Genomic DNA, 276778 nt, shown 5'->3' on the forward strand with positions numbered 1-276778 from the left:
GTCTTCTGCTGTTGTAGCCCATGCGCCTCAAGGTTGTGCGTGTTGTGGCTTCACAAATGCTTTGCTGCATACCTCGGTTGTAACGAGTGGTTATTTGAGTCAAAGTTGCTCTTCTATCAGCTTGAATCAGTCGGCCCATTCTCCTCTGACCTCTAGCATCAACAAGGCATTTTTGCCCACAGGACTGCCGCATACTGGATGTTTTTCCCTTTTCACACCATTCTTTGTAAACCCTAGAAATGGTTGTGCGTGAAAATCCCAGTAACTGAGCAGATTGTGAAATACTCAGACCGGTCCGTCTGGCACCAACAACCATGCCACGCTCAAAATTGCTTAAATCACCTTTCTTTCCCATTCTGACATTCAGTTTGGAGTTCAGGAGATTGTCTTGACCAGGACTACACCCCTAAATGCATTGAAGCAACTGCCATGTGATTGGTTGATTAGATAATTGCATTAATGAGAAATTTAACAGGTGTTCCTAATAATCCTTTAGGTGAGTGTAAAAGCTAGGGTATGGTATTATAAATGCTAATCACAATCTGGTTGATCACCATGTCAGCCAAACAGCTCCTTCGTGTATAATTGCATTTATTGCAGATAAGTATTTTCCACATTTGAAAGGTCTGAAGATTGTAAAACTGCCAGTTAGCCTGCAGGCTAATCACTGCAATCAATAATGGCATCCATGATAATGACTCTGCACCAATGACAGTGAATAAACAGATGACAGATGAATAAACAGCATGTCGACCATTTCACTGACAGATATTTGGGACATAGTCGTAAATAAATACACCATTATATGGTATTAAAAGTGTTGAGCTTTATGTCTTCTATGAATAACCAACTGGTGCTTATCTGTACTAGGCTGATTAGAGAGTGGAGAAATTCAGTAAAACATTGAGACATGCAAATCAAAGCAGTCATAGCTACTGAATATTTTGTGTTTAAGTAAATATTAAGTAAAATTCATTTAGATACCCGTGTCTGTTTCTCTGCACAGTCAACCAACATGGTCTGAGGTTTCTAACAATCTGAGACTGAATGTTGGGAAAATGCAGCGCTGTGGTTTACCAGCTAATGCAGCATGAAGCTCTTATTTGTAAACACTGCAAGTGTATTTGATGCCCGTAGGGAGCTAGTGTGGTTAGCATTTACGTAAGCGTATTGATTGTAACATTATCACATTTAGTCCATTAGCCACCGCTGGTGCGGCTGGACTTGCCTGGTCTCACAGGGCATTAACCAGTGTGCACGAGTGCTCAGAAAGATTGGGCTGTTGAGGCAAAGTCATCAGCCCATGAGCATGTATACAGCATGCACATGCATACAGGGCCATAGCTAATAAAATGAATGGTGGGGACAATTCTATAGAGACCCACAACAATTCCAGTAGGATTAATACAGGATCCAGTATAATTAAGTGTATGTATTTTATGTCACAATAAAAAAAAGATATAAAAAATAACCACAAATACCATGATGTAAGATATGCAAGTGGGCTTTTCATTTTCGTCCAGAGCTCATATACTTCACAAGCAATTTTGCATTAAAAATCTTCTCTCTGGTCTCTGAATCAGTAATTAAAACTTCAATTTATTTAACACCAATAGGGAGAAGATGAGTCCGTAATAACTGAAGTGTCTGTCAGAATATTCACTGGAGTTTCTCAGAACTTAACACAAGTAAAGGGTGTGAATGTGTGTATGTTTAAGCCGGGCTGTATTCCCTCGCCTTCATCTCGACAGCAGAGTATGTGTAAGTGGTGCTTGAGTATGTGGTACGTCTGCTGTGACTCAGGCGATGGGAGCAACAGAAGGCAGAGGCTGACGCTTTGGGAGGATAATGAAGTTTTAAACTCACACTCAAGCAAGCAGAAACTAATGAGCAGTACAAACACACAGCCCTCCTCAGCATCAAACTTTACATAAATCTCGCCTGAACATCTGTAAATAAATGAGAAGATCCTCTGATGCTCTGGTTAAACTCGTTTTGTGCACAAAACACCTTAATAAAACCCTGCAATTCATAATTTTAATAGCATAATTCATGTTATGTTGAATAAAAACAGCTATTTTCTATCACCTCAGTATTATTATTATCCATTTTCTAAAGAAAATGTTAGAGTGTTCTGCTAGGGTAGGCTTTGCTATACGTAATGTAAATGTTATTACAGCATAAAATAAATGTTTTCTATTTTAATATATAGTTAATATTTTACTTATTCCTGTAAAAGCAAAGTTGCATTACCAGCAGCCATTGTCTTCAGTGTCATGTGATCCTTCAGAAATCATTCTATTATGCTGATTTAATGCTTGAGAAAAATTTCTAATCTTTATCAGTTGAAAATGGTTTCGCTGCTATATATTTTTGTGGAAACTGTGATTTTCTTTTTCAGAATTATTTAACTAAGAGGATGTTCAAAGGGACGGTGTTTATTTGCATATAAAATGTTATAATTTTAAGTCTTTATTGTCACTTGATGGTTTTTTTTTTAAAACAACTGTTCCTGTAGCTCAATTGGTAGAGCATAGCGCTATGAAGCGCAAGGTTGTGGGTTCGATTCCCCGGGAACACATGATAGGTAAAAATTGATAGCCTGAATGCACTTTAAGTCACTTTGGATAAAAGCGTCTGAAAAATGCATTAATTTAATTTAACTTGAGTAATGGTAGAGTAGCATACATTTTGTTATAATTAAAATACAAGTAATAAGTAATAACAGTATAAATATATTTAAATCACATGTAGTCACATGAGATTAAAACTGCAGAAATAAAAACTTCACACTGAGAAGGTCACTTCACCTCCAATGATCTGACACTTTCACTCCTTCAATAAATGAATTATGATTCAATATGAATTTCTAAATTGTGAACGATCCATCCACACTAAATATTCCACAATGTTGCATCTGCACTGTTTCACTGGCAGTGTAAACCTAGCATAAACAAAAATAACTCATTTGTACATTTAATTATTATATGGATAGCCTGAATAAATGAAGCCCTTTGAAATGACAAAGCTGTATTAATGGTGACTCGCACACTGACTATAATGGAAAGTCCTGGAGGAAATGCAGGAGCAGGAAGTTGCATCAATCAGTGCTGGCGAGATACAGATAAGACAAGGTATGAGTTTATCCAGCAACTGAGTAAATGAACTTAGTAACTACAGATGGGCTGACAGTGATAATGATCGAAATGGCCAGGCAGTAGAAAAACAGAGGAAATGTAATTCAAATAAGTCCCATTTTGTCCCCTAGGAAAACAATAGGAAGGGATGAGACTGCCAAAAGCAAGCAATCACAAAGAGAGAGAGTCAACGACAGAGAGAACGAGAGAGTTACCTACAGAATAACATCCCAGCCAGGACAGGGAGAGATGGGCAACATCTCGATCAATAAACTTTAATTGCATTCGGTGGACGAAATGATGCATGTCACTATGCTCATCACTAATGCCTTCCATCCTTTTCTTATCTTATCTCCATCACATGACCCCTGACCAACAATCAGGGCCCACAGCAGCTGGGTGTTACTGGATAAAACAAGATAGGCAAGTGTTTTTCAGACTGTAAACAAGAACACGGTCACAGTTTTTCTTTTAGTTTTTTTTTTGTTCGTTTGTTTGTTTAATTAAATGTGAAATGTATCCTCTCAAGAAATATATTCTTATAAACAAATATACATAAACTGAACAAAATTATAAACGCAACACTTTTGTTTTTGCCGCCATTTTTCATGAGCTGAATTCAAAGATCTAATATTTTTTCTATGTACACAAAAGGCTTATTTCTCTCAAATATTGTTCACAAATCTGTCTAATTCTGTGTTAGTGAGCACTTCTCCTTTGCTGAGATAATGCATCCACCTCACAGGTGTGGCATATCAAGATGCTGATTAGACGGCAAGATTATTGCACAGGTGTGCCTTAGGCTGGCCACAATAAAAAACTGAAACACCTATCCCACAAAATATAATGAAAACTGTGAAATAATGATAACCAAACTAAAGTGGAGAACCACTGATTAAGAGAGGTGAGACAAGAGCTAAATAAGGTTACAAGTAGAAAATAAGTCAGGAATTATAGTAAATGTTCAAGACTCAAGGAAGACAGCCTCCATGCCTTGTTGTGTCTTTTTGTTTTCATAGTAAACAGAGAGAAAGTAAAAGCAATGAACGATCTTCTCTTCCCCTCAGACCCTCACTATTAATACATGTGCATCTCTAATAGAGATAAATGTAGACCAGTAAAAGAGCAGGGGGTAAAACTGAGGGAGAGAGAGAGAGAGAGGAAAAAGAGATATGAAGGGTGCTGGGTGGAAATGGAGAAGGATGAAAGATGGATGGAGTGAATTAGTTGTTGAGGGAGTGAAAGAGAGAAACATTGCTGTGGAGGTGGAAAAACACAAGTATCTCCATCAAACATGATGAAAGAAAAATGACAAAACAGCATGTGAAATAGATGTGCTCTATAGCTTATGGGTTAACAATAGACTAAATATTATAAATGACAATATTACATTTTTACTTAAATGTACCATTTATTTGAGATACATAAAATGAATTACATTTAATTGGTTCCCTAGGTAAACATTTGTTTCATTATCAGTGTCCCTCCTGTTTTAATAAACAGACATACAGTACATCTCAGAAATCATATGCCTATTTGCTCACATCACTCCAACCAAGTAACTTTAAGGAATCTCACTATGGACCTGGAAACAGTTCAAATAGGTCTAGCATATGGACTAAGAAAGTAACAGTCCTTAATTTTAGAAGAGTCAGTAATTGGAGTTAGAGAAGTAGAGGCAAACTTTTTCAAACACAAATAGAGCACAGGAAAATGAACTACACTAATACTGGCCAAGTAATTTGATCTCTGTTAGCTGAGTTTAAGTTACACAGTGGCCTAATTACTCAGAATGCCCAGGGCTCAATTGTGGCCAAATCCCCTTTACCTGGAACAGGTAACAAAGCTGGCACTCTGTGGCCAGACACAGCAGAAAAAAAAACAGATAGTGCTAATGGCCTGTTGTCAGCATAAAGAGCCAAGGCAGGCCTAGACAGTGCACCTATATTGCAAGATTGGAAATTCGCTGCAGAGTTGTAAGGTGTGTAGTGCAAGAAATCTATTTAGGACGAACTTGGCAAGAAACTTCTGCACTGTTACAAAAAAAAACATACCTAATGCAAAAAGAATAGCCTTTTATTTGTGAGTAGCATGGCACGCAAACAAATGTTTCAGGTACAAATAACCTTACCCAATGTATGAAACAAACATTTAAATGCAAGAGACATCTCTTGTAATAAATTTGCTGAATTGATGCATTTCCATCAGCTGCCACATAATTTTTTTTAGCCAATCACGAGTGTTAGACTGACAAATATAAATGCATAAAGTCACAAACTGTAATTTTATCCCAGCTGTTGAATACTAACAGTTTTGAAACACAAGTTTTGAAGCTGTTTAGATGGGTTCTGCAACACCTACATATATGTGTTACTACTGTTACCGAATGTTAAAGGCAGTTGCAAACAAATGAAGAAGTTTACCTGATTGGCATTGAATGTGGATGTTTCTTCACCAGTGTTACTGGTTTGATCCCCAAGGAATGCATGAACTGATTAAATGTACACCTTGAATGCAATGCAAGTCACTTTGGATAAAACTGTCTGCCAACATGTAAATGCATATGGACAAATGAAAACCTTCAAAGATTGTGTATGTGATGCTGAATTAAATAACTGATAAACCAATTTTGCACACAATCAATACTGTGAATTCTTCAGCCTTTTGTTAAGCTATTAAAATCATATTAATACTCCATCTCCAAGAACTGAGAATCTGAAGACCTTTATTTTTAATACTCTGATTTCAGTAAGCATTTATTCATTTAGCAGACACTTTTCTCCAAAGTGACTTGCAAGTGAGAAATAATACAACACAAACTATTCATCAAAAGGAAATGATAACATTAGCAGTACTGCAATACAAAATTGGCCAGAAGGATCGAAGATGAAGTGCAGAGATCCAACTACAAAGATGTTGAGAAATGCTTCAGTTTCAGAAAAATAAATGCCTATGGATGGCTGTGAACTGAGTGCTTGTGGGAAAAGTCGTTTTGGTTAGATTTGCCATTTTGGTTAGACAACCCAATGCTGCATTTTCCAAAAGCATTGTTGTAAGCCTAAGCAAATCAGAAAAAAAGAAAAAAACACGGCACAGATGATCTCTATAATCTAACAGTGCTTTTGGGAATTGCACCCCATAACATTCATCATTACTATTTTCATAATGAAAAAAAAATTAAATAGAGGTTAATATCTTTGTCAGGTTCATATTTTTGTCATCATCAGAATTAGAACTGATTTTGCCCCTTGGCCTTCAATTTCTGTTTAATGACTCCACTACATCAGGGGGGGGGGGGGGGTGTTTCACTGTCATTCATATTAATTCCATTAGGATCACTCTAGTAACACATGATGCAGAGAATACTGAAACAAGTTACACTAGCACGTCCCTCCCCTAAGTGGCCATGGAGGATCAAATCTCACATCTGTCCCCTGCTCAACCTTGAGGAGGATGGGTCAAGTGGGCGGTTGCAGTGAAGAAATGTCCGGCAATAGCAATGTTACCATGTAATAGCTAAATGATTGACAGACAGGCGACAGACAGGATGTGAGTGTCCCATTCCAGGAAATCCCCTCGTGCCTGATGTGTAATCCTCTTTATGAAACAGGACAGACTGCTGAAGTATCAGTGAGACTATGTGTGTGTGTGTCCAGAATGTCGGAAAATATGAGGCTGCAACTTCATCATCTTTCTCAGAAGTGTCTGAAGCTCTTCAGCATCAGCTTAACATCATTCATCCATCCATCCATCCATCAACCACAGCCAAAGTGCCCTTCAGCTGCTGCTGTGCGCCTTAAATTATTAAACACTAGATAGCACATGTAATAAGAATAACAGACAAATTAATTTGCACCAAATTGATTTTTATCTCAGTATAACAATGTATAATCATAAGTCAAACTCACAATCAACCTCAAACATGCACATCTTAATGTGATCACAGGTCAGCTAACAGGAGTGCATGAGTCAGCTATGGTGAGATAAGGTAGAGCTTTTGCCATTTTGGGAGTATGAAATGTCAGTCAAATGGACAGACCTGTAGTTCGCTGGCTGGCACAGAGCAAGAGACACGTTTTTAAAGCACTGCGCATTATAACCAATCACACACGATTGAGCTTATGAATGCAAGGACCAATCAGAGGCGTTCAGATGAGTCATCGCTGAAACAAGTTGTTTCGTCACCATGCGCGCTGGTTGACTGAGTTCTCCAGCTGATTCTCTCATTAGAAACAACAAAGTGAAGATGCACGAATGTAAGATAATAATTTCACAGTGTAAACAGCTTTAGAGATTATTATGGGAGTGCTTGAACTCGATAGACTGAAGTGACAATGTTCTTTGATAATGTAAACGTTATTTGCTCAATGAAAGTGATATGTTTTTATTAAATTCACATTAAATACAAAGTCAGTCGTATTTAAAATATTTTATGGTATGACACCCATATGTAGTACTCGAGTAAAAAGACGGATTTTTATGCAAAGTTAACAGATTACACTATTAGGCTGCTCGCCCATTTTTAGATCAACTAATAATCTATTAATGTGCAAAATGCATTTAATTGCACATATTTGAGAATTGAGATATTTCATTATACAACCCGAATTCCGGAAAAGTTGGGACATTTTTTAAATTTTAATAAAATGAAAACTAAAAGACTTTCAAGTCACATGAGCCAATATTTTATTCACAATAGAACATAGATAACATAGCAAATGTTTAAACTGAGAAAGTTTACAATTTTATGCACAAAATGAGCTCATTTCAATTTTGATTTCTGCTACAGGTCTCAAAATAGTTGGGACGGGGCATGTTTACCATGGTGTAGCATCTCCTTTTCTTTTCAAAACAGTTTGAAGACGTCTGGGCATTGAGGCTATGAGTTGCTGGAGTTTTGCTGTTGGAATTTGGTCCCATTCTTGCCTTATATAGATTTCCAGCTGCTGAAGAGTTCGTGGTCGTCTTTGACGTATTTTTCGTTTAATGATGCGCCAAATGTTCTCTATCGGTGAAAGATCTGGACTGCAGGCAGGCCAGGTTAGCACCCGGACTCTTCTACGACGAAGCCATGCTGTTGTTATAGCTGCAGTATGTGGTTTTGCATTGTCCTGCTGAAATAAACAAGGCCTTCCCTGAAATAGACGTTGTTTGGAGGGAAGCATATGTTGCTCTAAAACCTTTATACCTTTCAGCATTCACAGAGCCTTCCAAAACATGCAAGCTGCCCATACCGTATGCACTTATGCACCCCCATACCATCAGAGATGCTGGCTTTTGAACTGAACGCTGATAACATGCTGGAAGGACTCCCTCCTCTTTAGCCCGGAGGACACGGCGTCTGTGATTTCCAACAAGAATGTCAAATTTGGACTCGTCTGACCATAAAACACTATTCCACTTTGAAATAGTCCATTTTAAATGAGCCTTGGCCCACAGGACATGACGGCGCTTCTGGACCATGTTCACATATGGCTTCCTTTTTGCATGATAGAGCTTTAGTTGGCATCTGCTGATGCCACGGCGGATTGTGTTTACCGACAGTGGTTTCTGAAAGTATTCCTGGGCCCATTTAGTAATGTCATTGACACAATCATGCCGATGAGTGATGCAGTGTCGTCTGAGAGCCCGAAGACCACGGGCATCCAATAAAGGTCTCCGTCCTTGTCCCTTACGCACAGAGATTTCTCCAGTTTCTCTGAATCTTTTGATGATGTTATGCACTGTAGATGATGAGATTTGCAAAGCCTTTGCAATTTGATGTTGAGGAACATTGTTTTTAAAGTTTTCCACAGTTTTTTTACGCAGTCTTTCACAGATTGGAGAGCCTCTGCCCATCTTTACTTCTGAGAGACTCTGCTTCTCTAAGACAAAGCTTTTATAGCTAATCATGTTACAGACCTGATATCAATTAACTTAATTAATCACTAGATGTTCTCCCAGCTGAATCTTTTCAAAACTGCTTGCTTTTTTAGCCATTTGTTGCCCCTGTGCCAACTGTTTTGAGACCTGTAGCAGGCATTAAATTTTAAATGAGCTAATTAAGTGGATAAAAGTGTAAAATTTCTCAGTTTAAACATTTGCTACGTTATCTATGTTCTATTGTGAATAAAATATTGGCTCATGTGATTTGAAATTCCTTTAGTTTTCATTTTATTAAAATTTAAAAAACGTCCCAACTTTTCCGGAATTCGGGTTGTATATTTTGGGAATATGTTGAATAAAAAAATAAATAAAAATCTGCTGAAAAACAAACAAACAACAAACAAAAAATAGACACCTTTAGAACATTTTTAATGGTTTTACTGGTTATAATGGGACTTGTACTGGTTTTACTGGAAACTGTAATGGACCCGATTGTCTCTAATGGTAATTGGTAATTGCCTTCTATTGGTAGCTTGTTAAAACCAATAAATTCTAATATAATATGTCCAAAAACACACGGCAGAAAACCATTTTTAATGGTTTTAATGGCTAAAAGTTGATGGTTTGTAAAGTTATTTGCTGTGGAAACCATTAAAATGTCCTGTGATTGCTTTAATCAGCTTGTGTGTCACATGACAAGCATCTGATTGGGGTTGTAGAAATTGCAGTCTTTTTTATTCTGCTTTTAATACAACTTATCATGGTTTTCATTTATTCCAAACCCTAAAACTTAATTTTTAAGCTTAAAAGAAACGAAAATAACAGACCTTCATTGTGTAATCTTTTGGAATCTCCAGAATAATGTGTTGTGAGAATTAGGCTTGGGCGGTAATACGGTAATAAGGTATACAGCAGAATCTAAAATTAGCAACGGTATCAGTTTCAATACCGTCATACCGTCAATATATATTAAAAAAAAAAAAAACCAATGCCCTTATATAGGAGACAAGGATTAAATATTAAAAATAAATTCGCGTCTCTGCGCGAAAACTGTTCTGGATGTTCATGTTAATTTAATTCTGTTTGACTATTGCTATTTGTTGCTAATAAAAGTTGTTTATAATTGTGTGTAATTTTGTGTTATGTAATTTTGTTATTGTTTCAGTATTAGTGTTTGGTGTTCAGTTTCTAAATGGTTTAGGCACAAGCCAACAGTTTGGTGATGCTGTCTGAGCCTTACGTCATCATTTTTTTATTATTCACGGTAATATCGTATACCGAGGTTAAATAGGGAGGTTTGACAGTATCAGAATTTGGATACCGCCCAAGCCTAGTGAGAATGAGCAGAGATGGCAGTTACAGGGACTTCTAGAATGGGTACAGAATGAAGGCTTGCAGTTCAAGCAAACACTTTGTAGTCAAACAGCATCCTCTGTTGGACTGACATTGTATTTCACATAGAGAAGGCACTGAAAGTTCCAAGTCTTTTTCTTCAGGATTAATCTGGCTTTTAATACTAAATCTTATTTAGTATGCCTTCAAATTCTGCGGAACAAACGCACTTTGTTTTTAAGTGTGATACCTGCAAACTTAGGCTCTTAGCATGTTTTAGTCCAGCACACAGATAGTTTGCCCAGCAGAGCAAGTCTATAGTCACAATACACAAAACCTATTTCTTAGTACAAAATTATTTACAATATAATGTAGAAATACATTTAAGCGGACAAAAATTGTTCTTTAGTTAGAGTACAGATAATATCTTTGAGATCTGAGATAAGCAACATTTATATATATTAAATATAAACAGTACAAATCCTCATAGATGTAATGTTTTATTTCATGCTACGACCAGCATCATGACACATGATTACACAGAGGGCAATTTCCCCCCACCCCAGCACATTTATTATAAAAAGAAAAAGCATTCTGAGGCATGTTTGAGAAATTATATGAAATCTATAAATATTTGGTACCATTTAAATATGCATCGTTTAATTTTCATTCAGGGAATTTGAGTTGATGGCCAGATTAATTCAAGAGGTAAAATAAGTTATTTACATTCGTATTTTCTTTTTTGCTTGAGGGCAAAAATACCTTTTGTACACAACAGCATGACACAAGGGACTATGCTCTCAGAAAATGACTGGGACCACATCCTTAAAGTTGGGAAGGAAAATTATGCGCTTTGGCTTCCTTCAGATATTTCACCTGAAATGTGTCCGGAAAATGTTTTCATGCCCTGAGGCAGGAACATACATTTTTCCCCCCATTGAATTCATTGTATAAAACCCTCTCAGTAATGATCACAGAAATAATAGGCCTTAATATCTCATTCATAGAGATGATTCTGAAATATTGCATAGTACCACTGTTCATTTGATATCAGGCATTGTGCTAAACAACGGTCAATATATGCAGGAAAACATTTAAAATAGCATTACAAATAGTGATTCAAGCATTTTACAATATTTAAATCCACTAAGGAGGCCTTTTAAGGTATATAGTGTCAAACCCTGACAACATACAATAGAGATACATCCATTTTCCTTCACGACATTTAAACTAAGCAACCAGTCTTTTAAACTCTCTTTGGTGTCTTTTCCTTGGCATACAGCAGACATTGTGTATAATAGTCTTCCTGTACCATGTGCAACACTACACAAACTCTTTTCAGTAGCACGTCTCCCGTCTCTCATACTGGAATAAGAAATCCAGCAGAAAAAAGCCTATTCCTCACCATTTTGCTGTCATTCAAAGATATCGCCGTTACTGATTGCTCTGTATTTGCTCAGCAGCCATGTCAGCAGTACACACGAATGGTCTGCCAACTCCCACTGGGCGCTAATGCGATTTATGCTGAATACACATGTAACATTATTTTTTAATCCTTGAGCACAGTCAAAGAGGTAGAGATGGATCAAGAACAGCCAGAGATGGACGCCGATGAAGAGGGAAGGATTTAGCAAGGAGACAGAAATGAGTGAGGGAGTGCAGATGTCTATAGTCCCGGGAGTCCCATTGGTTCGGCCTAATCTATCCAGTGGACGTCGTGTTTGACTTTCTTCATCCATCTCTGCCTCCCACAGCTACCAAAATCTGCAAGAGCGAGATAGGACCCTTCCACAAACGCAAAAAAACAAAAAACAAAACAAAAACACAGATACAGTCTCTATACACGTTTCTCTAAACCTCTGTTGCCTGCACTGGATCGGTCTTTCTAATTCTCCAGTACACAGGGCTGGCAAACCTTTATCACCACAAAATCCCACTTTCCGAAGCATCTTCCATATTTAGTTTTATCCAGACATATGCAACAATGATTGACAAAGAAAAGCCCTTAGAATAACACAAACACATAATGCTTATTTAGGCGCAGATTAGAATCCAATCAGGAACAAATAAGACACAAAATCTGCATCAATCAGTTTTGACTAATCAACTAATCTAAAACAGTCTCTGAACCTTGATAGACCATCAGCCACATCTAACTTGAGTATCTAAAAAAAAAGGTGAACAAAAAATAGCTTCGAACAGCATCTGTTGTAAAAAGATTGTTTCTACAGGCTATACAACAGCTTCTTATACATAAAGGACAAGGCCTAGATTTTTGAGTTATTCCTCATCTTTTTCTTGCTTTCTGCTTTTATTGTATTTGACGGTAGAACAGCTCAAGACTCACCAGTTAAAAGAAAAAAGTACCTGAGAAAGGGACAAAGCAGGGTAACTGACAGACTAAAGAAAGAGAAGATTATGTGATCAATAGTCCCAAACTTCTCCACACATATACAAAAAATAATAATTACATTCGATTTCATCATATTGTACCTTGGCCTAGTTAGTTTTCCAGTGCTACTACTGCCCTCGGGATTTACTGTGGAACACAGCAGAAAATACTAGTTTCCTTTCTCAGTAGTATTGAGTAGCAAGTACAAAAAAAAAAAAAAACTTCGAAATCTAGGATTTTTTTTAGGATGCGACTGAATTTCGATTATATATAAGTCACATAACTAGAATCTATTTTTCCCCTATTATTTTTGTTCTCTCCCTGACATTGTGACACCTGTGAAATTCATACAATACCTCATTGGAGTGTCAAGCAATTTTGATTGTAGTCAGCCTAGTTGAGCCAAACAGAACACTCTGTGAAGACTCTGTTTTACAATTTGGTAATACAGTAGCACAGTGACATGAATATGTCTTCTAGAAGTTCTGTCGTATAGGGTCTCTGTACCCTGGGCAGTGTGTAAACCAGCTCGGTCGACTCAGTAGAACTTGTCGTCAATGCGGAAATGTGGGCGTGTAACATCATCTGGGTTGAGGAAGACTGAAATAGACTTGCCAGGGTTTTCTGTGACCAGCTGTTGTAGTCGCTGTGCTAGCCGGTCATCCTGTGGTGATCCCGCACCATATCCATGGGTAGGTGATGATAACCCATGGCCATTGCTCGCAGCTACTGCGGCCTCACGCTTGAGTTGGCATGCCTGTTGTGCCTGCTCCAAAGCGGCTCTTAAGTGCTCTGCAGGATCGGATCGTAAATGTGCAAGTTTTCGTGCCACTAACAGGGCGGCACTGTCCGTAAGGTGCTCAAGCATGTTGCACTGAGGGAGGAAATAATTAGGACAGTTTTTGCCCAGAACGCAGTGAGCCAAGTCATCAAGTAGGCCAAGGAAAAGCCGAGCAGGAGTCTCATGATCTGGACAGCTAAGGTAGGTTGTAGGTAAGCGATCACAAGCCCAAAACATCAAGGTACGTAGGTGGTAGAGGCTAAGGCCGGTGCGAGGGCGAGCTAATAGTCTTGACAGTACAGCTTTAGCTGCTTGGAAGGCTTGTGCCATTGGGTAGGGCACGCATTTCTTTAGCTGAACCTCACTGCGGGAGAAGGCGAGTCTCCATTCGCGGTCAGGTCTGGTTGAGGGGCTGACAGCTGGAGAACAGCCAGGAAGCAAGTAGAACCCGCTGATGGCCTCCTCCTCCGTTATTTTGCCATCCCAGAAATGGTTGGTCGTGAGCCAGCCCTGTGCGACGGCCGGCCAGCCACGAAACGAAACCACTGGAAGCAAGTCGTAAAGGATACGGCTAGTTCCTGCAGTAAGAATCAGTGTTGTTAGTGGACCATTCCGCTCCACACGATCAGGAACAGGAATCCCTCTTTGAGGATTTCTCCGCAACTCTTCAACCGCTGTCCCAACCACACTCCAGAACCAATCGGCAACCAGCAACGGAGAGAAGTAACATCCATCTAATGATTGAGGAGGCTGCAGGGATGGGATTGAGCCTTGTACTGCTTCAGTTTCTTCCCCCTCATCTTCCACATATTTATTCTCTCTAGTTTTCTCATCTTGACAGCAGATACTCCAACGCTTCAGCATCGCAGGGTCGCAGAGGCGCAGGCTCAGCCAAGAATGGCATGGTGGGGAATGCCGCATGTCCAGCGTCACAGGCTGATTTCGGTCATGCAGTTTAAGAGCAGGCACCAGTAGAGTGAAGTCCAAATCAAAGTCAACACCTTTGGCGTAGTCACCTAGGTCCTCTGGGTTAAGGTCAAGCACACCTTCCCTGGCTCCACCTGATAGCAGCAGATATTCATTGGCAACTGGCAATCGCTTGTCTACTTTCTGCACCAAGCCTGTGAAGATGAAGAATATTAATGACAAAAAATATGTAATATCACCAGTCTTCAAAAAGACTGGAAGGGTGGGTAGACATTGAATGGGAAGGACTGAGTGTACATTATCACTTTTCCAAACAATTTAAAGGGATACTTAATCCAAAGATATTGTCATCAATTACTCACCCTCATGTTGTTCCAAACCTGTATGAGTTTCTCACTTCTGTTGAACACAAAGGAAGATATTTTGAAGAATGCTGGTTATCAAACAGTTGACAGCAGCCATTGACTTCCATGAATGTCAAAGACTGCAGTCAACTGTTTGGTAACCAAAACATCTACTTTCGGATTTAACAGAAGAATGTCATAAAGGTTTGGAACAATTTAAGGGTGGGTAATTTTTGAGTATACAATCCTGTGGCGAGTGGGGCGGGGCCGAGGGACGTGGGAACCAGGAGTGAGGCCGGCAATGATTGGGCAAATCAGTGACACCTGTGACCCACCGCCGGTCTCGAGTCCCACGTAGGAGATGGAAGGATATAAAACTGGAGCGACGACAGTGAAGGACGAGAGAGGACCAGGCCTGGGCTTTTAGTTGTGTGTTGATTTTTATTTTGTGCGCATCAGTCGTCCGTGAGGGGCTGGTGCGCTGTTTTGGGTTTATTTTGTATTATTAAAATGTTTTGGATTGTCATTAAAAAAAAAAAAAAAAAAAAAAAAAAAAAAAATCACTAAACTAAAAGCCCAGGCCTTGTCCTCTCTCGTCCTTCACTGTCGTCGCTCCAGTTTTATATCCTTCCAACTCCTACGTGGGACTCGAGACCGGCGGTGGGTCACAGGTGTCACTGATTTGCCCAATCATTGCCGGCCTCACTCCTGGTTCCCACGTCCCTCGGCCCCGCCCCACTCGCCACAAATCCCTTTAAGCTCAAAATGATGGGAAATTCAGAAAAATAAAACAGTCCATTTGTTAGTGGCTTATTTTTGTGACCAACTGCCAAAAAAAAATCTGAAAATATTTTTATTTACATTACTGCTCCCAATGAAAGTGCTCTAAAAATAATCTTCACCCTACTAATGAAGAAAAGCATCACCTGGCTGAACTTCCTGTTTTGTGTCTTGCTAAACTGCCGGACTCAATTTAAAGAACGTTCCTGGTGTTTAGATAAATTTCATTCTTTTAAATCTATAAGAATATGAGCCTTTAGAGCAAACATGGGATATAATTTTTGCAGAAGCTCACTCCAACAGTGTGTGTGTGTGACCCTGGACCACAAAACCAGTCTTAAAGGGTTAGTTCACTGAAAAATGAAAATTATGTCATTAATAACTCACCCTCATGTCGTTCCAAACCCGTAAGACCTCCGTTTATCTTCGGAACACAGTTTAAGATGTTTTAGATTTAGTCCGAGAGCTCTCAGTCCCTCCATTGAAAGTGTGTGTACGGTATACTGTCCATGTCCAGAAAGGTAAGAAAACATCATCAAAGTAGTCCATGTGACATCAGAGGGTCAGTTTGAATTTTTTGAAGCATCGAAAATACATTTTGGTCCAAAAATAGCCGAAACTAAGACTTTTTTCAGCATTGTCTTCTCTTCTGGGTCTGTTCTGAGCACGTTCACTGCAGTTTAGTGATATCCGGTTCGCAAACGAATCACTCGATGTAACCGGATCTTCTTGAACCAGTTCACCGAATTAAACTGAATCGTTTTAAACGGTTTGCGTCTCCAATATGCATTAATCCACAAATGACTTAAGCTGTTAACTTTTTTTTTAATGTGGCTGACACTCCCTCTGAGTTCAAACAAACCAATATCCCGGAGTAATTCATTTACTCAAACAGTACACTGACTGAACTGCTGTGAAGAGAGAACAGAAGTTGAACACCGAGCCGAGCCAGATAACGAATGAACGATTGACTCGTTCTCGAGTCAAGAACCGTTTCTGTCAGACGGGTCCAATTCGAGAACCAAGGAGCTGATGATACTGCGCATGTGTGATTCAGTGTGAAGTAGACTGACACACAGAGCATCTGAACCAAACTGATTCTTTTAAAGATTGATTCTGAACTGATTCTGTGCTAATGTTATGAGCGCCGGTAAACCGAAGGCTTGAATCAAGGGCAATCATCACCAATGACGTAATTACGTCAAGCGCAAAAGAACCGGTGATCCATTTTCTTCAACCAGTTTATTAAATCGAACTGTCTGGAAGAACCGGTTCGCGGAAAAGAACCGAACTTCCCATCACTAATGGTGATCTGAAAACCGATGAAAACCGAACTCGCTCACAACAGACACGTAAGAGAAAACAATGCTGAATAAAGTCGTAGTTTTTGCTATTTTTGGACCAACATGTATTTTTGATGCTTCAAAAAATTCTAACTGACCCTCTGATGTCACATGGACTACTTTGATGACGTTTTTCTTACCTTTCTGGACATGGACAGTATACAGTACACACAGCTTCAATGGAGGGACTGAGAGCTCTCGGACTAAATCTAAAATATCTAAAACTGTGTTCCAAAGATAAACGGAGGTCTTACGGGTTTGGAACGACATGAGGGTGAGTTATTAATGACAATTTTCATTTTTGGGTGAACTAACCCTTTAAGTGTCATTTTTTATTTATTTATTTATACATCACCTGAAAGCTGAATAAATAAGTTTCAATTGATGTTTGGTTTATTGGGACATTTATAAAATATATTTATATATTTACAACAACTATTTGAAAATCTGGAATCTGAGGATGTAAAAAAATCGAAATACTGAGAAAATCGATGCTTTTTGGCTATCTGTAAAAATATACCCCAGACTCGAGACTGGTTTTGTGGTCCAGAGTCACATAAATATACATATATATATACATATACATATATATATACATATATATATATATATATATATATATATATATATATATATACATATATATATATATGTGTGTTTGTGTGTGTGTGTGTGTGTGTGTGTGCATGCAGTGAGTGTTAAATAATTGGTTTCTGAAGTGACGTATAAAAGCAGTTTTAAAAAAAAAGGGAGGGAAACCGAGGAAGAAAACTCCCTAAAACTCGTCTCAGTGTAAGACAGATAATTCCAGTTCATTCAAAGTGAAAGATATAAATTAATAGCCTCTCTCAATTCTGTTTTGCAATTCAAGCCGTAACTCTTTCTTCTTTTTTTTAAAGATGTGAACCAGCTCTTTAAATTTATTTAAAATCTCCAGTGGAAACTTTTTAATAAAAATGAACGTCTTGACTTTTAATATTTTATGAAGGCAGAAACTGGTCAATACACATTTCTTTAGGATTATTTACCACACACTCATTTTATTTCATTTCAGTCCACTGTAATTAAAAGGATGCTTTTACAGTTACTGAATACTTTAAGCATAGCTGCCATATGGATGTGTTACTTAATAGTGCTTTAATGACCCATAATCTGAATATAATGATTCACTAGGGAAATAAGTAAAAGAAATGTTGCCTTGCTGGGGTGTTAAAATCACATCTTCTAACATAAGCAGCAACAGCTTTACTAATTACCAGTTTGTTTATGCAAATGAATTCATTATTATCATTAGTCCCTACGGCAAAAGCCATTAGCACAAGGTGCATTCCACTCATCACTCCCTCATATGGGCACCATTATTGACCACTTAAAAAAAAAAAGACCTACAATAAGAAACATCTCTCTCCATGAGAAATGCCAAAGGGAAGCTGGTTAGCATACACTCTTACTGGTCATATATCAGAGGCCAGCGTGCACTGCTGTCAAAGCCTGATTTACACATGATAGGCCCACAAGAGTTTGAACTCATTCACCTCTACAGGACATTTTGTGATGGTTCCAAGTTAATAGCTACAACATTATGATTTAAATGACACTGGATGCGGTTATAATGTACACACACACTTCATTTTTTGATTAATGTGTATACTGTATGATCGATGAATCCAAGCTATAGTTGCATATTCTTAGACTAAAATATTAACATGACATTTTAAAAAGACTAATTATTGTTCTCGTTTGTCTGAAATCTAAAGCATAAAGGCCATGTAAACAAGTCTATTTGATGCTGACAGCAGCACAGAAATCTTTTTTTTTTTTCAAAGGTTTGGGATCAGTAAGATTTCTTATGTTTTTAAAAGATGTTTCATATGCTCGCCGAGGCTGTATCTTTTTTATCAAAAATACTGAAAAAAAATATTAAAGTTATTTAAAATAGCAGTTTTCTATTTTAACACTTTACACACATTTTCAGCATCATTACTCCAGTCTTCAGTGTCACGTGATGCTTTTCATTTTTGGGTGAACTATCCCTTTAATCCAAACCTTCTCTCCAAGAAGATATTTTGAGGAACACTGGGTTCCAAAAAATATTACACCCCATTTGCCTTCATTGTAATCTATGGCCTATGGAAAAAAATGTGACATGTTTGTAAATGAACAGCTATCCCTTTAAGACTGATTATTTTTTAATTCCTTCATTTAACAACATATTCCCAGATAAATAGCACATTAATAAGATTTCAATGTTGTCTGAAACCTAGCAGAAACATGTCTACACACAAAGAACAATACATGTCTTTACAATTTGAAAATTGTTGATGGTGTTTGTGTGGGACTCAGTGACCTTCACTCCAGGACAACGAAGTTGAGAGCTTTTTGTTTTTCTACAATAACAATGATCCCTTTTGCCCTTTACATTTTTAACACAGTTCCGATTTAATTAGTTCCTCTGGGAGAAATACATTGTAGTGAGTTTAGAGGCTGGTATGCAGATGGTATGTTAATGTCTGCAGGTCATGGAGGTGTGAAAACCGAAATCATGATGATTGCTAAAGGTAGCAAACATCAATGCCAATTTAAATCAAGGCATTGCTTTACATGAAGCTATTCAGGTCTTCTAAAATTAATTAACATCTAAATCCTGATGGACAGGTAAGGGTCATCAAAAGTAGATCATGAATATATCCTGAATATTCCAATGAATGCTAAGGAGCACCATGCCCAGCATAAAAATATTAGCTGTCTACCCATCCCTCTCAGGAGGTGTGTGATGGATGTTGCTTTGAAAATGTCTGCATATTTTTGGAGAGCGAGAGATGGAAACAACGATCAAGAAAAATAAGTAGGAATTTGGCTGAACATCAAGGGTTAAAGCCGAGAGAAAAAAAGAATTGAAAGCAACAGGAGGCAGACAAAAAGAAACATATATGTTACACTGGAAGGCAGAAAAAAAATCATCCAACCATGTCAGTAAACAAAGGTCCAAAAGTAAACCAAAGAAGATGCACAGGTAACAATGCAACATGCGAAGCAAAACAAGAAAAGAGCTAGAGGCTCAAACTTTTCCTACGGATGAGAGCGGAAGGTGCGGGAGGAAAAAAACAGAATGAGAAGAGAGAAACTGTCACCTAAACCAGCATTTGACAGGATTACGTGAAGCAGCTCCAGTGATGTTTTAGAGAACAATGCAGTTCTACAAATCTCTCTCTCCCTCACTTGCGTCACACAATAAAGGCAAAAAAAGGAAGACATTTAATGTGTTTACACTGTGGCAGGGCAGAGCAAGTGATTAGACAAGGGAGTTGAAAGAGATCTGGGATTGATGTACAGAGGAAAATAAAAAGCGGGAACTAGAGACATCTGCTGGACAAACTTCACTTTGGTCAAGTTTTGAATTAGAGGCCTGGATAAATACAGCTCATCAGTTTAATGAAAATGGAATTTCTTAGACCTAAGTGACATATTCAGTCTTTCACATCTGTTTTTTAAAATGTACACTTGCTATGAGCATCCTAACATCCTGTATGTAAAAAGTAATATTATACAATTTATAAAACATTATTAATATTATACAGATAACTAAAACTTAGCTGGATGACGACATCACAATGATGAACTGACTTTAACTGAAAATTGAGTGTTTCTTCCATTATCAACACTAATTTCCTGTTTTAAGGCTCGTTCACACAGTGGACTACAATACAGTTGGAATTACTTTCAGAACGATTAAGGGTGCTTTCACACTTTATTTGCTTGTCTGATCCGAACCAGAGTTTCGATTTCTCCCCCTCCCCCCGCTGGACTGTGTTTATATTATTTAATTGGGGTCCGAACAGTGGTTCCTTTGCGTCATCGTTGGTTTTGCTTAGTAAAAACGGTGCAGCAGAAGGCAGCAAACGCATAACATTGCTCTCTGCACTTTTGTACATTCACGTTTTTGAACCGCTAGATTTGTTTAGAAAGCTTCGGTACATAACAGCACTTACGTCTGTCTTACAAATGTACTGCAATTTCAGACTACTTTGATGATGTCTTTATTACCTTTCTGGACATGGAGTATACAGTACACACAGTTTCAATGGAGGGACTGAGAGCTCTCGGACTAAATCTAAAATATCTTCAACTGTGTTCAGAAGATGAACAGAGGTCTCACGGGTTTGGAACGACATGAGGGTGAGTTATTAATGAGAATTTTCATTTTTGGATGAACTAACCCTTTAAATTGCTGCATTTCCACCGCAGGAACTTTACCCAGGAACTAGGGACTTTGGGCTGGTACTTGGTGCGTTTTCACCGAAGGAACCAGGAACTAAATAAAGTTCCGGGTAAACAAATGCCCCTTATAAAGTCCCTGCTGGCGAGGTGGTACTTTTTCAAAGTTCCGGAACTTTCGGGGGCGGGGCTTGGGCGCTAAACATCCTGATTGGTTGAGTTCACGCAGCATTGGTTGAGTTCAACCACCATTTATTTGGATCATTTTTAAAATATTACTGTTATTGTGTCATGAAATGTAATTTTAAAAGTATTTCAGGCAAGAATGTAGTTGTTTAAAACTCAAATCTGTGGTTTATTTATAAAGACAGCACCTATTTAAAAATGTGTTTAACCAATTTCGGAGACAGTGATTCTCGCTGATCGCGTGGAGCTCAGTCCTCATGTATCCGCCGAGAGCAGTCTCGCCTCGGCTAGACCTTCTGATGTGTGCCGCTGGCTCTGATGTCTCTTTAGTGGTTAAACATTAAATATAATTCGTTTTGGGTAAATCTAACAGGATATCTTCGGTCTGTATTCGATTTATCTATATGTTAAAATGAAAATAAAACAGGCAAATTTATATAATATTTTGTTTCATTGTAATGTCTGTATATATACACATATCCCTGAACTAAGTACATGTCTGCAGCTGTTATTATGTTTAAATGAAAACGAAAGGAGGCAGTGGTATTTGATATCCTATTTCGTTTTATTGTAAATATACAGAGAGGAAAATTGAAGCAGCCATGGTCAGCTGACTGATGTTATCAAGTACGCTGCTGTTTGCAGAATTACCGGATTTGCGTCGTCACGGACCTCACACTCCCGAGTCGAATGCGCAAAGTCTACTACCGAGGATGCACGTCCAAAATCAGCATACTATTTTCCTAATCTTCCCGTTACTTTAAACCGATGTGGAAACACAGAAAGCAACAGGTCTGGGAGGAAAAAGTTCCTGGTACAAATGTTCCGGGTAATTTCGGTGGAAAGATGGGAAATGTTAGCCTGGTTAAAACCAGACCCTTTTCAGTTGAAACTGAGTTAGGGTCTGGCAAAGCCTATTAGACGTCTCGTTTCTAAAGGGGCGTCACCGACGGACCTCGTTCAAATGCCTCTGGGCGCAATTGGATAGACCTAAAACCAATCAGAGCGATGAAGGAGATGACGTATGCAGAGTATCGTGTATGCGATAACATCTTTTTTAGATATGAAGGCTTCAAGTGTTGTTCTTTGCTCGGGTTTTAACGCAAAGTTAAAGTTTAAATCACTTAAAACAGACGCGATAGCAGTTTCGAATGAATGTTCCTCTGCAGCATCCATCTTTGTAATGTACAAAATCTGCTTTCCCGTCGCTGCGCTGTCGTCATCGTGTAAACCCCGCCTCAACGTTTCTGATTGGTGCCGCGATTACGGCGGCACAGAAACGAGCTAGATAGTCCTCTTTGCCAGACTATTCTGTAGAGAGAATTGAAATTCGCCGGAAGTAGTCTGAGTTTTCCCAGGCTAGGGAAATGTATAACATGGCAGATTCATTTTACTGGCTTCAATTAAACAGCTACAACAGTAATTTGGAGGACAGAATGAACAAACAAACAAAAGTCCTAACCACTGTGGGTTTCACATTGTGTGTATATGTATGTGTTCACTATGATATCCTCACCCAGCATATTGAAGATGAAGTCTTTGGCTGTGTGCACCTCGAGTGCGGTCTGGTCTCCGAACTCGCCCTGTTCCAGCTGCACCAGCTCCTGCACCTGATCCCCCAGCTGCTCCAGAGCCGTGCCCGAGCGGAAGTCCACCTCGGACACCCGCTTCGCCGCCGCCGGAGCACGCGGGGCCACGGCACTCATGAGCGTCTCCATTGAGCATTACCTGAGACAAACCACATCAATATTACCAAACGGACACAAAATCATCTCTCTTATAATGATCGACGACTAGTCATAAATGTATGCATTGTAATTCTAAAATCTTAGAATTAAGGCTTTTTACTTTGCTAACTATGCGAGGGCCAGATGTGGAATTTTTTTTTTTTTTGCAATAGGATCTGCTTTTCATTTTTGAAGAACTATTTATTACTGATATGACAAATTCCTCTACATTAAATGATAAACGCACTAATCTGCTGATGCAGAAACAAAACGGCATTACTCAGTACCACTAATTACCCAGATTAAAGTTGAATTCCCCCTAAATAACTAAACGCAGGTTAGTTATTCATAGCTGAAGCTGAATGTGGGTCAGTAGGCAGATTAATCGGCTAATTAGCCAGCTAATTTCTCTCTAGCGAAACTGAACCACTTGACAGGTCATTGTTATAAACATAGCGACACCTCTGAAATATGTCTTCGAATCAGGAATTCCCCATGTCATATGCTGTGTGAGAGGGATTAGATTGTTTTCTTGTGATAAACGAGCATGAGCAGCACAAATGATCCGACTAGAAGGTGTGGAGCGAGCTAACGTGCTAACCAGCTAAACACCTCTAGATTCCGCGACGACTGTCGTTGTTTGTGGTTTACACACACCCTTGTTTACCGCTGGCTTTATGCGCTCTGCCTTAGACCCCGGGTTGTTTGTTGTGATCTCTTTTCTGAAACAGGATTTCAGCTCGCGTCATTTCCAACAGGTTCCCCCTCGCGCACCTTCACAGTGGCGAAACTATTCCCGGAAATCACGGACCTCCAGCGAGGATCTTGGGATTAGTAGTACTTTTCTTAAAGGGATGCAAATGTATCCAGACTGAGTGAACTGTTTACTGATTTATGTTATGTTTAAATTCTGCGTTTTTTATTATAAAGCTATTACAATTTTTAATTATTATTTTATAAAGCTATTAAAAATATTATATTATAGCTTAATTTTGAAGCAAGGATATAAAGGATCATTGGCAAAAAGTGGAAACTCTCCTATATATATATATATATATATATATATATATATATATATATATATATATATATATATATATATATATATGTGTTATTTCAGTTCCCACGAAAAAAAATCATGACTGTTTTTAGCATTAACAATAACAGTAACAATAAAAATGTTCAGCATTAGAATGAACCAAGATTAAAACTTCACCATGGTCATCCCAGAAATAAATAACATTTTAAAATACACTGAAATAGAAAACAGCAATTGTAAAAAAAAAAAAAATATTTCACAATATTACCGTTTGTTACAGTTTGTATCAATGCAACTGAGCTAATCTTACAAAAATCCTTTCAAAAACATTAACAGAACTCAAACTGAACCCTGAACAGTGGTGTATTTGTATCTGACTAGAAAGATACATAAAAATTTTAATTACTTTAAAATAAAAATAAAAAATTGAAACCATATTAACTGCAATTATTTGATTAAAGGGTATAAAACTAAGTATAACTTATGCACTAATGTAGCCTATGTGATTGCACTGAGGTGGCTGAATGTTTGAAGGTTTTCCCCAGATCTGGAGTTTTAGGTGGACTGAACGGCTTTGTTTTTGTGATCTAGTCTGCAACCTGAAAAAGTTGGAGAACCGCAACTCTGCCCTTTAGTGAGGAAACAAGCCTAAAAAAGACAGACACTGAGGACTCCATTCAAATGCTCGAGGATCCTCGGCTCTAATACTTTTTTCCAGGAGGTGAAGAGTGATCAAAAGATTTTCAAAACCCTCGCCCGCTCTCCCCGTCCCATTCCGACCCCCTCTGCTGTGGTGTCACCTTGAAATACCTCCCCTTTGAAGCAGCATCTGATAGGCTGACAGCGCAGATAATTGATGCCAAGGAAGAAACGGAGGAGGCCAAAGACAGCGAGGTGCTTTTAATTCTTCACTTCTGCAACATCATTCTCTCTGCGCCATCCCCAACAGCCCTACACCTTCTAATTAACGTCAGAACCCTGTAATCTAATGCGCATATAATGATATCTTCATTTATAATACAAAACTCTTCTGTATTCAGATCTTTAATCAAGCTTTTGTACTAACACAATCCACTCACCTCTTATGGTCATATTTATGGCACTCAGATTTTAATATTGAAGAGCTTTTGAAGCAGCACACCAGAAAGAATGACAATCTTTTTGGTGCAGGGGTTAAAGGGAGACTGAAATGTTGAAAATGTATTAGCAATCTCTGTTATGGGATGTGCTGTTATGATTGACGCCTCAAAAAAAGTGAGCGGGAAAGGTAATCATTTCAGAATGTGTGGGCATTTCACTCAAAGTGAAAAAAATTCGAACCTCCCACACCTTCAGACAACTGGGGTCTCTCTACATCAGACTGGGAAATGAATTGGCACTGCCCACACAAGCGAGGGTAAATGCGAAATGCCAGTTGGTGTTCAAAGGGAGGAAGTTAAGCCACATGAATACCGACAAAGAGAGGCTTCAACTCCCATGAGTCGCAATTAACACAGAACCTACTCCACTGCCACTGACCGCTTCTTACCCAATTGAAGCAAAACCGAGTTAAAAGTTGCTTGCCCACAGACTGCCCCTTAGATGCTGGTTCCAACACAGAAAGATCATTCAAGCACGATGAGAATTTAACGACCGAATGACCACAGGGCCACTGCAATGTATTGGTTGCTTTAAACATTGATTTTTACTGACTGCATCTATCCAGACAGAGCCAGGAATGGGACACTTAACACAGCCTCATGAAGCAGAGCGCATACGCCTTTATGGATTTTAACGAGGAGACCCTGATCTGACTTCGGTAATGAGCGACTGGTGAAATTCCCAGCACTATTGAAATGTCAGGAAGAGGAAACGAGGAACAAAACTTTTCAAAACAGGCTTCAGCTCTGAGATGCCAAAATCAGATCTAATTATATACACAACTGAAAATGCCTTTATATTGTTCGGTGCTTCAAGTATAAGCATGCATTTCCATTTTTTTTTCAAGCACTAAGAAATTTCTTATTCTTCAAATCTGAGGAGAAGTGGTTTGGTTGCCTTTCCCTGATTTGCACAGCTCTGCTAATAGCTCAAGTTAATGAGGGTTTTACGAGTGGTGTGATCACTTTATTGGGACGTGCAGCATCAATAGAAGCTTTTCGCCTCAGTAGAGTTGGCTTATGAGGCTGCCCTTGCAAATTGACCTGAGGATTTATTAAGCAATTTTCAAAGGTCCCCAACCCTGCTATGTGCCGTCAGTCACAGGCCCTAGAATTAAAACCTCATTGGTTTTCACTTTTCAGTGGAATAAAGATAAGTTTAGACACTAGAAGTGCTAAAAGCGAGGTCACCGATAATTAACTGCTTTGTACTGTCATTCTTACAGGATCAAAGCCCTAAGGCTATTGAGATCTTGACCAGGGAGACATTCAGAGAAAAGTTCCTCCAATATCAGAAGGTCAAACTGGCAATCAGCTTTGCAGACAGCTTTATTTTTTCAAACAAAGGAAAAGTATATGTACATAAACTTTCAAGACACGAACAAACCCAGAGTGTGACTCATTCACTGAGTAATGATCCACAAAGGAAAGTTTTTTTTTTCGCCATGCTGACAACATAAAGATGCCTGTGACAGTGTGAAAAAAAAACGATTTATGTTTGATCCCAAGGCCTTATCATCACTTTCCAGACTTGACTGAAAAGGGGTTAAATAAGATGTGAAATTCTCCACCCCTTTCTTCTTCAGTCACCCTATAGCTCCTCTTTTCATGTTGAAATTACAAAACAGAACATAATCGTTGAGAATGTTTAAACAACAGGGTCAAGGTCTGCCAAATGGAGTCAGAGTTCAAAGAGCCATCGCAGCCCAGCCAACGATAAGCAATGACCCTCCAATTGGTGCCAACTTGCTGAAGCTGGGGTCATTGGTTAAGGCCTGGTGGTAGAGGGGACCACAGAAGCAGCCCATACCAGCGAGGAGGACTACCCCTGCCTTGAGGAAAAAAAAGAAGCAGTGTGTGTTAATTTATGTGATTGCTACTGGTTAGTTCCATATCAAACTCATTTGGGTCTCAATATAAAGGGAGGTCATCTGTAGTAAAGTCCAGCATAATGAGTATCATTCTTCTACTACTCTGTTCTTTTGCTTTCAGCCTGGCAATGATCGAAAGGTGTTTATTATGTGAATTTAAACATTAAATTAATATAGTTTAACCATTAAAGATTGATAATACATGCAGACAATGGTAACAAATCAAATAGGGTGCCAGGTGTCTGGTTTGATATCGGTGATGTTCAATCAGCAGAAACTCATAAGTCAAGTCACTGACTTTCAGCCCATAAGTCAAAGAGTGGCAGGTTAACATGGGCTGCAGTATAGCAGATGACTTACTGTTTATAAAAAGAGCTGAAAGTCTCAAAAACAGTATAGCAGGCAAAAGAGTAGGTGAAAAAATACTGATGACTAATTAGTTCTTGTGAGACTCTATAGTGCACATCCCGATGGACATTTAACTATCCCATGAGAATTTATGAACAGCAGTAAAGTGACTTATTCTGATAACATTTGCACTACACATATGCATACAATATATGCATACAATATATATATATATATATATATATATATATATATATGTGTGTGTAATTAATTGCCTAGTATGACTGCTAGTTTATACATTTTGGAATAATATCAAGATAAACACTTACCATCAACAACAAAATATCTCAAACAACCATATATTTGAAAGGCAGACATAAGGGATGGAATGTAAATGATGATAAAAGGTGTTTACCAGAGCAGGTTTCCTACAGCGCGCAACTCCTAACAATGCCAGACTGTGGTAGATGTGATACTTGTTTGCTGTATCATACAACTGAAGAGACAAAAAGAACAGAAAAAAATAGAACATGGGCTTTATTGATTTTATTGATTTAAACACGATTGTATTGCTTCCGCTAAAGAAAATAGTTCCGTCTCTACGATTAGAATCCTGCCGCGTCCATAGCAACGCTCTGTTTTTCATGGCAACGGTGTTATTATCAAGAAATAACAGACTTCATTCTACAGTGGAACTCAACCAAGCCATGTAATAATTTGATTTAATTCCCAGTACAATTTACCATATCTACACACAACACAACTTAAGCACTACAAATTTTATCAAGATTGAAAAAGCAAAAATACGTGTAGCACATGAACACTATTGACTATCACACCATGATCTGACTGCTCTCAATTCACAACAACATGCATCCATCCAATCTACATCAGGCATTTTGACTAAAACTTGATCCATTCCTCATCATCATCATCATCATCATCATCATCATCACAACTATTCCAGAATTCAGCAATAGATTCAAGCAATAATTAAACAAGATACTGACTACTCAACAATCATATCCCCCAATACTTGCTGTATGAACGCAAACCGTAACTAGCTAATTAAGTTGGTGGCTAAGGAAGTCTAACGTAACATTAATTGCAAGAGAAGAATTAAAACAGCCGATCCCTTGTGTGCAAATGCACAAGACCTAGCCATAATACCAGCAAATCTTAATAAACATAAGTTATCGCGTCTTACCTTTGTGTCAATGGTCTGCAGACCCTTGCTGTGTGTACAACAACATCCATTTGTTCTACAAGTTATCACTTTGATATGTTATAGTCCATGGCACTAGGATGCAACCTTGTGATATTGTATGAAGGCTAAATGACTTGCTCGTCTATGATACATTCGCCAGAAATTCTGGCCAATCCCAGCAAAGACTAGGTAGCCTCGTTCCCGCTCGTTCACTGTCCATTCCAAACTGTCAACTCATTTGAAAAACATTCTTTAAAAAAAAGAAGCGCGATAGTCATATAGACGGTTTCATCGGGCGCACGCGCCTGGACCTAAGTTAACTTCCGGTCTGTGTTGTGTATATCGGTCTGGCTGCAGTGCCTTCTACAAACGCGGTTAAAGTCAGTGTTCGAATTGAGTCAAAGCTCTTGGGGGGTCCCCATTTATTTCATATAATAATATAATTTACTTTACTTTACTTGTGAATTTAATTTACTTTGTGTGTTTCATAACATGTTTTTGCAGCTGAGCATTTACTATGTAAAATTAAATAAAAATCTATGAAATAACAAGATGGCTCTTCTCTTCTTTCCCTTGTCCATATCTGAGAAAATAATGTAAGATGTAAGTTGTAATATTATATTTGTTGTCGTTACTGTGAATATATTTAAGAAAGCACTCCATGTTATTCATGCTACTTATTAAGGTTATTAATGGTGATATACTTTGAACAGTGCACATGTAGGCATTTTATTTCATTAAAAAAACTAATTTATCTTGAATGTAGTTACATAACCCTTTCATATTTTCAAGCAGAAGTTGTCATAGTTGGGTAAACTTCTATAGTGGTGAATGAGAGTATATGTTTAAATATATGTTTTGTCACAATAGTGTTTCTACAAGAGGGAAAAATAGAAATAATTTGATACGATTACGATGCTGATGACCATTAATCAATTTTGATCTCTTGATTCACTATCAATTCACATGAATAGGCCTACTGTACTTACTTTTCTTGGGTTAAACTCAGTATTTTCTTGCATTAATTAATATTCACTTGTGTGTGCTTATACGAGTATCTTTTTAAAATGTATAATCTAGTGTTTGATCATGTCTAAATATTTATTTAAATGCAAAACCTAAAAATAAGTAAGCAGTTATGACCTGCAATACTCTTTTGAGCAACTAGAGTATGTATATTTATTAGAGTGGGTAAACAATGGCATTGCAAATGGAAATTATTATTTTTCTGGCCACAAAATGACTTTAATTTGCCTCTTTGCATTGAATTTAAAATCCTTTTCTCCACTTAACCTTAAATACTACACTAATTGTATTAGGCTATACATAATAATGGAAAATAGGATACAATTCATAACAAAAACGGTTGATCTGCATGTTTGTCTTCGGCGTAATAATCAATGCATGTGTGTCTCACGCACAATTCGTGAGAGTTAGCAACCCTGCTTTATCATCGTTGACACAAAAAAAGCCTTCACCTGATGAACATTTTCATCAGTAATAATGTCCTTAATTAAATTAACACTGTTTTTGAGCAGTTAAGGTTACTAGATTTAAAATGATTTGTTTAATTCAGAATGGGTGCAATGCTAGCTCCAAACAAGATTCTATTTTTCTCAGAATTACGTTAGATGGCTAATTACAACTAACAAGCCGATAGTGAGCTAGCATCATAAGATAAAAAAAAACAACTATTGACAGACCAAGATTATAAGTGACTCTCTGATTCTAAGATAAACACTTATTCAGTAGCAATAAATTAGGTGTACCAAACAATCATAAAACAAAGAAATATTATCTTACCGTTATCGTGAGGTAAAATAATGACGAAGGATCACTCTGTCAGCCAATCACACAGCGACGTCGCGCCCGCAGTCTGTAAATTCCTTCAGAAAACAGCGTGTGGCGCACTTGAGCGTATTTTCAGATGCACATCTAATTTGAAGTAGCTTTTTATGGGAGCGGCACTTTTTACAGTCTATGGAGCGGCAGCGCAATACTTTGGTAAAAAATAGATAGATAGGGCTATGTCAAATATTGTTTCTATTTTAGTTTTAATGAAAAACCAGGGGACCCCCCAAGGTCATTTTTTTGGGCCTTATGGGGGGTCCCTTGATGCTTATGGGGGGTCCCGGACCCCCCCAGCCCCCCCTCAATTCGAACACTGGTTAAAGTCAAGGCGATGAGTAGACTGAGGGCTCAGGTGGTTGTGCTGCGGGATGTGTTTCCCATACATTTATTTATTTTTGGAAACTCACCACAATTTTAAAACTGATCGATTTTCAAAAAGGCTTCGCTGAATAAACATGAGTAACGTTATGTACTGCACGTTTAATAATAATAATCCCTTACATTTATATGTTTAAATATCAAAACGAGGCACAGGTGTTTTTTATATCGCTGTATTTCTGAAGGAAGACTTGCATGTTATATGCCTGATAAAGCAGCGTGTGTGAGCGTACTTTGTTTACAGCTGTTACTGGGGAAACCTCCATTTCTCGCGCTTTATGTCTATGCTTTAAAACATCTCCTATTGGCAAAGAATGGATTTGCATTCTCATTAAGTCCGCCTGATCCATGCAGCAAACATATTTTGTTTGTTATCAAAAAATATCTACTCTAGAGGGACTTGGCTGATGTTATTGATTCTATTTGGAAGTCTACCGGAAGTTAAGTTAGGTCCGCAAAAGCGCGCATGCGCTGTAACGTTTGTTTATGTTGTTGCCGTTGAAACCGGCATATAGAGAAAATAATAACAGTGACACGATGACTCCCCCTCCCCCAACCTAGAACGTATCCCAATGTTACAGTTGTTGCAGTTTTAATGAACAGAAAAGCGTGTAGCCAGCGCAGCAGCAGAACTCGAGGTTTAAAAAAAAAAAAAAAGTGGTGGGTACAAAATGACTCATGACGAAATCTGGGGGGGACACGTCCCCCACGTCCCCCCCGTCCCCCCCCGAAATCGACGCCTATGCTTATGTAGTGAAAATATTAGATTTATTACTCCCAACCCCATACTATGGAAGTCTACTTCCACCAAACAAGAAACAAATAACTTTGCTAAATCATAAATAAATGTTGAATAAAGTTGACTTTATGAGATAAAAAGTCATAATTATGATATAAAAATCAAAATACATAAACATAAAAATTATGATATTACGTCATAACTGAAATAAAAGGGCACAACTGTGACAGTAAAATGTTTCTCGCAGTTATAACAAACGTTCTATTAGAGTTTTGACTTTTCATGTCATAATTATTATTTCTAATTATTAAGATTTTTTTATTTATTTTAAAGAGTGACAGCTACAGAATCATAGCCAAATATACTTGCCTCTCTCTGGTAATCACTCGCTTCACTGTGTCTGAATCCTGCCCAGGAGAAAAAGACACGAAAGTGTTGCATTAAAGCTTTATAAGACTTTCAGAAAACGCTCAATGGCGCGCGCTCGGTCACGTTCGACATGAGACCCATCAGCCAAATAAAACACAATCGATCAGAAAGGAGACCTACCGTGAGCTCCATATGCACCTGCTGCGACAGCAAGAGCCCCAGAGATCCCTGCCACCCTCTGAACAAGCGAAGCAGCGTTCATAACTCCTGAAGACACCAGGGAACAACTGTAAGCGAAAGCAGGAAACTGATGTCATTACGGATCTAAAAGGGAGAAAAACGCTATCTACTCGTAATTACGAGCGTTGAGCCAAGATGGTGTCTAAAGGCACAGTTTCACATCACGTGAGTGTTCCCATAAAGCTTTTCAGTGGAGTGACAATGAACTAGTTAAGGTCAAACAAATTACACAATATGGTAAGTGCAGCCATTCAGAGTTATTTGTTTAAAAATAGTACACTTTGCTCAAAGATGCCTTTTCATTCAAGGTCACAGAAACAATTAGGCCTTAATAACTAATATATATATATATATATATATATATATATATATATATATATATATATATATATATATATATATATATATATATATATATATATATATATATATATATATATATATATATATATTTATTTTTTCACTTTAAAAAAAAGTAATTAAATCTCATTCACGTGGTTCATAGGTTCGTGCACATCTCTATATTGTAGAAAAAAAGTATTTTCTTATGAATATTTTCTGTCTTTTTATAGTATGTACGGTTTTAATTTCTCTGTTCAATTGTTGGGGGAATAAAGCCATTTTGGAGCTTGTTTACGATTTCTCTCAATGTACTAAAGCAAGCAGGAGGGCTTTTTATTTCCAGTGAGGGGCGCTGTTTTACTTTGACTGCTGCTAAAACTTTTGTGGCTGTACACTATAAGCCCTTAATATCTAGAAAATTATTATTTTTTTAAATCCTGCCCTTGAGTAAAAACAAGGTTTTGGTCCATATTTGTTATGCACACAAAATAATGAACCTGTTAAAATAACAACCCACAAAACAAAACAAAAGTTTTAGGCCCTACATTTGTTTGAACAGTGATGATGTAACTTAGGATGTAAACTTTCGAACTGCAGTCAGTTAAAACATTTCCATGCCTTCTGTACTTTCCATACTCTGTTGACACAAGTGTACGGGAGTTTTGAGTACGGGTTAGATTTGGGTTTGATGTATAGTAGGCCTACAATACTGTATATGGCTTTTTTTTAACTTTCCATTGACCTTTGTGTTTACAGAGACACAAACCATTTTTATTTTTTACAGTATGTTTTGTAAGTCGTTTTCCATGAGATGGCGGTTGGCTGGTCCCTGTGATGTAGGTGAGTTCATATTTTACTGTCATCAGATTTGTTCCCCAAAATGTAGACAAAGCCTGACCCACTTGTAGATGAACCTCTTTGGCATTACCAGTGTATAAGATGGTATTTGTGTGCTTGTGTCTGTGTTATCTGTGTGCTAGTTTGCATACTTTTGTTTAGCAAATTCTGTACTGTGAAGTACAGTTCTCTTAGTAGGCTGTATAATGTTCTTTGTGCGTGTGGGAGCGATCCAGCAGTCAGGCGGATGCAGAGAGTTGAAGAGTATGTGTTTCTGAGTACATTAGGAGACTACACCTGACAGTCTGTTCCAGCAAAATGGCTTTGTTTTCTCACTAGTGCTATTTAGCCACTAACAGTAGACAAAATGACAAGAAGAACAGCACAGCCATGAAACATAATAGCAAACATTATAGCATTAAAACCACATGCACTTGGTGCACTGTGGCTGTCTCTGTCAAGGCTTTCTAAACCAAACACTAGTTTTCATTGAAGCAATTCCTCCTGCAGCCTGCCCACGTTTTTGCCAGGTTTCATCAGAATCCTCATCTGACAAGGTTATTTCTGTTTTCTAAAAACTCAGAGCTTATTTGGATGCTCACAAAAAAGACCAATGCAATAACACAATTATATTTTCAGAATGATTGATCAAACCACACGATGATTCCAAATCTGCTTTTTATAAACTTGTCATCAAGTTCTGTAAATCATCTCTCTTCTAATCTAAAGGCAAGATGCTTTAATAACACTTGTTAAAGAGATAGTTTACACAAAATTTTTACATTTGTGACCCTGGACCACAAAAGCAGTCATAAGTAGCACAGGTATATTTGTAGCAATAGCTGGGTCAAAATGATTGATTTTTATTTTATGCCAATAATCAGTAAGATATTAAGTAAAGATTATGTTCCATGAAGAGAAATTTCCTACTGTAAATATATCAAAACTTTATTTTTTATTAGTAATATGCATTGCTAAGAATTTAATTTGGACAACTTCAAAGGGGATTTTCTCAATATTTAGATTTTTTTTGCACCCTCAGATTCCAGATTTTGAATAGTTGTATCTCAGTCAAATATCGTCCTGTCCTAAAAAACACACACATCAATGGAAAGTCTATTTATTCAGCTTTCAGATGGTGTATAAATCTCAATTTCAGGAAATTGACCCTTATGACTTGTTTTGTGGTCCAGGGTTACGTTTATCATCATATACTCAACCTTATGGATCACAAAAGAAGATATTTTTTTAAATTTCTCAGTGTTTTTGTCCCCACCATGCAGTGAAAGTCAAATATTTTAAAGCATTCTATTCTTCATTCTATTCTATTCTATTCTATTCTATTCTATTCTATTCTATTCTATTCTATTCTTGGATTCCATAATCGCATTCATGTATTCCATTTTAACAAGTGTTTATTGTATTGTGCAACATGTGCAATGTATATTCATCCTTTGAAAGACATTCTCAGCAATGTGAATTCCACGATGCATGCATAAATCTTCATCCTTCAACACAGACAGTTTTCTCAAATACAGAGCTTCAATAATAGATCAGAAATGAGGTTCTCTTGCTCACTCTCTTTGTGTGCGAGTGCGGCAGGTGTGTGGATGCAGCACCTTGTATGCCGTTAAATTATAAAGAGCCCTCGCAGAGTTCAGGAGACAGCCCTGACCTCCGGTAACAGCAGGTTGGAGAGAGAGCACCACATGAGTCCTGCAGCAGGAACAACATGGTGCCAATAGCTGATTCCAAAACTGTGGATTGTTTTCACACATGGTGTGTGATTGGCGTAGCTTTGGTCTGAGATCAGCTTTCTTGGTTTACTGTTATGTGTAAATTGAGGGATTGTGGATGCACTGTAAGTTCCTCTAACTCTTACTTTTGCCAAGTCAGGGAGTGTTAGAGCAGGAGAAGATACCGGTTATCAGCAGGGATCAAGCTGTTGATAGATACTTGGCTGTCTTTCTGACTATGGGCTTTGAGCTTAATACCACACAAACGTCTGTCTCTTGAAACTTTAGTGGTAGGAAACAAAAGCTGATGAATCCATAGTAGCCTCTTGGCTGTATACAGTGGTTTGATGTCGTCTTGCGCACCGCTAACATTTGCACTACTAACTTCAACTTAAAGGGTCATACCAAAATGACTGTTTTGGACATAATTTATCCTTGTGTTTTTTCAAAACTGTTATTTACTTATTTATTTCTTTGGTACACAAAAGAAGATTTTATTTTGTTCATACAACGAAAATAGCCTTTAACAGGTCTTAAGTTTCTGTTTATAGAAAATCATTGGGGTTCAAAATGTTTTAGAAGTTTTTGAGCCAATCCCTCCCAGTTTTTAAATGTCGTGTGATTTATTTATTTATTTTTTAATGTTGAGCTGAACTGTTTTTATGAGGTGCAACTGTTTTGAACGGTATCAGCATAAATCCATATAATTTTGTGAAGGTTTTGTAATTATAAGGGACAAGACAAACCATAAAAAACTATATTTGTACATTTCTCTCTGTGTTTGTCCGTTGTGTGTCAGTCAGTCAAAGCTAAAGATGTGCTGTCCATGGGGCATCTGATTGTGGCGTGTGTATATTGCCACAAAATGAAAAAATGGCTGGTTTGCAAGTTTGTATAACACATTTATACAAAGAATTCAGGATCAGTATTCATGCTGACATTGTCAGAAATCCAACTTTGCAAAAACAATGTACTAGTTTTTTAAATCTATTGTCTACCAGCAGGGAATAATTGGGCTATGTGCACCAGCCAAACCTTGACCCCTTGATTACTACAGAAAATCATTTTGACTCGTCCTTCATCTCGGAGAAACAAAGGAAAATCATGTTTACAGTAATGTAATTATGAAAGCCTTATAAACCTCATTTCTTATTACGGATGAGAGCAACCTTAACCTTTGCTCAGAGGCTTTGTTCAAAGATAGGTTATGAAGATTTAGACGGTTTATGGAAATTTGTTTTTAAAATGTAAATCTTTTGAGCCTTCCTCTTCCCCTTCCCTTCAAATTTGGCCTTCACAAGCATTTAAATTATCCTGGAGATTAAGGCACGCACACTGAGTCCATTGGAGATTCCGGTAAAGTACTCTGATCTAAGTACTGAAATGCACCGTTTGCACAAAGTGCCTTTATGCTAGCAGTAGTCAAAGTATGAAATAGGAAGATATTAGAGAAAAGGATAGGGACAGTGATCAGCACAGTAATTAGTAAAGCTCATTAGGCTCATATCCATCCTGCTTCAAAGCCAACTCATGCAAATTGACAGGATTTAACCACCAGCTCCATTGTGAAAAGTTCAGCGGTGAGCAGACCTGTAGTGCTTACCTGCTTAGAATGCCACAGGAATGTTTGTAATTAAAGATTTTACTAATTATTAATCCAAAATGTTCTCTTCTTTTTCAAACTAGTTGATTGAGTTCATTTTTTTAAACAATGTTTCGAAAGAATTTTCTTATACTTACTAAGCCTGGATTTGTTATCAGAATGAACATATTGCATTATTGTTGCAATGATGATAAAGCTGGATTTTCAGTAACCTTCGGTGACACATGATACTTCAGAAATCAATCTAATATGCTAATTTTGTGTTTAAGTAACACACAGTATTATCAGTTTAAAACAGTTTTGCTGCTTAATTTTTTCATGGAAACCATGCTACTATTTCCAGATTATTTGATGAATAGAAAGAAACACCATTTATTTGAAATGGAAATCTTTTGTAACATTATACATATCTTTATATATAGACACTGCAAAGAGGTCCAAATGCACCTTTTCATTGTAGTGACAATTTCATATTGGTATGCAACCCATCTTGTGGATCCAAGGATATCTGGATGATTTCCAGGTGACGCTCTCCTCATGCTGAATGACATATCTCAGGGCTGGGCTTAGAAAAATGGACTTATTCATTGTATTTCTAAGAAGCTGTTTGCATGCAGGAGGCCATCATTTACATCATCTGACCAGCCTCAGCCTGTGCTGCACACAGAAATAATGACGTCCCTGTTGAGTTCTCACCATCTCTAAGATAAATTCCAGCAGAATCTGAATTGATTTTTCAGAGATGATTGATGGGCTATGAGGATCTTAAGAGTACTTCTTGAAGTTCAGACGCAGCCTCTTAAGTAAGACGTTATCATCGTTTGGAAAAATTTATAAATTATCTCAGTCCCTTTCATCCAAGTAGTGACTTTCATTAACAAGGTTAATTAACTGAGGAAAAAGAGGCTGTATTGTTTCCTGGGGCAGTGGCAGATTTTGTTGTCCATGAAACTTTCACATTCACACATGTACACATTCATACATGCATACAGTATATATACAAGCAGATAACCCCCTAAACACCAACCCTATACTGATTCAAAACACACAAACACCCAGAGAGGCATTCACGGATTTGGAGACAGAATTTAGCAGCACTGCTGGGCAACAATCAACACCTTGTTTATGCTGATAAAAAGACGAAAAAAAGGGAGAAGAACAAGTTCCACTGATTTTCACTGAGCCCCCTTCAGGGCAGTTTCCCACTGCTGTTCGTCCCAGCCTTGTTAAGCTGGCTCCATGAGTGCACCATGCATCTGGATAGATTCACATCCTCATAAAATGATATTTGAGAGTATATTGTGCACCTTCTGCATCACTGATGCTAGTTTTGTTACACTGGATCCTGCTGCTAGACTCATTCTGCTCAGTAGAGTCGCACTCTTCACCTACAGCATTGCACCCTGAAGGTGTACAGTACTGTACACTGTATTGCATATCACATATTGTATTTTTGTGTATTCTGTGTTTACACTGTATATTTTGTGCATTGTTAAACCATCCATTTGGTAAGGCAGGTTTACTGTGCCCTTTGGAGCAAACCCTATAGAATTGCTACTTTAATAAAAAAAATGAAAAATGATTCTTGATCAATTAATCTGAACTGAGCCTGGTTTCTCCCAAGGTTTTTTTCTCCATTCTGTCACCGATGGAGTTTCGGTTCCTTGCCGCTGTCGCCTCTGGCTTGCTTAGTTGGGGACACTTCATCTACAGCGATATCGTTGACTTGATTGCAAATAAATGCACAGACACTATTTAACTGAACAGAGATGACATAACTGAATCCAATGATGAACTGCCTTTAACTATCATTTTGCATTATTGACACTGTTTTCCTAATGAATGTTGTTCAGTTGCTTTGACGCAATGTATTTTGTTTAAAGCGCTATATAAATAAAGGTGACTTGATTTGACTTGAATCAGAATCACAATTCTAGTTTATTAATCTCATTAGACAAATGATGTTACAATTATGTCATCTGATCTATTTTTGATGAATAAATGCTGCCATGCTCAATAGAAAATGAACATCTCTTATAAAGAAATTCCATTGCCCTTATGTAAGCACTAATAACATTAATTGCACCAGACAAATATAGCACTGACATTTATTAATGAGAGTCTCTGTTAATTAATCTCTAATGAGCCTAATTTACATAGAAAGGATATGAGCTGAAAAGAATGACAATGACTCAATTTAAATATGCTTGCTGCAGTGCTATACCCACGCAGATAGCACCTATCATTTAGACTGAGTGCTTAGTGAAAAACCCTTTTACTTTAACATGATTTTGTATGTTTGAGAAGGCCAGTGTACACTTCTGGAGTTTGGGTAGTGGAACTACTGTTTGGAACAGTTTTATTTACTGCTAATAGTGACTCAATACACATTTCAACTTTAAATCTAAGTTAAAAGGTTGTATTTTTAAATAACATTTCATACTGCAATGTGTGACAACATTATCCTATCATGCAACATGCAGGTTATCCTACTTGGCATTCAGAGCAGACTACATTAGGAGATAACCGTAATATCTGCAGCTAGATAAATAGCCTATCTGAAACTGCTGGGCAAAGTCAGAGACACTGGGGCTCTGTCTAAAGAAATATTGACATCTTAGAGGACACATCGATAAGTGTGATGGTAAAGAGTTCTCCAAGTGCTTAAGGCAGATTATTGTTTATTGTGCCCAATGATATCTCAGTTTGAACTAATCTTACCTCATCTGTCTTTAGTTTGTCCTGTATATTTTTATCTCCGTTTCCTTTAGATCCTCAGGATTTCCTTTCATCCCTGTATGCACTGATCTCTTTGCTCTTTTGGTCTATTTAAACAAACGCAGAGTTGAAATCATCACTGAGTTTGTCATGATTTATTTTAGGCCATTGCTTCATTATTTAGCCTACTCTGAATTCTCACTTGCCTCTTTACTATTCTGCGAATGCATCTGACTTACAAATGCACTGGATGAAATAACTAACTATATAAACAAATAAATAAATGATTATGGTTAATTACAGGAATCAGCACCATGTAAAGAGCTGGATGAGCTGACTTAATAACCTGTAAAATTGTGCTCTATTTAAAGTGGAGCTGTGTGAACAAGCGCACACACCGGAAGACAGAAATGCTAAAACAATGTACAGCATCCGTTTACTCTGTCATAATTTGGAACGAAAGCAGGAGACAAGACCAGTCATAATGATTAGCATCAGTCAGTATGTTAGGACATCACAGTGGCCTACATTCAAACTGCTGGTGTGTTCGAACTCTTGCTTCCTCTTTCTTCAGAGGATGGTATAGAGAGAATTCCCTTCATGGAAATATCAAACAACCATATTTCCTCCTGGCTTGATTTTTTTTCTTTAACAAGATATGTATGATAAATAATTAATTTACCCAGGGATTCTTCCCCAGAAGGGGAAAGTACACATGAGGGTGTGAACATGCACTAACATAGGTGCACATTCACACACACAGACGCACAACATTTACACACAGATGCACACACACATACACACACACACACACACACACACACACACACACTGTCGTTCATGCAGAATGTGAAGTGTATTAAGGGAATGCACACTCATACACTGCACATCCTAACACATTGTAAAAAATCAGATTCCATCTTTATTAGTATCTTTTTTATGTGTTTTTTAATTGTAAGTTTATATTACAGTTGTGACTATATACCTCACAAGTGTTACTTAATTTCTCATAATTACAACTTTATATCCCACTGTACACACACATTTGTACATTAAAATTGAAACTATATATATTATATTTGGAACTTAATATCTTGCAGTTGCAACTTTGTATCTCACATTTATTTCACGTCTAACATTAAGAATTGTATTTAATTTTATTTTATTTTACTACTACAACAATCGTGACTTTATTTTCTCATCATTTTGACTTTGTGGCCCACATTGCAGTTGTAAATCTCATGGTGTGTTCAGACCTTTGTATTGGAACCTGCCACGTTTTCGGAATGGAATTTTTATAAATGTTGCCTGCTGAAAGCGAACCAAACCAAGGGGGAAAAATGCAACACTGTAACAATGATATTCATATCTGAACAATCCATAAATGTGACTTACTTACATTTTTAATCTCTCAATTACCTGCTGTATATATTTACTTTGAGGTGGAAACAGCCTCCATAATTAAGACACTTCTTTTAAGAGTCTCATTTTCTTATAGCCATTTGTTCAGAACCCACACAAGAACTCATTTAGAAACCAAAGCATTGCTCGTACTGTATGTAGAATGCATCACTACTGCTGTACACCCTGCTGTCTCGCATAAATGCATATTTGGTATGAAAAATAACCATGAAAAGTATTTCCTTCTATTTGTTTTTCCTCTCTTCCTTTGCTTTCTTTCTCCCTATTTATCTCATCTCTCTTCAGTGCCTTTTTCCCTGTATCCCCTTCTCTCACTCCCCTTCCATCCCTTACTTTTTCCCTGTGAGTGTATATTGAGGGCAGGTGGATGTATCTGGTATCCATTTCTCCTCAACTAACTCTGTCTATTTTTCTCATGCCAGATCTCATATGGGTTTCAATTATGAAGAGGTGCCAGGAAAGTGCGAGACATGCGCACACATGCGCTGTAGAAGCATGTCCCACCTCGTCCTGTTAGAGCTGCTATATTAATCTGTTTCTTGTCATGCAAGCTGAGAAAGAGGAACAAAGAGAGAATGGCAGGAGAGAGAGGGGAACACTGGGATGCCAGTTTTCTTGCCTGTGGGGACGGCCCTGTGACCCTGCCAGGTGGTACTGACTCATGGACACCTGATGGATGCTTGTTTGAAGCTAGTGGAACTGGCCTCAGACTGGCAGAACTCAGACAAATGTAACTAAAATTTAAGAAGGACAGAGAGGAGACATGTGCTCACCAGGCTAGAGATTGTTACAGGCTACAATGTGTTCCTGGACGTTTTGCTTGTCCAGAAATTTCAGCAAAGAAACTAACCCAGTGTTACCCATTAATAAGCTCTTAAAACCACAAGGAAATTGTAGGTCATAATCCAATCCCTAAAATCTGATCGGCTGATGCAAATGTTGTTCCAGGTCCTACAGGGATACTGATTCAGGAACATGTCCTACTTGGCAGAAGCACATTAAGATCAGACACCCTTAAGACCTCAAAATGAAGTGTCTCCACTATGGTTTTGTCAATCCAACTGGCCTCGAGTGTAATGAGCGTTATGTTTTTCCAGAAAGAAAAAAGCATGAGTGCTGATTCATCTCGGCTCTTGTAGAGAAACCCATCAATCTGCCTTGGAGGCTTCTGAAAACTTTATTTAAAGTTTTTTATCTCTGCTTAGAAGCATACCATTTACATTCGACCAGTGTGCAGCCCAGTGTCATGAATAAAGGCCCGTTGGTACCAAGGGCAATAACTATAATGATATATATATATATATATACACTATGTATATATAAACACTAAATATACAATTTGAGTAATTCTTCTAATGTTATGAGAATAGTGGAGTCCACATCACAGCTATAATGACATTGTTGGAATCACTTCCAGAACATATTTTTTTTTCCAGCTGTTTAATGCTACAAAAAAATCAGCCAATCAGAACCCATTCTGATATAAGAGCTCAAGCATTTATAGTGGTAGCTATGCCATAACTGCACACATGCTTATTATAAACAGAACATTAACATGGCTTGATGTGGACGCTGAAATAACTGTGACCCAGTTCAGGGGCTGCATCCTTTGACGGACACAGAGTTCTTACACCATGCATTCAAAGTGCATGCAATTCAAAGCAAGAGTCATTGGTCTAACCTATTGAGGATTGCTTGTCACATGGCTATTGTGACAGCTGCAGTTCATGAGTGCAAGTAACGATTTTACTGAACTATTTTGATAGTGCTATTCTGCTGACAAAACAGACAAACAATAGATAATGTTAGTATTCAAACATACTGGGACAAACACACTGTGGAAGTTAATGGCTACAATGAACTGTTTGGTTGCCAACATTCTTCAAAATATGTTACTTCGCATTCAACAGAAGATAGAAACTCATACACTCTTAACAATGCAATAGAATACATTTTTTGTCTAAATGGTTCTGTAAAGAACCTTTGACAGAATGGTTCTTTGTGAAACAAAAATGGTTCTTCTATGGAATCGCTTTAAAGAACATTTTAAGCACATTTATTTTTAAGGGTGTACTGGTTTGGAACAACTTGAGGGTGAGTAAATGATGACAGAATTTTCATTTTTGGGTGAACTATCCCTATCAAGCTAAGTCAGCTTCTGCAGCACTTTATTCAATGCAGATTGTGTCAAAGCAGATATAAACAGGAAAACATCAGAATCAGTTATGCAAACTCAACTATGGAGACTTATTTCTGCTGTAAAGCACCTCTGAAAGACAATAGTGTCATTATTTATCTCAAGTCAGTCCAGATTTGGTTCAGGGTAGATCCATAACCATTTGAAGTTCATCAATTTGAAATGAGTTCAATTCAGCTAAGCGGATCTACAAAAGGAAGCAATGCAGATATTCAGTTCAAGTTAGATCAGTGATGATTCAGTTCAGTTTATTCCCAGTGTTGATGTTGAAAAATCTGATTCCGCTTTCTTTCTGCCAATGGAAGCCCTTTGTGTCCGAGTAACAACATACCAATAACGCTCAAGCTGAGCATGCTTGCTAAGGTTTAACACTCAAGCATTGCGACAATGAGGTTTTCACAGGCAAGCACCATTTAAAATCTAGCTCTGGTAATACAAAAACACATGTAATGTAATTAGGACACCTGTCAGATTGTCTGTCTAAAACAAATTTGCCATCAGCAATTTAATGAAAGCCTCGTGAAGTTAATGTTTAAAGATAGATTACATTTTCCACCGCCACCATTCTGTGATGCGTCACCACCAACAGGGTGTAAAGAGGAATTTATTCCCACGTGTTGATGGGAAAGTGTGATACTCACACATTCGAACACATGAAGGACAGGGTGTGTGATCTTTATATGCCTGTTCGTGTTCTTTTGCCAGCGTGTGTGTGTGCGTGTGATACAGAAGCACCTCCTTGCATACGCTTTGACTCAGTCGCATTTGTGAGGCATTCGAAGCGTGACTGGCGAACATAGATATGGGGGTGAGAGTGTTGTTCCAGGGAGCCATTGCTTGTTGAAACTGAAAGAAAGAAAAACCATTCCCCCATGTGTAGGAGAAGCGACCACTTTCACAGGATCTGTCTCAAACCTTGAACTCATTCTGCATTTGATGCTTCTTGACCTCATCTCCAGGGGTCACTGAACTGTAGCTGACCCTGTACTCTGTCCCCCAGCAGAAAAATGTTGTCCGATCTGAATGTAAATGATATTTTATTCAAAAATGTAAAAATAAATCTGTATGGATGAATTAAATAAGTAATAAATAAATAAATATGTAAACATTTTCCATAAAGAAAAGTATGATTTTACATTATTTTCATTTTAATTAAGTGCATTTATCTGTACTTATATGTATATTTATACCAGAATTACCAGAAATATATTTTTTTTATTATATTATATTATTATTATTATACAAAGAATAAAAAATTATTATGCATTTCTCTGTACTGTAATGCATACAGATGCATTTATATTTATCAGAATGTTTTTACACAATTATTAAAAAATATATAATATTACCATTTCATAAACTACTATACCTTTTATATAATGATTATTATTATTAATAATTATAATAATTAGCATTGTTGTTGTTGTTACTGTTATTATTGTTGGTTGTTTTTGCATTACATTTTATTTGCATTGCAGGAAATTATTTGCATTGCAGGGAAATTATGCCAAAAAGGCAACAACAGCATAAGAATCTGAATGGCACAAATTATTTTGGTTTTGAGGTAAAATATGACATTCTTGACAGATTCACACATACAGGCAATGTTTTGTATTGTGAAGATTTCCTGTATATGGTAAACAGTGTATATACATTTAATCTTTTGGCAATCAGTAAGTTTGATAACTGCCTCTGCGGGTTGCAAATGATATTTGTCAAAACACAGATGGAAGATCATAATGACTTAAAGAGTCTATAAATTAATTTAGCTTATTACATTAACATTGTATAAGAGCAATGATGATTGTATACAAAAATTACAATGTGAGCATGAGGGTGGATGAATTATGTGCAATCTGTAAGAATGTGTGCATGGATGTTTGAAGCATCTTTGTGAAACAAAGCCCCCTCAGCCTCTGGGAGTTGACAGCAGAGGATCTTATAATACACTTCTTCTCACTGGTCACTTACTGAGAATGAGACAGATCAAACGTCCCTCAGTAGAAATGAGAGCAAGAGAGAGAGAGAGCATGGCAGAATATTTCTTTATAGTATGTGCAAATCCCTAGGGGTTCCCTCTCCTGTTATAGATGACCCCCAACGGGCAAACAGTATGTGTATGTGTGTGCGATGTTTGTGTGTTGCGAATATCAAAGAGGTGGTGTAGCTCTGCACATATTTTAGTCTTTCTGGGGTGGACCATTAGCTTTGATGGCTGATTCTTATCCACTGAGAATTGCCTGCGTCCTCTGCTCTGATCTCTCAGTCTTTGGTTCAGTGCAGTGGACATGTGAAATAAAGGTAATATGTCTCAGGGACATCAGGCAGCTTGGACAGTATCTTGCTTGTCACCATCTTGAGTAGTGTCGTCAATCATAGTCCACCTCCCCCTCCCTACCTAATTGCTTCTTTCTGTTCACCCCCTTACATCCATCTAACACTGTCCTCCCTTTGTGTCATCCCTTGTCTTTCATGTTTTTCTTTTTCTTCATCACTGATCATCTGCTGGCATGACTGTTAAAAGATACTTTGGCAAAATGCCATATCTGTCATTATAGAAATGGGACCAAAAAAAGGGAACGCAAGAGACGGATGTTTTTTTATTTATTTATTTTTAAGCTCTGTTGAAATGCCATTTCTCCACGTTGTTCATGAAACAAATCAAGCTTCTGAAAAAAAAAAACACAAAAAATAAATAGCCATTTTTTGGATGTAAGAGCGTTGGAAGTTAATGTTCATGTTTTGTTTTTTTGCACATTCTTCATTTCCTTTAACAAAAAAGAAAATGAGGCTGAAGATTACGGTAAATAAACAACATGAAAAATTACTTTATGCCACAAATTTTGTAAACACTTATTATACTTTTATACAGTCATTTCAGTAAAGCCATACTGTGAAAATGATTGTTTTAATTATAAAAAAGACTCTAAAATACTATGGTAAAAAACTGTTAATTGGTTAATAGTATGTTCCCTACTATATATGATGAAAAAGTATAATAATTGAACATTCCCAGAATTACCTCTTTACATTTGATAGTTTTTATCTTATGTTTATTTAGTGTTACTTTAGTTTATTGCTTGTGAGGAATTTTTCGACTCATTATGTGTCTTTCTTTTTACCACCTGTGTTATTATTTTGGATATCATTCATATGTTAAAGGTGGTTATGAGTGTTTTTTTTTTTTACTGTTTTATACTGTAAAATGTACAGGTTGTACATTTGTAGTGTCTTTTTACACAATTATTCTTTGTACCCCAGCTTCCAGTTTTGTTTTGTAAAAACAACAGAATTTTTCTTACAGCACATGCTGACTCTGGCTCCTACACTGTAGACAAATAATTGTCTGTGGAACATTTGGGGAAGCGCCTCTGTTGTTTTCTAGTGTGTATGGTCTTGTAAGGTGGGATACTGTGGCAAGGCAGGCCAGTAAGTGTCTCCCTCCTGCTGTGAGAGACAGGAGGAATGAATCCCTCTTCTGCCCAGAGCAGATGTTTCCGCTGCTTTAACAGATTTAGACACACCTGCTGCCTCCAGCTTCAGTTCAAATTAAGGTGAGACCGGTCTGCATTTTAGATCTCCTGAAGTTGCTCCATGTTGTCTGGAGACTAGTTAGAATGCGATCTATTTCTGCGTATCTAACTGGATGTGCTTCAGCTGGGTCTCACTGACGCTCATGGTGACGCTCATCACATCATTCTGTCGAGCAGAATTAGAAAATAGATATTCCCACAAGAGTGCTGAGATTTTGCTTATTCCTGTCTCTAAACTTCCTAGTTTCATGAGTGTAGAGATAATAATACTGCAGTTTGTGCAACTGGAGCAGAAGCAAAGATTATAGTTATTAAAACGTTATTTATAAAACTGCTTCTTTCTCGTTATAATACACTGATGGATGGTTGTGGAATAATTACATGTCATGTAGTTTACAATTAGAGTCTATTGAGTTCATTTTAACTCTGCATAAATGTAATGATTGTGTTTCCTCTCTGTTTTGTAAATGTAACCAAACATCTGACAGTCCTGTAGGCAGGTCCTTGTCAGGTGACATGTGTGTCCCCATGATACCTGATATAATCATCACTGAATTTACTGACATTATTTGACTGACGTGATTTTTATTTTTTAAAGAAAATGTGCATTGTTTCAATTGTTTATTCTTAATCACAATATCAACCAGTTTGCATGTCCGCATTCATCGCTATAACATTTTAATGGATTATAGAATTAGAAAAAAAGTACTGTACCCAAACTTTGCTTTTATTGAAATAGATTTCAGTTCATAGGCATGTGCGTACATTGTGAAAAGAAAAAAGACTATTCAAGTTGTAAATTAAATAAAGATTATTAGAGTACTTTTTACAAGAAAAAAGTCTTTCAACTTCAAATTTTCACCTTTAATTCAATGTGTTACTTTCTTTGTAATTAGTTGTGAAATGTAATGTCCAAGTGAAAATTGTTTCTAAGCCAATATTTTTTCACTGTATCTGCTGAGAAAATACATGGTTTTACAATATTACATCACTGAAAAAATATGACAATAGCCTATATATGTGCAGTGATATATTATTATTATACGAAAAAAAGGTCTAGAAACATTGCATTTATTTATTTATTTTTTTATAAAACGTATAGCCTAATCTTTTTATATTTATTAATATAAATTATGCTATTATAAAACAATATTTTATGGTTACATATGGTTATTTATTTTTAATTCCTGTTTTTTTTCCTGAGAATGGCGAATGCAATCTTTTGGGTACCAAAGATGAGCGTCTCCATCACCCTTCGCACAACATGAATATATAAGAAGATCCCCAATAATCTAGCGTGGTTGAGATTGTGTGATGGTGAACAAGAGGGGCTTCTGCCACTTTAATATGCCCTGACGTCATTCTGATGCAGAAGGATGACCTCGAACGCGAGGAAGGGGAGAGAAATCAAACGTATCGTATCGTATAAAATTCAGCCTTGGCTCTCTGGCAGCACTCTGGTTGTGATACGCCGGGGTCTGTCAGTGCCGTGTCCAGCAGAGCTGTATCACACAGGGATGCAGGGATGCTGAGAGGCCGGCGCGTGGAATGTGCGCGTCATCACAGCGACAGAGCAGCTTGGATATAGAACGTCACAGAGCGCGTGAACGCGCATGAGAGAAAGAGAGAGATGGGCAATCAAAACCTCACAGCATCTCTCCCATCGCTCCCGGAGTCACGGGGAAACGACAGCGGAGCCGGTGAGCACCACGACCGCCTTCAGAAGCTGGACTCTCCGATAGATTAAACACGAGACTTCACTGCTGAAGTCAGCGCGTTACGTCGGCGTTCGTTCCCGGAAAACCGAAATAAATCACATCAAATACGTGCAAACGGAAAGAGAGTGTTGAATAGACTCATAGAGGGGGAAAACATGTCATAGAAGTGAATTTGTTTCGTTTTTTCCCCCATATGCGCTCATAATGGGAGAAGCCGGCGGTCGTTTCCAAACAAGCTCTTCAGTGGACGAATCCAACTAGACTTCATTAAGAGAGCGCGCGTGAACAAACCTTCACTTCTGAAACCGTTTCCTCTGAATCTGTTTTATGTCTGGGTGTTGTCGGGAGAAACCGTGAAACATTTCCTGCTGTTCTTGGACGACGGAGAATCTTTTGGTTTATCCCGAGCTCAGGCTGATGGAATTGCGCTGAGCAACGCTTAAGAAAACGAGGAAATACCCACAGAGCTCCAATATCACATACCTCTGATTTCTCCCTGCGGCTCGTTCCCAGGTAAAGGCACTTCTGTGAAAAATATACTGATTCAACTCTTTCTCCTTTGACTGTTTGTTAGGCTGTTGTACAGTAAGCAAGGGTTTCTATTTGGAAAATGCATGAAATGCTGTTGGGATAAGGGGAAATAATAGGAACGCTTTTTAAACAGTGTGCTGCTGCAACCTGTTCAGGAGCCTTTTCCGAAATGCAGAGCGACAGGCGCTTCATCTTCGCGCGTTTCAATTGGGGCATTGGGCACGCGCGCGGATGGTGCTGTAGCGTGCATGAATGTGTGTGTCGAGATATTAAACCTGCATATTGACCCATATTGATACTAAGCATTAAAAATGTTTTAAATTTGTCTTTCATTTTTGGACAGGGCAGATTCATATCTTTGATGTACAAATTCCCTAAAAATTCCAAAGTACTGTTTTCACACATTTTATTTAACTGTTTTTTTTTTCATATCTTTACATTACTGTAAATTGATTTAATATACCCACATTTTTTTCATACAACTAATTTAGAAATTGAGAAAGTAAACTGATTGTAAATTAATGTCATGTGCAGAGAGTACCAGTTTAACACCAGTTGGAAACATGGACTTTTAAATTCTTTCCAGGAATTTATTGTGGTTAAATATACTCTTTTTGATTCTTTTACTGTATATGCCATCCCAAGCATTTTAATTCAGATTCAAATTCAAAAACAGCAAATAGAACAGGAATCAAATATAGAAATGCATAAGCTTATCAATCCAAAATCATGTTTTTCATATATTAGTCTTTTTGCAATGTAGGCTAGATATGGATATATGATTTCTGTTACATGTTTATTCATGTATGGTAGTGACTTCACCCCATGTAGACAATGTACGTTTTGTTAAATTGGTGTTACAACACTGCTCGGTCTACCCTCATCTTTTTTTCTTAGTACCGTATATTTGAAAATGCTTTGACGTCATAAAGCACAAAAATTTGATTATCAAAGAATCACTCCGGCCCACAGCATCCTTCTCTGTCCTCCTGCAACACACACACACTCACACACACAGTGGAACTTAAACCTATCACCGTATATCAAAGACAAGTAATCGCTGGTGCACTGATGTGCCAAACATCTGATGGGAGGAGAGGTCGAAGCAAGAGCAGCAGTTACCACACACACACACACACACACACATAGTCTGAAAGAATGGGCCACATTTATATGCTATCCTAGTATGGCCATTCCAAACCTAGTGGATTGCAGAATTGAGAAGACACAGAAGCGCTCTGTTCTGTGAGCAGGGAATGCTGAGCTCTCTCTCTCTCTGGCCCAAATAGGAGATATGGAGCTCACTGTGTCATTTGGGAGCAGGGTAATGGATGGAACCAAATGTGCGGCTGTCCTTGTGTTGGACTGCTTTGTTACTGTACATGTGAATTTTTCCTGTAACAATACATTTCATCTTTACTATAGTGAAACCCATTCATAAGGCAGTTGCAACATACTTTTGGCCATCTTCAAGAGCATATTTGTGTACAGTAGTGCAATATGTGGACATGTCATATCAGCTTTTCGCTGTGTGCGTGCATGTTAGCAGCAGCACCAGACAGCATGTCTTGTTTATTCATGCAGAAGCATCAGATCAATGAGCTCTAATTGATTTCAATGAACTGATTAAAGACAGAGAGGCAGGTGGCCACATCGTTGGAGGATATATGACCATGTGTGCATGTGCTTTATGTGTTTGATGCCATGCTGGAGTATAGATTCTGTGATCTCACAAGAAACTTATGGGTGTAGATGCACACAGAAGTGTATGTGTGTGTGTGTGTGTGTGTGTGTGTGTGTGTGTATGTTGGTCTCATACCCTGTAACAGATGGGCTGAACTGAGCTGGATGGGGAGTTGGACACCAGGCTCTTGAATCTCCATGTGTTCATCTAATAGTTACTGATTTCTCTGTAGTCTAATACTATGACTGTGTATGCAATATTTACCTCACTGTTCCTCCACTTTGCTCGAAATCTGTTCATTCAGAACAGCTCATCGGATTCATTTGTTCTCGGATTGTGCTGTGAGGTGTGTGTTATATGTGTGTGTGTGGTATTGTCATGGATGAAGTAAGCCAGGGGATAAAAGGTGGTGCTGTCAAAAGGTCAGATTTGATGGTTTCTCCTGGTTTTTGTTATTTCTGCCCGCTTTTGTTATATGTCTGGGTGCTTTCGTCTACAGAACCTGTCCGGGTGTTTGGTGGTCTTGGTTCAGAGCCTGAGTGATGTTCAGATGTAAGGGATAGATTGAGGGGGAAAATGTGAACAAGAAAAGCAGGATTCTCTCACAACTATACACACTTCCTGGATTCTCTCTGGTCATGCGTCCCAGAGCTTTAAGTCAATGCTGGCCATCATGTCACCACTCAGGAACAATTTTAATGAGATCTGTGTCCTCACTAGGGTGTGATGGTCCTTCTGTCTCCTCTGGTTTGTGTTTCCCTCTCCCCCCTTTCGATAGATTGTTCTGTTCTTTTTGTTCACAGCACCTCACTCATCTCTTTCTCATAGGCTCTCGTTTTAAGGTTAGAGGAAGGTAAAATGCTCAAAAGAACCACATTCACACACTCGGCTACCATGGTGTGTGAAGTATACTGGCTCATCGGTGTTATAAAACAGACCAGTGAAGAGGGCCAAGTGGATTAAAGACATGAATGAAACCATTGGACACACACATAGACTTACACACACTCGCATTCACATCTCTCAGTGTGTGAGGCACCTGTTGGGTTGTAAGACTTAAAGGTGATGTGTGAAGTGTAGCAGCTCTGTAGAAATTCGATGTTCCTGAACAGAATTCTGTTATATGTATTCCATATATATATATACGCTGCAAAGTTTTGGGCTGGTTCTTTTTGAAAGAAGACTCTTGCACTCACCAAGGCCGTATTTGTTTGATAAAAGTAAACAGTTAAAACAGTAATATTGTGAAATATTATTACTGTTTAAAATAACTCTTTTCTATTTTAATATATCTTAAAATGTAATTTATTCCTGTGATGCAAAGCTGAATTTTCAGCATCATTACTCCAGCCTTCAGTGTCACATGTAACATCCAGTCTATCACATGATCATTTAGAAATCATTCTAATATTCTGATTTATTATGTGTTGGAAACAGTTCTGCTGTCTAATATATTTGATCAATAAAAGGTTAAAAAGAACTGCATTTATTCAAAAAAATAAAAAATTCTAATAATATATATTCTAATAATATATTTTCTTTACTATCACTTTTTATCAATTTAACACATCCTTGCTGAATAAAAGTATTGATTTTATTTAAAAAGAAGAAAGAAAAAAAATTACTGACCCCAAGTTACTGACCAGTAGTGTATATTGTTATTACAAAATATTTATATTTTAAAAACATAGCTTCTTTTTTATTTCTTTTTATTTTTTTTTACTTTTTATTCATCAAAGTATCCTAAAAAAGTATCACATGTTCTGAAAAAATATTAAGCAGCAGAACTGTTTCCAACTTTGATAATGAATCATCATATTAGAATGATTTCTAAAGGATCATGTGATAATGATCCTAAAAATTCAGCTTTGCATCACAGAAATAAATGCTAATTTAAAGTATAATAAATTTAAAAACAATTATTTTAAATTGTAATAATATATCACAATATTAAATGTTTTTCTGTATTTTTGATCAAATAAATGCAGGCTCGATGAGCAGAAGAAACTTCTTTCAAAAACATTAAAAATAGTAATGTTTCCAAACCTTTGGTCTGTACTGTATATATATATATATATATATATATCTCAATAAGGTTTTTTATGAATTCAAAACTTTTGATACCATAGAAATTTCTTAATTCTTGTCACCTGTGTCAATGTCACAAAAAACCGAATACATAATTAAATATAGTTATTAAATATATTTTTTCCTCTTATTAAAGTTACAAAATTGATTTAGTCAAGAGGAGATTTTCTCTCTTCTGTTGTTTGATTGAATGACAGACAGTAGGAATATTAGACTGCTGTCACTTTAAGAGCTGCCCGGATCCAGTGTACTGTTACACGTGTGTTTCCTTTCTCAGCTGTTTGCTTTCACTTAAGACCTTAATTGCTCCGTTTATGAGGATACTTGCAAAGATGGGCAATTTGACACATACTGGTATGTACTAAACCGTTCACGGCCTATAAAGTGACAGAAATAACCTGTGCCCTATGAGCACCATCTTCACGTGCACGCATCTCTCAGATAGTGTCCGTATATAGCTAAATTAGTTCTCTTTTGCTGCTGATTGCATTTCACTGGCTTAAATCACTTGTTTTTAAACCACTATGATTACAAATACACACAAATGTCAAGTTTCTGTGACACGTGAGTGTGTAACCATGATAAAGGACAATAGTCCAAAATCTCTAAATGTTAATCAATAAATGTTAATCGTGTCTACCGGGATATCACCCACCCTTAACATATATATAATTGGTTCCCCAGACGGTTCTACCGCCCACATTGTCTCCCAGGAAATTGCTTACTTTTAGCTGTCTCTGAATTGGGATAAAAATATTTCAGCATCAAAAAAATACACACTTCACTTTTAACACGAAGTTTATTATGGCAGATTTGTCAGCTCCCAGAGTGTGTTTGACAGGACCAATAAACCCACAATACAAGCAGCCGGATCAGCTCGCAGGTTTCCAGGGCATGACGCTGTGAAATTCATTCAGTGTTAATAAGAGCAGTCTAAAAATATAAACACTCAGGTGGGGATGGTGTTAAGTGACTCTTTTTCCTGTTTGTGTTTAGAAATCTGTTTAAAATGCAGTGTTTAATTCATCATCTGCTGTTCATTTATTCTGTCTATCTATTAAATGGAAATCATTGCAGGTTTAACTCACAGGTGTCGCTGAAGCATACAGAGACATGTATTGATTGCATCGATCCGCATTGATATTCAGTTTAGTCACCGCCACGCATCACGTGACCAGCACAGCAAGGTCACTGCTCGTCTATAGCCTGATTTCCTCTTCCTGCTGTTGAGGGGATTTAAGTAAATCCGCATTGCACGATGACGCTCGGCTAGATTAGTATATTTATTATGTAAGACACGCGCATACACACACAGACACTTGCACTTATATCTGTAATCATATTCCATCAAATTTCGGGGATATAAATAGAAGCATTAGTTGCTAGTCTGTCCTCGAATGGAATTCAAGCAATGCATTCACCATCAAGAGCAGTGAGTTGAAATGCATTGAGTGGGCTATTACACCATCTCCTTCCTGTTCTGTTAACATATGCACACACACTAACATACACACACAGAATGGGACTATTAAGCCTAATGGCTTCTCTTATGGCAAGTGGGCTCTGGCTACTCTTGGTAACGCTGTGAACAAGCGTTTTCTTGATATTTCTCTCTCTTTGTTTCTCTGTCCGATCAGGGTGTTTGTTTAGATATGCGTGTGTGTATTTTGACTGTCTGCTGTGGATGCCTGCGTCTGTCTGTGCCCTTGTCTGAATGTTAATGTGTAATAGGCGTTAGACAGCACACAGTAAGTGCCACCATCATAACGGCCAGTGATATGACAACCGACCATCACAAGCAGGTTGCCAGGGACAATAACGTGGTTTATTTCTGAGTCAAACATTTAGTTTTTTAAAAAGAGGAAAAAAATTGATGCAGTCAAGGATCTGATTGGATTGTGAAAACAATCTGGAGGGCATACATTTTGGATTGAAAAATAAAGTGATTTTAAAGAAAATGTATCATAATAATTTATGTAAATTTTTCATAATATTTTTCTTGATAAATCCCAGTTCTTTTTTATTTCTACTCTGTTGCACTAATACCTCAGGTTCTTTTAGTAATATTGTAATTTGTTTCTGTGATTATATGGTCTTATTCTCAGTAGTGGTCAACCGATCTCAACCGATATTTGACACTTTTTAATTATCGGCTTCGGCCAATAATCCTGCTCGGATGATGTGTTAGAAGCTGGTCTTTTATTTTGACAGTGCTAAAAATGGCAGCACCTGAGTGCATGAGGCTCCTGTCTAATAAAGTTCTGTCCCAAAAAGATTTTTAATTCCTAATAAACATTTAAATAAATTATGAGAAATTAACACGACATTGTATTTATTAAAATAAAAAATACAAAAATACAAAAGGAGTGCCAGGTTACTGTTGTCTGCAGTGTTTAGTTTTATTTTATGAATATTTAATAATAATTTGTGGAAAATACTATAATAGGTTTACAGAACCAAAAAATTGCCAACTTAATAAATATATTTTACTTTTTGTCTATTTAATCGGTTTATTTTATTATTGAGTTCAAATTATTGTTTCGTTTATCAATTTTCAATTTAGTAAATATCATATAAAATAAATCTAAATTTCATTCCAGCAATACTCATACATATGTTATTATTATCTTTAAATTAAACCGATATATATTGGCTCTCAAAAATATCGGCATTAGCATCGGCTATCAAAACAATGAATATCGGTCAACCATTAATTTTCAGTAGTTTAGTTGTTCAAGAAGAAAGTTGTTTAAATATTGTATCGTGAGGTAGTTGACAATATACTTTCTCAGACTCCACTTGTTTCGGTTAGCTTCACCCACTCTTTTTACCCCCTCTCTTCCTCTGTGTCTAGAGGCATTTCCATGCTGAGGACATGACTGTGTGTCTCTGGCTGGCTGGTTATGTAGGTTAAGAAGGGCGACAGAGGCATTGAGGACTGAGCACTGCAGTGCTGCACTTTGGGAGGATGATGTGATGACTAGAGCCTCTCTGTCTTACTCTCTCTCTCTCTCTCTCTCTCTCTCTTTTCTTCCTTGGAGCCCTGCTGGTCCAAATACTCCTCTGCAGTGCAGGGTTGGCCACTTGACCTGTGTCAATATTAGAGCACAAAATAAATTGTGCATAATGTAAGGTTTTTGTGGTGCCATTTTTTTGCAATTGCAAAAACAAGGTTTCAAATGGTAATAGGTAGTATGTACAGTGCAGTAATAAATACACAAAGCTTTTCACAATTATGATTCGACAAAACAAGAATTTCATTGATTAACTGAATATTGTGAATCATTTGTAACTTTTTTAAAATTTAAATATTAATTATATATAATATTAAATAATATTAATACACAATAATAACAATGTGAATATATTTTACAAATACATACAATTTTCATTGATGTATATCCTGGACATAGGAATGAGAGCTAAGAATTGTGAAGGATTGCCAGTTTGTTTTGTCTTTTTTTTCATCCTTGTTACTGTCACAATCAATAGTGAGAAAAATCCAAACTGAGCAAAAAAGACAGAGGGAAGGATTCAGAGAGAAAATAGGAGGGAGGGAATTAAGTGAGCTCAAGTCTCCAATAAAAAAAAAAACATGACACGGTTTTCTTGGCCGATTCAGCTTGTTGAGTTGTTTGTTTCTTCCTTCTCTTTAAGCACTGGGCGTTGTGTTTGGTGCTCTGCCATTTTTCAGGTGAAACAGTGGCTTATTCAAGATTCATTAATCAGAAGGCTCTTTCTTTCCCTCAAGGCCAAATCAATTCAGTAAAAGAACAGAAAGTGGAAAACGATAGGCGGGAATGGTGAGTGCTTGTATAGATAAGTTGGCATCATGTTAAAGGTCCAAAGTCACTTCACTAGCTAGAGTTCAGTTGTACTATAGTGTGTTAATTGCAATATCAATAGTTACTGAATTCAGAAAATATAAAAACAGCCATTTGTCTCTTTCACTGTTTGTGCATTTGCTTGAACACACAAAGCTGTGTTGCGTAGGTGGATAATGCAAGTTTGCATGCAGTGATGTCTCTGAAAATCTGCTGGATTTTTTTCAACAATGTTATTGTCTGCCAGGTGAATATCATTGCTTACAAAATAAAAGCATGTTGTCATTAGCAAGCACTGCTCTTAAAAAGGGCAAAAAAGCCTTTCCTCCCCAAAAAAGCCATTTACCCGCACTAAGAATAATAGGCACCTGGCAGTTGGTGGTGCTTCAGATATTGCAGCTTGTTCTGCCAGCACCACCAATTTCAGAGCGACAGTCATTTGGGACAAAGTGTGCTGCATCAGAGACACAGACACGTTAACACCCTGCTGGACAGCAGAGGATGTTAATGTCACTCACTGACAGGCTCATGGGAATGACACATAATATGTTGCAGCTTTTTTTGTTCACAGCACATGGGATGGCATAACCCAATGAAGCGGGATGTCAATTATGCAAACCCACGGCTGGCTAAAACACCAGAGACGAGGGGAATATACGAGATGGGCAAGAGTTTTTGTAAGTGGGAAGGGAAATTATGTTTGAGGGTGGAAATAAGAAGATCAGAAGATTTTATTTATTTATTAACTAAACATGTTTTCAAGGACTAGGCTGATTCTTTGCAAATCATGCCTCTCATCTGTGATAAGAGTAATCGTAAGATCTTGATAGTCTCTCTCTTGCAGGAAAAAGTCAGCCCATTTTAATTGCCTCCTTAAATTATTTTAAGTCATAGTGGTGCCAAAGTTACAACCTGCGGTGATAAGTACATTGTAGAGTTTTGACCTCATTTAATGCAACTACTTATGAATAAACTAAATGTGTTACTCTTTTAATTGAGTAGAAGTGTCTGAGATGATTTTTCTTTCTCTCTCACACACACCTTTATGTTTATTTGAATTATTGAAACCTTGCCTTATAAATGCCTTGTTAGTTAATCACACAGAGTAGGTTCATGCATCAAGGAAGCACAGGGGCAGCAATCCCAGAGCTTTCAGACATAATGAATCATTTGTAAGTCTTTCTTGAAGCCCATCGGATGAAATGTCAGCAGTTTTAATATTAATTTCAATGCCAATACGGCCAATGTAAACAACGTTGTTATTACAGAAGACTACATTTCCCATGAGCACCCCTCACTCTTGTAGCTTTTCTTTGCACTTTCACCTCTCTTCACTCGTTTACGCCGCTCAGTCTCTCTGCTTAATTAACCATTGATCAGCATGCTCATAAATTAAGCCTCCAGAGAAAGGCTTTCTAAGCCTCCCACTTTATCCATTCTTCCCTGTAATTCAATAGACAGGGCTCGAACTGCTGCTTTTAACCACAGATGTGTCATTTTTAATGGACCGAGGGATATTTTTCACTTCCTTAACCTTTTCTTATTGTCTTTTTAAAGCCTTGTTTGTTATTTGTAGATGCGGTTTCCTTCGGGGCCATAAAAGGTTAATCAGCAATGTTTTCATTCATTTCTTCCACTGGGATGGGGGTTGGGCTTTGAGCTTCAGTCTAATTAGGGTAGACTGGTATCCCCCTCACCCAAACTAACTCGCTTCCCGCTTAACTATTAGCAAATTCTTCACACATACTCACACATACATGCTGTGTCAGAACTTAATGAGCCAAGCCAGTTGCTAAATGGATCAGGACCAGGAACATGTGTCTGTGGGGGCAATCAGCAGACATGATTTAGTGGGACGAGGCCTCCCTGAGCCGCCGAACTCCATGTTTAATGCGCAGATGTCCTCGGAGGGGACTACAGCCCTGCGAAGCACATTAACATGTCCATTTTACCATTTCTCTAATAAGCTAAATGCATCACAGTGTTGCTGTGATGTATGGAGGAGTTATTTTGTTCAGTTCAAGAAGGGAATCTTTTAATGGCGGTCCCTTGTCATTGTTCAATGAGGAAAATATAATGAGTCAGGCATCCAGATCATTTGTATCACCTTGCTGTAGTGCACATGCTGGGATTTTTATTTCCATTTGTTCCTCTCCTTTCTCCTGCAGAAGGATGTTATCTGGTGTACGTACAAATGAGGGTTGATCAATAGAAGCGTATTGAGTTGCCTCACTCATTGATAATTCCTCAGAGCAATTGTTTAGTCCTTGAGTGTGTAACGCCACGCTTCAGTTATAGAGTACTGATATTCCTTTAAACAATGAATAGACTTGTTTTTTGCGGCGTTTCTGACTATACTGTACATAACGGTTTTATTAATTTTTTAAAATAAAAAAATATAAAGTGTGCGGTTGGATGACGGTTCTGATTTAGCCTCAGGACCCAAATATTACATTGGTCATCAAACAGCAATCCAAAATTACACAGAACAAAATAGTTTGACATCCCAAAAACTACTGAAATCCATTAATTAGTTTCATAATGTCACTTGGATTTTTTTTTTTTTATCCAATAATTATTAATAACTCCCCAACAGAACACATTGTGGCTGTCACAAACACAAATCATGTAATACGTTTAAATATATTTATTGTTATCTTTAGTAGACCGGATCATTTAAAGATACACTGCCATGGGATCATTAAAATATACTTTAATTAAGAAATGTAAAAATAAGTGCATTAAATTCACCAAAAGTTACTGTAAATGCTTGTTACAAAAATACATTTCAAATAAATGGTTTTCTTTTGGACATTCTATTCATCGAAGTGTCCTGGAAAAAAAATATAGTTTACAATTTCTACAAAAATATAGCAGCACAACAGCTGATAGTACACTCTAAAATATGCTGGGTTAAATATGATTGGTTTGTTTTCAACCAATGGTTGGGTTAAATGTTTAACTGTTAAATGGTAGTGTATGTAAAGCAAATGTAAATGTTGTTTATTTTGTTACTGTTACTGTAGCTTAAAAAGCATGGCACTAGTAAAGGCAAGGTCACGAGTTTGATTCTCTGGGAAGGAACCTGTGAGATGTCTTGAATGCAATGAATGTCAATTTATTGTACATGGGTTTCCCAAATGCATATACTGTAAAAATGATTTTATATCTGTAAGTGTGGATGGTTATGCGATTAGCTACATTTAATTATTTGCATTCGTCATTGGTTTTTTATTCCTTCTGTGCTTGACCCCATCGGAACAGACCAGTTGAGAACCTCTGCTGTCGCATATGGAAATTATGTCTTCAGAGTGGTTGGGCTCTGGCAGGTACAATGAAAAGCAAATCAACACCATACACTATGTGTACATGCACATTTCCACCTATTTGATTGATGGCAGGGGCAAAGAAGCTAAATGAAACCTGTCAAATGAACTTAGCATCACAGTTTTAGTTGTTCAGTCTCTCACTTTCCTAGCGTCACAGAGTGGTAACCTCATGATGTTATTGTACACCGTGTAACCAGACGCAGCGAGATAAAGTGGCAGGCCATAAAAGCTATATTTTCCATGAAAATCATAGTTTTTGTCCAAACTAGCCATGGCTGCATCAAGCGACAGAACACTTTGTTTGTTATTTGGATTCTATTTTTATGAAGTGGCACTAGATAGCTCCGCCCACTGTGAAATCCCATTGGATGAAATCCCTCTCTACTGCATATTAAACACCAGTGATTATATTGCACCGTGCAGCACATTTGCTTCCAGTAAAGACAGACAAATGACTTGTTCCTGGAACTTGTCACTTCGCATCTGGTTAGGACATGGTGTAACAATCCACCTTAGATGCTGTGAATGAGGCTGTCAGGATGTTGAGGATTGCTTTAATAAAGCCTATTTCTGCTTCTCTGTCTGTCACTTCACCTGATTCTCATTTTCTCTATCTTCCTCATCCCCTCTCTCTTCATCTCTCTCCCTTTCATGTGCCCTTCAGAAGCTTGTGTTAACTGCCTGGAGAGTTACCCGTGTCTCTGGGGAGCACTGTTCACGCTTTCATTCTTGTTTACTGCCGAGGCTACGGCAGGGCCACTCTCCCTCCATTACTAGATTGCTGACTGCCATCGAAAAGGCCAAAAGGTTGAGATCTTTCGCACAGATCTGCAGAGATATTTCTGCAAGCATGTGCTACAGCTGGTGTGCACATGACCACCATTCTGAGTTGAATTGGGAATGCCTTTTAATTCCTGAATTTGTGCTGATGTGTAATTGCAATTCAAGTTTTAATGCAAGGAAGTAGATTTAAAATGAACTGGAATCATTTAAACTAGGTCTAGGAAAGCAAAGTTCTTCAAGGTTAAACCCTGAATGTTGGCTTGCCAAACAATGTTTGAAAAGTTGACATGCTTCACAAACAAAGAGAATGATGGACAAGCTGCAGCTCTTTATTAAAACAGACATATCAGCTCCTGAGAAGCATTCATGGTGTTACTGTAGTCCTGTTTGGCAGTGGGGGGCCTGTTTTTTTGAGGATCAGGTATAAGGTGACTATGAACATATGGCAGACAGGCTGTTAGTCAAAGGACAATGCTAAATTTGTAGACTGTCTGCACCAAGGAGGCTTAACGGGAACCAACCCAACACTGCCACCTACAACATAAAAGTACGACGGGATTGGAAATTTGAAGCTCTTCTCATCTCTTGAGAGCTTAACTTTACTAGACAGCCTCCGTTCTGCTGTGTCTACACATTCGGCCTTCTGTCTTTATTTCTTCACAAGCAACAGTGATTGTAATGATGTATGAATGGGATGTTGTATTGTACTGCAGGGCTTTGGACAGTGAAGTTTCATTTGCTCACATGAATCTATATTACAGACCGCCAACCTGGGACAGGATTATAGCACATTGCTGTCAAATGAAAAACACACTGGAATAAGATTCAGTGTGATTGTGCAAAATAATATTTTTTTTAAAGGTAAAGTGGATTGCTATAAAAGACTGCAATCCTGATGATAGTATTGAGGAGGAGAAAGTGCTATTTCACTGTTGTATCAAATCATCAAGCAAGGACAAATACCATTTTTGTAAAGCTTTGTAGAGTCAATATGCAATCAAAAGATACAGTATGTACTTTCTTATCACACATTTCTAGTCTTATTGTGAAAGATTCATAGTTGCATGTTACTACAAAGGGAGAAAAATATTTGTCTATGTAGTATTTCAATAAAATGTAATACTTTATTTTTCCACTGACATCACTTACATTAACCAACAGCCAAGTAGTTATTTGCTTTAGCAAACTTACAATCAGATATGGGTTCATTCTGGGATGAAATTTAAATGGATTCTTTGGGGATAAAATCAAGGTCAGTGCTACTTCTTCTTTTTCCTTTTAAACCCATTTTCACTCATAAATATGATACATTCCAGAAGTAAAATGGGTTGTGCTGTTTAATGTACAATTTTTGGAAGGTCTAGTGCATCTAGTGCAAGGTCTAGCAATTTAGTTTTTTATCTGTAAACACAATTATATTTCTATAATTAATTTCAAATTACAATTCCGTTAATACAATTAAATATAGATAGATAGATAGATAGATGGATAAATAGATAGATCTATATTCTCCCTTTCTATTTTTACCCCAGCTTGTTGTTCCCTCACTGCTCCATATTCACAATCACACAGCACTTCGGCCTCTTTCCACCAGCCAATATGGACACTCGGGGCTGTCTTTCAGCTCAGAGTGTGGCTGGCCAGAGGGATTGTGGGTAAAGGAGTGCTCCCGGGCGGGCGTCTCATCTGTCATCCAGTGCATGGCAGTGATGGAGCGAGTGTGTGTTGCCATATAATCGCACGGGGTGCATATCCCATTATACTCAACATCAGCACACCCTACACAGAATGAACAGCCCAGCACTTTGATGAAGAAAAACGACAGGCACCCCTGGAGTGAGAGCTTTAGAAAATGAATGAAAAGAGGTGGGGGGGATGGTGGAAAGGGGAAAAAGTGCTCAGCACCTAGGGTTTTTATTGTAAGTTGCTTTGGTACTCAAGCGCTTTCTAGGAATATAAATGTAAATGTTAACATAATCTGCAAGACAAAAGTACCTATACACACACAATGCATGCTAAATGTAGTTTGTGGCAGCAGATAAATGCCCACACACACACACAGACATACACACTTGGAAAACACTTTAAACATGCTTCACAAAACCCAGTCTGCGCACACACACACCCTCGAGGGCGTTTTAAATATCTATGCGGTTGACTGTGCCATAATTGTTCAGTGATACAGGTGTTATTCGCATTGCCATGCATGCTAGGGCATCTCATAGAAACTGAGCAGTTTGACAAGAGCATGATGATTCGCCTGCGGTTGATTGGCACTAATTATCCACGTCTCTTATTTATTAATTTATTTTAATTTTTTGTCAAGCTACTCTGGCAAAATGCACCTGCCAATCAAATCAAAATAACACCATTAAGGCATTTTCAGTTGAGGCATGTAGGTCAAGTAGACCATGTGCTATAAGAGCATTTACATTTAAAGTAACTCTCACAATCAGTCCCTGGATCCATCGAACACATGTAGTGTGGAAAAAAGGCAAATGGGGGACAGTGGCTTTTGGAAACTATTTTTGGTTACACATGCAGACAAAATATACATATTTAGTACCTTTTGAAAGGGTCCTGCCCCAATGACAGTACCTTTTTCTTTTCTCTGAGATTGTATGATGCCCCATATATTGAAGCCCATACATTCAGAGGACATGATCTTTTTGACTGGTAAATTAAAAGAACTGGTTCATAAGAATTATTCGTTTATGAATCAGACTGCACTTGCTGGATATATTTTTTTTTATGTTTTTTTTTACAGTCTGAGATTGCTTTCAACTTAGCAGTCAAATAAGATCATCAAATCAAAGATCTGTCGTATAAGTGGGCAGATTTGCTTGTGTGATCATCAGGGCAATCACATATGATTAAAGGAACTTGGCTTGCATAGCGAAAGTCGACTGCTACTGTTAGTGGTGGTACAGTTTGTGTAAATATGGAATGAAAGTTTGCCATCATAATGTCAGATTTCATCGCAGTTTGCTAATGACTTATATTTTGAATTCACACAGCAGAGTTGGTGCTTAAATGGATGTCTGCCCCCATGACACTGGGGTTAAAGCAGGGGTCTCAATCTATCAGCCCACTGGCCACATTTGCCCCACAAGATTTCAATTCATTAGTTTAATCTTAAACCTGATAGAATAGAAAAAGAATAGAGCAAGCTATTGTTAGAGACCTTTTTTGCTTTTGTTATTTGTCTAATAAATAAAAATAATAGGAACAGATATAATACAAAAAGAACAGAGAAGCTAGTTTCAGTTTTTTTTTTTTTACAACTTAAAATAAGTTTTATTTTTTTATTATTTATTAAAGTTTTACTTTAGAAAAGGACCCTCCCCCCCAAAAAAACACAATTTCTCACCCTCATGTCATTCCATTCATTCATTATACTGTATATATTACACTTTTTAATGAATGCTAGAGCATACTGTAACATTAACTATAGTGAACTGACAAACTGTAATAAATACTGTAGTATACTTTAGTTTTTACAGTAAACTGTAGTGTATTTTAGTATAATACAAAATATAAACTTAATACAGTATTGGGTAAAGTGATTTGTGTATATTACTACAGCAACTATAGAATTACCACAACAAATTAATTCAAGTACTTTACTATAGTATGGTTCAGAAATACTATAGTATTTCCTATAAATTAAAATAGTATTTTTTTCATGTGGGTTGTTTAGAAGTGGAAAAATACAAACGCGGGCATCTTGGTACTCTCGTGGATGAGTGTAGAGGACTAATGTGAAAGACCAGAAATTGTTGAATAAAAATGTAATTTATCTTTGTGCAAAAAAAGGATTCTTGTTGCTTTATAAAATTATGGTTAAACTAGTTATGTCACATGGACTATTTTAACAATGTCCTTACTGGGTTTCTGGGCATTGAACGTGCCAGTTGTGTTGCTGTCTGTGCAGGGTCAGAAAGCTCTCGGATTTACCAAAAATATCTTAATTTGCGTTACAAAGATTAATAAACGTCTTATGGGTTTCTAAAGACATGAGGGCGTGTAATTAATAAAATAATTTTCACTTTTGTATACAAAAACTGTTGTTGCTTAATGTAAACTGTGATAGATTTCATTAGGATCACTTGATGAATAGAAAGTAGATTTATCTTTGTAAAAATTAAAGTCTTTAACTTGTAATCAATTCAGCACATATTTGATAAATAAGAGTATTCATTACTTTGATAAATAAATAAATGAAATTTAACTGCCCCTAAACTTTTGAACAGTGTGTATATATATATCTCTAAACTTATTTTTTTTTAATATATATTAGAAAATTTAGCTTGCAACCATGCAACAGTGTTACTGTGTTCCAAATTGCTCTCCTATTCACACATTCAGCATTCCCTACATATCGAATGCCAATATACAGTGAATACAAAGCAAATTCAGACATCATTTTTGTCCACACTGGATTCAAGCAGTGCCAACAATCCCAAATGTTATTAGGTCTGTAAATAGTTAAAGGTGATAGATAGACCTCCACCTGGCAATTGGCTCCCAGGTAATGTGTGAGCGTGTGAGCTCCTAAGAGTTTCCCGGTATTTAATTTGATGTTTATCTTTGTCCTCACTCACTATATTGATATATCAGTCAAGCAGCAGTGTCTTCGAGTTTAGTATCCTGGCGTGCACAGAAGACATTTAGCATAGAGAAACTGTTGCCGCATAATAGAATTGACACAAAATAGCAATTCACTTCACTGATCAATTGTTGAATTACGCTAAAGTAAATGCCACCCCCTGAGGTTGTTTTAGTTTTTCCAAGAGCCATTCAGGATTGGAACATATCAGGCCTCCATGGAGAGGCCCACCAATAAATGAATCACGCACACTAAATTAGCATCAAAACTCTCCTACTCACTGCGATAAACTGTTTAAATTTCATCACTCTAAATACGCCAAAGGCTTCATGTTATTTGTGTCTAATTTTTTAAAAATTACATTGGTCAAATGTGATTTAAGGAAGCCGGTTTCCCAGGGTGCTAGAGCGGATTGCATATGAATTTAAATTGGGTTGGCGCATAGAGGATTGGTTTCAGCTATTAGAGAATGGAAGTAAATGTGGAGGTGGAATGGGAAAGGATTATGCCCTCTTACCATGACCTGTACGGAGAGAGAGAGAGAACGAGGGATTGAAACGGGGGTAAAGGAATGTGCAGAAAGCAAATATAACATGGTTGAAGTGAAGGGAGAAAGAGAGGAAGATATGAAGCTGAAGGTAAAAAGTGGGGTGTTGTACAGAATGAAAAAGATGGTTTGTTGTAAAGAGAAAAATGTTGAAAGAGAGAACAGTATAAAAGGATGATTTCAAGCAAGAACCTGCAAATGAAAGACAGAAAGAGAAAGAGATTATAAAACAACAAAAAGGATTATGGCGAAATGAAGAGTAGAAGGAGAGGAAATGGAGAGAGAGAGAGAAAAGACAGTGGACTGATCCAATCTGAGGTAATCGGGTCTGTGGCACGGGGTTATTCATGAGCGATCGAGGGAAATGAGACGAGAGAAGTTTGAATCGCCATTGATTATTACGTGAAGTGCCCCTCCCTTACAAATCCATTTTATATGGTTACCTCTGCTCATTCCTCTGGTTTATAGCCTCCTTAGATTTGACCTTGGCCACAAGAGAAAGCCTAAAGCCATGACAATAAATTTTATATAGAAAGTATATAGACTGTCCAGTACTGAGCCTTAAAAATGCCCATTTTGTCATCTGGAATGTTACTTTAAGGTTTGGAGGTCAGTCTTTGGTTAATGCAGGTTTTGTGTGGAGCAGTGCTTTGAAGTCCATTTTCATGCTGTAAGACTTTCATACAATAAGGTACAACAAAATCGCTCTGTATAAGGGAATCTGTTTTGCTGAATCCGAACGAGTAATAGTGCGTGCGATTATTCGCTGTGTTTGAGTACATTGTACAGAATCTGTTTTTAATATGTATCATTTCTCTCCGGCTCTCATAGCTGTCAGGCACCTCATAAGGCACAGCTCGTCTTGTAGCAATACGCCTAATTTTTATGGAATTATATGAATTTGAACAGTCCTGCATGACATGAATGGTAATAACATTTTGATGGGTAGGGCTTCATCATGATATGAACCTCCACGCCTGCTTATTTTGAAACTGGTGTCTGTAAGAGTGGGACTAAGGGCTCTTTCAGTCATACTTGCCAACCTTGAGACCTCAGAATTAGGGAGATATTAAAAAGGACCGGGGGGGGGGTTGTGTGTCGTCATATATATCACATACACAAACGATGTGTCGTCATATATAATATCACATACACAAACGCAAAGAAAAATGTAATTCATTTATTTGACAAATTCAATTCCATAAGGCCTCTCCTCAGGAGGTTAGACCCTAATTTGTTAGCTACTGTAAATGAAGAGATATGAAATAGCTCGATCTTATCAATAAACATTTATTAATTCATAGCCTAATGCAACAATTACATAAGTAAACTCTCAAAGCATTATAATTATGACATCAACAGTCTAAAGCTAAATAAATAGCTGTTCTTGCCTTTCATTTCAGACGTCTGCCTCTTAGGGCCGGTTCACATATCGCATCTTTTTCGTGCTCAAGGTCGTTATTTCAACCGTAGGTGCGCGACCGCGGTGAGTACGCTCATAATGGAAGCAATGTGGTGCGCTACTTTTTCCAGGCGGGTTTTTCCTTCTCATCTCCTGAAATATATCTAGTAGTAAAGCTAATGCGAGCCGAGGTGAGGCTAGAAATCAATTAATCCTTTGCTGATACTTCTTCGGCGTCATCATGGAGAGCGCAGTTTGGTTGCATAGCAACGACAGACGCCATGGGAGCACAAGCGTTTGGTCTAAAACGGCGCCCAGTGACGGATGGTGTAGCAATATTGTTGTCCGGGTGGAAATCGGGAGAAATTCGGGAGAAAGGTCGGTCCGGGAGATTTTCGGGAGGAGCTTTGAAATTCGGGAGTCTCCAGGAAAATTAGGGAGGGTTGGCATGTATGCTTTCGGTCTGTCTTTACCTGACTGAGGCATTGGCTTAGAATTGGGCAAATGAGATAGAAGCTAAGGCCAGAACTCTTAAATTCTGGAAATGTGATGAAATGTTATTATTATTTCAGTTATGCAGCTTTAATTTAATTTAATGACCATTTAAGACATTTTATGCTGACATCGGCTATGCAAGACTCTCTCAAAAGTATTAGACCCAAAAAACTATTAGGCCACTTCAGCCATTTTTTATTAGTGTTCTGTTCTCTTCTGTTTAAAAAAGAATAATAATATCCAAAGAAGAATTCAGAATATGGTTCCATTAGTTAATGTTAGCTAACTACTTTAGTTAACATGAATTAATCAAGAACAATCCTTCTACAGCATTTGTTAATCTTGGTTAATGTTAATTTCAAATTTACTAATGCATTATTCAAATCAAAAGTCGTGCTTGTTATCATTAGTTAATGCACTGTGAATTAGCATGAACTAACAATGAATAACTGTATTTTCATTAACTAACATTAGCTTTAAGATTAATAAGTACAGTAATAAATGTATAGTTCGTTGTTTATGTTAATTAACAGATTAACTAACATTAACTGATGGAACCGTGAATGTTTCCAAGAATTTCATTGCATTTGACAACAAAATATCTAACTAATTAGCATACACACAATAGATTAGATTTCTTAATTTCTTTTTAAAGAACAGCATTTATTCATATAAACAAAACAAAAACAGCAAAACAAAATAATGTTTCTTGAATTCCATTTAAAAATGTATATATATATATATAAATGACATTTCATACATTTTAACCGTATTTAAGTGTGTACACATTAAGAATTCGGGGCCATTGTTGTTAAATGACTGTTTGTTTCACAAAAATAGTATTGGTTTAGTGCCTGCAAATGTGACGGCCTAATCGTTGACAATCTATCATGATTGATCCTCCATTCAAAGCTAACCAATTAATCTCTTCCTCATGAATTCGTCAATTATAGAGAGCACTTGAGCAGTCGACCAAGTCTCAGAGTCATGATGCCTCTGGAGAAGACACGGACAGCTGCAATGCTGTCTTGAGCAATAGCTTCTAATTCATTTACAGAACATATCGGATTTGTGTTTGTTAATATTATTACACAAGAAATTATCATGACTTTTATGGTATTTGATTGAAATAACATTAAGTGTATTGCTCTTTTGTTCCTGAGACAGTTATTATGATTACTTTATTAGACATATAAACTTTTACTGGCTTTTTGTGCATTGGGGGTATTTCAAGTGATGCAAGTAAAGCCATTAAATTAATTAGCTGTAATGCTTTATGAGGTTTTGATGAGACAATGTCACATATGGCGCCAGAGGAGATAAAAAAGACCCCTCCCCATTTTCTCAGTTGCCCTGTTTTTCATGTTCTCGCTCCCTGCTGTGCACATTCTTTTGATCCATCCCTTTGTATTGTATTCAGAAGATTTTGCTATGTGGGAACAGCAGAGATTGCAGCATGGAGGTCACGACCTGCAGTTATCCACAGGTAGACCAGAAGCCATGGGAACCAGGTCGATACAATCACGACTCAATTAAATATGAAGCATAGCACTGTGTCGGCCTGAATACGCACGCTATGCATTTAGTTCCTCTAGTAATGCAAGATAGCGGACAAAATTAGCCTGGCCACTTTTCAGAAGTGATGTCAGCAGGTATTTGATGTTCATATCCATGAGTCAATCACAGAATGAGAGTGAAAGACGAAAAAATATTTTAGCAAACTAGACTAGAGAAAGATTATATTGCTCAGTGGTGTCTCTTTCATAGCTCTAGAGAGGTAACTCAGATGTGTTTAATATCAGCTTTGCCTCAGATTTTACTTATAATATTCAGATACCTTTTAAAGGTAATTATATTTAGTAAGACACTATTTAAAAATCACTATTTTGGGATCAGATATGAATACTTTTATTCAGCAAGGATACATTAGGTTTTTCAAATATGGCAGTAAAGATTTTTATATTGTAACAAATCAGTTCTGTTCTTTTGAGCATTTTTTTATTCATCAAAGAATCCTGAAAAAAGTGCATCATTTAAACAAAATAATAAACTCTTTACAACATTGACAATTCTTCTGTATCACAGGAACAAGTAAACATTTTTATTATTATTATTATTATTAGATAAATGCAGCAAATCTTACTGACCCTAAACTTTTGAACTGTAGTGTAAGATATGGACAGTACAGTACATAATATGGTCTTTGATAAGAAATAGTTAACCCTTTAGGCGCCAGAGGTTTTTTCCTAAAATGTTTGATTTTGACATCTTAATTTCAAAAGGCTTTATCTTAAAAGTGATAAAAGATAGAGACTTTCTGTCAGTTATAAAAATATTAAGTAATACTTTCACTTTCAGTATCATCGTCATCTTCTGACGGCAGATATTCCCCTTCAGAATCAGAAGTCCAAACACTTCATTGCGGGTTTATTGAAGCTTTATTGATGCCATTAGATAATAATAATAATAATCTAATGCCAATACTCGCTGACGTTGACAGTATTGCTCTGATAAAATGGCTCACTCTCACACTAGCTCCACTTTTGTTCGCAATGATTCAGTAATCAGTACGCTCTAGCTCGACAATTTTGTATAGAAGCATGACGTTTTTTTTAATCAGAGATGAAGTATTACATGTCTGCCATCTGGTGCAGGGGAGGTCGCATGAAATTGGACACCCTATTTGACAAAATCGGTCATTTTATTCAGTGCCGCATCTTGTAGAGTAAACTCGACCGTGGCGCCTAGAGGGTTAATTTCATACTGAGATCATTTACTTCCGATTGCATACAATTTGAGACAGAAAATTTTATTTTGAGACTGATGAGATTCTCTTTCATTAGCATAAACAATAATCAGCATTTTGTCTAATTGTTGTCGAAAAATAGTCACAATATGCATTACATCTCCATTTGGCCAATTTCTGGCTCATTGCTGTTTATTTGTGATTTGTAATCCCCCTGCCTTCCTTGTGAAAACCCCTTCCATGACACATGCAAGTTAATGCAACTTATTAAATAAAGCATAATATGATTAAATCTATTCCAATTTGCTGGTAACTACAGCCGCTTGACCCAGCAGTCATTTTCGTCCTCGGCATGGGGTGCTATTTATTTCCTTCCATGAACATCTCTCTCGCCCCTGTTTTAAACGCCGCGTGATCAGAGCTCTTCCACTCTGTCCTGAAGGGTTTCTCAATGGTCTCTTCAAAGCGCTCTCGCTTCCTCCGAGTGTGAGGTTTCAAATGGTCGGGGGGGTTAGGTTAAGATGACAGGTGGGGTGAAATGTTGAGAAGTGGGTATTTATCCTCTCTAGCGGTGATGATAATTATGACCAATTGACATCCTCCGTTCCTCTGGAAACCATCCTCTCCAAACCTTCACAGAGGTTAGTGCTTAAATCGTCTCATTGACAGGCTTCTTCCGAAAGAAGACAGGTTGAATTACATCAGCCGTTTACAGCCTTGTTATTTTAAAGTCTTCAGATGGGATGTAGTCTTTTTGCGCTTTATCCGAGATAACCATAACGTTTCTTGACAAAGAGAGAGAATTTCAAGGTTCTTGCTGAATCTCAAGAGCAGAAACAGTTATTGTTTAAATGTGTGTTTAGAGACAGTATATAAGGTAAAAAGAACACGAACACACACACACACACACACACACACACAATACAATTGCTGAAACAGAAATATTTAAATAAGAATGTTAATTGCAAATCAAGGTTCACTGCCTATAGTCCATATAATTTAAAGGCCAAGGTACTTGACCACAAGTAATTTTTTTTTCTGTGTTTTGTATCTCTCATTCATTACTTGGATTCCTCCCTCGCTGGACACCTCCATCATATATCTCTCTCCTTCCTTACGCACTGATGATTTAGCCAGTGATTTTTCCTCAGTAATGCAATAGAGAACGTGGACTGGTGATTATTCTGCCAGCCATATTGACTCAGCAGCTAGTGCTCAGAGGTGTGGTTTAAATCAAAATAGCCTGTTACTATGGAGGCATAACTCGAATCACTGCAGGTCTTTTTTCATCAAGTCCTCATTTCATGCCTTATTTTCCTCAGTCTTTTTTTGTCTTTTGCTGTAGGCAAAGACTTATTCTGTGCTTGGTATCCAAATCTCTACTTTTTTGAAAATCTGTTTCATATTCAATTAGGTTGGATTTTTTGATGTTTCATCCATTTCTCACTTCACCCCAATTTTGCTGTGCCATTTTAAGTTTCAGTATTTAATACCAATACCAGTGAAATTTCATGATGATACCAATACTGTATTTAAAAGCTAATATACTAAAGTGGTAAACTAATACAGTATATATGGGCAAGGCCAATATTTGGCAAGACAATTTTTCTATTTAGCTGATGTGTCAGAAGCAGGACTTTTATTTTGACAGTGCTGAAAAAACGTTGGTGTCTGAGTGCGCGAAGCTGCCACTCTTACGGTTTTAATTATGAAACTAATAAAAAGAACAATAATAATTATAATTACTATTATTGTTGTTAAATTAATGGTAAATATGCAAATAAAGAATTACAACTGTTATAAAAATTACTTATAAATAAATAAGAACCAAAGCAATGCCATGTAGCTATACTGCATATACAGTGAATGGGTTTTCTTTATGTCTTGTTAATATTGTTAGCAGCAGCATGTATTTTATACTGCATTAACAGTGCAAGGCCTAATGCACAAATCTGATGTTTTAATATATCTGTACATTCATTTTAGCATTTCACTACCCTTATATATACCCTAAAGAAAAAAACATATACTGGTATTGTTAATTTTTTGGTATCTCTACTTTATGCTAAAACCTTCTGTGTCCAATACACTTTCTATTTTTTCCTCCACCTCTTCAAACAGTTTCTGCAGATTTTTTTTCCCTTTACCTTCTCTTTACTGGGCAAAGGGGTCGGTGCCAAGAGAGCTGTGAGAAAAGGGATTAAAGAAAAAAGAGAGAAACTACATACAAGGTAGGAAAAAGTAAATCATAGAAAGCATGGTGTTAAAAACAGGTGCGGAGAGAGAAAGAGATAAATTTGATGCAGCTATAACAGATGCTAACACATAAGCCACTCTATATTCTTTACTGTTGGCTGTTTTTACTGTGTCATCTTAGAAACACTATCTAAGTGATGAAATGGATCTTTCTTCACTTGGGCTACAACCTGTTTTCTCCACAGATTAGCTCACACCCCCGTTTGTCCACAATCTGCTTGCGTCTACCAAAAGGATGCTATATGTTCGTATAAGATAAATGCTCATGTTGATTTATGGTAAACTGGTAGATGTAAGTCTGAGAAATAATGTGGTGGAAAGAGGAGCTTCTGGGACAAAAACCAACTGTGATGCTTCTCAAACAGTGGAATCTCAAACAAACAATAGTCACATGAATTTTGCCATTGCAATTGTTTTGTCTGAACAAGCTTAAGAGGATAATTGGATGGTAGATTTGAGTTATATTGATAAGATGTAAATCAAACTCAAGTCACAAATTCAATCCAAAGTCAATTTACCTCATATTTATTAGTTGTTCACTGACTGTGTTATGGTCATGATCTGTTTTGGTTTAGTTTTCTGTGATTCCCTTTCTCCTGCCTTGTTTGTTTCTATGGTTTTTGATTAGTTTGCTCATTAGTCATTATTAGTTAACTCCTTCCACCAGTCTTCTTTCTGTATAGTATGTTGCCGGTTATTAGTTCATGTTAGATGTTGCATGTGGAATACAATGTTAAAGATGTTCGTTGTGGATTTTCCCGGTCTTCTTCGTCTTCCAGACTGTTTACTTTTACTGTACTTACAAAGTTGCGATTGTTGATATTTTCTATTCATGACTTTTCAAAGACAATTCAGTAAATTACTATGCAGTGTTTCATATTTTCATAAGCCCTCCCAATCCAGTTTAACTAGACATTAAATGTGCTGAAATATTACTGTGGCTTAATTACTTAAATAAATTACTGCAATTCTTTAAGCACAAACAGGCCTCCTTTATTCGAAAGTTTAAAAAATCTCAATATTTTTATACCACAGTTGCTGCCCATGGACGAATGCAAGTAAATAAAAATGCATTTAAAAGTTATGTTTATGTACATTTTTTTCAAGTTTTTTTTTGCCATGCAAACTATATTTAGCAACAGTTAGTTTTTGTCGTTGTTGTTGGGTGCTTGTAACTTCATTTACATAATTTGTCTAGCATTTTGGCCATCAAAATGGCACGTACAATGTGTGCAATCTTCAGGATCAGTTACTTGTTAGTGAATTCTCTCCTAAGTGCTTAACTGATTGATTTACAGTCAAATATCCTGATCTTTGAAATGAGCAATGGGTCTGGTGATAGAGATTTGAATAAACAGGAAATTTGAATTTGGCTTGATTATTTTTGACACATAAAACCAATTATTTGGCATGAGCCCTTATACTTAAGTTTGACTTGCAGTTTGGAAAGCCATAACTTGGTTACGGCTCTGTGTTATTGTAAGTGTGCCCCTCGCAGCTCAGCTAAGCAGATGAGTCATAATTAGAATTAAGCCTAAATTGGCTTTCATTCCCCCTATACTCAGAGCCGCATGGTGCAAAACAAGCCCAAAATGTCACGACTCATGAATGTGAGAAAATTTACATAAATCTGCATAAATTTAAACATCATCACACTGTCACACATTCCCTTCCTGTGGCACTACAGTAAACATCACTGTGTGTTAATCTCAGTTCCACTGCGTGGGTTTTCCCAATGATGATGTGAGATCTTAAACTTACGTTTTAAATTTGTCTTTATGTTGTTGTATTTCCCTGGTAGTTCACTTATAATGTCAGTCATAGAATTGTGCAACAAATTCAGTCATACTAAGATGGAGCAACAATCCTAACTCACAGTCTGTGAGCTTGCAGTCGGTCCCAAAATACTGGCACCCACTTGTTCCGTTGCCAAGCTGGATTTATACTGTAATGGGTTCACAAAATAATCCATGTTGAAATGTGCTATTCAAATTGTTAATGTCAGGCTTGCTCATGTTGCTAATTTCTAACGTTAGATTTTTTCAAGGCCATGGGTTGTTGCAGGCTAGAAGCATCTAAAGGTTTTGCAAAATTTCAAACATTTGCACCCTTATTGATAGTTCTGTCATGACAAATCTCAGAGAGTTTAGCTTGGTAATATAAATTGGTAATTTTAATGTGTTTGGTCTTGGTGGAATAGATCTGCTATGCACTGCTGCAGCTGCTGCTGCTATGGGAGAGAAATGACAGGCACCTGCTACTGCCAATACATCCACAGACATGCTGCTGTCAGCATGTAGGGAATACTGCTGCTGCACATTTAACATACAGTATACATACTGTAACATACACAAAATAACCCTGTAGCAGGTCTATACAGGTGGAGCTGGGGAAGGTGGAGGGTTTCTGAAGTGTGCTGCAACTGCTACAACAAGCACTAGCCAAGTATTTGAATGTTGAGCAGCGAGCTCATTGGCTGCTGATGCAAAAAGAAACCAATCAGCAGAATGATGATGTAATTCAAACGCGAAAATCTAAAAAAGATTGCTCTTGCCAAATCTAGAGTTTCATGACAGAACGTTGTATTCAAATACCAGTTTTCTTATTTCTCCAAAACTTGTGCTATTCAAATTGTTAATGTCAGGCTTGTTCAGGTTGCTCATTTCTAAAATTAGGCCACAGGTTCTTGCAGGTTAGGAACAGCTGAAGGTTTGACCAGTTGTAAAAATTTTCACCATTATTCTTGTGTATATATATGCCATTTAATTTTTGACAAGAATGAAATTGAGGGATAGAAGTACAGTGCGTTTAATAGACTGTACTTTTTTTTTAACAGCATACCGCTTGTTCATCTGATGATACATCTTTTCAAGACACGTTTATAAACCATTATACCATTATATACTGGATGTCATTCCTCAAAGCCTTGTATTCATCTGTGTAAAATTCAGTATGGCACCTACTCTGAATAAGGTCTGCTAGTTTACCATTACTGGGTGTAGGGATGTCAACGATTAATCGATGATCGATTAATTGTCGATAAGAGATGTAATCGATTAAGGCTTTAAGCTTTTAATGTGATTTAAACTTTAAAAGTACATTAAAATAGAAACAACACAAAAGTTATTCAACATAAAAAGCAATAGAAATGTAATAACTCCGTCATTTCATCAGATAACTGCACTCTCAGGGCTGCGGGACACAGGACAGATCGACTATTCATTCCTACAACTTGTTAAAACGTTCCTACGATTTATTAATGTGTGGAAATTGTCCATGTTCCATTAATTTTGTTCCCTAAATAACTTGAATAAGGGAACAAATTAATAAATCGAACAAATTCTTAATTCATGAAATCTTTCATTTCCCTTCCCATGTTTACCACACACAGTAAGAGATGCGGTTAAAAGTGAAAGATAATAAAATAAACCTGCGGAAATAGAGAGTTAAGACTGTGAAGATTTAGGAAAAGAAACCGGTAAACCAGAACAAAGCCACATGAATGAAGGCTGTATCTCAAACGGCATCCAGAGGCAAAGCCACGATCTAACATTTTCCTAACCCTATAAGAGAACAAATCTTCTGTTTTTATTGTGAGTGTGCACAAATGAAAGTAAACACTTTTGCTAAAAAAAAAAAAAAATTCTGTCTCAGCTGTTTCGATCGCGCCGGAGCCTGGAGCACACGTATATTCTAGCAATTCAAACTTAAATCGCAGTCTGTTCATTATCAAAATAAAATACAGTCAACTAAACATTTAAAAGGTTACACTGGTCAGTTCAAATAGACCAGTATACTGGTCCTCTCTGATGTTATGCCAATGACGTTTTTGCTCATATAAAGAGGATCATCTTTTCCGAATGTGTGTTAAGTAGTTTACATTATAAATAATAGTTTAACATTCAAATACATTGCGAATATGGAAACATTTGGATTTGTGCCGAATGAGACAAGGGTAGTAATCTCCAAATAAATCTAGTCAAACTCGGGCTCGCTCGTCCTCGTCTGCACGCACACACTGTCACGATCTAATGCACTAGATGCTGGATTTTTAAAAACACATAGGCTAGGCCCACCGGAACGCAAAAAATCAACATTTTCTAGAACTGAATCCAGCAGGATCAAATTAATGTGAGCACCAGTGTTTTGCAGCAGCAGCTCCGATGAAAGCAGTTCACTTACTGCGCAGCGCAGTCACACGCGCCCCACAGTTACGTTTGGGATCAGTTTATTTTAAATGCCATAATGTCAGTTGAAAACACAACAACGAGCACCACAAAACCATTTATAGATGCGCGTTCAGCGGTCTCCGTGCCAGAAAACAGTCAACAAATTAAAATGATCTCAAACATACGACACACTCTCTTCATTTTATCAAATGATCATAATCACATCTATTCGTTTTATAATCTTGTTACTAGCATTTTATTCAGAGTAAAACCCCATTAATTCAATTGAGAAAGCGTTTTGTGTGTGTGTGTGTGTGTGTGTGTGTCAGTATGACAATATTTACACAACTATCAATACTTTGTTGAACAGTTACCAAGCAATGCTTAATTTTGTTTAGTAAAGGTTGCATTAGCAATTAAAGAAATAAACACTTAAGCAAAACATGGTCAGGTCACTAATTTAATATGTATATATATTTTTTATCAGTTTCACTAGTAGTCTACAGTATGAAGAATTTTTTGGTATAATATTTCACAGTTCGCTGTATTTTGCTATGCTCACTTACATAAATGAACTAGTGTCCTGGACCCACCAGTTAAACAATATAATAAATTACATCTGATTTTTAGTTTGACTGTGGATAAATTCTTGTTAAAACTACAAAGTAATTAAATCAAGAGCAGTGAGTGATTTACTCATACATTAAAGACACTGACAGCAGAGCTAGTAAATTAGGCGTGGTCACTTTAAGAGGCCGTGCAACCCTTATAATGATACACATCTGATTTCTTTCCAACTCTTTACTTTCACTTAAGACATATCCACAGACTTTTCGAACACACTTTCCAAGACAGGTATTTTGACATATTTATTATGTATTTGTCGACAGGGTGCGATTTGCCGGGGGGGATGCCTGGGATTTCCCCTTTCTGGTCAATGTATCCCTGCCTCTGCTTAATTATTTTTATCCTCGATGGGGATAAATTTATCCCCCCCTCAAAGTGAACAGTGCTGCTACACTAGTGGCGAGACGGATCACAAAACCTATCACGGATCCGTGGTTTGATTAAAGTCAATTTTATTTTAAAATGCGCTACTTTGGCTGGCTCTGATATAGCTGCCGTGCAGCCTCTCTGTATTCACCACTCTGCAGACTTGCTCAATGTCCCGCCCATGGCGCTATCTGATTGGTTACACCTCACGAGTAATAGCCTATCAACACTTGCGAAACGGTTAAAGCCGGTCCGGTCCGCTGGGCAGTGGAGTCGCTAACTTGGTGACTTTTTTTTTTTCCAAAAAGGTGACTAGCAAAAAATCTAGTAACTTTTTGGACAATCACTATTTGGTCTCTGAGACTCTAGTGAAGCCAATAAGGAAGTGACTAAAACTGCAATTCATCGACTGGCCGCTTAAGGCTGGCTGCAAAAGAGACTCCCCATGTTAAAATGCCCAACTTTACAGCAGAAAAAAACATGTCTTCAGCCTGGTGCAAAAAATTATTTTGGTCTAAATAGCTAATTTTGCCCTTCATGACAACTGTGAGGGGGGTGAATTTTTTTATAACTTATCCGTTTAAATTATATTAAGCCTTAAAGTTCTGCATAATTAAGGGCGTGGCCTTTGCTGTCACAGCCGTCACGCTAGGTGGGCGTGGCTTCAGCAACCAGCTCCCGCCCTTTTGAACATTTTTGATTGTCCGGGAGAGTCGCGCGGTGACGCGCTGCCAAGATGGCAACGGCTCGCTCTGCACACTTTAGGCTTCAAAAACTCTCTTCAGGAGTCTACGGGTGATGTCACGGACACTACGTCCATGTTTTTATACAGCCTATGGTGCTGCCGCACGAGCGCGAGGTCTCTCTTTCCCAGCGCGAGCCTCTCTCTCTGCATCTGCTGTGTTCAGCGAGTGCAGAGAGGAGCAGCACTTTAGTAAAAAAAAAAAAAAAGATATTCTGTTGCTTCTAACTCTATTTTACAAGCAAGTATAGCTGACATCAGTCACAGCACAACCACTGACTTTATCGTATGTGTATTTGATTTCATTAGTGCAGATTAATGTTTGAGAGCTGGTTATGTAGTCTTGGACCACGTTTCAGTCATTATAATTTTCATTCCGTTGTCTGACAACAGAAACATTAAAATATAGTAATAAAAACAGTTTTATTGAGAATTTAATTAAATGGCTGAATTAAATTGCAGTATGTGAGCTTAGGGAGGCAATACAATATGACGCACTTACGTCATAAATATGCTTATTAGTGCATGGCGTCATCTAGTTCATGTTTTCATGATTTATTTTTATGAATTAAAATGTTTCAAAACATCCCCCCCTATGGTTTTTTCACAAATCACACCCTGTTAGTCGGTACAAAAGCAAGAAGACATTGAGACACGTCTCTGCGTGCGCCCTGAACACCAGAACACCGCGGTGCTGAATTAAGCTCTTTCTCATCCATTTCTGTTTGTTTAAACTGCGATTTGTATTGGTTCGTTCAGGTGCAGGAGGACGCGAACGTCCTAAGGGAGAGCTCGGTTCAGTGTTGCTGTCCGTGAGACGCGGCTCTCTCGTGGGCACCGAACAGAGCGCGCGAGTAACCAGCTACTCAGTTCAGCTTTCCCACATGGGCTGAAGCCAAATTTGATGTGTTGAATGCTCAGAGCATGTTATAAAACGTATTTTTAAAATACACATTTCTGTTTTAATAAATGCTCATAGTAAATCATAGCATATTGCCTAAAACATAAGGTAGGTACAAAAATAATCAGTGATACATTTGTGACCTCATAAAAATAATGGTCACAATGTTATTTTAAAAGGTCGCATATGCGACCATTTTGGTCGCAGTGTAGTTTCCTGAATTTAAACGATAATCGATCATGGAAATAATCGATATTTCACATCCCTAACTGATTTAACAAATTTTCAATATAAGTGTAATTGTTGAGTTCTGAGTTTTACAGTATGTTTATCTTGCTCTTTTCATTCATTTGGAAATCATCTGTGGTCTCTGCATAGCACTATTTCTTTTGATTCAGCATGACATACATTATTTTAAATCACACTGGCCATCCGGTTAGTGCTACGTTACAGAGCTGGGTCTCACTTGCAGAGATTGTAGATGAATCTTTGGCTCCAGGATTGCATCTGAAGGATAACATAGAAACTCTTAATGTAGCCCTTCCATTCTGTTTCCATTTTCCTTTTACTGAGGACCTTCTCAACAACTATTACCTGTCTTTCCGCTCCACTCTTCCTTTAATCTCAGCCCTCTTCAGCTGTGCTCCTAAAAAGCTCAGATGAGTTCTAGAGAGGTGCCTTCCTCCCATTCAACTCTGCAAGGTGTGTGTATGTGTGTGTGTCTCTAATACCCGTGTGCACAGGGGTGTTTCATCGACCATGGCTGCGGCTCAGGAGAAGCGTCTGACGGAATAATGTAGGGAGAGACTTGAACGGAGGGGGGTGGGGGGCATTAAGGCCTAAAAATAGAACGGAGGGCCAGTCGCTCAGAAATGGTATCGTGTAAAGACGCATCTGTTGCTGCAGGTGAAAGAGTGATGGCAACAGAGAGAAAGATCAGGACAAATAGTGAGAGGAAGAGTGAGTGAGTGCTGTTAGGACAACTTTTTCCTCTCACTATTATATTTAGAATGAAAAAGGTGCAAAATAATTCAGGAATCAGTATTGTTTTAGTATTATTTATATAGTAGTAATATTTTTATTTAGCTTTTGTTTTATTTTTTCAGTTTTCATGATGTTTTGTTTTTTAGTTTTAGTTAAAATAATTAATTAATTAATTTAAATTTAGTAGTTTTAGTACTTCAGTGTATTTGCATTATATATATCAGTCTAATGCAGCATTTCAGTTACGTTTGTCATCTAAGACACACACACACACACACACACACATATATATTGGTTAAGCTATTGTTGCTGTAAGTTGGGATGCTCGTAGACTTATGCATGTTTAATTGCATTACAAAACCACATTGTTTACATTTCTGGAGAATCATCTTACATATAGCTTTTGTTTCTCTGTATATTAAGCTGGGATGGGAATAAAACATTTAACATCAAGAAAATTACACACTTCAGCTTTAGGTTATAATGCCTGTTTGTGAGGATATATTAGTTCAGTTTTGACTGTTTCTTATTGCTCTTTCAAGCAGGTTTCTTGTCATGAGCTTAATACATGAAGCTTTAAAAAAATATTTTATTATTCATGTTCTTCAAAATGGTTTAAAAAAAGGTAGTACAGGGACACTCAACCCCTCCCAATAATAATAATAATAATTATTATTATTATTTACTCAACCTCATGCTCATATTCTAAACATGTATTACTTTTTCCTCTGCAGAACATAATATAAGATATTTTGATAACACTGGCTACCAAAAACATTGGAATCCATTGACTTCCATTTGTATGGAGAAAAAAAAAGAAACACTTAAGACATTTCTTGAAATATCTTTATTTGCTTTTCAGCAGTTTTGGGACAACATGAGTGTGAGTAAAATATTTTTCATTTTTGGGTTGAGTATACCTGCGACATCCTCATAAAGAGATGTATTTTCAAGTGAAACAATATATTCTGAACAGCTGGGGGGTAAAAAAATAAGAGGACTTGGTGACGCCAACCAGAAAAAAAAGGCAGACTGAAATATTACATTTTCATTTAAAATTATGAAGACTTTTCCCCCCTTTGTACACTCATGAATCATACAAAACAAGATGTGTATGTAAGCAAAATAATTTCATGTTGACTTTACACTGTAAAGCCGAACAGTAAATTAATCAAATGAAATTAGTTAATTGCACTCAAATAATAATGAAAGTTCATTGGACTTAATTTAAATATTAAGTTCTGTAAACTCAAAATTTTGTTGCAGTAAGGTGAACTTAAAATGATTGCGTTTTCTAGTTCCCAGCATGCTTTGCATCAGAAAACAAGGAAAATAAATGTAGAAATTAAGTGTTATTTTGTGTGTTTTTAAACAAGATTAATATAGATGGACATAAGTTAGTACTTAAATGTTGTGTTATATAAGAATTGACAAAGGTTTCTGTTATGTTGGTTTTGTAGTGTTGTGGTGAAGAGTAGAGCCTGTGGTTAGGTTGACGATGGACAACAAAAGACTAAATTTAAGCGTATTTTCAACATTATATGAGTTGAAAAATAGAGAAAGTTTTGAGTGAATTACTTCCTATTTGTAAGTTGCGAAATTTTGATATTTATACGATAACATTGAGATAATTTAAGGCAACTGGAAATGTAATTTTTAATTTTATGTAAACATTTAAAAACATCACTTAAATGTTTTTGTGTAATCTGTTACAAAAATGTTTTTGAGTTCTGTGAACTTATTAGGGTTTACAGTGTAGGGATGGATCTCTGTGTATCTGATTATTTAACTCTGTCTAGCAAATGCAGATTGAATTGATTTAAATAGTCACTTACTTCTTTAGTTTTCTCTCCTGATTCTCAAATTTGAGGTCTGGGGTTGTGACAGATGTGTTCCCCTGTTTTAAAAATGGCTGCTACATCCCTATGTGTCTGTGAAGTGTGTGTGTTGTATTGATCGGTATGGAAGTAGTTTTGTTTTTTTGGCGAGGGGGGGGGGGGTGTACTCTGGAGATGAGCTGGCAGGTGCTACCTATGCACACAGACTTTCCCATAAATCCTTCTTTTGCTCTGTCACATGCACACTGCTGTCCGCATCCTGCTGGAAATGAAAAAGAGCTTTCTGGTGTGTTAGTGCTGCAGAGACAGTGACGGGTTTATTAAGAACACTTGAGTGATCAGAAGCAGCCTTTCACCCCCTCACACTCCCAGTACACTCCCTTACAATGAAGTATGCTTAAATGTGCTCCCTTGAGTATGCACTACACAACGACAGCTGCTTCAAAGGTTCAAGGGTGCTCACTGCGTCCCGGAGCTACTGTCAACCGGCTCAGCTATTCAAAGAGTAAAAAATTCACTTCTTTCTTTTTTCTGTGGCCTGATGTTTTTCTCTCCGCATCTTTTTGTTCCTACTTTTCCTTCGAGAAAATTATATAGTCTCAATTTCAGAGCACTATTGCATTTGTGACCTTTAAACAAAGAAACAAAACAAAGAACGAAAGAGAAAAAAGGGATGCAGTTATTATTTATTCGTTTATTCAACATGTATAGAGCTCATCACAGAGCAGTGCATCATATAAAAAGATGAAACAGAACGTGTGGGTGAGTATGTTTTGTGTGTGTGTGTGTGTGTGTGTGTGTTTGAGAAAGGCAGAAACTTTGTTTACAGAGTTTTTTTAGATAGATATGCATTCTTCACCCATAGACCCACATCTACAAAGAGAACATATATAAAGTATGGGTTTGAAAATCAATATACTGTTAAAAATAAAAGAAAGTCTGGGATTCAGTCATTTAAACCTGGAAATAAACAGTTTTAGGATTGTGAAGGACTGACAGTAACACTAAGGTTTTATTTGTTAAATACATTAGTTAACATGAACCAACAAGGAATAATGCTTCTACAAAATTTATTCATCTCAGCTAATATGAATCTCAACATTTACTAGTGCATTTTTAAGATCAAGAGTTTTATGCAAGCATTAATTAATGCACTGTGAACTAACATGAATATAGACATTTATTTATAAAATTAACAAAGGTTAATAAATTGTTTAAATATTAGTAATGTTTAAACTTATTTATAGTTCTTGTCAGTTAATGCATTAACTAATGTTAACAAGTGAGAATTTATTGTAAAGTGTAACTGAAGAATATTTTTTAAGAATACATTTTTTTTTTTTTTTTTTTATAAATTATCATGTTTCTCCATGGATTATAGTATCATTGTTTTGCCAGTAATTAATTTTGTATAATGAGAGAAATGTTAAGAGGAATTCCACTCCCCATGGTTTTACAGGAATATCCCCTTTGATGTTGCTTTCTTATGTTATGACTTTAATGTCAAAAAGCAAATTTTTTTATGGTGATTACGACTGCTGAAAATATTCTAAAAATATTTTTGCTTTAATGTGGTAATGCTGCCATGTTTTTCTTAAAGGGATGTCTTTGCAGACCCTGCATAGAGCCAACACTACTGAAATGTTCCCAGGTCCAGAAACGTAGCAAGGACATCAGTAATACAGTCCATGTGACGTCAGCGGTTCAACTGTAATTTTACGAAGCTACATGAATACTTTTTGTGTGCAAAAAAAAAAAAACTTTATTTAACACTTATTTTCTTCCTCATCCCGTCTGCTGTAGTGTGCCAGCACGAATTATGTGCCCAGCTACATCTGATTCAAATATTATGCTAATTAACAGTGAGCGGTGGTTTCAGACATTACAGTGCCGCACTCGCACTGACTCTTATTCTGTCTGAAAGAATGAAAAGACCGAGCTGAAGGTGGAGCGATTCGACCAATCAGATGAAAGCAGCGTTTCAGCTCCGCCCACAAGTGCGGATAAAATATTGAAACCATAAACCGAAATGATCAAAACGTACACGAGCCAACGGTCTTGTCCATGTTCTCTCACTTCAATCCTCTTCTGACCTTCTGCAAGCCCCGCCTTGTTCACGCAGTGATTGACGTGTCGGGAGGGGGCGGACACGTGATCGGCTCGGAATGCATTTTCAATGTGGACATTGAATTTTGCTACATTCATTGCGGGACACTGAATGAAAATGCAATCGTAATTGTCTTGACTGTGAGTGTTAATGCATTTAAGAAAAATAGCATTTAAATGATAATTTTGCCACAGTTTTTGCTTGAACATGTTATACATATCTAATCATTTCTGTAATACATTTTCATTTTAATTTTGCAACTTCTAAAGCATTAAAATTAGTTTTCATTTTACATATTATAACTGGTGTATGAAATGGCAAATGAAAATTATGTAATTTAATTTTCATTTTCATTTTGCACCAAACGTTGCACAAATGTATTGGAAAATGTAAATGTAAATACAGAAATGCATTGTCATTTTGCATATTACATCCCAAATTGAATATTGCTACCCATATGCTTCCATAAAAATATGCATTTTGTGGTTTAAGAACACTGCATAGTTGTGATAATGTAACAAGTGCAGTGCATGTTTCTCTCTGGTTCAAAGCGGGAAAGCACAGTTTTGAATTTGACAGTTATGTGATCTCACTGAACGTTCTAAATCCCATATGTGGGACTGTAGCGCTCAAAGGGTTAAATTTGTGATCCTCATTCTAAATGTATTTTAATAGGCTGAATCATGCAGAAGTCGTTATTTTTGTTTTCTTTGCACACAAAAAGTATTCTCGTAGCTTTGTAAAATTACGGTTGGTACACTGATGTCACATGGACTATTTTGCTACGTTTCTGGGCCTGCAACATTGCTGCAAGGTCTGGGAGTTCTCGGATTTCATCAGAAAGATCTTAATTTGTGTTCCAAAAGATGAACAAAGGTCTTACGGGGTTGAGACGACATCATAAATTTTTATTCTAAAGTTGCAATAAAATGGCATGACTTGTCATCATTTACTCACGTTGTCCCAAAACTGCTGGAAAGTGAACAAATATTTTTTTTTAGAAATGAATGTTTTAGAAATGAATGATTCATCTTGAACATTCAAGATCAAGAAAAGTACATGTGTGGCTCTTTTGTACAGATGGCCAGATGTCCCTGCTTCTACTGACGCACATGATGCTCTTTGAATCATTCTCATGCTAGAGGTTTTACACAAACTTGTGGAATCTATGCAGCTTCAGTGCTGCTGCTTGAAAGCAAGCTGTTATCATTTGTACAAAAAACAAAACTGTATTTAAGTTCAAAAATGCCAAATAGAAGCACTTCACTAGTGGTGTCAGACATGAACCCCATTGTATCCTCACACACACGTAGATGAGCCTGTTCCTCTGTCATCTTTTATTAAAGACCACTCTTCTATTTCAAGCACAGCTGTGCTCTGTCTATTTGTGTGTTAGCGTACTTTTTGAAAGCAGTGAACTCTGCATAGAAAGAATCACTTCCAAGCCTTCATTACATGCACACACACACACACACACACACACACGTACAGTACAGTAACACATCCCGGGGGTTTCCACACGTTTGCACTCATGTATGACATCACACAAATCTCTGTGATAAAAGAGTCGTCTATTTCACATGTGTAATCCACCACAATCCACTGCCAATAACTCCGTCACACACATCAGAGATCAGACCAGATGAAAGCCAGAAAGTAAAAGCTAAGATCGAGTCAGGGATGGAAAGAGCCGGATGCAGTGGTATGGAGTGGAATGGAGGAGAGTGCTTTAAGTGCACACACACACACACACACACATTTTTTATAATTCACTCACTCACTCCACTGGCCACCAAATGGGGACGTAAACCTGTTGTATGTTTGTGTGTGTCTGCACGTCTGATTTTTTCAAAGTGTATGCTTTTAAGGCTTGTGTGTATGTGTGAACTACGTACACACAAGCTTTTGAAGTGTATTATTTCCTCTAAATTCTCGGGTGGCTGCCGTGTGTGTGTGTGTGTGTGTGTTTTCTCCTACTTAGTGGCATTTTCTTCAATGGGTCTTTAATGGCTGTGTTACCATGGCCACCTCCTGTCTGCACGCTCAGAGCAATGGATCTTTTGTGCGACCGCTGAGAAAACAAGCCATCAGAAGACATTTGCACACATACACATGCACGCAGTCTAAAGACTAAGTCAGGGCTCTCCATTATCCAGTATTACAATGATTATGCATTTAACTATTATAATCGCATAACTCCAAAGCATCTGTACATCAACGACATCTCGGGGGATTGTAGTTACAATTCATCAAAGCGCGTGCGTCTAACATTTCCAGCAATTTCAATTTCCCGATCAAATATTAAATCAGTCGCCATCGTAAAGTACAGCCAGATGAGTTAGTAAATCACACCCGTACCCTGTGAAACTCAAATTGTGGACATGTTGCCATCTTGAGTGCTTTGTGCAGCCCTCGCGGCTTTCTTAAGTAGTTATTTTCCCTTTTTTCCTCACAAGTTTATGGAGATACTTTAAATTTATAGTGGCTCATTATTTCGGAGGAAGTTGCCTGCTATAAAAGTTCTTGTCTTTGTGTACTCCGGCATGAATCAGGAAGAAAGCCTGAGAGAGGGAGAGATATTTTAATACTGTGTAGACGGAGTGTTTGTAATGACATTCACAAGTTGTGTTCAGACAGGATCTTGAGGGAAAAGAAAATATTTAGAGAGTAGCGTCTTGTGCTTCTCTTGAAAGAGGCCATCTTCAGATACCGATTTAGAAAAACACGTACGCTTTTGCACCAATTCGCTAGCTGACGAACGAATGCCAAATACCATTAAAGCTGATACAAGGGATGGCATTTCATTACACGAGGGCTTACTTGTGCGTATACCTTTGATTTAGTTTAATATAATAACACACTAGATAAAACAGCCACAAGCACTGTGATCTATGGCCGCCTGCATCTGAACAGCAGCATACATTTGTCTCAATGATGCCTCCTCTTATTTAGAGTGGAGCTCCAGTGGGCATTTGACCAGGATGCCATCGCTACAAAGGCATGTGCCAGAAGTTGCCTTCTGCAAATGTAACGCTTACTTTTACTAGTTTTTTTTATAATCTTACAGATAGCTTTAGGTCGGGTGCCAGACTTTTGGTACTGTGAATAGAGTTCTCTGTTCTGTTTCACGGCTGCCGAAAGCCAAAATGTCAAACTCTGCAGTAGAAAAAGCATTTAATAGATTAGAATAGTCTTAGACTTTCTGCTTGTTGTCTGAAAATTGTGCGCGATAACTATAAGTGACGCTGAGTTTAGACGAGCAAGTTTTTGAAGATGTGTTACAAAAACTTGCTTGAAAAGGTTTCTAATCAGTCTGCTCTTCATCTAATTTAGGAACAGAGAGTTCTACCATTAAATGACCATTAAAATAAATCGATACTTTTATTTAGCAAGGACACATTAAATCGTTCATACATTTAAAATGTTACAAAACATTCAAATTACAAATAAATGCTGTTCTTTTGAAATTTCTTTTCATCAAAGAATCCTGACAAAATAAATGATCCCAGTTCGGCTGTCTTTCTTTGCGTGAACATTTGGGCGGTGTTATGTAAATCGTCCCACATCGTGACGTAGACATGTGGGGCGTGTTAGAGCGAGCCGTTTTAGGAGGGAGTGGTTGACTCTTAACTTTTATAAAGAATATCTCTTTGGATTTGAGACTTTAGTCTTTGCAACTTTACAGATCTTCTTTATGAACCAAGAACTTGTAACACTCCAAAGAGAAAGGAAAGATTTTAATCGCATCATATGACCCCTTTGAGAACCAAATCAACATATTAGACTGATTTCTGAAGGGTCACTTGAAACCGAAGAGTAGATTAATGGCTGCTTAAAAATCAGCTTTGCTATCAGAGAAATAAATGAATCATTCTATTTTATATATTTTAATATAAGATACTGTTATTTTACATGACAGGTTTCTTTCATAGTTATATATAAATATATAGTTATATATGAATTATATAAATAAATATATATTATATTTTTATTAAAAATTCAGAATCAGAATTTTTTATTTTTTAGAAATTCTAATGTCAGCAGATAAGGTAACTTATCATTATTCCCTAAAATGAATAAAATCTTGAAAAGTCATCATTTTCTTTTTTTTTCTTTTTCTTTTTTTTCCTTATAGTTATGCTCGGCACTAAATTTTTCATGAGCTTGAAATTGCTCCGTGTGAATGCAAACTCTATAAAAAGATTTAGAAAAATCCTTATCCAGTAACCACAAATGACTGGAAAATGTCATGGAAATGTCAGAAAAATACACTGGTCAAAAGGTCTAGGAGCCCTGTTTTTAGCCCAGATTTTTGGACGCTTATTGAAGGCTGAAAACTAATAAAAATGTTTAATAAGCAAACAAGATATGCAAATGTATAGAACTGTATTTTGCATGTGTCGTGCAAACTCTAGCGAGCCCTTGTATAAAAGTTTACTGTACTTTTGCTAATACCCTGCATGTTATCTCTCTCAGCCTCATCCAATCTCCCTTTCTTTTCCCCTCATCTCACACCTTGTCTCCTTGCTTGTTCTCTAACTGAATAAATTTGCAGTGCTCATATAACTCCGGGCCACTGTGTGTCCTGTCAGCTCTCAGCAGGGGAACATCTATAATATTACACCCCAGCGCTGCACTCCCCAGCTAAACCATGTCACATCGCCGCTCTATCTAATAAACAGATGTCTTTATTGATCTGAAGTGCCATATCCCTCTCTTTCCCCATGCAGTCCGTTGAAAAACTTTGTAAGGAGGTAGCGATAAGTGTCACGCAGGCTTGGGTTTTTATATCTCAGTTACCACTGGAGACTAGAGGGTGTCCCACCGTGGTATATTGAAAGGTTTTGCAGGGTCAGAGGAGATGACGAGCTTAGAACTTAATAACTCTGAGTGCAGTTATGACTGAGAGCCGGGTGTATTATTGATAGTCTTCACGTGACACACTTATAGAGGTAAATAGATGATTTAATAGATCTGTTGAATGTCTTTGAAGTGTCTTAGACTTGGAAAGCTGTGAGGTGTTCGTCCATGTCTGTCGTGACCATTAGGGAACCCTCAAGCACCCCTAACAAATTTAAGTCTGACCTTGGACAGCACATCTTATCATCAGTTTAATGAAGCTCCTGCAGTCCATGTGCACTCATGATTGAATGGGGAACATGATTCCTGCTCATTATGTTTAAATACTCTGACTCTTTAATGGCACGCATTTATTACTGATTTGGGAACTGTGTGAGGTCATTATTCACTACATTAGTGAAATCTTGTCTTTAACACGACAGAGACTGAGCAGGGGCTTGTTTTTCTACTGCACATGTTGTTGATGACGTGAAACCCACATTTATCTAAATAATGACTTATCATCGATCTCTATTGTTCTTGAATTATTCACAGAAGATGTCTGACCCAAAAATGCAGCTTCTGGCATTTTTAGACGTGAGATCTGTATTGAGATCTTTTCTGATATCCGGGAGCTTGCCAATTTCTGTCTTCATGTGATCTCACTGATTTCTATGATTTCTAACATTTTTCTTCCATATAGGAATGGCATAAGATAAGCCATCTGAAAGTTATAGTGATTTGATTTACAGTTTTAAAAATGTCAGACCTTAAACATGCTAGGGTAAATGGTGATTACACGTTTTGTCAGATGTTGCTAGAATCAGTGGATATTTATAGCAAGACGTATAGCAAGGTCAGAAACACACACTAAGAGACAAACAGTTAAATTCTAGAACAATTAGTGTTTGTCCTTATTACTGATCTCAGACAAAGGTGTCACACATACAAATACGGCACAATTTATAACAATTAGACTGCTCTTACTACTGATCCGTGACCAAGGTGACACACGAAATGCCATCAGTTGATTTCTCCGGTTCATTTCAGTATCATTAGAAAGGCAGAAGTTGTTACCAAGTGTGATTTGCCGTGATGATGTTTTGGTCAGCAGTAGAAAGAACATTACCAGGAGTGGAATGGGTTCATATGGATTTTCTCAAACTCTGTGCTTGCTTTGTATTCGCATCTTGTGTGTGTGTGTGTGTGTGTGTGTGTGTCACACTCACCATGTGTTAACACTCCTCAGGCATGTGTGGGTGCCTCACTGTGGAGTCATAATTTCAAACGAGCTCCTATTATATTTTGGAAAGTTGTTTTTTAAAGAAACATTTAAAATATTATTTGACAATAAATGTCATTAGATGTTAATAAATTGCATTGTGACACCTCAAGTGAACTTAATCTTTTAGGATATTTTGAGGGAATTATGTGAAAGCAGGGAACAAAATAGATATTTCCATAAAAGTTTTCTAAAAATAAATCTATAAATTATAAAAAAAAATTAAAAAGCACACGATTTTATTCAAATCCATTGTAATGGATTTTTAGAAAATGTATTTTAAGGAATATCAAACCCAATACATAAATATTCACTTTTTTTGAAATTGTATAAAAAATAAATCTACACCGCCGAATGTAATATATATATATGGTTTTTATTGCTATGTATTTTTTTTTTTTTTTTTTACATTTTAAATTCAAAGATGCTTTTATTAAACTACATTTTTGAATAGATTTATTTAAATGAATAGGAAACCCAGTTCATTCATTCATTCATTCATGGACAGTTTCATTAGAAATTGAATTAAATTTCAAATCAATACTATCGTATGTGAAAATACTTTTAATTATTTTAATTGCATTTTTTTAAATATTTAAATGTATTTTTAATTTTTAGGGTTATTTATATATTTTATAAGCTTTTAAAAATTCATGTTTTGCAGATTTCTTTAGGGCACTTCATCAATGGGAAACATTTTTCCGGAAATGCAGTGTCTGTGTTTTGTTTTTATTACATTTCCTTGCTTCCTTACTGCCAATGAACATGTTACATGTTACATACACAGACAAAGAAGTCAATTTATCAGATGTGTCACAAGCACTAATAAAAAGGCTGCTCTTTGTCATTTAACCACACGCTTATGTGTGTGTGTGTGTTGTTAGTACACTTCACATCCACACATTGCTTGGCTCAGAGATAGTGAGATGACACTGGCATGCCTCTCTCTGCATACATTTCCATAATCAAAGCTAATATGGCTTCACACAGTGTGTGTTTTAAGTTTATATGGATGTGTGTGTGTGTGTGTGTGTGTGTGTGTGTGTGTGTGTGTGTGTGTGTGTTTGTGTGTGTGTGTGTGTGTGTGTATATGGGTGCACAGGGGTGGGGTGTGAGAATGCGTGGGCACTGGAATATTAATTAGATGATAAATTGAAAGCGTATACAGGGTATACGTGTTGCAGTGGAGATGAAGGATATGAGATATGAGAACGCTTGTGTGTGTGTTTGTGTGTCGGCTCATCCTGTGCTGGTTAATAGACCATTTACTGTGAGTGTTTGATCCCAGCAGAAACTGAAGGGCCACAGCAGCAGCCAGGTCACAAGAATTATGAGACACCGTCACACCAGGTGACAGTAAATCCTCCTCACTCCACACTGCGTGAGTTTAGTATCGCAGCCCCTTTTAAGTGAAAATTACCTCACTGATATTAAAATCTAAGTGAGATGACACCCCACACAGGACAAACACTCAGAGAATCTTAATAGCTCTCGCACAGAAACTAGTTCCACACTAAAGAGCGATTCAGACAGGATTAATTTTCCAAACGACATTTGAGTTCCAGTTATTAACACGTGATGTACTGCTGTGGATGTGATTTTTACACTGCACTTAACCCTGGATTATAGTCATTCTAAACTTCATTTGAACCCCAGGTAAAGGTAGCAATGCTTTTCACTTAGGTTTATGAAACACTGCTTTTGCACGTGCTTTGGACAGTTATGAAAACACTGCATGTTGTAGAAATAGTCTGAGGGAGAAAAATGTCAAATGGTGATGGAAAACACATTAACTGGAGTGAAAAAAGTTTTCTTTTTACCTTTATAGTCCAAAAAAAAACACTTTACAATGGCATGCACTGTATCACATTATTTTTGCCAACTTAAAACTGTTTTATAGAGTATTTATCTAAAGCTTTATCAGAAAGACATCTTCATCAGCTGTACAATTGGAGTGTTGTTAAAGTGAAAGTGAAAGTGAAAGTGAAAGTGAAGTGACATTCAGCCAAGTATGGTGACCCATACTCAGAATTTGTGCTCTGCATTTAACCCATCCGAAATGCACACACACAGAGCAGTGAACACACACACACACTGTGAGCACACACCCGGAGCAGTGGGCAGCCATTTATGCTGCGGCGCCCGGGGAGCAGTTGGGGGTTCGATGCCTTGCTCAAGGGCACCTAAGTCGTGGCATTGACGGTGGAGAGAGAACTGTACATGCACTCCCCCCACCCACAATTCCTGCCGGCCCAGGACTCGAACTCACAACCTTTCGATTGGGAGTCTGACTCTCTAACCATTAGGCCACGACTTCCCCAAGTAATTAAATAACAGTACCGTCCATTAAATACACTGAACTTCTATCCTTCACTGCCTTATTTTCATTCCAGTCAAAAATGAACGAGTTCTGTATGAGGATGCATATTGTTAGAGCCATTGATTAAACAAGCTGTGTGCTGCATTTGTTTAATCAATGACGATTAGCCTACAGTACATCACAAATATGCAAATAAGAGTGTTGACCCAGGTTTTAGGAACATTAAGTGTGAAATATATATACCCAGGATTGATTGATAACCCCTGGTAAATTATGAGCAGTGTGATAAGTGAAAAAAACAAAAATCCATTTACCTGGGGTTTAGAACGACCCAAGGGTTAACTGTTTAACGTGTGCATAACAAGTCCTACTGTAGTTATTCCTAAAGTGGCATGTCTGTTGTGGGTTTTAAAAAAGGTCATGTTCTCATGAAACCACTTTAAAAAATAAATAAAATAAAATAAAAACATTCATGTGATTGAATCATAACATAAATGAGAGTAGTGTTTCATTAAAGTGATTAAAAGTTGGCCAAAAGGTCTATAGAAAAGGTTTATCAGGCAGCAAATTGGGACATTTTGCTTTAGTTATTTAATGAAGGTCAAAATAGAATCATTATGAGATTTTAATATACCTCAATCACAGACATTCGTTTATGTTTGCGGTAAGATTTCTCAGAGGAGGCTGAATAACCGTAGGTAATTTGCTCAGTAATTTTTCTGAGGTTGTGTAAATAAATCATAGACATGTTCAGTTCAAGTGGGATTAAAATCACAAAGTACATCTGTAAAACACAATTTAACCCGACTTATTCAGGAAAGACTAGTAGCATCTGATTAAGGTTTATAAAGTTCACACTTTTTAGTAAATCATGTAAACAGTAAATAAAAAGGAAATGTTTGTTGCTTTAAGGTTATTCTTTCATACGTTCATACAGATTTGTAATTTAAAGGTTTGGAGTACATCAGTGTTAAAATATGTTCTCACTACTGTAAGACAGGTGGTGTTTGGTACACCTTTAAAAAAAACATTATATTTGCAATAGTGGCACCAAAATTACACACCTTCAGTAGCAGTTTTTTTGATGTTTTTACTAAATTTCTTTTAAAATGCAAGTTTGAAATGCACAGTTACATGTAAAAACAAATGAAAAAAATATTGTTGATTAGCTGACAAATGTTCATATTGAAACATCAGACTATTGATTGCAGAATTTACAGTCTTGTGAAATCTGAATATAGTAAGTGGCACTGTTTAGATTATGTTTTTAGCTTCAAAAGTCTGCATTTGATCTCCAATTAATCTCATTACTGTCTGGGTGAAATATTTTCTTCGGTTTTAGCACAGTTTACATTTGGCAGAGTCTTTTGTCCAAAGTGACTTACATTGCATTCAAGGTGCGCGTTTGATCAGTTCTTGCCTTTTCTGAATCAAACCAGTGACCTTGACTTTGCTAATGTTGTGCTTTTCTGATTTTGCTAAAGGAAGACTTCAATCCTGAATCATTTTTTTTTAAAGTGAAGTGACGTGACATTCAGCCAAGTATGGTGACCCATACTCAGAATTTGTGCTCTGCATTTAACCCATCCGAAATGCACACACACAGAGCAGTGAACACACACACACACACTGTGAGCACACACCCGGAGCAGTGGGCAGCCATTTATGCTGCGGCGCCCGGGGAGCAGTTGGGGGTTCGATGCCTTGCTCAAGGGCACCTAAGTCGTGGTATTGAAGGTGGAGAGAGAACTGTACATGCACTCCCCCCACCCACAATTCCTGCCGGCCCGGGACTCGAACTCACAACCTTTCGATTGGGAGTCCGACTCTCTAACCATTAGGCCACGACTTCCCCAAAACACATTGAACACTACAAGATCTGAGCCTTGTCTTATGTGTTTTTTAGTGCTGCATCAATCTGTCTGGCAGTAGATGATAATATATCTAATGCTTGGCCCAACTAATTCATTATGTTCCTGTCTTACATGAATTATCACACAGTTACATGTGTTAAAGATTATTAAGCTGAAATTGTGTTTATTATATTACGAGACTCTGAGGAGTGACCTCTGTTAAAGTCATTAGATGACTAACAGTTCTCCTTGTAATGTGGTAGCCTGTGTTGTGTGCACGTGTGTTAATTACTTTGGGATTGTGTTGCTTCTCAGCTCTCGCTAGTGTCAGTCAATAGCACAAACTAAGACTCCCTGGTGGCCAAAAGGCTGGCAGAATATCTAAAAACATGTCAAAAAGATGAGCAACACCATGAGCCATCGCTTCCCCTCCTTTTCTCTCACATCCACATGCAGACACGCGCTGGCATGAATATAATTCAGTGTCAGATTGAGTGAAGAAATTGCATGATGCCTAGATGTGTGATGACGGCATCCCTAGTCCCACACACACACACACACACACACACACACACACACTCTGCTTGTTTACTTCCAGGCTTCTGGCAGGCATGTTCAGGGGCAAAGGTCATGGCCATGTGGACTGTTGCATTGGTGGTTAGCAACCATTGCTGTGGTGTTGAAACGGACTTAGACTGAAAAAAAGCGTAGACTGGCTGGCGTAATTAAAATAGGCTTTAACCCTCTTGATGATGACGCAGTCCAACCCTGACTGGCCCAAGGCAGCCTAGAGGCCCTCGTAATTCAGAACACAGCCTCTGCTATTTGCAAGCTGGAGCGAACTGGCTACGCTCTGTTTCTCTCTCTCTCTTTCTGTTTGGTTTATTCATGCAATCCTTTCGTTTTAATTAGGGCTGTCAATCGATTAATGCTTTCAATTTGGCATATCATGATATGCTGAATAATCAAATTAATTGTAATCACTTACATAAATATTTGATGAGAACAATTCAAACGAAGGTAGTTCTTAATAAGTCAATATATTTTTTTAACTTAAGCCTGTCCCATAGTCCAGAACAATCCATTTTGCAATAAAAAATGCTCCACTCCTGCTTGGCTACTGTTGTTAATTTAGATAAACTCTATAGAAAATCCCATAGGAACTAAATGGAAATTTCTGTAAACTTAACGAATAGCCAAATGTGCTGATAAAGTGGTAAAAATAGTTTGGAAACTCTTCTTTCGTGGGCTGGATTGAATTGTGCTGTTACAAAGCATTTTACCTGCTGGTTTTCTTTAAAAAAATTATTAAATTACACAGGGACATTATTAAACACTGCAAATGACTGGACATGTAAGTGATCCTTTGTCTAGGCTTACATTCGAAAAGAGGGGAAAATGGCAGATAGCAATATTTTATATGTTCTAAAAGTTTGGTTTCAGTGAGATTTTATTTTAAGAAATGAATACTTTTATTGAGCAAGGATGCATTATATTGATTGAAAGTATGAAAAGACATTTATAAGTTTCTATTCATCACATAATCCTGAAAACACAATATCATGGTTTCCAGAAGAATAATACGTAGCACGACTGTCTTCAACAGCGATATTAAGAAACGCTACTTGATCTCTAATAGCATATCGAAATGATTTCTGAAGGATCGTGTGACATTGAAAGCTAGATTAATAGCTGCTGAAATTTCACCACAGGAACATTTATTGCTAATATTTAAGGTTTATGTATGATTGATTACACTACTGTAAATTAACGAGTTTAACTGACAGTTGTAGTTTTACAGCTTCCCAAATACTTTTAATGCACAGCAGGACTTGAGCTCAAATCTGCGCACTGTCAGTTGAGAGCGATGGTTGTTTTGAGAGCGAGCACCCTGTGATCTTTCCGTTAGTAGATGTATGTAACTAGGACAAGTGCTGGTGGGGTGGCTGCTTGATTCTCTCTGGCTCTGTAGCAGAGGCTGTGATGGAGCGATAGAGGGAGAGACGTGACGAAGACATTGATGGACTAATGAAGAGCACTGTTCTTTTGTCAAGAGCAATGAGCGTTTAAAGCTCAGTCAGACACCTGCTCATGTCACCTGTGCACTGTGATTTCTCGCTGCACATGAAAATGTTTAGGTTTGTGCATCCAGGCGTGGTTCCATGGAAGAGTTCACATGCAAGATGTTGAGATTTGTGATGCCGGCTGTATTTATTCATGTGTGTGTGTCTTTTACAGGCACATATGTGAAAACATTATCTTGCGGTTGTGGTTAGGGTTTATTTCTACCTGCAAGGAGAACAGGGCTGAACAGAATAATAGGCTGATTTATTTAAAGTCCTTTTTTAGAGCAAGTCACTTCACTCAACAACCATCTTGGCAGCTTTTTTTTTATTTTATATGTCACGCAAGGATGGCTTCTTCCTAATTTAATGGGATAAGACCAAAACCACCAAAACTGTTTGTCAAATCATGAATGCAAATCCAGTGCAGCTAATGCAAAATGTGTTCTAGAGCAAACAGACCGATGCCTAAATTCTAAATTGGCTTTTTTAAATTTAAAGGCAGGACTTTGCATTCTGATCCCAAACTGAGTATTGTGATTCATTTTCTACTAGTGGCCTGTTTTCTCTTTCATAGACTGTCTCTCTAAACACACTGGACTTCATTGATTAATTATTTTTTTATTATTGTTCAAATTTCTGCTTTTATTGGGGGGGGGGGGGGGTCATCTAATTGATAAACATTTTACAATCAAAAATTTGACAAAGAGGGTGTTTCTGTAGCATTGGACACTTTTATGTTCCAGGGAACATTGTTTATATACACATTTAATCTTTTTTTCTTCTTCTCCTCCTCCTCCCCTCCTTGTCTTCTTCTTCTACTTCTTCTTTATTGAAACAGACTTGGTTACCTTTTTGTTGCGTATAGATTTTATTGTTCCAGTCCCAAACTTTCCATCTTCAAATTTGAAAGCTTAAAATATTCATTATTATTTTAAAACTGATCATCTAAAAAAAAAAAAAAAAAAAAAAAAAAAAAAAAATATATATATATATATATATATATATATATATATATATATATATATATATACATACATTTCCATTCATAATCTTTCATTTATATGTACAACATTTTTAAAAATAAGGAGAAGCTGTCTATTTTATTCCAGAAATGTTTTCATATAAGGAAATCCGCACACTATCTTAACTTGCAAAATACAATTTTAATCACACCAACGTTTTGGTCACACGACCTTCATCAGGAGTCTGATGAAGTTCCTGATGAAGGTCGTGTGACCGAAACGTTGGTGTGATTAAAATTGTATTTTGCAAGTTAAGATAGTGTGCGGATTTTCTTATATGTTGACACGACCCACCTGGTCTTAATTTTCTACGCACCTATCACTTACAGGTGTGCGATGGAGTTCGTTCACTAATTCCAGAAATGTTTAAAATGCATTTTTTTTTACTACATCCTTTCCACTGCAGATTCAGAACACTATTTCGTGTAGAATTGTTTTGAGAGAGTTTTCTATCTAAAAGTCAGAATGGTATGTTGTTTTGTTCTGTGCTTCATAAGTGATGCCTATGATTTGTGTGTATGCTGGGTATCAGTGTCTGTGAATATGAATAAGTACACATTCCCAGAGCAGTTTGCTTATCTAGCATATCTTGTGAAAGCTGTTTTCTGAGGAAAACCTTAACATGGAGACCAAGCGCTTCATGAATGCTGAGCTCAGCTTTCAAGGTATTTAGACTGAGATTAATCGGAGGCTTTTTGAATGGATGCTCTGGTTCCCCAAACACTGTTTCAGCCTCATACCTCTCCTGTGAAGTGCTCCGAGCAGAATACGGTGGCCATCATTTGGCGTCATAAATAGGATCTCTGACTTAATGTGCTGTTGGTGCCACTGCTGTGCTGTGCATTTGCCACGGGCACACACAAACACCGACATACACACATACACAACTCCAGCGTAACGTTCTCTACCCAATCCCATATCCTGCCTCAGCTTTAGGTTCATCCAGTAATCGTTATTGGCCATGGTATTTAATTTGTGTAGTGGCAGCTGTTATTGTGTGGAAATGGAGGCTGAATCACAGGGAGTGTATTGATGTGATAGAGGGATGAAGTGAAAAGGTGTGGAGAGCCAGCAGCATTAGAAAGGATAGATGGAGGAACCCGACAAATAAGCTCTGTTCCAAAACCTAGTGAGCTGCCTACTGAGGCAGCATTTTAAGGCCTCGTAGGCAAGCTTCCAACAAGAAGACAAGCTGAAACAAAATGATCCTGCCTTCTAAAACACCTCATTTTTTTGCCAAATTCTACGGCAACATTGCATTTATGCTTCACCGAGAATGCAACTGCAACAAGTTCTGTGAAAACAATTAATCTAACATAGCGTGCAATCTGAGACATATATTCATTACAAATAGATATGGTGAATAGGTGATATTCTAGTAGACATGATAACATTTAATCAGTTTAAATTATAAATGATCATCTCTGTTGCAGTTATGCTTATGTGACATTACATTGTTGCACTGGCATGAAAGAAAATCCTTTTAAACTTTCAAGTGATTTAAAATAACTTGTATCTTTAATAAGAATCATTGTATATGTCATTCACGTGAAGGCTGTGCAGTATTTTACATATCACAGTATCTGTAATATTTCTTACTTCTTTTAGATGGTTATACCTGATAAACTTTTTATTTCACTCTGTCTTTGTTCTTTTATATTTATTTGTTCTAATTTGGTTTCTTTTGTTCTTACTTTATTTAATGTATACTTGTGTTTAGTATGCTTGAGGACAGTATTGTGTTCAATCTACAATTGTAAAATGTCAGTGTCATCAAAAATTTTGGCACTGTAACAAACATATTTCCAGCTAAATTAACTTTCCCTAGTCCTCTGTGGGGTTGTTGTTGTTTTTTACCACAGGTTTTTTGACAGTTCCTGTCTATATGAGGTTCCATTCCAGTTAGAATGCATTAATAATTTAATATTAATGCAGTTCAATACAGCTCCATTTGTAGTTGGTGAGACGGCTAGATGTTGAAACAGAGCTATAGTGGAAAGGAGAGTATCTGCTGTGTCTCAAAGCATGAGCATGATGCTAGATGCTAGCAACCTCAAGGTAATGGGTTCAGTTTTCAGGGAATGCATGATCAGTTAAGATTTGCAATGCAAGACCCTTTGGATAAAAAACATCTATTGCCTAATGCACTGTGTGCATGTAAACGTAAGCACATACGTACACTTAGCAAAGATTTATGGTTGGGGGTGTGTTTTCATAGCTTTTACATTGCTTTTAAATCAGACCCATCGATGAAGAGGAGAGGAAAAGAAAGAGTAGATGAAGGGAGTGTGAAAGAAGGGGAGGGAGGGGTTTGCTCTTTCACTATTACAGCCCCACTCCTCCCCTTCTCTGCTCCTCTGATAATGCTGTTGCTGAGGTTGTAGAGCACATCAGTATTGCTTGTGTGCACTAGCCTTGCAGACTCAGACTTTCAATGATCGGTTCTCTTTACTGCGTGCTTATTCTGTCCATGAATGCACAACATGGGATCTGAAATCTCAAATCCACCCCCTGATCCCTAAACCCGCCCATCTCCACCCTTAAACCTACCAATCTCCACCCCCTAGATGTGGATCCAAACACACCCCCTGGATCTTGTGTTCTGCAGTGAGGGGTTACAAAGCCATTAAGGCTGTGTGTCCACCAAAGCGTTTTTTCCTGAGGCTAGCATATTTTTTTCTATTGGGAGCAATGGGTGTATTTAAAAACAGCAACAGCATGACGAGATGGTGAGCGTCTACTTCACACTGAGCGCTGCATGCTTGGCGTCTTTTTTTTAATGGTTGCTGAGAACTGAAAAATATTCAGCTCTGGGTAAAACGCAGCGCTCATCAATGTCCCTTTTTACCCAGCCGTCAACAATGGTCAACAATGGACAGATAGAAAAATCAGGACGAATATCACCAATCAAAGCTTGTTAGCACCTAGTAGTTAGGACATAATGTGAGACCAAGACTGTACAGAACTGACTGTACACTGTTTGATACATTAGAAACATCATTTGCATAAATTTCTATTGACTTTTCATACCATCTGACAGATAGAAAGGGAGAAAAAGAAATAAAAGGAAGAAAAGATTATATCAGCTACCAAATAATTGAAATTGAGAAAAGCACAGCAAAACAGCATTACCATATTTTTCGGCGCAGTTTTGCATACATGTTCACTTAAAAATGCACAGATACAGACACACTCACATGGTTATACACAAACTTGGTCATTCATCATTGATAAAGGACTCAGGCTGTGAGCTACCCTGGGGCCTAAACAGTGGCTTACTCAAACAGAGAAGTAAAGAGAGAAAAAATCTCTATCTCTCTCTCTCGCTCGTGCTTCTCTGTCTCTCTGACACACAAAAACCCATTTATCATTGATTTTATATAAGAGTGATTGGGGTGAGATTCTCTTTTGGCTGTTCTTGATGTCTTCTTTCTGTTGGTTTTCCTTCTTTTCTCTCTCTGTTTGTTGTTTGGAGTTACTCTGTACAGGAGAATACATTGTAATTGGCTAGAGGGTGTTGGCTCTGTAGGCAGCACATGTGTTGAATACGCAACGGTTACAGCCTCACTTGCTTTTGAAAATTAATGAAGGAGAAATGTGGCGGCCGCTCTGCCGTTTTTAGGAGCTGCTGTGCTGTTGTCCGTCGATGTAATACAGTAAAAAGACTAGAAATGTAATGCCAGTTTATTATAGACACACACACACACTTCAGCAGGCAGTGATTAAGCAGATATGAGTAGTGTGTGAGTAATGGTGCTGTCTAATTAGCACGGCGCTGACTGTCGCTGACCCTTCATGGAGCGAAGTGTCCCAGCCCATATTAAACCCATGTAAATATTTGCGTTTAACTCTTCCTCTTCTGTTGTTTCCAATTTTGTGCTCTGGTGGGCTGCGACCACTCATTCATTCCTGTGTGTTTGTCCCCTATGACTGGACAAAGGTTATCCTCCTCACCTCTCTCTATCTCTCTTTCTCTAAACAGGTTTTGGGGAATAAATAGAAAATAGTTTGGGAAAGAGACTTGGAATGGGCAGTGGGATTACGTGATAATTCTCTCCTAGAAAAAATGATCTTCTTGTCTTCTAGATTGTTTAAGATTAATGTACTTTATTGGTGTGACAAATGACTGTGTTAATTCGTTTGTGTTACATATAGACACAGGCTGCAATTTTGTGTTTGGGATGTAAGAAGCAAGGACAATATTATCTCATTTGTAATCGTATTCTTATGTATTGTATAAAATGTTGTTCATGTTTAAACACGTATGAACAGCTTTAGATATGCATAATTTTTTACTAACACTTTTAGTTCATAAAATATTGAAGTGATTGAAATTATAGGCAAAAAGTACTGTTTTGGGGGGGTAACTAAAATATATTTAATATTTTTTTAATATATATCTATTAATATATATATATATATATATATATATATAAATATATATATATGTATGTATATATGTTAATACAATTTAAAAATTACATTCTAATATATATTAAAATAGAAACCATTTATTTGGCAAAGCAGCGATTTTCAGAAGCTATTATATGCTTTTCATTTTTTTTTTTTTTTTTTTTAGTATAAAAGTTTTACTGTCACTTTTGTTAAATTAAATAAATCCTTGTTGGGTAACAGTATTTAGTTCTCTCCAAACTGATTTGAAATATATATTTAAAGTGTAATATAAAAGATTTGTAAAGATTTGTTACATTTTTAAAGCTGCACATGTGTAAATACGTTTAATATGTTTCAGTTGCCATCGAAGGTAGCACAGAACGATCAATTCAAAGAAGAAACGGTAGACTCTATACGAAAAAGCTGAAAAACTAAATATAATTAAAAAATTAGCTAAACCATTAGTGATAATTATAGGTCTTTCTTGATCTCTCTCCCTCATTTTTTCAATGCTTTCAAGCCCATCATCCTTCTGTGTGCCATCTTTTACTCAAAGATCAACGGACGGATAAAAGGGGGGCAGAGACATGAGATAAAGTGGGGGGAGAAGGTATACCGACAGGTTGTGGATGTCTTTTGACCTGACCGTCAGCAGTTCTGCTATCAGTTGGCTGACATACACATACACACGTCGTAACTGCTGTCATCTCCCAGGGTGCCGAGCAGCAGTTAAACCTCGAGGGTCTGAATGAGGGCGCTTCTCAGACCCGCCCCTGCTCACATCTGTCCTCCTTTATGACACTTGCTGCAGGTATCTGCTGTCTCAGACACAGACAGGCCTGGTGCCAGTGTCTCCAATACACCAATACATACCAAGATTTTCTCTCTCGTAGCCTGTTTTGTCAGTCTGTTTCTCTCTGTCTGTTTATTTCTTCCATTCATCATTGTCCATCACACCCGGAGGGCATACAGCACAGCCACAACAGGCCAATTTAAATCTTGTAACGATGCCAATCAAGCAATTAAGACCCAAACAACCTGTGTGCCCCCCCCCACCTACAGCCGCTCTGCTAATGCTAACTTCATGCTAGCTCCGGTCCTGCCGCTCTTCTTCCTCTGCTGCGGGAGCATCAGCTGCTGCTGGACCCTTCCAGTCCTCTGATTAAACACAGCACACACTGGCTCGCGATCAGGGAGGTGACAAGCTCATTAGTCTGACATAAGCCTTAATTACTGCTGCGGCTGATTCTAGATCAGCGTGGAACGGAAGGGCAGATGGAAATGTGGGAAAGGTATCGCATGGGAGCTGACTGACCTGTGTGATGAACTGTCAGAGGGTAAATGCAGCAGTTCAGCAGGGTTACGAGCCACACGACACTGGTGTGTGTTCTTTAGCATGTGTCATGAGCAGCGAGGGAAGATAGTCTGGAAAATGTAGCCTGCTAAACTGAGCTTGCTGCAAATTCATTCAAGTAAATACATTCAAGCTGCACTATTGTTAGCTAACAAAATGAAGCAAATGCCACCTTCATGTCACATGGTGGCTGCAAGTACTGTAGGAGGTGTCAATCCGAAAGGGCCAACTTTGCATAAAATATATTTTTTTAATTATATACAGTACAGACCAAAAGTTTGGAAACATTACTATTTTTAATGTTTTTGAAAGAAGTTTCTTCTGCTCATCAAGCCTGCATTTATTTGAACAAAAATACAGAAAAAAATGTAATATTGTGAAATATTACTACAACTTAAAATAATAGTTTTCTATTTGAATATACTTTAAAAAAATAATTTATTTCTGTGATGCAAAGCTGAATTTTCAGCATCATTACTCCAGCCTTCAGTGTCACGTGTAACATTCAGTCGATCACATGATCATTTAGAAATCATTCTAATATTCTGATTTATTATGAGTGTTGGAAACAGTTCTGCTGTCTAATATATTTGATCAATAAAAGGTTAAAAACAACTGCATTTATTAAAAAAAATAAAAAATTCTAATAATATATTTTCTTTACTATCACTTTTTATCAATTTAACACATCCTTGTTGAATAAAAGTATTGATTTTATAAAAAAAAAGAAAGGCAAAAAAATTACTGACCCCAAATTACTGACCAGTAGTGTATATTGTTATTACAAAATATTTATATTTTAAAAACATAGCTTCTTTTTTTTTATTTTTTTTTATTCATCAAAGTATCCTAAAAAAGTATCACATGTTCTGAAAAAATATTAAGCAGCAGAACTGTTTCCAACTTTGATAATGAATCATTATATTAGAATGATTTCTAAAGGATCATGTGATAATGATCCTAAAAATTCAGCTTTGCATCACAGAAATAAATGATAATTTAACGTATAATAGATTTAAAAACAATTATTTTAAATTGTAATAATATATCACAATATTAAATGTTTTTCTGTATTTTTGATCAAATAAATGCAGGCTTGATGAGCAGAAGAAACTTCTTTCAAAAACATTAAAAATAGTAATGTTTCCAAACTTTTGGTCTGTACTGTATATATATAAAAAAAATTTGTCATAGATTTATTTCTGCATTTTCTTTAATTGATTAATCAAATATTTACTATTTAACTGAACTTTAAAGGGATCGTTTAACTAATAATGTAAATTCTTTCATCATATTACCCACTGGCTTTCATTGAGCATTTCATTGTCCATTATACATATATATATATATATATATATATATATATATTATATATATATATAAATCCTCTTTTGTGGTCTGCAGAAGGGTTTGTCACCTCATAATGGTCTGGAACAACACAAGGAGTGAAACATTCCTTTAGCGGGCAGTTTTTCTCAGATCCTTTTTGTTTCAGAAAAGAAACGTTTTGTTTAAGCTTTATCAAAATTTCTGTTAATTGAAATGAGGCTGAAATTATATATGTGTGTGTGTGTGTGTGTGTGTGTGTGTGTGCGTGCGTGCGTGCGTGCGTGCGTGCGTGCGCGTGCGTGCGCGTGCGTGTGTGTGTGTGTGTGTGTGTATATAAACATTAGATGAAAAATGTAAACTTAAACATATTATGTAACTTAAGTAATAAAATGGCTAACTAAAACTGACAAAAACATAATCAAATTACTAAAACTTAAATTGAAAAGAAATATGTTTTCTTTTCAATTTATTTAAAAATAATTGTCTATATATATATATATATATATATATATATATATATATATATATATATATATTATAGACAATTATTTTATACCCTTACTGATACTTTACTCACTTTAGTATAGGGTCCAATTCTCACTAAAAACTACTTGCTTATTAGCATGCCTATTATTAACATATTGGCTGTTTATTAGTGCTTATAAAGTACATATAATGCATGACACCCATAATGCTTCCCAATACCCTAAACTTAACAACTACCTTATGAACTAATAATAAGCAGAAAATTAGGATTTCATTGAGGCAAAATTCATAGTTAATGGTTAGTTAATAGTGAGAATTGGACCTTAAAATAAAGTGTGACCGTTAATTTAAATGTTTAGTTTTTCATTTAATATAGTATTAGGAGTTTTATGAAATTATCAGTTGCAAAAAGATTATAAAAAAACCTAAATTTGTTTGGAGGAGCTGTGTTTCTTAAGTTGTTGTTTAGCAATATGGTATGTCTGCCCCTTATTATTTGGCAGAGCACATACAGTAGTTCATTCCTATTTTTAATATTAATTGCATCTATTTATTATATATTGATGTCTCGTCACATAGCTGTTTATTGCAAGAAGAAAAATTCTGCTTTAATAAATTGTTGTTATTAGTTGTAACTGGGAATGATGACTAATTAATTTTTCAGGAATTGAAATTAAAACAAATAGTAAAATGTAAGCAAGTTTCACTCATAAATACATACAGCTAATAGAAACAGCAAAAACACTTTCATAGAGTGTTAAACAGAAGTATATACATATTTATTTTGATACAAAAATGAAGACATAAAATTCAGTGCATGACAAGTGAGTCGATCCAAACAAACAAGGAGGCACCTTAATGAATCAGACATCCCAGCATTACGAGAGAGAGGGAATAGATTCTGAGAGAATGCATTTATTGCCTCTGTTTGCTCTGGTGTAAGACTCTGTGCCCAATACACTATGACATAAAAACAGGCATGTCGTGCAACACTGCTGGCAAAAATAGCTTGTTATTTGAAAAAGCTACACAATTTTGAAAACAGCCAAACTTCTGTCATGCTACTGAGAATGCAGTTTAGTTATTAGTGTCGCTACTTTTAGTTAGTTACGAAACACTGCTCAGAAGCTAGCCATGCTCTCGCTGTTCCTTTCCATCTCTAATCTCTGTCATGAATTTGCCCTAATCTTTCACATGCTCTCCAGTGTTAACTCATCCCGCCTTTTCTCCTCATCAATTCGGGTGTATCATTGTTTAAGAAGAGTGTTGGGTGTGACTTTATGTATGTGCATCTGTGTGTGTGTGTGAGGTGCAGTATGTTTGGTCTCTAAGGTTTAATTAAAGAGCAGTCAGAGAATCCTGTCAATGGTCCCAAGACTCCCCTCAGAACCCTAGAGTCATCCTCTTCTATTTTACACTCTACAGAACACACACACACACACACACACACACGTTTGTTTTTGTGAAAAGTGTGTTCATCCCATAGGCGTAATGGTTTTTATACTGTACAAACTGTATATTCTATGGCCCTACACCAACCCTACACCTAACCCTAACCCTCACAGGAAACTTTGTGTATTTTTACTTTCTCAAAAAAAAACTCGTTCTGTATGATTTATAAGCGTTTTGAAAAATGGGGACATGGGTTATGTCCTCATAAGTCACCCTCTCCTTGTAATACCTGTGTCATACCCATGTCATTATACAGAGTTGTGTCCTGATATGACACAAAACCAAGAGCATACACACACACACACACACACACACAGTCACCTGATAAAGTGACGAATTATAAGAGGAGTGATACTGAGAAACAAAGTTTTTAGTTTTCAGGTTTCCCTGTTTTTACTGACAGGTACATTCCTTTTAAACCTAAATTGAGGATATAAAGGATACACCAGACTTAATATAATAGTTTGTGTGTGTACAAGTATGTATAGGATTTAATTTTATAATCCCCCCCCCCCAATATATTTAGTCACATAGTCTCAATTATAGGGACATGTACTGCATATCAGGAAAGATTCACACTTTATGGCATTCAAAGGCTAAATGCATATACATATTCTTATATGCAACATTTTATCTTTTTATTGAACATAAATTACATAAGGGTGGAAAATGAATGCAAACTAAGCACAGTACTGAGTCTTAAATTATTATGAATGAAAGCAGGAGTAATTACTTCTGTCTGACCTCATTATATATAGACTGGTGGGGGATTTATATCAGAGTTGCTTTTGGATTTTTACAGCATTTATCTGTATTTAAAGCGCTAGTGCCTGTACAGGCCCCTGGGCAAAATACCTACTATGTCTTCATACCTCTGGTTTTCTCTCTCTCTCTATTCCTTTATCTTTCTCTCATTCTTTTTTATTCTCTCTCCATTCCATAGTTCTCAAATTCAAATAGCTTTATTGGCATAACAGTGCTGCACTAGAAACGCTAATAGCCACATTAAATGAGACTATTATAGGATGGTGATGAAGTAATATCACTGGAGGAGTCCATTCAGCATGATGATTGTTGCCACATTAACAATGATGGTGATGATGATGAGGAAGCAATGTTTTGCTTTTTAAATAGCTTGCCATTCACATTTACTGCACCAAGGAGGTCTATAATACCTGCAGACAGCTCTCGGTTAGCATTCCCAATTTTCCCAATGACTGTTGCTCGGTTTGAAATTTGCCATCATTGCCAGATTTTTTGGATGCAATCACCTCAGCTCTGGAGCCAAAGGAAATGACATCTGTGTTGAATCCATCTGTACAGCTGCAATATTTAGTCTTATGATTTCTCATTAAATTTTCAATTTGTTTCTACGCCTACCTTTTGTAATGTCTCTAATCTTCTCCTATTTGTGTCCTTCGGTGCTGTTATATATGACATTCCTGTCATCTCAGGAGTTGAGATTTAATGCCTCTTTCTCCATTAGTTTTAAAGTTCACTGCTTATGCTTGACCTTTCGTCCTCCATCTTGTCCGGACTTCAAATCTAAACCCACATTAAATCCATTCACATCACATAAATCTCTCTCTCTCTCTCCTCTGTTTTAGCTAACCATTAAAATGCTTAAGCGTCTAAGCTAGGCACTCTCGGCTAAATGCTAACACCATTTGAAATGAACATCAAAGTTTTAAAGCATCAATCAGCTCTCTCGGGCGATTAGAGGCTTTAAAAAACAAAAGATGTGTTCACGGCGAAATGCGTCGGTTCTTAATTAGACTTCACATCCGCACAGATGATTTCATTCAGGATGTGAGAGCTAAAATACCTATTTTTAGTTTGTTAGTCACAACTGACTGATAGAGGCTCTTTGTGTGGGTGTTTCGAGATGTTTTCCTTCACATCACTGTCTCCCTGTCTCTGTCTTATTGTGTTTATGATCCTCATAATGCCCTGAACGAGTCGTCTGAGCTGTCTTTTGCCTGCAGTATTGCATTTTTCCAGGGCTTAGACGTAGAAGCCTACGTGAGGCACTGTTATTGCTGAGTCACTGAATTTTTAAGCTTCATAAACATTGAAAACCATTAATGTTTGATGGGAAATGTTATAGAATTGTTTAACTTGTTTCAGTTTTCTGTCTCAAATGCAATCTTGCTGTGTCATTAAAGATCTGGGCTAGAAACTAAAAGGTTATAAGTTCAATCCTCCTGGAAATCCTTTAGTTATCACCAATGCCCACAAGATGCTTAATAGGATAGTTCACCTAAAAATAAGTTACTCATCCACAAGAGTAGATGCAAATCTGTATGACTGCACAACAAGTTGCAGCAGTTTTTAGTCTTCATGTGCGGTCACAAATGAAGCTCCATTGTCCATTGTTATTAGTGTACTAATGTATGGATCATTACTCACACAGAATTCACTTTCTAACCAAGCAGCTTCCTGTTGGTCAGCATGGTGAAAGCCATGTGGAGAACATTTTTTGCTCTCACGCGAAGATCCAGATCACACAAGTTCCTGTTGAAATGAATGCCAAGTTCTATCATGAAACTCTAGATGGCGAGGCTGATGGGTTGTTAATGAAAACTGAGGATATTAACAGAATTAGTCTAATTGCACAAGCTGATTTGTTCATGTAGCATATGCAGCCAATAAGCTTGCTGCTTTACATTTACAGTAAATGGCTGGTTAGCATCCACTAGAGCAGTTCGCAGCACACTTTAAGAGTTCCTCTGAAACCCTCCACCTTCCCCAGCTCCACCTGTGTAGATCTGCTACAGGTTATTCAATATGTTGCTTGTACAGCAGTAGAATATTCTAAATACTCGCTGCATTTTATTTGAGTATTTGGAGTAGCAAGTTTATTTTCTTGCTTGCAGCAGCAGCAGCAATAATCTACAACCACAGCAATAACCAACAGCAGCAGCAGCGTTGAAGATCTACTGTATTCTGCCAAGACCAAAAACATTGCATGGTAATGGATATGACAGTGTTAATCTACCAAGGGTAGAACCGGATTTCGAGAAATGTTGTTGAGCAATGGTAAATGTGACCACACCTTTGCAATGAAAATCAGTGTGGTCCAAAACAACCGTTGAATTTTGTTGTATAGACACAAAAATACTGAGACATTCTTCTGATTATCTTCTTTTGTGTCGCAGAGGAAGACAGGTTCGCAATGACTTCAGGGTTTGTAAATGATGACAGAATTTAATCCAGGTTGCAGCATTCAACATTGTACAAATCCATGTGGCTGATATGTGCATGCAAAGGGTAGCAACTTGCACATTAACCTTTAATCACTAACACTTACCCTTTTTGTTGTTCTTGGCAGGATCAGCAATCGTCTGTGTGACCTCTTTAACTGACCTCATGAGGACGGCTAAGGGAGATGGAACGTAACAGAATTTTCTTCTTTACTCTCTACTGCATTCCCACGATAACCCACCAGGGCTGAGCACAACCACAGCCCCTCGTCCACCCCGACCCTTCCACAGTCCCCCCATTCCTGTCCTCCCTCTTGCTCCCTGAAAGACCAAAACAAACCAGCGGGACCACTTTTTCTTGTTCTGTTATAATAGTTTAACTTTCCTTTGCCCTTCACCTGTGACAAAGCAAAGCGGAAGTCAATAAACCAGTGAAGTGGAGAAGGAAAAACAAGACAGTCATGTATCTGCCCCATGCCTTCAAACGCAATTTGGGCCATGCCCGCAATTCAGAGGCCACCCACTCAATTACTCTCCTCTGGTTGGCTCTGTGGATCACCTTGGCATCGTGTCAGCGCATTGATCCCGGCTCCAAATATCCCACCGTCACCACAAACTACGGAAAGTTGCGTGGGATTAAAAAAGAGCTTAACAATGAGATTCTGGGTCCCGTTGAACAGTACCTTGGCGTCCCCTATGCCACAGCACCAATCGGAGACCGTCGTTTTCAACCACCAGAAGCTCCTGGGTCTTGGCAGGAAGTGCGGAACGCTACACAGTTCGCCCCTGTTTGCCCGCAGAACGTGCATGGTGTTTTACCTGAGATCATGCTGCCTGTGTGGTTTACCGACAACTTGGATGTGGCCGCGACCTACATTCAGAATCAGAGCGAAGACTGTCTCTACCTCAATGTCTATGTGCCCACAGAGGATGGTGAGTGTCTGAGACAACACAGCAAAGCATTATGGTTATATCTAATAGAGGAGTAGAGTGCAACAGTGCCCATCCACATTTTCAGCTGCCTTGGTTCAGGAAGTATTTTCCCATAGGGATTTTAAAAAAGTCAAAGGAGTTATAAGCCATGAACAAAATCAACCAGCTATGAGGCAAATCACAACATTGCAAACTTATATTTGAAGCAAAAAATCAGACAAAAAGACAAAACTTTAATAAGGGAAGGACCTACAGTCCCAAAAGGCATTGCAAAAAAAAAAAAAAAGGATGAGAAAGTATAGAACTATTGATGTTGATTACGGATATAGAAACAATCTATTTTATGTTTATTGCAAAATATGCATTATATACAAATATTATGTACATATATATACAAATAGGGAGACTCCCCTTAATATGACATTCTTAGTGCTTCTTGGAAGCAGGCAGGTGCTAAGAAAATATTTTGGCACAATCTTCTTGTTTGGATACTCTGATTGGTGGAGTTTTTTTGCAGAATCATAGGTAATTTATACACTTAACAACCTCGTAGCTCACAGTAGGTCTGTCTTCAAAAGGTTATAAATTAAAGAACAATTCACCTATGGAGAAAATTAATGGGGTTTTTACTTACTGCTGCACTCTATTATTGAGTAATGGAACCTATAGTAATGCATGTAACATGTACTGCATAGTAGATGCTTCAATGTTTATGGATAATTTGCCCGAAATTAAAACATGTTGTCATTTACTTATTACTTTTTACTGATGTTCCAAATCTGTATGACTTGCATTCTTCTTTGGAACACAAGATAATATATTTCAAACAATATCTTGTTTTGTCCATATAATGAAAGCCAGTGGGGTCCAGAATTGTTTTGGACCTCATTGACTTTCTGTATGGACAGAATCAGTAGAAACATTTTGCCGTGCTGGGAAAAACGAGTCGGAATGAGCAAATTTCCAAAAATGAGTTCTTTTTATTTTCACATTCTCCATTAAAATACCTTCAAAATTATATATGACTTGTTGAAATCTGACAAAAAATGACTGAGCTACAGTTTGAAGGCAATAGAGTCAGCAGAGCTGATTTCGAGAAAAATCGAGTTAAAGTTTCATAAGCAAAATCACTTAGCAATGTTGCATATTTTCCTCCAATTCTTTTCTTATTAGTAATTAACCTAATATACTATTAATCACAATATAGCTATTTTATTTTAACTATAAAACATTTTGAAAAGATTCAAATAAACAGTTTAATCAAGAGCAAGTGATTCCTTCTTTTGTCTAAATCTATGACTAACATTGAGACAGATCTATATTAAGACCTACTGTAATGAATTTATCTAATATAATGTTACACAACAGATTTTTCCCCAACTATTAACTAAACGTTTATGTAAGACATAACAGATTATGTTTGTTTGATTCTGGACAAGACAGGCTATTTCACAATAATGTACTTTATTGGGAGATCATGTACTTTGGGAGAGAGAGGCGAATCTTACACACGCACTTTGCAAATGTAAGTCAGTGTGATCATTTTGTTTTTATCAACATGGGTTTAAAAATCATATTTTACTTGTTTGGACTCTTGGTCATCGAGAATTCAATATGAATATTCACAAAGCTGGAATGCTCTGCTTTGCAACAATAGACCTACTGTACAACTTACAGACTACTCCTCTCCGAAATTGTACAAATAAAGATTTTTGTTTTGTTGTTTAATTACTATTTGGAGCATTGGGATCACTATAAGAAGGCTTAGTAAACAATTTTTGTAAAATTCAACTCAAAACTAGACCGTGCGCATTCAGACTCAATTTTGCCAGCACGGGTCACTTATCTTTTTTGTGTGTGTTCTGTGGAAGAAAGAAAGCCATACAGATTTAGAGTGACATGAGGGTGAGTAAATCATGACAGAATTTTAATTTATGACTGGACTATCTCTTTAACACTACAAAGTACCTTACAGTGAAAATGAAATAATTTTCTGCCTTTGAACTTTGGTGCAGCTTTACCAGACCTTGACTAAGAACATGTCCTTGCCTTTTCCCAGTTATGATCAGTCCACTTCATTCTGGATCAGGACTTGTCAGGAATAGTTTACCCTATGATTCACTTAAAGAGTGAGGCCAGCTGGAAAGACTAAAGCGTTCTGGGAAATTACTTATGCTACAGTATAAGACATACGTTTACGATAAATTGGGGTAAATTGATGGAAAGTTAACAAACCAAAGAAGTGACTGACTTATCAGACTGAGGTAAAACCCCTCAACATTTGTCTTTTTCTTCTCCTCTTCCAGTTCTTTTTTGTCTTTTTTTTTACTTTTGAGAAAGAGCAAAGTGGACATATACTCTCAGAGGATGGAAAGAGCTGATTTGCGAGGAGGTGTTTTTCTCTCGCAATTAAGGTTCCAGCCGCCAAGTCGCCCAGAGAAACAAATTATGGACATCAGCAGTAATTTGCAATCTCAGAGCCCTTTTTGCTCCTTTCCTCTCAGTTTTTACCTCTTTTTGTCAGCCAGTGTAGGTGTTTTGTGTTTACAATGGTAATTGTCTTAAGCAATTCTTTCAATTATGAAAGAATGCTTTGTAATTTGCAACCCGTGTTAATGAGAAAAATGCAACAAACTCATTACCTCAGTATGTGCACTATGTACATGCCAATGCACTGTATATAATGCCTCAGTCATAGCACATCAGCAGCATATATCTCAGCACATTGCAGTCAGACTGAACATCTGCATAGGCCTGTGAGTGTTTGTTCACAGCAAAGATGCCAGTGTTGTTTTCTTGTTTTTTTTGACACCATCAGCAGTGTGTCTGTTTTCCTTCCTTCTCTTTCTGCTTCTCTCTCTCGTTCCGTCTTCCAACACTCATTCTCATCCCACATTATCTCTTTCTCTGCGCCATGTGTCTTTCACAAAGCCCTCTGCAAATCTGCTGATTCCTAGATTCCCAAATGTGCCAGCTCCCATTTTCCCAAATCCCCAAATTCCTTTAATCCACTCAGTCTCTCCCAAGCCGGCTCGAAATCCTGCACAAATAAGTTATCCAATGCATTGTGTTTCAACACCAAATGGTGGATTAATTCCTTCATTTTGAACATAATTAAGATGAACATGACTATATATATATGTTCAGATCTAATAAAGGAGCTCTTTTGTTTAGTTTTACATATGTAGAGCAAGTCTGCATCTTAGAACTGCAGTAAGGATATACAGATGTATTATTTTACAAAAGTGTATGCTGTCCTGCAGTTGATCCATGTGAGAGTTAAAAGAGGGGGTGGACAGGAGATCAAAGCTGCATCAGTTACTATATGTGGGGACCATCCCTGCCCCGAACTGCCCCAGGCAATTTATACAGCACTATATAGTCTCATTATTTGTCTCCCTTTGTTCTTGTTCCTCTGACTACATATAGTGACATCTGTTATAGCCTCTTTTAGAGTAAACTAAAGCAGAATTCTGAACTCTCAGATGCAGCTAGATTTAAATATTTTGTTTTTTAAAGGACTGAATTGATTTCCATAATTCCATAAAAATGTTTTGAAAGTAGTTTTGATCTGAAATACAGCCAAATAAATATTATAAATGATTTGTGTAAATCTTTTCTCATTCAATATATTTTTAAATAATAGGCTGTAATTTATACCTGTGATGGCAAAGCTGATTTTTCAGCATCTGCTCCTGTCTTCAGTCTCACGCGATCCTTCAGAAATCATTCTAATATGCTGATTTGGTGCTCAAGAAACATTTCTAATTAAACAGTTGTGCTGCTCACTGTTTGCGGGGGAACAGTGATGCATCTTTTAAGGATTCTTTGATAAAAAAAAACAATGCTCAACAGAACAGTGTAACAGTGTTTAATTGAAATAGAAATATTCTGTAACAGTGTAAAAGCATTTACAGTCTACTTTGTTGTCCTTGAATTAAAGTCTTAATTTAATGTCAAACATCAACTAACCCCAAACTTTATTTTTTTCCGTTATTTGTAGCAGTCATTAACAACATGGACATTTTTTTTTTGATAAACAAATGTGGAGCCTATTATTATTATTATTATTATTATTATTAAAAGCCTAGTTCTTGTTTTGGATGCCCAAATTTATTTTCTATCCCTTTTTCTCTCATTTGTTGTCTGGTGGTTATGGCAGGGCTGAGAATGCCTGGGGAAAAAATAACTGAACCTGTGGGAGTTGTTTGAAGGCTAGAGGCGGATGGTCAATCAGAGGCATGTGTGAACAGGACTGATGGGTTAGTTTTAGCATGACTGTGCACTCTGCAGCCCACCTGATACTGTCACCAGCCTGTCTACTCACTCTTCTCTGTCAGATTGATTTGACCGAGAGAGAACACAAAGCCTACAGGATTTTCTCATTTTTTAAAGCAAAAAAAAGATAAATTGATCAATAAATCAACAAGCAAGTAAAATCTGAATAGATTAGCTTTACACAAAGCAGATATACTGTAATATGATTCTGCCTCAAAGAGCTACAATAACATACCATACCATTGAAGGATCCCAAAGGCCAAGGAGGTAGAAATGAGAAATGGAAGAAAGAAATGAAGGAACACTTGAACAAAAGGCGAGATTCGAATGACATTCTTGTTTTCTATGGGAGGGAAATCAAAACTGCTTGGGAGAGCACCTGAGCGTTGGTGTGGAGGGCGTTTTTTAATTAGCTCCTGGAAGCTCTGGGGTATTCTGAATATGGACAGACCGTTTCGGGCCCCTTTGAAGTATTAGAAGCCGGGAAGCACAAAAACAGCTCTGCGACGCATGACAAAAAAAATTTATATATATATATATATATATATATATATATATATATATATATATATATATATATTCCAACAGAAGTTTACAGGCTACAGCTGGAGTGTTTGAGATTTTGACTTTTAACAGGGCCTGTTTAGTGTAACTCGGAGGTGGTCTGCTTTTGGCAATGGAATCATTGTCAAATTACAACCAAATGAATGTTTAAAGGGAAAAAAATAATTTAGCCTTCTCTCCCCTGAATACTGTAGCTTGTTCTTTTCCACAGTGTTTGCCTCTTTCACTAAATGAATACCAAAGGAAGGCTTCAAATTTGCAGCAAGGTCAAACCAATGGCTCAGTGTCTCAGCTTGGAGTTTTTAGTAGAAAGTAATGAGAGCAAATTGGTAACTTTCCAGCTGAGAACGTGTGCAGGCTTACTTGAAATTGTGTGTGAGTGTGTGTGTGTGTGTGTGTGTGTGTGTGTGTGTGTGTTTGTGTGTGTGTGTTTGTGTGTGTGTGTGGAAATCCCAGAGCAGAACTGTTATATTGTTAGACTGCTGGGCCATGAGATTTTGGGGAGGAAGTGTGTGTTAATGAATGTGTCTATAAGGCTGTCAGCTCAAGAGAATAACAAATACTCAATTAAAAGAATGAGATAACAGCTGACGGACACAAGAAAATGAATAAGACGGGACTTGAGTAATAAAGATGTATAGTGCAAGAATGAAGAACGAATATACTGCAAAGCGAGACCGAATAAGCGAAGTAAATGAGAGAGATGCCGAGAAATGGAGGGAAAATGGAGAGGGAAGGAGATGAGAGCGGATATGTATGGATAGATAATGCTGACACAGAATGAGGGTTTGGCAGGGGACGGGGTCAGCTTGGCAACCCCTCAGCTCTTTCTGCGTGTAGCTGTCAGGCAGCACGTCAGAGCAGTGCGAGCGTGTGTGTGCATTTTGTGCGTTACCAGTAGACTCTCAATGAAGGAATTAGCAAGAGCGCTGCCACACACTCTATTTATAGCCACAGAAGAGAGAACCACTTGAGAGAAAGTTATTAGGTGTGTGTGTGTGTGTGTGTGTGAATTCTTGACTTAGGCCGTCGTTGTGCAGATGGTGCATTGTGCTAGGTTGTGCCGTGCTTTCTTTCTTTCTCTCCTCTTCTCTTTGCCTCACACAGAAACTCTTCTCACATGCTAACAAGCTAATTGGTTTGACATCAGTTGTTGTTGGAGGTGTTTGTACAGTTACAGGCGATTGATGGAAACGAGCTTACTAAAGATCCCTATGATTTCTGGGACTGTTACAGAAAGTACCCTGAATGAATGGACTCCATTAATAAACACATATAGATTAGGTGTTTAAAGAAGCTGTTTTCAGGAGCGTCTAATTGCTACAGATTTAAAATAGAGGACTGTATTCACGCTAATGGCTAAATGCTTTTGGAAATTATTAGTAGTTGATCAATTTTTTTTTTTTTTTTTTTTTATAGCACATATACATATATCAAACTTTTTAATTTAAGAATGTCTACAAAAAACCCTAAGCGTAATAACGGCTACAATTAAATTTATATTTAATTTCCATTGAACAAAATAGGAAACAAATAAAATAAAATCTTTTATTTAAAAATCTATAAAATAAACTTATTTATACTTTAGATAGCAACTTTCTTGACTCTTTAATCCTATTATGATCATCATGCACAGAGTTCATGTGTTTTATACAGGAAACTATTTTTCACCTAACAACTGGATTTGCTGAAGTTTGCAAGGTTTTTGGAATTAAACATTTAATAGGTTTTCAAAGCCTTGTTTAAATGATGCAAATGTGTATTTTCTGAATTCTGACAGTATATTGAAATAGTATTATTGAATTCGCCTTTCTTTTATTAAACAGAAATTAGAGCTCCCCCACATCTGCAATTAGGCAATGGGCTTCTCAGTGATTCTGACACTTGTAGGCCAAAAGGAAAAACACATTGGCAAATGCCGATAATTACAAAATGACAGATATCTACTGATGTCTGGTATTGGCCTTTGTGATATATATTGGCTTGCCACCAGAAATGAAGTAGAGGTTTGGTGTGAAATTTGAAGGAGTAGTTCATTACAATTATTTTCTCATTATCATGTCATTTCAAACCCTTGAATGATGTTGTTATAATAAGTTATAAGTGATGAATAGCATGCTGTCAAGCTCAAAATTTAAGCCAAAAAGGCACCATAAAAATAGATTTTTATTTTTTTTTACATCAGTGACAGGTTTGATATCATCATCTTTTGTTATGAGACACTCGATGTTGATGCTATTGGCTTTCCATCTACGCTATAGCCACTGTATTTGATTTAAAAGCTTCACCAGGGGGAAATACTATTTCTAATAATTACGGGTACATCTCAATAAATTAGAATGTCATGGAAAAGTTCATTTATTTCAGTAATTCAATTCAAATTGTGAAACTTATGTATTAAATTCAGTGCACACAGACTGAAGTATAGTTTAAGTCTTTGGTTCTTTTCATCGTGATGATTTTGACTCACATTTAACAAAAACCCACCAATTCACTATCTCAACAAATTAAAATACTTCATAAGACCAATAAAAAAATGTTTTAGTGAACTGTTGGCCTTCTGGAAAGTATGTTCATTTACTGTACATGTACTCAATACTTGGTAGCAGCTCCTTTTGCTTTAATTACTGCCTCAGTTCGGCGTGGCATGGAGATGATCAGTTTCTGGCACTGCTGAGTGGGTCTGGAAGATTCTCTCTGGGGTTCAGGTCTGGTGAGTTTGCTGGCCAGTCAAGCACACCAACATCATGGTCACTTAAAGGTCCCATGACATGGATTATTTCCTTTTCTTTAAATGCTTTTTAATGTTTCCTTAGGTGTACTTATATTGTTAGTATGAATTTTACATTTAAAATTTAGAAATAAAAAGCATTTTTATATCCTGATATTTTCCCTCTGGCTTGAATGCTCTGTTTGAAGGGGCGTGTCTGCTGTGAGACTCCGAGTAAACGACAACTATTGTGATTGGCTGACATCTTTGCATTTGAAATGCGTATTGCATGTGGAACCCCTCTCAAATATATATATATATATATATATATATATATAATATATTTACTATTACAGCTGTCGAGATTAACGAATCGTGGATTTGTTGATTATATAATTATTTTTTCGATCTTTTCCCATCACATGAAAGGCTGCAGTGATGAGCATTGAATAGACAGAGTCTGTTTATCGCGTGAATGCAGTCATCTCGTCATTATTGCAACACGTTTTCTCTGACAAAATGCTTTCACCACAACTAACAGCAAACACATGAATACAGTAAGAGCTTTGTTGTGCAGCATAACAGCGTCATTCATTGTAACGGCAGTTTAGGCAAGAGTGCAGATATACTCGCGATGTGTGAGAGCTCCGAAAAAAAGGGAGCGTTCTTTGATCGCTCTCTGTAGTTAAATCACAATTTAAATAACAGATTTGTTTCATGCTACTAAGAGAAACAATGTGAAGTTGATCGTTTAGTCACTGGCTTGATTCACTGATGCATAAACAGTATTAAACGATTTAGAAAGAAAGTCTGTGTGAACTTGAATAATTAGCTACACATCAGAAATCACTGATCACAGATCAGGCATTAATGAACACTGTTACTCACTGTTTGTGCCGGTGCTGTCGAATCCATATCATAAAAGTCTGTTTGTAACGCCTGTCCTGACATTGCGACTGAATTATATGTAAATATTTGGGCTGAGCAGAGAAAGGGGAGGTAACAATTCTCCTTGAAACGTCACAAAGAGGAGATTCCAGATCAGCCCGTTTGAGCTTCCATTTTCTCAAAGGCAGAGAAAGATAGCAAAATCTCGATTTACACAGATTCAAATTTCTAGAAACTTGGGGACCATATACAGGCTAGGGGAACTCATATTAATGTTAAAAAACCTCAGAAAGTGAAATTTTCATGTCATAGGACCTTTAATCAACTTTTGGTGCTTTTGGCAGTGTGGGCAGGTGCCAAATCCTGCTGGAAAATGAAATCAGCCTCTTCAAAAATCTGGTCAGCAGAAGGAAGCGCTCCAAGATTTCTTGGTAAACGGCTGCAGTGACTTTGGTTTTCAAAAAACACAGTGGACCAACACCAGCAGGTGACATTGCACCCCAAATCATCACAGACTGTGGAAACTTAACACTGGACTTCAAGCAACTTGGGCTGTTATCTTCTCCATCCTTCCTCCAGACTCTAGGACCTTGGTTTCCAAATGAAATACAAAACTTGCTCTCATCTGAAAAGAGGACTTTGGACCACAGTCCAGTTCTTCTTCTCCTTAGCCCAGGTAAGACGCCTCTGACGTTGTCTGTGATTCAGGAGTGGCTTAACAAGAGGAATACAACAACTGTAGCCAAATTCCTTGACACGTCTGAATGCCTTGACCCCAACCTCAGTCCATTCCTTGTGAAGTTCACAAAAATTCTTGAATCCAGTTTGCTTGACAATCCTCATAAGGCTGTGGTTCTCTCGGTTGGTTGTGCATCTTTTTCTTCCACACCTTTTCCTTCCACTCAACTTTCTGTTAACATGCTTGGATACAGCACTCTGTGAACAGCCAGCTTCTTTGGCAATGAATGTTTGTGGCTTACCCTCCTTGTGAAGGGTGTCAATGATTGTCTTCTGGACATCTGTCAGATCAGCAGTCTTCCCCATGATTGTGTAGCCTAGTGAACCAAACTGAGAGACCATTTTGAAGGCTCAGGAAACCTTTGCAGGTGTTTTGAGTTCATTTGCTGATTGGCATGTCACCATATTCTAATTTGTTGTGAACTGGTGGGTTTTTGTAAAATGTGAAACAAAATCATCACAATTAAAAGAACCAAAGACTTAAACTATTTCAGTCTGTGTGCATTTAATTTATTTAATAAACGCTTTTCATACCAGTTGAATTATGACATTCTAATTTGTTGAGATGCACCTGTACATACAGTGTCTGTTCCTTACATAAAGCTATTATACGAGTTCAGTAGACTTGGAATAAAGTGCATGAGTTAGACTACTTTTATGGTGCATTTTGATACTTGACAGCCCAGGGTCACTTAAAACTAGTGTTACTTTAATATCATTGAGATTCAACTAAAGAAAATATTTTTACGGTTGACTACAGTAATGACAAGAATATTTCTTTTTCACCGAAAATAAGATCATACAGGTTTTGAACAGCATAAGGGTGAGTAAATAATAAATAATGACACATAAATTACCTTTTCTTTAAGTAGTTTCTTTGTCTTGGGTGGTAACAGGCTTCAAAATGCCACCCTGCATCTTTTCTCTCACTCATAGAGAAACATGGAATACGCATACATGCAGAGCCATTGCCCTCTCATTTCCTTTTTGTTACTCTGTCTCTCTTTCCCTCTCTTTCCTCCTGCTGCTTTCTTCTCTCTCTCTCTCTCCGTGTAGCTCAAAGGGCCATCTCTTCAGTGCCTGCTGCAGCTTAGGCGGCAAGTGGCTGTGAATGCAAATTAGATTCAAAAACAGACACACACACACACACACACACACACACACTCATACACGCTTGTACCTCTCCTGGTGCTTCGGAGAAGGATGAATGTGGAAGTAGAAACTGTGGGAGAGGCAAAGAAGGAAAGAGCAATTGGGGAGAAAGATGGAATAAGGTGAAAATAAAAAGGATAGGAAGTTTGAGAGTATGTCAAGAGTGAACCGGTCTGACCTTATATCAGTTTTTACTGTGTGAGGGGAAAAAAAGATCTGGTACACGTCCCATAGGCAGGTCCAGATCTATGCTGATTCTGTGAGAAAATCGGCAGATTTCTGTGGAATGAAGGTATTGAAACTGTAGGGATGGGACGGTATGAAAATTTAATATCACGATTATAGTGACTAAAATTATCACGATTATCAATATTATCACGGTTTTGTTGAAACGAGATGAAAGTGTTCAAAAATAGTTGATGCTCACACTGAAAACATTTCAGCAAGTTTTATATTTAATAATCAACAAACAACTAATAAAACAAGCAACTCTATGCACTTAATTTAAAGAAAGATTAAATTCTGTGGCATTTTCTTCCTTACAATGAAAAGTGTAGAAGCATAGAAAAGCATAGAAAAGTCACTGACTTTCGCCATTCCTTCTCAAAAAAAAACAAAAAAAACATTGTGCGCTGCGCTTGCATCAGACTGTTGCTGGCTGGACATGATTTAATAGTGAGTTATTAAAACCGGGATAATCAAACACGGTTTTAATGATAATTCATTTTTAAACGATATTACTAACCTTCAGCACATTTTATCACGGTTATCATTAAAACCGGTTATCGTCCCATCCCTATGAAACTGTTACCGGGGACATAGCTGGAGGAGAGCGGGAAGGGAAGGAAAGGGAAGATGTTGGCGTGGTGGAACATTGTCAGTGACATGTTCTATTTTGATCCATGTGATTAGCGGCTGCTTTTGTATGTTTTAACAGGATTACAGCAACGTCAGCGAGAAAAGGAGAAAAACAATAGTCATTTAAAATGAGCTAGAATACATTAAATCAGCAAAATTAGCCTGCATCTGTCATGTGTGCACTCATACACACAATCTCTCACATTCACACACAGACACACAAGTAAAAGTCATTAATAGGCCTCATAAGTCACTATGGAGTTTTTGACTGAACTGTCGCAAACCATTACTGCAGAGTTCTGATATGATTACTATATGATTACAACCGACAACATTTTCCTATACTTTTCTAATTATTATGAATGCCGATATTAGAATCTCATATTAATTATGAAAAGATATATTAATAATTGGTTCATTGAGATTTGTTCGTAAATTTAATTTTCTACTGGATTTTTAGTTGTTTTCTCTGCATATTTGTGACAAACAGTACAGACCAAAAACATAAAGATCTATCTACAACCCGAATTCCGGAAAAGTTGGGACGTTTTTTAAATTTTAATAAAATGAAAACTAAAAGACTTTCAAATCACATGAGCCAATATTTTATTCACAATAGAACATAGATAACATAGCAAATGTTTAAACTGAGAAAGTTTAAAATTTTATGCACAAAATGAGCTCATTTCAATTTTGATTTCTGCTAGAGGTCTCAAAATAGTTGGGACGGGGCATGTTTACCATGGTGTAGCATCTCCTTTTCTTTTCAAAACAGTTTGAAGACGTCTGGGCATTGAGGCTATGAGTTGCTGGAGTTTTGCTGTTGGAATTTGGTCCCATTCTTGCCTTATATAGATTTCCAGCTGCTGAAGAGTTCGTGGTCGTCTTTGACGTATTTTTCGTTTAATGATGCGCCAAATGTTCTCTATAGGTGAAAGATCTGGACTGCAGGCAGGCCAGGTTAGCACCCGGACTCTTCTACGACGAAGCCATGCTGTTGTTATAGCTGCAGTATGTGGTTTTGCATTGTCCTGCTGAAATAAACAAGGCCTTCCCTGAAATAGACGTTGTTTGGAGGGAAGCATATGTTGCTCTAAAACCTTTATACCTTTCAGCATTCACAGAGCCTTCCAAAAAATGCAAGCTGCCCATACCGTATGCACTTATGCACCCCCATACCATCAGAGATGCTGGCTTTTGAACTGAACGCTGATAACATGCTGGAAGGTCTCCCTCCTCTTTAGCCCGGAGGACACGGCGTCTGTGATTTCCAACAAGAATGTCAAATTTGGACTCGTCTGACCATAAAACACTATTCCACTTTGAAATAGTCCATTTTAAATGAGCCTTGGCCCACAGGACACGACGCTTCTGGACCATGTTCACATATGGCTTCCTTATTGCATGATAGAGCTTTAGTTGGCATCTGCTGATGGCACGGCGGATTGTGTTTACCGACAGTGGTTTCTGAAAGTATTCCTGGGCCCATTTAGTAATGTCATTGACACAATCATGCCGATGAGTGATGCAGTGTCGTCTGAGAGCCCGAAGACCACGGGCATCCAATAAAGGTCTCCGGCTTTGTCCCTTACGCACAGAGATTTCTCCAGTTTCTCTGAATCTTCTGATGATGTTATGCACTGTAGATGATGAGATTTGCAAAGCCTTTGCAATTTGACGTTGAGGAACATTGTTTTTAAAGTTTTCCACAATTTTTTTACGCAGTCTTTCACAGATTGGAGAGCCTCTGCCCATCTTTACTTCTGAGAGACTCTGCTCCTCTAAGACAAAGCTTTTATAGCTAATCATGTTACAGACCTGATATCAATTAACTTAATTAATCACTAGATGTTCTCCCAGCTGAATCTTTTCAAAACTGCTTGCTTTTTTAGCCATTTGTTGCCCCCGTGCCAACTTTTTTGAGACTTGTAGCAGGCATTAAATTTTAAATGAGCTAATTAAGTGGATAAAAGTGTAAAATTTCTAAGTTTAAACATTTGCTACGTTATCTATGTTCTATTGTGAATAAAATATTGGCTCATGTGATTTGAAATTCCTTTAGTTTTCATTTTATTAAAATTTAAAAAACGTCCCAACTTTTCCGGAATTCGGGTTGTATATGTACCTTATATTTTAATACTGTAATGCAAGCAGTGTGCAATACAGTATGTCACCACACTGAGGTAAAAGTTGGTGTGCGTTAGTCCTGACAGGTGTTTTCTTCAGATTTGACTTAAATCAGGGATGTCCAGTCTTGCTCCTGGAGGGACTTCAAAATTAAACACACCTGAAACAGTTAATCAAAGCTTTCAGGATTACAAGACACTTCCAGGCAGGAGTGTTGGAGCGCTTTAGAGCTAAATACTGCAGGAAGGTGGCCTTCAGGAACAGATTGTACACCCCTTTCTTAAATCATGCATTATATTGCAGTTCTTAATAAAGTTACTGGTCAACTGGCCTTCAATTTATTCACCCAATGCCAATTTTACCTTGCCTTTGGCACTCGGCGAGTGTTAATTTTTGACCCTGAATTCATGTTTTACTCTTGGTGGCTGTTAAGAAACTAAGATTTTTTTCTAATTACACTGAGATAAGTGTCACCTGTTTATACCAAGGCTGTGCTGATTTGATCAAATATACAGTAAAAACAGTACTAATGTAAGTGTTTTATACACTCACCTAAAGGATTATTAGGAACACCTGTTCAATTTCTCATTAATGCAATTATCTAATCAACCAATCACATGGCAGTTGCTTCAATGCATTTAGAGGTGTGGTCCTGGTCAAGACAGTCTCCTTGTAATGCAGTACAAACTTCATAATCATCGGGAAGAAGGAGGCGGGAACCGACAGACAATCAAAATGACTTTAATAATCAAAATAAACACAAAACAGCGCGTCAGCCCCTCACGGACGACTGCCGCGCACAAACAAAATCAAAACACAAAATAAATCCAGGCCTGGTCCTCTCTCGTCCTTCACTGTCATCGCTCCTGTTTTATATCCTTCCATCTCCTCCGTGGGACTCGAGACCGGTGGGTCGAGCAGGTGTCGCTCATTTCCAATCACTCCACTGGCCTCGCTCCGTTCCCACGGCTCCTGAACTCCAAACTGAATGTCAGAATGGGATAGAAAGGTGATTTAAGCAATTTTGAGCGCGGCATGGTTGTTGGTGCCAGACGGGCCGGTCTGAGTATTTCACAATCTGCTCAGTTACTGGGATTTTCACGCACAACCATTTCTAGGGTTTACAAAGAATGGTGTGAAAAGGGAAAAATATCCAGTATGTGGCAGTCCTGTGGGCGAAAATGCCTTGTTGATGCTAGAGGTCAGAGGAGAATGGGCCGACTGATTCAAGCTGATAGAAGAGCAACTTTGACTCAAATAACCACTCGTTACAACCGAGGTATGCAGCAAAGCATTTGTGAAGCCACAACACGCACAACCTTGAGGCGCATGGGCTACAACAGCAGAAGACCCCACCAGGTACCACTCATCTCCACTACAAATAGGAAAAAGAGGCTACAATTTGCACAAGCTAACCAAAATTGCACAGTTGAAGACTGGAAAAATGTTGCCTGGTCTGATGAGTCTCGATTTCTGTTGAGACATTCAGATGGTAGAGTCAGAATTTGGCGTAAACCGAATGAGAACATGGATCCATCATGCCTTGTTACCACTGTGCAGGCTGCTGGTGGTGGTGTAATGGTGTGGGGGATGTTTTCTTGGCACACTTTAGGCCCCTTAGTGCCAATTGGGCATCGTTTAAATGCCACAGCCTACCTGAGCATTGCTTCTGACCATGTCCATCCCTTTATGACCACCATGTACCCATCCTCTGATGGCTACTTCCAGCAGGATAATGCACCATGTCACAAAGCTCGAATCATTTCAAATTGGTTTCTTGAACATGACAAGGAGTTCACTGTATTAAAATGGCCCCACAGTCACCAGATCTCAACCCAATCGAGCATCTTTGGGATGTGGTGGAACGGGAGCTTCGTGCCCTGGATGTGCATCCCACAAATCTCCATCAACTGCAAGATGCTATCCGATCAATATGGGCCAACATTTCTAAAGAATGCTTTCAGCACCTTGTTGAATCAATGCCACGTAGACTAAAGGCCCGTTCACACCAAGCATGATAACTATAAAGATAACGATAAAGATATAGTTTTAAAAGTCGTTCTCAATATTAAAGAATAGCACAAAATCCACACTACAACTATAACGATAAAGGCATAGAGAAACAGAATTGTTGGAATTATTTTCAGAGCGAATTTTTTCCAGCTGATGAATGATACAAACATTAACATTCCAATCAGAATCTACCCTGCTTTAACGAGCTCGAGGATTTAAAGCGGCAGACGCACGTGCGCTCAGAACAAACAGACGATATCGTTCGCTGGTGTGGACGCTAATATCGTTATCTTTATAGTTATCTTTATAGTTATCGCGCTTGGTGTGAACGGGCCTTAAAGGCAGTTCTGAAGGCGAAAGGGGGGGTCAAACACAGTTTTAGTATGGTGTTCCTAATAATCCTTTAGGTGAGTGTATATAAAATGTCATTTAAATACAATGATGGCAAAGCTGAATGTTATTCCAGTCTTCAGTGTCACATGGTCCTTCAAAAAAAAAAAAATTCTGATATGCTCAAGTAACATTTCGTATAATTATCTATGTTAAAAACAGTTAATATTTTGTTGAATATTTTTTTCTGGAAATCACAATATAATTTTAAGGACTGTTTATTGAATAAGGTTTTTGCCTTCACCTAAGATGGTGGTGTTGGCGCAGTGGATAAGACGCATGCCTTTGGTGTGAGAGACCCGGGTTCGAATCCACTGTGAGACACCAATGTGTCCCTGAGCAAGACACTTAACCCCTAGTTGCTCCAGAGGTGTGCGACCTCTGACATATATAGCAATTGTAAGTCGCTTTGGATAAAAGCGTCAGCTAAATGTAAAGATCAATTTAATGCATCCTTGCTGAATGAACATTTATTTCTAAAAAAAAAATAAAAATAATATTACTCATAAGATTGAAGCAGCAGTGTAAATATCATACACTGGAAATACCCCATAAATTTTATGAGATTTATAAAGTTTTGCTTTTCAAATATACGTATAATCGATTTTGTTTTAAGGATGCTTTGATATACAGTATTTAGTCGAAAGATAATAATTGGGATTTTTTAAATCTCTCCAGTAGTCGACCGTTTAAGTGCATTTTTTTCTTAGAATATGATATTACAGCAGTCATTATAATGAGCTCTTGGCTCATGTCAGCTGTATGCAGGATTTGAAGTCTAATGTGTCAGTCTTATGACAGCTCTTTATGACTGAGCAGGCAGATAAATCGTGGGGCATTGTGTTTCTCTGGAGACCCAGCTTTAATTCCATGCGGCGAGGGTTACCGGGGAAACAGTTTTAACCTTCATGCTGTCTGCATCTCCACCACACCTAAATGTCATCCCATCTAGCTCTGCTGTTCAAATATTCCTCTTTTCCCACATTCACTCCATCCCACCTTATCTCTGTGTCTCTCTTTCTCTCTGTCTACACCAAACACTCCTTCTTCCACTTTTATTCAGCCTCCTATTTTTCTCTATTTAACATTTGTGCTCTCTTTCCCTCTCCAAATCTACCATATTACCTTTTTTTATTATGTTGTACCATGGCAATACTGTGGCTTTTTTGACACTACTGTGATGGTAATATAATAGGGTTATAGAAAATCAGTTGCAGCAGTGGTTCTCAACCCTTTTTCCAACACAGTTATTTTTTTCATATCTGTCTTATTTGACATTCACTCTAAAAAATAAAGGTGCTTTACGATGCCATAGAAAAAACCTTTCTGACTAAATGGTTCTATCAAGAACCTTTAACATCTGAAGAACCTTTCTGTTTGAAAGAAGGTTCTTCAGAGTATAAAATGGTAAGAAAGAGATGGTTCTTTAAAGAACCTTTGACTGAACAGTCAAAAATGGTTCTTCTATTGCATCACTGTGAAGAACTTGAAGCACCTTTATTTTTAAGAGTGTTCAATATCCCTGGACAGTAATAAGATAGGAGGAAATTTATTTTTTGATGATGTTCCCCAGCATGTTACCTGTATTTTTTCACATTTTGTGGTGATAGCATAAAGTGTCCAAAAGTTACAAAAAAACTGTTTTAAAAACTGTTGTTTTCTGGGTGCCATACACAAAAATATTGACTCATAACTCCAGAACTGTAGCAAGGAGAGTCAAAAGGTAGGTATCGTTTGATAAAAAAACAAATTGCTTTGCATTTTAATATTCTCTTTTTGAGAAAAATAATTTGACGTTCAATATCTCATGAAAAAAATAAGGTAGTAGAATTTTTTTTTGATGTTCCCCAAAATATGTGCTGTATGTGAATTAGCTTTCTTTCAGCCCTTCACAGTTTTGAAATTGTTGTTTTGAATTTGAAGTAATGCCTCACTCAAGTTTAGTCAAAGCAAATTATACTTGTTTTATTCTACTTGAAGAAACCTTTCGAATGACATATGACACGACTATCTGAGCTGTGTGATGTTTCTGAACTTCTAAGATTTAAAATGATACATAGTTATATAAAAAAAAGTTATATAAAAGATAAAATACACAGAAATATTCTAGGTTTTACATTCTGCTTGCCAAGTGTTCAGTGGAGCTCATGGGTTTAGGTATCATTTACACACGCAAGAAGCAATGGATTGTTTTGATTTTGGACTCACTTCAATCGTGATAATCTGCTGTAAATAATAATATGCCATTTTCCACGATGTTTCATGTTTCATGAACTGACAAGAGTAAAAACCATGAGAAAGACACCCTGTGTGCATTTGGGGTTTTATGTGTTATAACTCAATGACGAATATCTTTAGATCTAAATGACAGATTATGGTATGATTGGACTCATTTGAATGAAAATAATGACATTTTCCATGATCTATACATGAAGTTTCATGAAGTTATAAATGAAAACGTAGCCTATATTTTTCTTAATTAAATGGTTTTAATGTGTGTGATAACATAATAAGGAATATCTTTAGATCTAATTAACAAATTATGATAAGTTTCGGCTCCTTTTAATCAGAAGAATTTTCTGAAAGTTATACCATGCGATTTTCAATGATGTATGCATGTTTCCTGAAGTTACAAATAAAAGTACAAGTGAAAGTGCAGTTGATTATTCTACTGCGCCTCAAGCATACCTGTCTGGTTTCATGTGTTACAGCTATATGAACGAAATCTTTCGATCTGAATGATGAATTAATTGGGAGAATTGTCCTGAAAATAATTCAGATTTTTTTTAGATCTATGTACGTTTCATGTAGTTATGAGCTAAGATGGCACAGGCCTGCAACCTCTGATTTTTTTTTTTTTTTTTTTGCTAAGCTACATGTCCTAATTCTGTTTTATGTGTTATAGCTCTATGAGTGATATCTTTAGATCTGAACGATGGATTATGGTGAGTTTGGGTGTTTTTTTCTTTTTTCTGCAAATAATGACATTGCCATTTTCTATGATATATGCATGTTTTATGAAGTTACCAACGAAAATGCTACATGACAGCTACCTTTGATTTCTTTTGCTAAGCTACATGCAGCCTGTGCAGTTTTATGTGTGTTATAAACTCTTGAGGAATATTTTTAGATATAAATGATGGATTATAGGTACTTATAGTGGTTCTTTTAAATCAAGAAATCAAAAAATTGGTGTCTATTTTCCCACGATCTGAGCATGTTTTATAAAGTTACAAGCAAAATGGTGCCTTCAATATATTACTTTCATATGGGTCTTGGGGTGACTTCTTGTACTAAAACCAGCTCCAGTTTATTTAAAGCCCCAAACAATTATGCTTGTATTATTCTACTCAATGAGACATTTCAAATGAGATATGACACATGACTATCTGAGCTGTATGATGTTTTTTAGATATTAGAGTTAATGGCACAAAAAGCTTTGTTGATCAAGGCATTGATTTACCCGGAGGTGTCCCGCCGGGTTTAAAGGGTTAACCACTGCCTTGGAGTTCAGTGTAAATATCATGACATATGAATATGACAATCATTCAGGACCATGGGTATATAAAGAAACTTTCCCCCCTACGCTGTGTCCAAAAACTTAGGCAGCTGACTTGTTGCCTTGCTGACTTATAAGGCAGTGACTTTGCAGGCAGTGTTTGCGAACAAAGATACATCCCGAAACGGATTTCAGGAAGGCTTCTGAGAAAACATAACTAATTTCTTGCATTTTTTAGCTTAATTGTCACAGCATCGAATGCACAGAAGAGTGAGATATTATAGGCAGGAGGATACATCGATACTGCCTTCAAAAATCAATCACATGAAGGTGTCTCAGTAGATGGGATGTCACACAGTCTTATGATTTGGACGTGCCTTGTTGCCTTCTTACCTCCATATGTTGCCTGCGGAGGTGTCATATTTCAGCTTTTGGGCACAGCCAGAGTTTTAGTTCCAATCATGTCCCAACACTACTGAATGTAAAGTGAAAGTTAAACCAACGACCTTGATTCATTTTTTTCAGGTGCTTTTAATTAGATTTGGAGCTAAAGTCTACAAAAGACAAATCTCTTAGGAGTCATTCTTGTCTACATCTGCTCTGGCAGTCAAACAGTCTGTGCTGAAACATTACTGTCAATTGTGGGAGGGGCCTGTCTGTGTGATGTCACAAAGACACACATCTGAGATCAGTTCGATTTGAGAAAGGGGTAAATATATATATGTTTTTAAATCTACTGTCTGATACTATTACTGTACCATTTTTGTGTCTCTATTTTAATCAATCTCTTTTCAATTCTATATCTATCAGAGGTTATTATAGTTAAATAAAACTAAATCCATAAATAAATAAACAATTGTTTGTTTATTTGAAATGACATAAAGATTAACTGAAATAAAATAATAAAAATCTGAAATTTTTGAGATTTTTTTAAATCTAAAACCTAAGTAATTAGGAATAAAAATTATATACACATATGTGACCCTGGACCACAAAACCAGTCATAAGGATCCATTTTTATTTATTTATTTAGATTTAAACATCTTTTAATAAGCTCATCATAAATAAGCTTTTCACTGAAGTATGGTTTGTTAGTTTATGACAATATTTGGCTGAAATATAACTATTTGAAAATCTGGAATCTGAGGGTGCAAAAACATAATAGTAAATAAATAAATATTGAGAAAATCACCTTTAAAGTTGTCCAATTCATATTACTAATAAAAAAAATAATTTTGATATATTTACAGTAGGAAATGTACAACATATCTTCATAGAATACCCTAATGATTTTTTGGCATAAAAGAAAAATCAATAATTTTGACCAATACATTGTATTTTTGTCTATTGCTACAAATATACCCCAGCGACTTAAGACTGGTTTTGTGCTCCAGGGTCACATATAAAAACGAATAAAAAAAACAAAATATACAACAAAATTACTAAAACTTTAATAAAAATAAAGAAATCGACAATATAAAAGATAATTCAGAATATTAATAAAAAATTTAATTGTATCTCAGTGATACCAATATGTGATACATATTTCCTCTCTCTATCAAGGATCTTCCTCGCCACTTTAACAAAGCAAAAGAAAAACCTCAACTCATTATAGACCCATGCTGGACTGTGACAATACTCTGTTTAATAGAAATGCCTCTAATGCTAAATCTAAATCTCATTTACATCTCCCCATGTCGTATAATAGAAGGGCTCTTCACACCAGGTCGGCCAGGCATCTTTAATGCTGTTAAATAGAGCTCAATTATATCCAGTCTATCAAAGTCACTTGGGTGCTCTCTTTCTATCTCTGCTCTAATTTTTACCCATTTCCACTCAGGAGAAGCTGAGAGGCATGAAAACATCAGGTGGAAGCCATCTGGCTATCTCATTCCTCTTTCAAGCTGATTTTCTGAATCACATTTCTGCAAAGAGGGTGAGCCACAGGTAGCAGATTGAACTCATATCCCCCCGTTTGGGATATCAGAGGAGAGGGTAGATTCCTGCTGGATCGTTCCGGTCCACAGACACCTGTGGTCGGCCTGATTACGAGCCCTGACATCTAACACTGAGCGAGTGTGTAATTCGACTGGCATCTGCTGATGAGGCTTGCTGTGTGTGTGTGTGTGTGTGTGTGTGTGTGAACAGCTCATCCATGCAAAACAGCGACCTTGTGTAACTCCTGCGTAACATTCATCTACTTTCGGTCATGTATACTCACTTGCACCACTTAGACACACATTCATTCATGTGTATGCATGCTAGGCATGATTTTACATGTTTATACCATCCACACACATACAAAATGATAAACAAATTGCCTTGCAAAAACCTTCATACCATAAACATCTAAACAAAAACAGATAAAGCATTAACCACATTCACACTTGCACACATATGTGCATGTGTGGAAAAAAAGCAGAAGAGCTCCACGTGCACTGTCAACACCAGAGGGCACAGCAAGGTCAGCACCAGAAACTGGGGCTGAAATAATAGACTGTGTAAGTACCAAAGAGAATAGAGAGAAGTTAGGCTTTGGAAAAGGAGGTTATGAGGAGAGGAATGATGAGGAGAGATGATCAGAAAGTAAAATTGGATGGGAGGCATGCAGCAAAGGAGAAAGAAAATGAATATGAGAGAGGCAAGGGATGGTCAAATTGATTGGAGGAGGACGCATTTGGGTGCAATATCTCCACCATCTCACCATCCAGGTAAAAACCAGAGAGTGTAAAATAGAAATGAGCCTCTTAGATTGGATGGAATTGATTTTGGAAGGTTAAAGGGCCATCCTGAGACAGTAAGTCTCCGGGGGCAGTCATGGATAGAGAGTCTGACTTGTAGCCCCGAAGGTCACGGGTTCGAGTCTCAGGTCTGGGAGGGATTGTCTCTTCCACCCTCATCACCACAACTGAGGTGAGACCCTTGACCAAGGCACTGAACCCCAACTGCTCCCCAGACGTCGCAGCATCTGCTGCCCTCTGCATTGGGTGTGTGTGTGTGTGTGTGTGTTCACGGTGTGTGTGCACATGGATGGGTTAAATGCAGAGCACATCACGTACTTTCCTTTATAGAGAGAAATTATAATAATGAAGAAATTAGGAAAATGGCTTCAAACATTTGGGGTCTAATAAATTGATGCATATATCTAGCAACGATGCATTAAATTTTAAAAGTAAATATTTTCTTTTTTTATGTTCTTTAGAACCTCCTATTCATTAAAATATCCCTTTTCAGCATTGATTACAATAATAAAATCATATAAATAAAATAATTTCTGAAGGATCCTATGACACTGAAAGTACAGCTTTGTCATTAAATAAATAAATAAATAATCAATTGAATTAAAATAAAAAAATTGAATCACTTTTTCTTAATCATATGCAGTATATGGGGCATGAGCTTGTATTACTTAAGTGGAATAAGCCACCCTTTACTCCGTAGAAAGGCTAAATGCATATACATATCTTTTTTGCCCTCCTCCTTTTTAATGCTCACATACAATAAATCAGCCCAACCTTTATTGAATCTCATTAAATTTGGCTTCCACATCCTGTCATTTCGCTTTCCACTCGAGACACCATTAGGTGCTCTCCTATCACCGCAGAAAAGGGAGACAGTAGTGGACTCACAGATGCTTCTGTGAACTCGGTGGCAGATGGCACATCCTGTTTGGCTGGACTTCCTCTCTTGTGTGTTTGACTGGCATGATATTTCTCTCGGTCAATGAAAACACACACCAGAGCGAGGGTGATCTGACCTGTCTTTCTCTCACACACATATGCACTCTTTTCTTTTTCATCTTTAATATCGAGAAAGGACAGCCATGTCCAGTAGAGAGACCTCTTCATTATATTTCTATATCTATCCCTCTCTTTTCTGTCTCTCTGTCTCTCTCTCTTTCACAGGCACTTTTCAGGTCAACTCACACAGAAAGAAGTCTAAAAGGGGTCTAAAAATATCTTTATAACGCATCTGCTGACAAAAATGATTTGTTTCATGAAGTTACACTCCTTTTTACAGTCCGTTTCCACTTCCATTTCTTAAATGAAATGAGTATATTTTTGATCACAGATGTCTCAGAACACTTCCAGAGTTTGTGAATAAGAGGTGGTTTATTTGGACGTTTTATTTTTGTGCTGTGTTTGTATAGAACGGCTAAACTCCTCAGTTTACACTCAAAGACACGGTGTGTGTGTGTGTGTGTGTGTGTGTGTGTGTATGTGCGAGCACAGCACCCTCTGTTCCCATTTCCCTAGAGGGTGTCTGAGCCGTGTCTGTGTGAGAACATGAACACGTGCTTGGTGTGTTATGCCCTCCTTCCCTCAGGTCCTCTTCTCTACAACCTCTCACATTTTCAAAGCGAGGCGGATGATAGCTTGACCGGAGCACAAGGAACGATAGAGGAGGGAGGGGGACCGGGGTGGGAATGGGAATTCTTGTTTTTCATACCTCAGAGGTTAATTCCTGATTCCTCCACATTGATTTTTCCTTCATCCCTGGAGTCCAAACAAGCCGTCGGAACGGTATCAAGTAAAGCTGGTGTTAGAGAAAAGGCCTGCGAGCCGCAGAAAAACAATGGCGAGAGGGAATATTCACAGAACTTACATCAAACTTCTTTGATCTTGTAGCTGATTTGTGTCTTGTTATTCTGTGTTTATGATGCTTTTTGTTGTTTGCCTTTGCTTTTATTTTTTGTCACCTTTTGAACAGAATGAGAACAATGACCTCTTGCTGTTTCTTGTTTTTTGCTCTTTCTTGTTTTCTTTTTTGATTTTTCTCTTGCCACAGTAATCTTTTTTTGAATTTTCTCTTTTCTCTTTTTCCCTCCTTTTTGTCTTAACCCTAGGTCCACTCACAAAAAAACACGATGAATCGACACTGAACCGGCCACGAGATGAAGGTATTTTTGTTGCATGTTTTTTCTTTTTTCTTGTCTTTTTTTTTTTTTTTTTTTTTTCAAAAGTCTCTTTTTGGAAAATTAAAAAGCAACAGTCTTTCTTTGATAGTGTATACTTTTGGTAGAACATATGAACCTCGTGTGCATATATATATATATGTCTGTGTATGTCTGTGTGCAATGAGCTGAAAAGTTCTCGTTTGACTTTGGAGAGAGATGTGCAACTTCTAAAAGTTGAAGATGAAGGCGGAAAAAACACTGTATTTTCATTAAATGAGAGAAGAACAGTGGTTTTGAAATGTAATACTCCAATAGTGCTGTCTGAAGCACAATTTTACAGCAGTTGCTTTATGATGTTTTTCAAGACTCAGAGCGATTATTAGGCTTTAAACTTATCTCCTACTCTCACAAAGACAAAGAGGTGTTTTCACCGTGCTTTGTCAGTGTGAATAGTTAGCCGGATTTGGTAGTAAAGACCAGCCAATAAATCTAAGAAATAAAATGATACCGTGGGGAGAAAAACCAGAAAAGCACAGATACACACACACATGGATCAGCACATGTTGTCACCTTCTATCTTAGGTATTGCTATAAATGTTCATTTTTTGAACTCCTTTCTTGAGAGCAATGTGTGTTTTTTTTGCCCTGATGTTCTTTCTTGTGTTTACGAAGGACTGTTTTTTTTCTTCATCTTCTTCTTCTTCTTCCCTCTTGATATTGCTGTTTTTTTAACCTATAGTTCTTTGGGAATGGGAAAAATTGGGATTGGAAAAGCTAAAAAAAAAAAGAGAGAAGCTTTTCCTAATGCAATTTGACACTCATTGGTTTTATTCTATTGATAAACTGCTGGTTGGGTCCTTGAAAGCTTGTGGCCTCTCTAGAACTGAATCATTAACCCATTCAATATTCAAGGAAGAATATTTTGCCAGATCGGGTCTGTGAACATTCTTAATGAGGACAAAATGAGGATCTCTTCAATCGGAAACACATGTTTTATGCTATGTGGAATTAAAATGTTGAGATTTGGGGTTTTGTTGGTTGAGGTTTGTCCTGTAATCTACAATGGCCTTCATTTAGCTCCAATAAGTAAATGTATGTGAGTGTTTGTCAGGTGTTTATGGGAAATGCTATTCGTGAACATGGCAGTGTTAAGCTGCTGAAAATAGGATCGATTTTTTGCTGAGGGAGAAAGAGTGACGTCTGAGCGCGAGTTTATGCATGTGTCTGGGTGAGTGAGTGCGTGACTAGTGTAAGCTTCAGCCGAAGGCTGAGTGTTGAGACAAAGGTGTGTGTCCACCTGAGCCCAGCTCATTATTCAGACTGTGTGTCACATCATTATCAACGTGAACAAACACTCACACACACTTGAAATTTACTGCTTCATGCTCGCTTTCTCCCCCGTCTCTCATGCTCTATCTGTGTCACGCAGACTTTAGAAACTGTTCAGCCAGACAGCGTCGAGCACGTCCTCTTACTCAACCCCAGTCTATCAGCACCTCAGTCTAGATCAGGTGGATTGAAAGCGAATACTTTAGGACCCTGAATCTGTGGACTCCTCACCCCTGTCCACAACAGATACAAGCCATCTGTTTGGGGGTTATGTTGTTCATGGCTCACCTCACTCAGGGACTTTCCTTTTCATATATATGAGACTTATGCAACAGAGCAGAAAGAATGTTAGTATTTTTTTTATCATTTTAATTTATGCCATTATATATATATCTGAATGGTTCAAAAAACTTTTGAATGGTACTGTCAATTTTACAATACCAATTGACATTGGCTTTGGTTTCATCCATTGAAAAGCCATATTGTTTGACCACTAACTGGTATGGTCATTGGTAAATAAAAATCTGGCATGACTTAAGAGTGTACTGCTAAATTTCAATAAAGCTTTATCGTTTTGTAGAAATTGGTTCTGCTCTTCATTGGTTACTTAACAAGTCTTTCACGGATGGTTACCCTGATTTACAAAACACATTAGCACAAACAAAACTACTGCAGCAACAGCAGTCAACAGTCTTTTTGAAACGTGTAGATTTTTACAAAGCTCATTGGTCTGAAAAGTGAGGTGTGCTGTGATTGGGCAGCTATCCAGTGCGTTATAATTGGCCGAATACCTCAAGTGTGTGACTAAAATGTTACACCCCTTACCGTACTGTGATGCCGTGTCCCGGTGTTGTAACAAATAATGCTACCTATCAGATTATGCTACCAACACTGTATTTATCTGACTGTAAGGGTAGGTTTAGGGTTGAGGTAGGTGTACATGTTAATAAAGGATTTTGCTTCCGAATTATGCTACCATCTGTTTTAATGGGAGGTAGCAAAATCTTAGCCTGGTAATACCAAACTCTGCTACTTCACTTTGCTTCATAGACAGAGTCTGGAAGGGCATAATTCACATGCATTTACTTTCTTGTGGTGGGGGTGCATGTCTAAAGTTTAAAATCCCGTAAGCCAATCACATAACATTTGGTTATGACATGTGTTATGTGCTGGCTCAGCCGCCTCGAACTTCCGCTGTAAACACAGGTTTGCTGTGAAAACAAAACCACTGAGCGAAATACCCGAGTGAACATGGCTGTGAATGACTTTTGCGGATTATGTGAAGGAAATATACGCATCCACGGTACAATCAGTGCATCTAAACTAATATTTGACAGTAGAGACAAACAGGAAAAGATTTGCAGCCAACTGTCAAAGTTAGGATTAGTTCTGTTAAACACAGCTCTTCATTCATTTCGAGTCTGTCGGAAATGCTGCAACTTAATTGCAAGATTACAGCATGACATGGAAATATTCAAGGACTAGAAAAGAAAGGAGACACTGGCCTGTCAAAAGGGTGCCAGTTCAAGCTCAACCGATAAAAGAGACTGAGATACACCTTCTTAAACTCCAAGGACCATAAAAAAGCAGAGGAAGGCCATGGACTTGTCATCACAAAGCAGTGTCACCAAGGTGGGTTAAACACTACAATGCATGGCTGGACATAGGTCCAGTACTTTTATTCTCCACAACAGAGCGAATAGCATCCTGTGTCTCCATGTCCGCTGTCATTTTCGATTTTTAAAGATTTGTAGATTTTTATTTTATTGACTTTTCTTTTATTTTAGTTTTAACCTAAACTAAAATCTTAAATTCGGAGCTTAGCATCTACGTCATGGCTCTCAGCTCTCTGTTCGTTGATTGGATGGCTAATATTTAGAATTAGTTTTTTTTTTTTGAGTTTTCATTTTAGTTTGTATTTTATAGTTTATTTTATATTTTACTTTGTTTAATAGTCATATTTTAAGTTAATAATTATATTTAAAGTTTAATTGATATATTGTAAGTTTAATAATTGTATTTAATTTCAACTTTATTTACATTGGGGAAAGCCATTTTTAATTTGTTTTCAGTTAGCTCTGGTGGGAAGTCGCTGTGCTGTATATTGAAGCAAAACAGCAATCCTTCAGATAAAGATAAATTGACAGCAAATGCAAATCTTTACAAGCAGGATGTGCTTGTTTATTTACTTGAGCTAAAAGGCACATCTGTCAGAGTTTGCTTCCAGATTTAGGCCTAATTGATAATATTCTCAATATTTTTAGATATTTGACATCTAAGCCTCATACTGCATACCCAATACAGTGGTAAAATGTTTATGCAGCATAATATAAGCTATATAAGAAATAGCATAGTTTAAGCTTACCTGTGAAAACTAAGTTTGCTCTTGTTGACACCTCGTGATGAGATGTTGTGTAACCTCTGCAGTGTTCGAGACTGCACATACATTCATCATTAAAACTGTAGTGCCACAGAACTGCCGACACACTCCTGCAAGCAATAGATTTGCTGTCGACCTGCAGGCGCACACACAGTTCCCGTTGGGTTTGATTGTGTGTCACAGACTGCGGTGTGTGTGTGTGTGTGTGTGTGTGCTTGTGTTCGTGCACTCATGCTGTGTCTGATGAAGGTGCTGAGCTGGAATCACCTAGAGAGCGATCCGTCATGTTCTCTTGCACTTTGCCAATTCCTCACTCTTTCTCACTCTCTCAGTTTTTCTAAACAAATTTTCTGATCCCTGTTCAAGGACAAATTGTGGTCCTGCAAGGCCCTGGGACACCAGCCTATTTGTAGCCCCCTTTTTTGTCATTTGAGATCATTAAATAGACATTATTTCCCAAATGAAAGTTGAAATTGAATGAGATATAAAACCACAAATGCAAGAACTTCTTGTGCACAGCCAAATGAAAAAGAAAAATGTTAGAAAATTTAAGATGGGAATCAGTGGTATTTCAGCACTATTTATATACTGTTGTCAACTTTTTTTATATATATATATTAAAATGTTTTAGTAAATTCATTATGTGCTTTTGGCTTTTCTATTTAACTTTAAGTCATTTTTGTACTTCAACAGTTATGTTTATTTTATTTTATTTCTAATTTTCATTCTAAATTCAATTTTTTTTGAGTTTTATTTCTTAAGGCAAAATAAAAATAATTGAATTATCACCATTTGTGAATAAAAAATAAATAAATAACTTTTTGGTATTAACAAAATTTTAATACCTACAATCCTGTACTTATTTTCTCATCTCTACAGTACAGTCCTACTGTATTTCTCCTTTCCTGCATCTCTGTCTGTCTTTCAGTGTGTGTGTGTGTGTGTGTGTGTGTGTGTGTGTGTGTGTGTGTGTGTGTGTGTGTGTGTGTATGTGTGTGTGTGTGTGCGTGTGTGTGTGTGTGTGTGTGTGTGTGTGTGTGTGTGTGATGTATTTGCCCTGTAGGCATTGATGTGTGCTGACGTCTAACTATTCGCGTGTTCTCTTTCATTAGCATTAGGGCCCTACCTCCATGATCCCTCATCCACAGAGCGCCGAACCTTACAGCACCCCCTAGGGGCAAACAACACCACCCACACATTACATACACATTACACCGCTAAACAACATTTTCTGCTTGTTCATTTAGCAAGTTAGAGGATGTTAAAAAATAAATAAATAAATAAAACACCTATCAAGAGTGAACAAAAGTGTTGAACTGGAAAAATGGCCCGGCAGGAACGTTAAATGGAGAAATAATAGAATAAAAGCAGAGATTCACTTACCTATACAGCCATTAGAGTAGAGAGAGGGAAAGAAAAATATGTCCTACTTATGTCAGATCTCTGTCTAAGAGAGCAGGTTAGACGAGCTGGCAGGGAAAGCCAGAGAGAGAGCAAGTGTTGATCAAATCACAGTGACATTGTAATAGAATAATTCATGTTAGAGTTTCACCAGTGAGCTTTTCAATAGACATTTTCAAAGACAGAAACAGCAGTGTACTCACAACAACTCCAACATTCAAATGTATTGATTAGTAATAAATATGCTGGGGCACAACCAATCAGCATCGCTGATTTCATCAGGCTTTCTTTTATTATTCTCAATAGACACCTTATAAAATGCTTCATCTCTTTCTGAAGGACACACATCTTGATTTTTATAGTCCATAAATGAAATTGGGAATAATATATAGTAGAGTAAAAATTTGGACACACCTGCTGATTCATAATATTTAAATTTTGTATACAATGTCTGTACTTTTAGAATTTTATACTTTTTTATATTTATTATTTTTTTTTTAAATTGCAACATTTACAATAACAGTCATCGAAACTATAAAATAACACAAATGTATAGTTTGACCAAATATGCTGTTTATATTTCTTGTAATTGGAATGAAGTATCAAGGAGGATCAGTAGCCAATAGCGAATTTGGGGTCCGAAGGGTTGTTTATTTAGAGCAGATGTGCACACTGTGCAAATAAATAGATTTACGAGCTTACAAAAGATTGTAATAAAAACAGTCTAAAACTTGAATTGCAAATACTAAAAACAATACCAACTCCCCTCTACGACAGTGAGGCTGGCGTTTCACATGCTACACAGCACTACAATTATCCATCCATACACTACTAGTGGTGGACATCTTAAATACACATTTTTTTCCAATCTCCCCAAATTGGAACATACCATTTTTATATAATAAAAAATCTTGACTTTGACTCTTATGATATACATGAGAATTAGAAACAAGAGTTTAAGTAGATAAATACAATTAATAATGCAATTAAAAAGAATAACGGATAAACCAAAACATTTACATACACTAGTGAAGCTAAGAGTTTTTCTCAGTTTGCACTTCCTATTGCCACGTCTGCTTAGCTAGATGAAGAAATGCAAACAAGCAACCAACTTTAACAGTGAAAACGGTGATGGGAGACAATTTCAAAGTCTGTCCATCACAGAGTATTTTAACATATCATTTTTGATTGTGTTGTGAATTAAAAACCCAAAACTGCAGTTTTGTGGGTCCACCAGACCCACAAACACTGGCTGGGTAACAAAAAAATGAGTGTCACACAAGGTTTAAGGTCTCTCATAAAGTATGAAAACAATGTATTCTGTATGACACTGGATGAACCTTTGAATTCTGTCAGAGATCACTTTTACACTACTTAAGATAATATCATCTGCTGTAACATTTTTAATAAAAGTCACTGAAACTATAAGATAACTGTGTACCTAATAATTTGAAGGTGATAAATAAGGTGAGCTAAACATGACAAAATCTCCACACAAAAAAACACAGGCATGTGTTTGTGTGTGTGTGTGTGTGTGTGTGTGTGTGTGTGTGTTCACGTGTGTGTTTGCACGTGGGCACTTCAATGGGCCTTAAATTAAAGCTGGAAATTTTTAAAATGTGATCAATATCTGTCACCGTTTCCATTGAAAACTGCAGTGTTCGGGAAATGTCTTTAAATGACCGGTCTTTTCACTTAATAAAGCTAATTTACCCAAAAGCACATGCAGATAAGTTTTCTCTGAAACTTTCTTCTCATTTCTCAATACAGGGCTAGTGGATCCTCCAAGTAAATTCACGTGGGCTCCAATCACAGGCTTGAACAGGATGCTGTGGTTTTTTCTGGTTCACCAGTCAGCATGCTTCTCTCTTGTCAACAGGCCAGACAGTGGTACTCTTCACAGTGCTTCTCTGTAATCTAAATGAGAGGAGGATGGAGATAGGTTTAATGAACCTCATCCAGTCAAGCGGCCCGTCCATTCAGATTCCCCCAAAATTCACTGCCAATTAATGGGGCTTGCTGGATGAGCGGAAGTATATGGGGAAAGGGGAGACAGGGACTTAACGAGGTTAAATTAGGACACCCTCTCCACACACACACCTTCCCACAACGACTGCCAGGAGAGTCCAGTCTATTATTGTTGGTCTTGCCATTATCCTGAAATAAACAAGAGGGAGCATACAAGGGAGAAAGAGAGGAGAGAAAGTGGGGGGAAAGGAGCAGAAGAAGAATGAGGATAAAAAATAATGAGCAAGAAAGAATTGAAAAACGAGGCCTTTATACATGTTTTTATTTTTTTGTGATAGTTCATGTGTGCTCGTTTTTGGGGGGGGGGGGGGGGGGTTAATGTGCATGGTTGTTATTCATGGTTGAACAACTTCTGCACAGCTAGATCTCAGTAATTGATCCTCTTTGAATAAAAACAAATCAAGTCAGCTCAATTTAAGCATGCTATTTTGGAAGCCCAATAAGAAGTCAAGGAGAGAGCGAAAGATGAGTGCAGAGTGACAGCATGAGAAAGATTTAAAATGGATAGTTCACAACTAGTTTTCTTTGTATGAGAATTTTCTGAAGAATCTTTATGCATAAGTTCATAGGAACCACATGAACCACAACTGTCAATCACCAAAATCAAGCTCTAAAAATGAGCATAAAACACAATAAATATAACATATGTATATAATGGCCCATATGATTTGCATGCTATATTTCCAAGTCTTCTGAATAATCCACCTTTTAAGTGAGCACTTCACTCCAAATAACTGTCTGTTAGTGTTCAAAGATTCAGAGATCTGATTCTCAAATGAACAGCTCAGATGGTAAGATTATCAGTGAATAACTTACATTTCAGGAGGATTCCTCACAAAGATACGATATGAGTATTCTAGAATTATTATATAGTCATATATACTCATTTTAGGGATTTTTTCTTTTTTGGAGCTTGATAGGTGTGAAGCTTGACTTAAACTGGATGTGAAAAGAAGAGTGTGAAAATTATCCTTATATGTTCCACAGAAAAACAAGAGTTTGAAAAAAATATATAAAAGCATTTGAGTGAGTAATTAAATAATTTGAAGTGGTGTATATTTTTTAATGGAGAAAAGAAAGGGGAGGTGAATACTGAAAAATAAAAATGTGGTGAAGACAAAAGTGCAAACAAGTGTACAGAAAGAAGTGATGGAGATCACAAGTCCAATAGTAAGAGATCAAAAATAAGATGAATAGTCCTCTTGTTTCTGTTGCTGTATGAGGAGGCCATGGGGAAGAAGAGAAAGGGGGGTCTTTGTTTTCAGAGAAAAACCCTTCTCTCTCTTCTTCACTATATTAGACCCCCTCCCTCTTTCTTCAGTATCAAGAATGTTATTGGGGATTCTTCTGTCTTGAACTCAGAGAAACTGAGATCACATACAAACAGTGCTGCTGTACTTAAATGAGCGTAAGTGAATAGTTCACCCCAAAATTGAAATTCCATCATTTTCTGGAGCTTGACATTCATTAGTCAATGTCTAGTTTAGTTGTATAGAAAAGAGCTGCTTGTATTGTATGAGTGGCATGAGCACCAAGAATGGATCCTAGATCTTTCATTTGGGTCTTTGCATGTGCAGTAAATGTATGTAAAATAAAAAGGTGCATGTGGGCGGTCTGCATATGTGCATTTAAAGACAGCATGAAACATTCATAACCCCTACTGCGGATTCGACATACATTAAGGCAATATTTTTCTCTGTCTCTATCTTGTCCTTCTGAGTACTCTTTACGATATTGATCCATGTGTAAGAGACCCTGACAGACAGTCTGACTGCAGTCTGTAGTCTAAGTGTTGATTGTTAGTCTCTCAAATGCCCTGTTTTCTGCTCCTTCAAACCTCCTCCACCTCACCAAAAGCTCCCTCCTGTAATCTCTCTCTGTCTTCCTCCTCTCATACTTTTCCTCATTCTTTCAGTCATGTGGTGGATCTTCTTTCATTCAGTGTAACAATGTGACTCATAGACTGAAGAGAATCAGAGTTAATTTCCATATCTGTAATAGCTGAGTGTTATGTTGATTTGGTATAATGGTTTTTATAACCAAGAAAAGTAACTCTTGCTTTACCATCTGCGAAAATAGCAGCAATCTCAGGTATTCCAGAAAAACAGGATTTTGCCATTTCTGAAGAATCAGAATCAGAAAGAGCTTTATTGCCAGGTATGCTTGCGCATACAAGGAATTTGTTTTAGTGACATAAGCTTCCAGTACACAGAGACAAAAACACACAGACAAAAAAAATAATAATTAGGCAAATAAATAAGTGTATAAACAATTGTGCTATAAATGATAATGGAACAGGATTGAGTAAGATGCAGGGATGTACTAGGATGGAGGGGTAACAAATAAATATAAGGATATTGCACATTTTTATTGCATAAGTGGGGAATATGTAACAGATCATGAGGTAGATTGCCTGGGGGAAGAATCTGTTCTTGTGCCTGACTGTTCTGGTATTTGAGGCTCTGAAGCGCAGTCCAGATGGCAATAGTTCAAAGATGATTTTCTGAGTGATTTTCTGAGCCCTTTTCCTCACTCTGGATGTATACAGTTCTTGAAGGCTGGGCAGGGGAGCACCAATAATCCTTTTAGCACTCCGAACAGTTCTCTGTTGTCTTTTGATGTCTGATTTTGTTGTTGAACCAAACCAGACAGTTATTGAAGTACACGGGACAGACTCAATGATGGCTGAGTAGAACTGTTTCCGCAGCTCCTGTGGCAGGTTAAACTTCCTCAGCTGGCGAAGGAAGTACAACCTTTGTTGGGCCTTTTTCACAATGGAGTCAATGTGATTGTCCCACTTCAGGTCCTGAGAGATGGTGGTTCCCAGGAATCTGAATGACTCCACTGCAGCCACTGTGCTGTTCATGATGGTGAGTGGGGGGAGTGCAAGGGGGTTTCTCTTAAAGTCCACGATCATCTCCACTGTTTTGAGCGTGTTCAGCTCCAGGTTGTTAAGACTGCACCAGACAGCCAGTTGCTCAACCTCTTGTCTGTAAGCAGACTCATCACCGTCCTGGATGAGGCAGATGACTGTAGTGTCGTCTGCAAACTTCAGGAGCTTGACAGATGGGTCTTTAGAGGTGCAGTCGTTGGTGTACAGGGAGAAGAGCAGTGGGGAGAGAACACATCCCTGAGGGGCACCAGTGCTGGTGGAGCAACTTTTAGACATGAATTCCCCCAGTCTCACTAACTGTTGCCTATCTGTCAAAAAGCTGGTGATCCACTGGCAGAAAGAGCTAGGAACAGAGAGCTGGGTCAGTTTGGTCTGGAGGGCTGATGGGATGATGGTGTTGAAAGAGCCGAACTAAAGTCCACAAACAGGATCCTCACATAAGTCCCTGTTTTGTCCAGATGTTGCAGGATGAAGTGCAATCCCATGTTGATTGCATCATCCACGGACCTGTTTGCTCGGTAAGCAAACTGCAGGGGTCCAGTGATGTTCTTCAGACAAGCCAGAACTAGTTTTTCAAACGACTTCATGACAACAGATGTTAGAGCCACAGGTCTGTAGTATACGGTGGCCGAGACAGCTCAACACGCTGCAACTTAAGAAAACACATGCAAATTGAAAAAACATTGGCAAGTGAAGAAAACATCTTCATCAGTTTGACAACGCAAGTGTTGCAAATCATCACAACACATGCATACAACGAAACACGCTGCAAATACTTCACAACACATGCATATAGCGAAACGCGCTGCAAATACGTCACAACACATGCATATAATGAAATGCGCTGCAAATCATCACAACACATGCATATAGCGAAACGCGCTACTAATCCTCACAACACTTGCATGCAACGAAACGCACTGCAAATTCTTCACAACACATGCATATAGCGAAACGTGCTGCAAATCATCACAACACATGCATATAGTGAAACACGCTTTAAATACTTCACAACATATGCATATAGCGAAACGCAGTAAATCTCCATCCAAAGGCCAGAGGGCGCTCTCACGCTGAAACTCCAAACGCGCGTCTCTGTAAAGCCCAGGAAATGAAATAGTGGTAGCTGGATAAACAGAAGATTTAACTGTGTTTATTGATTCAACGCGACTAAAAAAAACACACAATTATGACAATGCATGGTTTATCTGAGTTATTATTATTATAATTTTCATTAAAATAAAGTATATTTATAATACAATGCCTTCATCACTGCTTAGAATACAATGAAATACGTTGCGTGCCTTATTCTGTGGAAGAAGCCACATCATCTCACAGAAGGATTTATTTCAAACATTCAGCTGACCTTATGAAGTGAGTTTGGAATAAAAAAATATGTTGTTGAATGTGGTATTTCACATGCTTTCATGTGGAACACCATTTACTACACAGAGATGTAGTTCATTGAGAAGCTGCGCAAACAGCTGTCACTATCACGAACAATTTCTTTGATTTCATAATCACGCAATAATATCATCAGCAATTTTTTTTTGCGTTTTGTCAGTGAGCTATGGCTCTGTGTAGTAAATGCTGCTCCTGCTGATTTACTGCTGATTACAGAACTGGCTTTACTAACAAAATGCGCATTACAATCTATTCAATGAATTGTGCAGTCCTTCTATCTGTCTATCTGTGTATCTGTCTGTCTGTCTGTCTGTCATTCTTTTTATATCCATCTGTCCATCAGTCCATCCATTTATCCACCCGTCTTTCTTTTTATTGTTCATTCTATTTTTTATTCCTGTCTATCGTGCTGCTCTGTCAATAAAGTTTATAAAAAACTTTGTCAAGCCAACATACACACTAATGGACTATAAGTCTTTTGTCCTGTCAGTCATGGACTGTCAATCAAATTTGTATACAAAACCAAATTAACCCCCCAGAAATTATAAATTTCACATTTATATGTTCAAAATCGCATGTTTTTGGAATTTTCTCTAGTAAACACCAAATTTACAAGCACTAGCTATGATGGCATTCGGTAGCCAGCCTATCGGGCCGAGTTGTCTCAAGTGAGAAATATGCCTTTGTGTTTTTGCACCAGTTTAATTGGATGTGGGTGACAGGAGAATAGAGGAAGGAATTGTCTATCTGGCAGTGTCTAATGGATTCAGAGCTAATTAAGTTCACAGAAGAGATAGAGGCTCCCCACCATCAGAGGGACATAATGGCAGATTGTGTATGTGTTTGTGGGTTCACCCACACACATGCAAACGCGCTGAGCAGTAAACACAAGTTTGTTTCTAATCACACTATTGTCTCCGTTCTGCATGAGAGGCTCAGAGGTGAGCAGCAAGCTCCTGTGGGCCTCTCTATCTGAGTATGCATGTTTCTTTGTTTTGGACTTTTTTTCAGATCATTTCGTTTCACGCCCTCTCCTAGTTTTCCTCAAAATCGGACTCGTTTCCTCCCTTCTAATCTTTGTGTCTTTCTTTTTCTACCTTCATTTCGCAGTACGTTTGCAGACCTACTTGCCCTCCCTTTGAATGCCCATTTTACGGTATGTTTGTGGTGTTTGAATGTAAGAAAGCGAGGACACCGGGGGCCAAAATAAAGGAACAGGATGTTTTGGTGGTTAAGCTAAGACAAAACACATTGATACTTGAAATTAATCTATTAAAAGTGTTAGAGAGGGGCATTGAGGAAAAAGAGTTTTTGGAAATGAATCAAGATGAACACAATTCTACTGTACTGACTGATTGTGTGAATGCCGTCTCTGGAAGCATGTGTTGATGTGCATGCAGAGGGTCCAAAATTAACACCTGTCAAACAATAAATGCAACTAAAAATGACTTTGCAAAGTAATTAATATAAAAGTTACTAGCCAGAAGGTAGTAGGTACTATTAGGAGCTGCTACAACTGCACAATACATACAGAGTTCTGGCATGAAACTCTAAATGGCACAGTCCGATAGATCTAACTCGGTATGACATGACATCATCATCACGTCACACGTTCTCTCCTGTATCGATAGCCAATGAGCTCGCTGCTCAACATTCAAATACTTAACCAATGTTTGGGGTAACAGTTTGTAGCACACTCCAGAAACCCTCCAGCTTCCCCAGCTCCACCTTTATGGATCTGCTATATGCACCCAATCATGTATGTTATTTGTGCAGCAGCATTATTTCTTACATGCTCACAGCAGCATGTTGGTGGTTGTATTGGCAGTAGCAAGTCTTGGTACTTGCTCTGCCACAGCAGCAGCTTCGTAGCAGATCTGTTCTGCCAAGACCAAATACATTAACATTGTCATGTACATTACCATGCCAATCCCTTTGAGAGTTGTAATGACAGAAAGGGTTTTAAACTAGGGCTGTCATTGTTAATGCATGTGATACATTTTACAAATCCTAACGTGTTAAAATAATTTTACACAGTTAACGCAAAATTACTGAAGCACAATTTCTATTCTAACACTTTAACCCAATTTTGCTTCTCTGCTTGCGATTAGATCATTTTAAGCTGCTAAACTCTGGGAAAGTTTTCAGTCCAATGATCCAGTAAGCAAATGAATTCAAACAATCTGTCCAAAAAAGCTCTAATATAAAGGAAACCAGGCTGATAACATCAAAGATTGCAGAGCTCTCTCATATTCCGTGATTGTTTCTGAAGAGCGCGAGCCTTTACAGTCGTGCTGTGTGAAGTACAGACTGAACGGATTGTCAACATCCCACTGGTGTATGGCCAGATGAGATGCAAACTACTGTTTCTCGAGTAAAGTTTTGATGGATGAAGGCTGCAATCAAGGTAAAGATGATTGCTGTGGCATACAGGAGTCATACAGTAAGCATGCGTTTGTCCGTTATATCAATGCATGTATAAGTGCTCTTGACGTACTGATCGCACCTTGTATTTATGCACAGCACAGACATTTACGCTCATTCACGTTGTTTCCACACACATTCACAATAATGAATGGATCTGTCTACAGTAGTAGATATATGCAGTCAGCAGGCGGTTGTTGTTTTTTTGCCATAACCATGTGGTCAGTATTGCAACTTGAATTCTCTAAAATGTAAAAAAGTTATTTGCTGTTGCACTGTACACATACTATAGATTTTCTTCTTTCATATGTGCTTATATGGGCTCCTTTGGTGTCCTTTTGGAGTTTCTAAGTGTCCTTTTTTGGAAAGAAATCTAAATTTATCTCGAAAAAGTCTTTCAGAAAATACAGATTTTTGAGAATTTTGAGAGTTTACTTTGCTGGATGTAGCAGATGATGACAAAATAAACATTTGAAACAAGATACATAGCTTATGCTTAATTTCATGACGTGTGCGATTAATCGTGTTTAATCACAGAAAAGGGGTGTGATTATTCTGAATAAAAATGTGAATCAATTGACAGCCCTATTTTAAACATCAGAAGTTTAACGATAGATAGATAGATAGATAGATAGATAGATAGATAGATAGATAGATAGATAGATAGATAGATAGATAGATAGATAGATAGATAGACAGATAGATAGATCAAAATATCTTGAATTAATTGAAAATGTAATTTAATTGTATTATTTAAATATTCACCATCACCAGTCATTATTGGAACCCAAATAGTTGACGGAAGCATTTGTTGAAGTATTTGCTTGTCTGTCCAGTCATGTATGACAGCACATGTCTGTGTGTGTTTTATGGATGAATAAGTCAGTAATCCATCTTGACTGACCGTCTGTTTGATGCTCTACTCTGGTAACACTTTGGATGCATTTGTGTTTGTGTGTGTGGTCGCTCCTGCTGCATCTTGGAGTGTCTGACTTTATCAATTATCTGCTTTAATGAAATCGACTGAGATTCAGGTAGTGATTGAAGGTGATAAAGGGGTTAGAAAAGTGAAAGTATGTGTGTCTGTGTAATAGATCTCCATGGCAACAGTCAATGGGAGTGAGTCACATTGATGGAATGGCCTCTGTTGGGTAGATGGGGAAATCAAATTGAGGCAGTTTCTATAGCGACGCTCCACTGCAGCTGCCTCTGCATCTGTCTCGGTGTGTGTGTGTGTATGTGTTGTTATATATTGAGGAGTAAGAGCTCATTGGTGTCTAAAATTACCTAATGACTAGCTATTTACACTCAAAGGATCCAACCATCACCTTCAGATATAAAAAAAATAAATAAATAATAAAATGTGTAGTTTCACAAAGTGACTCATCATTTAATCTTTCTATAGCCCTCACTTACACAATACTCTCTTTTCCCCTCATTTTGACTTTTTTTAGACATCCGTGACCGCAGGAAGAAACCAGTCATGCTGTTCATTCATGGTGGCTCTTACATGGAAGGAACCGGAAACATGTTTGACGCCAGTGTGCTTGCGGCATATGGGAACGTCATTGTAGTCACCATGAACTATAGGCTGGGAGTTCTGGGTAAGTGTACTTCATTTATTTTCCCACTAACTCTTCATGCAGGTCTGAAATCACAAGAGGCACAGAAACTGCTCCATATGGCAGAGCAGATCATTTCTTATTTTACTTTGGACGTTTTCACACATTTTTCTATCATGTTTATTAGAGATGGTAAGCATCGCTGCATTGGCATAAAAGTTAATTGATTTAAAAAAGTGTTCTTTGGATACAAGTTGGCAATAGTATCAAGATGTTTCGTTGTTGCAACATAGGCTCATTGGAAATACATGCCTCTATATATACATTTCTGCAAAACTGAAAAAACTTACCTACTATATATGTACGAATTGCAGAACTGCAGTTTCCAGTTGAAATGAACATTAGAGGCAGTAAAACTCCAACAACTTTTATTCCTTTTCACACAAAGTATGATTTAGAGGTACAGAGTTTTGTTTTATAAAGGCTAATTTTCACACAATTGCTTTCAGAATATTATGTTATGACTTGATTTGAATCACGTATTGAACATGTTTTAGCCCCACTCTCTGGACATTTCACTTTAAAATTGTTGTGAAACGTGCTGTAGGGGACGTAATGTATTTGTTGTATTGAATCGAAAAATGCATCGCACTGCATCGTAATGGGGTTAATCACATTACATACATATCTGCTTCATATCTGTCTACATTGTATCATAATGTTGGTTATGCATTGAGATGGGTATCACATTGGCCTCAGTTATGGAGATGCCCAACTCTAATGTTTTTGAAGGCAGCTTTGGGATTCATGTTTTTAATTTTTTTTATTTCAGTTATTTCATTTTAGTAAATCATCTCTAGGTTACGTATGTAACCCTAGTTCCTCGAGGGAACAAGACGCTGCGTCGAACAACGCTTTGGGGAACGCGCTTAGCGTGAGCGACTCTGAATATCGTCTGTAATCAGTCCAATGGAAGAGCATGACGGCACAGGCGGGGTGACGTAAGCTACCAGGAAGCTATAAAAGCACGTGCCGCACAGCTGGCGTCAGCTTCGAGTACCAGCAAGCGCCGGCAGGGGTGCCAGGGGTATGGCTCCGAGACGCAGCGTCTCGTTCCCTCGAGGAACTAGGGTTACATACGTAACCTAGAGACGTTCCTCTTCAGGAACTCGAGCTGCGTCGAACAACGCTTTGGGAGATGAGTACCAACACCGCCAGACTACCAAACCCCTGCCTAGTGTGTATCCGAAGAGCACAGCTTAGGACGAGAGGACAGAAGCGCCCGGAGTGACTGGCATGTCTAGGCCATAGAATTTAACAAACATAGAAGGCGTGGACTACCCAGCAGCATTGCAGATGTCCAGCATGGATACACCTGCTAGGAAGGCCTAGGAGGCCGCCATACCCCGAGTAGAGTGAGCCTTGGCTCCCCACAGCGGGGGAAGACCAGAGGACTCATAGGTGGCGTTGATAGCCTCGACTATCCAACGACTAATAGTCTGCTTAGAAGCAGGAGAACCCCTCTTGGGGGGACCGTAGCATACAAGCAATTGGTCAGTTTTTCTCCACAGGGCAGCTCTGTGGACGTATGCGTCCAGCGCTTGAACTGGACACATACAATTTAGCTTCGCTTGGTCGGGCTCCCGAAAGGGAGAAGGACAGAAGGCCTGCAGCACTACAGCTCGTGGTGTAACAGAGGGAACCTTAGGATCATATCCCGCTCGAGGGTATATGAACGCTTTGGTCATGCCAGGTGCAAACTCAAGATAAGTGGGGGCCACAGAGAGGGCCTGAAGATCTCCTACTCTCCGCAGAGAGGTGATAGCCAACAGAAAGGAGATTTTAAGCATAAGATGTCTGTCTGAAATATCCTGAATGGGTTCAAACGGGGGTTTGCACGTTGCCTCTAACACCAAAACCAAGTCCCACAGGGGAATACGGGACCGTACTGGAGGTCTCAGTCTCAGTGCACCGCAGAGGAAACGTGTAACTAGGGGGTGTCTTCCCAAAGACTGGCCATCGAGAAGGGCGTAGAAGGCCAAAATGGCCGCCACATAAACCTTTAGCGTGGAGTGGGTCAACCCTGCAGAGAGCCTGGCCTGTAGAAACTCCAGAACTGTACCAACTGGGCAGTTTGCTGGGTCTAGCTGGCGGTCTCTGCACCATGAGGTGAAGAGTTTCCACCTCAGGGTGTACAGTTTCCTTGTTGAGGGAGCTCTGGATTGGAGGAGGGTCTCAACAACCTCGGATGAGAGACCAGCTGCTAATAATTGTACCCCCTCAGGCGCCACACCCACAGCTTCCACAACTCCGTGCGAGGGTGAATTATCGTGCCCTGCGCCTGTGAGAGTAGGTCTGTCCCGATCGGTATCTCCCATGGAGAGCCGTCGAGGAGCGAGACCAGGTATGCGAACCATACTCGGCCCAGCCAGAACGGGGCTACTAATAACAGACGGACCCCATCCAGGCGTATTCTCGCCAGAACTCCCGGGAGCAGAGCAATTTTGGGAAAGGCTTACAGACAAAGCCTCGGCCAGGTCTGTACCATAGTGTCCAGTCCCAGAGGAGCTGGATGAACTAGAGAGAACCAAAGGGGACATTGTGATGTCTCTTGAGTCGCAAAAAGGTCTATTTGAGCCCTGCCAAACACTCTCCATATCTGCTTCACCACCTCTGGATGAAGCCTCTATTCCCCGGGCCTCGGCCCCTGCCTCGACAGTATGTCTGCTCCCATATTTAGTTTCCCAGGAATATATACTGCTATTAATGAGAGGAGTTTGCTTTGGGACCACACCAGGATCTGGTGCGCCAGCTTGTACAAAGGGCGCGAACACAGACCTCCCTGGTGGTTGATGTAAGAGACCACCGATGTGTTGTCGGTGCGCACCAACACATTGTGACCCCTTAGGTCTGGGAGGAAGTGCTTCAGTGCACGATAAACTGCTAGCATTTCTAGACATTTGATATGCCATGTTAGAAGACGACCGCTCCACAGACCACGGGCAGGGTGGCCACTCATGACTGCACCCCAACCGGTGAGAAATGCATCCGTCGCTAGTATTACACAGCGACAAGGAGCTCCCAGCACCGGGCCCTGATTCAAGAACCAAGGTTTCTTCCACATGTCTAAGGCACGGAGGCAGCGCCAAATGACCTTGATAGTGCGAAGTTGGTTGCCCCTCAGGGAAAATCCTTTGGTCTTGAGCCACCACTGTAGGGGTCTCATGTACAGCAGGCCAAGAGGTATCACGTTGGACGCAGCTGCCATCAGACCCAACAATCTCTGAAATTGTTTGAAAGTAAGTGACTGGCCTTCTCTGACTCTCTCGACTGAGATGAGGATCGACTCGATACGAGCAGGGGACAATCGTGCCTGCATCGCGGTCGAATCCCATACTACGCCTAGATAGGTGGTTCTCTGAACCGGAGAAAGTACACTCTTCTTGGCGTTCATTCTCAAACCCAGCTCCCCCATATGTGCGAGAACGACATCTTGATGCCGAGCCGCAAACTGCTCTGACTGAGCTAAAATCAACCAATCGTCGATATAGTTGAGAATGCGGATGCCCTGCATGCGCAGGGGGACCAGAGCCACGTCTACACATTTTGTGAACATGCGGGGTGAGAGTGCAAGGCCGAAGGGAAGTACTCGATATTGGTAAGCTTCGCCCCTGAAAGCGAACCTCAGAATCCTCCTGTGTTGTGGAAGGATGGATATGTGGAAGTATGCATATTTGAGATCTATTGTGACAGTCCTCGGACCGGATCTGAGCTACAACATGCTTGATTGTGAGCATTTTGAACTTCAATCTCATAACTGAACGATTTAAGACCCTCAAGTCTATAATCGGACCCAACCCCCCATCCTTCTTTGGAACTATGAAATACTGGCTGTAAAATCTGGAGTCCCTGTCTTGAGGGGGGACCACCTGATTGCCTCCTTCTCTAATAGGGTTTTCACTTCCTGTTGCATAACCAGACCCTGCCTGGGGCCGACTATCGTCGGAATGACCCCGTTGAATATTGGCGGTGCAGAGCCAAAATGAATACAGTAGCCTTTTTCTACTTTGTGCAGGACCCATTGAGATACATTTGGCAGTAGTTTCCATGCTGCTAAATAATCTACTAAGGGAATCAGTCTCTCGAGACTGACTTCTGATTTAAGAGGCCCCCGCAGGGGCGGCGAGCGTCTCAGCCCCGCTACGCGCACGGGCGGAAGATACTGAGAACGATGCTCGCAGGAGACCGCTGCGCCCTGGAACACTGGCAGGGTTGGCAGATCGGCCCCCAGAGTGCGCTGAGGCGAGATGGGCACCATGTACTGCGGTGTGTACCGCTCTACCCCAGCAGAGCTGCCCTCTGAAACCCTGGTCTTTTGGCATCAGGGCTTCTTGGCCGAGGACTTCTTGGCTTCTATGACTGCCCTAAGATCTTGTTTAGGCTTAGAAGACCTCGGCCGGGAGCGCTCTGTTTCTGGGCCTCTCGATACGAGGAGCTAGGGTGCGGCTGGGGCATCTCCCGCACAGATGCCCTGAGAGAGGGATGAGGGAGGAACTTATGGAACACCGCCGCTTGTTTGCGGGCCTTCTGAAACCTGTCGACAACAGAATTGACTGCGTCGCCGAACAGGCCAGTCGGCTGGATCGGGGCGTCCATGAGGCAGACCCTGTCCCGCTCTTTCATATCAGACAGGGTCAACCTTAAGTGCCTCTCCGCGGCCACCATAGCTGTCATGGACCGCCCAATTGCTCGGGCGGTCTCCTTGGTGGCACGGAGGGAGAGATCAGCGGTCCTTCTTAGTTCTGAAATATCATGAGACTTGATCTCCTCTCCCTCATCTAGCTCGTTAAGCAGGTCAGCTTGGTACGCCTGTAACACCGCCATGGTGTACAGACACGCACCAGCCTGACCTGCAGCCGCATACCCTTTGCCCACCAAAGCCGATGTTGTTCTGAGTGGCTTTGAGGGCAATGCTGGGGCCTTCAGAGACGATGCCACGCCAGTGGACAGATAGCTCACAAGCGTCTGTTCCACCTGGGGCATCGCTCTATAGCCGTGCTCTCCCATCCCCACCACGTTGCCGTAGTAATCAGATGAGGGGATGTAGAGTCGGGCTGAAAACAGGTGTTTCCACGACCTGGCGATCTCATCATGCAGGTCGGGAAATAATGGAAGGCCCCGGCTGGGAGGTGGCTGACTCGCGCGCAGGAAGCGTTCATCGAGCTTGCTTCGATGCGGTTCGGTCGTTTTTTCGGCGGGCCACTCAATGCTTAATTTGGCCACCGCGCGAGTAACCACCTCCAAGAGCTCCTCATACTGCGGCGAATGGGGTGGCGAATCCCTGTCGACCGACTCCACATCGACCTCCTCGAAGGAAGAGAGGCGGAGCGTCAATCCCTCTCCCTGGGTGGAAGGAACCACAGAGCGTGCTTCCGACTCCAGAGATTGGTCACCGGATCTGGCGGAAGTGGAAGGAGATAGGGACTGTCCCGTCTCCATTCCCTCCACCAAATCCACTTGCGAACCCCACGAGTGCAGCCGCCGTTCTGCCTCGGCAGAAGCGGGACCAGCACCGCGGTGAATGCTGGCGAGGGCCCCCTCCTCGAAGAGGGCCTCTGGGAACGAAGCAGCCGCACCGACATATGCTCACAGTGCAGACAGTCGGCCCCCTCAAAAGAGCCGACTCAGCGGGCTTCGCTCCCGGGTAAACCACGCACAAGCTGTGTGTATCCCCACCCGTTATAGCGGGCAGGGAGGAACACACAACCTATAACGTGAGTTAGAATCGCCATCACTATGCTTAGATTTCGCCTTGCTCTTCGGCATGACTTGGAGCTCTAACTGGAAAGACAACAGTAAATAAGACTCACAAGACAAACAAGTGACATTCACACACAGAGCGCTTGCTGAAAGACGCGAAGCTGACGCCAGCTGCACGGCACATGCTTTTATAGCTTCCTGGTCACTTACATCACCCCGCCTGTGACGTCACGCTCTTCCATTGGACTGATTACACACGATATTCAGAGTCGCTCATGCTAAGCGCGTTCCCCAAAGCGTTGTTCGACGCAGCTCGAGTTCCTGAAGAGGATCCATTCATTTGGACTGTTCATTTGGGCATTTGCAGAAGCAGAAGTTTTTGTCTGATGAACTAATTCACTGATTAATTTTTCTTCTGTTTATATTAACAGTATGTCAGTGACTAGAAACTGTGCAGAGAAGAGGGAATGAGATGAGCATTAAATGCCTGTGAGCATTAAATTTCTGGCTAGACAACACTAATGTGGGGGCACTTTCAGCGGTCTGGTCAAGATAGTTAACTTTTAGTTAATGGTTAAATCTGGGTGAATTGAGCCATTGATTTTCTATAGAAAAAAGCACCAGCAGATCCCACAGTGCTCCAATTACAGGCTATAGGTCAATTTTTGCTTAATTGGTCTTATTATATAAGAGTCGGTTAAAGTAAATGCTGGATCAGAATAGCTCCCATGGGGAAGCTACCTGCTATTGTCATTAGAATGAGTTTCTTTATTCGTTTTGACCGCAAAGCTGAATATGCATAGTTCAGAAGTGTGAGAGTTACTTAAGGGTAATATGAGGACTTATGAAAGCGTTTTTGAGTTAAAGTGCTAAATCCTTTCTCTTTTTTAAATTTCCTCTCTCTTTCTCTCTTTTATTATTTTACAAGACTGAAATATTGAAGAGTGATATATTCATGCAGATTAGCTTTGACTCAGTTTTATTGGGCCACAGCAGTTAGAAATATATTTTTCCATTTCTTACTTTAACTGCGGCACTGCCCAGAGCGGGGATAAAGCAGCCTTTAGATTTACACTTAATAAAAAAATAAATAAAAAAAGAAAGACGCTTGAGATGTTCAAAGCATTACTACTAAACTGCAGAATGGTTGGATCTGGTTTGTATTCGTAATACTTGTAATATATAACAAACACAAATACAGCTGAAGGGCTAAAGGCTGAGTCAGATGGTTCTAAGGCCCTGGGTGTGGTGCTTTAGCATTTTGACTTTCTCTGGCGAATTAGTGTGTTATGTACTTGGCTCTGGAGCTTAGTGCAGATAGTGAAGCTTAGACATGTCAGCCTCTCAGCTCAGTTCTTCCTGCCTTGCAAAAGAGAGTGCTTATGTTTGTTTGTGAATGTCTTTCTCTCACTGCCTGTTTGTCTCTTCATAGACTCAAGACTTTCCCATTTAGATATAATGCAAAGAACAAGGAATTTAAATTGAGGCATAGAGAGAGTACTGTATGTGTGGGTCTACATTATTGATGAAAAATATCTATCTGGTGTGTCTAGCAGTGGGATTAGTGGTGACCTGTTCATTTAAATAAAAATATAAATTTGAATGGTACCAAAACTGTTCATGGAGCAGTGCTGCGGAGTAACTAACTAAAAGTGGAGACACTACTTGATAGTTTGATAGTAGCTAAGCTGTTTTCAAACCGGTGTAGCTATTTCATTTAAGCTATTTTTGATGATACCACTGCATTCCACTTTTTTAATTTCACATAGTTTGCACATTGATCTTTTTTTTATATTGATCTTTTTTTATATCATGTAGTGGTGGGAAATATGAACTCCACATTAAAGTTCAGCAAACTGATTAATTTGGTTAATTAACTTTTTGTGAACCAGTTTGTATAAATTAGGTGCTTATTTTATTACAGTAGCTAACATTTTATCCTTACAAATCGTTACACTAAACTAAAATACTGATTTATTTTAGGCCTTGTACTAAAGTTCTCATGTTTCTTTAACACAATGTTTAAGTAAACCTAGTTATTCATCACTGTTTTCAACTGAGTTACCGAGTTATATAATTTGGTCTGTCTTCTAGTTGTATTGATTATAATTTAATACAAAATTATAATTTCAAGTTTAATATGGTCACCCATATTGAGATCACTGTTGGTTTGTTTATTGTTTTTTGGGTTGTTTTTGTTTTTTGTTTGTTTGTTTGTTTTTGTTTTTCGCACCAAATCAATACTGCTCTAATTGAAATAATAAAGTTTGGGGTTAATAAGATGTATTTAAAATAAATAAATACTTTTATTTGGCAAGGATGCATTACATTGACAGTAAAGATATTTAAAATGTGATTAAAGATTTCCATTCCAAATTAATGCTGTTTATTTGAACTTTCTATTCATCAAAGAATTCTATATCATACATATAAAGCAGCACGACTGTATTCAACATAGATAATAATATGAGCACTAAATCAGCATATTAGAATGATTTCTGAAGGATCATGCAACATTGAAGGCTGTGGCAATGACATAATATTACTGTTTTACTATATTTTTGATTAAATAAATGCAGACATAGAGACATTTTCCAAAAACATTAACTGGTCACCTTTAAAAAAATTTAGTATCACTTTAGTGAACAATAGTGTACATAAAAGTGTATCCCCCTTCATTGCTTCTTTAGTAGCCTATAGTTTAGCTAAGTATTATTTAAAAACAAGCTGTACTTTAAGTTATTATGTTAGAGTTGTGCCATACCTGGACCTCAAGGACATCTGGTGCATGCAAGTCTCCACAAAGTTGAAATGTGATGCAGGATTTATACCAGCAATGACAGGACACAATTAACATCAGCACATCTCATCATGCACTGGCAGCAGTGTTCGGTCGTCACGCCCCTCCTCTCCACTTTCAGCTTCTGTCATGAGCCTGGATGTGGGCCAGCAATATGAGCACTGAGGCGACAGTAATTCAAGGAATTGCAGATCCTCTATCGTCATCTGAAATGAGAATGAGTGACGTGACTCAAACTATAATTTAGATAAAACCATTGGCCTGCACACAGTCTGTCACTTGTTCAGTCACAGACGTTTGCTCGTTAGACTTATGGACTCAATTTATAGTCAAACCTCATCCAACTGAAAGAATTCGATTTCATTTTTAGACTTAAGGAAGATTGCATAATTCTTTCATTTAAAGGTTGTATAGTTGCATGGGTCATTTGAAGGTTGTCTTGATCGTTTTAATATTATATAAGCCACTGGAAGATATTTTTAATACTTCATAGCTATATACCCCATAGTCGCTCAACTGGCTTTGCCAAGTGTCTCAGGTGTGAACTAGGATTTCGAAGCAGCTATTGAACTCTCAACCATTGAATCACTACAGGAGAAGTTGTGGCTTAGTGGTTAGAGAGTTTGACTCCTAACCCTAGCGTTGTGGGTTCGAGTTTCGGGCTGGCAATACCACAACTTAGGTGCCCTTGAGCAAGGCACTGAACCCCCAAATGATCCCCGGGCACCGCAGCATAAATGGCTGCCCACTGCTCCGGGTGTGTGTTCACAGTGTGTGTGTGTGTGTGTGTGTGTTCACTGCTGTGTGTGTGCACTTTGGATGGGTTAAATGCAGAGCACGAATTCTGAGTATGGGTCACCATACTTGGCTGAATCTCACGTCACACACTCACACAATACATTACACAATTTTAAAAAACATTGTTTATATGAAGAAATCATTAGCATTTGAAAAAAAGTTGAATTTGTTAGGCAGTGCATTAGGTAACATGAATGAGAATTTGATATATATATATATATATATATATATATATATATATATATATATATATATATATATATATATATATGTGACGAGTGGGGCGGGGCCGAGGGACATGGGAGCGAGGCCGGGGGAGTGATTGGAGATGAACTACACCTGTTCGTCCCACCGGTCTCGAGGCCCATGGAGGAGATGGAAGGATATAAAACTGGAGCGACGACAGTGAAGGACGAGAGAGGACCAGGCCTGGGCTTTTAGTTGTGTTTTGGGTTTTATTTTATGCGCACCAGTCGTCCGTGAGGGGCTGGTCCGCTGTTTTGTGTTTATTTTGTTATTAAAATGTTTTTGATTGTCCGCCGGTTCCCGCCTCCTTCTTCCGGATGAATATGAAGGTTTAATTCATTACAGTGGTGCCGAAGCCCGGGAGAAGGAGGGACGCGCTGCTGAAGATCCCTCGCCGCTGTGGTGAATCCGCGGTGCCAACGAGCTGGCGAGGAGTGTGCCGCCATGGATGCTCGAGGCGGTGGGCTGGAGCGAGTTGCCGGGGACGGGCGAGCTCGCTACCGGCCGCCCACGATGTGGAGGGACGGCTGCCGTCCGTGAGGGAGCGGAGGAGTCGGCGCCGTTCGCCAGGTGGCCGGAGCCTGCTGCCATCCGCCGGAACGGGGAGGAGCAGGGAACGGGGGACTCCTGCCGGCTGCCCAAAACCGGAGGAGCCGTCGCCGTCCACCGGGCGGCGGAGGAGTGTCGTGCCGTCCGCCGAGGGCCGTCCAGTGCCACCGCCAGGCACCGCGGAGGAGATCACCCAGCTGGTGGAGGGCCGAGCAGCGGTGCGTCTGGGAACCGGAATTTTTTTTTTTTTTTTTTTCCCCCTCTCCCCTCTCTCGTCTCTGTCGCTCCTCCTTCCATCTCCTTTTCTCTCGCCTCGCCTGTCCTACCCCCAGGTTCCCGCAGGTCCCCGGGAGCGGCCCCCCCGGAGGGAGGGGGGGGGGGGGGAGTAGAGCGCAGTCTCGGGAGTACCCCCCGGCCTGCGAGGGGCGATGGGGGTATGGGACGAGTGGGGCGGGGCCGAGGGACATGGGAGCGAGGCCGGGGGAGTGATTGGAGATGAACTACACCTGTTCGTCCCACCGGTCTCGAGGCCCATGGAGGAGATGGAAGGATATAAAACTGGAGCGACGACAGTGAAGGACGAGAGAGGACCAGGCCTGGGCTTTTAGTTGTGTTTTGGGTTTTATTTTATGCGCACCAGTCGTCCGTGAGGGGCTGGTGCGCTGTTGTGTGTTTATTTTGTTATTAAAATGTTTTTGATTGTCCGCCGGTTCCCGCCTCCTTCTTCCGGATGAATACAAAGGTTAATTCATTACAATATATATATATATATATATATATATATATATATATATATATATATATATGAACAAATTCAGAAATACGGTAAAAAAGGGTTTTCATTGTTAGTTCATGACTCTTAATGCATTACCTGTTGATAAATATTATAATAATTACTGATAAATATTTATTTTAAAATTTTACAAAGTGAAACTTCAATGAGATCAGGCAGTCTCATTGTTAAATCCTGGATTAATGTTATTTCTATAATCATTTTTTATGGAGTATATAGCAATTTATTGTAATTCTATGTGATTTCACTTGTGCTATTCACTGTACTGGATTGTTTTGCATTATTATTGTATTATTCTTAACAATGCATTAACTAGTGGTAACCATTTGGACCTTATTGCAAAAGTGTTTTAGATTATAACTGCAGTTAGATCTGCCAGTCTTATATTTGAACCCGGGGTTAACTTCAATTGTATTTTTTATAGATTATATATCATTAGATAGGATTTTTATGTGATTTTACTGACTTGCCTGTACTTTACTGTACATAATATCCAGTGAATATTCAAAATTAGTAGTTGAGTTGCACAGCTAAAAGAGCCAGTCTAAGGTTGACAAAACTTTAAATCTCCTTTTATTTCTTTGTTTGTGATTTGTTTAAATTGGTTTTGATGACTGACCCACAAGTCCGTTAGCTCAGCTATAGCTCAGTTTGGCTCATATTTACGCCTGAATGTTATTGTTAGTATTGAGTGTCATGTTTATGTGTGCATTGGAAACGCTCTTGGATCCAATTTAGCTGAACTAGAGTTCATTATTTTTATATCATCTGTCACATAATATATCTCTTGCACAAACAGACACACATATTAAAAGTGCTTGGGTGAAAAAAATAAGCAATAGTTATAAATTCCTTATTTACACATACTTCTTTCTCTCTCTCTTTAGCCGTTCAAGGTAGTTCTGTCTGTCTTTTTTTTTTACCCTGCTGCAGGTTTTTCTGAAGAAAGCTTAAGTAGACTACAACAGCATTCATCATTGTTTTGACACCATCACTTGTTCATACATCTTTTCCCTTCCTGCTATACTCAGTTTTTGCTCTGGTGAGTGGTGAGCTGCAGGTAGAAGTGCCATCTTCATATTCCCCAGCACAACCATGTTTTTTTATTATTATTTTTTTTTTCACAGCATCCCCTGTTACCGTGACAGCGGTTGCCGTGGAGGCAATGATTTAGGCTTACCACTTGCACTGCATCTTTCTGTGGCTTGACGGGGAAAATGGTGTCTCGACCCCAAGCATCACCCGCTGGATATCACATCAGTACCTATACAAGAAAACATTTCTGAAATCCAGTAGATATTTTATTGTAGCATTCACTCTTATTCTTGTTTGTCTGTTATCTAGCTGAATCGTTTTCTCATTTCTGTTTGTCTCTTGCTCTCTCTCTCAGTCTGGAGTGCATTCTGAAGGGAATTCATCTCCCTTTGTTAAATATGTAATGGATAAACCAGGTGCTCGCAAAATCATTAAGAGCTTGACCTTGGCTTTGCTGAAAGAGAGACAGAGATGGAGAAAATAGAAAATAAACACTGGGTTTTTTTAGAGGAGGAGAGTGGGAAAGACAAAATATATTTAAAAGATTTTTGAAAAATGTACGTATTGACAAAAAGATGCTTCATGGTAAAATATTATCCCATTTTCTACACTATGTTATACTTTGAAGTACTTTGGAGTATTATGTCAAATATGGTAGTCATTCAAAACTATGGTACAGTACTTTTTTCTAAGGTTACATTTAAAACATAATAATAGGCTGAAAATTAATTGTTGAATCCCAGGAAATCATGCTGTCACACATTAATAAAATCAGCAGTACAGTGCCATTATGTAGAAATACAAATGTGAAAGCTTTACAATAAATTTCCATTTGTTAAAATTAGTTAAATACTTAATTGAAAATTAAGGTAACACTTTGGTTTAGCAACCAATTCTCACTATTAACTAGTCGCCTTTTATCATGCATATAACCATCTTATTGAATGTTTATTAGATTTTCTAAACCACATATCAATGCCATATTCTACATAACCATAATATTAGTTGATTAACTAATGATTAACTCATTAACATTAACTAATGGGACCTTGGGACAATTCTCGCCATTAACAAACCATTAACTATTACTTTTGCCTCAATAAACTCCTAATAGTTAGGAAGGAAGGTAGTTGATAAGTTTTTAGGTTTTAAGGTATTAGGTTGGATTGTAGAATATCTGTTTTATAAGTGCTAACAAAGGGCCAATATGTTAATAATAGGCATGCTAATAAGCAACTGGTGAGAATTGGTCCCTAAACTGAAGTGTCATCGAAATCTTTAATGACAATGTGATTTTACTTTGCCTTTTTCTTAAAATTTTTGGGGTAAAATATAACCTAGATATGTTTTATGAGATTCACCACCAGATGAAGTAGAACGAAAGGGTGAAATTTGTATTGTGTTGCTTAAAACGGCAATTCTGGTGCTGTTATAGAAACCTGCTGCTGTCTGTTACACGCAGACTGACATTGAATCAACAACTAGAATTTTATGAAGAGTAATGACATTCATGTGGAAGGTGGAAGCACTGATAGTTAGTGGGGGGTCTTATTTACATGTGAGCGTGTCCTGACAAGGTTGAGGGAGATATTAAGACGTGAACGAAGAGCCAAGCTCCAGATCCTGACCACCCGAGCAGTTTCCATAGCAACCCAAGGCAGAACAGATAAGCTGGGGCCTCTTGACTCCAAGAGACTGAGTGAGGGAGAGAGAAAGAGAGAGAGAGGAAGAGATGGGAAAAATCAGAAGAGAGAGACTGAGAGATCAGGGAGGAAAAATAATGAAAGAGACATGAGAGATGGAAGGATGACATAAATAAGAGGTCTGATCTTGAAGCACACAGACACACACACACACACACATCACTGATTACGCAAGAAACATTTCCCATCACTTGTTTCATTCATTCATTTAGGTTCCTTTTTTAATTGCTCTATTGCCCTCATCACATATTTTCTTGCAGTCTCTCCCTTTCCCTTCATTATCTATTGCCTCGTTTTCCAACTTCCTCTGCGAGATCTAAAAAAAAAAAGAGATTAACGGCGCTCATGGATGTATTACACCGTAGACATGTTTTCTGTAACTTCCTGGAAACTTATGGCTCCATTATAGTTGGAGATAAGTTTCCTCAAGCTTCTGACAGACAGGAGAGAATTCACCCGGATTTGAGCAACTTTGCTTCAAACAGCTGACACAACTTTTGTGCTTATAGAGCGAGTCTGTGTTCGGATGTTGGAGTTTTCCACCTGACAGGTGCTTTAACCTGTGGGAATTACAGCCTTGGATTTTGAGTGGGTACAGAAGGAGACAAGGCCCATATGTATCAGCCATCTCTGGGTTTGACTGACGGTTGAATTCAGCTTGTTGTCATATGGGGATTTTGTAGATGTATTTGGATCTAGAATAAACACAGACCATAAAACAATGCTCTAGCTATTTTTTATACATATACTTTTTTAATTTCAAGATTTTCACTGTTCTTTCCGTTATTCATTGAAATTTCGTTTTAGCCTTTTTTGACATGTCTGTTCATATAGTGCTGTCAGGTGATATGAATCAGATTGTCAAGCAAATGAGCGCTAAAGCTCAACATGTCAAAGCATGTTCAATGCTCAACCATGGCTATTTAATTAGAACATAATTTGGTGGCTTTATAAGTAGCGAATTAATAAAAACCTATACTACCTTTATGAAATCTCAATATCACTTATGTGATTGTTTGAAATAGATATGCCAAAATAAATAGCAAAAGGATGACATATCCCCACAAGTACTGTATCCCAGTCAATTTTGACCTTGTGGGGACTTTGTTTTGGTCCCAATGTGGAAACAAGTTTATAAATCATACAGAATGGAGTTTGTACAGTATAAAAAAACATTATGGCTATGGAATGTCCCTATAAAACATAGAAGCCCAACAGGGCTGTTAATGTTTAATGTTTTGTGGGGTTATGTTTTGGTACCACCATTATGGTGAAAAGTAGAGCTTGTGGTTGTGCTGAGGACGGTGTCCATAAAATGCATATAGCTTTATTTTAAAGAGTTTTTAAAAATGATCTCTCTTTTTATAGTGGATTCAAATAAAATAAAAAAGCCATAAATATTGATTTTTAAATTAGTTTGCTCAGATGATTTGTATTATATTAATTGGATTGGTTATACAGTGGACTGACGTTTTGTACTGTATGTGGTAATAAATGTATTTATTCTGTTTTTACCTGTATTAATTATTCCATTAATACAGTAGGCCTATATTTCAATGTTTTCACAGCTTAAAAATTTAAGTCCTAAGAGTGTAGGAACAAAGAATAGTACAGTCATGACCAAAAGATTTGGCAGTGACATAAATATTGTGTTTTGCAAAGCTTGCAGCTTAAGATGTTGTGGTGTTTGTTTCTATATGCATTTTAAATAATTTCTAAAAGCTTCATTGGCCAAAAAAACTTTTCACAAAAAATAAAATAAAATAAAAATAATTCACTGTTATTTGATCCTGATATAAAATGACCAGCTAACATTAATTGACTAATTAATTGTCCCCAGAAGGTGAATGGACAAGCAGAAGCCCACAAATTGTGATCAACTCCGAGAACCGAATAAGAATGGATCGTCATCATTCAGGATTTGGCCCAGAAGTTAATATCCAGCATGCCAGAGTGAATTGCAGAGGTTATGAAAAACAAGGGTCACACTGTAAATATTCACTCACAATTTATTTTTTGGCCAATAAAAGCCTTTAGAACTTATGATATGCTTCTAATTGTTTTTTAGAAGCATGTGGAATCATGTGGAAAAATAATCTACAAATACTGAAGCAGCAAACTTTGCAAAACACAAAATTTATGTCACTGCCAAAACTTTTGGCCATGACTGTATATAACAATCTCTCGTATATCGACCGTTTTCAAGGTAGACAGCATATTTCATTTTTTGTGAATGAAAACGAGTATTGTGAAGTCTATTCAATAGCTTATGCTGTCCAAGGTCATGTCTGATTTCACGACCCATGTTTTCTGGATATTCTGGATATTTGGAAACTTGCTATTTGCAAGTTTAAAGGGGTCATAGGATGCCCGATTTCCACAAGTTGATATGATTCTTTACGGTCTTAATGAAAAATCTGTAACATAGTTTGGTTAAAATTTCTCAATGGTATTGTAAAAAACTAATTTTGTCAAACAGAGCTCTTTTCAGAGCACGCAGTTTTGTAGCATTTTCCTTTAAATGTTAATGAGCTCTGCTGACCCCGCCCCTATGTTCTGAGCCGCTCTCGGAGGGACTGTTTACTTCAGCCGCATTCACTGTGAAACTTGCTAATTAACACATTATTAGGAATGGTGATTTGCAAAGATTCATTACAAAAAACCTTACACTCACTTCTCCTGTTGGTGAAGCAGGATCACGAATGATTCGCCTGAACATAAACACATTTAGGTAGATTGGGGCGCATTGGGGCGTCTTCAGCGGCTCAGATGTCGGGAGTAAATGATGACTGCTATGTTCATTATTACATCCAACAACAGAACACCTCAGTCCTATTTTTGTGATGTCACACAGACAGGCATCTGAGATCAGCCCAATTTGAGAAAGGGGTAAAATTAGAATAAAGCAGATTAGAATAAAACCACTGGGTGGATTTTTATCATTTTAGTGTGGTTGTGTACACACACTTCAGTTCAAACAACTTGTAAAAGTGCATGTAGCATCTGATGGCCCCTTTAATTAATTAAATGAGCTAATGAAACACAGTTCTTTTATTAAAACTTAATTAAATCACATTTAATCCACTTTAATTAGTAAATTAAGTGTAAATTAAGTGCTTTTGTATTTGTGACTACACAAATATTTTTAACAACTAGTTCTCTAATGTTCAAATTTGGTGTGATTTTTATGTGATTTTGAGAAAAACTCTTATTAGTGTATCATTTTCAGCTATATATAAAGTTACCATTGTACTGAAAAGAGACTATAGTTAACTAAAAGAGATTTTTAACTTTCAATTTTTGTGAAGGTATACATAACAGCAACGCTTTTTGAACAGACTGTATCTATCTCTTACAGCCTCTTTTTCATTTGCATTGTAATAAATACTATTTTTTGGTTGTAACGGTCTTTGGCTTGATGACCTGCAGAAGATGAGACGTCTTTATGTGTCTCTATTCCCATTCTAGTGCACACTGACTGGACTGTAGGCAGCTGTGGCCTCTGGTCACATCCTCTCTGGACAGCACAACTGGGCTTTTTTAATTCTGCTGCTCTCTTGTCATCTCTTCTTGTCTCTTCTGTTTTGAACATCTCTGTAGCATTTTAACTACACATACACACAGGGCAGCATCAGTGACATTGATAATGGCTGTCAGACTGATTTGCATAAGCTGAAGGACAGGTGGAGGATGTGACCAGTGGCTAGTGATTGATTGACAGCAGAGGGCCGCCCCCTGCCTGACAAAACATACAGGAATGCAAGATGTAAAATTGAGAGGGAAAAAGGCATTTTAATAAAATATTAGTGTATTTGTGGAAAAGATGCCTTTCTTAAAGCCCAAGGAATACAGGAGAAATGGAAGAGAAGGAGATGAAGTGACTGGGATGAAGTGACTGGGATGAAGCTTCCTTTTCTTCCATTAGGATACATATGCTGAAAAAACATGAAGAATCAGTAGACAAAACCTTTTATCAGCCTGTAAAAAGAAAGACAGAATGATGTATACAGCAGCCCAAAGAATTAATTGGATACTTAAGCCACTTTTCAAGTAAAACATTTGACAAAATGATATTTTAGTTAGGTTTAAAATTATAAAACGATTCATATTTTACAATATCGGCTCACGGTGACCTGCGGGAACCTGGGGGTAGGACAGACGAGGCGAGAGAAAAGGAGATGGAAGGAAGAGCGACAGAGGGGAGAGAGGAGAAGAAGAAAAAAAAAATTCTGCTCCCAGACGCACTGCTGCTCGGCCCTCCACCAGCTGGGTGATCTCCTCCGTGGTGCCTGGCTCCTGGACGGCTCTCGGTGGACGGCACGACACTCCTCCATTTTGGGCAGCTAGCAGGAGTCCCCCGTTCCCTGCTCCTCCCTGTTCAGGCGAACGGCGCCGACTCCTCCACTCCCTCACGGACGGCAGCCGCCCCTCCACATCACGGGCGGCCAGCAGCAAGCTCGCCCCTCCCCAGCAACTCACTCCAGCCCACCGCCTCGAGCGTCCATGGCGGCACACTTCCTCGCCTGCTCGATGGCACCGCGGATTCACCATAGCAGCAAGGGATCTTCAGTAGCGCGTCCCTCCTTCTCCCGGGTTTCGGCACCACTGTAACGATGTACAAACTCTATAATCATCGGGAAGAAGAAGGCGGGAACCGGCAGACAATCAAATCAAACTTTAATTAAAAAAAATAAAGACAAAACAGTGCGTCAGCCCCTCACGGACGACTGACGCGCACAAATAAAAACCAAATACAAAATAAAGTCTAGGCCTGGTCCTCTCTCGTACATCACTGTCATCGCTCCTGTTTTATATCCTTCCATCTCCTCCGTGGGACTCAAGACCGGTGGGTCGAGCAGGTGTCGCTCATTTCCAATCACTCCACCGGCCTCGCTCCTGTTCCCACGTCTCTCGGCCCGGCCCCACTCGTCACAACAGCATTTTGTTTCTTTTTGTGGCCACTGTATCTAATACTTAGTTGACATTTTTATTATCAAGATTTTAGGTTGTAATTTTATATGAATATATAATAAAAAGGAAAAAACTTTAATCACTTTTTTGCCTGCCCTAGTTAGTATAAATATCCCATGTCTTCCCAAAAAGTATTTCATGTCACCCACCCTTTACATTTATAAAATTATCTGCAAATGTCAATTGTCTCCTCCGTCCGTGTTTTTTTTTTTTTTTTGGCTTTGTGCCTTGATATGCTCTATCTCTCTCCATTTTAAGGTCATAACTGTGGAGATCAGCTGCCGCCCTTCCCTCAGCTCCCATTTTCCTCTCATGCAAATTAGATCGGAAGGGACTGCACAAATCCGCAATTACTTCAGGTTAAACACACACACACATCGCATGGATGACTGATGGAAAGTAGCATATGGGGAGAGAGGGGGTGGTTAAAGGTTCATTTCAGGCTGCAATTTGGTGTAATCCGGTTTGCATACGCCATATTGCGTGTTTTTAAACGTGTAAGACTGCATACCCATGTGTACATTCGGTGCAAAACTCCAGGTTTGCAAGCTGCTCATGCTAATTAACTAATTAACTCATTAACCAATTAACTGGTGCATTCTGGGGAAGCAGCCCATTTCCTGTCAGCGTGTTTTCACGCTGGTCTTGCAGCCTCAGGGGATGGTGATATCTCTGCTAGTCTCCTTTCATTCCACTGTCTTGCACTGAGTGTTTAATAAACCTCCCACACTCTGCTGAGCAGAAACAAAGACCTCCACCGCTATTATCAGTACTTATTTATTCCAGTAATGCTTTTCTATAGAAAGAAGAATTTCGGGGGGCGCTCATCCTCTTCGGTTTGTGGTGCTCAGCAAGGCGTACTCCTTGTTTCACTCTTCTTTAGACATCACTGAAGTTTCTAACAGCAGTGTACCTCGGTCAGAACTCAGAGACTATTCAAAGGCTTTGGAAGCTGCACACCTCTAGAGCCAATCAGGTGTTCCAGAGCCGATGTGGGATTGGACAGGACGGTGCTAGAAGCACTAGTATATGATTTGAAATCAACATGTGTTTGTTTTTCCCTTCCTTAATGCAGACAGAGTAGCATTTTTGATAATGAATTCTAGCCTGTGGCTTCTGCATACATGCAGTTTAGAGGAGACAGAGACCGGCTAGAATCATCAATGAGATGTTTGGCTTTATAAGTCCATTCTGATCTCAATTGTTTTCTTTTTTAATTCATCTAAAATAGATTTAATTGTAATTATTCAAGCCTGCTCTGCTCATCATGATGCTTCTAAGTTAGCTTACTGAAACAACCTTTGTGTTAATTGGTTATAGATAGATAGATAGATAGATAGATAGATAGATAGATAGATAGATAGATAGATAGATAGATAGATAGATAGATAGATAGATAGATAGATAGTTAGTGTCATGATCCCGTCTTTGAACTGCCGTTAATACACCACACAGAGTTTCACTCTACAAAGTACACCCTGAACTACATTTCCCATGCTCCATTGCACCAATCACATTCACCTGATAACAATCACACCATGCACCTGAGACCAATCACACACACACACAGCACAATCATCAGACATGCTTTATAAGCATTGGACTTCCCCTCACACACTGCCGAGTATTGTTCTGCACATATCCCTCTCCTAGCGATAACTGCAATACCAAGCCTTTCCGTGTTTGTTTTCATAGTCTTGTTTCAGTTTATAGCTTTCATAGTCTTGTTTCGGTTTCTAGTTTCCATAGTCTTGTTTCAGTTTATGGTTTTCATATTCTTGTTTCAATTTATAATTTTCATAGTCTTATCTTAGTTTTCTAGTTTTCATATTTTAGTCTTTTTTCTGCCTTGACCTGTTTCTCGTGTTTTGACCCTTTGCTCTGGATACTGGATTACCCCTCTTGCTTAGCCCTCTGGATATTGTTCGTTCATCGAAGACCCATGCTTGCCCTAGGAATATTATTTGTCTTGCCCTCTATATACCTGTTTGCCAGTGTTTGACCCATGCCTGTTCCAACCACGTCTCTGTGAAATAAAAGCTTGCACATGGATCTGCATGTCTAACAACGTCCCGTTACAGATAGATAGATAGATAGATAGATAGATAGATAGATAGATAGATAGATAGATAGATAGATAAATAGATAGATAGATAGATAGATAGATAGATAGATAGATAGATAGATAGATAGATAGATAGATAGATAGATAGATAGGCAGGCCTGTGTGTGTGTGTGTGTATATATATATATATATATACACACACACACATATGTATATATATATATATATATATATATATATATATATATATATATATACACACACACACACACACATATATATATATATATATATACTGCAACTCCTCTCCTACATAATTTCAAACTCAATTAAAATGTATATGGAATTGGAATTTAAAGGGCATTCTAAATTCAATTCCGAATAGTGCACCCTGACTCATTGAGGTTGTGTCATATGCAACAGGTGGTCTATGAGTGGAGGTCAGTGCATTTGCCGTCTAGGGCTAAGATTCATTGGAGAACCAGCTTTGATAAAATTTAGAGCACTGCAGTCAGTGCAGACCTAAGTACGCTTTAGTATGTTTTTTTTGTTGCTTGATCAGTGTAGGGTATTTAAGCATGTCACACATTTCTGCATTCAAAATCAATTAACATGCAGTAAACTGGCTGCCTTATTCTCAAATGTTTCCCTCCACTGAGGGTACCACACTGAGCTGTGTTTACTCATGTAAAGAAGTCATCATGTAATCAAAGCCTTGTTCACACAATCAATGTGAGTTAAATTCAACAATGAGAGCTTTATTAACTCAAACATGGCAGCCAGCAGCACAGCAGCCATGAGTTCCCTGTCCACTTTACCATTCTGTTCTGATCTGTTTGCCAAATGCCTTGCTGAGTTAGTCTTGGACTGAATTATTTATTTATTTTTGAAAATTAAGACAATTAGAATAATTTGTAATAAATAATTTTTATAAAAATTAGTACTAACACTAACTTTTTTTCCAGTTAAAGTGTCCACACATGTGTGTCTTTTTCTTAGTATGTGGACACACCTGTCCTATTATAAAAATCAAAAGTGTAGTTATTATCATTAAATATGTTCTACAGAGGGTGACAACCATAATGTAACTTTTTGATTTCATTTTGAACTGTAGTATATATCTGTTGCTTAATAATTAAAGTCTATCAAATTATATTTTTAGAAATGTTATGACTGAAAAGTGTGCTGATGCTATATTTCTTTTAGATAAATGGTAGTTATTTTGACATTATTTTTAGGTGTCCAAATAATTTTTTAGGCCGCTGTACAGTATATACAGTATATATATGTGTGTGTGTGTGTGTGTGTGTGTGTGTGTGTGTGTGTGTGTGTGTGTGTGTGTGTTTGTGGGCACAATAAAAGATGGTATCAATAAAATCTTTTTATCTGAAATGCAGAACTAAAATATGACTTTTTTTAGATTGATCAAAGGTAATTTGTAAAATCTGAGGCAGAAAAATAACATCCAGAAAGTCCAAAGGCGTAACCTCAGATATGAGACTTTCATAACTGGAGACATGGGAGTCCTAGCTGGCTGACTGTGTGTTTGTGTGAGCCCAATTAAGACACTCTTGCAAGCTGACAGTTTGGCTGCATTCCTTGGATGGATGGTCCTCTGCAGTGTCTGTTCATTCCCACCAGCGGTTTCTCTTGCTTCATGTTGAGGTTGGCTTTGGTTTAATCACTCTGGATTTGTATGTGGAACGCAGAACTAGCAGGACAGTTACAGATCAAATTAAAGATCTATATGTGGCTAAAGAAATACACATGAAGTATGGATGGAGGAAATTATAGAAATATTGGTTCGCCTTTGCTTAGCTGTCTCATTTGATACATTTTATAACTTTACGGCACTATATACTGTGCTGAATTAAAGAAGTAGATTTACCTCATCTTTCTTTTGTCTCTCTCGCCCATTCTATACCTTTACACATTTACACAATCGTTTTTTCTGTCATTCTCATTCGTATCTCCACACCAGTTTCATTTATATTAAGCATTTTGCTGCTTCACGCTGTATTTGCTTTCTAGCATACTTTTTATGTATGCATAAATTCATATGATGTATTATTCAGTATGAAGCTTAGAATTCGGCACCCAGCACTTCACTTCAACAATACTGCTGAAATTACTCTTGTGAAGAAAATTACAGAGTGTGTCAACCCAAGAACTGTCACTCTAAACTAATGTTGTCATTTTGTAGGATTACCTTACGCTGAACCTCAATAGGTAATGCCTTTGGTGTCACTGTTTCAAAAAGCAGTAGGGACAGACAGTGTGGGACAATTCACAGACACTTTTCAACATAAAACTAGATTTTCTTTTGCCCCATAGTAATATAAGGGAGCGATCATTCCTGTCAAACATTTTAAGTGCTCAAACAAACTTGACACATTTAATTGGTTAACTTCATTCTTAAATTCGCTACAGTCAGATCTGGGATTTTTAGGTCACTGGATAAATTCATGGGTTAGTTAGTTTACTGGCTAACTACAAATTTAAAAAGTTGTGGGGAAGTCGTGGCCTAATGGTTAGAGAGTCGGATTCGCAATCGAAGGGTTGTGAGTTTGAGTCTCAGGCCGGCAGGAATTGTGGGTGGGGGGAGTGCATGTACAGCGCTCTCTCCACCCTCAATACCATGACTGAGGTGCCCTTGAGCAAGGCATCGAAACCCCCAACTGCTCCCTGGGTGCCGCAGCATAAATGGCTGCCCACTGCTCCGGGTGTGTGTTCACAGTGTGTGTGTGTGTGTGTGTTCACTGCTGTGTGTGTGTGCACTTTGGATGGGTTAAATGCAGAGCACGAATTCTGAGTATGGGTCACCATACTTGGCTGAATGTCACTATTTTACCATTACCAGTGCAGTATATAAAGTTCTTCACTTTATCTTACGAAAAGTAAGAAAATTGTGGAAGAATAAATGTAGCTGCTCGCTGTGTGTGAAACACTTCCTAAAGGGTGAGCCACGGCACAGAACTCTCAGTCCCCGCTGAGTATAATTTGATCAAACAACTTATTGTCCACTCATGCAATCACAATAAAATAAAATTTCCAGCAGAATGATTGGTTGAAAACAATTCAGCATACAATATATGCAGGAACCGTCTGCTTAAGACATGTTTCTCACACTAACACAAATAACACTGTTACAAAAGCTGTTCAAAAATAAATTAGTTTGGGATAAGCATCAGGAAAAATTTAACGTTAGCTAGTGATGTCATAGTTAACATGATTACCAACAACATTTGCTTATCCAACTCTTGTTTTATACAACTTTTTTCTACTTGTTATGTGTTTTCCCCAGTGTTTATCCTCCAAATGCTGCGAATGGCCAATCAGAATGAAGTATTTCAGAGAGCTGAATTACAAATGAGGTCATTTCATTAGAGTCGTCACTGTTTTGACTGATGACACTCATACCTATGTTTTATTAAAGATGGTAATCAGGAACATTACATTTTTTCCCAGTCAAAAGATCAGTCCACAATGAATACCTCACAGGAAATTCACTCGAGCTCAACTGTTGAACAGATTTCATGACAAGGGCAGGACGTGTTTACTGACCAGACAGAACAAAGTACCATGTAGTCTCTGGAGTTCTGGCTCCTTCCTTCGTTCATTCCTTCCCTCTATCCTTCTTTTCTATGCACTCTCACCCTGGCTGACAGGTCCAGGCCCATGGCTGTTATGACAGCCTGTCAGACTACATTCACAACAATCTCTCTCTTTCTTTCAGTGTCCCTAGCCAGGAAATCGTGTTGTTCATGCTCTCTCTCCGCTTGTTGTACTTTTCCATCCCACTCCTCCTCATCATCCATCATTCTCTCATTGTCTGCTTTACTTCCGTTCCCCTCGTCTCAAACATTAATAGCCACCCATCTATCCAAATCACCACAGCAACATCTGTCTCCTTTTACTCCACCTATCTCACCTGTTTGTCGTTTCCTTTTCCCCTTTTGCGTTCCTTTATCCCCTCTGTTTCGTTGGCTAACATCCCTAAACCCCAGATTCATTCATCTGTGTCTGTCTTTCTCTTTCACGTGTATGCATTTTCTTTTCTTCTCTCCTTTTCCATCACTCACTATTTACAGGTGTTCTTCAACTATGGCCATGTTTGACACTTTGGACTTAATAATCTCTTTTAAAAAACACACACACTGATAGATGTTAAATTTTTTAAATGTAGACATGCATGCGTCCCTACATAATTAATATCGAATTCAGTTTGTTTGTTTTTTTTACTGTCATTCTTCTAAATAAACTAATGTAATTTCTATAACATCACAAATTATATATTATATTAGCCAACATTCTGTGGTAGAAATTACAATTTAAACTACAATACAATAGCAGACTCTTTTGTTTTGCTAAGACTAATCCCAAACACATAAACGAGAGACACAAATTTTAAGTACTCTAAATTTTTCACACAAAAGTGCACTTAATATACAGTAAGATATTAGGAATAATATACTGTTTAAAAGCTTTGTCTTTTGAAAGAAAAGTGTACTATTATTAAGCAATTATGCATTCAATTGATCAAAAATGACACACAAAAATATTAAACAACTGTTTTCAGTATTAATAAGAATAAATGAAGAGCTTGGTTCCAAAACGCGATAAACACCATTAAAAAAAAAAAAAAATTAGATTCCGCCAAAATCCACATTGTATCTGGTCGGTATTAAAAAGTCCATTTTTAATTTTATGCAAAATGCAATATTTGCAGAATTATTTGGTCATGTTTTCTCCCTTTTCTTCCAAACCTCGACATACACCAATCTCCCTTTTTTGCGGAATGCGATATATCCGCTTAACCAGTCACAGCGCACCATTCCATATTCCACCATTCCTCATCTACTTTGTACTTTGTGATCAACAAACAAGGGCTGCACGATAAATCGCATGTGATTGTCATGCACATCTCGTCAGTAAAGAGGGTTCTGTGATTAATAGTACCAGTAGATCTATATTGATAGATTCATATTGATTCAATGAATTTATTGCATTTTGAGGGGAAAAAAGTATCATGGATTTATTGCATTTTGGGGAAAAAATAATACAATTTTATAATAAATCTTTGAAAATCAAAACCTGGATTTGAATTTTTTATGTTATTATAACCTAAAGATGCTATGAAAATAGTAGTTTTCATTTTGCCACTTTCTTGGTAAAGGAATCACATTTTTACTCAAAATAATCCAAATGGATTTATTGCGTTTTGGAACCAAACTCTTCAAATGTTACTTGAGTTTAAAATCAGTAAATTCCCTTGTGAAAAAGAAGTATGCCTAATTGTACTAAATGTGCTCTTTTAGTATTCTAAAAGTAGGCCTACACTTTTTAAAACGTACTTACAGATAATATAATATTACTTTTATGTGCTTATAGAGACTTTAATGACTGTTTCTTAGCACACCTAGATGCACTTTTAATAAAGTGTAAATAAGTTTTACTTAAAGGCGACATCGGATGCCCATTTCCACAAGTTTGTATGATTCTTTTGTGTCTTCATGAAATGTCTGTAACATACTTTGGTTAAAATTCCTCAATGGTTATGTAAAACACTACCCTTTTTACGGCTGTCTGAGATGCTCAATGTGCTGCAAATAGGAAAAAAAACACCTGCAAATTAAGAAAACAACTTAATCAATTTGACAACACACAGCAAATGCTCACAACACAATCAAATAAAGAAACACACTGAAAATACTCACAACACAACCAAATAAAGAAACATGATGCAAATAGGAAAAAACACCTGCAAATTAAGAAAACTCCATCAATTTGACAATGTGCTGTAAATGCTTGCAACACAACCAAACAAAGAATCGTCCTGTGAATCACATTCTTTATTTGGTTGTGTTGTGAGTATTTTCAGCGTGTTTTTTTTTTTTTCGGTTGTGTTGTGAGCATTTGCAGCACCTGCTGTCAAACTGATGAAGATGTTTTCTTGATTTGCTGGTGCTTTTTCTATTTGTTATTTGTTTTCTGAAGTTGCAGCACGTTGAGCTCTCTCGGCCACCATACATGTCTCTTTAAATGATAATAAGCTACTGTTCACCCAACTCCTTGCTTCCATGGGGTGTCAACACAAGAAACATGAATTGCTGCATTGGACTACATATATGGCTCAGAGGTGGTCTTATTTAAATAGCTAGCTTCGTAGAAACTGGACACAAATTGAAACAGCTTGCTGGATGACACAGTTTCAGACTCAGACAGCTCAAAACAAATTGGCTGAGTGTTTTCTTTTCAGCTTTTCTGAGCTGGCAGATATGCTAAATAAAAAGCTAAACAAATGAATATTTAATTCGATGTTCCCTTTAATATACATTTTAAATCATTATTTTTGTAGTTTTTCAAAGAAGTATGCTTATGTTGATGTGCTGAATAATATATTAAAGCCCATGTCAAATAATTGATTGCAGTATCAGCTGAAATGTGTGATCCAAAAGTATGTTTGCTAATGTATTTTAAATGTGTTTATAATATATACGATGCATAATATTATATACTGTGTGCATTGATGCACTTGACATTTATTTACAAATGGGTTAAAAGTTTTGTCTTTTTGTATTTGTCTGTATATGCTAAGCAATTATTTACTGACAGTAATATTTACTGGAAACATTTATTAAGTATTTATATTACCAAATAACATAAAATGCATATACTGTAATAGAATTAAAGATTATCGAGTGTTTGAGGATGAGGAAAGTAGATACTGAATAATATGCTTTGACTTGCATGTTATTGTGCCATTCAGAATTAATATCTGTAAAGACTAGAAATAGATTAGTTAAAAAAGCATGTTTATAGCATTGTAAAGTCCAGGTCTGGGCAAAAAAAAAACATACAAAGTTTTTTATGAATACCAAATGATAAAGCCATAAAAGGATTACAAATGTGAATGTGCATATAAAATTTTTTTTATCTGTTAGTTTTATGAAAATGAATTCCATTGACATAAAACCTCCTTATGCGCTCATTCATTCATCCTTTTTTTCACATTTCCCCTGTTTTATAACACTCGCCATCTCTCTGGCACCTCTCTCACACCTCTGTGACTTTCACAGCACTGGGTTGAACGCTGCAGGTACAGACCTGCTGTAGATTCGCACCCTCACAAGCTGCTGCTAGTGGAATAACCATGTGCAAACGCTGCTCCTGAGTAAAGGCTGATCTCTATTGAACCAAGACACATTCTGAATTTGAGAGTGTCACAGGCAAGAGAGCCTGTATATGTGTGCGTGTTACTGGCTTGTTCAGACAGCAGTAAGCTTTTACTCGTCAGCTTCTATTAGCCGCTGTTTAGTGCTGGCCTTCGTATTCAGTTAGTATAAATGACAGCAGGAGTGCGGACACATACACACAGACGAAATCCTGGGTCCTCTGCACACTGTCCAGCATAAATGTACTCTTTTGCATTTCATTCTATTCATCTGTTTCTCTCACCTGACCTTTTTTCCTTGTATCCTCCATATTTATGACCATATGTGTATGGCTCTTTGTATGGGTCAGAGTTGGAGTACTAGAAAATAACGGTAGGTTATAAAATAAACAATGCCACAAATTTTTTCACTGGTTTTTCACATTATGAAACCAGCTTTCAAGATTTTGTTGTTTCCCCATTCAGGTAAATTGAAGGGCTGTTGCTAATAAACTAGCATATAGGGTAAAATGTCTTACTACTTTACTAGCTATACATATTATTGATGGATTGGTTCTCTGAGTCAAATACCATGTGTGTGTGCATTTGCTCACATTTTGTGTTTGTATAAATGTTTCCTGACAAGTTAACAAGGTTTCCAGTGTGATCGTCTAGAAAGTCAATGGAGTCAATCAGATCACTGAAATATGATGGGTGAAAAGTGCTTTATACCCCGAGTTATCACTCCCCAGGAGGGAAAGTGATGAGGAAAAAGACAAAAAAAAAATAGGTTAAAAGGTCAGATGGTTTTGTTGTACTTGAAGAAAGTTAAGGCACAGCGACCTGGTCGTTACCGTGCATTTAGATCCTTATGTCACCTCTTTGTCCCTTGTGATTGGACATAAATAAGCAGAGAAGGAGAAAGAGTGCGCTGAGGTGATTGATGAAAGGGAATTGGACGGGTTTGGAAAGTGCCAGGGTTGCCATTCACCACCTTATGATTGCCTTTCGGAGCCCTGAGGGAACGAATCGATTTGAAACATACACGTGTCTGTGTGTGTGCCAGCTGAAATAGCGTTCACATTTAGATGCTTGTGTTATCACTGAATCATTTGTGTGAATTTAACTGCTTTAGGGGTTTAAACCTGGCTCAATGAATTATTAAAAAATCAGGTCTGTATCACCTTTGTTCTTTGTACCATCTGTCAACTCCTGTTCTCACTAACTTGACAATTACAGTAGCGAAAGCAGTGGGGTACTAAATTATTCTCTTTAAATGCACTGTCTTACACACATACTCTATAACACCCTTATTTTCTTAAATCTAGGTACTTTAAACCTGCCAGCTCTGCTATCAGACAAACAGGGGAGATTGTAACAGGCAATTGTAACTGTTTGTAATCGCAATACACCTAGTTACATTACAACAAACCTTCAATGATATCATTGATTCAACACAGCTGAATAACATCTTGAATAATTTTCACTTTTGTATGGTGCTGATTCTTTTATCTGTCAAATGTAATATGTACTTATGCACAAGTCTACACTATAATTTTGTGGAATGGGTTACACCTGATGGGTTACATCAGCTAGCATATAAAATTAATCAAATTATGTTTATTACATATCGAGTCATTTTTTTCCTTTCAGTCACGCAATTAGTTCAAAAAAAAAAGATGAAAATGTACTCACCCTCAGGTCATCTGGTATATAGATGAGTTTGTTTCTTCATCTGAACTTTTTAGAGAAATTTCAATTTCACATCACTGTATGACCAATGGATCTTCTGCTTTGAATGGGTGCCGTCAGAATGAGAGTTCATATATTTACAACAAATCTTCAACTCCAATCTATCAATTAACGTCTTGTGAAGTGAAAAGCTGCATGTTTATAATAAATCCTCTTCCCATAATATTGCTTTCTCAACATTGAAAAAAATGGTCTTGTCTGAATCAGGAGAGAAACATGCATAGATCAAGTGAAAACAGTACAAAACATTTCTAATGCTAGATATTACGAACAAGCTAATTTTTGCTTCACAAGATATTAATTGATGAATTGGAGTCATGTGGATTACTTGTGGATTATTGTGATGTTTTTGCAGGAGTTTGAACTCTTATTCTGACGACACCCTTTCACTGTAGAGGATCCACTGATCCACTGAGCACACAAAGACTTTATCAGCAGCTGGTTGAGATTAGAGAAGTGTTCAGTAAATTCACATTTAATGAGTCAGGAAGCCAAGAGTCTAGAGCTAAAGAGAGCAAGGGGTGTTCTGAAACTGCTATGGCTTTAGAAACATGTCCTTTAAAGTCAAGAGATTAATGACATACATGACACTTTATTTAACCAATATTTCAGCCATCACAGAATGTAATAAACTTAAATGTGTAATATACAAATTATTAGGCACTCAGTTGTGTGTGTGATTAAAGGGGTAGTTCTCCCATAAATGAACATTTTCTCATTATTTACTCAACGTATTGAGGTTCCGAACCTTTTTGACTTGAAAGATATTTTATAACTGTTTGTGGTATCCAAACAAGCAATTCAGTGGGGTCCAATCTTGTTTTGTTTGCTGAACAAAAGTACATACACATTTTTTTAAATATTTTCTTTTGTTTTCTACAAAATGTTCACTTTTGGGTAAACTAACCCTTTAAGTTTTGCCAATGCTGGATGCATTCACTCTCCCACAGACATCGTGGGCATATCATAGGCGCTTAAATGCTCTCCATTGCACTATTCTCTAAAAGACAGCAGTGCTGAGAAACTGGGAAAACTGAAAGTTTGTAGAACTTCAATCGGGAATGAATATTTTTACTAAATATTAAAACTATTAAAGAATCATGAACTATAACATCATTTCAAACAGTTTGGACTTTTTTATTAAGTCTGAACAAGGTAATAGACCTTCATAGCATGCAGTTTCACAGACAAAATCATCTGTATTTGATTGATGTTGGAATAAACGGTGTGTCTGGAGTGACAGGCAAAATTGTTCATGAGCAGGGTCATATTGTATCCTCAAAAGCATTATTGTGACTTGAACTGTTTATGTTTTTCTCTTAACACTTATCAGGCAATGTGTTTTAACACATGCATTGATAATAATATACTTAAAATAAAGGTCTTATTTGTATGCATGTATGATCTGTTGATCCTGCATTTTGCCGTTTGTTTTTAATCCCCAGACGCACAGTGCTTGTGTATTCATGTCTCTGTGAATATGTGTGCCAGATCCATATTTAGAACTGGCAAGAAGTGTTGAGGCCGCACTCTTTTTTTTCCCCCCCTTCCTCATTACTGCACTCCCATTCCCTCTTTCCTGCTCTCTTTCTACAATTATAACGTCCATTAATTATGAATCCTTCTATGGATGAACAGAGCTGTTAAGACGTGTGAAGGGGAGAAAGAAAGAGGGAGAGAGAGAGAGAGAGAGACAAATGCTTTCCATAGATTCATCATTCTTAAATGGTTACCATGGCAAGAAAGCCCAGCCTGTATTTGACGGTGTCTGTTCACCTACGAAAGCAGGAGATTTCATTTTCTCTTTATTAATTTAGCTTGCTACCCAATGGAGCGGAAGGGGATTGGGGGGCATGCTTTCCGTAATTATTTCCACATTATTGCTACTAATAGTAATAACACTGATAACAGGGAATTTGTTTGGCCTCTCAACCTAAAGCCAGAGCAGGTTTTTCAATGTGGATTCTTTGGTATTGATCAACTGCTAAAAGACACATGGCAGCAGAATGCGTTCCTGAGGAGATGGGGGCAAATTCCCAGGGTTGTTCACTGTCAAACAGCCGTGAAAGGAGCAGGTTTTAGTCGGAGAATGTGAAATCGGAATGAGCAGCGGGAATACATTTTTACATCCTGTCATTCGTGATCGAAGGAATGCACATCTCTGCCATTAAAGTGAAAAAAGCCTCTGAAAATACCTTTTATGCCTCGCAACATGCTCTTTTGCATACAAATCTGGAGATATAATGTGTGAGGAACTCACTTGAGCAGTCTTGATTACAGTAGGAAAATCACATTATGTTTTGTGTCTATTTAAATGCACAGTCTTGCTGATTATGTTCCTTAACCAACATGGAGAGTCATGTAAACACCTTAAACTGTGGTATTAAAACAAGGAAAGGTCAAAAATGGTTTAAGCAAAACACGATTGGCACAGATATTTGCCCATTACCCCAGTTTGGCCCTGCTTGTACACCAGCGTTCTCACATCTTGTGTGCACGTCTATTTATGTTTACTAAAGAAACTAGAATAAAGCCCAATGATTCAAAAATCTCACTCACATGCACTTCATTCCAGTTGTTGGGATTTTGTAATGAGCTAGTTTTTGATTTCTTTCAGCATTTCGTTTTACATGTAAACAATATTCACAGATGGCAGGCTGGCGTCATTAGCGTGTCTATATGGTTCAAATTACACAATGACTTTCTGTTTTGGGGAAAATATATTTTATGGCATTGTGTATTATAGCACACAGCAAAAAAAATATGGAAAACAGACTTGCATTTATTTATCTTTTATACACTATAACACATAAAGAAATTGTACTCTCTCTCTTATCTGACCTGGCTAACACCGTCAACTTGTTCTATCCTTACATGAAAGGCACTATTATTAAGAACAAACTAGTACTATTATAACTAGTATAATTAGTGACGTTAACACAGAGGGAAAATGTGTAACGGACACCTTACAGATACGAATGGGGTAAATAATGTTTTATGTTTTGATTAAAATATTTTTTACAATAGTGCTCTCATTATAACATTATGTACAGTAGTTATTAATGTTTGCTTTTCTGTCTTGAGCTGCGCACTGAAGATGACCAGCTGAGTGACGCATAGAAGTTTTATAATCAATGGGATTTAACTCATCATTTATTTCATATAGAATACGCTTCATTAATTATACAACATAATGTTAATATTACGACTTATAGGCTTATATCTGCACACACACACACACACACATAATTTATGTACAATTCTAATTAATATAATTAATAACATACACAAACACACATAATTTCCTTGTAATGAAAATGAAAACAACAGAATTTTTATATATAACCTAATATTTGGGACACAGTCTATGGAGCTTTGTTTCATGCATCTGGAATTACCTGACAAACTTGTAAAAGTGTCTTTCATTTCAAGACAATTTTGCCTATTTAATAAATAGTAATTTTAACATGCTTTAACAGATCACTTTCACATATTTAATTCAACAACACTGTTGCAAATATATTCATGAGATACAATTCCACTTAAATATTACAAGACTCACTTATCGATAAAAGCTTTTCTTTTCTAAGCACATTTTGTTCTGTGTTCCGTCTCTGCATATATTTGCTAAACTGGCTCATGTCAATAGTACAGCTCTGTTTTAGGGGAATTTTAGTTTTAAGTTTAAAATATTGTGAATTGAGTCACTGGCCAGCAATCATCTGTCGCTTGTCTACTGCCCTTCAAAACATCACTACTTTAATGCATTTGTTTGTTGAATAATTAAATATTTGTGTAGCTATAGTAAGGATGCATTATCATTTGTCATTACAGAATATCTTCTTTCAAATTGACTCTTCCTCTACAAACACGTTGGTTTGTTCTGGGCTGACAGCTCCATCCAGATGGAATGTGCTATTTTGGCACAGACCTGCAATCTAACCCTATGAAGAGAACAAGAGTTTCCCTCTCGCTCCCTCAAATCCCAGATGTTTCTCTCATTAGCTAGCTGTCATCCACATCTCGTTTCTCCGAACCAAATTGGGCACTCACGCATTGTCATGTGCAAATGGGCTGTGCCAGTTTAAATAGCATTGCCCTGGTAACACTTGGGAGGTGACAGACAAAGCAGCACATATGAAATTAAGTTAAGAAAATTGCTCCAAAAATGCAATTAGTATATCTATTATTTGGAGGTTCAGCGAGAAGCTATACTTTGAGTACTTGTGAGCACTTGTCTCATCTTAAACTTTAAGGAATAGTTCACACAGAAAGGAAAATTTGGCCATCATTTACTCACCCTTATATCATTCCAAGACTGTATCTTTGTTCTGTGCAAAAGAAGATATTTTGATAAAATGTCTCTGTTTTTGTTAATACATTGAAAGTCAGTGGGGTCCAGTGTTTTAGATCTTCACTTTCAATGTATAGGTGAAAACAGTGGGAGATTTCTTCAGAATATCTTCTTCTGTGTTTCAGTGAAGAAAGAATTCAGTTTTGTTTGAACTACCCATTTAACATCATATCCCAGAAGACTTTTGGTCTCCAATTGCTCATTTGAGAAATTATAAGGAATTTCCAGATTAGATTAACAACAAAAGATTTAAAATGTTTTCAATTGAAAACAAATAACAATCCACAAAAGAAAACCAAAAGAAAAGCAGTTCCTGGAGTGCATTTTAAACACCACAGCAGTCGGACATGCACATGAATGGGGTGGCAGTGGCTCAGTGGTTCATGTAGGTTGTCTACAAACCGGAAGGTTGGTGGTTCAATCCCGGCTCCACCTGACCAAGTGTCGAGGTGTCCTTGAGCAAGACACCTAACCCCAGCTGCTCCTGATGAGCTGGATGGCGCCTTGAATGGCTGACACCGCAGTCGCTGTGTGAATGAGTGTGTGAATGGGTGAATGTGAGGCAAATTGTAAAGCGCTTTGGATGGCCATGTGGTCTTTTGAAAGCGCTATATAAATGCAGTCCATTTACCATTTACCATAAATCCTGTGAGGCAGAATTGGTCAATCAAGCATGTGAGAACGCACCCATCCGAAGGTTGTGACCCATGGCAGAACACGAGTCTTTCTTTGGATTGGACAGATCTTGGCTTCTCTTATGAAGCTGGAATTAAACTTGTGATTTACTTACCATAAGACACCTAAGGGGCTGTAGAGTCAGGGCTAAAATATAACACATCAGCACCTATTCGATTAAAGCATTTTCCCCTAATGGGTTTGCGTGTGTTTGATAATTGTTGATTGCTTTGAAGTCGTTTTAACCCCTGCGGAGCAGCTCTGTGCATAGTAAGTCTGTGATTCTCTTGGATAAGACAGAAACTAGTGTTTCCTCTGCAAAATAGTTAAAAATGGCATTACCTGTGATTATCTGCATGCTACATATGCTTTAGGTTAACTCTTGCCATGAAGTGAATTATGACTCACCACAATATTGCTCATTTGCAATGTCCCGATTCTCTGACAGAAGTTCAATGACGAATGGCCATCTCAGGGCAGAGCCCCTCTACGTATGGATAAATCAATGTCTGACTTATTACCAGTATTTGCATATCCCACTACAACTTCCTCTTTGTCTGAGGACAACCGTGACTGGTCCAGCCCATTAACTTGCCAACTCATTTGCTTTTTTTATTTCTCATTTTTCTCCATTTTCCTCATTTTCCTTATATTGTTAGCCTCACCATTCATATTGGTTCCTCTTTTGTTTCTTTTTCCATTTCATTTTCTCCGTCCTGTTCTGTAATGGCAAAGGCCTGGAGTTGGAGGCTGTTGTGCAAAAATATAGTCTGCAATAACTAATCAGAGCATTTGGTCTTTTTCTTTCCTCCCGTTGGTGCTACAGATAAGATATTATTCAGCACAGTGTGTTTCTCTCTTATCAACACATTGCAACACACACATACTCCTCAGAACTAGGACTGCAGATCTGTTGAGTCTATTGTTTAAGACTGAGATAAATAGACGTGTTGTTCTATACCATGTTAATGTTACTGAAATGTTGTCTCAGTGTCGAAGATGCCCTTGATGCACAGGAGAGCATTGAGATGTGTTTGAGATTTGCTTATCGCATGATAGACGATAGCACGAAAGAAAGCTGAACAAGATTATGAAACAACTGTAAAAAGTGTGATAGGATGACAGAAAGAGAAGAAATCTTTTCCATGCAACTTTCATTATCAGCAGCTCTTAATGTGGAGGCATCAGCAAGCTGGTGGTAGGCAAGTAAGATTTAAAGAGAGATTAAACATAAATGCACACACACACCACACACTCATCCAACTCAAAAGTGAACCAGATTGCAGTACGCACTAAAATTTACATATTTAACTGCCAATGTTTGAAAGAAAATGACAATGTTTACTGAATATCTATGAATTTATTCCAAAAGTTTTTGGAGGCACCATATTTAGTTGCTCCTGCCTATCACAATGATTGAACTGTCACTTGCCCCCCCCCCCCCCCCCCAATTTTGTCAAAATGCTGTAAAACTTAGCTTCTCACAACAAGTCTAACCTGTCAGTCCAGTTCTGCATTACTCTTACAGATTATTAGAAGCACAAAAGTATGTAATGAAATGGATTGTTGCGTGCTTTTTAACACAAATGACTAAGTAGTTGTTCATGCATCATCTGGAATCACTTCTAGCTAGTCAGCATTTAAGACCGGAGAGCTAAGGCCTAGGATTTTGAGCCTTTGCACAAATTAATCCATATTCAAATCAGCTTATGAATATGATGAGGCAGGCTGTGTTGCCATTGGCTGAATGTAGCAAGGCTATTAGGAGGCGAGATAAGATCATGGCCACCAATCTCCATCTCAAACCCGCCATTTCGGCTCAACACTGAGATACATACTCACTCTCTTACAGCTAATAATAATAATAATACCAATGAAGTTGTTTCTGGGAGTGTTGTAAGTTGTAGACATGCATATAAGGAGTCTAATGCAAGGGATGCAAGGCAAGGGATGATGAATGTGTCCATATTGCTCTCTCTCTCACACATTGATTGGGTATTGAACATATGAAGCCTTTTTAATTCTGGTATAATCAGTACCATCAGCATATTTAATGATCGTATCATAATTTTCTCATTATAATCAGAGCGTGATTTAATATTTCTGTGAAAATGAGATATTCACAGTACTAATTAGTGGAGTAATGAGTCTCTGGTTTGAAAAATTAGATTGATGGAAAAATGTTGAATTTTTAATTTTCATAAAGTAGAGGTTGGGAAAAAAATCTGTTTTATAAAATAGGAAGTGAGATCCATCATTTCAAAATGCAATATTATTCTGTGTGTGTGTGTGTGTGTGGCGAATGATAGATGGAGCTCAAGAGGAGGAATATACACACACACACACTGCTTGTCAAAGACTAATAAACTAGCCCAGAATGGTGTCACAGACTCACAGATTTAGTTATCTGGGAGACACATTTGTGATGCGCAGATTTTACAGAATCTTTGTTGCAGAGTTGCTTGCTTCTGATTTATGTCAGTATGTTTGCATCCCAGTTTTGACTTTTTTTTAAATAAAGATAATAAATGATTTGCCATGAGTACAAACTTTTAGATTTAATAAAAAAAGCACATGGCTTTAAATAAATTAATCAAAATAATTATTTATTATTACTATAGAATTTTTTATCTTTTTGAAAAATGTATATATTTTATAATTTATATGATTTAGCTTTAGCTCCAGCAATTCAGAATTCCCAGAGTAACATGTTTTGTTTTTGTATTCAGTTACAGTACCCATTGAGGCACATTTAGTTTTTTGGAGAATTTATTTGTTATTTTTTTCCATTGTAGTTCATGTTGTGACGCTTGTGTATCAGGAATACACGAGGAGATGGGAAGATCCAATTGCTGGTATGTTTATTGCACAAAAAGGTAATACAAAACAAACAGTCCAAGTAGACAAACAAAACAAAAGAGGTAACTGGATGAAACGGAACGGGAACTCGGAGGAACGAGAAGGTAAGGGGAAGTCTCGGGAGACGAGAACATAGGTACACGAAGGGTAAGGGTACAAACAACAGGGAAAGACAGCTATTTATAAGGAGACTAATGACAATAGATTGCCTGCACCTGTGCGATTAACTGGAGTGCAATTACTGTGAAGACAGGACCAGACTGGAGGAATTATAGTGCCTATGGTGAAGTGCCTAAGGAGAAGTGAGCTCACTAGTGGACACCCAGGAAAACAGAGACTGACAGCGTGACATTACCCCCTCCCCTACGGAGCAGCTGCCAGATGCTCCACCTGGAACCCAGGAAAACCCAACAGATAAAGAAGTTAGGAGGGAGGTGGAGTGACGGCGGACTAGGGGGAGGGACGGAGGGTCAGAAAACATAGTATACAGAGACAGGAGGACCAGGTAGAATGGGACAACAGAGACAGGAGAACCAGGTAGAATGGGGAGACAAAGACGGAACAACCAGGTAAAATGAAAAGACAGAGACAAGAGAAGTGTAACACAAAACAAGGAGTCCAGGAGGGTGGTGGACCGGCGGAGGATCAGGGGGAGGGACGGAGGGCCAGGTCCAAAGAAGGAAACAGACAGAAAAACAAAAGAAAACAAAAACACAAAAACATGGGTCCATGAAGGACATCACGTGATGCCCACCCGGGCGGAACAGAGGACCACCACACCCATGTGGTCAAGGAAGAAGCCCCCCCAGGGCGGAGCAGAAGACCACCACATCCTGGTGGTCGATGCCAGAGTCCCCCAGGGCGGAGCAGAAGACCACCACATCCTAGTGGTCGATGCCAGAGTCCCCAGGGCGGAGCGGAAGACCACCACGTCCTTGTGGTCAATGCCGGAGTCCCCCAGGGTGGAGCAGAAGACCACCACGTCCTTGTGGTCGATGCCGGAGTCCCCCAGGGCGGAGCAGAAGACCACCACGTCCTTGTGGCCAAACCAAAGGGAGGACGAAGATTCTTGGTGACTTGCATTTCTTCATGAAGATCCCCGGTGACTTGACTCAGTCTTTGAAGATCCCCGGTGACTTGACTCAGTCCTCGAAGATCACCGGTGACTTGACTCAGTCCTTGAGGATCACCAGTGACTTGACTCTGTCCTCGAAGATCACCAGTGACTTGACTCTGTCCTCGAAGATCACCAGTGACTTGACTTGACTCTGAAAGGTCAGCAGTAACTAGCCTTGTCTCTGGAAAGTCCATGGTAGCTAATCCTGACTCTGGAAGGTCAAAGGTGACTAACCCTGACTCAGGAAGGTCAAAGGTGACTAACCCTGACTCTGGAGGGTCCACGAGCACCTGACTCGACTCTGAAGGGTCGACCGGAACCTGACTAGACTCTGGAAGGTCAACAGGAACTAGCCCTGACTCTGGATGGTCAACGGTAACTAACCCTGACTCTGGAAGGTCGATGGTGACAAACCCTGACTCTGGAGGGTCCATGAACACCTGACTCGACTCTGGAGGGTCAACCGGAAACTGACACAACTCTGGAAAGTCAGCGGGCACCTGACTCGACTCTGGACGGTCAACAGGTATCTGACTTGATTCTGGGGAATCAACTGGAACGTGACTTGACTCTGGATGGTCAACAGGAGCCTGACTTGACTCTGGACAGTCAACTGGAATTTGACTCAACTCAGGAAGGTCGACAGTGACTAACCCTGACTCTGGAGGGTCTATGAACACCTGACTCGACTCTGGAGGGTCAACCGGAAACTGACTCAACTCTGGAAAGTCAACGGGCATCTGACTCGACTCGGGAAGGTCAAAAGGAACTAGCCCTGGCTCTGGAGGGTCCACGGTAACTAACCCTGACTCAGGAAGGTCGACAGTGACTAACCCTGACTCTGGAGGGTCCATGAACACCTGACTTGACTCTGGAGGGTCAACCGGAAACTGACTCAACTCTGGAAAGTCAACGGGCACCTGACTCGACTCGGGAAGGTCAACCGGAATCTGACTCGACTCGGGAAAGCCCACTGTAACTGCCTTCCTCTGCAGTGGCTCCGGGCTGGCGGCCATCTTGTGCAGTGGTGCTGGCTCAGCAGACGGGACGTGAACAGTCTTGGGAATCTCTAGGATTTTTGACAGCCTGGAGAAATAAACCAAAAATGTCACTGCTGCCATCTTGGGCGTAGGCGCTGAGCTGGCAGCCATCCTGCACTGTGGCGCTGGACGGGTGTCCACCTTGTGCTCTGGCGCTATGCTAGCGTCCATCTTGCCTCCTGGCGCTGGGCTGGCAGCCATATCGTGCCGTGGCGCTGGATTGGCGGCCATCCTGTGCTTTGGCGCTGAGCTGGCGGCCATACTGCACGGCGGCACCGGACTGGCGGCCACCCTGTGCTTTGGTGCTGTGCTGGCATCCATCTTGCCTCTTGGCGCTGGGTTGACAGCCATCTTGTGCTGTGGCGCTGGACTGGCGGCCATCTTGTGTGTTGGCGCTGAGCTGTCGGCCATCCTGCACTGTGGCGCTGGACTGGTGGCCACTTTGTGCTTTGGCGCTGTGCTGGCGTCCATCTTGCCTCGTGGTGCTGGGTTGGCGGCCAATTTGTGCAGCGGCACAGGACTGGCGGCCATCTTGCACAGTGGCGCTGGCTCAGCCGATTTGCGTCTCCTCTCCCCTCTCTGGTCATAATGGGGAAATGGCGGCTCCCAACCGAACCCCGGGTCAACGGGAGCCCACAGTGGAGATCGCTGCCGGACCTCCTCTCAACTGCTTGCTCCGGAGCGACCACCCCTGGTCCCCCGGAACATAACAAGATGAGTACCCTCATATCCATTCCTCTCCCGTTTGATGGCTGGGGAGGAAATTGGACAAGACAAACCGCTGGATCTGTTTTGTGATGGAGTCCTTCTGTGACGGTTGTGTATCAGGAATACACGAGGAGATGGGAAGATCCAATTGCTGGTATGTTTATTGCACAAAAAGGTAATACAAAACAAACAGTCCAAGTAGACAAACAAAACAAAAGAGGTAACTGGATGAAACGGAACAGGAACTCGGAGGAACGAGAAGGTAAGGGGAAGTCTCGGGAGACGAGAACATAGGTACACGAAGGGTAAGGACTCCATACAAACAACAGGGAAAGACAGCTATTTATAAGAAGACTAATGACAATAGATTGCCTGCACCTGTGCGATTAACTGGAGTGCAATTACTGTGAAGACAGGACCAGACTGGAGGAATTATAGTGCCTATGGTGAAGTGCCTAAGGAGAAGTGAGCTCACTAGTGGACACCCAGGAAAACAGAGACTGACAGCGTGACACATGTATGACCAACTAGTCCATTTAAATATATATGTATACATATCCACTTAAACCTGGTGGAAGTTGAAATCACATCTTAGTGTTTCCATCCAGCAAATTAATGTTACATCCCAATATTTTCACAGAAATACGTGAATAGAAGCCCAGCTAGCCTACTAGTTTTGTATTTACTCTCTCTCTCTCCATCTTGATGTTTATCACCTTTTGTGTGTTTTAGTCTCACCTTGTTTTCTCTCAATCATTGTTTTCTGTTTATCTATTGTCTGTTTCAATCACTCCTGGTGCCGTCTTCCTTTCAGTCCTCCTGCGGACCGCACTGTCACGTTTGCTCTTCGCCTCCATCTTGATGAATCTTTCTCCATGTTTTCTATCACACTTTCTGCATCGCCTCTGTTTAATTTCTCCAGGGCTGTGCTGATTACCAGAAAAAACAAATTAATGACAAACCCAAAAACACAAGTACCTTGTACAAAGGCATGCACTAACACACTTCAAAAGAGTTAAATGTAATGCACCAACACACTTGTACACACTCACAGGGAAAAGGACAGAGACAGATGTCAACAGACAAGAATTGTCTCAGCACAGGCGAGTCTCTTTGCAGCAGCTTTGGAATGTTGCCAGGCAACAGTGAACTGTGGCAGCCATGACTGGCCTTGCATCAGCAGCAGAACCGTGCAGTAACCTTGATCATTTAACTGTATACTGGCAGTCAAAAGTTTGTAGTAATGAGGATTTTTTAATGTTTTTGAAAGAGGTGTCTTATGCTCACCAAGGCTGTATTTATTTAATATCACTACATTTATTTTAAAATATTGTAAAATGTCTTCAGTGTCTCATGATCTTTCAGAAATCATCCCAGTGTACTTTGCTGCTCAAGAAACATTTCTAATTATCAATGTTGAAAACAGTTGTGCAGCTTTATATTTTTTATATAGAAAAAGTAATATTATTGGATGCATTTAATTGATCAAAAGTGATTAACGTCATGTATAATGTTAAAAAAGGTTAATATTTCTAATAAATGCTATTCTTTTGAAATTGTATTAATCAAAGAATATTGAAACATTAACTCCATGTCTATGGAGTTATTATGCAGTACAACTGTTTTTAACATTGATAATAATTATACATGTTTCTTGAGCAGCAAATTAGCATATTAAAATTATTTCTGAAGGATCATGTGAAACTGAACACTGGGCTGATGCTGCTGAACATTTAGCTTTGCTATCAGGAATAAATAAGATTTTAAAATACATTAAACAGAAAAGATTTGTTTTACATTTTAATAATGTTTACAATATTGCTGTGTGCGCGCTGTATGAAGGGGATGAATGTTTTAGCTCTTTGTCGATCTGGGACTGTTTCTCTAACAGAGCAGAGGGCTCTTTTTACCTGCCAGTAAAAGCCTCTGCTTCATCATCAAATAAATATGAGAACATCTCTTTCCTGCTGCCTCTTTGTCTCTTCCTCCCTGTGTGTTCTTCTCGCTCAATCTCCCTGTGAGCATCTGCATTTTCCATCTCTTACTCATCCCTCTTTTTTCCAGAAATATAGCACTATTAACATTGCATCATTGTTACCATAATGTAATGTGATAAAAATTACTTTGCAGTTACTGCTACATCCCTGCAAAAGAGAGAAAAAACATCTGCCTGTTTAAGAGGAGTTTTGGGCACTTCTCGGCTGGTCAGACTGAGAGGCCATACTGCCAGCCAGCTTAATACCAACTTGGCAGCCTGAGAGAAAGCATTAAAACTTTTAGCCTATATTTTTCAGATGAAATGGAAAGAAGTTACAGGTCTCATTTTCACAATGAAACAGAGATACTAGCATTATTGTGTTTAAATCCTGAAATGATTGAGGCTGAGCCTGCTGAGTTTGTCTGTATTCCAATGTGTCTGTACCTCTATAAGAAATAGAGACAGAAAGTGTGTATCGCTGTGTGTTTTCAGGTAGCACTGGTGCATTGCGCTGTTCCTTACACACACAGTGGGTAACACAAAAACTCAAGTCACTCCCAGAAGCCAAACTATACAAAACCTGCACACTGCAGAACAGAGAGAGAAGGAGTAAAGAGAGATGAATGCACATTAAAGGAAAAACTCCAGAAAATGTGTTTTAAAAAACCACATCAAAAACGTTCTATGCAGTAAAGTGCATGCAAATTCAGTCTTCGGCTTCTCTCTCTCTCCTAACGGTCTCCTCCACCTGTAGAGCAAAGTCTATACTCAGTGACATTTACTAGTCTCAGCCTCCGATGGATTCACTGACCATTCACTGACCATCTGATGCATAGTGCATTTCTGAATTGGAAAGCAGTTCCAATTTGAATGGCTATTTTTAAGCAGCTTTCAGGATTTGTGTGGGTATTTTTTATAAGTTAACTCCAAAAAAGGTCTCTAGGTTATGTATAAAACCATGGTTCCCTGAAGGGAACGAGACGCTATGTGGAATGCTTTGGGTACACCCCCGATGAGACAACATTCTGAAGCATATGTGAAATCAGTCCAATAGAGAAGCAAGATTTCATGAGCAGGGTGATGTGAGCAACCAGGAAACATAAGCCGCGTTTCCACCGCAGGAACTTTACCCAGGAACTAGGTACTTTGGGCTGGTACTCGGTGTGTTTCCACCGAAGGAACCAGGAACTAAATAAAGTTCCAGGTAAAAAAATGCCCCTCAGAAAGTCCCTGCTGGCGAGGTGGTACTTTTTCAAAGTTCTGAAACTTTTCGGGGGCGGGACTTGGCCGCTAAACATGCTGATTGGTTGAGTTAACACCGCATTGTGATCAACACCACCACTTATTCAGATAATTTTCAAAATATTACTGGTATTGTGTCATGAAATTTAATTTTAAAAGTATTTCAGGTGAGAATTTAGTAAATCTGTGGTTTATTTATAAAGACAGCGCCTATTTAAAAATGTGTTTAACCAATTTCAGAGACTGTGATTCTCGCTGGTCGCGTGGAGCTCAGTCCTCATGTATCCGCCGAGAGCAGCCTCACTTCGGCTAGACCTTCTGACATTTCCCACTGGCTCTGATGTCTCTTTATATATAATTAAACATAATTCGTTTTGGGTAAATCTAACAGGTAATCTTTGGTCTGTATTCAATTTATCTATATGTTAAAATGAAAATAAAAAAGTCAAATTGATATAATATTTTGTTTCATTGTAAAGACTGTATATATACACATTTCCCTGAACTCAGTACCTTTCTGCAGCTGTTATTATGTTTAAATGAAAACGAAAGGAGGCAGTGGTATTTCATATCCTATTTCGTTTTATTGTAAATATACAGTGAGGAAAATTGCAGTAGGGAAGTCGAGCTGACTGATGTTATCAAGTACGCTGCTGTTTGCAGAATTACCGGTTTCGCGACGTCGTGGACATCACACTCCCAAGTCGAATGCGCGACGTCTGAACCACTGAGGATGCACGTCCAAAATCAGTGTACTTTGTATTGAGAAACGGACGCAGACCTACGTCACCAGACTATTTGCCTAATCTTGCCGGTACTTTAGACCGCGGTGGAAACACAGAAAGCAACAGGTCTCGGGGGAGAAAAGTTCATGGGGAAAAAAGTTCCTGGTAATTTCGGTGGAAACTCTGCAACAAAGGCACATCTGGCAAGTGCACATGTTAGCTTCTGCGAAAGCGAGTGCCTGCAGGGACGCAGGGAGTATTGCAGGGAGATGCAGTGTCTCGTTCCCTTTCAGGGAACCATGGTTACATACTTAACCTACAGACATTCCCCTTCAGGAACTCGAGCTGCGTCGAATGCTTTGGAAATGAGAATACCCACTGCACCATAAGAGCAAGTCCCTGTCTGGTGGGCAAGCACATCAAGATGAGAGAACTTGGGACCCTGGGGTAGATGTCAGGTCCAGGCTGTAAAAATGGATGAATGTGTGCAAAGAGGACCAGCCTGCCACAGCACAAACATCTTGAAGGGTCACACACACTGATAAGGCCTTGGAGGCAGCATACCCCTAGTCAAATGTGCTCTGAATGGGTGACTGGAGGCCAGAGGACTCATAGGCCAGTCTCAACCACCCACTGACTCAGGGTTTGCTTGGTCGCTGGAACCCCTTTCTTAGGTGGACCAAAGCAAATTAATAACTGATCTGCCTTACGCCACTGGGCAGTTCAGTGAACATAAGCGTCCAGTGCTCACACTGGACATAGCAGATTGAGTCTTTCCTAGCCTCCTTCCTGGAAGGGAGGAGGACAAAAGAGTTGCAGTACAATGGGACCTGGTGAAGAAATGGGCACTTTAGGGACATACCCAGGTCTCAGGTAAAGAAATGCCTAGCCATGCCCAGGGCAAATGATACAGTGATACAGGCACGATACAAAGAGCGCCTGAAGGTCTTCTATCCTCTTTGTTCCTGCAGAAACTCCAGAACTGAAACAACTGTGAAAGTGAAAGTGACGTGACATTCAGCCAAGTATGGTGACCCATACTCAGAATTTGTGCTCTGCATTTAACCCATCCGAAGTGCACACACACAGAGCAGTGAACACACACACACACACACACTGTGAGCACACACCCGGAGCAGTGGGCAGCCATTTATGCTGCGGCGCCCGGGGAGCAGTAGGGGGTTCGATGCCTTGCTCAAGGGCACCTAAGTCATGGTATTGAAGGTACTGGGCAGTTGACTGAGTCCTGTAATTGCTGTCCGCACCAAGAAGTGAAAAGTTTCCACTTCAAGGCACACAGTTTTATGTGGCAGGAGCTCTGGACTGAAATATGGTCTCAACAACCTCAGTTCAGAGACCAGATGCTAGGAGCTGTGCAACCCCCCCCCCCCACACACACAACTTTCATAACTCCTGTCTGCCCCTGTCTGAGAGAGAAAGTCCCTCCTGATTGGAATCTCAAGTGATCGAGTGACGTCGAGAAGAGACACCAGGTCTGAGAACCATACTCGGGCCAGTCAGAACAGGGCTACTAGCAGCAGATGGACCCCATCCAGACATACTCTCTCCAGAACTACCAGGAGCAGAGTGATTGGGGGAAAAGCATACAGATGAAGCCTCGGCCACGTCTGCATCATGAAATCCAACCCAAGTGCAGCTGGATGTGTGAGAGAGAACCAGAGTGGACAGTATGTCATTTCCTACAACGCGAATAGATCCACTTCTGCCTGGCCAAACTCCTTCCAAAGGAGCTCCATCACCTCGAGGTGGAGCCTACAATCCCCGTGCCTCAGACCCTGTTTTAACAGGATGTCTGCTCCCAGATTAAGATACCCAGGGATGTAAACTGCTCTGAGTGAGAGGAGCTTTCCCTGAGCCCACTGGAGCACCTGGTGTGCCAGCCTGTAAAGGTGGTGCGAACGCAGACCCCACTGCTGATTTATGTAAGAGACCACCGATGTGTTGTCTGTGCGGACAAACACATGATGTCCCCTTAGGTCTGGAAGGAAGTGTTTAAGAGCTCAGAACACAGCCAGCATCTTCCAGTGCCACATGAGATGATGGCCTTCCCACAGACCTTGGGCAGAGCGACCACCTGTCATCCACTCCCCAACCCATGAGAGAGGAGTCTGTCGTTAGCATTACATGACGACAAGAAGCCCCCAACACCAGGCCTTGAGACAGGAACCAAGGTTTCTTCTACATGTCTAAGGCACATAAGCACTGCCATGTGTCCTTGCTCGTGCGAAGCTGGTTTTCCCTTGGGAAAAACCCCTAGGTCCTGAGCCACCACTGTAAGGGTCTCATGTAAAGCAGGCCAAAAGGTATTACTTTGGACGTAGCTGTCAACAGATCCAACGGTCTCTGAAATCATTTGACAGTGAGACTGGCCTTCTGTCACTCCCCTCATGGCTGTGAGAATCACTTTTGATAGGAGAAGGAGACAACTGTGCCTGCATCATTGTCGAATCCCACACCACGCCCAGTTAAGTTGTTCTCTGTAGTGGAAAAAGCACACTTTTCTCCAGCTTGCTCTTGGGACGAGCGTCCTGTCCTGACCATTCAATGTTCAGTTTGGCTACGTCACGAGTAGGGCTGTCGCGATAACCGCAATATTGTAATACCGCGCTATTGACAAGCAAACCGCAGAGGAAAGATAGCAACCGCAGAAACCGCGGTAACCGCAGTGTTCAGTTTTTTTTTTTTATGAGGCTGTGGCCGCCTTGTTTTTTTTTCTCAATTTGTCACTGTGCATTCAATGTTACATAAATTTATGATACAATATGGTTACGACTGTAATTTTCTCGCGGGCCTTTGTAGCTTTATGGTGCTTCGTTTGTTTTGAATAGGCCGACTGAAACGATGGGAGGCGCTCGATCTCGTCCCAAAACCTAATGTCACGTCGCCAGTTTGGGAACATTTTGGCTTTCAACCCAATGAAAAGGGCGAGCCAGCGAATATACATGAGCCGATATGCAAAATTTGCTTCAAAAAGGTTCCTGTGACACGGCAATACATCTAATTTGAGGTCATCGGGACATTCTAAAACGCTTAACGTGAAAAACGCTTAACGTGGTTTAATGTACCAATACAGTGATATTTACATACCAAACTCACTAAACATCATACTAATAAAGTATATTATCTACAAAAAATCAGATGATCCCTGAATATGAATTCAACGCGTTTAATAACACGTAATGAGGAGTGCATCGACTCCAGCGCGAATGTTCAAAGTCGCGCGCAAATACGTTTAATACATGTTAGAACTCTTTGATTTCTTAAAAAAAAATGTATTGGAAAACGCATGTTCTTGTTGCTGTTTGGCATTTAACAATAAACAAAAATGTTTTAAAACGTGTCTCTCTGTCTGTTAAAAAAGCAACAATATATGCTACATAACTCAACGATAGAGCTTTGTATGCAGCAAAATCAGGATAAATTATGTAAAAAAAAAAAAAAAAAAAAAATAGGCGGTAATACCGCATATCGCGCTATTGAGCCACCTATAATAACCGCAGGGGAAATTTCTTAACCGCGACAGCCCTAGTCACGAGTCACAACCTCCATGAGCTCCTCATATGTGAGGGACTGCGGTGGTGAGTCCGCAGTCTCCTCCGTGTCAATTCTCATCACTTCAAGATAGATGAAGTGCCTGGCCCTCTATTCAGGGGGGAAAAACCATGGGGCGGCTTCCGATCCCTGAGAGGGGGCCTTGGATCTAGCGGGTGAGAACAGAGATAAGCACGAGCCTGTCTCGGATCCCTCTGCTATATCCACTTTCGATCGCTGGGGCCAGACCCGGCAGGATCACGAACCTGCCCGCTTTCATCAAAGATGGTAATGCGGGACCGGAGTCATCTTTGCCCCCTCAGGAGCTGCTCGTGCATGCTCTGCTCCCAAACCGACAACGCACAAATCGTGTGTATCCCCACCCGAGAGATAGCATAGGCTTGGAGGAAAACACGACTTGAAATGCTGTCTGCTCGCCACAGATTTTGATTTACATATTACTCACTTTCTATACATGGATTCTCCTGACTGACTGAGTGCTTTTGCATACACGTACACCACAGAAGCGCTCGCTGAAAAGCAAATAGCTGACATGTGTGTTGGCTGGATTCACCTTTATGCTTCCTGGTTGCTCACGTCACCCCGCTTGTGACGTCTCTCATCTCTGTAGTAGTGATGTGTCGTTCGTGAACGAATCGTTCTTTTTTTAACGAATCTTTTAGGTGAACGAATCGTTCTCGTTCAAGTAATCCACTGACTCATATTTCTCGTTCAGTGAAGTTTCTCCCTCCACAGCAGCGCGGCGCTATTAGCAGCGCATGCGCAGCTCAGTGAACCGGGTAACAACCATTTCATCCTGTCAAAGAGTTACAACCTCGAGCCAATAGCCTTTGAGTATGAGATGTGACAGAGCATGTGATTTGTTGAATGTAGTGAACGAATACGCCCTTCAATGAATGAGTTTCATATGAGTCTGAACTAGATCTAGAGATCTTATCGTTCGTGAACGAAATGACTGAACTGGTACCCATGTCGTTAGTGAATGAGTTGAATGAGCTGATACATCTCGTTCGTGAATGAAAAGACTGAACTGGTACCCATGTCGTTCGTGAATGAAATGAACTGGTACATAGCTTATCTCGTTCGTGAACGAAATGAATGAGACTAAACCGGGTAAGTCTGCCATTTAGCATGTCAATCTCGCAAAATGCAAAGCGCAGTGCACAAACGCTTGTTTTGATATTTAGCAACTCCACGTTTAATCCCCGATTTATGAATATATAATATACAAACTGTCTGACCAAACAATTAAAATGCCAATTAGGCAAGAAAACCTTGTGCTTTGTTCATCTGAACAACCCACATGGAAAAAACCTATATAAACATATATGTTTCAATATAGGTTTTGATATATGTTTTTAATATATGTGACATATATAAAATTGGCCGTTTTCCTATATTATATGTACATATATGTACATATATGCACACATATATATGTACACATATATGAACATATATTTACACATATATGTACATATATGCATGCATATATTTACACATATATGTACACATATATATGTGCATACATATACCATAGCTGCTAGGCAACATAAATAAAAGTCAAAAATGTAGAAATGTACATTATTTATTTACAAGAACAATCAAATAGTACAAGAACAAAAATAAGACAAAAAACTGAACAGAAAAAAAAAATCTTTATCATTCATTGAAGGTCTGTCATGACGCGCCTCATCATCCTCCTCCGCCGCCTCCTCCTCCTCCTCCTCCGCCGCCTCCTCCTCCTCCTCCTCTTCCTTCCTGCACTATCCAATGACGTTTGATAGGGTGTCCGAGATTTTTTTTTTTTCCTCTTTTTTTTTCGCCGCACAAATGTTTTTGCGGATGTTTGTTTGTTTAAATGTTTGTCCACACGGATCTGGCGTTTTGGAAGAGTGAAACCGATGTTTTGAAATCGGGTCCCAGAGTGGATATATTTGAAAACGCTGCCTTTGCGTTTCTTCTCGACGGCGAATCCGTACATTTTCTGAAAATATGGCGTCATCAGCCCACGTCTCGCCCCTAGTCAAACACCACTACATCACGTAACAGCAACAAAAACATGAACAAACACTGAACGCTAACATTAACACGGATTAATAAATGTGTTGTTCCATGTTCATTTGTGTACCACGCGCAGCAAATCCATGTCTTTTTCTCCATTTTAAGTGTATCTCTGTGGCAGAATTACAGCGCCACATGCTGGTCTGGCATGTATACTACATCGGTTTCGTGTGGACGAGGGAAAAAAAGATCGGGGTTCCGTCTCTGTGTGGACGGGGCCGAAGAAGTAACGGGTACTTACGGTTATGGATAGAAATGTAGCGGAGTAAAGAGTACAACATTTGCCTCTCAAATGTAGTTGAGTAAAGTCATGAGTACTCCCCAAAAGTTATACTCGAGTAAAGTAAAGATCCCTCAAAATTGTACTTAAGTACTGTACTCAAGTAAATGTACTCCGTTACTGTCTGGCTCTGTATATCATGTTAATATATTGCCATAGTTAAATTCCATAACATGCCAATTACATGTGATACCAATTTCACATGTTCGCACATACATAAGTTCTTGCATAATTTGTTTCATTAATTCTTAGTTTTTGCCTTGATAATAGAAAATATGAGCTAGGCATCATGTATGACAGTCAAAAATGGAAATGAGCTACAAAATGACCAGATCCTGCCATTAACTATGTAGAAGACATATCTTGTATGTATAGGGCTTATATGTGGATATGAAGAAGCAATACAGGAGACCTATATTTCCTGTATATGCACATATATGCACCTCAATTTTGCCTATATGTGGCATATACGCATATATGCAGCATATATGCAGTATATATACGCATATATGCAGTATATATATGGCATATATGCAGCATATATATTATCATAGTGTATATGTGCATATATGCAGCATATATGTGCATATACACTGCATATAGGTTTCATATATGCGCATATATCCACATATAGGTTCTTTCCATGTGGGAACTTAATTTGACTTTATATAATGAATGCGATTATACACACATTTTAATAAAGCCAGATCAGTTTTTGTAACCAGTGAATACGTTCATTGACTCAAGACATAATATACACTCTTTTTTGCCACCTGCTGGTTTATTTTGTGTAATACGAAGAAATGGTCACTGAACGAATCAGAGAAAGATTCTGAACGAATCATTTTGGTGAACAACTGAAAATGAACGAATCTCTAGAAAGAATCATAATTTCCACCACTACTCTGTAGGACTGATTTCACACATGCTTCAGAACGTGGTCTCGCCAGGGGTGTTCCCAAAAATGCTTGAAGCAGCTCAAATTTTTGAAGGGGAAATTAAGTAGTCAACAGCTGTTTTCTTATGTGTGTACAATATTATCTACAATATTTGTAAAATAGTCTATACTTATTACTTTTGGCCTGGAGGAAAATCTGATCTGCATTTGTATGCATTTTCTTTTTTATAGAATTTTGCGTAAATCCATTCCTAAAGACCTGAAATTTTAATTCATCAGCCTATTTTTGTGGTATCACTTATTTTAGATAAACGCAGATTTACATGTTGATAAGAGGCTCTCTTTCTGTCTAATCAGACAGTTCTTTATTAAAATAGGCAACCGTGTGAACCAGATTCTTTAGCATCTTCCATATCATCATTCTTCTTGCTAAATAGCTTTCATCCTCTTTCTTTCTCAATCTCTCTTTCTTATCTGGTTAGTGTAAAGGATTAACTTAAAAATATGAAACTGTGGGATTCTAATCTGTATTTATGAGCCATTTGTTTTTATAGATGATCATTTCTAAATGTCAGCCTGTTGCTAAATATCATGAAAGTTTTGTGAATTCTGAAAGGCTCAACAGTAGTACAGTCATTGTGTGTGAGTACATATCTTTCTCTTTCTTTCCGTGCTGAAATATTCCCAATAATGAAGAAAAACATTTTGACATTAATGTATAATGTATTGTATTCATTTATTTATAGTGTGAGTTATGAATGCATGAGTCCATCGCTTTCACTCCCATCATAGAAACTCTGGAAATTTTGACTGGCAGCTTTTTTAGGACAAATGGGGGAAAAAAATTAAGTAGCAGATATACTATAATATATAGTAAAATATATAGTAAATAAAACTTGTGTAGTTTTATGGCTTTATAGGCCATTGTGGATGGACTGATCAATCTTTTTTTTTTGCTATATTTTCATAACAATTAAGCATTTTTCCACCAAAAATTCGTATTATCACAATGCATAAAAATTACTGCTCACATATTTAAATGTGAGAATAAAAAAAATTATTGTTTTCATTTTAAACCTATTATGGTAATGATAATTGTTTATTAAAAAAAATGTAATTCATTTTTGTAATAAAAAAAAGTTAATTGTAACATAGTCCTATAATTGTAATATAATCTTATTATTATAATTCTTGAATTTTACAATTCGTCTGTGATTTTGGGGGTTGAATATAACCCAGACTTTCATGACAGATTCACCTGAATAAGTCAACACAGTTCTGACCCTTTGACTGTCCAGCCAGCATCTCCATGTCCAGATCCTCCAGATTTTTTCGCCAAACAGATGTAGCCTCATATTCTTGGCCCCCTTCATTTCATGCTTATCAGCACACACGGCTTGTTATCAGACAGATTTATTCAAATATTCGCCACATTCGGCACAAACAGCTACAATCTGCAGCATCAAAATGAATTGTAGTTTATCATATCATTTGCATTTTTTAATTATGCTGCAAGGCTAAAAGGCAGGGGAAAGAATGAGAGGGTATGAGTGGAAAAAGATTTGTTTGAGAGCTGTTGGCCTGAGTGCCATGAAAGTAAAGAGAAAGAGGAGGGAATGTTCAGAGCTGTGGGAGGAAATGCAGCGTGGGATCACAGGAAGTCAAGCAGCCACTAAAGCATGATGCTGCCCGGACAGTCTCAGGGAAGCGGTCACGAGGGGTCAGTCTCACACATTGCAGAACAAAATGTGACAGTAATGCACAAAAGTTCAGAAGAGATAGAGAAAGACAGAGTCAGGATGTTAAGAGATGGTATTTATGGTTCAAGCGCCATCTGTTAAACACAAAGGAGCTAGTATGTTAATTATTAATCATTAACCATCCTCCGTTCCACCCACAGTCCTCTCATCTCAAAATAAAATGTATTATTTAATTTACTGATTCACAAAGTTGACATTTCCGTCCAGCCTTTTTTGTTTTCAAGTGATTCTTAGCAAAGGATCAGAACAGTCAGGCCTGTCTATCTATCTATCTATCTATCTATCTATCTATCTATCTATCTATCTATCTATCTATCTATCTATCTATCTATCTATCTATCTATCTATCTATCTATCTGTCTGTCTGTCTGTCTGTCTGTCTGTCTGTCTGTCTGTCGGTCTTTTAATCTATCTAGTGTTTTTCTGTCTATAAAACCTCAACAAATTGTTTTTTTTACTTTTTTATAAACTTTACAGCAATTATTAAGGTTTCACTTTACAAAGTTGCTGTTATTGTTCAAATTAACAGTTATACAAATGTATTCACAATTAATTGTAATTCTACTTATTTTCATTATTTTAAATTTAAATTGCAATTCTGCTCGCTGTATGTGTAACGATCATTAGCTGGAGTGCCCATAAACTCCAATAGAGGGCACTCCACTCAGGACTCTGGCATTTTTGTTTCCATCCCCTTTTTCGAACGCCATTTCTCATCCTGCCTCATTCCTGGGACTGATTGCACACACACACCTGCATCTAATTACACACAGTATGATACCTCATTTCAAACATAGGAAATTAATTGATATTTCAATGGCATGCTCTATTCAGTTCTGAATGAGGCACACATACACACATTAAAACAGTGCAAGCCTGGTAGATTGTGTTTAAATGTGTGTTGTTTTATCTGGAGTGAGTGTTCAGATGCATAATGCCTTCACTCTTTTCTAAAGCTCTGATACTGCACACGGACTGTGGCGGCCCCACTGGCATTTAGAGCACCTGTGGAGGTGTGTGTACGAGCGTTTGTGTGCTCTGTGTTCCATCATGCAGTGCCGGACTACAAATGCCCACTGTCACCCCTATTTCACTCCCCATTACGCTGGGCAGGAGGGCTAGTGGAGTGTGTGAGGGCACAGCAAATGAGAGTAAATGGAAGCGGGAGGGAGAGAGAGAGAAAGAGAACTAAAAAGAATCAGACAGAGAAATAGAAAGCTAAAGAAGATCCCAACCCATTATTTTGGTCCACATCTCGTCCTAACAGAGCAGTTATACAGATCCATCACACATCTCTGTGCTTACATTCAGCAAACAGTTTCTATAGCAGTCCCATGTGTTTATCCCTTCCATCTGTTGTTGCATGTAGTGTACAGTATGTGTGCATCTGTGCATGTGTGTGTGTGTGTGTGTGTGTGTGTGTGTGTGTGTGTGTGTGTGTGTGTGTGTGTGTGTGTGTGTGTGTGTGTGTGGCTTTTTCAGTCATGTCCCTGCAAGCACAGTGGGAATCACACCAGAGAACTGTGAGCAACCACACACACATACATATAAACACCCACTAGCGCACAGTATGTCGTAAAGCATTCATTTATTCAAAAAGCAGCAGTGCATTACTCCTGATGTTATTCAAGTTATTCAATGCTGCGTGAGCTTATTCTTATAAATTTGCTATATATAGGCCTATATATTTTTAGGTGCATTGTTTTTACGTTGCCATTTATAGCAACAACATGTGGAGTCAGTCAGATGATGCCACACAGGTGGGCAGCATGGTATGGGATGTCATTCCTGTTATGCAGTGCCTTTAAAACTCTGTATGCTTAAGCATGAAATAAACCAGCTAATGCCTTAAAACATCATTGTTTTACCACCTGAAATTATATTGTCCCTTCCTGAGGATGATGTCTTTAAACAACTAGCTTATATAAAGAGAAATGACAAAAGACTAACAGGATGGAAAGTGATATTAAGTGATAAAATGATTAACTAAATGAAAATGCACAAGAAAACATGTTTTGTTTGAAACATGTTTGAAAAAATTATGAGACACCTGGAAAATTTCTTAATATATTGCCTATGTCAGAAGTTTAATATTGTAGCAAACACAGCAAGATCTGCTTAACGTGGTATATTGATCCCATGTTCCCTTAGTTGTGATATTGTGAAAAATGTAACTAATGTGATTTCCATCTTTAGAAATGTTGTCCACAAAAAAAGGCGTTTACTGTTTTATCCACTATGTTAAGACATAACATGAAAATGTCATTACTGTATAATGACCCATCAGTTCAGTCTGTTGGTTTCCTATTCATTGGTTGAAATACATGCAGAATTTATACAGACATTGTTTTTTTTTCTGTTCAAATCTTGGCATTTAGAAAATGATTCAAAAATGTCAAATGTCAGAAAAGGTGTAATTTCACATAATGATGATATAAAATAATTGGTTGTGCTGTATTGCAAATGCAAATGATCTCTTTAAAGCCATTATAGGAAATGTCACCTAAGGCCTTTCATGCCGTTCAACAGGCATTGTGCACATATACACATAACATACAAACATATGACAAACATACACACACACACACACACACTTCACCAGGATAATGTGGTTGACAGAGCCTAGAAAATTATGATAATGAAGATAAATTTAAAGCAGAAGATGTCAAAGGGTGAAATCAGTAATGACCGTGGTGGTTTTAAGGGCTGCTCACAAAGCTTAGGCCAAAAAAACAATTTAACTTTGTTATTTTAAAGTTTACAAGGAGATTTTGAGGCCAACTGATATGTTTGAGCAAGAGGTTGCATTATATTGGCAAATCATTTGACTGATGTGAGAGATCTACCAAAGGTGATGTAATAAATCTAAACAGCCACCTCATTTCCGCAACTGATGCACTTTTTTTTCTACGTTTTGTCTATTTTGATGCTCTTTGAGGAATTATCCAAATATCTGTCTTTCCATTCTGCGTGTGGATGTGGACTGCATGCTAATAGTGTATTGAGGGGTTGGAATTGATTAAAAATTGTCAGAATAATGGTTCACTTTGGGAGCAATTCACTAAGAATGAATCATGTGCCACTGTTAGCACCGTTTATTTCATTGTGCTGTTTTGAGTTGCTTTAGCACCCAATTCACTGAAGAAATAATGCAAATCAAGCAATGGTATGACGGCTCCATCGTTCGATCAAGCACATGCTTAACTGGCACTACTTTTAGTGGATTTGCCTCTTATGCTTTCAATAAGAATCGACGTGAATTAGACAACATTTTTCTAAGGCATCCATTTCAAAGACCTTTTTAATTAAACTAGCAGAATGAAATTGTGTACATCATATATAAACATTAAGCATATTAACAAATTTATGAATTATTTGCTGAAAAATTAATTCTGCTTGTGTTAGAATGTATTTAATGGTTACAATGTGTTTGTGATTTGATGGAGGACTCTGTGTTTGACAGGTTCGTTTTCTAGTTTTCTTGTTGTAAATAATGTGTGTGTGTGTGTGAGTGTGTGTGTGTGTGTGTGTGTGTGTGTGTGTGTGTGTGTGTCATATCAGGACACAACTCTGTATAATGACATGGGTATGACACAGGTATTACAAGGAGAGGGTGACTTATGAGGACATAACCCATGTCCCCATTTTTCAAAACGCTTAAGAATCATACAGAATGAGTTTTTTTGAGAAAGTAAAAATGCACAAAGTTTCCTGTGAGGGTTAGGGTTGGTGTAGGGCCATAGAATATACAGTTTGTACAGTATAAAAACCATTACGCCTATGGGATGAACACACTTTTCACAAAAACAAACGCGTGTGTGTGTGTGTGTGTGTGTGTGTGTGTGTGTGTGTGTGTGTGTGTGTGTGTGTGTGTGTGTGTGTGTGTGTGTGTCATATCAGGACACAACTCTGTATAATGACATGGGTATGACACAGGTATTACAAGGAGAGGGTGACTTATGAGGACATAACCCATGTCCCCATTTTTCAAAACGCTTAAGAATCATACAGAATGAGTTTTTTTGAGAAAGTAAAAATGCACAAAGTTTCCTGTGAGGGTTAGGGTTGGTGTAGGGCCATAGAATATACAGTTTGTACAGTATAAAAACCATTACGCCTATGGGATGAACACACTTTTCACAAAAACAAACGCGTGTGTGTGTGTGTGTGTGTGTGTGTGTGTGTGTGTGTGTGTGTGTGTGTGTGTGTGTGTGTGTGTGTGTGTGTGTGTGTGTGTGTGTGTGTGTGTGATTATGGTTATTTTATTCATAGCAAATGATGATCATGTCAAGTCACAACCATCTATCACTCTGTGATAGATAAATCTACATTGTTAACTGTCCTTCCACAACCATAATCTGACCTCTCTTATCTCTCACCCTCAGACTGTCACACAGTATTTATGAATTCAGGTAGTGTCATCATATTCACAGAAGTCCAGCAGAAAAGTCATAGGTGAGAAGAGTAAGAAGAGTTGAGTGTATGTGCTCATGCATTTTTGAGAAGTGAGAACCAGCCATCTGAAAGCTGAGAGATGAACTTCCACGGGCAGTGTATGGATGAAGGAAGGCATCAAGGCACATCAGAGTTCAATGTTTGCATAACATTGTCATCTAAGATGCCATCAGTCTTTTTAGTTTTTCCTAGTCTATATCATATAAGACTGAGAATAGGGTGGTTGAAATCTGTAAATTTTTTTACTTTATTTTTTGAAAGAAATTAATATTTTAGTCAGCGTAGACACATTCAGAGGCTCAAAAAATAACATTGTTGCAAAAAAAAAATGAACGTTTTATTCATCCAAGAATCCAGAAAAAAATGTATCATGTTTTCCCCAAAAATATTGCACACAACTTTTTCAGCATTGATAGCAATAAGAAATGTTTTTTTGATCAGCAAACCAGCTTATTAAAATGATCTGAATAATGACTGCCCAGGAAGTAGGTTTCATCAGAAGACACCTTTATCCAGAAGTGTTATCTGACTGGGCACAAATGCAGAAAGGCCGTTAGTTTTGATCTCTGTCTTGTATTAGGCAGTTTGATACAGGCCTTTTATTTCCATTGAAATATTTCTACATGCGCAAGATATGCTTCTGTGTGTGTGTGTGTGTGTGTGTGTGTGTGTGTGTGTGTGTGTGTGTGTGTGTGTGTGTCAGACTTTGATCAGTAAAGTTCCTGGTGACTTGGAGGCAGATGAAACAGTTTTTCCAAATTAGAGCACCCACTCATTCACCCTCTATCTCAGACATGCCCCTCTCTCTCTCTCTCTCTCTCTCTCTCTCTCTCTCTCTCTCTCTCTCTCACTTTCATTCCTACCCTGCTGTTATCAGACATTTGACTAAATAAGACCAATGGTGAACCACCGAAACAAATGTATTTTGTTCGTTTGTTTTCAGTCCACTATGTTTCTTTTTCATTTTTATGATTTACTGCTAAACAATGGCAAACTGATGGTATTATTGCACTCTCTATTAGGGATGGTAAGATTCACAGAGTGTGCATAAGATTCAAGTTGCCATTTGTATCCCCATGCATCAATTCTTAAATATTTGCATCGGTAAAACACTATTTATTTATATGTGATTATTAGTAGATGCACTTCACAACAAATACTTTGTGACCAACATTTTATATGTAGATTGTTTTCTCCTCTCTAATCGTGTTCTCTCATCACCATTGCTGCTATGTAAATATGATATTTCACAGCACTGCTGATTTGTTGTACCATATTGAATTCTATAACATCATATTTTTTCCATTGCATCATATTGCTTTGAATTGCATTGTGCTGAATCAAATCGAAATCGGATTGCACTGCATCATAACAAGGGTGTATCGTATCGGTAGCTGCTTCATATGTATCTTTAATGTATTGTATCGTTGGCTATGCATTGAGGTGCGTATCGCATCAGCCTGTTATGAAGATGCACGTCCCTACTCTCTATCAATTATTTTAATATTTTTATATTCTATAAGGTATTTTTTTACTATTGTTTATACATTTTTATTGTTTATGTGCTTTTGTGATTTTTAATAGCTTTTTAAATGTCATTTATTATTTATAACATTTATTTGTTATAGTTTTAGTAATTTCAGTACTTACATTTCTCATTTTCATGTTTTTCATAATATTGATATTTCATAATATTGATATTTTATTTTATATCAGCTGTATTTCAATGGCCAAATGCAGTTTGTAATAGTTTTAGCTAACAATTATATAACTACTCTCCATTAACAAATCGGTCTGTTTTTTTTCCTTTCCCCCTTTCTTCTGTTTCTCCTCTACTGTACTCTAGGTTTTCTTAGCACAGGAGATCAGTCTGCTAAAGGGAACTATGGCCTGTTGGATCAAATCCAGGCCTTGCGTTGGCTGAATGAGAATATTGGACACTTTGGTGGCGATCCTGAACGGATCACGATCTTTGGCTCTGGGGCTGGAGCGTCTTGTGTCAACCTACTCATCCTGTCCCACCACTCTGAGGGTAAGACGTGTGTGTGTGTGTGTGTGTGTGTGTGTGTGTGTGTGTTAATGCTTTAACAGACTAATACTATCCCTGCAGGTTTCCATCTCATTATTAATGCTGTGTGCATGTGTGTGTGTGTTACCTCACAACATGTCTCACCGTCCTGTCTAACTGTGTTCTGTTGCATTGCTCGTCAAAAACGTCCAGCTTTACCCACATCTTCACCATCACTGTCATCCTCACCTAACATCAATCCTACAGCCCTCAACTGTCAGTCACACCAGGTAAGTCATGACAGTTTTTACCCTAGAGAAACCAGTCATGTTATTTCCCTGTAAGGAGCCCAAGCCAACTGAAACAGGAGGAGATACACAAATAAAGGTATGTAGGTAAGTCTTAAAGGGACAGTCCACCTAAAAATGACCATTCTGTCAAGTTTCCTCGCCTTCATGTCATGTCACACAAAAGAAGATCATCTGAAGAATGTTAGTAACTGAGCACTTTATAGATAGAAAAATTGATACAGATGAATGTTCATTTTTTTGTGGACTGTCCCTTTAAGGTTAAGTAAGTGGATAGAGTTTACTGAAGTGGGGCAAATAAATAAATAAAAAATGAGCAACTCTTAACTAAATGTCTGTTTGTGTGCCTGTTTGGATAAGCTAGGTAAAGAGAAAAGAACAGGCGTGTTAGCAGAGACAAAGCTACAGTAGCTCAATATTGATTTCTCTGGGAAAGGTAACATGCTCTTCAATAATTAAAAAGACAGAAAGAAAAGAAGGAGGGCAGAACAAGGAAAAGACGAGCCCTTTGGAAATAAGTCTGCACTCTTCTCTTGAGAGTAAGAAAAAGGCTTTGTTTGTAAAGTGTTTGTAAGTGAAAAGGCTACAAGAGAATAATAGATTTACTGTTATTATGTCAATGCAAGATGGAATTAGTACAATGCTTCCTCAGTAATCACTGAAAAATGTTGTTTGTGCCAAACCCCGATCCTTATTTTCTTCTGTTCTCAGTTTTTCAATGATTTAATTCCAGCTGACCCTGTGTTAAGCGCTACTGGAATTGAAAAAAAAAATATATCCAATTAACAAGCCCTGGATATAATGATATACAAAATAGCATTTAAATAACCATACTACTTGTGGAAAACTTTTTAAAAATCAAGTTTAAAAAAATAATTTTGCTAATTAGTATGCATGTAGCTTTTATGACCTCGTATTATATTTGAGACTACATGAGATATATTTACTTAATTTGGCACACATCAGGACTAGTGGAAATGATGACAAATTATGGTGGTAACCAGTTACAAGACAATTTCCATTATTTCATTCAAATATATTTAAAAAATAACATTTTGATGTTTAAAAAGAAAAATCCATGGGTGTTATGCATCAACGACCGTGTATGTATAAACCAGGTATATGATGTATGCAGGTTTTCTTCTGTGTAGTGAACAGCTTGTTATTGTTCCCTCTCATCCCAGGCCTGTTTCAGAGAGCCATCGCTCAGAGTGGTACAGCCATCTCCAGCTGGTCCATTAGCTACCAGCCCTTGAAGTACACTAAGATTCTGGCCCGTAAAGTGGGATGCACATATGGGGAGACCGCAGACCTGGTGGATTGTCTCCGCAGGAAAAATTTCAGAGAGTTGGTGGATCAGGACATCCAGCCGGCCCGCTACCACATTGCATTTGGACCCGTGATGGACGGAGACGTTGTGCCAGATGACCCCGAGATCCTGATGCAGCAGGTGATATTCAGATTACTTTCATTTGTGGGGAAGGTTTCCATTTTTTTGCTAAAAATATACCCCAGAGACTTCAGACTGGTTTTGTGCTCCAGGGTCACATATACGGTTAAAACTACTTTTAGGAGACCACCCAAACTACCTTTTAAACCAAATCTTAGTGAGGTTTCAAGCACAGGTTTTTGAATAAAGCTTCATCAGATCTACTTTTGTAACTGCAGACTTAATGTTTAAAGAAAACGAGTGACACCATATACTTTTGAAATGTCATCATATGCTATATCATGTTCTACAACAATGACATATAAGTGGGCAATTCTTCAGTTAAAGTCAGTCACTTCTTAAATCATTTATACTTTTTTCTTTCTGTTTAATGTATACATTTTTATTAATGAATGATACTCATAATCTTTCAAATGTTTGCTTCTTATTTCGCATTTAAATGTAACGAAGACCAAAATAATTGGGTGTTTGAGGATGGAATTTCAGGATTTTCAGATCTCGGGAAAAGGTCCTTTTTTAAGATCTCATGAAAAAGTGCAAAGAAAAATTGCTACAGGTGTTAACACTTTTTATACATTTATTAAAGTCTAGGTATAGGGGACAACCCTAACATAATGAAATTCTATCTAATTAAATATGTCTAAAATAGGAATGTTTAATTAAATATACACGACTAAGTTTAAAGCTACTATAATCTACCCTTTAAACTAAGTTCTAAGTTCATTAAAATCAGTCTAGTTAACCAAAGTTGAAGAACAACTGCCATATATGGAAGAAATCTTTTTCTTGCAGCTAGTTTGTCAGAGAATGTTGAATTCTGTCTCCACTAGGGGGAGTTCTTGAACTACGACCTTCTGATTGGTGTAAATCAGGGAGAGGGGCTGAAGTTTGTGGATGATGGGGGCACTGAGAGTGAAGAGGGCATTTCAGCTGCAGCTTTTGACTACACCATCTCCAACTTTGTGGATAACCTCTATGGCTATCCTAAAGGTAAGATCTTAAGTCCCCTGTTCATTTGACTTTTATTTTTCTTGCCTGTTTTAAAATTATCATTACAAAGTAAACATCTAGATTTCTATATCAAGCATATTCCATGTTAAACTGTGCCAGAGTTTGACTTTTTGTCCGGGTGAAAAAAAAATGGGGTTTTAGATTCAATTCTCCTGAATACAGGTGTAATGCAGAGCAGTCTTTGTTATTCTTATGTTGATTTTGCCAAGTGAAGACTCAAGTCTGTTAGGGTAGACATCATTCTGACTTTTAATGAGGGACAATGCTGAGTACAACAATAAAATTAGTACAGCAGGCTACTAAATATTCTGCTTACTCTTGATTAGGTGCTGTTGTTAACATTTTCCACCAGAGGTCGATAAAAGACAAGTAATGTCACCCAGCATGCTCTTTTATGGACAGTATGTGACCTGTAATGTGGAAATTGTATGTCTGGTATTTAATGTGCACTATTAAATATTGTTGTTTTTACAAACAACCTGCATTAATGGGTGAATTTCTCCAAGTTCACAAGACAAACATATTTATATAGCCTACACACTTAAATGCTCTTGTCAGTTCTTTCTTTACTGTAATTATTCTCTGTATTTTTGTAGGTAAAGACATCCTGAGGGAGACTATTAAGTTCATGTACACAGACTGGGCAGACCGAGACAATGGTGAAATGCGGCGCAAGACTCTCCTGGCATTGTTCACAGATCACCAGTGGGTGGCTCCAGCCGTAGCTACTGCCAAGCTCCACGCAGACTACCAGTCTCCTGTCTACTTCTACACCTTCTATCACCACTGCCAGACCGAGACGCGACCCGAGTGGGCAGACGCTGCTCACGGGGATGAGATACCATATGTGTTTGGTGTGCCCATGATCGGAGCAACAGACCTCTTCCCTTGCAACTTTTCCAAAAATGATGTCATGCTTAGCGCTGTGGTGATGACTTACTGGACCAACTTTGCCAAGACCGGGTGAGTCTGAATATGCTAAATATTCTTTTTTTCTTTCTATCTTTCTGTTTAAATAGCTTAATTATAGTCATGACACATTTCTTTGAAATGACAGTAAAATAATTCTAAAAACGTCTTATTTCCATGTTTTTTTTTTTGGACAATATGGCAAAAAATATCATCATGCATTTCTTTCCATATCATTCAATATAGATTAGGGTTAGGTCTGGATATTCATTTCATACAATTAATAGGGAAGGAAATTCCTCATGTTTCTTAGACCTCGGGAACGACTGTAAACAAGTTATGACAGAGTTTTATTTTCACTGAATTTCATAAATTTTACATTAAAAATGGTGTCATCATAAAATGAATTCAGAAATATAAAAAATAATTTACAACCCAATTAATTTTTATTGTGGGTGAAAGAAGGTGCTGCACAACAGAATTTGTATGCTGTATAAATTAAAACATGGTTGAAAAAATATCTTGATTGTATGATATTCATTAAAACTAGGTAAGAAAATTACTTTGAGAAGTAACCTACATTTTACTAGAAAACCCTAGTGAAAAAAATAATGTTCTGTAGTCAACATTTAAAGAGGTTAGTCAAATTGAAAGACAACGCATTTTAGCTTTTATGACAACTTTGATGAAGGTTTTGAAATTACATTTATTTCATAATTACAGTTCAAATCTATTAAAATATTTACTGGCATATGGCTTGAAACCTGCTGATATAAAAATTATAATTAAACTTTATTTGGAGTACTACTTGTGTACATTGCACATTTCTTAATATGAAGCCTAAAATGAGTTTTAATGTCACTGTTGGTGAGGGCTTTATGATATTTGATTAATATCTCTCTTTAAATGCAAGATATTTGAAGTGTACCAATAATATACTTGCAATATTTACACTTTAGCGCAATCAAATATACCTCAGTATATCTTTAGTTGGATTTCTTTAAGTATACCAGTTTAGTACACTTAAAAGTACAATCGCAGGGTATTTTTATTAAGCACATAAATATGTAAATGTATTTCTAGTATACTTAGCATTAAATAAATGTAGATTTATTTTTCACTAAAGGGAGAAGTAATATATTTCTGTCAATGTCAGCGTAAGCCAAATCTTTATTTTGGCAGCTTGACGTTGAGACCTTGAGTTCCAGTGTTCCAGATTGTCTAGATGTTGGCTAAATATTGAACATTTCTCAAAGGCTTATTATATTGTGATTTTCTTTTTCCTAATGAATATCAAAATCTTTTATCACCTGGCTCCGAATTCTAATCGCAGTTCTGTATCCTGCTTTAAATTCCAATTTGATTTAAAAAGGCTTCTCAGTTGAGAGAAAAAAAAAACATCGGTTTGGAATTCATTAAAATACCCTTTTGACACAAGATATCTGTTTTCTCTAGGGATCCCAACTTGCCTGTTCCTCAGGACACCAAGTTCATCCACACCAAACCCAACCGCTTTGAGGAAGTGATCTGGACCAAGTTCAACTCCAAAGACAAGCAGTATCTCCACATTGGCCTGAAGCCTCGCATCCGGGACAACTACCGAGCGAATAAGGTGGCCTTTTGGCTGGAACTGGTTCCTCACCTCCACAACCTTCACGAGGAGGTCTTCAGCACCGCCACAACCCGGCTGCCTCCAGGAACCGCCCGCACCCCACCCTGGAAGGGTCAGGGACCTCGTACCACACGCCATCCCATCCCAACCTTCCCTACAGAATCGGACCCAGACAGCTCAGAGCCCCCTCGATTCCCTCCCTTCCCAAGCGACACCCGGGACTACTCTACAGAACTGAGCGTGACGGTAGCTGTCGGTGCATCGCTCCTCTTCCTCAACATCCTTGCCTTCGCCGCACTTTACTACAAACGCGACAAACGGCACGAGATGCGACGGCACCGACTGTCCCCGCAGCGAGGTGTACCTGCTAATGACTTAGCACACAGCCAAGAAGAAGAGATCATGTCCCTGCAAATGAAGCACTCGGAGCACGACGCACACCATGACATGGAGCCGCTGCGACCCCATGATATTTTACGTCCCTCATGTCCACCCGATTACACATTGGCACTTCGACGGGCACCCGACGATGTTCCGCTCATGACCCCCAATACTATCACCATGATTCCCAGCACCATTACTGGCATGCAACCCCTTCATGCCTTCAACACTTTCCCTACAACCACCGGCCACAACAACACCTTACCCCACCCTCACTCCACCACCCGTGTATAGTAGTGCCCCCAGACGAGAGGACTAGCTCTCATACATATCCAGTTTTCTCTCTCTGCCCACCTTTTCAAGCTCCTGAACTTCTTGAGCAGTGACAGCGCATCCTGTCGGCGTTCTCATAGACACAATCAAGGATTCGTAGAAGTTGTACACACTAGAGGAGCTCAATGGTGAGCAACAGATTTGGTCGGCAGTGACAAGTCATCAGCCTCGTACTGGATTCAACTAGCTGTTTGTTTTTACACATTGTTCTTAAAGAAACTGGGCGTCAGTGATTGACTAAGCTGATCCGATGTCATAAGGAGAATTGGGGACATTTACCCACTTTTCTTCTCTCAGTAAATTGGCAGAGTGCAGATTTCATCCATCCTTTTGTTATTCCATTAGCAGCCCATCGCTGTCTGTCTGAATGTGATCTGTGTCCTTGGGTTATGTTTTACATGAATCATAGGGGCATTCGATAAAAGCGGAAGCTGGATATGTTGTGTTTTCCTGCAGTTTTGTGTCAAGTATTAAACCATTCCTTGTAACAAGACACAAAGAGAGAAAATGACAGCATCTGACAGAAGACGAAAACAAAAGTGCCAACATCCTCTCTTTTTTTTTTTTTCTCGCTCTCGCTCTGCACTGTGCGTGTCATTTTATCACACATATTTGACTTGGCTATGTGTTGTTTCTTAGGAAGATTTTTGTATGTAAAAATATAAAGACAAATATATAAAAGAATGATTTAAATATATATTTACATGGATTGCTCTGTGGGATCTATGCATGAAATATTTTAAAGCACCAAGAAGGACTTTTTTTGTTTATTTGTTTGTTTTTGTTTTTGAAGTTTGCTTGCTTCTCCTTCTCTGCAGTGGTATTTTCATCAGTATTAGTCCAAATGTAACCTCCTCAGTCTGACCACTCTATAGGACAGTAACCTCTCTCTGTATCCAGAGAGCTATCGACAATATTCTTTTTAATGCTTTTTGACATTCATATACAGATGTTGGTGCTATTATTTGACCATCAACCATGTAGTGCTCTTCCAGAGCCATCTGGGATGGTCCGAACAGTTGCATAAATACAGCAAATGCACATGTACAATACAGATGATGCTCTTACACCTCAGCCCATCTTTCTCTCTCTCTGTGGCCTCTCTCGTTCTATCTCTGTCCTTATTCTTTCAGTTCAACACCATTTGGTTTTTGCCAACCAAGTTTAATAAGCATCTTTTTGTGTACTTGTGCGTGTGCACACATAACGAGAGTGTGTTTTCTAGGCAATAGCCAGGTGTCCTGTACATTTGTGGGTAATGTGAATGTATGAGGTAAGAGAATATGTGACGGAGAGACGCAGCGAGAGAAGGGAAATCCTCATAACACAGAAATCTGTGGCCCTCTATCATTCAGGAAAACCTACCTGGCCATTTAACATACTAAATATTTGGGAATAGACTGGAAGCACTGCTAATATCAGTTTGATGTGTTCACCCACATCTCTACATATCCCACATCTGTCTGCACTGCACACTTTTTGACAAGGTTATGACAAGCACAGCAAATAGTGGTGGCAAACCAGATCTTTATAATGAAAAATCATACAGATTAAAAGAACGGTAAAAGAATGAATGGCTCAGAATCACTGGACAGTAGCTGTGGGATAAACATGATCACTTATGTTCTCTTGCCGTGTTATTTTTCTGCCACTGCTGTGTCTCGGGTGGATGACGGATTGTGAAATGCGTTTGTCTCACTGTTGGCTCCAGTGTATTGAGCCTGAGATGCCCAGGACCATCATGATGGAGCAAGAACTAACACCAGTATGCTGCACATAGTACTAAACATGAACAGACTCTAATTTCTGAGCAAACATGCTGGAGGTTCATTCATGAATACAGAACTTTCTTCTGCGGCGTGGACTGAAAACAACAACAACCGGACAATAAACGAAGGGAGATTGTAACAAACATTTGTTTGCAAGTACCTTCTGGAGATCCGAGAGTGTAGGTTGGACCTGTGAATATGTACCATCTGTGGACTTTTGTGTGGTTGTAGGTATAACTGAACTCCATTTGAAACAAACTATGAGGCGTTGACTAGAGCTGCATACAAAACAACCTCAGTTCTAAAAATCAGTAGTTCTGACTCTTTTGTTATTTCTCTTGTTTGTTTTTGGACGCTCAACCACTAGAGTGTAATGTGGTGTTACATACAGAATAAAGAGTCTACATCCATTCCGAGCCATTCATTGGGTCTTCAGTAGGCGTACAATGAGAGAAGGAGAAATAGAAATGAACTGTACATTTTTAAGTGTAAGAACAAATCAACTGAAAATATTTGTAAATATTCAGTTACTTGTTTAAATATTTTGTTTGTTCTTCTTTTCTTTTGGTTTTTGTTTCTGGTTTGAAATACGTTGTGACCAGGACAACAGGTGCAAGTTCTAATTCAGCCACCAGCAAAATTGATGAATCTGATTCGTTAAATTCACTTTCTGCTGCTTCATTTAGTTTTGAGATCAGAGGATGGAGAGGATGTATTGCTCCTATATTTAAGCATAAAGAGATATAAAGAGTGTATTATGTAGCATACCAATGTCACTTGAATCATCACAGCTAGTCATATTTCTGCACAAGTATGATTTCATGTACAAATCCTACCGGTTTTCAAAATTGTTTGATATGGAGATGGACTAGAACATCAAGTTTATTTAAGCAAAGTAAGCACTGGAAACTATGGTGGTTATGAGAAGTTTTTCATCTGCCATGAACTTGTTGTAGCATTGAAGTCTTACCAAAAGGTGTTAGAGATTTTATGAAATATCTAAAATAGGGGGAAAGTATTGTTTTATGGTATCATTTGTACACTTTATTATACATTTTATTTTATTTTTTGAATGAATTAAGCATCTAGTGAAATAATGCCAAATTAAAGGTGCACGAGGATCTGGATATGTCAAGTCTGATGGTTTAAAGATCACTGAATAAATGAAGCACACGTTATTCCTCTAAGAAAATAAAGACATTTTACTGGGTCCTAAAGCAAATTTACACCTGTTGCCCTGTTTTACTATATATATGTTCAGAATCAGAACACCACAGTTGATGAAGAATAAACATGTTAATAATGGATTTTTTTAAAAGAATGGTAAAAAATATATAAATAAGGTGATGATATTTCTCTTTATTTAGAAGTTATTACACACTGTATGCTGTGACTCTGATCTGGAGAACATTAAAGAAATTCATAGTCAGACATCAGACTCTGTTTCCTTTTCATCAAACTACTAATTATTTAAATAACTGATTTGCTTTCCTGTACATCCAAAGAACACCAATGTGATCATATAGCAATATAACTGAGCTACATAGACATACAGAATCAGCAAAATCATTAGCATTAGCATATAACTCATAGGTGTTTGGATCGAGATTAGGATCATTTAACATATAATTGTGCGATACAGTACATAGTATATAACATTTGCATTTATTAGCAAGCACTTAATTCAAAGGCACTGGTTTGTTTAATTTGTTACATTAGTCAAAAATATAACATAATATAACAAAATAAAAAAGTAGTCAAAAATCACAATACATCAATATCAATACATACATGTTTAAAACATTTGTTTTATTCATAGTTTAGAATTAACTAAACTAACTAAAAAGTATTAACTATATATTTTTTGTAGTATATCATTCTTAAGAAATGAAAAGAAAGAAAAACTAAAGTAGATTATTTTGACAACAAACAGGAAGTTAAGAAGAGATTTTCATGAAATAACAAACTGAACCACTAACCTCTAAAACATTTCACCATTGTACTATATGTTGCACAATAGTACAATGTTAAACCGTCTTTCACGTTGATATGATAAACTCATGGTCATTTCCAGTTCCTAAGTGCAAGTATTATTGTTTGTTACTGGAAAATAGCTGAAACCTTTTGGAGGTAATCAATAGCATTTTTCAATCAGTGTGAGAAATCAACAAATCTGTGGTAACTTTCAGCATAATTGTTTATTTGATGCTGAAAGATTCTTTTAAACTGCTTGCTGCTTTGTGATGGATTTCCAGGTCAAAGGTATATCTGGGTCAGGGTATATTCTGGCAAACTGTTTACCAATCACGTTTCACAATCGGCAAAGCAGTTCATGGTACATGCCACTACCAACACGCGATTGTCAGGAGAAAGCAGGCTGGATTCAGGTGCGGGTAAACTCAAGGCTTTATTCACAAAGCGGAGACAGAGAAGAAAGAGTCACGCTCCACAGGTTTCACTCGCAGTGACAGGATGAACAGCAGATGAGTCACGTTTCACAGGATTCACTCGTAGTGACAGGATGAACAGCAGATGAGTCACGTTTCACAGGATTCACTCGTAGTGACAGGATGAACAGCAGAAGCTACTAGGAGCTCTGGGCTTGTAAGAACTAGAGCAGAGAAATGAGCCAAACACACTGGAGCCTGAGGACAAGACACGACAGGGTGAGTACAAAGAACTGCTAGATGATCGGAGCTATTGGAACGAATAACAACAGTCTGACAATAGACAGAGAAACACGGGGAATAATAAAGGGGAAAAAATTAGAAGGACATAGAGAACAGGTGGCGAGCAATTATGGTTAACAACGGGGAACAAGGGAGGCGGGGAAAACACAAACAGGCAGATGTGGTGAGCTGTCACCATCCCAACACACACACCCACACCAAAAAGACAGGTGATTAGCCCCGAGACCCGACAGTACCCCCCCTCCCAGGAGCGTCACCTGGCGCTCTAGGAAGGGGCCTACCTCGATGCCGCCGGAAGTCCTCAATCAACGAGCGGTCCAGAATGTCCCGGGACGGCACCCAACACCTCTCCTCTGGACCATACCCCTCCCAGTCCACAAGATACTGAAACCCCCTGCCGCGGCGCCGCTCATCGAGTAATCTCTTAACCGTATAGGTAGGAGATCCATCCACTAGACGAGGGGGTGGGGGGGTGGGGCGACTGCAAGCAGGATTAAGGGGGGAAGAGAACACAGGCTTGACCCTGGAAACATGAAACACCGGGTGAACCCGACCAAGAGTAGGAGGGAGCTTGAGCCTGATCGCCACCGGACTAACCACCTTGGTGATGCGGAAAGGCCCAATGAATCTGGGTGCCAGCTTACGAGAAGGCGCCCGGAGAGGCAGATCCTTGGTAGAGAGCCAAACCCGTTGACCACACACATAGGTAGGAGGAGAGGACCGGCGACGATCAGCTGCAGCCTTGGTTCTGTCAGAGGCTTGGACCAAAATCCTCCTGACTCTCTCCCAGGTGCGACGGCAGCGCTGGACGAAAGCCAGGGCGGATGGAACCGCTGCGTCGGGTTCCTGTGATGGGAACAGAGGTGGATTATAACCAACAGCACACTCAAAAGGGGACATACCTGACGCGGTCGCAGGAAGGGTGTTATGGGCGTATTCTGCCCAGGAGAGCTGCTGACACCAGGAACTCGGATTGTTGGATGCTAGACAGCGGAGCATTCTTCCTAGATCCTGGTTGGCCCGCTCACACTGCCCATTGGTCTGAGGATGAAAACCAGATGACAGACTAGCAGAGGCCCCAATCTGTCTACAAAATTCCCTCCAGAACCGGGAGACGAACTGGGGACCCCTATCAGAAACCACATCCACCGGTAACCCGTGGAGATGGAAGACGTGATCCACCACCAGTTGGGCGGTCTCCCGGGCGGAGGGTAGCTTGGGCAGGGGAATAAAATGAACCGCTTTGGAAAAGCGATCCACCACCGTGAGAATTACAGTGTTTCCCTTCGACGGAGGAAGCCCAGAGACGAAATCAAGGGCAATGTGTGACCAAGGACGGGAAGGGATAGGGAGAGGATGCAGTAGACCATCAGGAGGGCGATTGACAGGCTTACTTTGGGCACATGTGGGGCAGGCCAACACAAACTGTCTAACATCTGCGGCCATAGTAGGCCACCAAAAACGCTGTCGGATGGCAGACAACGTTCTCCGAATACCTGGATGGCAGACTAACCTGGATGAGTGACCCCACTCAAGGACCTCAGAGTGCAGCGCAGCCGGCACCAGCAACCTGCCCGCCGGACACTCTCCCGGCACCTGCACCCCTCGACCGGCCTCCTCAACTCACTGCTCGATACCCCACGAAAGAGCCCCGACCACCACCCCCTCAGGAAGGATGGCCTCGGCCGCAAACTCCCCCCCCCGGAGCACCGAACAGACGAGAGAGGGCATCAGGCTTGGTGTTCTTTGATCCCGGCCGGTACGAGAGGGTGACATTGAATCTGGCAAAGAAGAGCGCCCAGCGGGCCTGACGCGAGCTCAGCCTCTTGGCCGAACGGATGTATTCTAGGTTCTTGTGATCCGTCCAGACCAAGAAGGGCTGCGCTGACCCCTCCAACCAATGACGCCACTCACCCAAGGCCAATCGTACCGCCAGCAGCTCTCTGTTGCCGATGTCATAGTTACGTTCTGCAGGGCTGAGACGACGAGAGAAGAATGCACAAGGATGAACCTTCCCATCATGGAGGGAACGCTGAGATAGAACTGCGCCAACCCCAACGTCAGAAGCATCAACCTCGACAATGAACTGGGCCTCCGGATCTGGAACCATCAGAATAGGTGCAGAGACAAAACGGGACTTTAAAATGTCAAAGGCTACCTGCGCTTCCCGGTTCCACCTGAAAGACACCTTAGTGGAGGTTAAGGCTGTCAGTGGTGCAGCGATCTGACCAAAATTCCGGATGTAACGCCGGTAGAAGTTGGCAAAACCCAGGAAACGCTGCAGAGCCTTCCGGGAGTCAGGGACCGGCCACTGGGCAACAGCTTCAATCTTAGCGGGATCAGGCTTGATCCCCTCCGTAGAAATAATATGGCCAAGGAACGTAACAGACTCAGCGTGGAATTCGCACTTCTCCGCCTTGACAAACAACTGGTTCTCTAGTAACCGCTGGAGAACCAGTCTGACATGCTGGGTGTGTAATTGGAGAGAAGAAGAAAAAATCAAAATATCATCCAAATACACAAAGACAAATTGATTAATCATGTCACCCAACACGCTGTTGACGAGTCCCTGGAAAACGGCTGGAGCATTGGTCAGACCAAACGGAAGAACCAAGTACTCGTAGTGTCCCGAAGGGGTGTTAAATGCCGTCTTCCACTCATCCCCCCCCGAATGCGCACCAAGTGGTAGGCGTTGCGCAGGTCTAACTTGGTGAAGACCCGAGCTCCCTGTAACAATTCAAAAGCAGAAGACATTAAAGGTAAGGGGTACCTGTTCTTGATAGTAATGTCATTCAAACCTCTGTAATCAATACAAGGGCGCAGGGAGCCGTCCTTCTTCTGAACAAAGAAAAACCCTGCACCAGCGGGAGAGGAGGAATGGCGGATGAGCCCAGCCTGAAGTGACTCACGTATGTACTTGTCCATGGCCTCTCTCTCTGGACCTGAAAGGGAATATAAACGACCCTTAGGCGGAGAAGAGCCCGGGAGGAGATCAATGGCACAGTCGTAGGGGCGATGCGGAGGTAGCGAGGTGGCCCGGGCCCTACTGAAGACCGCCCGAAGATCATGGTACTCCGCCGGAACACCAGTCAGGTCAGAGGGATCCTCCTGAGGAACACAAGACACAGAGACAGGACAAAAAGCAGCACCCAAACATGACACGTGACAAGACTGACTCCAGGCTAAAACAGAATTATAGACCCAATCAATGTGGGGATTGTGCTTGTGCAACCATGGGTGTCCCAGAACTAAAGGAGCCTTAGGGGAATCAATAATAAACAGTTCAATCCGCTCATGATGACTGCCAGCAATATGGAGGTCTATCTTGGGAGTGACGTGGGTGATGGTGGTAAGGGGACGGCCAGCTAATGACCATGCTGAAACGGGGCTAGCCAAAGGAACAAGCGGGATCTTCCAACGTTGAGCAGAGGCAGCATCAAGGAAGTTCCCCTCAGCCCCTGAGTCCACAAGGGCGAGTCCAGTGTGTGAATGACTCTGGAAGGAGAGTTGGAACGGCAGCTGAGTACGTGTTGCAGGAGAGCTTGAGCTGAGAACCGTGCCCACCAGGACGCTCCGCCTCACTGGTGGACCCTGGCCCTTTAATGGGCACTGAAGGGCGAAGTGGCCTCCCTTGACGCAGTATAGACACTCCCCCGACAACAGACGCTCCTGCTTCTGCCGTGGTGTAAGCCGTAGACGACCCAACTGCATGGGCTCCTCCTCCGAGGGCTGTCGGCTGGCTAAACTGGCTGAAGAGAACTCTAGGTGGCGCCACGGGGCGGGTGTTCGCCGTTGTTTGCGGCGCCGGCTGAGACGACCCTCAATGCGGAGCGCGAGACTAATGAGCCTATCCAATTCCCGCGGGAGCTCTATGGCCGCGAGTTCATCCGAAATGGCGAAATCCAACCCCTCAAGAAAACGAACGCGCAGCGCGCTCTCATTCCAGCCGCATGCCGCAGCTAAAGTCTGGAACTGGATAGCATAGTTAGTCACGGAGCTCCTCCCCTGAGACAGTCGTGATAACTGGGCCGCCGCCTCGTCACCCTGAGCAGAGCGATCAAACAGTTTGGCCATCTCTTGACTGAAAACCGCGAAAGTGGCACAACAGGGAGCCCGCGATCTCCAATCGGCGATACCCCATTCGCGGGCACGGCCCGAGAGGAGTGTAAGGACGTAAGCCACCTTGGTCTCTTCATTAGCGTAACGCCGGGGCTGCAGAGAAAACACCAGCGAGCATTGGGAGAGAAACGCTTGACAGGCGTTAGGATCGCCATCGTAGACCGGCGGATTGTTGGCATGGGGTTCAGACTCGTGTGACATACCGGTGTGAGGAACGGGACCCCGGCTCGTTGCCTCTTGCTGAAGATCGTCCACCCGTGTGAGGAGTTCGGAGACTCGGGCACTGAGAACCTCCACATCCAGCGCGGTGGTGTTGAGCTGAGTGGCATGCTGCCCGATCAACACTCCCTGTTGAGCGAGAGCCGCGCGAAGCGGACCAGATCCCGCTGAATCCATGATATGGTCAGACTGTTCTGTCAGGAGAAAGCAGGCTGGATTCAGGTGCGGGTAAACTCAAGGCTTTATTCACAAAGCGGAGACAGAGAAGAAAGAGTCACGCTCCACAGGTTTCACTCGCAGTGACAGGATGAACAGCAGATGAGTCACGTTTCACAGGATTCACTCGTAGTGACAGGATGAACAGCAGATGAGTCACGTTTCACAGGATTCACTCGTAGTGACAGGATGAACAGCAGAAGCTACTAGGAGCTCTGGGCTTGTAAGAACTAGAGCAGAGAAATGAGCCAAACACACTGGAGCCTGAGGACAAGACACGACAGGGTGAGTACAAAGAACTGCTAGATGATCGGAGCTATTGGAACGAATAACAACAGTCTGACAATAGACAGAGAAACACAGGGAATAATAAAGGGGAAAAAATTAGAAGGACATAGAGAACAAGTGGCGAGCAATTATGGTTAACAACGGGGAACAAGGGAGGCGGGGAAAACACAAACAGGCAGATGTGGTGAGCTGTCACCATCCCAACACACACACCCACACCAAAAAGACAGGTGATTAGCCCCGAGACCCGACAGCGATGGGTAACTCACAAAGCACAATGTTCCTCCGTGTTTTCCCAGCATGATACCATAGAAAGTACGAGGTTTGAAAAGTAAAAGGCAGGGCTAAAGTTAAAACATTTCAAAGTTAATGTTCATGCAAACAGATATTAATAGACAAGTTTCAGCCAAATATTTATGGTTTAGGCCTATAACAAAACCCAGTGTTAAAGCAGAGCGCAAACAATTACATAAGGAACATTAGAATACTGTAGGCTATCCAATGTGCGATCACTTCTGCGTATTCACTGCGGAGCTTAAGAATACGATTTTTTTTTGGGATCACTTGCATAGATATGTAAAACAACAATGTAACACGATATAAGAAAAATCAGAGATGGTTTAAATGTCTTTTGAAATAATGCCAACCACTTGTTTTGGTGTGGTGGAAATTTTAAGTAGATCATTAATTATTAAACTATATATATATATATATATATATATATATGTATATATATATATATATATATATATATATATATATGTATATATATATATATATATATATATACACACACATCCGTATATACATACACACATACAAATAAAGAAGAAACAGATGTGTTTTTAGATGTTTCTTGAAGATGCATGCGCATTACTGCAAGTAAAATATATTTTGCTTTGAAATATAAACATTTTAATGTAAAAATGTAAAAAGGCCATTGTTGACACTGTAATAATGTTTGTAATTGTATTTTACCTGACAATTACTGTATCAGTAAAATATATTACACTTTCATTATACTGAATATATAAAATAGAACACCTTTATTGCACAGCTGTACTTTGAAATTTAAGATCTAGTAGCAAAACACACTTACAAACAGTTCTAGTGCACATGTAAACAACTATGCACAGAACTACGAAGTTACATATTTACATTATTTTTACAGATACATTGCAATCTGTACAAATAAAATAAATTAATTTATTCCTTGTGTTATGTCTAATCCTTAGCATCAGCTTATCTACTGCTGTGTGCCGTTCTTCAGTTATCGATTACTGTTGTAGTATCAGGGTTGAAGTTAAAATGCGCTTAGTAGACCTACTGTAAATCCATGCCTTTATCAGATCTCATCTGAATTTAATAGAGGAGTGTGAGCAGAATTCTGCTGCCTATTTCTTTAGTTTGGAAAGGCAGTATGTTAAAAATTCTATTCAGCAACTGTATTGAAAGGAAAATAACTAATGACTTTAAGATAATTGCAGATTTTTGTGCTTTAATGATTTATATTCTTCCAAATTCTACCAGCAGAATTTTTTTATTCTTAATTTTCACATAAAATAAATTAATAGCCTAAAGACTGTAATCTTTGTGATGAATCAGCATAAAATCAGGGTTTCATCCCAATAGTTTTTTAATTTAATATTGAAATCTGAAAAAATGAAATATCTGTTTATCTCATGAATTTACTTCAAACCTGCAATCACTTACTAGAAAAAAAACAGAGATTAAACTATCACTGTCAGAAACAGGGGCGGACTGGCCATCGGGAGCACCGGGACATTTCCCGGTGGCCTGACGGTCATTGTGGCCTGCCTGCTGCCGCTGTGTAGTCGATCAGGCTGACGTGCAATAGGCTGGTATGCAACTGCGAATTAATTGACGGTCTTATGAATCTACGAATCAGGCGATCGCGGAGTGAAAATGACACATTTATATTTACTAGGGATGGGACGGTTCACTGAAAAAACGTACTCGGTTACTAAACGTAACCTCGGTTCTCTCTAGAAGAGCGAACGAGTACTGCGTCTTAGCTAAGACGCTACGGGAAAAGTCTCTTTTCACGAAATACTGAAGCAAAAAATTATCCTTAATTTTGTACTTTTGTAAAGCGCATTTGCAGCAGTACACAGCCATAGGCGAGACGGCTCGTTCGCTCATTGGCTTGTTCTGCGGCAACTGCACAGCCTATCGAGCGCAGGCCGAAACGGGTGTGGCCCAACCTATAAAAGGAGCTCGAAAAGGCTGACTCACCTGATTTATGTCATCGCCGAAGCGAACCAGAGTGAATCGTACGCACGGCAGAGAACGCAGTACTCGTTCGCTCTTCTAGAGAGAACCGAGGTTACGTTTAGTAACCGAGTACGTTCTCTTACGAGAGCTCTCTCGTACTGCGTCTTAGCTAAGACGCTACGGGAACCCAATGTACTGCGTCTTAGCTAAGACGCTACGGGAACCCAATGTAAAACGCCGTGCGCGCAGGGATCACACACCAATAAACCTGAAGCAACGCCCAGGATTTACAGTGCACAGTCACCTGAGGGACTCACAGAGAGTCCAGGACAGGAAGGGGGGAAGCCCTCTGTCCCATATCTAGCAACATCCGTAGATGCGGCAATATGACATCACACAGCCGAGGCAAGGCCTGACCAATGTGGCAATGCGGGTCTTACGCAATACTGCCCATATAATAGTCGGCAGCACATAACGCTCACGAACTCAGAGTTCCCCTCAGGGCCCTGATTCGATTATACCGACAGCAGCCTGCAAGGCGGGAACCTCCAGGTTATAGAACCTGATAAATGTAGAAGGCGAGGCCCAACCTGCCGCCATACATATATCCTGCAAGGAGATCCCAGTAGACCACGCCCATGACGAGGCGACGCCCCTTGTGGAGTGTTCTCAGCTCTGACACCCAGCGGGCACTGAAGGCCCCTGGAAGCGTAAGCTAACGCTATGGCGTCAACTATCCATCTGGATAGAGTCTGTCTCGAAACAGCCATTCCCTTGGAACGTCCACCGAACGAGACAAACAGCTGCTCAGTCTGTCGAAAGGCAGCAGAGCGAGACACATAAGCTCTTAAAACCCTGACAGGGCAAAGAAGACTCGAGTCTCTATCCTCTCCTGACACCGGCAGGGCAGACAGGGCAATGACCTGAGCCCGAAACGGCGTGTTGAGGGATTTCGGCACATAACCTTGCCTAGGTTTGAGTATGACTTTTGAGTCATTAGGCCCAAACTCCAAGCACGACTGGCTCACCGAGAGCGCGTGCAGATCACCCACACGCTTCACTGAAGCGAGACCCAACAAGAATACTGTCTTGAACAACAGATGCTGAAGGCTAACTGATTGGATAGGCTCAAAAGGGGGACCCTTCATGGCCTCCAAAACCGCCGCGATTCAGCCTCCTAGCTCCTCTAAGGAAGCGGATGACCAAATCATTCCTTCCTATTGACTGACCGAGCACTGTTTCAGAAAACGCTGCGATTGCCGCCACATAAACTTTGAGTGTGGATGGGGCTCTGCCCTTATCCAACAGCTCCTGTAGGAAGGAGAGAACCTCCATCACCTCACAACTAAGGGGTGAACATCCTCGAGCTGTGCACCAGCTGGAGAACACCGACCACTTCGAGGCATACAGACGTCGTGTCGACGGAGCTCTAGCCTGAGTGATGGTATTTAGCACTCCCACTGCGAGATCAGCGGGTAACCGTTGAGCGCCCACACATGGAGGGACCACAACTCCGGTTGAGGGTGCTAAATCGAACCCCCGGCCTGCGAGAGGAGGTCCCTCCTCAACGGCACTGGCCACGGGGCGACATCTGCTAACTGCATCAAATCTGGGAACCATGGTTGGTTCTTCCAAAGAGGTGCTACAAGCAGTATTGAACATCTCGTTTCTCTCAACCGTTCTATCACCTGCGGAAGGAGGGAGACGGGAGGGAAAGCATAAAGCTGGCAGCACGGCCATTTCCGTGACAGCGCGGTTTCGTTCTTGGAAAAGAACGCGGGGCAGTGAGCGTTTTCGTGGGACGCGAAGAGGTCCACCTCCGCCCTGCCAAATCTATCCCACAACAGCCGGACTGTTTGCGGGTGTAGAGACCATTTGCCCATGGGAACATTGCCTCTGGACAGCCTGTCTGGACCCAGATTCTGTAGCCCAGGCACATGCACTGCCCTCAGCGAACGCACGTTGCGCTGAGCCCAAACCAGGAGGCGTCAGCCTGTACAGGTTTCGGGACCCGAGAACGCCCTGGCGATTTATGTAGGACACCACAGACATGTTGTCCGAACAGACTAAGACGTGGTGGTCCTTGATTTGGGGACAAAAGCGCATCAGCGCGTTCTCCACTGCCAGCATTTCCAGACAGTTGATATGATGGAGCTATTCCCGTTCTGACCACAGGCCAAAGGACGGTCTGCCCTCGAGCAGCGCTCCCCATCCCGAAGTGGAGGCGTCCGTCGACACCATCTTCACATTCGAGGAAGTCCCCAGGCTTACACTTGATTGGTACCAGCCGTTTGCTGTCCAGGGTTTCAGGGCTGTGACACAGCCCTGATTGACCTTGAGACACAGTCGGCCAGATACCCATGCTCTGCGCGGCACCCGCGCCTTCAGCCAGAGCTGCAGGGGGCGCATGCGGAGCAGGCCCAGCTGCAGAACCGGAGATGCTGAGGCCATGAGACCCATCACCTTCTGACAATGCTTGAGCGAAACGGTCGCGCCGCTGCGGAAAGAACTCGCTGCGCGCTGAATGCCCAATGCTCGCAGTGGTGACAGCCGCGCCGTCATGGAACACGAGTTCAGAACTATACCCAAAAACAGAATCGTCTGACTGGGGTTTAGCGAACTCTTCGCCCAATTGACACTGAGACCGAGCTTCTCGAGGTGATCGAGTAAAACAGCCGCTCCGCTCGTGATCGAGCCAGAATCAGCCAGTCGTCCAAATAATTCAGCACTCGCATGCCTCTGAGTCTGAGAGGAGCGAGCGCTGCATCCATGCACCTCGTAAACGTACGAGGAGCCACGGACAAGCCGAACGGCAGGACTGTAAACTGGTATGCCTGGCCCTCGAAGGCGAATCTCAAATATCGCCTGTGGCTTGACGCTATCTGTATTGAAAAATACGCGTCCTTCAGATCTATTGACATGAACCAGTCCCCTCTGCGAATCTGCGCGAGGAGCTTCCTGGTCGTAAGCATTCTGAAACTGCGTTTCATCAATGCCTTGTTCGGCTGTCTTAGATCCAGTATGGGCCTGAGACCCCCATCTCTCTTGGGCACCAGAAAGTATCTGCTGTACAGCCCCCCCTCGCTTTGAGCTCGAGACACAGGCTCTACAGCCCCTTTGCTCAACAGTTTTGATATTTCGGCCTGAAGTATGTGTGCTACTTCTGTTTTGACCGTAGTTTCGACGCACGCTAAAAAGCGCAGAGGGAGTCGAAAAAACTGTAGCGAGTAGCCTCTCTTTATAATGCCTAGCACCCAATCCGAAACCCCTGGAAGCGCTGACCATGCATCTGCATGAATGGCTAAGGGCTGGATGCGAAGCGCGCTCTGTTGACTGGGCAACGGCGGCGCTTGGGTGCGCTGCACCATGGGCGTTACGCCTGTGGCATTTGAGGCAGATCGCTCGTCCTCGACCCCATCCCGGTGCTTAACCAATTGGGGGAGGGCTGAGCGGGTCCCATGGGACTCGTGATGTCTGCGAGTAACTGTGGGCTGCAAGCGTGCACATTTACCACTTTCGACTCGCTGTCTGCCTGGGCAGAGCGTACGTGCATGGGTGTCGCTTTTACAGAAACCACGCGCCGTGTGTGACATAGTGTATGTGGGCACTGAGGAGTGGCAACGTTTACTATGTGGCGCGCGTGACCGATCTGAGTCGATCTTATGTGCGCGAGCCCTGTGTGCAGGGCTGTGCTTACATGTGGAGATGGGCACTGAGGAGTGGGCATCGTCACTACATTTATAGCACCATCGGCCATGGCCAGACGAACGTGCACGGGTTTCATTTTTACAGAAACCACATGCAGACATGGGGACTTGTGACTTGGTGACTTGGACTCGAGTCGACTCGAGTCGCTATTTTTATGACTTGTGACTTGACTTGACAAAAAATAAAATACTTGAGACTTGACTCGGACTTGGAAGTTAAAGACTCGGGACTTGACTTGACTTGAGACACGATGACTTGAATGACTTGAGTGTTAATCACATTATGTTTTCAGTTTGAATATAAAATATATAAATTATTTTTTTTTTAAATAAAATTGATTACTCAGCTGGAGCGCAGGCTGAGAATCGCGTTGTCATGACTGGACCAGGACACTATCATCAGTCATGCCCTCTCTACCTTACGCAGACCACGCCCACTTAGATCAGATATCACATCACATCAACATCTCAGCTTGAGGGGTACCGAGGGTCATCACTTTTGTCGTCAATAATTCGCGCCTAAAAACGCGTGGAAATCGCTAGTTGCGCCGCTTTCTCCTTGTTTCCACAGCGCTCGGACAGTTGCGCCCCTGAGGCGTCGAGCGTGTCTCACCGCGTGCGCGTCGCGACCGCGTTGCTTCCATTATGAGCGCGCATACCGGTGGCGCATACATGGTGGGATAGGCCACATCGTGCTTGGCTTGCAGACAAGACTCTCGAATCTTATATTTTGCAAGTGCAATACCCTTGTAATAGAGGTAATGACTTACGGATGTACTCTGAAAGAGAGATTGTGTGTGTGTGTGTGTGTGTGTGTGTGAGAGAGAGAGAGAGAGAGAGACACACTCATGCTTCACCTGATGAAGGAAACACAAACTGAGTCTGACTCCAATCACAACAAAAAATCTGAAGTATGATTATGATGAAAAATGAAAAAATGAATTTGAGCTCCAAACCAAACTCCAGTGTTATTCGGCCCTAAACAGAACCACAAAACTGGCAAATTACTTATCACTCAAGCAATTTAAAGAAAGACAAATCCTTTCAAAATATCGACTCCGTGATCATGATTTGGAAATAGAGATTGGTAGACATAAAAGATCCTGGCTACCGAGAGAAGAGAGGCAAACACTGTGAGCTGAATCAAACAGAGGATAAGAAACACTTCCTTCTTGTCTGTCCCAAATTCAGCACTACAAGAGAAACATTCTTCCCACAGTTTGATGCTTTGAATCCTTCATTCTTGTCTCTAAATGACTCAGAGAAACTACTCTATATACTTGGAGAGAATGAGACGGCAGTCACAATAGCTGCTAAATATTTATACACCATACACACCATACGAAAGGGATAATTTATTATATTCAACTGTTTTATTTGATATTCTTAATTGTATATAATTACTATTATTAATATTAGAAATATTATCTGCTGCTGCTATTTTTATTGTATTGTATTTTATTGTAATCATATTTTATTCTGTATCTAAATGCTAAATTTGGCAATACTGTAACTCAAATGTCATGCCAATAAAGCAACTTGAACTTGAACTTGAGAGAGAGAGAGAGAGAGAGAGAGAGAGAGAGAGAGAGAGAGAGAGGAGAAATGTAAGAAAGTTTAATGTTGTATGTAAACTGTGTTTGAGGGGAAGTCGTGGCCTAATGGTTAGAGAGTCGGACTTGCAATCGAAGGGTTGTGAGTTTGAGTCTCGGGCCGGCAGGAATTGTGGGTGCGTGCATGTAAAGTTCTCTCTCCACCTTCAATAGCATGACTTAGGTGCCCTTGAGCAAGGCATCGAACCCCCAACTGCTCCCCGGGCGCCGCAGCATAAATGGCTGCCCACTGCTCTGGGTGTGTGTTCATAGTGTGTGTGTGTGTGTGTGTGTTCACTGCTCTGTGTGTGTGCACTTCGGATGGGTTAAATGCAGAGCACGAATTCTGAGTATGGGTCACCATACTTGGCCGAATGTCATGTCACGTCGTTTGAGAGAGAGAGAGAGAGGGGGTGTTCAGAGAGGAGTCTGTTGGATGTTTAGCTGTTATTTGTTTTATGGACTCAATGTTGAAAATGTAAAACATTTCTGTTGGCAGAAGTGAAAAATAAATAATTTTATGAAGTTACAATTTTGTTTGATTCCATGATGTATTTTACTGAACATGAGTATTTACAATGCAAATCCAAATTATTTTAATTTACTGTTACTTATATCTTGTCTTTTAACTTTATTAAGATCAGATTCTGCAGGTAAAATTACAATAATAAGGTGACTTGACTTGGACTTGACTTGACTTACTACAGGACTTGACTTGACTTGACATAACTTGTGACTTGACTTGACTTGCCCAAGAAAAAAATACTTGGGACTTACTTGAGACTTGAAGGATAAGACTTGAGACTTACATGAGACTTGCACATGTGTGACTTGGTCCCATCTCTGACCACATGACACGTGTGACATAGTGATTGTGGGCACTGAGGAGTGGGCACGTTTACTATGTAGTGCGCGCGATCGACTTGAGTCGCTTTTATGGGCGCGGGCCCTGTGTGAAGGGCTGTGCTTACATGTGGAGATGGGCACTGAGCAGTGGGCATCGTCACTACATTTATAGCACCATCGGCCGTGGCCGGGACACCAGAAATTACACCTTTTTCGGGAAATATCTGGGTAGCCGTTGATAACGGTTTCTGTGTGTAGGCAAGCGGCAACCGCACAGGCTTGCGCATTGCAAAAGACGCTGAAACAGTCACAATCCCTGGAACTGAAACAGCGGCGCGCTTAGGTGAGAGTTCGGCCACAGCGGAACTCGTACACCTGCGCTTCGATGAAGCAGCCATCGTGAGTAGTGCAGACGCAGCATCATACAGCAGACTTTAGATGGCAACACCGCTTTTGCCGCCGTCCAGCAGAGGGCGGACAAAGGTGCGTCGCTACCGCCTGTTCCCCGCGGCATGGGGCGACGGCCGGTAGAGCGAGAACGGGGGTCTCGAGCTGCGTTGCTGAAGCTGTTGTGATAAAGGCTTTTGTGTGCAAGGAAGCGGGCAACTGTGCAGGCTTGCGCGTTGCAGAAAACGCTGAGACAGTCACAATTCCTGGAACTGAAACAGCGGCGTGCTTGGGTGAGAGCTCGGCCACAGCGGAACTCGTACACCTGCGCTTCGATGAAGCAGCCATCGTGAGTAGTGCAGACGCAGCGTCATACAGCAGGCTTTAGATGGCAACACCGCTTTTGCTGCCGTCCAGCAGAGGGCGGACAAAGGTGCGTCACTATCACCTGTTCCACTGGCGGAAGTGACTGGTAGCTCCTGTTTTTAGCATCATCCAGTGTGGAGAATGCTAGTGAAGACAGACGAACGAGTTCGCGCTGAAAATGGAGCGTTCCAAGCCTTCGCCACCTCTTCGTGAAGCTCAGGAAGAAATGAGGCGGGCTTTGAGAAGTACGCTCATCCGAAAGGAAAATACCATCCAGCCGGGAACGAGGGGGGGGGGGGGGGGGGGCGCTGGTGCAGACTACTCGAGGCCGAGAATGCAGGCTCAGAGAAAAAGGCCAGGCGAGTCCTCAGAGTCACCATGGCAACAGCTCGCAGTGAGGGCATCCGCTGTCAGCGAGCGCGAGCGCTGCATGATCTTCACCCAGGCAGGAGACACAGATGACGTACCGGTCTCCCTCGCTGAGTGGGGCTCTGATGAGCCGCAGGAAGGCATCTTAAAAAAGACGCAAGCTCTTTTACGAGTGTGTGTCGCAGGGTGAACACACACACACACATAAAGAACAGTTGGATATAACAGAATTGAAAGGATATAGGCGCCGGACAGCGCAGCAGGAACGGCAGTGGAAGGCGGCGAGGCCAGCAGCTTCAGAATGGCTCGTCCCGCTGATATGCTTTCTCAGATGGCGCTTGCTTCCTCCATGATCCAGCGATGCATGAGCTTCGCTGAAGAGATGAAAAATCAGGTGAGTCAGCCTTTTCGAGCTCCTTTTACAGTACGCAGTACGAGAGAGCAGTACGAGAGAGCTCTCGTAAGAGAACGTACTCGGTTACTAAACGTAACCTCGGTTCTCTCTAGAAGAGCGAACGAGTACTGCGTTCTCTGCCGTGCGTACGATTCACTCTGATTCGCTTCGGCGATGAAATAAATCAGGTGAGTCAGCCTTTTCGAGCTCCTTTTATAGGTTGGGCCACACCCGTTTCGGCGGGAAGTGGCAAGAAGGGCGCGAAGCGCGAATTATTGGTCTGATGTTGCATCAGCCTGCGCTCGATAGGCTGTGCAGTTGCCGCAGAACAAGCCAATTAGCGAACGAGCCGTCTCGCCTATGGCTGTGTACTGCTGCAAATGCGCTTTACAAAAATACAAAATTATGGATATTTTTTTGCTTCAGTATTTCGTGAAAAGAGACTTTTCCCGTAACGTCTTTGCTAAGACGCAGTACGAGAGAGCTCTCGTAAAAGAGAACCGATCCGCTCGGTTCACCACACACGGTTCGTCACGCGCTGAGACCAAGTGGGTATAGAGCACTGAGACGCTGTTCAACTTAAATCTGACAAAGCATCTGTAATATGGTTTACTATAAATAACACGTAAAACAAACGTTTTATATTAATCGAACAGCAACAACAAAGAAATCATACTTTAATAAAGAATAATCTTTAATTTATAGTCCAAAATGCAATGCTGTTTTACATTTGATTACTTTAATTTCTGTACCTAAAAACTAATGCAAATCCTTCTTTAAAAAGACCTGAAAGTCAGTTTATTTATTGTATCTTTACTCTATTACTCTATAACACACTAGTGCTGCTAGTGCTCCTGCTGTTGAACAAGAGAGGGTGGACAGTTCAGCTTTTGAGTCAGAGCAGGAACCTTCAAGTAAAGTTTAAGCTATTAGCAAAACTAAACATGCTGGCTATACTCTTTAAAATATGGGCTTTTATGATTTATAAGGTCATCAGTAGTAGGACTGTGATCATTGGGAAATACAAATGATGGCTGCATTATTAATATAGATTATTGAAAGTGCTTATTTCATATTGCAGAGACCAGAGTGAGAGAGAGGGGGATTAAGGGAAAGATGATAGAGACAGTGAATGGCTTGATACATCTTGATACTTCATTTGATTATTTTGCCCGTCCCCAATTCAAACAGCTGAAAGAGCCAAAGAATTTAGCAGTCTGGTGGACACATGAATTGGGTGGTGGTGACTGCATCAACAGAGGTGGCCTGGGGTGGAGTCAAATTCCCGGCCTGATTTACTGTCCCAGTCCGCTACTGGTCAGAAATTTTATTTCCCATTAGGGGTAAATTATTTTTATCAACCATTTAAAGAGAATGTCATACAAGGCCTAAATATGTATGTCATCCTTAATGTTAAATTCTTAAATGTTAATGTTAAATTATAATACATGTAATATGACAATAGGCTGTTACCAATTAAATCAGTATCAAGCCTTCATAGAAGCTGAGTGTGAAGTTGCTTTTAGATCTAGGCCTGTTTAAAGTTTAATGCTGATCAGAGGGTTGTACATTCGTTTACATTAAAGCAATTACGTCCGTATAATGAAATTAAATTAATGTTTATTACAACATTTTTAACAGAAATATGTAATGACAAAATGAAATGATGGGCCTACTTTATTATACTTATGATAGTAATATTTCCACTAGCTGGCGGAAAGTTACTGTGTTAATAAAGAAGCCTTTTATTCAATGTATTCGTTCAAGATTCTGATTCATTCAGAATTAAATTCAAGTGTCTGTCTTTAATAATTGGTCACTAAATTGTCTATAATAATGGGTCTTTCAAAGACCGATTCATATCAGAATTCAGGAATGATACACCACTCAGTGTGCTCACTGTGACTCTGGTTTGACAACGGTCAAACACTCTTAAAAATCTTTGCTTTATAGGTTTGCTCATTCTTTCAGTTGATTCCTGTTCTTAGTTTTTCCTGATTATCACTATATTAAGTTTCAAATAATTGTACTTTTGGAGAGAGTTAATGGCAAATTCTCTCCAAAAAACAAAGTGCATTCTAGCAAATGGACCATTTCCCATTTTCAAACACTCATACATTTTTTTGCTTTATAGGGTTGCTCGTTCTTTCAGTTGATTTATATTCACAGTCATCTGACAATTACTGTGTTAATTTTCAAATATTTTTACGGTATAGTTTTGGAAAAAATTTGTGTATTCTAGCAGTTGCACCATTACCCATTTTCAAACACTGATAAAATATTTGCTTTATAGGTTTACTTGTTCTTTCAGTGGATTGCTATTCACAGTCACTCTGACCATTGCTGTATTTATTTTAAAATATTTCTACTGTATAGTTGTGGAGAAAACTAAAGCAGAATTCAACCCCAAGCATCTAAGTGCATAAGCACTTTTACACCGTGCCCCATTTTCAAACACTCATAAAAATCTTTGCTTTATAGGTTTGCTCGTTCTTTCAGCTGATTCCTGTTCTTAGTCATCCTGATTATTACTGTATTAAGTTGTAAATATTTTTACTGTGTAGTTTTGGAGAAAATATATGGCAAATTTACTCCAAAAAACAAAGTGCATTCTAGCAGTTGGACCATTTTCAAACACTAATAAAATTCTTTTCTTTTTAGGTTTGCTAGTTCTTTTAGTTGATTCTTGTTCACAGTCACTCTGACCATTACTGTATTAATTTTCAAATATTTCTACTTTATAGTTTTGGAGAAAACTAAAGGCAAATTCAAATCCATGTATCCAAGTGCATAAGCACTTTTACACCATGTCCATTTTCAAACACAAAAAATATTTGCTTTATAGGTTTGCTTGTAGACTAGTCTAATAACATGCTTGTCACTTGCTAATCATGCTACTTACATGCTATTCACTTGCTAATCATGCTAATGTAACCGGCAGAGTAGTTGCTGTCTGGTTGAAGTTTGTCCCTCTGCAGCTACGGTAGCCCCCTGACGTCACCCAGCTAGCAGTGAGTGGCTAAACAGCTCATTGGCGTCTAGGCCAGTTTCTATAAAACAGTCTCCACTGTTGGGCTTGAAAGTGTCCAGATACATTCTCACTCTTGTTACTGCTTGGGTATGTGGTTTCCCTGTGCAACGAAGGTATGGTAAATGTTTATATGACGTAGCAATAGTGATGGCAAAATCGAGGCCTCGTGAACCAATGAAACAGTTGAACCAAATGTGCCATATTGTTTCGAGGCTTCGAATCAATCCGACACCCGTCTCAACGGTGACACCTAGTGGTCACTTGCAGGTGTTGATCTGAAACAACCTTGACGAGCCATTTAAAAAATGTGTTGTTTTTTTATTATTATAATGTTCTAATATGTGAAGCTTGTAACCTATAGGCTCCTCACTGTGCATAATGTTATTTTGGTCATGAAAAATGAATATTAATAAAAGAAATCAAGCCACAATGTCTCACTTTTTTAGAGATTTTTATTCAAAAATATTAATTTATCTGCTGTGGAAGGACTTAGCCTACTTCTTTTTTTACAGATAATTTCTCCTGCCTTTGAAAAAATCCTCTCACAAGGGACACTTGTTGCTGGCATACAAAGATATTTTTTTGCAAGGACATACAAATGAGGAAAGATTACTGCTCTCTCTTTCCAGTAAGTTAGTGGATCATGAGTTCTGGGCAAATACGCATCGTTGATGTATTTTTTCACTTCCACTGTGGCATCAGCTGTAGCATTGTGTATCATCTTGGTTTGATGGATGCGAGTATCAAAAAGTTCCCATAAACTGTCCTGTGTTTCTACTGGTGTTGATGTTGATGGTGATGGTGATGGTGATGATGATGATGATGGGTGTGATGTTGACATTTCTGGGTCTGAATAAAAATGAAAACAGCAATTAGTAACAAATCCTAAACTGACAGCATATATGAAGGATATATTATATTACATGATTCAGATTACATAACATAACACAGACTGAAACTGCTCACCAGGATTTGTGTTTGAACGCATCAGTGAAGCACACTCCAGTGTGATATGCTTTTCAGCTTCCTGGGCTTTGGCAGCATTTCCAAATGCCACATTTTTGAACCTTGGGTCCAGCAGTGTAGCCAGTGCCAAGGCTCTAAAACTCTCATAACCTCCACATCTGGAGTGCAGACCTTCTTGCAGATGTGAGCCTATGAGCCAAAACAGGAGAAACACATATTTATAATAATGACAATAATATGACAGTTATGGCCAATCACATGGGTAGTATGGTCATTGTGGCCTACCTAATTGAACAGTTGATTCCTGCGTTGCATTTCCTTTTTTCTGTGCAAGCTTGTGCTGCAACATCCTGTACAGTGGTATAAGCTTTGAGGCAGACACTCTCTTTTCCTCTGACATCTCTGTTGTTACGAGTTTGAATGGTTGCAGTATTGACAATGATTGTTCAATAATGTCATAATCAATACTTGTCAGGGGAGCAGTATCATTGTTTAAGTTGGAAAGTGCAGCAGCCACTGATTCACGTTGGTCATACAAGCGCTGTAGCATGTCAAATGTGCTGTTCCATCTCGTGTCAACCTCCTGTATCAGTTTCAGAGTTGGTCTTCCCATCAAGCTCTGCATCTCCACAAGTTTGTCCTTTGCTTTGCAGCTGGATCTGAACAACCCCACTATCTTTCTGGCCTTCTGGCGTATTTCATTGATGACTGGGGTTTGATCTAGTGCCTTTTTCACAATCAAATTTAAAGTATGAGCAAAACATGGGACATGGCGAAGGTGGAGTAGCTGGGCACTTAGGATCATGTTAGATGCATTGTCAGTCACCATGCACTGAACTTTGGAGGTTATTCCCCACTCAGCCATTAGCAAGGCTTTAGCCTCCATGAGATGCTGGGCTGTGTGGGTTTGGTAAAACCTCCTTACACCCAGTACAACAGTTGCCATTTTTGCCTCTGGTGTTATGTAATGGCAAGTCACACCAAGATATCCATCCATATTAATGGAGGACCACATGTCAGCTGTAAGGCTAACAAATTCGGCCTTTTGTAGGTCCTCCATTGTCTTCTCCTTGGCTTTGTTGTACTTTTCGCTGACCATTATTTTAAGCACCTTCCGGGATGGGAGGAAATAGCTTGGATCAAGCTTGTTCACAAATGCCCTGAATCCCTCATCGTCCACGATGGTGAAGGGCTGCAGATCCTTCACCACCATGTTTATAAGAGCCTCATCCAATTCCCTCTGTCTGACTTTTAAAAGAGAAGACAAAACATACTTTCAGACAAATACATTGGAAAAATACAGCTTCAATTAGTGCACATCTATTAAAAGTATAGCCTACTGGTTCATTATTTGGAAACCTTCCAGTGTTTATAATCAGTGCTTTATATAACTTATAAACTTTATAAACAGTGTCCCAAAAGGTTGTAATTATATTTCAATTATAATTATATCCCAAACAATGCATACCTTGCTTAGATGGCCCAGCAGTGTCAGTAGCAGGCCTAGGTACAGGGGGAATGCCATCCTCTGCACCCTGCAAAATGGCAGGATGAGTGCTCCTCAAATGGCGCATCATGAATGATGTATTGTTGCAGTAGGCTAGCTGCCGATCACAATACACACATCTCACTTTATTTGGGGTTTCTAAATGGAAATGCTCACACCACAGATGTACGGCATCTCTTCTGGGGAGCTTCCATTTTATCTATCTATCCAAATCTATCTATCTATATATGAATCGATCTATGTATCTAGATATGTATCTATAATCTATGTATCTATATATGTATCTATCTATAATATATGTATTTATATATGTATCTATAATCTATATATATGTATCTATCTATAATATATGTATTTATATATGTATCTGTAATCTATCTATATATGTATCTATCTATTAATCTAGCTGTCTATATATATTTATATCTATGTATCTATTAATCAAATCGCACTATATCACCAAAAATCCGCTATCTCAAAGTCAAACTCCTCTCACAAAAACCCACGAGGTCAAAATGCGTTTATTTCACTTTTATACAGATGTGCGATTGTGTGGTCTGTACCCGACCGTTCCAATCAAACGCTGATTCGGCGGACCACACCTGATGAAACAATTAGTGAAACACTTCGAGGCTTCGTTTGGTCATAGTCACGTGACATGGGTGTTTCGAATCACGCTTCGGATCAGTGTTTCGACTACGGTGCCCGTGAGAAGACATGGTCGGTTCACTTAGTTTTGTCGTAGCCACGACATAATAACTCGTGGGAACGTGATATTATGACGTGGCCACAAGATATTAACTTGTGGGAACGCGATTTTATGACGTGGCCACAAGATATGAACTCGTGGGAACGTGATATTATGTCGTGGCCACGAGATCATTTTGTCGAGGTAACGGCATCCTTATGTCGTGGCCTCGAGATGTTATGTTGAGAGAACGACATATTTTTCTCGTGGCCACGAGTTCTTATGTTGAGGGAACGACATCCGGTTCTCGTGGCCACGAGTTTTGTGTTGGAAGTAACTATTTGAACGATACCCTAGTAACCACTGCAGCTGAGATGAGATGTAAAGATGGAGATGACTGATGAAATAACGTTTTACTTTGAATTAGGAATGTCATATAAAGACATAGTGCGGTCTCTTGATTTAAAACACGGGTACATTATAAGTGAAAGGCAAGTAAAGCGCATTCTTAAGTTTAACGGGCTTTGCCGTCGGAAATTTGCTGACTTGAATCAAGTTCTCGAATTCATCATTAACCAGCTGAACGGTCCTGGACGCCTCCATGGATACCGCTGGATGCATAAAAAATGCCTCAAAAATGCTATACATGCACGAAAAGAAGATGTTCGAATAATTTTGAAAGAGCTGGATCCAGAAAGTGTATTACTTCGTCGTCGACGCCGACTTCATCGTCGGCAGTATTTTTCTCAAGGTCCCAATTATATTTGGCATGTAGATTCGTATGATAAACTATCACCATATGGAATCTGTATCAACGGTTGCATAGATGGATATTCTCGTCGAATCATCTGGCTAAAGGCAGCACACACAAACAGCAACCCTCAAGTCATTGCCGGTTACTTCGTGGAGAGTGTACTGCAAACTGGAGGATGTCCACGAATTGTGAGATGCGACCTGGGAACAGAGAATGTGATCATGCGTGACATACAGATGTTCTTCAGACGAAATGATGGTGATGAGCGAGCAGGGCCCCGCAGCTGCATCACTGGCGTCAGTTCAGCAAACCAAAGAATCGAAAGTTGGTGGGGACTGATGCGCAAAGAAGGGATTGAATTCTGGATACAGTTTTTTGGAGAACTGAAAGACGAGGGACTGTTTTCTGGAGATTTTCTGGATAAAGCTTTGTTGCAGCTGTGTTTTCGGAATATTATTCAGGTAAGCCAAATGGTATTTTAAATGACCCATTAACTCGTTGGGTTAATTGCAGTGGCGTAGCCACGGGTGTGCCGGTGCCACCCACAGTGGCAGCTGGCACACCTAAAAATAGATGCAGAATAATTTTTTATAGTCTCAATAAATTTTTTTATTAAACTTGGGCTATTGTTGTTTACTTAGAAAATATATATATTTTTAAATCAATCCTTTCACGCTACAAATATTTTATTATATTCGTATTCGTTTTATTTAGTTTTTAATTTTTTATTAAAATATATACACAAACTTGCTTACCATGTCAACTATCTGATATTCCGATTCTTCGTTTAAAAACCTTTATAAATTATCTTAAACTATAAAGAGATGAGCGCTGCAGTTCAGAGTCCTTTCAGCCGGATTTAACGTACAGCACTTGAATTCCCCAGTTCTCCCGAAATACATGAAAGTAAGTGGCTGTTGAACTGGACGAAGAATAGAGTAAACTTTATTGTTCTGCTATGTGTGTCTGACATATGAATAAAACACGTCTGCAAATTACATTTGATTACATAGTTTTTGCTGGTTCCATAGACATCAGTGTGTATTTTACAAACTACCAATCTATTGTTTTACTGTGATTATGTATATTTAAATGTATGAAACCTAAAATAAACATTATGTGGTTGAAAACACTGCATATTAATTGTGATATATGACAAGCGACAAATGTAATTTACATTTTAAATTATTTTTGTTAAAATATATCTGCCGACATTTGGACTGCCGACCAATCAGCAAACAGCAGCTGACGGTGACCCCAGCAGTCTATGATATAAACAGATAATTTTTGATTGCACATTGCTAGCTAGCAATATGTCGCAGAGCTCCTTTCTTATTTTTTTTAAGCAAAAAACCTTGGCTTGATGGACAGCCGGACACAAGGCCTAACGTTACACCTGATGAGGATGTTTCTCCCTCCCCGGGCCCAACATCAACAGACAGTGTTGCCAGATTGGAAATGTCCAAGTATCGTACCAGAAGTTCAAAATTATCGTATTTGGAAGAAAATTATTACATTTAACAATTAACTACATTTTGACACGACCTGCAAATTACCACTAGGAGTATGGTTGGACGGAAGTGCGACAAAAATACTATCCCATAATTTTGCACAGTAATTGACAATAAATGTGGCACACCCAGATTTCCATATGCACACCGTCTCTTTTCTGGCTACGCTACTGGTTAATTGATCCTGTATTTACATTTTTCAGTCCCCATGATTTATCTGCTGATTGATTAACAAACAATTATTTCGCATTTAATCACTTATACGACTCTTTGTTTTGATGCGGCAAAATGCCTTTTAATTCTCCGCAGTCGGACTCGTCAACTCAGAAATGATCACACTGTTGTAATTTACACTAGTAGATGACAATATCAAGTGTGTCAGTGACTTAGCAAAAACAAATATTGAAGCCTATTAGAATGCAGGAATTCCTATATAATTCAAATAATAAAAAGAAAAAATATTCCTATGTGAGTTTTTATTATTATTATTTATATGATAGGCTATAATAACACAAAAGAATCAGCACGTGTGTGTGATCGCAAATGTTTAATTTTATACAGCACTTCAACAGACAAGAAGTGTTACATTTAGCCTCTTTTCTTGTTTTGTAAATGAAATAGCTAACAAAGCCAGAGCAGAGCTGTTGTGGATTTCAGAGCAACACTACGATGTTTCTTTCCTGAATTAATCTGTTTTTGAAGAATGGAATGAATAATCTAATAGATTAGCCGTTTGAAAGAATCGTTTGACTGAAGTATTCAATTAATCATTCATTAAAACGGATACTTTCTGCAATCTAGCTATCATTTATCCATGACTAGCCTATATTGCATAGGCCTAACTACAGTAAAGCAAGGGACATCAATTAGGTCACTTGGGGCACAGACACAAAGAAAGTGTGCATTGGTTTAACCTAGATTGTGATCCTCACAAAAAAAAACAAAAAGAAAAATTTTCAACGTTGTGGTAAATCGACTCATAAACAATTAATTTAATAAAGCTTTAACATAATTTTTTTTAATTAGGCAAATATTAATTGTATATAATTGTAATCATTTGTAATAACAGGAACGCCTGCCCCACAATTCGCCTTGTTTTTTACAATTTGATCAATCACTAAGTTATCACAAAAATAACAAATAAATGATTGTAAACATGAATCAATTTTGTTATTTGTCTAACTTGAACAAATGTTGTCTGTTTTTGTTTTATTTCAGGAGGAATTGAATGAGATTGCTGCTGTTTGGAATGCCCACCAGATTCGACCTTCAGCAAACTGCAGTTTTCCTTGCGGGATCCCAAATATCATGTTCATGGCACCTCAACTATGGGGAACAGAAGACTTTATTGTAGAGCAGGACAGTGATGATATACAAACAGCCCAAGAGGCATGCTTGTTCCTGACGGCAGTGCCTTGTGATGAAGAAGTATTTGATCTATGTACAATCGTCATGGAGGAGCAGCAGTTAAGCTTCACCAAAGACAGACTCGAAGCATTAGTGCTATATCTTGAACTCAGGGATGCAGTCCGATCCCAAATAACAGAATAACAGCCTTAAATTGGTTGGACAATCATTGTATTGAAATTTGCAAAGTGTCTAACAGTTTTGAAATGATCCATTATCTTCCACTTTCCTCAGTGGCTTTATCACAAAATAAATGTAAATGCTTATGCAAACTGTAATTGCTCATGTAGTTATACATGTAAACAGTTTTAACTTTCTACAGTGGTAGACATGATGGACTGAGCGTCAAAGTTTTCCTAAGCAGAACAAGACTGACTGTGAGCAACCTGAATATATTTAAAGGGATAGTTCACCTGAAAATTCAGTCATAATTTACTCACCCTTTAACTATTCAATGCATCAATGCTATTCGTATGAATTTTTTCTTCTGTTGAACACAAAATAAGATATGTTGAAAAATAATGGGGACAACAAAAAATCTCATAGTTTTAGAACAAGTGTAGGGAGAGTAAAATTATGACAGAATTTACATTTTTGGGTGAACTATCCCTTTAATGTTGCTTTGTCTAAATAGTCTATTTCTACATGCATGTTATTCTACATGTTGTCATGTTTTTTTTTTAAAGTTGATTGTGACAATCAAATAAAGGAGCCAATAAGAGAATGTCTGAATGATTTATACTTTAGAAACTTTAGAATTTTTTTTATAAACTCTGAATGTATACATAAACACTGTAAACATTTCTTTGTGAGCATCACTTTCTTGTTGTTCTGAAGTTTTAGCCAACTCTGAATGCATACACAAATATTTTAAACATTTCTTAATGTAATGAACATCAATTTCTAGTTGTCTTCTGATAAAAACAGTTTAAACTAACTCTGAATGTATACATAACCACTGTAAACATTCCTTAATGAACATCACTTTCTAGTTGTTCTGAGGTAAGTTTTAGCAAACTTTGAATGCATACACAAACATTATAAACATTTCTTAACCATAGTTAACGTCTTTCTACTTATCCTGAGATCTTTTTGTTTCATTGTACAAAGGCAAGTTTATGCTATTTTAGCTGCAATCAGTAGCAAACTTAAATCAAAGCTCCCTGGGGTAAAAACAAACATATAAACAAAGGACTTTTAGAAATGAAATTTCACAATAACTTAGGGAATTTGTATAAAGACGATGTTAAGGTATTCTGTTTACATTACATTCTGCAAAAATTAAAGGCCACAATTAAACTGTATTTGTTCTGTATGACATTAGCACTAAAAAATGTTTTTGCAACTCCTATAAGCAGTAACCTAAGAGCAATATCATTTGGTCCTAAAATGCATTTTCTTTCACACAGGACATTTTAGTAGTAGCACACCTGTTTGTTTTAAGGGAAATAATGTGTTGGCTACCAATTCTAAGAGTACATTACAGTTAATGAACAAATTTTTTCAAATGTCACATATCGGCTGTACAACTTCAAAACTTTAAGTAATCAAAATTTTTTTTTTTTTAACTTTCAGTAAAGACAATAATTCTTCAAGATTACATTTAATTTGAAAAATGTAATGATAATAATTATATATATATATATATATATATATATATATATATATAAATGAGAAGCATATTTAATGGTCCTAAACATAGTAAGATGTTCAAACCTTTTTTTTAAACTGTTCTAACAATGGGAAAAAGAAAAAAAAAAAAATCAGTCCAAGTTACACCATGGTACATCCATCATTTGAGGCACTATAGATGAAAGTAGTATCTGAAAGGCCGGATCCTATTCCAGCTACTGCAAGACAAACAACCTGCAAAAGCAATAAACAAGAAACTATAAAAAAAAAAGATTAAAAAAAAAGGTAAAATTAACAAAGAAACACAAATATAAATAGACAGATGTACAAATAAATATGTGCACTTTTTGTTTATATTACTGAACAAACAGAAACAATGCTTCATAAACATCATGTAACTAAATATATTTATAAGTTCATCAGCTTTGTATAACAGTGTGGAAATCTGATAAATTTCCTGCATTTGTCTATGAAAATATGTACTGTTATTTATTTCAGTTACTCACCAGTACTAAATTTATATAACATCCATCACCCAAACTGAACTGTTAAGAACAGCACTGAAGTCACTGCGGAGGTCTGGGTAGTTCTGGTAGTTTAAAGGCAACATCAGAGAGCAACCACATGTGTGAGATTGTGGGCGACACTGGAAGTCACTTGTTTCAATGAAATTCACCATGATTTGTTTCCCAAAGAGCAAATCAGCCCCTGTGCAGAAGCGCAAGAAGTTTTTTAAGGTGTTGTCATCCAATTCCATAATGTACCTTTTCAGGAATCTTGATACACAGCACTGCTGGGCTGTCATGACTTCAGGAAAAACGAGGATATCCCTTACACGCTTGGGTGTTGGTTTTTGCTCTTGAATAATGTTTGCTAGCTTTTGTGGTGACAAAGTACTAGCAAAATCCTTAAGAACAGGTCTCCAGGATTCAATCACAAACATAGGGGTTTGGATGAGAGCTTTATGGCCTAACTGTTCCAAAAGTTGAGGTAGATTTTCTTCAGTAGGCCTCTGGTGACAATCATTGGAATCAAGAACATCAAGAAGTGACTCATGATCAGCTGAGTTGAAGTTTGCCATTGCCTCTTCAATGACATCACGCTCATGTTTTGCTATGTAGTGCATAAACGAATCTAAGACACTACTATATGTGGTACCATATAAAGCTTCTTCAAGAAATGGCAGGGAAAGACGAATAGGAAAGTACTTGACTTCTTCCCATCCTTTGACCAATACTCTTGCAATAGCTTTCCATTCATCGCTCTGAAATTCATGTCTAAGGAATGGGACCTTGACATCTGCACCCAAAGTACATCTGGAATAAAATTCATCCCAGAATTCTGTCAAGCAGTCACGAAAAACACCTGATCCAATGCCTTGTTCAATCTGCCCATTAGGTAGTTTCATTCGAATACTGATCTCTTTGTCCATCATTGCTGGGTCATTGAAAGCTTGCATCAGATCACCCAGAACTTGTCCTCTTCGCACCAAAATAATAGTCTTTGGTATCTCAATTGGAACTGTATCATCCAAGCTTCCAAACTGAAGTGAACCTCCTCCAATTGTGACTTCATTATCAAATGATTCCTCAAATGGTGTCTCTTCCACATCAGTTGTGATCAGTTGTTCCTCTAAATTTTGTGATGTGGAACTGGAGTTGAATGTCCCTGGGCTCCGTACTTGCAATGTGTTCACATTTTCTTTAGTTAAATCACTTTCCTGACTCAGTGTTATCATTTGTTCTTGGAAACTGTCCTCCCAGTTCTCTACCTCAATTATATCATCATTCTGCATGACTGATATTTGCTGGGCCATAATATAAAGTGGATCATGTAACATGAAATTGGTCTCTTCAGACTCCTCTGAAAATGTGAGGTCAATTGTTTCACTTACATTGGTGCTAAAGCTGCTAGATGCTTGGTTGTCATCTTGGGCACTTTCATTCAACTTGACATCTGCTTCAGGATTTGTGACAGAGTTTTCTGTATTCTTCTGTGTACTGATGCACTTTGTAAAAAGATAAAGTCTGAGAATTTTAACCTTACTTGCTTCATACAAATCTCCAATGGTACATTCCGATTCAATCATTCTGTGGGAGAAATCTCGAATCTCACAGTCCAAACTTTTCAGATCTAGATGTCTGGATTTACCATCTGGAAAAAAAGAGACCCTCTGCTATTTCCTGCACATCTTTCATGGTTGAATTCACATCTATAGAGACATGCCTGGTTCCACCACCTTTTGCAGACCGAACTTGTTTGAAGTCATTGTCTCTTGCATTGAAGTTCATCCAGCCCAGTTCCACACGCTTGGATTTCTTCTTGGCATTTGTGTTTCCAGCATATTTTTTTGAAATCTGTTGTCGATGTTCTTCTTTGCCACTTGAGGTACATACTCGTTTCCTTAATCTTTCAAACAAGTTACTTTTCCTGTCAGTATTTTCGATGGAACACTGTTTTCTTCGACAAAAGGCCACAGTTGCCACTCTGTCTCCATAACAAGGAATATACTTGGCTAGCTCTGTCTCTGGCATCAAGGGTATTACAGATGCATCAATCTGTTGAAAGAAATAATTCAAGTTAATTTATTTTTTTCTAAATCTACACATTCAGTATACAAATTATGAAATATAATTTTATATAAATATGAATTAATACAATTTTTATAATCTGATATTATATAAAAAAATACATAGAGTGCTTTAACTTTGTACACTAAAATATTTTACTACACCTTTAGTTATACAGATATGCAGACTATAATGCAGGCAATAATGTAATATTTAGTCAATTAATATTTGCCATTGTAATGGCAATTCTCAGATTTTTTGTTTTGCATACAGAGAAAAGCTTTATTTAACCTCAAAATTATAAGAGGGAAATAAATATCAAAACCATGATGTACTAAAAAATGTATAGACCCTGTATAATTTACTTTCTTTCTAAGCTGGTTTTATGAAAATAGTAATAATACAGATTTACTCTTCTCCATGCTTGCATGTGACCTTGATGCAAACAAACAACTCAAAGTAGGCCTAATCCAATTTAATTTAATGTGGTGTTGTTCAGATTCCTTTAAATTATTTATTTGATTTTGCTAATTTCAGAATATCATTAAAATTTACATTTAAAAATGCAATTCACACAAAAGCAACTTGAAAACGCATCTTCTGAACATCTTTTCAGTTTAAAGAGTGTTTAAGTTACGCAAAGAATCCATGCAATGTACGGTTGCCCATCGGAAATCATAAAAAAGTACATAGGAGACTCAGCATGACTGAACAGATTTACATATTAACAGCCCCCACCAAAAGATCAGTTTGGCATTACCGAGCTTTTTACTGAATGAATCAGCCATTTGAACGAATCAGGTGAATGACTCATTAAGACAGTCATATGGCACCACCTACTGGCAGTTCATTTTAGTTTTAAAAGTATCATTGTTTTTTTAACGAAAACATTTAAAACATCCTATAACGTGCAGTTGTTATTATGTAATGCATGCATTCATGCTATATTTCAGCTTATATTGTCTCTGCAAATGCAACTAAATGGCACTTCAGCTGTTTCTGTTTCCTCTGCAGTGGAAATATGTATTTTATTGATAAGCCTAATGATTTAATGTGACTGATAAAAGCCATATTTTATCACATTGTCTTATTACGACTGAAATTTCTAATACAATTTAAGGACTTTGATATGACAAATGAGAGTGGCTTTCAAGCCCTGCACATGTTTATAAAACAAAAAATGACTATTTACCTTGTCTTGTTCAATTCTGGCTATGTTTGCCTCTTCGATGTTGCGTTCCCTTAAAAATGTCAAAAGATAGTGCTGATCCATGGAAGACACTTAAACCTTCAACAATGTTCCAATGTAACTTGTGCAAAAAGCAGATAAAGAAATTTGTGAAATACAGTGAGTTATTATGAAACGAAGAGCCCATCCAATGCAATACAAAACACATGTAAATTCCTTTAAAACAAAACTCGTGGCCACGAGAACCGGATGTCGTTCCCTCAACATAAGAAGTCGTGGCCACGAGAAAAATATGTCATTCCCTCAACATAACATCTCGAGGCCACGAAATAAGGATGTCGTTACCTCGACAAAATTATCTGTGGCCACGACATAATATGACGTTCCCACGAGTTAATATGACGTTCCCACAAATTAATATCTCGTGGCCACTACATATTATCACGTTCCCACGAGTTATTATGTTGTGGCCACGACAAAACTAAGTAAACCGACCAAGTCACCTTACGGGCACCGTATTCGACACATCTGCGCTTCGGGATCTCGCAAAGCTTCGGAACGACTGTTTCGCTTCAGCCATCCTTACGTAGCAAGCTAAGCATTTATATTGTATCTAATAATGGGCTATTGGAAAATAGGTGTTTAACTGGTTGCTAGACGCTTCCGGGTAATCGCGTTGTGTATTACTGAAGGTATTATTTGTGCATTTTACTGTTAATCATAATGTGGGTGTCATTGTTGGGACATATGCACTTTTAATGAGCACATTTGCGCACAGGTCTTGGGCGAAGCACCCGCCAGGTAGCTATAACGCAATCAAGCAGCCACATCAAGAAGGTAAATGGTTATTGTTTGTGCTACGAGTTGATCCAGTGTGTTAGGACTAAAAGCTTTGAACACATGTAAAATGAGTCCGATTGTGTTGCCCTGACGTAATGCATGGCTGTGTTTTATCAACTCTTAATATAAATGTATTTAATGAATATGCTGTGTGTAACAATTATGTAGGATTGTGAAGACTGGCGCAAAGGGCTGTTTTTCCACTGTGTCAGTTCATATGTCGACATTGAGGTAAAAGAAAATAATGTTTTTATGAAATGTTTGTGATTTACTATGTGACTATTTGTGCATGTGTATATCAAGCACTAATTTTAATGATCTTGTGTCTGCAGTCAGATTGCTCCTGCTGCTTTGCCTTGCCTACATTAAGTTTTATACCTTTCTTTTCTTTATTGTGGGTCTTTTACCATAGCCTCCGTCTAAGGCTCTGTCTAACTGATTTGGTATTGGCTGTCCTAAGTAGTGTATAAGTTTTACATTCTCTATCCACTCTGCTAGTGATAACCTTCTTGTCCTTTTCTTCTTTTTTTTTTAGAGTACTAGAGTAACTGCTCACAAGAGAGGTTCCTGGTTCCATCCTCGTGCACTGCACTACGTATTATAGTGGTAAACTGCACTTCACAATATTTTATTGAATCATTGGCTTGTAGTGGTTGTGCCTGTGTGTGAGTGTCCCGGACAGGTAACCAGCCTTGACAGTGAACCAGCATTTTCTAGTTAAATTGTTAATAGTATTGCCCCTTGTAACAGCCAATACCAAGTCTGGTCTCTCGCTGTAGTACTGTGCCTTTAAGTATGACGGTGTGGCTCTTTTGATTTATGATTGTACAATAAAGTTTTGTTACTGTTTTTCTATTGAAAGCACGTCTCTGTCTAGGCCTTAGATTAGGTATTTAGCAGTTGAGGTGCCAAGTATATCCTGGTGTGAGAGGCACCAGGTGGCGTAGTCGAGAACCTTTAAACCTAGAGCTGGTCGAAGTTCCGTACGGTCACACTAACAACATACTAGTCACCGGCTAATGACATGCTAGTCACTTGCTAAGCTAGACTTGCTCAAGGTGTCCTTGACATAACTTCACATAATTCTGTACATATTTTTTTACATGCATAAAAATAAAAAAATGACCCTCTACTTGCTCTGTTCATTTTCTAACTAGGCTAATTTCCATAAACACATTCTTTCTACATTTGCATTTATTCATTTAGCAGACGCTTTTATCCAAAGCGACTTACAGATGAGGACAGTGGAAGCAATCAAAAAGAGCAATGATATATAAGTGCTATAACAAGTCTCAGTTAGGTTAACACAGTACACCTAGCATGGGATTTTAAATAATATAATATAAAGAAAACCGAGTAAAAAAAAAGAATAGAGCCAGCTAGTGTTAGAGGTCTTTACACATACACACACACACACACAGTGTTGGGGAGTAACTAGTTACATGTAACGGCGTTACGTAATTTAATTACAAAATAAATGTAACGGTAATCAGTTACAGTTACTAAGAAAAAATGAGTAATTAAATTACAGTTACTTATGAAAATTGTAACGATTACAAAGAGGATTACATTTGAATGTTTACACACATCCACATACAGCTTATTTCTTTCCCAAATTGCACTAAGACATATGGCCCATAATCTCCGAGACGCGGAAAACACATTCGTAGAATCCAGTCATAAAAATGGAATTCAGCCTATAACGCGGACGCAATATGCCACATTTTGGACGAATAAATCTAAAGTAGGTCAGTACACTTGAATCAAAACCCGATATGGACTGATGTCTGTGAATATTAAGCCGCAAAAAGACTGAATATGAATCCTGCACGTTCTGCGTGTCTGTGGAAATCAGGCGCTGACTGGACATCGGGAGAACCGGGACTATTCCCGGTGGCCTGGCAGACGATTTGGCCCTCTACTTTAATATTGTTATTGTATAATTGCAGGCCAAATATACTAAAGCGATTATTTCCGAATCCGCCATTCGATAATTAAATCTCTAATAAATCATGAATCGGTTAGTCGTGACTGGCAATGGTTGGGCTCGCGCGCTCTCCGCTCCTCCGCCGAACGGTTTGGATCAGACTCTGAGTAATCAATGCGAGAGAGAGAGACCGGAGTGAACTGTGTAAGCGCACAGCTGGAGCAGAGAAGCGACACTTCTGTTCAGGGTTGCAGGTGAGTTTCATCTGTAAATATGCTAATGTAGTTTTGTCTTTGTTTACTTAGTCAAGCAGCAGCAGCACATTGCTCGCAATCACTCAAAATACTGTATAAACGACGTCATTATTATCTTTTGTAATGTTACAGTAGTAAGTTAGCAGACAAATCATCATATTTTATCATAGGTTTAGGGGGAGCTAGTGGATACAAAAACACAACCTTTAGGAAAATTAATGTAGCCTATGGTATGGCACTAACCGTGGTTTAACTATGGAATTTGTAGTAAAAATAAATACAAGTGGTAATTCATTTGCCAAAAAAAACAAAATTGCACTTACAAAACATGGTAAAAGTCAAATAAAAATCTTCAGTATTAAAGTCATGAGAGAGATGGATGGATAATGGAAGTGAAGGTGCAGTTCAGGAGAGAACTCTTAATTACGTTGCAAGTCCCCCAACCTAAGGATTCAAATCTTTTTGATGTCAGGTCCAAAAAAAAAATAGGGTGGTCCATGTTTCAGAATGGGTTGTGGGTGTATGAGTGTGAGATTTCCCAGCCTATTTTTTTTCCCAGTCCGCACCTCATGGAAATTAATCTCTAGAACAGTCACTTCATGAGCATTTTTTACTTATTTTGAGAAACTATCATCATATTATATACAAAGAGACAGCAGTGTTTCAAAAAGACACCAATGTTTCAGGAGTTTAGTACACAAAATAGGACACATGCTTATTAGATAACCGTATTTGAGTTGATGTATATGCTTTTATTTTTTTATTAACTATTTTTCCCCAAACCGTTGTTAGATGCAGTTAGATGCCTGTAGTTATGCAAAGATTTGGTTTCAAAAACAGTATCTATAAACTATTTCTTTTGATTTTAAATCTGCTTTGAACTTCAGATCAATCTCTAAGTAAAAGGCAGTACTAAAGTCTGATTGTGTGGTGGATGTGTTCAAATGTGATCATCTTAATTCAGGTGATGAAGGATGGTGAAAGTCTGACAGTATTGAGCACTACTGTAAGGTTAAACCTGCATGGTGTAAAATGGTTGAAGATGATTTACAGTTGCAAATTAACATTCATTAGAAATTTATAAAAGTAATCAAAATGTACTCAAAAGTAATTAGTTACATTACTTTATTAAAGTAATTAAAAAAGTTACACTACTATTACATTTTAAATAGGGTAACTTGTAATCTGTAACCTATTACATTTCCAAAGTAACCTTCCCAACACTGCACACACACATACAATTGCATAATTAATGAAAGGAAAATAGAATATAAAATTATTAGAAAGGTAGTTAGATTTTATTAAAGAATAGAATTAGAATAGTGAGTGTTAAAGTTAGAGGGTCAAATAAAGATGGAAGAGATGTGTTTTAAGCCGATTCTTGAAGATGGCTAAGGACTCAGCTGCTCGGATTGAGTTGGGGAGGTCATTCCACCAGGAGGGAACATTTAATTTAAAAGTCCGTAAAAGTGACTTTGTGCTTCTTTGGGATGGCACAATCAAGCGACATTCACTTGCAGAATGCAAGCTTCTAGAGGGCACATAAGTCTGAAGTAACACATTTAGGTAAATAGGTGCAGAGCCATTGGTAGTTTTGTAGGCAAACATCAATGCCTTGAATTTTATACGAGCAGCTATTGGAAGCCAGTGCAAATTCATAAACAAAGGTGTGAAATGTACCCTTTTTGGCTCATTTAAAATTAATCTTGCTGCTGGGTTCTGAATTAATTGTAAAGGTTTGATAGAATTGGCTGGAAGACCTGCCAAGAGGGCATTGCAATAGTCCAGCCTGGACAGAACAAGAGCTTGAACAAGGAGTTGTGCAGCATGTTCCTAAAGAAAGGGCCTGATCTTCTTGATGTTGAATAGAGCAAATCTGCAGGATCAGACAGTTTTAGCAATGTGGTCTGAGAAAGTCAGCTGATCATCAATCATAACTCCAAGGCTTCTGGCTGTTTTTGAAGGAGTTATGGTTGATGTGCCTAACTTGATGGTGAAATTGTGATGAAACGATGGGTTTGCTGGAATCACAAGCAGTTCTGTCTTGGCAAGGTTAAGTTGAAGGTGATGTTCCATCATCCAGGAAGAAATGTCTGTTAGACAAGCTGAGTTGCGAATAGCTACCGTCGGATCATCAGGATGGAATGAGAGGTAGAGTTGAGTGTCATCAGCATAGCAGTGGTATGAAAAGCCATGTTTCTGAATGACAGAACCTAATGATGTCATGTAGACAGAGAAGAGAAGTGGTCCAAGAACTGAGCCCTGAGGCACCCCAGTAGTTAGATGTTGTGATTTGGACACCTCACCTCTCCAAGATACTTTGAAGGACCTATCTGATAGGTAAGACTCAAACCATTGAAGTGTGGTTCCTGAGATCCCTTTTGCCAGTAAGGTTGATAGGAGGATCTGGTGGTTAACCGTGTCAAAAGCAGCGGACAGATCAAGCAGGATAAGTACTGAAGATTTGGATTCCACTCTTGCCAGTTTTAGAGCTTCAACAACTGAGAGCAAGGCAGTCTCAGTTGAATGTCCACTTCTGAAGCCAGATTGGTTGCTGTCAAGGAGGTTGTTGTGTGTGAGAAATGTAGAGACTTGGTTGAACACAGCTCATTCAAATGTTTTAGCAATGAAAGAAAGAAGGGAAACTGGTCTGTTGTTCTCTAAAAGAGAAGTATTGAGGTTGGGTTTTTTAAGTAGTGGAGTTATACGTGCCTGTCTAAATGATGAGGGAAAAACACCAGTGTGGAGGGATGTGTTGATGATGTGAGTGAGTACAGGTACAACTGCAGGTGAAATGGCTTGAAGGAGATGAGAAGGAATAGGATCAAGCAAGTTGTAGGGTGATTAGAAAGGATTTTGAGACTTCTGTCTCAGAGAGTGAAGAGAAGGATGTAAATGAGTGTAAGTTTGCTGGTGATATGAGCTTGACTGATTGTGGTGTGGAAAACTGTGCACTAATGTGTTTAATTTTATTAATGAAAAACGTTGCCAAGTAGTCAGCTATTAGAGATGAACTTCGGCTACTTCCACCTACGGCATCCTTCTCGCTGGCCACAGCGCTTGATGGGGATAGACGGCCTGGCATCCTGGCCTGATGGCTGTGTGAACAGGTGCGGTTCTCGTCCGGAACGCTGGTCTGGCAGCTCACATCTCTGGTGCACGGGGAAGAGAATGGTCTTCCGAGGAGAGGCACGTTGGGCTTTTAAACAGCGGCAGTGATGAGGCTCCATTTCCATCCGGTGTGCCCCATCACACGCCGCCAGCCCTGGCTCATCCAGTGCCCCTCCTCTCTCACACTCCCACTCCTGTCGGAAGCCTGGTGAAGGGCGGCGATTTTTTTGGCAATGATAATTAGGGGGGAGGCAGCTGACTCATCACAACCCCCCCTCCCACCTCCGAAGCGAAATCCCCGTCATCAGGCTGCTGCCCACATGTGTTACCATCCTCAACCAGGTTCCAAACGGTCGGAGTGGGCGGGGCGGGGATTCCTCTCCGGGCAGTCCTCCCTCTCACACCCGGAACAGGGACAGAGAAACTGTGTTTTAGTCGACAGCCTCAACCAACCACAGGGTAAAATGACAATAAAAGAGAAGTCACTTACCCCTTGTATGGCTGGGAGGCCGTCTCCATCGTTCCTCTGTCCCTGTCCGGGTTTGTGCTAACTTTTGCGAGCAAGAGGGAGTGACGTCACCAGGTGTTACCCAACTGTGCTATCTAGGCTCTGCCTTGCCCACATTCTCACCCAGTGTAATGGGTGAGGAATCACACGACAGCAAGGAGTTAAAAAAGGCCCTGTAGGGTGGTTTTATTTATAAATGGTGACAGGAAGTAGTAAGTGCTTGCTGGATGGTGCTCTGATCATTGGCAGTGTTCCGAGTGCGGCGTGTCCGTGCGTGGGGAGCTGATCGGTCATGGGCTCTCTGTAAAGGAACAAGGCAGAACAGCTTTAGCATCCAGTCTTCTGGAGTGATCACTTACTTGTGTGTCTGTGGTGGCAGCTTTTGTTGCCACCACTTGATTGTCAGCGGCCATGACCGATCAGCCTGTGACGAGGTTTCCAGGGGTTCGATATATACATATATATATATATATATATATATATATATATATATATATATATATATATATATACATATATAGTAATAAATAATGAGCTATTTAAAATTTCCACCACACCAAAACAAGTGGTTGGCATTATTTTAAAAGACATTTAAACCATCTCTGATTTTTCTTATATCGTGTTATATTTTTATTGTACATAACTATGCAGTTGATCCCTAAAATAATCGTGTTCTTAAGCTCCGCAGTGAATACGCAGAAGCCTACAGTATTCTAATGTTCCTTATGTAATTGTTTGCGCTCTGCATTAACACTGGGTTTTATTATAGGCCTAAACCATAAATATTTGACTGAACTTGTCTATTAATATCTGTTTGCTTGAACTTTAACTTTTAAATGTTTTAACTGTTGCCCCGCCTTCTACTTCTCAAACCTCGTACTTTCTATGGTATCGTGCTGGGAAAACACGGAGGAACATTGTGCTTTTCGAGTTGCCCATCGCGTGTTGGTAGTGGCATGTACCATGAATTGCTTTGCCGATTGTGAAACGTGATTGGTAAACAGTTTGCCAGAATATACCCTGACCTATCAGCAGGGTGAGCTTTGTATTCTTCAGCAAACTTAGTTTTGAAAAAGGCCATCACATATTTCCAGTAGTCTGATGCCTGTTTTCTAGGATCTGCTGCAGTCAGTCTTTTTTTAAATTTGATAGTTATAATCAGTTTGAAAATACTGGTCCCACTTTATATTAGGTGGCCTTAACTACTATGTACTTTACTTACATCAAAAAGTTCATATTGTATTGCAAAACACTTTTGCTGATATTCAGGTGGGACACGGGTAGGTTAGGGGTAGGGTTGGAAGTTTAAGAATGTGTTAAGGTGTAAGGGATGGGACAACAATGTAATTATAAATGTAATTGAAGAAAATAAATACAGATGTAATTGCATGCAGTTTTTTTTAAATATAAGTACAATGTAAAAACATGAATGTACACAATAAGTTCATTGTACTAAATATTAATTTAAATGTAAGTACATTGTAGTTAATGTAGTTAGTCCTAGACACTTAAACTGTAATTCACTGTGTATATCTGTTGAGCAAATATTAGTCACTAATTTTTCATTGTTTTCATATCTATATTGGCCCAGTCCCTGGGTCTGTGAACTGAAACACAATTTTCAGTCTGGGCTTCTCCACCAGCCTGTTTCCCACATCCAAACACTGGCTTGAAGAGCTAATTCTTGGGTTTCATTTTAAGCATGCTGAGTTTGTCCTGTATGTCAATTTTTTTCATTTGTTGCTTTAGTGTCTGTTCCATCCTCAATACCCATGGCTGACAAGTAGGGGTAACTGCAGCCTGGAGCAATGGGCGTGACAAAAGGTGGGCGTGTCGAAAGGTTTCTCATTGGTGGAAGGAAAGGTAGGGGGCATAGCAAAAGGTTTAGCGAAAACTGGCTGTTCCGCTTAAAGGCGAGCCATACTCTTAATCGCTATTGGCCTATAGATTAATAGAAAGCGATAAATTAAACACATAATACTATAATACCAATTGAAATTCATCCAATGTAAAAACAGCGTTAATGATGTAAAGAATATTATTTTAAATTGCTTTCGAAAGTACCTTCAAAACGGCTTACTGACGTAATCACCACCACACGTTTAGGTCTTAGTTTATCAATAATCAAAAACAGATTACAATTATTTTTGAGAATACAAACGTCTCTTAACACGGTTAATCGCACTTGCTGTTCTTAAGTTAAAGTCATTTAAAGTCAGCTGTATTTGTTAACATTAGTGAACTAACAAGAACAAACAACGTACCTTAATTAACCAAGTTTAATAAATACTGTATCAAATGTATTGCTCATAGTTAATGTTAGTTAATACATCAGTCAACAAATGAAACTTTATTGTAAAGTGTTACACTAGAAAACTAGGTTTTGCCTGATAGAGAAAAATAAATATGACAAAACCACTAAATTATCAAAATTAAAAATTAGTCAGAAGAGTTAAGTAACCTTGTTTTACAGTTTTTCTCGATTGGTTTGGCTCATTTCTTGAAACCGAGATGACATTCTCAAAACATTTGGCCAAACAGTCTTACAGTTCTGCTCAACATTATAGCTCACTAGCAAAATCAAATATCTTTCCCCAAACTCTTCTTCCATGCTTAAAAAGCAGATTCCTTTCCCATATAAAAAGTCAGTACAGTCAAAATAGCACAGATCCTTCTCAATTGCCTTGGCACATGTGCATTCATTTAGTGCTTTTGTCAAAATAATCTGGATGGTTTAGCACAACACCATGGATCCCCTGCAAAAGCTCATATCTCTCCCAAAACAGTTATGTTACAAATATCCTTCTCATATAAATAGTCAATGCCCCCAAAATGCATTATACCTTTGGCATTGTTTAAGCACTGCAAGTCAAAATGCTTAGACGTTTTGTCACTGAGGCACAGGTCTAGCAACAGAATACCACTATGAATAAAACTAAAAGATTTTACAGTAAAATCAGCCTCCAATAAACCACTCATACTCAAGGAAACTGTAAACATTTTTATTCGTACAAAGAAATGTTAACATTAGAGAACATACTGATTGATTGTCAAGTACTGTCATAAATTTATCAAATGTTCCAAGAAATTCTTTCATGGTATTATATCTTTGACTAATTTTGACAGTTGAACAGACAATTGTGCATATGATGACTTACACAATGAAACCATGCTGATATGTTTTGGAGAGAGTAACCATTTCACTGAAAAATCAACTAATCAGTTTAGATCAGCAAGATCTATTTATTTGGAAAATGTGCTAAATGTGGGCTCATTGTGCTAACTGTAGCTACTTGTACATAATCATTTGAAAAAAAGCACAGAGTCACTTGAGACATGTACTAAAGCATTTGAAATTTGATAAAACCAATGAAAAATGACATTCTGTTGTGAACAATTGCAAGGTGGTTTGGAGATTTGTCCATGTTATTTTGAGAATGTCATCTCGGTTTCAAGAAATGAGCCAAACCAATCGAGAAAAACTGTAAGTGCCATTAACCAATTAAGCAGACAGACACAGCTTTATCCACTAAAACATTTATTTAGCTTTCAGTTTCAGTAACCAATTCAAGTAAAAGGATAGATAGATAGATAGATAGATAGATAGATAGATAGATAGATAGATAGATAGATAGATAGATAGATAGATAGATAGATAGATAGATAGATAGATAGATAAACCACTCATTCATTCATTCATTCATTCTGTAGTAGCAGTCCATAGAACAGAATCCAGCAAAGTCTTTATCTGAATAGAAAGCTGTGAAGATGCCCTTCTTTCCAAGACCACAGTATCTACAGCATCACACATCTGCTGAGCTCCAGCTCCACTCTGTATGTCTTCCTCACATCTGGACTGACAGATTTCCAGTCAACCATACCTACACAAGAGAAAAACAAATGTTGAGAGATTCAAAAAAGAAGTAACCAATAAGTAGAATAAAATATCCAATAAAAAAAGAAGCGCAAGAGTCTGAGAGTGCAAGTCTGCAGCCAGACCCTTCTCCATTATATTATAATACAACTGTACTACTGACTCTTCACTGAGTACCAAAAGTACATATGCTTCCTGTGCATGGTTTCTAAAAGAATGGAATCAGAAAAAAGTTGACTGGCACTCATCTATACCAGAGGTTATACTAATATTTACATTTATTCATTTAGCAGACGCTTTTATTCAAATCGACTTACAAATGAGGTCAGAGTTGCAATCAAAAACAACAAAAAGAGCAATAATATATAAGAGCTATAACAAGTCTCAGTTAGCTTAACACAGAACACGTAGCAAGGGCTTTTAAATAATATAATAAATAAAAAGAAAACAGATAGAATAGAAAAAGAATAGAGCAAGCTATTTGGTTCATGTGCATGTACCACTCCAACATGTTGGATTAACTTCAAAAGAGTGAATGTTCTTCGAGTGCACTTTGGGCAATGATACAGTCAAGGAATCAACTCCTATGATTGACATTTTACAGTCAGTATCCATCAGGTGTATGGTAGGAAAGGTGTAGCGGGGTCCCCCTTTCATAAAATAAATAAATAAAAAGAATAACAACAACAACAATAATAATAATAATAATAATAATAACGAGAGAAAAAAAAGAAAACATCAGAAGGTAATGTATAAGGTTCACAATACGATGCATTTCATGTTCTTGAATAGACTGATAAATCTTACATTGTTTTCTAAAACTATTGCTTTACATTTTTAACAGATGGGCTAAAAAGGTACAGAAGAATAAAATATTACCTGAAAAGATTTAAAACAAGATTTTACAGTTGATGAGTTTTTTTTTAATATACTCACTACAGCAGGTGTCCTTAAGTGCGTGTATTTTTTGAGTACACCCTCCACAGACATTCCTTCCGTGCTTTCTCAGCGTCTCCAGGAGCATGTTCCTGCCGTGTGGTCTTTGACCGTCGAGGGGTCTGGATGTGTTTTCTGATACTCACTTTATAACACATTCACATGTGCCTCAACAGACATTGAATCCTCCCCAACACAAGCTTCCTTCATCAGAACAACAGAAACAGATCATGCTTAGACCGTGACAGATATGAAAAACATATAAATACTTACTGAACAAGGTGTTTTAGATATGAAAAATAATAAAATCATTGAACTGCATTAACATTAAGATGATGGTCAGGCAGTGAAGAAGTGGAGTACATACAAAAAGGAAAATGTAAAATTGATTAACAGTGCAAAAATAAATTATGCTCATGGCAGTGTGCTTACATATTACATAGGCATCTACGGATTCTAATAGCCAGAGACAAAAATTATGTCATTAATAACTCACCCTCATGTCGTTCCAAACCCGTAAGACCTCCATTCATCTTCGGAACACAATTTTATATATTTAAGATTAAGTCTTTCTGTCCTTCCATTGAAAACCTATGTATGGTATACTGTCCATGTCCAGAAAAGTAATAAACATTTTTTTATTAGAATTTGTTGAAGCATCGAAAATAAATTTTGCTCCAAAAATAACAAAAACTACGACTTTATTCAGCATTGTCTTCTTTTCCAAGTCTGTTGTGAGCGCGTTCAAGTGTAGTGATATCCGGTTCGGACACTCCCTCTGAGTTAAAATAAACCAATATCCCGGAATATGAAATGCTTTGAAGAGACAACTGAAGATGAACACCGAGCCGAGCCAGATAACGAAAGAAAGATTGACTCGTTCTCGAGTCAAGAACTGGTTGCATAGGTTTTCGGATCAGTAGTGATAGGAAGTTCGGTTCTTTCGGACAGTTCGATTCAATAAACCGGTTGAAGAAAACGGTTCACTTGTTCTTTTGCGCTTGACGTAAGGATGTCATTGGCGATGATTGCCCTTCATTTAAGCCTTCTGTCTACCCGCGCTCATAACATTAGCAAAGAATCAGTTCAGAATCAATCACCAAAAGAGCCAGTTCAGTTCAGATCTGCTGTGTGTCGGTCTGCTTCGCGGTGAATCATGCATGTGCAGTATCATCAGCTCCTCGGTTCTCGAATCGGAGCCGTCCGACAGAAACGGTTCTTGACTCGAGAATGACTCAATCTTTCGTTCGTTATCTGTCTCGGTGTTCATCTTCAGTTCTTTCTTCATAGCAAATTCAGTCAGTGTACTGTTTGAGTAAATGAATTACTCCGGGATATTGGTTTATTTTAACTCAGAGAGAGTGTCAGCCACGTTAAAAAAGTTAACAGCTTAAGTCATTTGTGGATTAATGCATATTGGAGACGCGAACCGTTTCAAACGACTCAGTTTGATTTGGTGAACTGGTTCAAGAAGAACCGGTTAAATCGAATGATTCGTTTGCGAACCGGATATCACTACACTTGAACGCGCTCCCAACAGACCCGGAAGAGAGGACAATACTGAATAAAGTCATAGTTTTTGTTATTTTTGGACCAAAATGTATTTTCGATGCTTCAACAAATTCTAAATGACCCTCTGATGTCACATGGACTACTTTGATGATATTTTTATTACCTTTCTGGACATGGACAATATACCGTACATAAGTTTTCAGTGGAGGGACAGAAAGCTCTCGGATTAAATCTGAAATATCTTAAACTGTGTTCTGAAGAAGAACCGAGGTCTTACGGGTTTGGAACGACATGAGGGTGAGTCATTAATGACATAATTTTCATTTTTTGGTGAACTATCCCTTTAAGCACAGGCTGAATGGTGGGGGAGGGAGGTGGGTTGCAGGGGTTATAAGTGAATGTGTAAAAAGCAGATCACAGCGGATGGGGGGTGGTAGACTTTCCTTTTCACATCTGCAGTAAAAACACATTCAGATCGTCATCCAGTTGATGATTCTCCACAGACTGTGGGGGAGGTGTTTTGTACATGGTGATGTTCCTCAGACCCATCTGGCCCATCTCTTTTAGAAAACTACAGACCTATGGCGAGTGGATAGTGCCACGGATAAGTCTACCCTGAAGAAGGCGAAGGAGCAGTCTACCCTTCCGTCGCTGTCAGCCCGTGTGAATTTTTGAATGGGATTGATAGAGACGTCAGACGACAGACCGGCGGCGACGTCACGGCGACGTCACAGTTGTAACGTATAACATACAGCGACGTGGTGACGGCGTATGTGAGAAATGTATTAAAATCATTACATCTGAACCAGGCACGTCGCCTAATAAGACGCCTGATACACACGTCGTCCCTCTGTACGTCGCCTAATAAGACGCCTGATACACACGTCGTCCCCATGTATTTCGCCTTTAAACATTTCAAAGTTTGCATTAGTAGATGTACTTGTTATAGGCTATTGCTTTTAGCCTACAGTAATTAGTAAACTCATTTCTCAAAAAGGGCCTCTGGTGCTTAATAACTAAGTTTATTCAATGCTTGATACATACAGTCAAAAGTTTTTGAACGGTAATATATTTAAAACAGTAGCCTAATATTGTAAAATAGGCTATTTATACAACTTAAAATAACTGTTTTCTATTTGAATATATTTTAAAATGTAATTTCTGTGATCAAAGCTGAATTTTCAGCACCATTACTCAAGTCTTTAATGTCACATGATCCTTCAGGAAACATTCTAATATGATGATTTTATGCTCAAAAAACATTTATTATTATTATCAATGTTAAAAACAATTGTGTACAATTTTGTTTTTACGATTATTTGATTAATAGAAAAAGTTCAAAACAACAGCAACTATCTGAAATTTGCCAGCACAGAAATAAATTGTGTTTTAAAATATATTAAAATAGAAAAGTTTAAATTGTATAAATTATAAATTGTGAAACAGTTTAAATTGAATAAATATTTCACAATATTACTGTTTTTGCTCTATTTTGAATCAAATAAATGAAGCCTTGGTGAGCAGAAGAGACTTAAAAAAACGATGTAGCCTATATATTGGCTGTTACGTTATTGTGTAAATGTTTTTTAACATGTTTTACTTAAGTCCTTATTTCAACATAATGTCTCGTTATTTCGAGACGTTCTTATTATGGTTTTCTAAGGGAGGAATCCTTAACGTATAATTAAACATCTGATTTTTTGTACATTGCCTACTTTATTATGATTTTAGTGTCATAATGATTTATAAATGCAGGCACAATTATCCGTGAACTTGAGAAATGTTGCAGATGCTTTATGCACAAATAAATGCCTTAGTTTGAGCTTATGTGTGCAAAATTCAGAATTAATTGAATCTGCAGCAATTTGTACAAATAGAGAGTCTTTAGACGTCATCCTTACTTAACCGAAACTCAGTGTCTGTATAAAATTATATAAATTATAAATTGTGAAAGTTTAAATTGTAAAAATATTTTACAATATCACTGTTTTTGCTGTATTTTGAATCAAATAAATGAAGCCTTGGTGAGCAGAAGAGACTTATTTTAAAAACATTTAAAAATCTTATCTTCAAAAACCGGTTGTGTAGCCTAAATACATTGGCTGTTACGTTAGTGTGTAAAAAAAATTAACATATTTTGAACATCAAAGGCATTCCTTTTTACTAGCCCTTAGAGCCCATGAACATTTGTTGTTGTTGTTGTTTGCCTTGTTCTAGTGATCTCGCCTTAATTCTCTTTAAGTCATTCAACATTTTCTTAAACATGACGTGGAGAACAAGGTATTCTGAGAAAACATGCTTAGTTTCTTATGTTTTATCAATTTATTGTCAAAATATAGTTTTTTTTTTGTTACAACAAAGGAAAAACATGGTAAATTATGACCAAAAAGAAGGGCAATTATAATAGATGGATGAATTTCTGATGCTCAGTAGGGTTTGTCATCTCTGGTCCTCAAGGTCCACTTTCCTTCAGAGTTTAGCTCCAACCCTGATCAGTTGAGAACCCCTGGTTTAGAATTTGCTTTTCTCCTCCAGAGCATCAGAAATTCATACATCTATTATAATTGAATTATTGGTAATATAACAATTTGGTTTCAATCCCTTTGAATGGAAATAAATGCATTGATCTAATTCACTATTGTGACACTAAATTTTTATATAATTGATTTATATATAAATGAGTGAAATTTATGAATCGCTAATATTTGATGGTGGAAAAATATTTACATCATATTTCAGCTGCAGATCGGGAATCAGAGCAGAAATATATATTTTTAAAATATCAAATAATGTAAAATTTTAATATTGTATTGACATAATTTATGTATTTTAATTGACTGTTGTTGTTAGCTGCTAAAGCAATGAGATGTGTTAACTTACCTACAGAGGACGATGAGGACAATGAGATGAATATCAGCCATTAAACACTCGCTTAACATTATGGCAATTGTTCACTTGTTTCCGTTTTGTTGTTTGTTAATAAAGCTCCCTATATATATATATAATTTGTTCATGTTGAAATAATAAATAATGTTTGACGACATTGTCTATTTTGAGGTTTTTTTTCAAGTGTTCATAGTAAACTTTTGAGCCCACAATAAAATATAGTTTAAATGAGTAAAACTAAATACATAACTATTGATTTAAAATTAAACATGATAATAATTTTTTGTGAATGAATAAATGATAAACATTTTATTGTATATAAATTAATGTATCATATATACAATTCATTAGGTGCCAATGTAAGGAATCACTTGCGCAGGTAAAACCAGACAGTTTATAACATTTCTCTGAAATGAGCCATTGTGTTTATCTGAGGAAATCCCAAAAATCATATTAAGTCTTTTATTTTTTGTTTTCCAAAAGAAGAACTAAAAAGAAAAACGGTTGTGGGACAACATAGATCCTTATACATTTAACCCATTGGCCCTATTCTGTTCAACAGAGTTGAGTTTGTGGCAAAAATGGACATTCCTTGTATTTTTTTTATTCTATGCTTCGGTACTTTTCTCACAATAACGTGCATTTGGGAATATGAACGAAACCTGTGCTGTTGAACTTATTTAGCAACTTAAAAACACACGCTAACAACAATAAAATTAACCAATATATTTCTAAGAATGCAAATAGATGTTTGAGGTTTCAAAATGAAACTGTTGGCTATAGCAAAACATTACAGATTTAAGTGCAATCAAACACTAGATAAACAATGGTTTGCTCTTGAAGTAAAGTGTAACAATTATCGTCAGGCCTGTTGCGCCCTCTGTTGGCATTTGTTATAATATACAGTCGTGGCCAAAAGTTTTGAGAATTACATAAATTTTAGTTTATCAAAAAGTTTGCTGCTAAACTGGTTTTAGATCTTTGTTTCAGTTGTTTCTGTGATGTACTGAAATATAATTACAAGCACTTCATACGTTTCAAAGGCTTTTATCGACAATTACATGACATTTATGCAAAGAGTCAGTATTTGCAGTGTTGGCCCTTCTTTTTCAGGACCTCTGCAATTCGACTGGGCATGCTCTCAATCAACTTCTGGGCCAAATCCTGACTGATAGCAACCCATTCTTTCATAATCACTTCTTGGAGTTTGTCAGAATTAGTGGGTTTTTGTTTGTCCACCCGCCTCTTGAGGATTGACCACAAGTTCTCAATGGGATTAAGATCTGGGGAGTTTCCAGGCCATGGACCCAAAATTTCAACATTCTGGTCCCCGAGCCACTTAGTTATCACTTTTGCCCTATGGCATGGTGCTCCATCGTGCTGGAAAATGCATTGTTCTTCACCAAACTGTTGTTGGATTGTTGGAAGGAGTTGCTGTTGGAGGGTGTTTTGGTACCATTCTTTATTCATGGCTGTGTTTTTGGGCAGAATTGTGAGTGAACCCACTCCCTTGGATGAGAAGCAACCCCACACATGAATGGTGTCAGGATGCTTTACTGTTGGCATGACACAGGACTGATGGTAGCGCTCACCTTTTCTTCTCCAGACAAGCCTTTTTCCAGATGCCCCAAACAATGGGAAAGGGGCTTCATCGGAGAATATGACTTTGCCCCAGTCCTCAGCAGTCCATTCACTATACTTTCTGCAGAAGATCAATCTGTCCCTGATGTTTTTTTTTTGAGAGAAGTGGCTTCTTTGCTGCCCTTCTTGACACCAGGCCATCTTCCAAAAGTCTTGGCCTCACTGTGCGTGCAGATGCGCTCACACCTGCCTGCTGCCATTCCTGAGTGAGCTCTGCACTGGTGGCACTCCGATCCCGCAGCTGAATCCTCTTTAGGAGACCATCCTGGCGCTTGCTGGACTTTCTTGGACGCCATGAAGCCTTCTTTACAAGAATTGAACCTCTTTCCTTGAAGTTCTTGATGATCCTATAAATTGTTGATCAATCAATCAATCATTTATTTATATAGCACATTTAAAACACAACCAAGGTTGACCAAAGTGCTTCACAAGCAATCAAAGAAACACAGTAGAACAAATAAAACAGATACAGCATGCATATATAATACAAAAAAAGAACAAGCGAGCAGTAATAATATAGCTGAAAATAGCTATATAGTGTTAAAAGCCATGGAGAATAAATGAGTCTTTAGCTGAGTTTTAAAAATGTAGATAGACGGGGCATGCCTAATAAACATCGGAAGGCTATTCCATAGCTTCGGGCCTGCAGCAGCAAAAGATCGATCGCCACGTTTTTTTAGTTTTACTTTAGGGACTGTTAGGAGGCCATGGTCACTGGATCTCAGGTTTCTAGATGGTGTATAAGGAGCCAAAAGTTCAGTTAAATATTGCGGTGCCAGGTTATTCAAAGCTTTGTAAACAAATAATAAAATTTTAAACTCAATCCTGTACTTGACTGGTAGCCAGTGAAGGGACATTAAAACAGGTGTTATATGGTCAAACTTACGCTTCCCTGCAAGCAATCTAGCGGCTGCGTTCTGAACTAGCTGTAGGCGGGAGATAGATGCCTGAGTACTGCCATAGTACAATGAGTTGCAGTAATCAAGCCTACAGGTAATGAAGGCATGAATGGCTATTTCTTGAAAGAAACAACTTTTTGTTGATTTAGGTGCAATCTAAGTAGCCACAATATCCTTGCCTGTGAAGCCATTTTTATGCAACGCAATGATGGCTGCACGCGTTTCTTTGCAGGTCACCATGGTTAACAATGGAAGAACAATGATTTCAAGCATCACCCTCCTTTTAACATGTCAAGTCTGCCATTCTAACCCAATCAGCCTGACATAATGATCTCCAGCCTTGTGCTCGTCAACATTCTCACCTGAGTTAACAAGACGATTACTGAAATGATCTCAGCAGGTCCTTTAATGACAGCAATGAAATGCAGTGGAAAGGTTTTTTTGGGATTCAGGCCCCATTTACACGATGGGAAAACGCAGATATTTCCCTGCGTTTTGGCCTGTCATTTACACGAAAACGCCGTTTTTATCCCTGAAAACGATTATTTCTAAAAACTCCGGCCAAAGTGGAGATTTCTGAAAACGCCGGTTATGTGTTGCCGTGTCCACTGGGAGAAACGGGGTTTTAGGTTCTCAAACGTCACATTATGCGCCAGAAAATGCTTAACGTCATGTGAGCGCCCTATGTTTTAGAGTTTGTTTGGGTGACGTTACTGTTTGATTATGGATGCTGTTAAGGTGGTACTCTTTTTTACGTTTGTGCTTTTTCCTATATAAAGTTTCAGTTCTTGTAAAACAACTGTTTTCATACAGCGTTAGCTGGACGCTGTTGCCCATATTAGGAGTTTCCTGTTATGACTTTCTGCGCTCTATAAAGAGGATTCTGATTGGCTTGCATGGCTTTATCCTTCTCCCTACACTGCCGCCCATAGGTTTGGCATAGTTATGATGGCGCTCGACGGCGTATTTATGCGGGTTGATGTAAACGACAACTTTTTTGAAAACGATGTTGTGTGCACGATGTTATTTTTGAAAACGGAGGGGGGGAAATATTCGTTTCTCTAAATACCCGGCTATGTGTAAATGTGGCATAAGTTAATTTTCATGGCAAAGAAGGACTATGCAATTCATCTGATCACTCTTCATAACATTCTGGAGTATATGCAAATTGCTATTATAAAAACTTAAGTAGCAACTTCTCCAATTTCCAATATTTATGTAATTCTCAAAACTTTTGGCCACGACTGTACATAAGTTCATTGTTTATATATTTCTTCATGTATTTTAAGTGTTGTTAAATAAAACAATATATTTAATTACTTTTAATACTTTATTTGAACCAATTGTATTGCCTCATTTGTAATATGTATTTAAGTCATACTAAGGGCTATTGTTCACTTCAGATCTATCTGACCAAAAATATATAAATAAAATAGTCAACACTGACAGCCCTATTTTGAAAATTTGAACATGAACCTACATTGTTTTGCATTTTGTGACTAAAAGACTATCTCCCTGTCTCATATTTTTTCATTGTTGATTTCTTGAAAATAATAGGCTATTAAAATACTTTCTTGTCACCTTCTCCTGTAAACAATATCGTGAATAGTTTCATATTGTGTATTCGCCCATTATGGTCAACTGTGTTAATTAAAATTATTACCACCTTCAAAAGTAAAATCTCAGAATGACACATTCCAGAATATTTATCAATTTTAAAGTTGTTGTTAATAATTGTGCAAAATGTCATGATTCTGCCTTCGTGTCCTGATTTTCCTGGTCTTGGGGCAGGATCATGACAGGCCCATGTTTTATGTGCAAGCACATGGCCATTTGTTTGGGCCATGTGCTTGCGTTGTCTTGTCACCTTACCCCGCCCCCTTGTCATCATCTCGTAATCATTTGATTGTTGCTTTCACCTGTGTCACCTGTTCCTGATTAGTTTGCTCCCCATTTAATCTCCTCATGTTCTCTGTCCTGTGTCAGTACATTGTCTAACCTTGAGCTGTCCGTGAGTAAGCCTGTTGAGAGTCTTGTCAAGTTAATAGTTTGTTCCTGTTTCTGTTGTAGTCTAGTTTGTCAAGTGTTAGTCTAGTTTAGTCATCCTTCGTCTGTCTAGCCCTTGTTTTGCCCCCTCGTGGGTTTTGTTTTTCCTGTTATTTGTTCATTAAACTGTGTTGCTGTGACAACTGTCTGCAATTGAGTTCATCCCTCCACCACCCATCCTGACACAAAAAAGTTGTGACTTTGATGGTGTATAATTTGCATAGTACTCATATCCAGTATAGAAAGTGAGTGAATTATAAAAAAAAATACTATGCCCGTAAACCATTCAGAGATGACATTAAGGAGATACACAACTTTGTATAAAATACAAAATTTGTATCAATGATATTTTCAATGTCATCAGAACACAAGAAAAGAATTATTGATTAGAAAGATAACAAAGGAAAGATAAGAAAAGCTAGAAGGAAAATAGATATGAATTTATTGTGATACGACGTTGGAGTCACACGTTGGAGTCACGCGTCTGTGATGAGATGTGCTGTGGTGCGACGTTGGAGTCACACGTTGGTGTCATGCGTCTGTGGTGCGGCGTACCCCTTCTGTCACGTAAAAGTACACGACTGTCGACTTCGGTTAGTTATCCGTGGCACTATCCACTCGCCATACAGACCAGTTTCCCTCCTTCCTTTCATTGCAAAAACACTTGAACGAGCTGTTTTCAACCAAGTCTCTGCATTTCTCACACAGAACAACCTCCTTGACTGAAATCTGGCTTTAGAAGTGGACATTCAACTGAGACTGCATTGCTTTCAGTTGTTGAAGCCCTAAGACTGGCAAGAGTGGAATCCAAATCTTCAGTACTTATCCTGCTTGATCTGTCCGCTGCTTTTGACATGGTTAACCACCAGATCCTCCTATCAACCTTACTGGCAAATGGCATCTCAGGAACCACACTTCAGTGTTTTGAGTCTTACCTATCAGATAGGTCCTTCAAATCATCTTGGAGAGGTGAGGTGTCCAAGTCACAACATCTAACTACTGGGGTGCCTCAGGGCTCAGTTCTTGGACCACTTATCTTCTTTGTCTACATGGCATCATTAGGTTCTGTCATTCAGAAACATGGCTTTTCATACCACTGCTATGCTGATGACACTCAACTCTACCTCTCATTCCATCCTGATGATCCGACGGTAGCTATTCGCAACTCAGCTTGTCTAACAGACATTTCTTGCTGGATGATGGACCATCACCTTCAGATCAACCTTGCCAAGACAGAACTGCTTGTGATTCCAGTAAACCCATCGTTTCATCACAATTTCACCATCAAGTTAGGCACATCAACCATAACTCCTTCAAAAACAGCCAGAAGCCTTGGAGTTATGATTGATGATCAGCTGACTTTCTCAGACCACATTGCTAAAACTGTCCGATCCTGCAGATTTGCTTTATTCAACATCAAGAAGATCAGGCCCTTTCTTTAGGAACATGCTGCACAACTCCTTGTTCAAGCTCTTGTTCTGTCCAGGCTGGACTATTGCAATGCTCTCTTGGCAGGTCTTTCAGCCAGTTCCATCAAACCTTTACAATTAATCTAGAACGAGGCAGCAAGATTAATTATTAATGAGCCAAAAAGAATACATGTCACACCTCTGTTTATCAATTTGCACTGGCTTCCAATAGCTGCTCGCATAAAATTCAAGGCATTGATGTTTGCCTACAAAACTACCACTGGCTCTGCAACCATTTACCTAAATTTATTACATCAGACTTATGTGCCCTCTAGAAGCTTGCGTTCTGCAAGTGAATGTCGCTTGATTGTGCCATCCCAAAGAAGCACAAAGCTACTTTTACGGACTTTTAAATTAAATGTTCCCTCCTGGTGGAATGACCTCCCTAACTCAATCCGAGCAGCTGAGTCCTTAGCCATCTTCAAGAATCGGCTTAAAACCCATCTCTTCCATCTTTATTTGACCCTCTAACTAAAATAACTACCTTTCTAATGTTTTTGTATTCTATTTTTTCATATATTATGCAAATTTGTGTGTGTGTGTGGACGTGTGTATATGTATATGTGTATATATATATATATATATATACACAGTACAGACCAAAAGTTTGGACGCACCTTCTCATTCAAAGAGTTTTCTTTATTTTCATGACTATGAGAATTTTAGAGTCACACTGAAGGCATCAAGTGCTATTTGACCAAGAAGGAGAGTGATGGGATGTTGCGCCAGATGACCTGGCCTCCACAGTCACCGAACCTGAACCCAATCGAGATGGTTTAGGGGTGAGCTGGACCGCAGACAGAAGGCAAAAGGGCCAACAAGTGTTAAGCATCTCTCGGGGAACTCCTTCAAGACTGTTGGAAGACCATTTCAGGTGACTACCTCTTGAAGCTCATCAAGAGAATGCCAAGAGTGTGCAAAGCAGTAATCAAAGCAAAAGGTTTATCTTTTTGTTGTTTTTGATTGCTTCCACTGTCCTAATTTGTAAGTCGCTTTGGATAAAAATGTCTGCTAAATGATTAAATGTAAATATGGAACCTGGATTGTCTGCCGACATCTCTATTCTAAGCTTTTCAGAGTAGTTTTTTAGCCACTCTGATCTCCCTTTTTAGTGTGTTCCTGGCCTGGTTATACCATATTTTATCCCCACTTCTGTAAACACTCTATTTGGCGTGTGTGGTGAGTGGGGCGGGGCCGAGGGACGTGGGAACAAAGAGGGAGGCCGGCAATGATTGGGAAATCAGTGGCACCTGCGACCCACTGCCGGTCTCGAGTCCCACGTAGGAGATGGAAGGATATTAAACTGGAGCGACGACAGTGAAGGGGAAATAACGCCCAGGCCTAGTCCTCTCTCCCCTTCACTGTCGTCGCTCCAATTTTATATCCTTCCATCTCCTACGTGGGACTCGAGACCGGCAGTGGGTCGCAGGTGCCACTGATTTCCCAATCATTGCCGGCCTCCCTACTTGTTCCCACGTCCCTCGGCCCCGCCCCACTCGCCACAGCGTGACAAAGCTGTTTGAGTTTCCAAGTAAACCATGGTTTATCATTATTAAATTATAAAAATAAATCCTGGGAGGAATGCACATATCTTCACAGAAACTGATATATAAAGTTACATTCTCTGTGAGCTCGTCCAGATTAGTGGCTGTAGCTTCAAAAACACTCCAATCAGTAAGATCAGAACAAGCTTGTAAATCAATCTCTGCTTCATTAGTCCATCCTTTAACAGCCCTTAATACAGGTTAGCTGATTTCACTTTCTGCCTGAGTTGACAGAATGATATCCATCCTTTATTGCTGTGTAACAGTCATTCAACATATTACTGTCTCCTGTGTGACACATAATGTGTTGGTTGTATTTTGGCAGTTAATGGGAGAAATTTGATTTGTTAAAATCTATTTCATTTATTTGTTCGGCCAGCTGTTGCATCGTAGTGCTCACGCATGTGTCCGCAGGCACATATACACAAGAATGAAAGAGGAAAACTCCTGCAGCAAGTAGAAAGGTTTATACTTTATGATAAGTGCCTCTAGGTTAGGTCAGCATACCTTTTTCAGCATTGTTACATCTGAAAAGTTTCTTAAGGATCAAGATAATGTTATCTGCATTTCTTGTGCTCCATCAAGCCACTCCCATAATAGATGTCAGCACTCAGATTAATGCATGACTCTACAATTTCTGTATAGCATGTAGCACTAATAAATCTTTCAGTGAGTAAAACTGGCTGTGTCTATATTATTATAGACTACACAATATCATTAACCTATATTTAAGGGGCAGCTGTGGCCTAATGGTAAGAGACTGCTGGCAGGAGTTGTAGGTGGGGGTGGAGTTAATGAGGACTGCATATAGCTCCCCACTGGGTGTGTGTTCACTGCTGTGTGTGTATTTGGATGGGTTAAATGCAGAGCACCATTTCTGAGTTTGGGTAACCATACTTGGCAAACGTCATGACTTTCACTTATATTTAAATTAATTTTTAAATGATTATTATTTTTAAATTAATGTTCCTGGATTAGTACAATACTCTTGTAACAAAGTAACGGTGACTGGGACAGATTTTAAGTATTAAATCTGCTTAAAATACGCAATCTAATTCTGTTTACATGGCTTCTCCCGCTTGCACTGTGAACTGTAAACCCTAGCTTTCAAATACCCACACTATTTATTTTAAATTATTTTATATATCCATCCATGGCATATTTAAGTCCAACTTGAATGGTCCTCCTGTATCCAAAAATGATCAAAAAGACAAGGTTTTCACACTTGACAGCTGTCATTGTAAGACAGTTAGCCACTACTCCATACTAGGGATAGGGGAAGTTTTTTATGTTTGGGCCATTTTCGGAGTTCAGAATCCTCTCTCAGGACAGCACGCTAAATGTGCTCATTATTTATTCAATCAGATTATATGTGGTGAACCCTATATTTAATGTAACTATATAAGGGTGAACTCGTGAACTGTTGTGTAAACTTTTATAAGTGATCAGTAAGTGATCATCACCTTATGCACTGCCATGTTTGTTTACAAGCAGTAGTGGAGGAGAAGTGATTTTGGGAATATTTCTGTTATATGTTTTTTATATGAATGTTTGTCAGACAAATAAGATGCTGTGTAACTGAAACCACTGTTTTTTGCTGGTCAATGGCTTTTTTTTTTTTTTAATTAAGACTGAATCTGAAGACAGTAGACTGAAAGACTGAAAGACCAAAAGCTGAATCTTTGTCCTTTAGGAATAAGAGCGTGTGGGTGTTTGAATCGCATATGTGATCTTCTAACAAATTATTGAGAAGATGTAATGTGTGGTAAAACATAATTGCAATTACTTGTTTGAAAGCACTTTATTCCAAAGTGCAGCTTCATTTAATTGATTACACCCAGTAGTGAGAAACAACATCAAAATAAATACTGTACCTTCAATGTTTAAACAATTATTTTATTTTTAGGATTATTAAATGTATTATGTTTTCAATTAACACAAAAGTATTTACTAGTATAGGCATGTATTTCCCACAAGGCATAGACTATTAAAATAAAATACATGATTAAAAGTATATTATATTTTACAACAAACCGGAAAATACCCTTTTAAGAAGTAATCAAAAAACAAATGTTCAAAACTTAACCGTTTCCCATTAATGAAATATTTCACCACTAAATGTTGATTTTTAAAACATTTGATGTTGTTATATAACATTTCTTATTCTTTCACCTAGTTAAATTATTCTCACACTAAATAAATTTTCTTTTGTAAGCACAAGCAATATTGTTAGTTACTGGAAGTCAGCTAAAACCATTTGCAAGCAATAAATAACATTTTTGCACAGGAAGAAAAGTAGCTGTTAATAAATGTTATGATGGAACATGATTTGTAGGCTGAGAGGAGGGGGTGCTGCCAAATCACTGTGAAAAGAAAATAATTTATTTGATGCTAAAAGATTCTTTTAGGCTGTCCTCTGCTTGCTGTTCCGTGATATATTCCCAGGTCAAAGGTATATTAGCAGGAAGTGCATTATAATTTTTAGCAAATTGATTGTTGAACCTAACCATCACATATTTCCAGTAATCTGAAGCCTGAATGCTAGGATCAGCAGGTATGTGCCAATCAGGAAAGATTTCCCTGTATCTTTTGTAAGGATGGTACTCATTATTAGTCTGAAGACACCTGAACTGTACTTCACTATGTACATCTGTTGAACAGATACTAGTCACTAATTGTTCATTCTTGGCATATCTGTAACGACCAAGTCCCTGAGGTCTGTGAACTGAAGCACAGTGATCAGTGTGGGCTTCTCCACCAGCCTCACATGGAGCTCTGCAGAATGGACACTGTTTCCCACATCCAAAGACACGCTTGAAGAGCTCATCCTGGGGTTTCATTTTGAGTTTGGAAAGTTTGCCTTTTATGTTGACTTTCTTCAACTGTTTCTTAAGTGTCTTTTCCAGCTCTTCTACAGACTTGTTTAGACTGCAAGCAAATGGTTCTTGAGATGCATTATTGAGAACCATCACTGTTTCAAGTGCATCTTTGGGAATTACAAGTCTTTTCCCAAGCTTTCTACAAATGGAATGAATGAATTTTTTTACATCATTTTCCTTTGTCTCATTTTGAGCAGTTTTGATTGCCTCAAGTATTTCCAT

The 276778-nt window shown here is 38.7% G+C and overlaps 3 protein-coding genes across 7 annotated transcripts; 1 reads left to right on the forward strand and 2 right to left on the reverse strand.

The window, feature by feature from the left end:
* Positions 1-13042: 13042 nt before the first annotated feature.
* tmem102 (transmembrane protein 102) lies at positions 13043-23854 on the reverse strand. 4 transcript variants are annotated; one of them, XM_059525002.1, is made up of 3 exons: positions 23697-23854; positions 22819-23030; positions 13043-14628 (listed from the first exon to the last, which is right to left on the reverse strand). In XM_059525002.1, exons 2-3 carry the CDS (start codon positions 23018-23020, stop codon positions 13265-13267), a joined length of 1566 nt encoding a protein of 521 aa, XP_059380985.1. In that variant the 5' UTR covers positions 23021-23030; positions 23697-23854; the 3' UTR covers positions 13043-13264. The 4 variants fall into 4 exon arrangements, with proteins under 4 accessions (XP_059380985.1, XP_059380968.1, XP_059380977.1 ...); XM_059524985.1 differs by having other exon boundaries at positions 23687-23854; XM_059524994.1 differs by having other exon boundaries at positions 23642-23854.
* Positions 23855-26518: 2664 nt separating this feature from the next.
* tmem256 (transmembrane protein 256) lies at positions 26519-32318 on the reverse strand. Its single transcript, XM_059521496.1, has 4 exons — positions 32151-32318; positions 31971-32008; positions 27842-27922; positions 26519-27039 (listed from the first exon to the last, which is right to left on the reverse strand). Exons 1-4 carry the CDS (start codon positions 32230-32232, stop codon positions 26896-26898), a joined length of 345 nt encoding a protein of 114 aa, XP_059377479.1. The 5' UTR covers positions 32233-32318; the 3' UTR covers positions 26519-26895.
* Positions 32319-47979: 15661 nt separating this feature from the next.
* nlgn2a (neuroligin 2a) lies at positions 47980-218978 on the forward strand. 2 transcript variants are annotated; one of them, XM_059525025.1, is made up of 9 exons: positions 47981-48829; positions 110074-110878; positions 134942-134995; positions 150306-150455; positions 209613-209798; positions 211267-211532; positions 212363-212522; positions 213140-213506; positions 214908-218978. In XM_059525025.1, the coding sequence occupies exons 2-9, from the start codon at positions 110407-110409 to the stop codon at positions 215737-215739; spliced, it is 2487 nt and encodes an 828-aa protein (XP_059381008.1). In that variant the 5' UTR covers positions 47981-48829; positions 110074-110406; the 3' UTR covers positions 215740-218978. The 2 variants fall into 2 exon arrangements, with proteins under 2 accessions (XP_059381013.1, XP_059381008.1); XM_059525030.1 differs by lacking the exon at positions 134942-134995 and having other exon boundaries at positions 47980-48829.
* Positions 218979-276778: the final 57800 nt, after the last annotated feature.

The sequence above is a fragment of the Carassius carassius genome, chromosome 3, assembly GCF_963082965.1.
Source record: "Carassius carassius chromosome 3, fCarCar2.1, whole genome shotgun sequence".
Taxonomy (NCBI): Eukaryota; Metazoa; Chordata; class Actinopteri; order Cypriniformes; family Cyprinidae; genus Carassius; species Carassius carassius.

Bases quoted from the DNA above. Each gene is read 5' to 3' on its own strand.
- tmem256 (XM_059521496.1), bottom strand. From the start codon at position 32,232: ATGAACGCTGCTTCGCTTGTTCAGAGGGTGGCAGGGATCTCTGGGGCT. The intron at 27,923-31,970 runs GCAAGTATATTT...TTGTCTCTTCAG, and splicing joins CGAGTGATTACCAGAGAGAG to TTGTATGATACAGCAAACAA. The intron at 27,040-27,841 runs GTAAACACCTTT...TTTTTCCTCAAG, and splicing joins GCTGTAGGAAACCTGCTCTG to GCAGGGGTAGTCCTCCTCGC.
- nlgn2a (XM_059525025.1), top strand. From the start codon at position 110,407: ATGTATCTGCCCCATGCCTTCAAACGCAATTTGGGCCATGCCCGCAAT. The intron at 110,879-134,941 runs GTGAGTGTCTGA...TCTTAACCCTAG, and splicing joins CTATGTGCCCACAGAGGATG to GTCCACTCACAAAAAAACAC. The intron at 213,507-214,907 runs GTGAGTCTGAAT...TGTTTTCTCTAG, and splicing joins ACCAACTTTGCCAAGACCGG to GGATCCCAACTTGCCTGTTC.
- tmem102 (XM_059525002.1), bottom strand. From the start codon at position 23,020: ATGGAGACGCTCATGAGTGCCGTGGCCCCGCGTGCTCCGGCGGCGGCG. The intron at 14,629-22,818 runs GTGAGGATATCA...TCATCTTCACAG, and splicing joins CTTCATCTTCAATATGCTGG to GCTTGGTGCAGAAAGTAGAC.